At 32.9% G+C, this 267,686-nt stretch overlaps 2 protein-coding genes and 3 long non-coding RNA genes across 5 annotated transcripts; 3 read left to right on the forward strand and 2 right to left on the reverse strand.

Moving 5' to 3' along the window:
• Positions 1-16,660: 16,660 nt before the first annotated feature.
• On the forward strand, positions 16,661-202,854 carry LOC126885201 (zinc transporter ZIP3-like). Its single transcript, XM_050651650.1, has 5 exons — positions 16,661-16,867; positions 135,708-136,517; positions 171,600-171,812; positions 190,859-191,021; positions 202,672-202,854. The coding sequence occupies exons 2-5, from the start codon at positions 135,921-135,923 to the stop codon at positions 202,674-202,676; spliced, it is 978 nt and encodes a 325-aa protein (XP_050507607.1). The 5' UTR covers positions 16,661-16,867; positions 135,708-135,920; the 3' UTR covers positions 202,677-202,854.
• Positions 202,855-208,947: 6,093 nt separating this feature from the next.
• LOC126885202 (probable ribosome biogenesis protein RLP24) lies at positions 208,948-209,829 on the reverse strand. The gene is made up of 2 exons (XM_050651651.1): positions 209,591-209,829; positions 208,948-209,538 (listed from the first exon to the last, which is right to left on the reverse strand). Exons 1-2 carry the CDS (start codon positions 209,669-209,671, stop codon positions 209,098-209,100), a joined length of 522 nt encoding a protein of 173 aa, XP_050507608.1. The 5' UTR covers positions 209,672-209,829; the 3' UTR covers positions 208,948-209,097.
• A 16,230-nt stretch (positions 209,830-226,059) lies between these two features.
• LOC126885203 (uncharacterized) lies at positions 226,060-227,382 on the reverse strand. The gene is made up of 2 exons (XR_007698328.1): positions 227,042-227,382; positions 226,060-226,886 (listed from the first exon to the last, which is right to left on the reverse strand). It is a non-coding gene; the product is annotated as an uncharacterized LOC126885203 (long non-coding RNA).
• A 16,398-nt stretch (positions 227,383-243,780) lies between these two features.
• Positions 243,781-246,264, forward strand: LOC126885204 (uncharacterized). Its single transcript, XR_007698329.1, has 3 exons — positions 243,781-243,984; positions 244,068-244,308; positions 245,267-246,264. It is a non-coding gene; the product is annotated as an uncharacterized LOC126885204 (long non-coding RNA).
• A 17,355-nt stretch (positions 246,265-263,619) lies between these two features.
• On the forward strand, positions 263,620-266,110 carry LOC114344175 (uncharacterized). The gene is made up of 3 exons (XR_003654663.2): positions 263,620-263,727; positions 263,784-264,034; positions 264,450-266,110. It is a non-coding gene; the product is annotated as an uncharacterized LOC114344175 (long non-coding RNA).
• The last annotated feature ends 1,576 nt before the right edge of the window (positions 266,111-267,686 follow it).

The following is a 267,686-nucleotide window of genomic DNA, read 5'->3' on the forward strand; positions in this document are numbered from 1 at the left end:
CTCTTATAAACAATTACATAATTATTTATCCAAAAACTTTTTTTTAATTTAAATTATTTGACAAAAGGAAGAATGTATTTAATTTATTTAATTTAAAATGCATTTTACTGTTGCCCGAAAACAGAAAAAATGTTTATATTATCATAAATAAACATTGATTTTCGCTTAACTTAAATGTTCAAACTTCCAAGAGGCAGGGAAGACAGGACTCGAGTTCTCTGAAAAGACCATTTTTATTTAATGTAGTTAAGATAAACATCTGAATAGAGGATAATTACCATTACCATTATATTTTTAAGGAATTATTTCATGATGAATTCTGAAGGGAGCTTTTTTGTCGGGGCTATTTTGTCGGGGCTATTTTGTCGGCGGGCTATTATTCCGCGGCTATTTTGTCTGCAGGCTATTTTGTGTGCGGGATATTATGTCGGGGCTATTTTGTTGTAGCTTTTTTGACGGGGTACCGTTGTCCACAGTACACCGTACTTTTTGGAAGATGATAAGAAACGTCTTAAAGATGGCTTCGTTTGAGCTAGTCTATCACATTAACATATTTACGTTGTGGGACTAACGAAACGCGGCTGTAAATTTGTCGGACAAGAGATCGACAATCTTTAATAATTAAATATGTATAAGTACTTTAACTGAAAATTGAGAGTTTTGTAATAAAAAAACTACCGCACTAGAGTGATATCTTGCGGGTGTTAGACTTTAAGATTTTGTGATTACAAAACCCTTAATTTTCAATTTAAAGTACTTATATTTAAATAATAAAGATTGTCGATATCTTGTCCGACAAATTTACAGCCGCGTTTCGTAGTCCGACAACGTAAATAATGTTAATGTGACAGGACACGGAAACGCGTCCAACAAGCACTCTAAAATTTTTCAGAAAGTGGTAGACTCGCTCAAACGAAGCAGTTAAAACCATTTTTAAGACTTTTGAATTTTGTCAAAACGGACGATGTACTGGACTATTGCTTATAATTAGTCAATTTAACCGTTTCCGGACTTATTTTAAACATATGTTTTTCACTCCCCCAAGTGGAGGGTAAGTAGAACCAAAATCTAAATTGTTAAGCAAATCCGTCGTGACGCTGATAATTACACTTCAAAACGGTCATTTACTAGGCTGTCAGTGTACTCATGCACTGTATATGACAACTTACATTTTCCATATTTATTGGTATAGAATAAAAAAGAACAAAAATTAATAAATGATAACAATATGTATTTCATAGTATTATTGATGAGAGGAACAACTTTCTTCGTGAACTACTATCAGCGAATATATCTACAATTTTATTAATACATAATATCTATCTGATGGACAACTTTATTTTCAATACTACACTGCTTAAAAAACGTTGCGTATGTACTTATGCCTATAATAATAAAAAAATGACACATTTTTACATATCTTAGACAAGATGGAGCCCCTGACATATTGGGGCCCCCCGCAAGCTTCAAGACTCAAACATGTACCTAATCCATATTCTGTATAATAGAGAAGTTCCTGTAGAATAGATGGACAACTTACAGAATCTATAGACATAGGCAACGGAATGGGGCAGAGAACTCATTGAGCCTAATTCTTTTCAATTTAATCATCAATGAAATCGCCAACAGCATCAACAAAGGACGAGGATACAGAGTGGGAAACAAAGAAGTAAAAATACTCTGTTAGGAGGACGACGCAATATTGATAGCCCATGCTACGGGGGCCTCTGTTACGCCTCTGGAAACTACTGCCGATAAATGTATCGAAATACTAAATGTAAAGAGAAAACCCATTTTTCTGAAATTCGGCAAATTGCAATTCTCAAATCATTCAATGGTCACCTACAAAGCAATATAGTTTATTGCCGTTACCATAAAAAATCGTAAGACCGAAAAATATTAAGTTTATAGATATGAATGAGATATGACTTGCCGAATATGCCTATTTAGAAATTTACGTTTTTAAATTTAAACACACAACGTAAAATATTATACCAATAACAGATTTTTACATAATATCAGATGATAAGATGGGGCCCCAAATCGATTGGGGCCCCCCGCAAGCTTCATGCTGCGGGGGCCTCTGTTACGCCCCTGTATATTCGTTAAGTAAAGTTGTTTTGATAAAACAAAAACTTTTTGAGTTATTAGCAGAAAACTGATTAATAACATTGATTTTTTCGATATAAAACTAACACTTTCGATAACCAATAAATCGAACACTATTAATTTTATCAAAAAAATGTATAAAAAATTTTTTGCTTACAATTTATGTTTTTACCAACATTTGCGGTCAAAATATAATAAAAAATTTCCACCCCGAGATGGGGTGGCAACCACCCCATGGTAAAAGCGTCTTTCGGCATCATATAGATTTTGATTCTTGGACTATCCACTACTTATTGTTAAATTTTCAAGCAAATCGATACATTCTGTAAAAATTGCGAAGTGCAAAGTTTCTGTTCCTGAACTAATTATACTTTTGGAGCTCAATAACTTCTGAACGGCTTAACTGCTTTTGATCAATAAATATGAGTTTGAAACGTATTGACAAGTAGTATCTGATGCTTCCAAGATCAAGTATGATAACTGAACGTATTACACGAATTATTGAGCTTGAAAAACCGTTTTTCCCATAAGAAACAGATTTGATCACACTTATGAAGTCTATAACTTAAAAATTCGATTTTTCACAGATCTGAGGTATACACCGTTAGACGTTACTAGAGACCTCCTACAAACGCTCAGTTATTGACGCAATTCGTAGGTTGAAATTTTGAGGAATTGTCAAAAAACCAAAATTTTCAAAGTTTACTTTTTCAGTTTTTCGGCTATGGTGAGCAGTGTATATGTCTCAGCTTGATAGCTTAGGCACCATTTGAAAGTTTAACTCAACCCTATTGATTTAGTGTATTTGCGGTTTTCCTGTCTCTCCTTGAACCTAAGATATATACGCCCAAAAAATATGCTATTTTGTATCTCCCTAGCCCTTTAGCTGGCTTACGGGTAGTCAGAAGTCAAAAATTACACCGGTTCTGAATCGGCCCTCACACCTTCTTGAAACACAGAAAAAAAATTCAGATCGGTGTAACTTTTGCACACACATACATACGAACATATCCACAAACATTTTCCACTTTTTAAATAAAAATTGAGTCATACTTCTGAGCTCGGTAACTTTTGAATGGTTTAAGTTTAACCGATTTTCAAAATTAGACATCCGTTGGAAAGGTAATGAAGCCGTAAAGGTCGGACTTAAATTTTAGAAATTTATGGGAGTTTTGGGGACGAGAACGAAAAACAGGCCCTAAATGGGAAGGGCCGTAAAATCCACACCCTTGGACCAAAATGGAGAGTTGACATATGGTTGGGTAAGTCTTTTCCTAAACTTTAAGATGGGATTTGGTCCAATTTTCAATTCAGTCAGATTTAGAAAATCGAAAATTTCGTGTATATATAGTGTCGCTTGTAGGGGTATGGTTGTTGGGGTTGTGCGCCACTGACGAGAACTGCCGTTCTCTGGTAAAATGCAGGTCATAAATTAAATTACATATTCTGGGACCAAAAATAGTTCGATTGAACCTTACTTACCTTAGTATAAATGTGTAGATAAAAAAAGTTACAGCCCTTTGAAGTTACAAAATGAAAATATATTTTTTTCCATATATTGAAAACTCTTAGAGATTTTTATTGAAAATGGACATGTGCAATTCTTATGGCTGGAGCATTTAAAAAAAAATAAAGAAATTTTTACACCCCATAAACTCCCCCCAAACTTTTTTGAACGTTCCAATTAAATTATTATTGTGGTACCAGTAATTAAACACAATCTTTTTAAACCTTTTTTGCCTCTTAGGACTTTTTCGAAACGCCAGTTTTTTAAATTGATAATTTAATTGGAACGTAAACAAAAGTTTGGGCGGGTTTAAGGGAACAAAACCCCCATAAATGCACAAAATGCTTGGGGTGCACAAATTTCACTATAATTTTTTTAACATGTTCCTGACATAGGAATGCCACATGTCCATTTTCAACAAAAGTCTTGTTGTTGTTTGTTTGGGTTTATATGACTGCGGACACTAAATCCATTCGCCAATTTTACTATTTTTTATTTTATTAGTCATTTTTTCGTATCTTATCCTAAAACTAATACTAATATAATAAACAATTCTACTAATAAATAATTATTTTTGTATTTATTTTTTAATATTTTTTTTTTATATATATATATTTTTATTAATTTTTTTCCAAATGATGTTCTCAGAGTTCCACAGCAAAAACTGCAACATTCTTCTTTAGCCCTCTACTTCATTCGAAAGCTATTTTACTATGGACTGTCCAAGTTCGTCATTCATTTTTATCTACATATTTTTTTTTATATTTTTTTAATTATATTTTTTTTTCTATTTTTTTTATATATCTTTTTTTATATTTTTTCTTTCTTTTTTTTTTATTATTTTTTTATTTTTTTTTTTTTATTTTTATTTTATTATTTTTTTTTTATATTTCTTTTCTTTTTTTTTTTCTTTTCTTTTCTTTTCTTTTCTTTTTCTTTTAACATATAACAATTTACAAGAAATACTTACTCTATATTTTACAATTACAATTTAAGCTTAATATCTAAAATATGTTTATACAATAGTCGGTATACCAACTCATTATTTTCTAATGTTAATAAATAATTTAAATTAATGGGATGGTGGACATCAGTCAAAGAATACAGTGAATTTAAAAACATATTAACTTTATTAGAGATAAGAGAACAGGTCAAAATTTTGTGTTGTAGATTGCCCAACTGTCCACAAATACATTGTGGACTATCAGCTATATTAATTTTAAATAAATATGATGGAGTAAGACAGTGGTCAAATCTCATTCTGCATATGGTTCTTATCATATCTTTTGTCGACTCCATTTTAGAAAACCAAGGTTTATCCGTTATATAGTTTCTGATTGATCTGTAGTGGTTTCTTGTATTTACGTTTTCATCAATATACCTTTCTTTCCATTATTTCTTAATCTCTTTGAATAAATTTGATTCAATATCTTTTGGCGTACAAAGATAATGGGTTAATACTCCTTGTGTCACCGCGTTTTTAGCCAATTCATCTACCATTTCATTTCCAGTTATTCCACAGTGGCTTTTAACCCATGCCAACTTAACAGACTTTCCTTGTTGCTGAAGTTCTTTAATTTTATTTATGATATATAATTCAATGTAGTTCACTTTTGATTTAGGATTTATAGCACTAATTTTACTAAGAGAACTTTTACTGTCACTAAAAATTATAAACTTTGAATGATTTATATTAGATAAATATTTTAGTGCTTCCATTATCGCTATTAATTCAGCTGTGTATATACTCATAATAGAATTTAGTTTAAACATTTTACTAATTTTATTACTGCTATCCCAATAGGCACATCCCACACCTTCAATATTTTTTGATGCATCTGTATATAGCATACAATAATCTTTGAACATTTGTGAACTGTCGGAGATAAACACTAATTTTCTTAAAGATATAGGCAACTTGCTATAGTCCCTTAAAAAGTATACCTGAACTTGTTCCATACTATTAAAGTCAATATTATAATTTGGGTTTATGTCATATTTATAAAGTTGTTTATCATATATTGTCATTTTTGAATATAAATCTACCATATTTAGAGTTTTCTTTTTTATCCAATATTTTTCTGTCAAGTCTGCTAAAAACAGTTGATGTATTTTGGAAATTAAACTTGCCTTTTTTTCATACAATCTAACTAAAAGGTTGATGCCAAGTTTTTTTCGTCTTATATCCATCGGCATTTCACAGCATTCAACTTGTAGATTATTTATCGGTGTACTTCTTAGGGCTCCTATACACAATCTAAGGGATTTATTAATGATTTTGTCTATTTTATTTAAATGACACTGTGATGCGTCACTGTATAATATTGATCCGTAGTCGAATATAGCTCTTATATTATTTTTAAATAACAACAAAGAAATATTTGGATCTGCTCCCCAACGTAAGTGTGATACGAATCGAAGAAGGTTTATTCCTTTTTCTGTTTTTTTAACTATATGGTCTATATGTTCTTTCCAGAGAAGCTGTCTATCCAGAGTAATACCCAAATATTTAACATAACTTTGTACAGGATAGGATATATTGTTTATTAAGATGTGATTGGGTATTTCTTTTCGTTTTCTTGTAAAAATACATAATTTGGTTTTGGAATCAGATATATTTAGTCCATGTAATTCACTCCATATTTTAATATGTTTGTCTCCTTCTTCAATGGATTTGACTGCATTTTCTATTTTAATGTTTTCTTGATAAATAACTATATCATCTGCAAATTGTAAAATTTTTGTTGAGTTTAAATTTTTTTCTATATCAGAAGTGTAAATTAAATATAACAAAGGGCTTAATATTCCTCCTTGAGGTAAACCACCCATCGCTAGTCTTGGACCAAATGTGTTATTATTTACCGATATATAAATTTTTCTACAGTCATACAATTTTATTATTTTTTGACAGAAGCATTCTGGCAGACCTATTTGTATCATTTTGTTATATAGTATATTTAAATTAACGTTGTCGTATGCTGCTTCAACATCTAATAAAAGAGCGATTACTGAAGAATTTTTCGTAAACGCTAAATTTATATCTGTTACCAAATGACTCACAGCTTCCACAGTAGAATGATTTTTTCGAAATCCAAATTGTGTTTGTGATAATTTATTGTTTTTTTCTAGCCAACTTTCGAGCCTAAGTTTTATCATTCTTTCCAGTGTTTTTGTTATGCAGGAGCTCAATGAAATACCTCTATAAGATTCTGCTGAATCAGGATTCCGATTTGTTTTGAGAATAGGAATCACCCGGTACTCTCTCCAGTTATCTGGAATATCTTCTGATAACCATATTTGATTAAAAAAATTTAATAGTGTTTCTTTCCCTTTTTGATGTAAATTGGCCAACATAATATAATGTACATTATCTATACCTGGAGAAGTATTTTTCTTATTCTTAAGGCTTATTTCTAATTCACAGAAACTAAATGGAATTGAAAGTGGATGCATAGAGTTTTTTCTTTCCATTACATTAATTTTTGAAAATATGTTATCTGGACATAATTTTCTTAAAAACTCCTCAACCCATTCTCCTTCAGTCACTGGATTTACTTGTGGTTTAAAAATGTTTTGTAATCGTTTGGCTTGATTCCACATATCTTTAATTGGTGTATTTTTGTTTAAAGTTTTACAAAAATTTCTCCATGCATTACGCTTACTCTCTAATACAACTTTTTTGGTTTTCGCTACACATTTATTATAATTTATATAATTTTGTATATTAGACTGTAGTTTAAACTTGCGTAAAGCTAGTTTTTGTTCTTCTATTACCTTTTTACAGTTGTCATTCCACCAAGTTTTTCTAAATCGTGGATTAGTCCCTGTTCTCTTCTCCGGTATACATATCTTACAATATTCGTTTAATTTATTTAAAAATTGTTGGTAATTTAAATTATTATCTATTTCCATGAAATTATCAGTGATAGAAGAGAAAAGAGACCAATCCGCTTTATTTATGTTCCATTCAAAAGTCTCTAATAGTTTTCGATATACATATTAGAAACAGTCGATTTTCATTTTGTAACTTCAAAGGGCTGTAATTTTTTTTATGTGCATATTTTTGTACTAAGGTAAGTTAGGTTCAATCGAACTATTTTTGTCCCAGAATATATGATTTAAATAATGACCTGTATTTTTGTTACATCCTGTATTTTAGATGAAATCATCATCAGATTATTTTATTCATAGAGATTCTGACCAAGAGAAAGCTACAGAAATAAAAATTACTTTTTTTTTAATTACTATTATTTTTTAATGATTTTAACTTCCAATCGTGTAGTAAGATTTTTCATCACGTGTCCATCTGTTCATTCTGTCCAATATTACATTGGTAATTTTCTACTGTAGAAAATTACAGTGGGAATTTTTTTAAGTAGGTTTTTTCTGTTTAATTGCAACCAGTTTCGTAGTTTTGACAATTGTCACATTTAAGAAAATATCCATAATAAACTTTTAGTCTGCATGTATTATCAAATTGTCACGAGCAGAACACAAATCGGCAAATTTAAGCGCTCGGTTAATATCGGTAAGATTATTTCATGCATGAAACTGTAATTATATACAATTTTAACTAATATTTTATTAATATCTTCGTCTAAATATTTGCTAAATTGTGCTGTTCACTTTGACAAGTTGAAAAATGTGAAGAAGTAGGCCCCTTATAGCGGCCTTTTACATTAAAACAAATTTGTAAATATTATGATTATGACGAAAAATGAAACGAAAGAGAGGGAGACCACAGATGAGATGGGTAGATGACCTAAAACACCAAGCCGGCTCAAAATGGATGCACATGGCTCAGGATAGAGAAAGATGGAGGAGCGAAGGGGAGGCCTATGTCCAATATTGGATGTCGCAAGGCTAATAGATAGATAGATGATTATGACAATGCAAACAAGATATTTTGCCCTGGGGGTGAGTACCACCCCTTCTGGGAGGTGAAAAAATATACGTTCAAAATAAGTCAGGAAGTGGATAATCTGACTAATTCTAAGCAACTTTTGTTCTATAGTTTTTTCACTAAGTCCATACCTTTCGAGTTATTTGCAAGTGAATATGTTCTTTTTCAACAAAAACGAACCACATTTTTAGAAGGTCTTTCGCAAATAACTCGAAAGGTAAATATTTTACTGAAAAAATCTAGCTCATAATAAGGTGAAAAAAAAATTATGTGTGTATGAAGTATGTAGACGTAGATCCAGTAAAAGCAGGGAGTGCCGACAGAAGTGAAAACTTCTTATAGTAAATCAATTACGAGCTCAATGCTTTTTCCCCATCCAAAAAGAAGTGCTAACCTATATCATATACGCAATGCGTATGCCCTATGCTATTTATACACATAATTTATTTCAGCGAAGTGCACAACGTCCCTAAAGAAATTTTCAAATGAAAAATTTATTTCGTCAAAGCGATGAAGTTCCCTAATTTAATATTTTTCCTAACCAAAAAGTGCACAACATCCCTCAAGAAATTTTCACTTCAAATATTTATTTCGTTGAAGCGATGATGGTCGCGATGACGGTCGCTAATTTAATACTTTTTCCTATACAAAAAGTGTAAAACATTACTAAAGAAATTTTCAGTTCAAACATTTATTTCGTAGAAGCGATGACGGTCGCTAATTTAATACTTTTTCCCCATCCAAAAAGTGCACAACATCCCTCAAGAAGTTTTCACTTCAAATATTTATTTCGTCGAAGCGATGATGGTCGCGATGACGGTCGCTAATTTAATACTTTTTCCCATACAAAAAGTGTAAAACATTACTAAAGAAATTTTCAATTCAAACATTTATTTCGTAGAAGCGATGACGGTCGCTAATTTAATACTTTTTCCCCATCCAAAAAGTGCACAACGTCCCTCAAGAAGTTTTCACTTTAAATATTTATTTCGTCGAATCGATGATTGTCGCGATGACGGTCGCTAATTTAATACTTTTCCAATCCATAAAGTGCACAACGTCCCTAAAGAAATTTTCACTTCAAAAATTTATTTCGTCGAAGCGATGACGGTCGCTAATTTAATACTTTTTTCCATCCAAAAAGCGCACAAGGTCCCTAAAGAAGTTTTCACTTCAAATATTTATTTTGTCGAAGAGATGACGGTCGCTAATTTATTAATTTTTCCCATCCAAAAAGTACACAACGTCCCTAAAGAAGTTTTCACTTCAAAAATGTATTTCGTCGAAGTGATGACGGTCGCTAATTCAATACTGTTTTCCCATCTAAAAAGTACACAACGTTCCTAAAGAAATTTTCACTTCAAAAATTTATTTCGGAAGCGATGACGGTCGCTAATTTAATATTTTTCCCCATCCAAAAAGTTCACAACGTCCGTCAAGAAGTTTTCACTTCAAAAATTTATTTCTTCGAAGCGATGACGGTCGCCAATTTAATACATTTTCCCATCCAAAAAGTGCACAACGTCCCTAAAGAAGTTTTCACTTCCATAAATATACGTACAAAATTTATTTCGTCGAAGAGATGACGGTCATGATGACGGTCGCAAAATAAATCCTTTTTCCCCATCGTAAAATAGGTTTTACATTTATTTTAAATTTAAATACTTATATACAATTTATATATACATACAAAAATAATATATCGCATAAGCGATGACTGTCGCGATTACGGTCGCGAATTCAATGCTTTTTCCCCTATCCAAAAATCGCACAACGTCCCTAAAGAAGTTTTCACTTAAAAAAATTGGTTTTAAAGTAAATTTTTTTCAGTTTTGAAAGAAATTTCTGTTTTTTAAATAATTTAAAAATTATGAGTATACTGAATTCGCTCTATCGACATTCACTTTGACACTGACGTTAGTAATTTCTTTTTTGGAAAATTCAGTTGTCAGAAGAGACTGGAAATTACTACACAACCAACGCACCTGCTCATAGTCAAAATTATTAATAGTAAACAGACATAAAAATACGTAAACCTTACACCAATCACTAATTATTTATTTACACCATTTACACTTATTTATTTTGTAGAAATAAACTCCACAAAATTTTATGAGATTAGTAGACACTCCCACTATTTCTAATAATTCTTCTTTTTTTTTTAATGAAAGATTAAGTTGATTTTATCAGTTAATAGTGTGAGATAGGAATTTTCGTGTTGTATGTTTCCTATTCCGAATATGTCAAAGTGAATCCCGGTAGAGGGAATTCAGTATAACACCTAAAATTTAAAAGAATAAAAAAATGTAGATTTTATTGTTCCGAGTATTTTGGATTTTTTGTTTTTCTTTAAGACAAAAAGTGGTTAAGATATGACTGTTCATAATTTGCATACACTCGTGATTAGTGCAGTGGCGGATCTAGAAATTTTTCCTTGGGAGGGGAAATTAGCCTTAGGGGGGAACATTAATTGACACACCAACCAAAAAACATAAAAAAGATAAACCCAAACTACATAAAAAACATAAATAGGAACTTACATGCATTAAGTTCCATTATTTTTCCTAACTAGTGGTTTTATTGGGTTTAATTTGTCTGTCTGTCGTTTAAGTTTCATCTCAGCCAATATTTTTTTATCTTATTTCAACAACTTTTTTCTTTACTTTTGGACCTTGTTAGGGGGGAATATCCCAATTATCCCTCCCCGTAGATCCGCCACTGGATTAGTGACTCGTTCAAGCCCTTTCAAAAATGAGCAATTTCAACCGATGAAACTTACAGATAATTATAAACAATACGTACGTTGCGCATCTTGTGAAGCGGTAACGATTAATTTAATTTTAAGATGCTAATTAAGGGGTGATTTTCACAATTTTTTACCAAAAAAAAGGGACTAATTTTATTTTGAGCGTAATTTACTTACTTTTGCTGAAAGGAACTTAAAAAGAAATAGCTTTTTTTAACACTTTAAAAAGTTATGATGAGTTTTCCTCGAAAAGTACTTAATATTGTGGCTATTTCACGTCGAAAGATTCGATTTGGAATTTGACGAATAAAAACATATTTTTCATGAGCAACAACTTTTCTGTTGCTGGGTCTCTTGACTTCATGAATACACTACTTTTTCGTTTTTTATAAGCTACATTTTTACTAGGAATATATTATTCCTTAAAATACTTACTTTTAGAGGTATTTGCGAAAAACCGTCTAAAAACGTGGTTTGTTTTTTTTTGAAAATGAACATATTCACTCGAAAATAACTCGAAAAGTATTGACTTGTGAAAAAACTCTATGGAACAAAATTTTCTTAGAATTAATCAGTTTATTCATTTCCTAACTTATTTTAAACGTATCTTTTTCCCCCGAGAAGGGTGGTACCCACCCCCAGGGCAAAGCACACATCGGCACAATGTAACTTTTTCTCTGGCATACTTTAGCTATGACTATGCCAAATTTCATGTTAATCCAAGCGGTTCTTCAAAATTCGGAGCTTTTGTAATATTTTAACGTGAGTGAATGGACTAATTGCCAATACTTTAAATATAACCAGAACAAAAACAAAACCCCATTCCAAAATGAATAGATACTTGAAACTCTCTAAATAAACCCAATAAAAAATTATAATATTATTTCTCTTGAAACTTCTTATAGCGGCTTCCCACGATCGGCAATATTGCGGACGGACACGGACCCGCTCGCACCACGCACCGTGGGAAGCGTATCGTCCGTGGTAGCAAAGACGCGTCTGTGCTGGTCCGTACTAGTCCGTAGTAACTACGGCTTCTCAAGATCGGCAATATCGCCGACAGACGCAGACCAGCTCGCACTACGCACCATGGGAAGTGGTCGTCTGTGATAGCACAGACACGTCTGTGGTGATCCGTCGAAAGTCGGTACAGATCAAAGGTGCGTTAATGGCCCGTGTGGACGCTGTCAAGATTTTTTAACATGTTAAACGCCAGTTTTTTTTATAAATTGATAATTTAACAAATTTTGATAAAAATAGCATACATAATATGTATAATTATTGATTTGAATCATAATATAATACATTTCTTCTTAGTAGCTACTAATAAAAATTTAATAACTCTTTTTATGAATATTATTGCATTAATAATTCTGATTTATGAGTAACAACCTTCGAAACAATAAAAAATTTTACAAGCACTACATTTGTAGCGAGTTTGTGAAGATTTAGCTTGGGTATATTATTATTATGAATATCATTAGCTTTGAATAAAGATTGTCATGGAATGTCCATACTACACATTTCACACCATAATATGCTATTAACGAAAACATTGAAAGTGATAAGAAACGTAAGAAACGCAATGTAATCAATAGCCAAATTACAAATTAAATGAGTCACATACATAAAATCCGAAATTCATGACACCGTCAGTTTTCGCTATCCAGCAGTTCACTGATATTTTTTCGCGTCACTGTTTTAATGGACGACAAGGCATTGCTTGGCAAGTTAAAGAAATTGTTCATTTTCTGACACCAGCAGTTGTATTTAGTGTTGCTAAAGTGTGTTGAGTTGTTATTAGAATTTTTTTTTGCTAAAAAATGGAATGGACCAACGAATTAATTTTTGATTTTTTAAATCTGTACCAAAATGAACCCACTTTGTGGAATTCGACGGCACCAGACCATAAAAATAGGAACGATACATACGATGCATGGACCCGCATCAAACGCCAATTAAAGGATGGCACTGTTTCAATAAAAGATTTAAAAATGAAGAGGGACAATTTAATGTCGACCTTCTTCTTAAAGTTCCATCTACTAGCAGAGGTTGGATATCATAATGGCTATGGTCACTTTGTTGGCTGCTGCTCTGAACAGTTGTAATGAACTACAGTTAAACCATTCTCTAAGGTTCCTCAGCCAGGAGATGCGTCTTTTTCCTATGCTTCTTCTTCCTTGGATCCTTCCTTGCATAATAACTCTCAGCAGCTCATATTTCTCTCCTCTGGTAATGTGACCCAAATATTCTAGTTTTCTTGTTTTTATACTGTTCATAATTTCTAACTCCTTATTTAAACGTCGTAGCACTTCAACATTGGTAATCCTTTGATCCCACTGAATTTTCAACATTCTTCTGTAACACCACATTTCGAACGCTTCTATTTTCCTTATGTGTTGCCTTTTCAATGTCCAAACTTCCATTCCGTATAATAATATAGAAAATATGTAGCATCTTAGAGCCCTCAATCTGAGAGGCAACTGAAGGTCTTTGTTTGAAAGCAGTGTCTTCATTTTTATAAATGCTTGCCTTGCAGTTTCAATTCGGACTTTAATTTCTTTGCTTTGGTCATTTTTGTCATCAACCCAGGTTCCCAGATATTTGTATGTCTTTACTTTTTCTATTTGGGTTTGCTCTAGTATTAACCTTTCCATTTCCACGTTGTGTTTTTGAGACAATCATAAATTTAGTTTTTTTCTTGTTTATTTTGAGTCCATATCGAATGCAATAATCGTTAATTCTATTTAACAATTCTTGTAGCGACTCCAGGGTGTCTGCCATTATAACGGTGTCATCAGCGAATCTTATGTTATTTACTATTCTTCCGTTTATAGAGATTCCATCACTTAGTTCCGCTATCGCTTCCTGAAATGTGGCCCCTCTATGGACCATCTGTCCATAGAGGGACAGATGGTCCCTCTGTCTGATGTCCCTCTGTCTGATGTCCCTCTGTCTGATGTTCATTTGTTAGTTTTTTCCCGTGATGCGAACTTGGGGTGTCAAAACAGAAAATAAATAAGTCAAAGAAAAGAAAATATAAATTTTATTTATATATACTTACTTTGAACGACTTTTATTGTATTCTGATATCCACCAGTCGTGACCTGACACCTCGTAACGCGACAGTTCATAACCTGACAGTTGGTAACGGACAATTCGTAACAGCGACAGTTCGTAACGGCGACACTCGGTAACGGCGACAGTTCGTAACTAGACAAATTCGTAACGGACAATTTGTAACGTCCAAATTGAATTATTCTGTTTATTGGAAACTAACTATTATCAATTATCACAGTTATAATTGAAATTATCTTTATCAATTTAACGAATCAGTACGGGGATAAACATGTTTAACACATTTTATATTTCGTGTTTCAGAGTACCTATATTAAAAGTCTTTAAACAGAAACAAATATTTAAATACATACAAACTTTTAACAATATTATTAAGTTTATTTCTCTTATTGTTCCTTAAATTTGCATATACAGTAAAACCTGTGTTACCGGCCACTTTCCAAAAACACCAATTGTAAACTATGCATTTGATCATTATTATGTTGACCTTAACCCGGCATTAGTCGCTAGGTTGGTTCTTACGTGAGTGGTCGCGCGTGAGATTTTGTCTCACAAAGGTACCCAACTTTCGCCTTTTTTTACGAAATATAATTTTCAAAATAGATTTTAAACTTAATAAAGTTATTATTAGCTTTACACAATGTGACTGTTGATGCGCTGTTACAGTTTAACCTAATCTAAAAATGTAGAAATAATATTAATTTTAATATTTCAATATAAATTCCAAATTTGTACTAGTACCTACCTTTATTTTATTGTTATGCAACAGGGTAAGTTCTAAAATTATCTTTGCACGATTCATATTGCAAATACAAAATAAAATAATGCTACAATATAAAATAATGCTAAGAATAATGCTGAATAACATTATACACGGTCTATTCGATTGTAGAGGAAGGATAATTCGGAGACAAGAAGGAACTAGAGCATGTGTAGAGTTGGTACGACTAATCTAAGTGTATAGGAGGTTGCCCCCCCCCCCCCCCCCCCGCACACTACACTCTTTTTTATTTTTTTGGACAAACTGTTTTTTCTTAATTTTATATGATGTATAATCAAAAGATACATGCAACCCTAAACAACCCTTTTTTCTAATAAACAATAGTTTTTTGTGCTGTTTGCGCAAATAATTATTACTTAGGTTGGTCGTATTCACTCAGAAACCTTCCCGGGTTCATGTACAACAACTTTGCTTGAGGTCATCCTATTATGATCAAATGCATAGTTTACGATTCTATAAAGGACATACAAACTTTTTTATATTGTGTCGTATAAACATCAAAAACATGGTATTATAAAAATAATTATTTTTCAAATCAAAATGTCAATTATTTTAAAAACAAAAAAAAACTTCCAACTTGGGGAATGGAACCCGGCTTGCCTGGGTGAAAGCCAGGAGCTAGGTATTTTAGGCCATGATGGATGTAAATAAGCCACGGAGATAAATATTTGACATATAGTTGTAGGGTTTTTCCATCTAGTTTCATATTTTATCTTGTTTTGCCTAAAAGCCCCGATTTTGGGCTGGCTGACACATCATTTTTTAACGGAACACCTAACTCAATAAAGAAAAACACCCATGCTAAAATGCTCCGGTCAAATTTTACACTACCTCCCTGACTATTATAAAGCATATCCAAAGTTGGTCCAAAATTTTTTTTGAGCAACGATTTTTTTAGTTAATAATTTAACACATTTTGTTAAAAATAAAATACATTATGTGTGTAATTATTGATTTACATGGAATGTGCATACTACACATTTCAATATTCAAAACGAAAACATTGAAAGAGATAAGAAACTTGACAAACGCAATGTAATCAATGCCAAAATTAAATGAGTCACATATATAATCTCAATCAAAAGCACAGACTGTCGCGGACCATGGGAAGACCTCTGTCCGCGGTGCGTTGGAATCCGCGGTGGTCGGCTATTCGTGATGATCCGTAGAATCGCAGACCATGGGAAGACCTCTGTCTGCGGTGCGTGGTGGTCCGTGCTCGTCGGCTGTGCGTGATGATCCGTAAAATCGCAGACCAGTGGGAAGCCGCTATTAAATACATAAGGAAACGGGAAAAAAATAAAACTACGGACTATCAGGGATATCAATTTAATATTATGGAGAGCAAAAACGAAGTATACTAGGTTCGCTTTCAAAGCGAACCTAGTGTAGATATCAATTTTTTTCATAAATTTGTATTCATACAAATAATTCAATATTAATTAATGTATTTGCGTGGGACGCGGGCCCCATTAAACGTGCGGGTCCTAGGCGGCCGCCTAGTCCGCCTAATGGTTAAGCCAGCGCTTGTTTCAATAGTCAATAGTGCTCTACAGTGAGTTTACAACTTCATTTCAGTTTATTGCATTTTAAATACTGTTCATTTAATAAAAAAATACTAAACAGTGCTTGTATGATTCATCGTCAAGGTTACAAAACAAAAAATGTTCCTTTGTCATTATTGAAGTGAATCATTATTAATTTAGTATATTGTGCTTGTGCGATTCGCTAAATAGTAATTCGGTAAGTAGCTATTTCGCCATAAAAACTTGGACCTAATACCTGACGGTATGGGTTATGAATACTGTTTTGTTTTGATTAATATATTGACGTCACAATCATGATAGATAACGTAAATGAACTGTGTACTTCACAGTAAAATTAAGTACCTAGCAATAGTTGCATAGTTTAGATTTAGACAAAATCAAAGATCAAAGATATCTTGTAACATTTTACAGAGTAACTTGGAAAAATTATATGCCCTAAAGATTTCGTATACCCTCTTAAATTTCTCGGCCCCTACCTATTTAATTTGTTTTTGTTATGGATGCGTAATGTACCTATAATTATTATTATTTTGTAAACCCGCACACTGTAATAATATATAAGGAGTATGTAATTAATATTTGTGTTTTTGTATGCCTCAGTCTTGAAGAATTTGGTTTTTTAAACTGTAGGTATGTTTATTTTTATACAGTAAACTCTCTCTTAACGGACACCTCTCTTCGCCGGACACCTCCTCTATGCGGACGATTTTTAAAACAAAAATTATTCGGCATACAGGGTGATTGATTAGTGGGGTAAAGCTCAATAGATCCGCTATAGTAATAGATAGCAATAAAAGTTAATAACAGAAATTGTAGCTTGTAGCCATCTTTGAGCTTGACATTATAAAATTAGTTAGAATGTTATAGGGTGTTCGATAACACAGTGGCAGACCAAACTTATGTTTTTTTAAATGGAACACCCTATATTTTATTTTAAATTCGAAATCCTGTTAACTTCGTCATCACAAAAATATAAAGGTTTCTTATGTTATACAGGGTATAACAAAGTTATAACCAATTTTATATGAAAATCGTAACAAGTTCAACTTCCTGTTAGTCTAAGAGCTGGGAGCTGATTTTGTGCCTGATAAGTAATATGGAAAAACTGCACGGGGATATGTTGAATTAGTTGTATACATGACTTTCACCAACGGCCGGAAACCAGAGTGGGGGCCGAAGGTAGTTATAAGGGGTCAAAGTCGCGGTATTTATTATTTTTTTATGGCGCTCATGATCGAGATAGTGCACCAAAATTTGGGAATAAGTAGGTCATGACGTACCTAAATAAAATGTCTAGGGGCGCAACGCTTCGTGGCCGACAAAGGGGTGGGGGTAGAGGTGAATATAAAAAAATGTAAGGGGTTTTTGCGACGTTCGTGATTGGGATAGTGCACCAAAATTTGGGAATAAGTAGACCGTGACATAAATAAGTAAAATCCCCAGAGCCGGAAACCAGAGTGGGGGAGGAAGGTAGTTATAAGGAGTCAAGTCCCGTTTTTTATTATTTTTTTTGTGACGCTCATGATTGAGATAGTGCACCAAAATTTGGGAATAAGTAGGTCACGACGTAACTAAGTAAAATCTCCAGGAGTAGAACGCTGCGTGGCCGACAAAGGGGTGGGGCAGGGGTGAATATAAAAAAATGTAAGGGGTTTTTGCGACGTTCGTGATTGGGATAGTGCACCAAAATTTGGGAATAAGTAGACCATGGTAGTAACCGATAAATTAGAAGATCAGTTTCAGAAATTGGGAAATAAAAATTCAGAAGAACAGTTATGAGAGTCATGCAAAGAAACATTGGAAAAAGTCCAAGAAGACCATCTAATGGAAAATCAGCATAGGAATAAGCAACAGTGGATGACAGAAGAGATATTGAATTTAATGGATGCAAGAAGAAAATATAAGAATGCTAATCTGACAGAATACAAAAAGCTAAACAGTATGATTCGAAGAAAAATAAGATCAGCTAAATCAGAGTGGCATAAACAACAATGTAAAGAAATTGAGAACTGCGAGCGTATCTATGACGCATTCAATATACACAAAAACTGAAAGAAGTTGCAGGACTGAATAAAAAATGTAATCCTCCACTAATCGAAGATAAAAACGGAAAAATTATAATCGATATCGAAGGTCAACTAATACGATGGACAGAATATATAAAGGAATTATTCGATGCTGAAAGAAGCGAACTAGAAACGCTAAATGACATAAGCGGTCCTCCAATAACTAAGGAAGAAGTTCAATACGCTATAAAGAACGCAAAAAACGGCAAGACGATCGGACCAGATGGGATTTACGTAGAAACACTAAAGCTTTTAGGTACCGAGGGCATTAAGATACTTACGAAATTATTCATCTTAATCTACGAAAGCGGAAAAATTCCTAAAGATTGGCTTAAATCCTCATTTGTTGTATGTACTACCAAAAAAACACAGAGCCACAAAATGCAGCGACTATCGCACCATCAGCCTAATGAGTCATGTATTGAAAACGTTTCTCAGAATAATTCATCAAAGAACATATAGAAAAATTGAGGAAAGAATCTCAAGTACTCAATTCGGTTTTCGCTGTGGCCTTGGAACGCGTGATGCACTATTCGCAACCCAAGTTTTAATTTAAAGATGCAGAGATGTAAATCATGACGTTTTCATGTGCGCGATTGATTTTGAAAGGCTTTTGATACAAAAAATGCTACATATTCTCAAAACTACCGGTCTGGACGGTAGGGACATTAGAATAATCGCAAATTTGTATTGGGGCCAGACTGCATGTGTTAGGGTTGCGAATCAGTGCTCTGAAGAAGTAAAAATCAAGCGTGGAGTTCGACAAGGCTGTATATTGTCACCAATGTTGTTTAATCTTTACGCTGAAACAATCTTAAATGAAGTGTTGGAAAACGCAAAAGAGGGAATACTCATTAATGGTATGCTTATGAACAATATCAGATACGCAGATGACACCTTGTTGCTGACTGGATCAATTGAACATCTTCAAGCGTTATTGAACCGAATGGTGGCATTCTGCGCGATATATGGACTCAAACTCAACGCAAGAAAAACAAAGCTTATGGTTATTAGTAAACACGCAGCCGTAAATAATAATAACTATAACGTAACAATCGGTAATGACTCAATTGAACGAGTAAGTAATCTTGTATATCTGGGTACTCATATTAATGAAAGCTGGAGCCCTAGTACAGAAATAAAAAGTAGAATTGCCAAAGCAAGAACAAGTTTTATGAAATTTAAGAAAATCCTGTGCAGTCATGACCTAAATTTGAAACTTCGCATAAGAATGGTTCGATGTTATAATATTCCCAGTACTACTTTACGAGGTTGAAGCATGGACCCTGACAGAATCGCTTTTAAAAAACCTAGAAGCATTTGAGATGTGGGTCTACCGCCGTATTCTGAGGATCAGTTGGGTAGAAAGAGTCACAAACGAAAGGGTTTTGCAACGTTTGAATAAAAGTTGCGAAGTAGTGAACACGGTTAAAAGGCGAAAATTGGAATACTTTGGTCATATAATGCGTCACCCAGAAAAATATGACATACTTCACCTTGTCATGCAAGGTAAAATAATGGGAAAAAGAAGTGTGGGCCGCCGTACAACTTCTTGGCTTAAAAACCTACGCCAATGGTTTGGGAAAACTAGCACTGAACTATTTCGTGCGGCTGTAAATAAGACAATGATTGTTAATATGCTGGGCAACATGAGAGCCAACGATCGACAAGCGGTCTCGGCACCTTAAGAAGAAGAAGACCATGACATAACTAAGTAATATCCCCAGAGGCGGAAACCAGTGTGGCGGACGAGGGTAGTTATAAGGGGTAAAAGTCGCGGTTTTTATTATTTTTTTTGTGGCGCTCATGATGGAGATAGTGTACCAAAATTTGGGAGTAAGTAGGTCATGAGGTAACTAAGTAAAATCTCCAGGGGCAGAACGCTGCTTGGGGTACAAAGGGGTGGTAGGCAGGGGTGAGTATAAAAATATATTGGGGTTTTTTTGCCGTTCGTGATCGAGATAGTGCACCAAAATTTGGGAATAAGAAGATCATGACATTACTAAGTAAAATCTCTAAGGGCGGAACGCTGCGTGGGGGACAAATGTTGTACCGGGTCACAAAAAAAATAATACACACTGCGACTTTGACCCCTTAAAACTACCCTCATCCCCAACTCTGGTTTCGGGCTCTGGGGATTTTACTTAGCTAAGTCATGGTCTACTTATTCCCAAATTTTGGTGCACTATCTCAATCTAGCACGTCGCAAAAACCCCTTATATTTTTTATATTCACACCTACCCCCACCTCTTTATCGGCCACGCAGCGTTCCACCCCTGGAGCTTGTACTTATTTACCTCATGACCTACTTATTCCCAAATTTTGGTGCACTATCTCGATCGTGAGCGTCACAAAAAAATAATAAAAACGGCGACTTTGACCCCTTATAACTACCCTCATCCCCCACCTCAGGTTTCCGGCTCTGAGGATTTTACTTAGTTATGTCATGGTCTACTTATTCCCAAATTTTGGTGCACTCTCTCAATCACGAACGTCGCAAAAACCCCTTATTTTTTTGTATTCACCCCTGCCCCATCCCTTTGTCGGCCACGCAGCGTGCCACCCCTAGAGATTTTACTTAGTTACGTCATGATCTACTTATTCCCAAATTTTGGTGCACTATCTCGATCATGAGCGTCACAAAAAAAATAATAAAAACGGCGACTTTGACCCTTATAACTACCCTCGTCCCCGTTTCTGGTTTCCGGCTCTGGGGATTTTACTTAGTAATGTCATGGTTTACTTATTCCCAAATTTTGGTCCACTATCTCAATCACGAACGTCGCAAAAAACCCTTTATATTTTTTATATTCACCCCTACCCCCCACCCCTTTGTCGGCCACGCAGCGTTTTGCCCCTAGAGATTTTACTTAGTTACGTCATGACCTACTTATTCCCAAATTTTGGTGCACTATCTCGATCATGAGCGTCATAAAAAAAATAATAAAAACCGCGACTTTTACCCCTTATAACTACCCTCGGCCCCCACTCTGGTTTCGGGCCGTTGGTGAAAGTCATGTACACAACTAATTCAACATATCCCCGTATTTTTTCCATATTACTTATCACGCACAAAATCCGCTTCTATCTCTCCGACTATGTATAAATAAAAATAAGCAAAACAGCAATGGTTTATTAATGCCATATTTTTTACATATTGTCAAAATTTTCAAGAATGATTGATATTGCTAATTTTCTTTATATCAAATACAGGGTGATTTAAAACGCAAGTACATTATTTTCTCAGTAATTTTAAATGGAACACCCTGTATTTTTATCACTATTGAAAAGTACCATTACCGTACTTTAATTTTTAGGTAACATTCTCTATGTCTAAATTTATTAGTTTTCGAGATATTTTCATTTTTCAATGGACCAGTAGAGTGCCCACCCAAATCACCAGAATTTAATAAACTGGACTGATTTTTTTGGGGTTACGTTAATAATGAAGTTTATAAAATACCTCCAACAACAAGGGATGAGATAAAAAATAGGATACAAAGTGTGTTTCGATGTGTTAATTTACAAATGCTTCGTAAATTAAGTAGCTTATTCAATGATCGTTTTTAGGCGTACATAAATGTGTTAGGAGATAATTTTGAACACCTTATGTAATTAAATATTAAAAATATTTTATTAAAAGTAGCTTCTAATTTTTCAAACATATTTTTTTGCAAAATGTATTACTGATTATATTATTTTATTTAATTATTTATTATTTATTTAATTATTTTTCGTTCTTTATTTGTTACATTGTGACATTTACATACAAAACTACCTAGTGTTTAATTGTCTTCACAAAATGTTGTATTTTGTGTTTGTGTGTTTTTTTGTAAAATTTATTACTAATTTTCTTTCTTTGTTTGTTACATTTACATAAAAAAGTAGTTTTTAATTGTTTCAAAAATGTTGCATGTTGTGGTTGTGTTTTTTTTGTAAAATGTATTACTAATAAATTATTATTTCTTTATTTGCTACATTGTTACATTGATTACCGGATTGATAATCAATAATAGACTATGAGCCGCTATAGGTGAAATTTCTTAATCATTTTAGGCACGATGGGACCCTATAACTTAAATAGTAGAACCTAAAAGAAAACGTTTGAACACTGTGCCGTCACTTTTCAGTGGCACATGCGTCGACAGTGGCGCATCAAACTTTCCACTTATGGACGGGATAAATAAATTAAAAGTTAACAGAACTTACTAACAGAATTAAATTTTTTTTATTTTTTCAAGTTCTATGTGATTAACACATACGATTCATCGTGATTTTAACCCACCATCCCCTTCCCCCTGCCCCCACCATCAAAAACTTCATTTTTCGTTTTTATTTTTTTTTGGTGGGATGCAATCAATTTTAAAATTTCAAAAAATTCACACGCATAGTTGAGGCTTTTATAAAACATGCCTATTTTTTATAGACCCATAGGTAGAGTGTACATAACCTCAAAAAATTAAAAGAAATTTTTTTTTCAAAAAAGCGTGTAACTTTTTTTGAGGAATAGCTGCCGGTCTAATTTTTTCTTAATCTTGTGTGTTTTATCAAACACTATATTTTAAATTTTTTTTAGATTTTTCTGTAAGTCTCCCCACCTTCAAAAATCCGAAAAACTGTTTTTTGGGGGGTTTTGGGGGATTTTCCCTATTTTATAGACTTCATAATATATCAAATCAATTTTTTTTTAAAGGTTATATGTAACTTGAAGTAACTGAGTTCTTTAGAATATTTAAAAATCAGAAAAACACGTTCAAACCCCCCAAAACCCCCTTAAAAACAGTTTTTTGGATTTTTGAAGGTGACCAGCGTTACAGAAAAAGCTGAAAAAAATTAGAAACATAGTGTTTGATAAAATACACAAGACTAAGAAAAAATTAGATCTGCAGCAATAAAATCGAAAAATAAAGTTTTTGATGGTGGGGGCAGGGAGAAGGGGGTGGTGGGTTAAAATTACGATGAATCTTATGTCTTAATCACATAAAACTTAAAAAATGAAAAAAATTAAATTCTGGTAATTAGGGAGGGTATTTTTTAATTTATGTGTCCCGTCCATAAGTGGAAAGTTTGATGCGCCACTGTAGACGCTTGTGCCACTGAAAAGTCACGGCACAGTGTTCAAACGTTTTCTTTTAGGTTCTACTATTTAAGTTATAGGGTCACGTCGTGCCTAAAATGATTAAGAATTTTCACCTATAGCGGCTCTTAGTCTATAATCGTCAATTGTCAATTTTAGGTAAATTTAGACACCTAAAATAATTTGCTTTGAAAAATGAAAATATCTCAAAAACTAATAAATTTGGACATAGGGAATGTTATATAAAAATTAAAGTACAGTAATGTTACTTTTCAATAATATAAAATACAGGGTGTTCTATTTAACATTACTGAGAAAATAATGTACTTGCGTTTTGACTCACCCTTTTTTTGATATAAAGAAAATTAGCAATGTCAATAATTCTTGAAAATTTTGACAATAAATAAAAAAATATGGCATTAATAAACCATTGCTGTTGTACTTATTTTTATTTATACAGGGAGTTGAACTTGGTACGATTTTCATACAAAATTGGTTATAACTTTGTAAATACCTGTATAACATAACAAACCTTTATTATTTTTGTGATGGGGAAGTTAATAGGATTTCGAATATAAAATAAAATATAGGGTGTTCCATTTAAAAAATATAAGTTTGGTCTGCCACTGTGTTATCGAACAACCTGTAACATTCTCAGAACCGTGCGGTACATCTTTTCAATATGATGCAAGTCTTCGAAATGCCGCCCCTTAAATATTATTGAAACTTGACTTTTATTTTTACTAAATGCAACTGCATAAAATGAACTTAAACTTATTTTAAAAACAACATATAATTTAAATTAAATGAAATATCCCTAATAGCACACGACGTCCTTTGGACGTCCAAAATAGGTCCATTTTTGGTCCTTACGTCCATGGACTATAAACGGACGTCCTTTGGACGTCCCATGTTGGACGTCCTTCGGAAGGAATAAATATGGACGTCCTTTGGACGTCCCATGTTGGACGTCCTTCGGAAGGAATAAATATGGACGTCCTTTGGACGTCCGACGTTGGACGTCCTTCGGACGGAATAAATATGGACGTCCTTTGGACGTCCGACGTTGAACGTCCTTTGGACGTCCATACTGGACGAAATACGGACGTTTTATGAACGCTTATATATTATATTGGACACATTATACCAATTACGGGATCAAATAGCAAAATAATTCAATAAAATATTAACTTAGGCGTTAACTTTACGTTAATGAAATACAGTCAAACCTGTCAGTAACGGCCACTAAAATGAAAGAACTATTGGCCGATATAGAAAGGTGGCCGTTATTGCCAGTTTTTGTAGTCTAGATATACAGTAAAACTTGTGTTACTGGCCACCTGTACTACCGGCCAGTTTAAAAATTCCCCAAACCAATTATATGTAGACTACAAAAACTGGCAATACCGGTCACCTTTCTATATCGGCCAATAGCTTTTTCATTTTTAGTGGCCGTTACTGACAAGTTTTACTGTAATTGGTTTGGGGAATTTTTAAACTGGCCGTTAGTACAGGGGGCCGGTAACACAGGTTTTACTGTAGTTTAAATCGAAAAGATTAAATCTTAATTCAAAATTGTATATACAATTATTACAATTATAAACTATAGTTTAATATCCAAAACATGTTTTTGATTTTATGTAATGTAATGAAAATCTTATTTGTAAATTATTGGTTACAATGTTTAACAATAGGAAATATTCAAGAATAAATAAAATAAAAGTTTAATCCTAACAACACAAAACATTCCAGGAATATAGGTACTACCGTTCTATTCCGTGAACATCTATCTGATTAAATTATGGGTGGAAAGTTACCACGAGATATAAATGTCTTCCTGGAGGGGTAAAATTTTCCATTACAAGATTTTAAGAGAGGCCATTTACTGTTCAATTTGCGTTCATTTTCAAATTTGCCGCGCGAACATCTATGTAGCGTCGCGTGGTCATTGGTCATCACATTTCATATATTTCATTTTCGTTATAACCGATAACCTAAAAATTTAGTAAAAATTTTGATTGGAAAAAAATGCATCGATAAGGGGGTGTGGGAAATGGAAGAAATTAGTGGCTTTTTTGCTGTACTGTCTACTAGTTTTTGCTCTGGGCTCTGGCTGGATCTCTTGTTTAAACAATTTTGTAAGTATTATAAAATCCGTTTTCAATTTTCTTTATTCTTTATGAAACGAATCATTTATGCATGCATATTATTACCTGTAAATAGTATCTATTTCTTTTGATTTTTAATTGTAAAGAATAGAAAAATTACCGTTAATTTTAATTTTTTTTAGAATCAGCTGAAAGTGGTCTACAAAAAAAACCAAGAAGGAAATGTATAGCCTTGTGGCTATGAAAGGCAAAAGAGAGATATAAAAAGTGTATTGGCTAGTTGGAAGAAAGTCCACATTGTCCATGCATAATAAGTTATTACTTTATCAACAAATATCAAGAAGATAGCAGGAAGTCACGAGCAACAGGAGCAGTTGAACAACTTCATAAGTTCAAGAATATCGAGGAAATCCAGCTCCTCGATACTACTGGGCAAACTAGAAGATTGAAGAGGACAAAGCCTTTTGAACTAGTTTGAGTGATAGGTGATAGTGAAAAACGGAGCATAGTGCTTGTGTGCTGTGCCTGTGTATGTTAGAATAGTGCACGATCTTGTTAGATTAGATAAGAGACGCTATGGGGTAAGCTCTTCATTTTAAGAAACAGTAGTAATTTAGGTTAAATTAAAATTGCTCATTGGTCAGTTATGACCAGATTGTTTTTTTATGTTTGGCAAAAAGGACTTAAGTCAGAATTGCACATTGATAATGTTTTGATGATTTCTGGACCAGAAAAAAACTGTTGTAGATGTAAACTGTATGTACAGTAGAATCTACTACAGTACTGTAGAAATCATCAAAACATTATCGATGTGCAATTCTGACTTAAGCCCTTTTTCCCAAACATCAGAGAATTGTAATGTACAATAATTCTCCTATCTGCTTTTTCATGAATTTTGTAGGAGACGAAAAACCATTTTTAGGATCATCTGCTTTCACATGTAAATTTTGACATGTTTTGTAGTAAATAGATAGTTGAATTTACTACAAAACATGTCAAAAAATATATGAAAACAGGAGGTGACTATAAAAAAAGTTTTTAGTCTCTCTTACAAGACTCATGAAAAAACAAATCGGAGGTATGTCACATCTGTGACTATATCCAGGGAATGTCTAAAAAATATACTTTGATGTCCCAAGAACCAAATATAACCTACAGTCCATCTAATTTACTTACTGTTGCACGTCATTATCTACGCCAGAGATCTAAGTTGACATAGTTGCCAAAGTATAAAAAGATCCTGAACCCATTTTAAATAAAATATATCACATAATTATTGTAAACGTGGATTATACAACAAAACAAATTAATATTCAATGTAAATAAGTAAAAACTTAAGAAATAGAGAACAAGAATTAAGTTATAATCTTTTAAGATTTGCAGTGCAAGCGTTTTTGCACTGCATTGTTAATAATTAAAAAACGGCTCCGAACTCTTGGCAAAAAGCCGGTAGGTTTCTTTGTATAAGTATGTCTACAATAACAACTAAAACAGTTGTCAGATACCTCGATGATTATTCCAAGTCGTTATAAAATTAGGTGAAATTTATATTTTTATAGTAGAGGATCTTTTTATAGTAAAGTAAATAATAAAGACAGTAAATATAATAAATAAAACAGATACTTATAGTAAAGAATATAAACAAATATGAAGTGTCATCACCACAACTGTCAAATAAATGTTACCAATTTATTCTAAAATGTCACCTTCATTCGATTACAGTTACAGTATGATCCGAACAAATCTGCTTCATAAAAACGCTTTATAATCCATTTATACAAATTAAATGAAACATATTATTGTGTATTTCTTTAGGTTAACATTAATAGAAATCTTCAAATATTATTTCTACGCGTATATAATAAAATATGTCTAGAGTCTGTATTTCCAGTGTACTCAGCAAAGTGATTCTAAAAAAGAACACACCTACCGCCTAAATATGTCGTGTTGGTATCATGCGACCTCACAGACTACGACGCGGATGATGCACAACAGTTAGTAAATTAGACGAAGTATGTAGATATATACAGGGTGTAACAAAAATACAGGTCATAAATTTAATCACATATTCTGGGACCAAAAATAGTTTGATTGGACCTAACTTACCTTAGTACAAATGTACACACAAGAAAAGTTGCAGCCCTTTGGCTGCAACTATCTTACGAAAAAACTATAGTAAAATTTGGACACCCCATAAAAATTTTATGGGGGTTTTGTTCCTTTAAACACCCCCAAACTTTTGTGCACGTTTCAATTTAATTATTATTGTAGTACCATTTAAACACAACGTTTTAAAAACTTTTTTGCCTCTTATTGCTTTTTCGAAAAGTCAATTTTTATCGAAATATTTTGAATATTTGTCAAATCCACCACATATTTGTATATGGTTAAGTACGACTATGGAGACTTGGTAATAATATGCAGACTTATTTATGCTTTACATTTTTAGGTATATTTTGAACCATATTAAAAAAGAAGCCAGATCTCGATAAAATGTGCCTTATCGAAAAAATACAAAGAGGCAAAAAAGTTTTAAAAACATTCTGTTTAACTAATGGTACCTCAGTAATAGTTTAATTGGAACGTACACAAACATTTGGGGGGTTTAAAGGAACAAAACCCCAATAAAATTTTTATGTAGACATGTTAAAAAAGAAGTTGCAACTCGATAAAAACTTCCTTATCTGAAAAATACTAAGAAACAAAAATATTGAATTTAACTAATGGTAACTACCACAATAATAAAATTGAATTGGAACGTACACAAAAGTTTGGGAGGATCTAAGGGATCAAAACCCCCATAAAATTTTTATGGGGTGCACAAATTTCACCATAATTTTTGTTTAAGATATTCCTGCCATAATACTGCCACATGTCCATTTTCAATAAAAAATCGCTAATAGTTTTCGATATAATCGAAAAAATCGATTTTCATTTTGTAATTTCAAAGGGCTGTAACTTTTTTTATGTGCATATTTGTACTAAGGTAAGTTAGGTTCATTCGAACTATTTTTGGTCCCAGAATATGTGATTTAATTTATGACCTGTATTTTTGTTACACCCTGTATATACAGCCGATTACGCACCACCTTAAAAATTGGGCATTTTTGATGTCTCGAATTTCCTAAACCTGTTGTTGCATCTAAGTGATTTTTTTATAATATTCTAGCCTAGGCCCTAGGCTATAGGTTAAGTACCTCCTTATTCTTGTCATGCACGGGGAGCTATACTGTAATATATATTATATCACATCGCTCTCTATAGTAATGAGTGAGCCTGTACATACGGAACCATTTGTTTAAGGTTTAATACCCCATATTTAAGGTGGTGCGTTAATTTCTTGGAGAAGTGTATTGTAATTTAATGTAAATAATGTAATATCCAATAATTGTAATTTAATATAAGATGTAATATAAGTTCCTTAAAAAATATATTTTTTATTTCCCACGACATTAGATGGATGTTCGGCAGCAAGACATTGGACCAAACTGGGACGTCCTATGAAGGCCCAATTGACGTCCACCGAACGTCCCTTCGGATGTTAAGTGGACCTCCATTGGACGTTTGGCAACGTGACATTTGGACCAAAATTGGACGTCCTGTTAATGTCCAATTCACGTCCCCTAGGACGTCCGGTTAAGGTCCAATTTACTTCCGATTAAGGTCCAATTTACGTCCGATTAAGGTCCCATTTACGTCCGATTAAGGTCCAATTTACGTCCTATTAAGGTCCAATTTACGTCCGATTAAGGTTCAATTTACGTCCGATTAAGGTCCAATTTACGTCCGATTAAGGTCCCATTTACGTCCGATTAAGGTCCAATTTACGTCCTATTAAGGTCCAATTTAGGTCCGGTTAAGGTCCAATTTACGTCCGATTAAGGTCCCATTTACGTCCCATTAAGGTCCAATTTACGTCCTATTAAGGTCCAATTTACGTCCGATTAAGGTCCAATTTACGTCCGATTAAGGTCCAATTTATGTCCTATTAAGGTCCAATTTACGTCTGATTAAGGTCCAATTTACGTCCGATTAAGGTCCAATTTACGTCCCCTAGGACGTCCGATCAAGGTCCAAATTACGTCCGATTAAGGTCCAATATACGTCCCCTCGGACCTTAGATGGACGTTCGGTAGCGCGACATTTGGACCAAAATAGGACGTATAAAGGACGTTCCTCGGACGAAAACGGACGTCCCTAAAGTCCGTGAAGGACGTCCAATGGACGTCCATTGGACGTCCTTGTGCTATTAGGGATGTATTAGCATTAAATAATATTTACAAAAATTTCAATTTTATCCTTCTGACTATAATTTTGGTAAATTCGTCAGATTGGTGTAGTCTAAAGTAGCAGCTAGTGAGGACTCTTGAAATAAGTGCTAAATTTTTTAGTTTTGATTGTCTTATGGAGCTTCGTAAACAAATTTTAATAATTTTTAATTTTGAAAGACTTCTTTCACCACTAGCTACCGAGACAGGGAGTGTTAATAAAATTCTTAGTGATACAACTTATTAGTTCTTATGTTTGTATTTTATTATGTTGTATGTTTAATTTGCAATTTATGTTAATTATGTACTACATATTATATTGGTTTTGTTTTTTATTTTAATTTTGTTTTAATTTATTAACTTGTTTTTTAATATTGCCGATTTATCTAATTTCAGAAAATTGTATGTGTTATTATTATTTTATTTTGACTCTATGTGAGTTTTGTCTATAAAATTATAAAATAGTTTATAATTTATGGAAGACTATGTACTGAGCCTGATGATGAGGCAACGAAAATGTAAGCCTCGAAACCGGTTGCTCCACATTTTTTAACATCAATTAAATACAAACTCAAAGATTGCGAGTATTAACTTAATTTATATCCAATAGTATAATGGACTCACATTGGCGACCCTTTCATGATTTATCTTCCTCTCTTAAGAGCTCATCCACAGATTTTTCGTAATCAAATTGTCGCTTTTTTCTGCTGGTTCGAATTTTATTTTCAGCTGAAAATTCGAATTTATATCAAGATTTTCTTCAATTTTATTAGCAGTAATTTTCGTTAAGTCATAGCCAGATTGTCTGCGACTTTTCATTTTTTTCTATAGTTTCTGACAACATTTTTACACAATCTGACAAATTTATAGTTACTTGTTACAACATCTTCGAGACTGAATTTATATGAAATAAAATATCATGCCAAGGAACTACACCGCATATAAATTTATAATTTTTAATATTTTTTGCTAATCCCAGTGCTTTAACTTTGGTTTCTGATTTCTGAATTTTTGTTGACTTCTTCTATTATTTCGAATGAGGTATCATATATTTCACAAACTTGAAATCTTAAAGCCTTGAATGTTTCAATTCATCCATTTGACTTGACCATCTAGTATCACTCAACGGTTTTAGAGTTGTGAAATATGTTTTTTTTTCAGCGCTTTGTATAATTAGAAAAAACTGTACAGTTCTTGTGTAATACAAAAAGGGTTATTGTTTCTGTAGAAGAAGACGCTTTCTTCACTTTTAAAACTAAGTTTAAAGAGTAACCCGTAAAACGCCCTCTGATATTTGTTAAGTGTTTTATTTTGCACACCCTATCTTATTCCTATGATTATTTTGATGTATTTTGATTTTACTGATTATGCCGTCCCCCTTATGATGCCGCCTGATGCGACTGCCTCACCGCATCATAGCACCGCACGGCCCTGAACATTCTTACTAATTTTGACCCGTGTTGAGCTGCCCCCCCCCCCACTTGCAAAAATTAAAAAACAAATAGCCCTGATTTATGAGCTATTTATGAGCTCTCATATTCCGCAAACTAAAAATTTTGAGCTCGTTCCACTGAGCAGGAATTTAATACCCTAGTGGGGGGGCTGAGTCAGCCCCCCCCACTACTTAAAAATAGGAATATTGAATCGGTTTTTGCGGCAGAATTACGAGCTATTTATGAGCTCTTGAAATTATATAGTTTCGATTTTTGAGCTCATCCCCTTCACCCCCAAACAACCCTTTAATTGATTTAACTTAAGAGAAAGATGCTGAGAAAACTTAAAATATATCGTATTGCGGATATAATTCCTATAGCTTATATACTCTAAGAATAAACTATTAAATCAAGGGCATTTCGATTATTGAGCTACAACCCCTTCGCAAGAAAACCACCCTATCTTCCCGGCTTAAGAGAAAGTTGTACTTAAAATGCGTTAAACTAATTACTTGGCGACTACATATCATTTAATAATTTATAAGCTTCCAAATTACGCGCATTTAGATCAGTAAATTGCAATTTATTTTGTATAGTGCAGTCACTGAAGGTAAAAATCAACGATTACCTTCAATTTCGGTCAAGTGAAAATTGGTCAGTGGTTAGAGGATACGTCAAGAAACAAAGGTGACATGGTACCACCTTGCGCCTTTACCCTGAGGGTGGATACCGCCCCTTCTCGGGGGTGAAAATTATTTTATAAAAAATAAAATTTATTATACAAAGTTAATAAAATAAGTCAATACTTTTTAAGTTATTAAAGATCAAAGATTTTAATTATTTGTGAAAAAAATGCATGTTTTGAAGAGGTTTTTTGTAAATCACTGAAAAACTGTAAGTTTTTACAAAAAAGTTAATAGTAGTTTAATTCGTATAGCTTATATTCTAAGAATAAACTCTAAAATCACGAGCCTTTCGATTATTGAACTACAACCCCTTCGCAAGAAAACCATCCCTTATTCCCGGCTTAAGAGAGGGTTGTACTTAAAATAATTTAAATTAATTATTTGTCGACTATATATTGTTTAATAATTTATGAGCTCGCAAAATATACGCATCTCAATTATTGAATTGCCATTTTCTTTCTATAGTGCAGTCACTGAAGGTAAAAATCAACTATGACCTTCGATTTTGGTAAATCTCCATTCATTTTCACGAAAATTGGTGAGCGGATTTTGATTCTATCAACTTTTTCTGGATCTTATTTTTCATGGGTATTTCTAAGTACTTTGACAAGTATTTAGTACCTAAGTGTTATAAAATGCATCTTTTTCCCGTTATTTAAGCTTGAACCCTTAGATTTGAACAGTCGCGGAAAAAAATATACATTTAATTACCAATAACTTACTTTAAATTAACATTAAAGGTTTTTCAAGTAAGCAATTTATTATATTTTTTATTAGCTTCAATTTTAGTGATGAAAACTTTTTTGTAAAAACTTAACAGTTTTTGAGTCATTTATGAAAAATCGCTCTAAAGCATGCATTTTCTTTCCAAAAATTAAAATATTTGATCTTTAATAACTCAAAAAGTATTGATTTATTTTAATCACATTATATAACAAATTTTGCTTACAATTTGTCCCTCTCTCGATTTGTGGGGTTATTTTTAATAAAGTAATTTTCACTCCCGAGAAGGGGTGACATATACCCCAGGCTAAAACCCCAAGTTGTTATTGTCAATTCGTGAAAATAGATGGAAATTTACCGAAATCGAAGGTAATAGTTGATTTTTACCATCAGTGACTGCACTATAGAAAGAAAATGGCAACTCAATAATTGAGATGCGTATATTTTGCAAGCTAATAAATTATTAAACGATATGTAGTCGCCAAATAATCAATTTAAATTATTTTAAGAACAACTCTCTCTTAAGCCGGGAAAATGGGGTCGTTTTCTTGCGAAAGGGTTGTAGCTAAATAATCGAAAGGTGCGTGATTTAAGAGTTTATTCTTAGAATATAAGCTATACGAATTAAACTACTATTAACTTTTTTGTAAAAACTTACAGTTTTTCAGTGATTTACAAAAAACCTCTTTAAACATGCATTTTTTTCACAAATAATTAAAATCTTTGATCTTTAATAACTTAAAAAGTATTGACTTATTTTATTAACTTTATATAATAAATTTTGCTTTTAATTTGTTCATTTATTGATTTGTGCAGTTATTTTTTATAAAATAATTTTCACCCCCGAGAAGGGGCGGTATCCACCCTCAGGGTAAAGGCGCAAGGTGGTACCATGTCACCTTTGTTTCTTGACGTATCCTCTAACCACTGACCAATTTTCGTGAAAATCGATGAAGGTTCACCGAACTTGAAGGTAATCGTTGATTTTTACCTTCAGTGACTGCACTATACAAAATAAATTGCAATTTACTGATCTAAATGCGCGTAATTTGGAAGCTTATAAATTATTAAATGATATGTAGTCGCCAAATAATTAGTTTAACGCATTTTAAATACAACTTTCTCTTAAGCCGGGAAGATAGGGTGGTTTTCTTGCGAAGGGGTTGTAAATGATGTGTAAATGCGGACAGTAAATGAAAAGAATTAACATTTTTTTCCAAATATTTTACAATATAAAACTATTATGTATATGTATAATACATTTATTATTTCCAATCAATATTATACAGATGTCCACGACATGATATTTGATACTGTTCACGTTATCGACACTACATAAGTAATAAAAATTTAATGTTCTTGTTGGTCGGTGAAAGAAATGCGACACCGGGGAATTTTTAATTGTGTTTTGACTAGAACAAGGATTTAAAAATTTTAACCCGAATGTCTGAAAGCATCCATAGACGTCGTTGTTTCCCATAGTTTTTTCTTAAACATTTTATATTCAGATTAAATTTCATAATAAATTTTGTGTCTAATAGTTTTCGATTTTTTAAGTTTGAAAGAAAAAGTCGATGTGGTTCATTATGGAGAGAAGCATAACGTCGCTTAAGATGCAAAAGCTCGCTACCCACAAATAAGTTTTTCAACGGGAGAACAAAAGAACATTATCTGCATGCGAAAATCGACAAACCTAAATAGAGAATTATTGATTCAATATCAAGGTATTAATAATATCTTGATATTAAATCAACAATTCTACATTTAGGTCTAACGACTTTCGCCTGCAGGTAAAGTTTTTTTACTTTCCTGCACAAAACCCAATTCTGGGTTACGAGCTTTTGCATCTTAAGCGACGATAAGTTAAATGTTAGACAATTAGCTGAAAAATTTGGAATTGGAAAACCTCAAGCCAGTGAAATTTTGAAATATACAAGTGATTTAATCAATCAGTTTTCTGAGAACGGAAACTTGGAAGCGAAAAGAAAATTTTTGAAAACCGATGGTACTGCATTAGACCTATAAATAATTGTTTTCGATTGGTTTTGTGAAGTGCGGCCTAAAAATATTCCTGTTTCTGGTAAAATTATTCAAAAAAAGGCATTAGAAGTTGCAAGGGAACTAAGTGTTATATGAAAGCTTCTGGTGGATGGCTCGAGAAATTTTGTAAGCGACACAATATGTCCTTCAAATCTGTATATAGCGAAGCAGCTGCTGTAGATTTATTAGTAGTTTTTAACTGGAAGGAAAAACTGCTCATTTTAATGACAGTATAGGTAGGTACTCTCCGCGAGACATTATTAACGCAGATGAGACGTGATTATTTTTTAGAGTTTAGACAGTTTAGGTTTAGAGCATTACCCAAGAAAACTTTAACACCCTGAAAGGAGAAAGGTGCATTGGAGGCAAGGCTTCTAAAGATAGGATCACAATTCTATTTTGCACCAATATGATATTTTAATAGAAGAATGCAGAGAGAAAATCGAAAAGTTCAATAATCAATGTTCATAGACATAACAATGCTGCCTGGCCATCCACAACTTGTGTTATGTAATATTAAACTAGTATATATTTTATATACATACATACATGCACTTATTTTAAAAAACATATTTTTTTTCTCTTCAACGGACACTTTATGTGGAACGACTACTGTCCGTTCAAGCGAGAGTTCACTGTAATAAGATGGCACCCACGTCAACATAACTGAAATGAACTATTGTTTTCACCCATTTTGAAAAAATGTGTAAACGTTGAATTATCCATATCCGTCTATCCCAGGGACTTTGTAAACACAACTCCTCCGTCATTAGACCAGACATAATGACAAATGAGGTGTCGAATGAAAGCTTATAACCCAAGGATAGTATTAAAGGTGAAAAATTTAAAAGACTTACGGTTTTAGAGTTACAACCAGAAGCATTGTTTTAAACTCGCCTAAATAGTACAAGCGATATATTATTCGACGCGTCTTAGCAAGACGAGAACTAATATATACTTCCGTTTTTATGTATGAGGAAACTGGACGAGTAAAAGATGGCATTCGAAAAAATAAACCAAAACTGTTCTTCTTCTTCATTTGTCATGTCCGTTCCGAACGTTGGCAATTAACATGGATATTCTGAGTTTATTTACGACAGATCTGAATAGTTCGGCAGATGACAATCCGAACCTTTGCCGCAAGTTTCTCCTCTCTGGACCTCTTTTCTATTTTCCCCTGGATAAAAACTGTTATAAATTACAATACAGTTTAATTCTTCACTCTTCAGTATTACTTCTGTATTACATAAGAATTCATTTAAGCCCTACAAAGTCAAGTTGTTGCAAAAATAAAATTAAGAGGACTACGACCATAGATTACAATTTAGTGAGGTAATGATGAATCAAATTTTAACTAGTGAGAACTTCGTTAACAAGATATGTTTTTTCGACGAAGCGATATTTTCAGTAGTAATTGCACATCTAAAATTCTATTTTAATTTTAGAGATCGAGTGCAATTTGTTGCGATTATTTCATGAATAAAACTGTTCAAAACCAAAATTTTATTGTAATTTATTTATGTAAGTACAAATTAGTACAATTAAATACACAGTTGTTATAAATATTTTACGGTTGAAAGTCATCACTTTTATAATTTTTAAAACATTAATTGTCATTAATGTCACTGAATGTATTTTTTCGTAGCAACGAAGGGCATCTGACGTAATATACTTGATGACGGGAAATTATCAAAAATTATCAGATTAATTTAGATTTCTGTAGCTTTCTATTGGTCAGAATCTCCTAAGAATGAAATAATCACTATAATATGGGAATATAAATAGCCAAAATTTAAGGTATTGGAGTTAGGTAGTCTTACTGGATACGTGAAAACCATGTTCAAAAAGCACAAAAACTAAAAAATGTATGGTCGGATATAGTGAATACTCAGTTAATTGGCCCGTTTTTATAGAGCGAAATTTAACGAGCGATAATTATGAAATAATTCTTCTTCTTCTTACACGGAGCCTAGTGGTTCCGGTTGTTAATGATCAGCATGAGCATGGCTATCCTAACTTTGCTTGCTGCTATTCGAAATAGTCCGGTTGTAGCTTGAACAGCTTTCTCAGGTTTTGAAGCCAAGATATTCTCCTTCTCTCTAGTCCTTCATTCCAAATACCTTGCCCTAAAGAATGAGTTGCAACAAGCCATATACCTATCTGTTCATTATTTATAACATGGCCAAGATATTCTAGTTTGCGCTCTTTGGTGATGTCAATAATATCGTATCCTTGCCCATTCTACTTGCCTAATGAGCCACTTACTCAACACGTATCTGAAAGTGATACACGGCAGAATATATAAAAAATGCGAAGAACAGATATCATGGACGCAGTTTGGATTCCGCGATGCATTAAGCACCCGAGAGGCTCTATTCGCTATTTAAGTGCTTATGCAAAGATGCAGGGATGTTGACTGTGACGTGTATATTTGTTTTATCGACTACAAAAAGGCGTTTGATAGAGTAAAACATGATAAATTCATAAACATTTTGAAAGAAGCGGGAGTAGATGATAGATACTTGACAATATATAATTTTATTTTATTTTATTTTTATTTTATTTTTATTTTATTTTTATTTTATTTTTATTTTATTTTTATTTTATTTTTATTTTATTTTTATTTTATTTTTATTTTATTTTTATTTTATTTTTATTTTATTTTTATTTTATTTTTATTTTATTTTTATTTTTATTTTATTTTTATTTTATTTTTATTTTATTTTTATTTTATTTTTATTTTATTTTTATTTTATTTCTATTTTATTTTTATTTTATTTTTATTTTATTTTTATTTTTATTTTATTTATCAACGGGCAAGCCCAATTACAATAATGTTAAACTCTAAAATCCTAACACTGACTATATCTACGGTTACAATACAAAAAGTTAATCTGTATTATTATACAAAGCAATACAACAAGTTATCTATATCGAATGCAATACAAAAAGTTATCTATATCCATTACTCAAGTCAAGAGTACACGAAACCTGACGCAAGAATGAGCCAAAGGTTGCAAAGAAATCTATGTTATCGTATTGATTGGCTAGTCTGGCAGTTCTTGAAATGAAGTTATTAAATCCATAGTTAGTGCGATGTATAGGGTAATGGAAACTAGCTACAGATCTGGTAGGTCTAGATGGAACATGTATATTAATTTTATTGAGTAAAGAAGAAGCAGCAGCTCTACCGTGCAGAATATTGTAAAAAGTAACAAGATCTCTCTTCTTATGACGCATAGAGGTGGGTGGCATATTTAATGTAGCAAGTAAATCTGCATCATAGTAGTTGTCCAAGATGTTTAATTTGAAAGCAATCTGTTTAAGGAATTTATGCTCAACACGACACAGGGTCTCAATATGCACACCATAAAAAGGTGACCATACACAGGATGCATACTCAAGATGGGGACGGACAAGAGAGCAATAAAGCGTCTTTAAGGCAGTAATCCCAGTAAAATCCTGTGTGCTTCTTCTGATAAACCCAAGCATCTGAAATGCCTCGTTGACTACATTATTTAAGTGATCAGAAAGTTGTAGAGTAGCATCCAAAGTAACACTAAGGTCCTGGATAAAAGGTACCGTATCTAGGCAATGCTGTCCAATCTTGTATTCAAAATGGATTGGGGATCTAGATCGAGAAAACGTAATGGCTTTGCATTTAGATGGATTCAGACTCATCCCATTTCTTGTACACCAGTCCAACAAATTGATTAACTCATAATGAAGTTTATCACAGTCATTGGGAGATTTAATCAGACAGCTCAATTTTAAGTCATCGGCAAACAACAAAAAAGGGAAGATGAAAAACATTCCTGAATATCGTTTATAAAAATGTTAAACAGAAGAGGCCCAAGATGTGATCCTTGAGGAACCCCTGAAGGAACAAGAATTGATTTGGAAAGAAAATTGCCAATTTTTACTATCTGTCTGCGATTAGACAAATAGCTGCCAAACCAAGAAATCAATGGTTCATCAACACCAATCATTCTGAGCTTATGGAGCAACATACCATGAGACACTCTGTCGAATTCCATGGAGAAATCAGTGTAAATTGTATCCACTTGATACCCCCTCTCAAGGGAGTCAAACAAAAAATCTACATATGTTAATAGGTTAAGCTCAGTAGATCTATGGGGTCTAAACCCAAATTGTTGATCGATAAGTTTAGGCTCAAGTAAAGGAGTTAAAAAGTCACAAACCAGACTCTCAAACACTTTGGGTATCACACAAGGACGCTAATAGGACAATAATTATTGACGAGAGATTTATCCCCGTCTTTAAATATAGGCTTAAGAAAACTTTCTTTCCAGTGATCTGGAAAAACACCAGTTTGAAGGGAACAATTAAATATGTAATCCAATGGTCTGGAAAGGTTAAAACTGCATTCCTTTAAGAACAAAGGAGGTATACCTTCAGTGCCTGGGCCCTTATTGATATCTAGAGAAGAGAGTTTGGTGTATATTTCTGATATTAAAATTTTATGATTAGTGATACGAGTATTGGATGAAGATAGTTCATGATTGGGCATATTGAGATTACTCTGAGAATAAACTGTGGAAAAATAATCAGCAAACAAATTTGCAATATCTTTGCCTGAGGTACAATATTTGTCGAGATATTTAAGTCCATTAGGAAAAGCACTATTTTTTCTTTTGTTATTGACAAAAGACCAGAATTTCTTGATATTAGAAGATATAGCTATTTCAGTAGACTGAACATATTGTGAGTAGCATTCCCGAGTCAGATCCTTGCACAATTGTCTAATCCTTGAAAACTCCCAATAGTCATTCAAAGACCCATTTGACTTATATTTTTTGTGTAATTTTTTCTTTAAGATGATAAAATTTTTTAGATCCTGAGAGAACCATATTGGGAATTTTCTGGCTGAAAACTTCTTCAATGGTACAAATTTATCTATAGCTATAAAAACAATTTCATAAAATATATTTAACATAGACTCGAGATTCGCGTTAATAAACAAAATGTCCCAATTAAACTGGTCTAGGAATAAGGAAATATTCTGATAGTTTGCAGACCTGAAATCTCTGTAGTAACCATCAAACTCGAGTCCAGGTTCATCATAAGTCAGGTTACATTTAATGGTAATTGAGAGTGGTGGATGAACGACTGGAGGAACCAGAAAAAAGTCTGCTAGCTCCGTTTCTGCTAGGTGGTCATTTGTCAAGAAAAGATCTAAGAGATTATCGTGTATTGTAACATGATGATTACATTGGAAAAGGTTGTGGAAACTGCAAACATTTGACATAATCTGGATGCAAGACACTTCCTGTAATGATGCTCCACCTGCAGTCGCAACAAAACTAAAGGGACCATTTTGCCAGAGAGCATGAGGCAAGTTAAAATCCCCAACCATGTGTAGGCTTAACTTGGGCATCAATAGAGCGAGCGAGTCCAGTGTTTCAGAGAAAGTGGTATACGACTGTGCCGGAAGTTGGGAGGTAAATAGACTGCTCCTAATATAAAGCTAAAAACACTGGATCCAACCTTAATGAAGACCTGTTCAATACTATCTGGTACTTGGAGACGAGTAGTTGGTATTGACTTGTGTACAGCTATTAGCACTCCTCCTCCTCTCTTGAAGACACTAGTGTTAGCAGAGCGGTCACAACGATATATGTTAAAATCAGTAAAGCTCAGTTCAGAATCGTTAATGCCGTTATGTAACCAAGTTTCTGTCAAGACATATATGTCATGTTGACATGCTGGTATATTATGCAAAGGATCACCTAACTTAGTTCTTAAACCTTGTTTATTTTGGCAATAAACAGAGATACTATTTGTGTTTGGAGAGCTAATTAGTTTTTTTGAATAATCTTTGGGACACCTTGATGGTACACAATACGAATATTTTTATCACCATTAGTTACTCGTGTTCTAAATTCAGCTCTAACCTTAGCCTCAGCATCTGCCTGCATTTTTGTTAGGTCCTGTTCTATGTATATATGTCTTCCTTTAAGGTTAGATCTGGCACGAATAACAAGCTGAGCCTCTTCTTGGCTATTGAGAATTACTTTCAGAGCCCTGTGACCATTTTTATTTGGCTTGCCAATCCTAATTGTGTTTTTTATGTTCACATTAGCAACATCAATAGAGCCTAAGAGAGAATTTACATTGTCAAGATCCCGTTTGGTATCAGGTAGGTTATAAATGACAATATTACTTGCCCGTTTCTGTCGATCATGAAGTTCTGCAAAAATGTCATTATTGGACGCTGCAACAGGGATTAAGGTGGAACTTTCAGTAGGAGAGGGCTTATTAAGGTCTTCTTTTAACAGCCTGAGCTCTAGCTGCAGCTGGTCTATAGCTTTAAGTATTGAAGGCATTTGTAGCAAGCCAGACTGGCAATCCTCACAAAGGAACTTGAGAGTTCTCTGGCGCTTGAGTTCGACAACCCGGATTTCCGAAGAGCTTAATCCAGAACAAACCAGTTTATGTATACTTCTACTGCAGCTATCACAATTGGTTAGAAGCTTAGTATTTTCTTCATTAATTTTGCATTTCAAACACTGCATGGTAACTTGAAGGTTAGAATACTAATCAAACTGCCAATAATAAAGTGGATGACCAATTGACAGAGGCAGTCTCCATAGATAGAGGAGTGAGGCAAGGATGCATCCTGTCCCCGGTGCTGTTTAATATATACTCTGAATGTATCTTCGAGCAAGCGCTGGGAGAACTACAGGAAGGCGTATTAGTCAACGGAGTGTGTCTGAACAACATTAGATATGCCGACGACGCTGTAGTTTTTGCAGACAGTCTAGATGGTTTGCAAAGAATAATGTCGCGCATATCAGATATAAGTAGATAATACGGACTTGATCTCAATACGAAAAAAACAAAGTACATGGTAGTCAGTAAGCGCGAAATATTAAATACACAGCTTTTGGTTAACCAACAACTAATTGACAGGGTCGACAGCTACACATACCTTGGTACCAACATAAACAGCCAGTGGGACCACCAAATTGAAATAAAACAACGCATAGGAAAAGCGAGATCAGCGTTCATAATGATGAAGTCTCTTTTCAGAAGCCACGATTTACCTCTTGCTACCAAAATCTCTATCATCAGATGCTATGTATTTTCTACGTTATTATACGGAGTAGAGGGCTGGACACTTTCCGAGGCTTTTATGAGAAAACTAGAGGTATTCGAGACGTGGTGTTACAGGCGCATTTTGAGGTTCTACGTAGAATATGCAAGGAATGCGAGATTATTAACAAAATCAAAGAGCGCAAACTAGAATATCTTGGCCATGTTATGAGGAATGAACAGAGATATGCCTTGTTGCAACTCATTCTTCAATTCAAGGTATTTGGAAAGAGAGGACCAGGGAGAAGAAGACTATATTGGCTTCAAAACCTATGAAAGTGGTTTAATACATCGACAACCGGACTATTCAGAATAGCAGCAAGCAAAGTTAGGATAGCCATGCTGATCACCAACTTCCGGAACGGATAGGCACCTTAAGAAGAAGAAGAAGCCCATTCTACGTAGGACGTCAACATTAGTCATACGATCCACCCACGAAATTCTTCAAATGCGTCTGGAACATCTCGAAATATCGAATGCCTCGAGTTTTCTTAAAGAATTAACGGAAGATCTACTAACAACATGAGATACGCAGATGACACCGTGATTATGGCAAGCTCTGCTGAAGAACTCCAATTACTACTAAATAAAACAAACAGTTTCTCTGAAGAATATAGACTAAAAATGAATATAAAAAAACCAAATACATAATAATAACTAAGAAAACAAATATACAAACAAGCATCTTCTTCTTTGTAAACCATGCTTGTTTTCAAGCGTTGGCTATCGTCGTTTTAACCTCTCTTTCCTTGTCTAAGGTTTTAGCAACCCAAGTAGCACAATAAAAACATTTTAGTTTTATTTAAGGTTTATAAAGGTTTTATTGTGGTAAATAAGAAGATAATGGTTTTAAAGTTACCTTGTAGATATACTGCCAGAACTTTAAAACTGTTAAGCATTTGTCACTAATTTTAAAGTATCTAATAAGAGTATCAAATAAGACTAATTAATCTTAATAGATAATTTGTCTTATTGTAGTATTAAAATGGTTTATTCTCAGTTCACTTTAAAACTAATCAGTTTTATGAAGAACTTCCGGACCATTTGGTTTTATTAGATTCTAGTTTGTGACCTTTTAGTTTTATTGCAGTTTTAAAGATTCTCCTAATATGACTAATAAAACCTATTATTAAAACTACTTGATCTCAAGACTATTATGTCAGTAAATTATATGCCTTAAAACTATTTTTTTAGTTTTCTTTAAAGTTGCTTTCTTAAAAGCAATTATTAGGCTATATTAAAACCAAACGCTCTTAACTGAATCAATTTGGTTATCGTAAAGACTAAACTATGCTTCTTATTAGAAACAATAAAACTAAACTCATCCCCTCTTCTCTCATGTCCAAAATGGGCGGCCATTTTAGAGCGAAACAGTGGTGTAGTGTGTTGTAAAAACTGGAAGTAAAGTTAGTATGGAAGAAATAAGTCTTCAAAAGTACTTAAAATATAAACGAACTGGTCATTACGGCTTATTTTTCAAAGAATACAACACACAGCACTACGACCGACGCCTCGATTGTAAGGTTAGATTCACATTAAAACCGAGTGGCATTATTGACAGCAGAATTAAAACTAAACAGTTTTAATTCCAAGGCAACATTGCTTTTATGTAGAATATACGCTTTTGGAAAGGTATAAAATAAAACCATTTGATTTTATTTGGTTTTCGGCCATACTGCTTTCTGGAGATGCTGAAAACCATGATAGATTACAATAATCTTACAATACTACAATAAAGCGACTTTAGCGAGAAAACATAAATTCGATTTATTATAATATTAAAACATTACAATTGTAGAAAACATTATTTTTCTTTCCAATTAATATTTTTCGGATTTAAATTGTTTTATTATTATTATTTTTTATTCGCCAAATCGCCAAAAGTCAGAAATTTTAGGGCGCGTGAGTTATTTAGACCTATTGTTGTCAACATTATCAATAAAGTTGGGTGCGCAAGTGTTTTTCTACCTTGATAGTCCGAAATAACCAAGTACTTTTTATTATTTTATGGTTACAAATACGTATCTACCTATCATAACACATGTAAAAATTTGTTGGCCTATATGGAGTATATAGGTTTAAAGAATCATTTAATATGGTAAATTGTCTTTAAAAGTCTCCATTTAAGTAACCTTTTTAAGACTGCTATAAAACTACCTGCACTTAAAGTGTCTTTAACATGGTTTTAAAAGCATCTTCACAGCAGCTTTAAAACCAGTTGCTTAAGAGAACAAAGTTCTAAGAAGGATTTTATTTTTGGTTTTATTGACCTCTTTCAGTGTGGGCCGTTTTATGCTGAAAGCGGTTTTATTGCAACCTTAAGGTTTACTTAAAAACCAATTGGTTTTAATTTTAGTTGTATTCTACAGTTTTAAAGCATCCTTAAAAGACTTAATAAACCCGTTCGGTGCTACTTGGGAAGCTGATGAAAATGTTTCTTGGTCGGCAGCTATATGAAACAATTCCTCGACCGTCCGACCTGTCAATTGTGCAGCCAGGACAGCTGTTTTCTTCCAACCCAACGTTTTCCTTCGATTTTGCGCTGAATGATCAACCGGAGTAAGCCATATTTAGGTTCTCTCATTACATGATTGAAATATTGAACCTTTCTCATTTTTATGACGATCAATTCTCGCTCTTTGTGCATGGTCTCCAGCACACGTTCGTCGGATATCTGTGCTGTCCACGGGATTCTGAGCATGCGACGGTAACACCACAACTCTTCTTCTTCTTCTTGTACCACTCCTATCGGAGATTGGAAATCATCAAGGCTACCCTGAATTTGTTTACAGCTGACCTAAAAAGTTCATTAGTGGTGCAGCCAAACCACTCTCTCAAATTCCGCATCCACAACATTCTTCTACGGCCCGGATTCCGTTTTCCTTCTATTTTTCCTTGCATTATATTTTGAAGTAATGCGTATTTATGACCTCTCATCAAGTGACCCAAATACTCGAGTTTTCTTCGTTTTATCGTTAACAAAATTTCTGGGTCTCTTCCTATCCTTCGTATTACTTCAAGATTTGTGATTATTTCAACCCAACTTATCTTCAGCATTCGACGGTAGCACCACATCTCGAAACTTTCAATATTTTTTATGTTGTTCTGTTTGAGAGTCCAGGCCTCTATACCGTATAATAGCGTGTTAAATACGTAGCCTCTTAGCATTCTTAATCGTAGAGGGATGCTTATATCTCTGTTGCAGAAGAATTTTCTCATCTTTATGAAGGTGGCCCTGGCAATTTCGATACGTCTTTTTATTTCATTGTTTTGGTCTCCAGTTTCGTTTATTAAAGTTCCCAAGTATTTATAACTTGATACTTTTTCAATTTGAATGCCGTTTATACTGTGCTGGTTGTGTCATGATTTTACTGAAGACCATATACTTGGTTTTTTTGATATTAATGTTTATGCCATAATTGTTGCAAGCAATATTTATGTTTGTAAGTAATCGTTGTAATTCTTCTACTGTTCTTGCAACTAGTACAGTGTCGTCTGTGTATCGAATATTATTTACAACCTCTCCATTAATTACGATTCCTTCATTTGCTTGCAAAAGGGCTTCCTGACAGATGCTTTCACTATATACATTAAATAGCAGTGGTGACAAAATGCGTCCCTGTCTTACTCCTCTACGTATTTCTATTGCTTTTGATATCTCGTTTTCTATTTTGATGTTAGCTTTCTGATTCCAATATAAGTTGAGAATTATTCGCAGATCTTTATTATCTATGTCTTTTCTTTCAAGAATGTCTCTTAGCCTATCGTGGCGTACTCTGTCAAACGCTTTTTCAAAATCGATAAAACATGCATGTACTTCTTGATTAACGTCTAGGGATCTTTGTGTAAGAACATTCAAACCGAAGAGAGCTTCTCGAGTACCTAGTCCTTTTCTGAACCCCATCTGTGTATTATTACTAATATCTGACTCCAACTTTTGATAAACTCGGTTGTGGATGATTTGTAGAAATATCTTTAGTAGATTGCTCATTAAAGATATTGTTCGATGTTCTGAACATTCTTTTGCATTGGATTTCTTTGGCAGAGTAACGAATGTAGACAGCAGCCACTCTTGAGGTATAATACCAGTATTGTATACTGTGTTAAATAAGTGCAATATTATACCTATTGATTCATCATTTAAGAGCTTTAGTAATTCAGTAGGAACCTTATCGGGTCCATTTGCCTTTCCAGTTTTGGAATTTCTAAGTGCCATTTCTACTTCACATTTTAGGATTTCATGTCCCGTTTCACCATTTACCTTGTCAATGTTATTTTTGTTGTCCTCAAACAATTCTCTTATGTATTCACTCCATCTATTAATTTTTTCTGTTAAGTCTATAATAATATTCCCGTCTTTGTTCTTAAGCAAACTTATTTGATGTCTTCTTTGGGTTCCTGTAAGTTCTTTTACTTTTTTATGTATATTGAATGTGTCATACTTTCTTTCATAGTCTTCCATTTCTACACATTGTTCTTTAATTCATGATTCTTTGGCCTTCTTTATTATTTGCTTTATGTTCTTATCAACCTCTCTATATTTTTCTGAATTATTCTTCAATTTGCGTCTTTCATCCATTAGTTCTAGTATGTCTGGTGTCATCCACACCTTATGTTTCTTTGGAGATTTGGTTAGGTGTTTATTTCCCGTAGTTCTTATTATAGTGTTTATATATTTCAGTTTTTCATCTATGTTGTCTGTTCTGCGGATTTGGTTTTCTGCTACACTGAGGCCGGTGTTGATTTCTTCGCGCACTGTTTCTCGTCGGTGTTCACTTTTAAGCTGACTTAAGTCTAACGCTAAGATGATGGTTTTTCTCATTTTTTTTTTGGTCTAGCTTCTAACACAGATACTACTGGATTATGATCCGAACCGATATCAGTTCCAGGGTAAGTTTTAGTAGATTTCACGGCATTACGGTATCTTTTTGTCACCATTATGTAATCTATTTGGTTTCTGATTACTTTTTCTTGTGTGTGTTGAGGTGACGTCCACGTATACAGTCTCCTTGGGGGTAATCCACAACTCGAACGCTTCTAATTTGTTGAGATTCTTCACTTTTGTTGTGCAAGTTTCACATCCATAGACCAAAACAGACCAGACGTAGCATTTAAATACTCTTAGACGTGTGGTCAATGACAGACTTCTACTGCACAATACAGAATGCCAGCTAATAAAACTTTTTCGTACAAGTTCTATTCTGGTCGAAACTTCCTCATCACTGTCCACCCTGCACAAACAAGCATATACGTTTGGGAAATGTACCGATAGAAAGGGTTGATACCTAGGAACCTGGATTTCAGACAATAATGATCAAACAACAGAAATTAGGGAAGGATAGAAGTAGCAAGAAATGCGTTTGCAAAAATTAAAACAATTATATGCAACAAAGACCTTAGATTAGAACTGACAGTAAAAGCTTTGAAATGCCACGTGTTCTCGATACTACAATATGAACTTGAAAGCTGGGCATTGAAGTAAGAACAGATAAATAAGCTATAGTCATTTGAACTGTGGTGTTACAGAAGGATGCTTAGAATAGCATGGGCACACAAGAAAACCTACACGGAAGTATTGCGAGAAATGGGCAAAGAATACGAAATAATACACACAATAAAAATAAGAAAGTCACAATATAGTCGGTTCGCTAAACTCAGACACAACTGGCTAGTGATTTTAGTCGGTATTTTTTTGTTTTTGGCCAATTTTGCCAAACTTTGCAAAATTACTAACTATTTAGTAATTATTAACTATTTAGTAATCATTTTTTGTCAATTTTACCAAATTGGCAAAATGACTTATGGTAGGGGAGCAAAGTATGCTAAATGTGCAGTCACTCGAGCGCTGTGGGGACCTATTGGGTTGTGATTATTAGGTCCCAAAACCAAAAAAAGTTAAGTAAAATTTTCCATTTTAGTGGGCGCTTGCCATTTTTTAATTGAATTTTCCATTTGCAACAATCGTTTTTTCCGAATATAGCGCCATCTATCCATAATTCGAAAAAATGTTTGGAATAAAAGTTGCTTATTTTTACGTAAAGAATCCAAATCTGCAATAAAAATTTGGGGCTCCTATTTAAAGATTTTAAAGTAACTCCCCACCCCACCTCCTTGGGGAGTCGTGTTTAGTACCATTCGATAGATTTTTCAAAAATAGTGAATAAGTGTATTTTGCAGTTTTTCGATCTGATGTTTATTTTGCAAAATATCGCGGGATTTGAATTTAAAATTTTAAAATTAAGTATTTTTTATGGGAAATAAGCCACAATTTTACTAAAAAAATGAAGTTATTAACGTTTCGAAGCCCAAATCGGGTTTCGTTGTCAAAATACAAAATACAACTAAAATAAACAAAAATGTTGTTGCTAAGTAAAAAAAAATTCTTCTAATAATTTATTTAATCTGACTCATTTATATTGGCAATTCAGACGTATATTATACATTTTAAAGTAGAAGACTTTAAAATGATATCGCCAATATTTATGAGTTGCGTTCCTGGGACGACTTTACTAAAAGATAGTTCATTCGATTACATGAAATCAATCCCAACTCAAGAATATCTGTCGCAAAAAAATCATAGCATGTGAAAAGACAACCAAATGCAACGATACAACCAAATGAATCGTGGTATTTTCTTTCTATTGACTTCCTCTTTCAGTATGGGTAACCACATCCTACTGCATTCTACCGAGGAATTTGCGACACAATTGGTTTCATTTAGCATAATTAGAGCCGCTTCTTTGATTTTTCTATTTTTACTATCTGATTCTTTCAGGACTATACTTGAATCTCTCCACTGAACTTTATGTTAATTATCCCAAGCGTGTTGACGTATTTGAGATCTATCAAATTCTCTATTTTTAATATAAGACTGATGTTCACTTATTATATATACTTATATTCACCAAATACTTACGATGTCGGGATAGTATCACGAGGTTTTTTCCTGGTTTTCCCTCGTGATTTACTATGGAATCTCTAACGCCAGAATTTTACTGTCATCGTTGCATTTGGTTGTCTTTTTAAAGACAGATCACATGCTATGATTTTTTTGCGATGGATATTCTTGAGTTGGGATTGATTTCATGTAATCGAATGAACTATCTTTTAGTAAAGTCGTCCCAGGAACGCAACTCATAAATATTGGCGATATCATTTTAAAGTCTTCTACTTTAAAATGTATAATATACGTCTGAATTGCCAATATAAATGAGTCAGATTAAATAAATTATTAGAAGAATTTTTTTTTACTTAGCAACAACATTTTTGTTTATTTTAGTTGTATTTTGTATTTTGACAACGAAACCCGATTTGGGCTTCGAAACGTTAATAAATTCATTTTTTTAGTAAAATTGTGGCTTATTTCCCATAAAAAATACTTAATTATAAAAATGCCACAAGGAAATAGCTTCAGGACAACATTAAAATTTTAAATTTACCCCCCACCCCTCTCCGTGGGGGGTCATGTTTAGTATCATTCGATAGATTTTTGAAAAAATTGAAAACGTACTTTTTAGTTTTTCGATCTGACGTTCATTTCGCGAAATATTCGCTATTTTTTTTGTGAAACTTTTTGACTCACCCATTTCCTTACGCCCCGCTCAAATCGTCAGATTTTTGAAATATACACTCTTTTGCATGTACTTAATTTACCTTATCTTAATCTGACAATTTAGAGTATTTTTAAGGATAGATTTTTTTTCGGGCCCCCCTTAACGAACTCCCCTGTGTTAAGAGCCAATATATAGTAGAGGTACATCTGCAGGATACCAGGTTTCTCCCCATATGATAATCTGACGCGCTCGAGTAACTGCAAAAAGCCCCGCTTGGGCTCCCCTACCATTACTAAGATCACTAGCCAGTTGTGTCTGAGTTTAGCGAACCGACTATATCTGGGATCCGTAATGAGGGGACAGCGATATGAAATGCTAATACTGATAATATAGGGAAATATAAAAGGAGGAATGAGTACCTATAGGAAAAAGGAGAGTGTCATGGTTGAAGAATCTAAGGGACTGGTTTAAATGCAGTTCTATAAAACTCTTGGGAGCAGCGGTAGATAGAGTAAAGATAGTGATGATAATATCCAACCTCCGATTGGGAGACGGCACTTAAAAAAGAAGAAGATCAGTTGCACTATTTTGCAGAAATTATTCTTTAACACTCTTTAATAGATTACTGATTTCATGTACCAGGCGTTTTCTTATGAGTGGGTTCCTTAATTTACTCTGAACCACAGATGGCGAGCAAGACATATACAGCGTACGCATATATACACACATTCGCATCTGTCCGGAGGATCTATCCGTCGGATACATCCGCCGGACAGATCCGCATGTGAATAGGGCCCTTTACACTTGTCAAGTCTATTGGCTGAAAGTACTTGCGGTCACTAAACTTGCCATGTGTAAACAACAGATTTTTTGTTTTTTACACATGCAAGTTTGGTGGCAGCAACTACTTTCAGTCAGTAAAAAGTGTAAATGAAGCTTTTAAGTCTGCTCCATTTTATCGGTCATACCTTTTTTTAATTAATTAAAATTTTGTTAATAATTTTGTTATGAATTATTAATAAAAATAAACTTCACAAGAACCAAGAATACCTATAATTATAAATTATTAGTCAAAAATGAATAACCATTTTCAATTTCGTTGCAACACGAAACTACAGCCGCATCATATTCTAGTTCAATCAGAGAGTGCAGCAAGCACCTCTACCGGTTTCGAAACTTATTAGTCTCTCATCAGGAGGCACATATGCTGCTCTTTCTGACCCAACCAGGACAAACCCCGGCGTGCAGTTACGAATTGCAACGAACGAAATGGCAGGGATGCCCTAGCGGTAAATGCATACAGGTTTTGGTGCTGCTATAGTATGCGGTGTACCGTCGCGTTTATAAACGCATAAATAAGAAATTATTTTAATTTTACAAATAATCATTTATTTGTCATATCCCTATTTAATATTTTAGTTGGGAATAAGCCAATCAGCCAATGTTGTGGCTTATTCCCAATTAAAATAATAAATTGATATGACAAAGTAATAATTTGTAACATTAAAATAATAATCCTTCTGATTTATGCGTTTTATTAATTTTGTAAAGATTTTGTAAAGACTCAGGAAAGATGAAAATCAACAATAAAACAATATACTATTCAGGAAGTCAAGACGGTTCACACAGATATGGTGTCGGGATAATACTAAACAAACACATGGATAAAGCTGTAGTAAATTTCATTCCATACTCCAACAGAATTATCCTCTTACAATTAAATCAGAGTAAACCCAAATTAAACATAATACAAGTTTATGCTCCGACTGCGGACAAACCAGAGAGCGATATTGAAACTTTCTACGAAGACCTAGACAATATTTTAAAATCCATTAAAACGCAGGATGTTACAATTATAATGGGAGATTTTAACGCAAAGGTTGGAGACGAAAAAGTAGAAGAATGTACAGGAGGATATGGTCTGGGCAACAGAAACGAAAGAGGTGACAGGCTTATCGAATTTTGCCAAAACAATAATTTTGTCATAACTAATACATTGTTTAAAATGCCAAAGAGAAGACTATATACCTGGAAGTCACCAGCAGATCAAGAAGGGAGAATTGTAAGAAACCAAATAGATTATGTATTGATTAGACAAAGATACAAGAACGCAATTATATCTTCAAAAACCTATCCAGGTGCCGACATAGGATCAGATCACAACCCAGTAGTGACCAAAATTAGGCTCAAAATGAAAATAATAAAACGCAGAACAACAGATGTAAAAATCGATACAAGTAAACTAAGAAACCCACTCATAAAACAACGCCTGACAGATGAAATTAATAACCGTTTAATGAATGTTAAAGAACAAATCCAGCAAAATACTGAAACAGAGACAAAATGGTTATTAATAAAGACAGAAATAGATAAATGTCAAAAAGAAATTCTTACACCAACCAGATACAAAAAGAAACAATGGATGACGGAGGAAATCTTAGATTTAATGGAAGAAAGACGTCAGCATAAAAACAAAGATAATCAGATGTACAAAAATGTGGATAAACAAATAAAATCCAAAATTAAACAGGCTAAAGAACAGTGGTTAAAAGAACAATGCGCAGAAATAGAAGAACACCAGAAAAGACATGATAATTTTAACACACATAAAAAAATTAAGGAATTAACGCAGATCAACAGAAAAAGAAAACCGGGAATACTAAAAGATACAGATGGGAAACTTGTGTTGAGTACTAACGAAAAATTAAAGAGATGGACAGAATACATAAATGAATTGTTCAAAGACAATAGAACAGATCAGATGGAAGTCGAAGTAGAAGATGATACGGTTTTGAAGATATTAAAAGAAGAAATTAAATCGGCATTAAAAAACAGCAAAAATGGTAAAGCAGTAGGTCCAGACCAAATCCCAGTAGAAAGCTTAAAATGTATAAATGATGAAACCTTAGACATTATCGTAGACTTGTTTAACACAGTGTACAAAACAGGAAACATACCAAAACAATGGTTACTCTCAACCTTTTGTGCTATCCCTAAAAATACAAACGCTAAAGATTGCAGTGAATACAGAACAATATCATTAATAAGTCACATTCTCAAATTATTCTTGAAAATAATACATGGTCGTATAAACAAAAAACTAGAAGAAGAAATAGATGATAGTCAGTTTGGGGTCAGAAACGGACTAGGAACCAGAGAGGCGTTATTTGCTTTTAATGTGTTAGCTCAAAGATGCATGGACATGAATGTGAATGTGCATGTTTGTTACGTTGATTTTGAGAAGGCTTTTGACAAAGTAAGACATGAAAATTAGTCCAAATTCTAAAGACAAAAAACATAGACAAAAGGGACTTACGAATAATAACAAACCTTTACTGGAATCAAAGAGCACAAATTGTAATAGATAACGAACCCACTCCAGAAATTGAAATCAGGAGAGGAGTTCGGCAGGGATGTATTATGTCTCCATTACTCTTTAATGCATATAGTGAAGCCATTTTTGAAGAAGCATTGCTATCTCAAAGTGAAGGAATAATAATTAACGGAAGATCTATTAACAACATAAGATATGCAGATGACACCGTGATTATAGCAAGCTCTGCTGAACAACTCCAACTACTACTGAACAAAACAAACAATTTCTGTAAAGAATATGGACTAAAAATGAATATAAAAAAGACCAAATACATGATAATAACTAAGAAAACAAACATACAAACAAGCATACATTTGGGAAATGTACCGATAGAAAGGGTTGATAAATACAAATACCTAGGAACCTGGATTTCAGAGAAAAATGATCAAACAACAGAAATAAGGACCAGGATAGAAATAGCAAGAAATGCGTTTGTAAAAATGAAAACAGTTCTCTGCAACAAAGACCTTAGCTTAGAACTGAGACCAAGAGCTTTGAGATGCTACGTGTTCTCGATACTACAATATGGACTTGAAAGCTGGACATTAAAGCAAGAACACATAAATAAGCTACAGTCATTTGAAATGTGGTGTTACAGAAGAATGCTTAGAATAGCATGGACACAGAGGAAAACGAACACGGAAGTACTGCGAGAAATGGGTAAAGAATGCGAAATAATAAACACAATAAAAATAAGAAAGTTACAATATCTGGGACACGTAATGAGGGGACCGCGATATGAAATGCTAAGACTGATAATACAGGGAAAGATAAGAGGCGGAAGGAGTATAGGAAGAAGGAGAGTGTCATGGTTAAAGAATTTAAGGGACTGGTTTAGATGCAGTTCTATAGAACTCTTTAGAGCAGCGGTGGATAGAGTAAAGATAGTGATGATGATATCCAACCTCCGATTAGGAGACGGCACTTGAAGAAGAAGAAGAAAGATTTTCATTATTGTGTGCAAATCCATCTGAGAAAAGGTTATGGTATTGTTTAGCCACACAGGTAGGTATACAGTGTCAGCAAAAAAATCTTTACAAAGTGAATAAAACGCATAAATCAGAAGAATTATCAGAAAGGTGAGAGTCAACTTACTGAGTCAACTAGTTGACTCTCACCATTCTCAATGTGAAGACACATAATTTTTACTTAACAACCCACGTGCTTCGTGGAAGTCATATAATGCCTTAGGGCAGATCCTTAGGGATTTTATCCATCCTTTGGATTTCTTCTTCTTCTTTTTCTTCCTTTCCTCCTTATAAGCAATTCTGCTTGTTCATTGGCGGATTGATACCTCTATGGAAGGTTGACACTCCATCTTTTGCGCGGTCGGCCGATACTTTTTCTACCGATTGGTGATTTATCTCTTGCTATTTTGACCACACGTGTCTCCCCCATTCTGGTTATGTGGTTGTTCCATTCTTTTTTTCTATTTAGCGTCCATTCGTTTATACTCTGTACGTTGCATTGTCTTCTGATATCTTCACTCCTCTTTCGATCTCTCAGTGTATTTCCTGTAATTCTTCTCAGTACTCTCATCTCTGCCGTTTCCAGTAGTCTTTGTGTTGTGGCTGTATCGGGTCTTGTTTCTGATGCATATGTCATTATTGGTCTTACACTGGCTTTATAAATTCTTGACTTCATCTCAGTGTTAATATGTCGGTTTCGCCATATAGTGTTATTAAGGCATCCTGCCAGTCTATTTGCTCTTTGTACTTGATTTCTCACTTCTTTGTCTAGGTCTCCGTAACTTAACAATGTAATTCCAAGGTATTTTATTTCCATTGCTTGTTCAATACTGATACTATCAATTTCTATTTTACATCTGATTGGTTCTTTACTGATTACTATTGTTTTGGTTTTCTGAGATGAAATTGTCATATTGAATTCTTTTGCTCTTATGTTAAATCTGTGGACTAATCTTTGCAGACTATCTTCATCTTGGGTTATCAATATTGTGTCATCTGCGTAGCAGAGTATTTTTACTTATTTGTTTCCCATTCTATATCCTCGTCCTTTGTTGACGTTTTTGATGATTTCATCCATGATTAAATTGAAGAGCATAGGATTCAATGAGTCTCCCTGTCTTATTCCGCTGCTTATATCTATAGGTTCTGTAAGTTGTCCATCTATTCTGACTTACATTTTGTTGTTTTGGTAGATGTTTTCAATAGTTTTTATGATATCTAGAGGGACTTCTCTATTATACAGAAGATAGATTACATCTTTGAGTCTTACTCTGTCAAATGCTTTCTTCAAGTCAATCAGACATAGAATTGCTGGTCGATTATACTCTAGTGATTTCTCAGTAATTTGCTTTATGACGAATATTGCATCTGTACACTGATGAACTGTTGTTCATCTGCTAAACTTATCCTCCGATTCATTAGGTCTTGTAAAATTTTAGTTGTAAGTTTTAGGGTAGTATTTAACAAGTTGATACTTCTGTAGTTTTCTGACTGCTTTTTATCTCCTTTTTTGAATAGTAGAATTAGTTCGCTTATTCTCCATTCTTCCGGTATTTTATTGTGTTTTATGATTTTGTTAATTAATGTTGTTAATTGTTGTGTCATTGCTGCTCCACAATATTTCAGTAATTCGTTTGGTATTCCATCCTTACCTGCAGCTTTTCTGTTCTTCAGCTTTTCGAGTGTTTTTCGTACTTCCTGTGTACTTACATTAACATCTTCATTTGTGGTAATTTCTGGTGTTTCCGGTTCTACCATCATTTGTTCTTCCTCTGCATAGAGCGTTTTTAGATAGTCAATCCATGTATCCTTTTCTATGTGTTTTGGTTCTACTAGTTCCTTTACCTCCGTTCTTTGACCTCTTATAAAGCGCCATATTTCCTTTTGGAGACCATAAAAATCATGTTCCATTTCTTTCGCAAAACGTTCCCAGTGATCATTTTTTATTCTTCTTACGACTGCATGTGCTTCGTTTCGTATAGTCTTATAATTATCGTATGCCTCTTGTGTTTTAGTTGACATGTATTTTAGGTAAGCTTTTTTCTTCTCTGTACATTTTTCCTTCACTTCTGTACAAAACCATGGAGTTCTTCGTCTTGGAAGCGTTTTATTTTTATTAATGTTTCTTTCAACAAGAACTTCCTTGGCTGAGGCTAAGATATTAGACTTAATTTTTGCCCAGCTTTCTTCGACTCCGTCACTTTCTGTGATATACATGTTGCTGCTTTTTTCCGTTATTCTTTTTTGGAATAGGTATCTTGTAGAGTCGTCCTGTAAACTTCCAACTTTAATCTTGGTGGTGTATTCTGCTGTTTTTTTATTACATATATAAGTTTTCATTCTGATTTTGCACAATACCAATTTATGATCGCTTCCTATTTCTGCTGATGTTAGTGCTCTTACATCTAAGATTAGAGATAGGTGTAGCTCTCTATTCGACAGAATATAGTCTATCATAGATCTTTGTCCTCTAGTGTTTTCAAAGGTGTATTTGTATTGTTCTTTGTGGGGGAAAAATATATTGTTAATTCGTATTTCATTTATGCTGCAGAGGTCCGTCAGAAGGTCTCCGTTTTCATTTCTGATATTTTCATTATATCGCTGTTTTATTCCCGGAACTGTGTCATTGCCAACACGGGCATTAAAATCACCCATAATGATCATATATTCATCATTTGGGATCTCGGATATTACAGTCTGAAGGTGTTCATAGAAGTTTTCTCTTATGGTGGCATCTCTGTTGTTCTCAGGTGCATAGATCGCTATCACATTCAGAGGTTTGACATCCAGTTTGACTTTTACAGTAACTATTCTTTCGGGGATATATCGGCACTCTTGTACTTGGTGTAAAAGTTTTCTGTGGACTAGCAGTGCGACTCCTTCTGTGGCTCTCGTATCTTTTGCAACACCACTGTAAATCATCAGATAGTCATCCAGCATAATTTGACCCTTTCCTTTTTTTTTGGTCTCTTGTAGTGCACATATGTGTATATTTTTGAAGTGAAAACTTCTTTAGGGACGTTGTGCGATTTTTGGATAGGGGAAAAAGCATTGAATTCGCGACCGTCATCGCTTATGCTATTTATATTACTTGTATGTATATATAAATTGTATAAAAGTATTTAAATTTAAAATAAATCTAAAACCTATTTTAGGATGGGGAAAAAGGATCTATTTCGCGACCGTCATCTCTTCGGGGAAATAAATTTTGTACGTATCTAAATTATGTGTATGTATACATAAATTGTATAGAAGTATTTAAATTTTAAATAAATGTAAAACCTATTTTTGGATGGGGAAAAAGGATTTGTTTCGCGACCGTCATCGCGATCGTCATCTCTTCGACGAAATCAGTTTTGTACGTATATTTATTAAAGTGAAAACTTTTTGAAAATGTATTAAATTGGCGACCGTCATCGCTTCGAAGAAACAAATTTTTTAAGTGAAAACGTCTATAGGGACGTTGTGCACTTTTTGGATGGGGGAATAGTATTGAATTAGTGAATTAGGGACCGTAATCGCGACCGTCATCGCTTCGACGAAATACATTTTTGAAGTGAAAACTTCTTTAGGGACGTTGTGCGCTTTTTGGATGGGGGAATAGTATTGAATTAGGGACCGTAATCGCGGCCGTCATCGCTTCGAAGAAATAAATTTTTGAAGTGTAAACTTCTTGAGGGACGTTGTGAACTTTTAGGATGGGGAAAATATTAAATTAGGGACCGTCATCGTTTCGACGAAATAAATTTTTGAAGTGAAAATTTCTTTAGGGACGTTGTGCACTTTTTAGATGGGGAATAAGTATTGAATTAGCGACTGTCATCGCGACCGTCATCTCTTCGACGAAATAAATTTTTGAAGTGAAAACGTCTTTAGGGACGTTGTGCACTTTTTGGATGGGGGAATAGTATTGATTAGGGACCGTAATCGCGACCGTCATCGCTTCGACGAAATAAATTTTTGAAGTGAAAACTTCTTGAGTGACGTTGTGCACTCTTGGATGGGGAGAAAGTATTAAATTAGCGACCATCATCGCATCGATTAAATAAATTTTTGAATTGAAATTTTCTTTAGGGACGTTGTGCACTTTTTCGATGGGAAAAAGTATTCAATTAGCGACCATCATCGCTTCGACGAAACAAATATTTGAAGTGAAATCTTCTTGAGGGACGTTGTGCACTTTTTGGATGGGGAAAAAGTATTAAATTAGGGAACGTCATCGCTTCGACGAAATAAATTTTTGAGTTGAAAATTTCTTAAGGGACGTTGTGCACTTCTTGGATGGGGAAAAGTATTGAATTTGCGACCATCATCACTTCGCTAAAATAAATTTTGTACGTATATAAATTACGTGTATGTATACATAAATAGCATAGGGCATACACATCGCGTATATGATATAGTTATAGCATTTCTTTTTGGATGGGGAAAAGCATTGAGCTCGTAATTTATTTACTATACGAAGTTTTCACTTCTGTCGGCACTCCCACGAGTGCCTTCAATTTTTTTTCTACAAGCTCTTTTGTGATTTCCTGTTCTCTTGTGTTTAGAGACTTCACATTCCAAGTACCGATGCGAAGTATATTTTTCGTTTTCCATAAATTCGTTGTCCTTTTTCTCGCGTTGGTCGTCGTAATGAAATCATTCCTGTTCCGAGGCATAATCCTGTTTCTATGAGCTGTATGCTGTATGGTTTAAAAGTCTATCAGTAGGGTGCTAACCTGGCTGTAGACCCACTCCTCCTTTATCCGGGCTTGGAACCGGCAACAGTTCTGTCTAACTACTCGATCACACCAAACAAAACTATAAGCATCAAGTTAGCTAAACACCTATCACAAATCGATTCGAAAGTAGGTGGATAATTTGCCGCTAATTAGTCGTTAATTAGTTGTGAAAATACCGATTTTGTCGTTTCTTTTTTTTTTTATTTTTTTAGGTGCTTTGCTAACTTGATATAAAGTTAGCAAAGCACACCTCCGAAAAATGACTTTAGAGCGTTCGTAGGAGAATCGGAATAGGATTAGTTTTTGCCGCTAATTAGTCGCTAATTAGTTGTGAAAAAATTTATTTTCTAAATTAATTTTTTTTTTGTTTTTTTGGGTGCTTTGCTAACTTGATATAAAGTTGGCAAAGCCCGCTTCCATAAAATGATTTTAGGGATTTCGTAAAAGAATGAAAATAGAATGAGAATTTGCCGCTAATTAGTCGCTAATTAGTTGTGAAGAAATGAATTTTCTAAATTATTTTTTTTTTGTTTTTTTGGGTGCTTTGGTAACTTGATATAAAGTTGGCAAAGCACGCTTCCATAAAATGATTTTAGGGATTTCGTGAAAGAATAAAAATAGAATGAGAATTTGCCGCTAATTAGTCGCTAATTAGTTGTGAAGGAATGAATTTTCTAAATGAATTTTTTGTTTGTTTTTTAGGTGCTTTGGTAACTTGATATAAAGTTGGCAAAGCACGCTTCCATAAAATGATTTTAGGGATTTCGTGAAAGAATAAAAATTGAATGAGAATTTGTCGCTAATTAGTCGCTAATTAGTTGTGAAGAAATGAATTTTCTAAATTAATTTTTTTTTGTTTTTTTGGCTGCTTTGCTAACTCGATATAAAGTTGGCGAAGCACGCCGCTATAAAATGATTTCAGAGTTTTTGTAGGGGAATGAGAATAAAATGAGAATTTGCCGCTGATTAGTCGCTAATTATTTGTGAAGGAATTAGAAAATTCATTCCTTCACAACTAATTAGCGACTAATTAGCGGCAAATTCTCATTCTATTTTTATTCTTTTACAAAATACCTAAAATCATTTTATGGAAGCGTGCTTTGCCAACTTTATATCAAGTTAGCAAAGCACCCGAAAAAACAAAAAAAAAATTAATTTAGAAAATTAATTTTTTCACAACTAATTAGCGACTAATTAGCGGCAAAAACTAATCCTATTCCCATTCTCCTACGAACGCTCTGAAGTCATTTTTTGAACGTGTACTTTACTAACTTTACATCGAGTTAGTGGAGCACCTGAAACAACAAAAATAATATCAAAAAAATTGCTAAAAAAATTCGTCCACAACTAATTAGCGACTAATAAGCGACAAATTCTCATCCTATTTCCATGCTTTTACGAAAAAACTTAAATCATTTTAAAGATGCGTGCTTTGCCTACTTAATGTTGAGTAAGCGAAGCACCGTAAAAACCAAAAAAAAAACAGAATTTATGGATGAAATACCTTCACAACTAATTAGCGATTAATTAGCGGCATATTCTGATTCTATTTTCATTCTTTTACGAAAACACTAAAATCATTTTAGGGAGGCGTGCTTCGCCAACTTTATATCAAGTTAGCGAAGCACCCAAAAAAACAAAAAAAAAATTAATTTAGAAAATTCATTTCTTCACAACTAAGTAGCGACTAATTAGCGGCAAATTCATATTATATTTTCATTCTTTTACGAAACCCATAAAATCATTTTATGGGGGCGTGCTTTGCCAACTTTATATCAAGTTAGCAAAGCATCCAAAAAAACGAAAAAAAAATTCATTTAGAAAATTCATTTTTTCACAACTAATTAGCGGCAAATTCTCATTCTATTCTCCTTTTTTTACGAAAACCCTTAAATCATTTGATTGAGGCGTGCTTTGCCAACTTTATATCAAGTTAGCAAAACACCCAAAAAAACAAAAAAAAATTAATTAAAAAAATTAATTTTTTCAGAACTAATTAGCGACTAATTAGCGGCAAATTCTCATTCTATTCCCATTCTTCTACGAACGCTCGAAAGTCATTTTTTGCAGGTGTGCTTTGCTAACCTTATATCAAGTTAGCAAAGCACCTAAAAATAAAAAATAAAAAATAAACGACAAAATCGGTATTCTCACAACTAATTCACGACTAATTAGCGGCAAATTTTTTTTCTATTCCTATTCTTCTACGAAAACCCTAAAATGATTTTTCGGAGGTGTGCTTGCCAACTTTATATCAAGTTAGCAAAGAACCCGAAAAAACAAAAAAAAATTAATTTAGAAAATTAATTTCTTCACAACTAATTAGCGACTAATTAGCGGCAAATTCTCATTCTATTTTCATTCTTTTACGAAATCCCTAAAATCATTTTATGGAAGCGTGCTTTGCCAACTTTATATCAAGTTAGCAAAGCACCCAAAAAAACAAAAAAAAAATTAATTTAGAAAATTAATTTTTTCACAACTAATTAGCGACTAATTAGCGGCAAAAACTAATCCTATTCCGATTCTCCTACGAACGCTCTAAAGTCATTTTTCGGAGGTGTGCTTTGCTAACTTTATATCAAGTTAGCAAAGCACCTAAAAAAATAAAAAAAAAAAAGAAACGACAAAATCGGTATTTTCACAACTAATTAACGACTAATTAGCGGCAAATTATCCACCTACTTTCGAATCGATTTGTGATAGGTGTTTAGCTAACTTGATGCTCATAACAAAACTGCAGGCGGAGTTATCCTTTGGATTTCATATTTAATATTCCAATGTGAAACATTTGGTCGATATTTAAAAGGTTTTAACCGATGTATTTTTGGTGGCTTAGCATGTAAACCTGTAAGAACACTGATGATGCTCTTTTTAGAGAGCGAAAAGGTTCTGTTATATTTGCAGTCCTTTTTAGGTTTTTTTTTTAATAAATACATCTTTTATAAAGAAATTTTTTTCTCAATTTTTTTGTAATTAATGCTACATAGCCAGCTACAGGAAATTCTTCCTTGTGGATTTTGATAAAATAAGGTTTGAGTTTGATTGAGCTTGATTTAGGTAGCTTCATAATTTCAAAAATTATATTTTTTACTTATATTTTTGAGCCTTCAAAATCGTCATCTTTCGTTCTTTTTTTAGTTTGAAATTGTTTATAACTCGAAAACGATAAACTTAAAAAGAAAAATTAAAAAAGACCTTTCTTGTTTAGAATAATCCAAAAAATCTAAAATAATATGTGCCCAGGCCGGAAAAACTTTTTTTAATTTATAAAAAAAATAGTCATTTTTTAATTAGTCAGAACAAAATTAGATCGGGCACCCCTTGTTTTTATACACTGCGGTGGAATAAGTGTTGCCCCCCTGTTAACTTGTTTATTTTAAGAATATAAGTAAAACGCTCGGACAGGTTGATTTTTATACTAACCATAGTATATTATAGCATCAACGTTTCGAATTTTACGCGATCCCTCTTCAGGTGACAGCCATAAGTTTGATTTTTTTAAATGGGAAAGTACATCCTGTGACACTTTATTTAAAAGATTTTAAAATACTGATTTCAAAAATGTATAATACTTTAATCCTGTTTGAGAGCGTAGGCGCAAAATTTTGGTCGAATTCTTTCTAAATGCAATCATTTTTTTTTCGAATCCTGAAAAAACTAATAAATATTTTTGAAAAATTTAAACGCAGAATGAAATATTACAGTATTCTCGATGGTCCAAAATCCCTGAGAACTCCTATAATGTTTATTTTAATAAGTCACAGTGATGAAAAAAGAGAAAATTTAGTGTGATTTTTAATTTCAAATATATCATTCAAAAGAAACTTTTTGTTTATTCTAAGGGACTGTCAGCCGTCGGTAATAATCTAATCTTTCATTCTGCGTTTAAATTTTTCAAAAATACTTATTAGTTTTCTCAGAATTCGAAAAAAATAAATGCGTTTAAAAAGAGTTCGACCGAAAATTTGCGCCTACGATCTCAAAAAGGATTAAAGTGTTATACATTTTTGAAATCAGTATTTTAAGAGCTTTTAAATGAGATGTCACATGATGTACTTTACCATTTAAAAAAATCAAAGTTATGCCTGTCACCTGAAGAGGGATCGCGTAAAGTTCGAAACGTTGATGCTATAATATACTAGGGTTAGTTTAAAAATCGACCTGTTCGAGCGTTTTGCTTATATTCTTAAAATAAACAAGTTAACAGGGGGGCAACACTTATTCCATCGCACTATATAATAGTTAACATACTAAATTACATAATCTAACAATTTTTATCCAATAAACAAATGGGTGACGATTGACCTAATATCGTATTTTAGACTAGCATCAATTTACTATTTTCGTTGGGAATGAGCCACAAAATTGGCTTATTTTGCACACTATAATAGATAGGGATAGGTAGACCGCATACTATAGTAGCACCGAGCTTTTTTAACGGTTAGGTACGCGTTTATCAAAACTTCTGCTACCGCTCTTAATATTTTCTTCGGGCAAAATTTTATATACCCGCGTTCAATTTTAAAATACAGTAGACTCTCTCTATAACGAATACGGGTATTACGAGGTTTCGCTTATAACGAGGTACACTAGATGTCCCATGAAATTCCTATTGAACTATAACACCTCTATAACGAGGCATATTTGGTTATAACTAGGAAAAACGAAATCGAAGAATATGTTTCCTTACCTGCTTTTGGCGTGGTGATGGCCATAAATAAAAGTACCATAACTGCCTGTATACAGGAATGACCAACATCTGTGTGTTTATTGAGACCAGTGCTGTAATAAATTCCACCGCCGGTAATAAACTTCTTCCTTCTTGTTTATCTATCGACCGATATTGAATATTGTAGGAAAGTTACAATTTACGATGGCCAAATTTCATTGTTGAGGTCGACCATCGACACCTAATAAACTACGTAAGAGGCATCAAAACATTTCAGTGGTGGTGGTATACACAATATTATTGTTGTCTGATATAACGAGATCCGCTTATAGCGAAGTAATTAGACCGCCATTTCAGTTCTCGTTATAGAGGGAGTCTACTGTAGCAACAGTGGCCCGTATTAAATATATCTACCTTAGTTATAACTTTTAACTTGTTTATTTAATATTACTCAATATGTTCACAGATTAGTTGTTTCTAGACGGTAACGATCCCAATTTTTGCGCCCCTCGAAAGTTACTTTGGTTCCACTCCACGGCACCCACGGTATCCGCTGTGGCTACGCCTATGTTGGTACCAGGGGCGTAACAGAGGCCCCGCAGCATGAATCTTGCGGGGGGCCCCAATATATCAGGGGCCCCATTTTGTCGTCTAATATATTTATGTAAAAATGTGTTATTGATATATTATTTTACGCATGCGTACGCAACGTTTTTATGCAGTGCCTGGAAATTTTCAAAACTTCTCTCGATTCGATTTAGCAAACAATACAGAAAAACTTCCAACCAAAATCGCTTATACTCTAAAAACGCTATCGGTGACTAGGTGGTCATCCAGATTTCAAACTGTGCTTGGTGTAAAGCAGAACTACATGTCAGTTTTAAAAACACTGTTTAAAATAATATTACTACCATAGATCGTGAGTAGAGAATGACAGCTAATAATTTAAAAAGTAAAACGAGACAGTTTGAATTTGCCTTCCCATCTATTTTACAAAACAAAGTAGTACTTTTACATTATATGTAACTGTAAAGAATTTTTATTAAATCTTTAGGCAAAACTATACCTCATTTTTATAAGGATCCAAAGATTTTGCTACTAATTGTGGCTTTCCCTGTACTTTTAAAATGAAAGGGTTTGGTAGAGTTAAGAAGCATTTTGATGAAATATTACATGATCAACGCAACTCAAAGCCTGAAGAAATATAATATTATATATTATAGAGTAGTGTTTTTCGGAAATCTCGATGTAGTCATTGAACAAATTCAAGCTGGATTTATAAGTATGTACAAAGTGAACAACGATTTTAAAGTCTTAGATCCTAGAAGTGGATATCTTGTCAAATCGGATCCAGAAGTTTTTGCAGAAGCCAGTAAATTAGTTGCTGCGTACCCGTCAGTCGTCAGTTTAAGTAATGAGTTTTTGGAGCAACTGCAATTTGTCAGAAAATCATTAAGGACATGGTTGGAATCGGCGATCTCTATTTATAATGCAGCCAAAATTATTCTTATAGATTTTCATTGCACTAGTGCTTGCATACCAGACGTGTGTCATACGTACATCTTGTTTTCAACTTTTCCCGTCACGATGAGACGGGAGAGAGAGATCTACTTCAGAGAGATCTTTTTCTAAACTTAAATTAATAAAACCATAATATCTTCGTAGTACAATGTTAGAAGCACGGTTATCTTCTCTAGGGCTTATAAGTATTTGAAAACGACGTTGCCCATCAGGTAGCTATTAAAGAAAGAAAGAAAATTGTTCATCTCATAGAATAATACTATGTAATAATGTAATTATTTAAAGAGTGTAGGCGCAAAATTTCGGACTGATGGCTTTTAAACGCATGCCTTTTTTTCGAATCCTAAGAAAACTAATGAATATGTTTGAAAAGTTTAAACGCAGAGTGAAAGATTAGATTATTATCGAAGGCTGAAAGTCCCGTAGAATAAACACAAAGTTTCTTTTGAATTAGATTTTTGGAATTAAAAATCATACTAAATATTTTCTCTTTTTTTCACCCCTGTAACTTTTCAGGTACTTTCGGCCCTCGGTAATAATGTAATCTTTCAAAAGGTTTAAATTTTTCAAAAATACTTACTAGTTTTCTCAGGATTCGAAAAAAATTGCATTTAAAAAACACTGGGACGAAATTTTGCGCGTATGCTCTTAATTTTTGTTCTATTTTATTCTACACCAATAAAGATCAAAAATTTAACTTGTTATAAACAGTGCATGAATACACTAACACATAATATATAAGTTTTTGTTACACAAGCCGCATTTAGTAATTTTTTAAACGGGGCCCCATTTCAAATTCTGCGGGGGAGCCCCGACGGAGTTTGTTACGCCACTGGTTGGTACCCTTATCCTGGGTGGCCTAAACTGATTATAGGTATCTGCCTTTGTCCCTGAATAGAAACGATTTCAAACGAGATGCAGAAAGCCGAGTAAAACTATTCTGTCTAAATCCCGAGCCGAGGATTAGCGGCGTGTAATTTGGGTTGCCTATATAAACTTGAATCAACGAAATGGGCCTTGAGTGTTATTTAAACGCTGAAAAGACCGTTTAGTGATAATAAAAAGGGTGGGTTGTGATTGCGCGCAGCGGTCAAATACCTCCTGCCCTGCGGTTCTCTCACTCTAATACCCGTAAGTTAGGTTTGGACCGAAGGGTTAGGTCTTCCTCCTTTCAGGCAAAAACCGATATTTACTGCGGTTGCATGATATTTAATATTAAAATAGTATTGGATGTGGTAGAATGTAGACTCTTTGTATAATTATCAATTCAACAGTGAAGCTGTTAGATCAATTTTCCGATTCAATCATTTCTACTGTTCACAGTTCTGTGTTTGTGTTTGCTTTTGAGTAGGTATTTCATTTTCTTGACAACGAAAATGTTCGGTGTGGAAATAATTAATAAGTGCTTGGAATGCGGAAACGTGTATAAACGTAAACATGATTTAAAAAGACATGTAAAAAGTTCGCATCCCGACAAATTGGATGCAATTGCCCCTTTAAAAGTGCTTAAAGGCAACGTCTATAAATTTAGACATAAGCCAAGTTTAAACTTTCATGCCAAAAAAATGCACACAAATGTCATTGATTTGTACAGTTGTAATTTTTTGAATAATAAACATTCGCGATTCAAGTTTATATAGGCAACACAAATTACACGCCGCTAATCCTCGGCTCGGGATCTAGACTCGAGTGAAGAAAACCAGTCAGTTGTTATAACTTTGTTATAACCCTCATTCTGCTTTAAGTCTAGCCCTCATCCAGTTACATCCAGTCAATTTCAATAGTAAGTTGTGACTTCGCTACCAAGAACGTGTATATACTTAGTTGATACTTTAGTGTCTACGTTACAACTTTTTAATCAAATCTGGGGTAAGACAACAAATTTTGGTAATTCGTATTCTATAAATAATTAGTCCAGGGCGCATCTGTTTTGAGATGGACGTTGAGAGGTGACTCAAATTTTTTTGCAGAAATTGCTTGAAAATAACTCAAATAATAATTGAGTTATCCTCCCACTCAAAATGGTCCGGAACATGGTTTAAATAATCAAAATGTCAAAATATGAAGGAAAAATTCGATTTTTTTATTGATTTTTTGATTATAACTTTAACTGTTCATTTCTGAGAAAAAGTTGTAACGACATAAAAGTTGCGTAATTAAATTTCCTACAATACAGAATTGATTAAAAATTTAAAAAAATTCTCACCCTTGTTGCAAAATAGCAATAATTGCGAAAAAAAAAACATACAAAAACAAGTATTCGAATTTTACGTTTATCAACCATTTACGCTACACTTAGGACTTTCATATTTTTCCAGATAAACTTTATGATATATTAAAACAACACTGTAAATTTCATTAAGATCGGTTTAATAGATTTTGCAAAATAAATTTTACAATCCAGCTTTCGCAAAAAAAATTCATTTTTTTAATGTTGCAGGACTGAAAATAAAACAGATAGCAAGTTGAATTTTTTTTTGGTTATAGAAGTGTACTGTACTTTCATTTGCAATTTGCAAAATTAAAATCGATTAATTACCACGGCGTCAGGAAATTTTTTAAATAAACATTAATTTTTGGTGCTACACGCAGGACAGCGGTGTTTGATTCACACAAGTTGATTTCCACCAAAATTTCTTCCAATCTTTATCTAATATATTATTTTCTTACGCTACATTTTGTTGTATTTTAATATTTTAATTCCACAAAAATCAAACTAATTTTATTATTGTTTGTGAAATATTGTTAAAACAATTGCAAATGTTTAAAAATAATAAACTTTTATTCTCTAAGTTAAAATATATGAACAAAGGAAGTTTTTGCTAAAAAAGTGTTATTTCATAAGATAGAGTATATGTTTTTATTTTGCAATAAACAAATTTATGTATTTATATCGAAATGTAATAAAAGTTAGAATGTATCAATCATTATCAAAGGTTATTGGAATGCCCAATCAGAGCAAACTATCCGCTGTCCTTCGCGTAGCACCAATAATTAATGTTTATTTAAAAAAATCCTGATGCCGTGGTAGTTAATCGATTTTAATTTTGCAAATTGCAAATGAAAAGTACAGTACACTTCTACACGCAAAAAAAATTTCACCTTGCTATCTGCTTTATTTTCAGTCCTGTAACATTTTGAAAAAATGAATTTTTTTGCGAAAGCTGGATTGCAAAATTTATTTTGCAAAATCTATTGAACTGATCTTAATTAAATTTACAGTACTATTTTATTGTATTATAAAGTTTTACTGGGCGAAATAAGATGTCCATGAACCTAGCAGAGCAAGGTTAGCAGAATGGAATCAGACCAAGTGCATAATTAGGTGCTAATTAAGTACCCCAATCGCGAATTTAGTGCTCCTTTTTTTTTAAATTATGACGTGTTCTGCCAGGTACATATGAACTCAGCAGAGCGCAACCATAAAAAACATCAAATCGAAAAGTGACCAAGCTTATAATTAAGTACTAATTAGGTGCTAATTTAGTACCCCAATCGCGAATTTAGTGCTCTTTTATTTTTTAAGTTATGACATGTTCTGCCAGGTACATATGAACTCAGCAGAGCACAACCATAAAAAACATCAAATCGAAAAGTGACCAAGCTTATAATTAAGCACTAATTAGGTGCTAATTAAGTACCCCAATCGCGAATTTAGTGCTCCTTTTTTTTTAATTATGACGTGTTCTGCCAGGTACATATGAACTCAGCAGAGCACAACCATAAAAAACATCAAATTGAAAAGTGACCAAGCTTATAATTAAGTACTAATTAGGTGCTAATTTAGTACCCCAATCGCGAATTTAGTGCTCCTTTTTTTTAAATTATGACGTGTTCTGCCAGGTACATATGAACTCAGCAGAGCACAACCATAAAAAACATCAAATCGAAAAGTGACCAAGCTTATAATTAAGTACTAATTAGGTGCTAATTTAGTACCCCAATCGCGAATTTAGTGCTCCTTTTTTTTTAATTATGACGTGTTCTGCCAGGTACATATGAACTCAGCAGAGCACAACCATAAAAAACATCAAATCGAAAAGTGACCAAGCTTATAATTAAGCACTAATTAAGTGCTAATTTAGTACCCCAAACGTGAACTTAGTGCTCCTTTTTTTTTAAATTATGACGTGTTCTGCCAGGTACATATGAACTCAGCAGAGCACAACCATAAAAAACATCAAATCGAAAAGTGACCAAGCTTATAATTAAGTACTAATTAGGTGCTAATTTAGTACCCCAAACGTGAATTTAGTGCTCCTTTTTTTCGATGACTACTGTTGTAAGCTTTCAACTGACCGTTTAGGGAAATCCAAGGACAGCGAGAAACCCTCTAAAAGCGCCAGTCAGCATAGACATTAGCAATTAAATAATTATTATTTGCAACGCGGGAATCCCAGGCTTGAGGAATTTGAATTCCTCAACTCTATCTACTATAATGCTTAGTTCTGCATTGATTAATCCATATATTACAAGTCTGAGGTTCCACATTCTTGGATAAAAGATTTCAGGATCTCAAATTTCAAATTTCGAGATTTCGGATTAAAGAACTCATATTTTTTTTCGTCTACAAGTATTTTAAAATTCAGAATCCTCAATTGTGTGTCGTGTTATGTAAAATTCTATATTATAATCTACAGCCTAGAAGTGTAAAAAATATAAAAATTAAATACATTATCATTAACAATTATCTAGTTATAGAACCTCAATAAACTGGACTAGTTCGACTGCTACAGAAAAAGTCTACATTATTTTGATTCTACTCAAAACGCATGCATAGAGGTGAATGATATTTTCTAGAAATCCAAGTGCTGGAAAAACACCTGCAATAAAAGCAATTATTAATAAGATCTAGAAAAGACATAATGTAGTGTATCTCGATAACCGCACTACAAAACTGTACATATGACGGTATAAAAGCAAGAAATAAAAGGAGCTCTAAATTTTTGGGGTACTAAATTAGCATCTAATTAGTGCTTAATTATAAGCTTGGTCACTTTTCGATTTGATGTTTTTTATGGTTGTGCTCTGCTTAGTTCATATGTACCTGGCAGAACATGTCATAACTTAAAAAATAAAGGAGCACTAAATTCGCGATTGGGGTACTAAATTAGCACCTAATTAGTACTTAATTATAAGCTTGGTCACTTTTCGATTTGATGTTTTTTATGGTTGGGCTCTGCTGAGTTCATATGTACCTGCAGAACACGTCATAATTTAAAAAAAAAGGAGCACTAAATTCGCGATTGGGGTACTAAATTAGCACCTAATTAGTACTTAATTATAAGCTTGGTCACTTTTCGATTTGATGTTTTTTATGGTTGTGCTCTGCTGAGTTCATATGTACCTGGCAGAACATGTCATAACTTAAAAAATAAAGGAGCACTAAATTCGCGATTGGGGTACTAAATTACCACCTAATTAGTACTTAATTATAAGCTTGGTCACTTTTCGATTTGATGTTTTTTATGGTTGTGCTCTGCTGAGTTCATATGTACCTGGCAGAACACGTCATAATTTAAAAAAAAAGGAGCACTAAATTCGCGATTGGGGTACTAAATTAGCACCTAATTAGTACTTAATTATAAGCTTGGTCACTTTTCGATTTGATGTTTTTTATTGTTGTGCTCTGCTGAGTTCATATGTACCTGGCAGAACATGTCATAACTTAAAAAATAAAGGAGCACTAAATTCGCGATTGGGGTACTAAATTAGCACCTAATTAGTACTTAATTATAAGCTTGGTCACTTTTCGATTTGATGTTTTTTATGGTTGTGCTCTGCTGAGTTCATATGTACCTGGCAGAACACGTCATAATTTAAAAAAAAAAGAGCACTAAATTCGCGATTGTGGTACTAAATTAGCACCTAATTAGTACTTAATTATAAGCTTGGTCACTTTTCGATTTGATGTTTTTTATGGTTGTGCTCTGCTGAGTTCATATGTACCTGGCAGAACACGTCATAATTTAAAAAAAAAAGGAGCACTAAATTCGCGGTTGGGGTACTAAATTAGCACCTAATTAGTACTTAATTATAAGCTTGGTCACTTTTCGATTTGATGTTTTTTATGGTTGTGCTCTGCTGAGTTCATATGTACCTGGCAGAACACGTCATAATTTAAAAAAAAAGGAGCACTAAATTCGCGATTGGGGTACTAAATTAGCACCTAATTAGTACTTAATTATAAGCTTGGTCACTTTTCGATTTGATGTTTTTTATGGTTGTGCTCTGCTGAGTTCATATGTACCTGGCAGAACACGTCATAATTTAAAAAAAAAGAGCACTAAATTCGCGATTGTGGTACTAAATTAGCACCTAATTAGTACTTAATTATAAGCTTGGTCACTTTTCGATTTGATGTTTTTTATGGTTGTGCTCTGCTGAGTTCATATGTACCTGGCAGAACACGTCATAATTTAAAAAAAAGGAGCACTAAATTCGCGATTGGGGTACTAAATTAGCACCTAATTAGTACTTAATTATAAGCTTGGTCACTTTTCGATTTGATGTTTTATGGTTGTGCTCTGCTGAGTTCATATGTACCTGGCAGAACATGTCATAACTTAAAAAATAAAGGAGCACTAAATTCGCGATTGAGGTACTAAATTAGCACCTAATTAGTACTTAATTATAAGCTTGGTCACTTTTCGATTTGATGTTTTTTATGGTTGTGCTCTGCTGAGTTCATATGTACCTGGCAGAACACGTCATAATTTAAAAAAAAAAGAAGTACTAAATTCGCGATTGGGGTACTTAATTAGCACCTAATTAGCACCTAATTATGCACTTGGTCTGATTCCATTCTGCTTACCTTGCTCTGCTAGGTTCATGGACATCGAAATAAGAAGATCCTAAGTGTAACACAAATGGTTGAAAAACGTCAAATGCGAATACTTGTTTTTGTATGGATTTTTCGCAATTATTGCTATTTTGCAACACGGGTGACTATTTTTTAAATTTTTAACCAATTCTGTATTGTAGAAAATTGAATTACGCAACTTTTATGTCAATACAACTTTTCTCGAAAATGAATACTTTTAACGAGACTTTTAAAGATATAATCAAAAAACGAAAAAAAAATCGACTTTTTCCTTCATTTTTTGACATTTTGATTATTTAAACAATGTTCCGGACCTTTTTGAGAGAGAGGATAACTCAAATATTATTATTTGAATTATTTTCAAGCAATTTCTGCAAAAACATTCGAGTCACCTCTCAACGTCCAAATGTACTAATATTTTTACAGATGCGCCCTGGTCTAAATATATGTATGCCTTATTAGTAAATAAGACAAAATTAAAATGGCATAATAGCCTGATCAGGGAACGCAAAATTTTACGAAAACCCCCAAAAAAATTAAGGAAGGATGAAAATTTGGGAACAGGTAATTAAAATTGTCTATTATTATATAAGAAAAAGTTTACAATTCTACATCTCTCCATTATACAACAATTGGAAAATACGGGTTGAATTTTTTTTTTGGGGTGAAAAAATATGCGTTCAAAATAAGTCCGGAATTGGATAAAATGACTAATTCTAAGTAACTTTTGTTCTATAGACCCAGTAGAAGCAAAGTTGCAGCAATAAAATATAGGTTCTTTTTCGTCAAATTCCAAATCGAATATTTCAATGTGAAATAACCAAAAAACGGAGCACTTTTCGGGGAAAATTAATTACAACATTTTTAAAATGTTTAAAAAAAGGTTTATTTTTTTAACTTCTAGCATTAAAAGTAAGTGAGTTACGCTCAAAATATTGTTGGTCCCTTTTATTTTTTGGCAAAAAAATGGCGAAAATCACTCCTTAATTAGCTTTTCAAATAAAATTAATCGTTACGGTTTTACAAGTTACTTTACTTATGTATTGTTTATATTATCTATAAGTTTCATTGGTTCAAAGTGCTCAGTTTTGAAAAGAATTGGGTTTAAAATAAAACATTTTTTTTAATTTTGAAAAAATCGTAATTGTTTATGGAATTAACTTAAAAACAATTAGGAATACCAAAAATCTCAAAGAGTAATAAAATGTACGTTTTGTTTATCTGAATATTTTTGATTTTTTGTTTTCTTGTTAGACAAAAATTGGTTATGCTATGGCTGTTCAAAATTTGCCTAAACTCGTGATTAGTTACCCGTTCAAGCCATTTTAACTACAGTTTTTTCAAAATGAAACACTTTGTCTATGTATTACTTATATGATCTGTAAGTTTCATCGGTTCAAAGTGCTTCGTTTTGAAAAAACTGTAGTTAAAATCGCTTGAACAGGTAACTAATCACGAGTTTAGGCAAATTTTGAACAGCCATAGCATAACCAATTTTTGTCTAACAAGAAAACAAAAAATCAAAAATATTCAGATAAACAAAACGTACATTTTATTACTCTTTGAGATTTTTGGTATTCCTAATTGTTTTTAAGTTAATTCCATAAACAATTACGATTTTTTTCAAAATTAAAAAAAAATGTTTTATTTTAAACCCAATTCTTTTCAAAACTGAGCACTTTGAACCAATGAAACTTATATATAATATAAACAATACATAAGTAAAGTAACTTGTAAAACGGTAACGATTAATTTTATTTGAGAAGCTAATTAAGGAGTGATTTTCGCCATTTTTTTACCAAAAAATAAAAGGGACCAACAATATTTTGAGCGTAACTCACTTACTTTTAATGTTAGAAGTTAAAAAAAATAAACCTTTTTTTAAACATTTTAAAAATGTTGTAATTAATTTTCCCCGAAAAGTGCTCCGTTTTTTGGTTATTTCACATTGAAATATTCGATTTGGAATTTGACGAAGAAGAACCTACATTTCATTAGCTGCAACTCTGCTTCTACTGGGCATTCAGATCTCACGCATACACCATTTTTTTTTCAATTTTTTATAAGCTATATTTTTACTAAGAATATTTTTTTCGCTAAAATACTTACTTTTTGAGTTATCTCCGAAAACCGTCCAAAAACATGTTTTATTTTGTTAAACATGAACATATTCACTCGCAAATAACTCGAAAAGTATTGACTTAGTGAAAAAACTCTATAGAAGAAAAGTTGTTTAGAATCAGTCGTTTTATCCAATTCCGGTCTTATTTTGAATGTATTTTTTTCATCTTCGAGAGGGGGGTATTCCCCTCCATTTTTGTAAAATGGAGGGGATGTAGAATTGTAAACTTTTTCTTATATAATAATAGACAATTTCAACTACCTATTCCCAAATTTTCATCCTTCCTTTATTTTTTTTGGGGCCAGATTGTTCTTTGATCGGGCTATAGGTTTATTTTAGTGTATATTTTTTTATTTTTATTTAAATTTTTTTAAATTTATTTTAATTTATTTTATTTTTATTTATTTTATTTTAATCGTCTTCACTCTTTTTGTATTCGTCTCAGTACGTCGGCATTAAGAACTCTTTAAATTCACGCTAGTTTGAGGATATAACTATAGTACCACATCTCATTATAACTTATGAGTTGGAATAAATTCATTATCTCGAGAATAGGAGAATTTGGAGAGAAACCCTGAGACAGGTCGATTTTTATATTTAAATTACGACTTTTTGGCATATACATCATACTAGTGACGTCATCCATCTGGGCGTGATGACATAATCGATGATTTTTTTAAATGAGAGTAGGGGCTGTATGATAGCTCATTTGAAAGGATATACATCCATCACCTGCCAACTAATGGTACCACAATAATAGTTTAATTGGAACGTACACACACATTTGGGGGGTTTAAAGGAACAAAACTCCCATAAAATTTTTATGTAAACATATTAAAAAAGAAGCCGCATCTCGACTTCGAAAAACTGGCGTATTGAAAAAATACTAAGAGTCAAAAAAAATTTAAAAACATTGTGTTTAACTAATGGTACCACAATAATAATTTAATTGGAGCGTACACAAAAGTTTGGGGGGTTTAAGGGAACAAACCCCCATAAAATTTTTATGTGGTATACAAATTTCACTGTTATTTTTTTAATGTTCCTGCCATAAAAATGTCACATGTCCAATTTCAATAAAAAAATCTCTAATATATAGTTTTCGATATATTGAAAAAAAAATCGATTTTCACTTTGTAAATTCAAAGGGCTGTACGGCTGTAACTTTTTTATGTGCACATTTGTACTGAGGTAAGTTAGGTTCAATCGATCTATTTTTGGTCCCAGAATATGTGATTTAATTTATGACCCATCTTTTTGTTACACACTGTATATTGAGTACATTATTGTCTCACGCCTTTTTTCACATTCATTTCTTCTATGAGGTTTTCGGTTTAATTCTAGTTGTTTGACTCAAGTAGAAGTTAGATAAATTATGAATACTGCATGTGCTAATCTCATATCCTCATTATGTTTATTTAATGCGAGATAATGTTTTATGAAATTTAGATGTATTTAAGTTGGTTGAATGACAAGTAATTTTTTCTTAAAATTGATCATTTATTTATTTTTTGCTTTACCATATAGACTAAATAGTACCTACTATTTACTATAATATTTTTACAGATGTACGTATATTAATCAAGATTATGATTTTGCAATTTGAAGTTTGTATACAAAATGGTTAGTTAGGTCGGCATCCTTTGATTTCATCAAGTTTATTTTTAAACGCTTTTATTTAGTTCAATAGTTTGCGTCAAATCTTTAGACGTTAATTTGACTGCCTTTTCTCCAATGCAAATGAGCGAAAATTTGCAGACATATGCATTCGCGGGAACAATACACGAATAGTCAATAAAAATTTTTTATGTTTATTAATTGTTTAAATAAAAAAAACAATTTTAATGGAAAATGCTTAAATTCTCTAGTTTTTTACAATGTAAAAACTTGAAACTTTGACGGATTGTAGCTAATGATATGAACTATACATAATTTCACTTTTTACGTTAATTGTTTACGTTATGCTTCACAAATAAACAATAATGTTTCAAATTTTTTGCCGATTCCGACTACTTTTCATGTTAGTACATCATATGTTTTATGCATAGGTATTTTAATAAACATGACGATATATTTTAATGAAGTGTAAGTGAAGTGTAAGACTAAAAAGTAAAAAATAAAAAATTTGAAAAAAAAAATTTAAGAAACGCTTTTCTTTAGTTACTGAGTGACTAAAATTAAAAAATTATAATTAAAAAAATAATCAACAAAGATAATTATAAAAAAATCAACTGAAAAGCAAAAAATAAAAAAAAATTGAAAAAATCTAACACATTCGTTAAAGAAAAGCGTGGAGCGAAAGCCGTTTATTCGATGAAGACGCGCCACGCTTTTCTTTGACGAATGTGTTAGATTTTTTCAATTTTTTTTTTATTTTTTGCTTTTCATTTGATTTTTTTATAATTATCTTTGTTGATTATTTTTTTAATTATAATTTTTTAATTTTAGTCACTCGTAACTAAAGAAAAGCGTTTCTTAAAATTTTTTTTTTTTCAAATTTTTTATTGAATAAGAAAATATCCGGCATACTACATTACATCTTAACAAATTAATCTTCTTCCATCCTCGTCCTTTTTACGTTCTTCCATCCGAAAATTATTACACCAACTGTTAGTACCCGTTCAGTTTCAGGACACTGGTGTCTGACACCAGTGCCAGTGTCTTAGTCTAAAAGGGTACTAAATCTACCACCAAGGCTTCATTTTCCAACAAGATATTTGTTATGGCAATATTATTCCATTATTTTTCCATACTAATGCTCGTCTAATAAATAATACCTATCATAGGTACGTAATATAGGTGTATTAAAATTTTTCACTTTTTCAACAAGTGTGTGTGTGTTCAAGTAGGTATTAGTTTAACTTCCTGTTTGTTTATATTATGTATTAACTTCTTCGTTTGTGATAATTTCTTGGGTTTCCGGCTCTAGCGTCATTTGTTGATAATTTATATAAAACTTCTAATTTGTACCTCTTTCTATTTGTATATATTATGTAGCTATCTAATAATATGCAAGTGTTTACTGTAAGTACTAAAATGACTAATTTACTTATGGTTATCTTTAAAGTAGTGCAGCCGATATGTGAAACAATTGTGCATTTAATGATAGAAGTATACAATTTGGACCACATATACTACACATATAAAGGTTCAAATTTAGATGGGAGGCCATCTTATATTTTGCCTTTTACAAAAATGGCGGGGATTCAAAATGGCGACTATACATATGTGACTAATAGCACGATAACTTTTGAACGAAACTACAGATTTCAATCAAATTTGGTATATAGGTTCTTTTTTTGATGTATAAGATCGAGGTCCTGAAAAGGAAGAATCGGTTTACCAGAAGTTGTGTTTTTCGTGGTTTTTATGTAAAAATATGCTGTTTTTCTTCAATTATTCACCCTGTATGTATTAATTTTTCAAAAAGTTAATACCACCACTAAAAAGAGCGTAAAAATATTTTGTAGGAAATATTTTTAACTTTTTAGTTATGTTAATTACCATTTAATAAATGCAAAACGTATCTTCACATGTACCTATATGCGGCAAATTCGTGCAAATATTATAAGAATTATTGTGCTTTTAATGGTAGAAGCATATAATTCGGACTACATATACTACATATATAAAGGTTCAAATTTAGATACGAGGCCATCTCAGTTTTTGTTCCTTTTACATAAATGGCGGGCATTCAAAATGGCGACTATACATATGTGACTAATAGCACGATAACTTTTGAACGAAACTACAGATTTCAATCAAACTTGGTATATAGGTTCTTTTTTTGATGTATAAGATCGAGGTCCTAAAAAGGAAGAATCGGTTTACGAGAAGTTGTGTTTTTCGTGGTTTTTATGTAAAAATATGCTGTTTTTCTTCAATTCTTTCACCCTGTATGTATTAATTTTTCAAAAAGTTAATACCACCACTAAAAAGAGCGTAAAAATATTTTGTAGGAAATATTTTTAACTTTTTAGTTATGTTAATTACCATTTAATAAATGCAAAACATATCTTCACATGTACCTATATGCGGCAGATTCGTGCAAATATTATAAGAATTATTGTGCATTTAATGGTAGAAGCATATAATTCGGACCACATATACTACACATATAAAGGTTCAAATTTAGATACGAGGCCATCTCAGTTTTTGTTCCTTTTACATAAATGGCGGGCATTCAAAATGGCGACTATACATATGTGACTAATAGCACGATAACTTTTGAACGAGATGTCAGATTTTAACCAAATTTGGTATATAAGTTCTTTTTTTTATGAATAATATCGAGGTCCTGAACCGGAACAATCGTTTAACCAGAATTTGTGTTTTTACTGTTTTTTAATGTAAAAATATGCTGTTTTTTTTTCAATTCTTTCACCCTGTATATATAAATTTTTCAAAAAGGTGATACCGCCATTGATAAGAGTGTAAATATATTTTTTAGGAAATATTTTGAACTTTTCATTTGTGTTAATTACAATTTAATAAATACATAACGTATGTTCACATGTACCTATGGGCGGCAGATTCATTTTGAATGCCCGCCGTTTTTGTAAAAGACTAAATCTGAGATGGCCTCATATCTAAATTTGAATCTTTGTATGTGTAGTATGTGTGGTCCAAATTATATGCTTCTACCGTTAAATACACAATAATTCTTATATTATTATTTACACGAATCTGCCGCACATAGGTACCTACAAGTAAAGATACGTTATGCATTTTTTAAATGGTAATTAATATAACTAAAGAGTTCAAAATATTTCCTAAAAAATATTTTTACGCTCTTTTCAACGCCGGTATTACCTTTTTGAAAAATTAGTATATACAGGGTGAAAGAATTGAAAAAGAAACAACATAATTTTACATAAAAAAACAGTAAAAACACAAATTTTGGTAAACCAATTCTTACAGTTCAAGACCTCTATATTATTTATCAAAAAAAGAACCTATATACCAAATTTGGTTGAAATCTGATATGACAGCCCTGGGCACTAAGGCTATCTGCTCCCGGTGAGGGTGGTTATCCCTTATCCGAGGGGTGGAATAATTGATACGCTTTTATTTGTTGAGTTGTTTTATTTACACTCACATGAGCATAAGCTGGTAGCACCGCACCCAAAGAACGTCTCGTGTAGAAAGAGACACTATCTTTAATGTGGAAATATTACGTCTGATCACCAAAATAGAATGACGAATGTCTCATATAATAATAAAGAATTCCCTTGTTATAGTTTTGCTGTTTATATATTTAGAAATGCCTATTCAGCATCGACCATGAAAAGTGTTTATAATTGACTCTGCAATTATTAGTTGAATCGTGATCTAGGATAACAATATTTATATAATCGAATGAAGGTTGTAATATTGTTATGATGACATAAATAACTGAAAGTAATTATCGTAGATAATTACAGGGTGTTTTTAAGATATATCTACTGAGTACAGATGAATTCTTGTACACCTTCCCTTTTTAGGAATTTTCCGACTACGGGGAGGGAAATTTGCAAGTCGTGCTACCAACCCATACTGTGTTGTAATCAATACAAAAAATTTATTTTATATACAAACTTCCTAAGCCTACGCAAATACATAAATAATATAAAATGTTCGTTTAACAACATTGTTTCGTAACACTTGTCACTCACTGTGTTTTCGGATTGTAAGCATATAATCTATTCTTATGTATTTCCTTGATTTTATTGTTTTCTATTCTGATTTTACAATTAACGTTATTTACTTCTGTTATCGTGAAAGGACCTACATAAAGACTATCAAACTTACCATTCTCTTCCCTTTTTACAAGGACTAGGTCTCCTCTTTTAAAGTGTTGTGGTGTTGCTTTGAGCTTATTCTTTTCTTGCCGCTCTTTTTTGTGTTTTAATAAGAAGGTTCTGGCTCTCTCGTGTGCGCTTTGTAGTTTGTATCGTAACTCATTGTAGTAGGCATCTATATTGTAACATGGTTGAATCTCATGTGTAAGGTCTTCCGGTAGGTTAACCTTCCTGCCATATAACAGTTCGAACGGTGTGTATCCATGATACGCGTTAGGGGTTGTATTGTAGCAGTATGTGAACATTCTGCAACACACATCCCAATTTTCTCTGTCTTCGTCTATGAATGCTCTTACGTACTCGTTCAACGTTCTGTGTAGTTTTTCGCAACTTCGAATGGACTGTGGGTGGTATGCCGTTGAAAAGTTGTGTTCTATTTTTAATAGCTTTGTTAATTCCTGCATTACTTCGTTCTTATACTCTGTGCCTTAGTCTGTTCTTATTTGCTTCATGAGTCCGTATGTTGGTATGAAATGATCAAAGATTCCTCTTGCTATTGTCTCTGCTTCTTTATTGCACACTGGTATGCTGACCGCGTATTTTGTCAGTTCACACAACATTGTGATACAGTATTTATTACCTTCATTACTTCTCGTGAATGGACCTATTGTATCTATGTATACTATGTCCCATGGTTTGGAAGATGTGTCCGATATCACGAACTCTTCGACATGTGTTCTTTTCGGTTTGTTAATTTGACATTTGTGGCATTGTTTTACGTATTTTCTTACGTCTTTTTCCAAATTTTTCCATCGGAATCTTGCCTTTAGCTTCTTAATTAGTCTGTTATTCCCTACGTGTCCTCCGAACATCGGGTGATTATGGTATTCTCCTATTAATCTGTGTTTTTCTTTGTCATCTTTTATTGTTTCTGGTACTTCACATATGTATATTTCTATATTCTTCAATTTTTTATTTCCTTCTTTAATAAATTCATCAATTGTGCACATTTTAAAAATAATATCATTTACGTATATTTTTACTTTACGTACTGCATTCTCTACCGCCAGCTTATCAAGCTGTACCAACGCTTGGTTTAAATCGAAACGATTCAATCCTGTGGCTATGCTTTTGCTGCATTTTATTTTGTTTTTGGCCCTAATGCTCAGTCTTGGTGAGATTAGTTCTGCTCCAAAGGACAAAATTGGTAGTCTATGCGCCTCTAAATTATTTAGTACCTTCCTTACTGTCTGTTTGGTGGCTTCTGGCTGTAGTGCGAGTTCACTTTCAGCCTTTGTTTGTCTTGCTTCTTTCTCCTTTTCTTTTGCTTGAGCTCTTGTTATAGCTAGTATATGGGCGTTGTCTATGTATAGGTTTTTTAGTTGATGCAATGTTATTCTTGAAAGGCTGTCTGCGTAGTTACTTTTCCCTGTTATATACTCTATTTCGAAGTCATATTCTTCTAGGTCTAATCTGATCCTCGTGAGTTTTGAGGTTGGTTCTTTCATTGCAAATAGGTGTATCAAAGGTTTATGGTCTGTTTTTACTTTGAATGTTGGTGCTCCATATAGATAACATTTAAAATAATTAATTCCCCAATGAATCGCTAGTAATTCCTTAACGATTATAGGTTTATTACATTCTCCTTTACTAAAACTTCTTGATGCATATGCTATAGGTAGGTCAATTCCGTTGTAATCTTGACTTAGGATTGCTGAACAACTCTCATTGGATGCGTCTGTTGTTAAGATAAACTGTTTGTTGAAATCGGGATATTTTAAAATTGGTGGTTTCGTCAGAGATGCTTTAAGCTTTTTGAATGCTTTTTCACACTCCCTGGTCCACGAAAATTCTACTCCTTTCCTCGACAATTTGTTGAGTGGTCTGCATATTTCCGCAAAATTTTTAATAAAACGTCTGTAATAGTTGCAAAATGCTACAAATCTCTTTGTTTCTTCCGCTGTCTGAGGTGTCGGATATTGTTCAATTACTGCATACTTCGCTTTGTCTGGTGATACTCCCTCTTGAGAAAGATCATGTCCTAAATATGTTACTTCCCTTCTAAAGAATTGACATTTTCCTGGGTTAAGTTTCAAATTGAATTTTCGACATGTCTCGAATGTCTTTTTCAGGTTGTCTAAGTGATGTTTTTCGGATATTCCAATTACTACGATATCGTCCATGTAAAGAAATGCTTTGTCTGGTGTTAATCCTGAAAATGCTATTGACATCATTCTTGAAAAGCTATTTGGGCTTACATTTAATCCAAAAGGTAATCTGGTAAATTGAAATGCTCCATTTTCTGTGCTGAACGATGTGTATTTTCTCGATGATTTTTCTAATGGTATCTGGTGAAAGCCTGACATTAAGTCTACACCTGAAAACCATTTTGCTCTTCCTAGTTGATCTAATATCGAATCTATTCTTGGTAATGGAAATTTGTCTGTAACTATCTTCTTGTTCAGTTGTCTAAAATCTATGCATAATCTCCATGCTTTTCCTCCATCTATAGCTTTTTTCGGTACCAGTACTACTGGGCTGTTGTACTCGGATGTAGATGGTTCTATGATTCCTTGGTCTCTTAGGTTTTGTACTTGTCGATTTAATTCCTCTGTTTGCGCATGAGGTGTCCTATAATTCTTGATATATACCGGAGTTTGGTCTTTAACTCTTAGTTTTTGTTAGTAGAAATTGTTACAGGTTAACATATCATGCCTTAGGGCGAATATGTCCGAATATTCCTCGCATAACGATACTAAGTTGTCTCGTATGTATTCTGGTATGTCTAATTTCAGTGATTCTCGTAATTCTTTTTTCCTGTCCTTGCTGTCGTTGACTAGCCTATATATATTGAATAGTTTAATATCCAACGTCCTGATTGTGCTTGCGTCTACATTTACTGTTTCGTACGTTGTGTTCAAAATTTTGATGTATGGATTATTACTTGAAATAATTGCTCTTGCTATGAATATTCCTGGTTGTATTTCTTGCTGTTCCACTATCCTGTCTTTCTTTAACGTTTGAAAAATTTTTACGATTCTGTAAATTTCACATCTAGGCGGTATTATTATGGTGTCATTGTCTATATTATCCAGAATTTTCGTACTAATGTAACAATCGTTGTCCTCTTTAATGTGCATTTTAAGGTTTGCGTAATCTAGTATACATTGAAAGTTAGAAATAAAGTCTCTCCCAATGATTCCGTCTGTTGGAATTGGAAAGTTAGGTTCTACCAATTGAAAGATGTGTTCGAATCGAGTTCCTTTTACTTCGAGTGTTGTCTCAACTTCTCCCATTGTTTGCAACTCTCCTTTAGTGACTCCTTTTATTTTCGCCTTTGTGTTTGGTTTCACCTGTTCCTTCATAAAATCTTGTGAACATTTTAGTATTGAAATATCAGCTCCTGTGTCTATGATAAAAGTGCTTGTGTTTTCAAGAATTCCTGTTTTCATTCGTACAAAGTTCGTTAGGTTTAGGTCGAAGTTGTAAATGTTATATTTTATTTCTGCCTGTGTGCTTCCAACTTCTTGTTCATTCAAAACCCCAACTGCTGGTTTTCTTGCTCTTCTTTAATGTCCTCTATTTCTAGTAACCTTACGTTCCTGTTACGTCCGCCTCTCTGGTTTCCTCTGTATGTTTGATTGTTAAATTGTCTGTATCCTCTGTTCGAATAATTTCGTTGATTGTCCGTTGCTTCTCCTTCGTTCCGTTGTCCGAAGTTATTTCTTCTTCCTCTGTCATATTTGTTATGGTATCCTCTTCTGTATTGCTGCTGTCCTCTCCTATTCTCGTAGTTTGTCCTATAATTTAAGACTCTTCCTTGTGCATTTTCTTCAGTCGTATCGATCGACAAAAATTTAGATACTACTTCCTGCGGTGATGTAAAGTTACCTGCTTCCAGTATTAGCTTAGCTTTCTCTGCATTAGCGTTTCGTTTCATTGTTGTTACTACTGCTTCCGTCGTATATTTCTTTGCTAAGTCAAGTGGCATTCCTTCCGCTATGTATGCTACTTTTAATTGTTCTGCTAACTCTTCCACTTCAGATGCGTACACTGCTGCATCTCTATGCCCTTGCCTTTTTTTGGCTAATTTGGCTATTAAATTCTTCGGATTATCACCTTTTAATTCTTTCTTTAGTGCTTCAGCTATCCGTGGAATCGTATCTTCTGTGGTTATTAGGTTCCTAGCCTTATTGGTGAGTCGCGTTTTTATTAGCGTTACAGCTGTGTCTTCATGACCTTCTGCCAATTTTCCAAGTAGTTCTAATGCGTCTAAAAATGGTTGTAATTTCCCTGCGCTTCCATCGAACTCGTTGGGCAATATCTTGCTTGCGATATTCAAAAATTCATTGATTGTCAAAGCCATGTTTAATATTGTTGTATCTTGTTTTATGTCACCTTTTTCCTCTTTTATTCCGTCGTTAATTATTTCTTCTTCTCCTTCCTCGTCGCTTTTTCCTTCTTCTATTTCCTCATCGCTTTGTTCCTCTTCAACTTCCTTGTCGATTGGTTGATGTATTGAACTTGGAACCACTGTTCTCACATTTACTGCTTGAAATGATCGTATAACTTTGTCTCTGATTTTTCCAAAATATTTGTTGCACGATTCCCTTTGTTTGTCCGAAAGTGCTTCCCAGTTTTTCCTAGTCAATTGCGTGAACTTGTTATAAGCTTTAATTAGCTGTGTCGTCACTTCTTCCTTTATGTCCTTAGATTTCGGAACTTTTTTCTTTAAGACTCTTCTGCTTTGCCTGTCTATTTCTTGTGCAATTTCCTCAACTATTTTGACAAAATCTTCCCAAGTAACTTTGTTGCTACTCATTTATACATAATTTTTTTTCAGCTCCTGCACTTCTTAGCGAAAATATAAATTCGATAGTCTTACGGTGTATATAGATATGTATTATATAGATATATAGTAAAAAAATATGGAGATAAAATAATACGTCAATATATGGTAAAAATATGTAAAAATTGCAGTGGTAATAAAAAATTCAAAAATAAATAACGTTATATTAACCCTTGTAAATAAGTAGTTAGAATAATAATTTAAATGTATTATGCATATAGCGTATATTTGTTATATATATCGTATATTTATTTTGATAGGTATATTTACGATAGCAAATATTAAAATCATAAAAATTGCAAAAATGTACTAAAAATCAGTAGTCAAATAATAAATGAATAAAAGTCAGCAAGGATAAAGTATACGTTGATAAATATGTAAAAATCATATAAAATTGTATCATTGCGTCCTATAATAACTTAATATGAGGGTAAAAAAATCTTTGTATATTGATAAATATTGGTAATAGAATAGAATAATTAAGTAAAAATAGGTAAACTTGAAACATATATTAATGTAATTAAGGTAGCACATAATGTTTATACTTTATACTTTATATTAATCAGGAAATACCATAAAAATAGCTAATATGGACTTACCACTTTTACACGTCTTTGTTCGTATCACAAGTCCTCGCTGCACGTTCCATAGCATTGTCCATTTTCCATTGTCCCACGATGTTCCATCTCCATACTATTCCCTTGTCAGCTCCGCGTCGGCCTGATGTCTCCATCCATTTTACATACCACACTGTTGTCTAAGGTGGTCTAGGTGCCTGAACATTGACGTGTTTTCTCATTTCTCGTTCTAGACTGCTAGTTCTGAGTTCTCGCCTGGTCTTGGATCGCCATATGACAGCCCTGGGCACTAAGGCTATCTGCTCCCGGTGAGGGTGGTTATCCCTTATCCGAGGGGTGGAATAATTGATACGCTTTTACTTGTTGAGTTGTTTTATTTACACTCACATGAGCATAAGCTGGTAGCACCGCACCCAAAGAACGTCTCGTGTAGAAAGAGACACTATCTTTAATGTGGAAATATTACGTCTGATCACCAAAATAGAATGACGAATGTCTCATATAATAATAAAGAATTCCCTTGTTATAGTTTTGCTGTTTATATATTTAGAAATGCCTATTCAGCATCGACCATGAAAAGTGTTTATAATTGACTCTGCAATTATTAGTTGAATCGTGATCTAGGATAACAATATTTATATAATCGAATGAAGGTTGTAATATTGTTATGATGACATAAATAACTGAAAGTAATTATCGTAGATAATTACAGGGTGTTTTTAAGATATATCTACTGAGTACAGATGAATTCTTGTACACTGACATTTCGATCAAAAGTTATCGTGCTATTAGTCACAGACGTATAGTCGCCATTTTGAATGCCCGCCATTTTTGTAAAAGGAACAAAGACTGAGATGGCCTCGTATCTTAATTTGAACCTTTATATGTGGTCCAAATTATATGCTTCTACCATTAAATGTACAATAATTCTTATAATATTTGCACGAATCTGCCGCATATAAGTACATAATGTGAAGATACGTTTTACATTTATTAAATGGTTATTAACATAACTAAAAAGTTACAGATATTTCATAAAAAATATTTATGCGCTCTTTTTAATGGCCGTATTAACTTTTTGAAAAATTAATACATACAGGCTGAAAGAATTGAAAAAAAAAACAACATATTTTGACAAAAAAAAAAACAGGAAAAACACAACTTCTGGTAAACCGATTCTTCCGGTTCAAGACCTGGATCTTATACATCAAAAAAAGAACCTATATACCAAATTTGGTTGAAATCTGAAGTCTCGTTCAAAAGTTATCGTGCTATTAGTCACATATGTATAGTCGCCATTTTGAATCCCCGCCATTTTGTGTAAAAGGCAAAATCTAAGATGGCCTCCCATCTAATTTTGAACCTTAATATGTGTAGTATATGTGGTCCAAATTATATACTTCTATCATTAAATGCACAATTCTTATTATAATATTTGCACGAATCTGCCGCACTAAAGCGGCTGCTCTAATTTCTTAAACATTTACATTAAACATTGATGCCGCCCCTTTGTTGTGCATTCTGACCGATTTCTGTTTCTATTATACATCCCATGTGTTCCTGTTCTTCCTATTTTATTTTACAGATCTTCCTGGAAACCTATGTTCATACACTTATCATCCGTTAAAGCTTTTCTCGCAAATAAACATCCAAATAATCCTTTTTTATAATACAATTTTTTATATTGTTTTGTTCTATGTTAACCCTTTCGTCTCTTAATGCATATCATATACCATTTAGAAACGTTAAATTAATATCTGTTTTAGAAATCGATAAGATATGGTCAATAATTCATCAATTTAGCCTTTTTCTTTTGCAAATAAACAATAATAGCCCAGTAAATGACCGTTTTGGGGTGTAATTTTTACGGTCAACTCCGAATTGTATGAAAATTTGAATTTAGGTTCTACTTACCCTCCACTTCAAAATTGAATGTCTTCCATTGGTTGTTTTTACTTGGGGAATGACATTCACCCCTTCTCGGCGGTGAAAAACGCGCCTTTAAAGTAAGTCAGAAGTTGGATAAACTGACTAATTCTAAGCAACTTTCGTTCTATAAAGTTTTTACGTCTATAAAGTCAATACTTTTCGAGTTATTTATGATTTAAAATGTTGATTTTTCGACAAAAAAAAAACATTTTCAGGTGGTTTTTCGCAAATAACTCAAAAAGTAAATATTTTATCGAAAAAAATGTTCCTAGCAAAAATGTAGCCTATAACAAAAAACGAAAAGAATAGTGTATTAATGAAGTCTATAAAACCCAGTAAAAGCAAAGTTGTAGCTCATGAAAAATACTTTCTTATTCGTCATATTCAAAATCGAATATTTCAAAGTGATTTAACCAAAAAATTAAGCAATTTTTGAGAAAAACGTATTAAAATATTTGAAAGTGTTTAAAAAAATATTTATTTCTATTTTTTATAAAAGTTTCAAGAAACAAAAATAAACAAGTTACGCTCAAAATAAATTTGGCCCCTTTTTGGTTAAAAAAAGTCATGAAAATCTCCCCTTCTTTAGCTCCCTAAATAAAATTAATCGTTACTGCTTTACGTTTTGCTTTATATGTAAGTGTACTGTTTATACTGTTATATGTAAGTACTAAAGAAGACAAAATAAGCAACGAAACTAAACAACTAATGACGGAAAGACGACAACTACTAACGCAAAACAAACGCCATACTCAAGAATACATAGAACTTAATAAAACAATTAGAAAAGAACTAAAACGCGACTTACAAAAATGGAACGAGAACTTAATAGAGCGAGTCATTGAAAACAACAGAGGCTTAAAATGTCTAAGACCCGCATTGGGTGTTCAAAAAATCATTAAAATTAAAGACGCCAATAGTAAGGAAGAGAAGGTCAAATATAAAATAACAAAAATAGTCGAAGACTTCTACAAAAGCTTGTACAGCTCGCAAAGCCAGCCTAATGAATCAACAAAGGAGAACGTCAAAAGAAAAATAAAAAACGTGGGATCAGAAGTACTACCAAATATAAAGGGATTCGAAATAGAAAGAGCTTTAAAAGAACTAAAAAATAATAAAGCTCCAGGACAGGCCGGTATAATTGCCGAGCTCTTGAAAACAAGCAAGACAGTAACAATCCCTATACTAACAGAGCTATTTAATAAATGTCTCCATAATAGCAAGATCCCTAAAGACTGGAACGAAAGTCTAGTAATACTTTTACACAAAAAAGGGGACAAATGTGACCTACAGAATTATAGACCGATATCGTTGCTCAGTCAAGTATACAAACTATTCATGAGAATTATTAACAACCGGTTGACCTACAAAATGGACAATTACCAACCAGTGGAACAGGCTGGCTTCCGCAAAGGATATAGTACATCAGACCATCTGCTGACAATGAGAACATTGATAGAGAAGGCAAATGAATACCAACTACCCGTATTTCTTGCCTTCGTAGACTATGAAAAGGCGTTTGATAGTATCGAGATGTGGGCCATAGAACAAGCTATTAATAATTGTAGAATAAATTCGAGATATAGACAACTAATACATAATATATATGAAAATGCAACTATGATAGTACAACTAGACGAAAATACAAATCCCATCCCTATTAAGAGAGGCGTGAGACAAGGAGACGTAATATCGCCAAAGCTTTTCAACCTAGCACTAGAAGACGTCTTCAAAACGACAAATTGGTCAACCTATGGCATTAACGTTAATGGCAAGAAGCTAAATCACCTCAGATTCGCTGACGACATTGTGATTATAGCGAGCTCATTCGAGGAACTGCAAATTATGATAGAGGAACTCGCAGGCAGCTCCCAATACGTCGGCCTAAAAATGAACATGAAGAAAACAAAAATAATGACAAACACAGATGACCCCAGACGCATAACTATAAATGGCAGTGAGATAGAAAAAGTCCAGGAATATATCTACCTAGGCCAAATCCTGAAACTTGACAAAGAAAACCAAAGTGCGGAAATTAATAGGAGAGCAAGACTAGCATGGGCAGGATTTGGAAAACTTGGTTGGATACTTAAGAACCGCAAAATACCTCAATATTTGAGGACCAAAGTGTTCAACCAGTGCATCCTTCCTATCATGACATATGGGTGTCAAACCTGGACCCTAACCAAGGCAATTATGAATAAACTAGCTACAACAGAAAGAGCTATGGAAAGAGCAATGTTAGGTATACGACTGTCAGATAAAAAGAGGAGCGACTGGGTAAGATCAAAAACAAAAGTCGAGGACATAACAACAAAAGTTGCCAAACTTAAATGGAGCTTTGCAGGCCACACTGTTAGACAAAAAGACCAACGTTGGAATGCCACGATACAACATTGGAGACCTTACCAAAGTAAACGACCGAGAGGAAGACCACAGATGAGATGGGTTGATGATATTAAAAGAGTAGCCGGAACGAATTGGAAATATGTTGCTCAGGATAGAGACCGATGGAAGGAGTTGGGAGAGGCCTATGTCCAAACGTGGACGATAGAAGGCTAAGAAGAGAAGAAGAAGAGACTGTTTATACGATCTGTAAGTTTGACTAGTTAGAAGTGCTTATTTTTGAAGAAACTTGGTTTTATAGTAAAAATAAATTTTTTTAAACTTTGGAAAAGTGCTTCGTTTTCAAAATAACTTAAAAAGTAGGTGATACAAAAAATATCGAACAGTAAAAAATGTAGGTTTTGCATTTACAAATTATGAAAATATCATATTGTTTTTCTGTAAGACAAAAATTGGTTAAGATATAGCTGTTCAAAATTTGCATACACTCGACACTCGTGATTAGTGACTCGTTCAAGCCATTTAAACTATAACCCTTTCAAAAATAAGCACTTTAAACAGGTGAAACTTGCAGATCATATAAAAAATACAAAAAGTAAATTGTTTGTAAATTGGTAACAAATAATTTCATTTTAGGTGCTAAACAGAGGAAGATTTTCACGATTTTTTCTTACCAAAAAAAGGGGCCAACTTTATTTTAAGCGTAACTCGCTTAGTTTTAATGCTATTAACTTTTATAGAAAATAAAAATAAAATTTTTTTTAAGCACTTTAAAAAAGTTTTAATGAGTTACGTTTAAATATTCGATTTGGAATTTGACGAATAAAAACGTAGTTTTCATGAGGTACAACTTTGCTTCTGCTGGTTCTATGGACTTGTTTGTTTCTATGCTACATTCTTCTTATGAATATTTTTTCGATAATATACTTAGTTTTTGAGTTATTTGCGAAAAACCGTCTGAAAACTTGGTTTTTTGTCGAAAAATAAACATTTTCAATCGCAAATAACTCGAAAAGTATTGACTAACTTCAGAAACTCTATAGAACATAAGTGGTTTATAATTATTAGTCAATTTATCCATTTCCGGACTTATTTTAAACTCGCGTTTTTTCAGCCCAGAAAAGGGGTGACTGTCACCCCGTAAGTAAAAGCAACCAACGGCACAAGTTCATCTTTGAAGTGGAGAGTAAGTAGAACCTAAAGCCAATTTTTTATGCAATTCGGAGTTGACCCTTAAAATTACACGGGATCCCCATATTTCCCGTTCATTTACTAGGCGATAAGAAATAATATGTTCTCTTTTTATATTAAAATACAGTGCGCGTCAGAGAAAACGGGCCTCACACAAAATTTAAGAAATGTTTATTTTTTAAATTTTTTTCTTATTTATACCAAATTAAATCTATTGTGTATTCAGTCAATTACTTTTGTAGCACATAATCCAACTTTATTATTAATAACGAATGGAAAACAAGGAAAATTTTAAGAAAATAATAAATATATTGCAAATTTATGTACCCTTTTAGTTTCAATTTATAGAAATAATTAAATAATAGTCAAGAAAAGATAAGTAAGTATCGCTCCTTTCAATAATATATGTTGCCACCACAATGTTGGATACCACTCATCATTCGATTTGGCATACAACTGTTTACCTATTCGATGTCCCTTCGAAGAAAGATGAGTTAAATAAATTACATATATTCTTCTTTTTGCGGCAATTAATTTAATTCAAAAATAATTTTTTGGCCACCCTAGAGGATTGAATCACCTTTCAAATGAGCTACCACACGACCCCTATTTCCATTTTAAAAATCATCGATGACGTCACTATTATGGGATATACGTCAAAAAATCATAATTTAAAAATAAAAATAGACCTGTCAGAGCTTTAAATCTGAAAATAATTAAGTCCTGAGATAATAGACCGTTTCCACACTTGTCACTATGAATGCACTGTAGGTATATTCTCAATGGATTTTATTAAATCCAGTGATATTCCCTTTTCATATAATAAATGTATCGCGTCCCGAATTGTCACTCTATCAAACACTTTCATCAAATCTATCAGGCACATATAGGTATGCTAATCTGTTGTATTCAAGGGACTTTTCTTTTGTCTTGTTGTTCTGAAGCTATTTCCTTGTGGTATTTTTATAATTAAGTATTTTCGATGGGAAATAAGCCACAATTTTACCAAAAAATGAATTTATTAACGTTTCGAAGCCCAAGTCGGAATTTTACTATGTAATTTACTATGGAATCTCTAGCGCGAGAATTTTACTGCTATCGTTTCATTTGGTTGTCTTTTTAAAGATAGATCAAATGCTATGATTTTTTGTGGCGGATATTCTTGAGTTGGGGTTGATTTCATGTAATCGAATGAACTATCTTTTAGTAAAGTCGTCCCAGGAACGCAACTCATCAATATTGGCAATATCATTTTAAAGTCTTCTAAGATTAAATAATAAATTATTAGAAGAATTTTTTACTAAGCAACAACATTTTTGTTTATTTAGTATTATTTTGTATTTTAACAACCACACCCGACTTAGGCGTCGAAACGTTAATAAATTCATTTTTTGGTAAAATTGTGGCTTATTTCCCATCGAAAATACTTAATTCTTTTGTCTTATTACAAAAACTGCATCCGTGCATGATCTTCCTGTCCGAAATCCTTGCTGTTCCTCTTGCAGAGTTATGCGTATAATTTATTTTTGTCGTTATAATTCTTGTTTAATTAAAATTTAGAAGTCTTTGAAGTGTGTAGAATAAAACGGCAACTGCCGTCCGACTTGACCAATTGAACGTAATCGAGTGTATTCAGACTGATAAAATTTTAATTTTAGAATTGTAAAGAGGTTACTCACTGGAGTAACTCTCTACTTGCCTATATTTTTTTACCATAACAAATGCTTAATGCCCAATGGGCAGATTGTTGTACTCAATGGAGTTATTAAAAATAATAATTCTTGTTGTCAATTTGAGTGTTGTATTTGAAAGATTTATTGCTCGATAATTATTAATTGGGTCTTTCTTATCCCCTTTCTTGAAGAACATCAGCAGGATCGCTCTCCTCCATTCATCTGGTATTCTGTTCGTGGTGATTAATTTATGAATAAGAAGTTGCAGTTGTTGTAAAAGGTGATCACCTCCATATTTTAAGAGTTCATTTGGTATTTGATCTTCCCCTGGTGACTTTCTCTTTTTTAATTTGTTTATTTCTTATTTCACATCTATTTGGGAGATTTCGGTCTTTTCATCAGTTAGGTACTATATTTGTCGTTTCTGGTAAAGATTCTTCGTTTTCTCTTTTAAACATTTCTGTCTAGAAGGCCACCCATGTATCCTCATTTATGTGTTCTATTTCAACTAGTTCTTTCATTTCGCTTCTTTGTTGTCTTATGAAGCGCCATACTTATATCTGTTGTCCGTAGAAATCCATCTCTAGTCATTTTGTGAATCTTTCCCAGTAATCTGTTTTTGTTTTTCTTACCAATTGGTGAATTTCAGTTCTTACCCTTTTATAGTCTTCATATGATTCATTCGTTTTTTCTGACTTGTATTTTAGGAAAGCTTTCTTTTTTGGTGACATTTTTGTTTAACCTCTAGTGTAAACCATGGTGTTTTCGTTGACCACTTTTTCTTTTTGTTTATTATTTTCATTCCAAGGACTTCTCAGGCAGCGTCCATAATATGTTTTTACTGTTCTCTCCAGCTAGTTACTACATTGCTTTCATTTTCGATACTCTCCATTTTTATTTTCTGTTCTAGCCTTTCTTGATATAATGATTTTATGGAGTCATCTCTTAAATTTTGTATTTTTATTATTTCCTCTGAATTCGTTTGTTTCATCTTCTCTTTCCATCTTTCACTGAATCTAATTTTACCAAGTACCAAATAGTGATCGCTTCCCACATTGGGTGACGTCAAACTTCTCACATCCACTACCTGTTTATGGTGAATATTTCTGTTTGCAGAGCTGGGCAATACCCGGGTACAAGTACCCGAATTTTGTACTCAGTACCCAGTACCCGAGTACATTTTCAATAAAGTACTCGGTAGGTACTCGTACCCGTAGCGTATGGGTAAAATACCCGATACCCGCATTTATTATACGAGTACATTTTCCGAGTACTTTTTGCAAGTCTAAACTTGTCGCTGCATGTGGGACAGCAAATTAATAGCAACACGCAAAACGCCGTTTTCAGTATCAGTCCATTCGCAAAATCAAGCAAACGCCTATTCTCTTATGCCATAATAATTAATAGCCCTTTAAGAAATGCTCTGAAGAACTGATGAAACTTTCAAAATTAGTTATCTTAAAAGCCAATAAAATTAATCAGTGAGTGTGCGTGGTGTTATACTGATTACAGTAAAACCTGTGTTACCGGCCACCTGCTAAAATCGGCCACCTGTCCTTACGACCGGTTTCAAAATTCCCCAAACTAATTATACATATGTATACCTATTCCCTTATTTATGACCTGTTATTTACGGCAACCTTTATAATATGGACGCGGCCAAATAATCACATATTTTTAAAGCCCATTTTATAGAAATTGAATGTGAATGCTGGCCAAAATAATTTTATTAAAATAATTTTGTCTATTTGTTGATGGAAATTCCCAGTACTACTTAAGTATCAGGACTAGCGTTACCAGGTGTCCCGATTTGCGCGGGACGTCCCGATTTTCAGGAGTCTGGGGACGCGTACCGATTTGTACCTGATCGGGACACTAAATGTCCCGATTTTCACCCACGAAAATCAATTTCAGGAGGATTTGCAGTGAATTTTATAACTATGTTATAAAATAAGCCACTCCTAAAAGCGGCAAAATCGAATGAAAAATATGATTTTAATAAAAAATAAAAAATAATTTACTTAACCTACGATTTTTTTTTTGTAATTTCGTCTGATTATTATTATTATGTAGGATTAAATACAGATTATACAAACACCTTGTAGTCCAGTAAATGAATGGGAAATAGGGCGATACCGTGTAATTTTCAGGATCAACTCCGAATTACATACATGAAAATTTGGACGGCTTGTGCCGTTGGTTGCTTTTACTCGGGCGGTGACAGTCACCCCTAATTGGGGGTGAAAATCCGCGCGTTTAAAATAAGTCCGGAGATGGATAAATTTACTAATTCTAAGGAATTTTAGTGATGTAGAATTTTAACTTAGTTAATACTTTTCGCGTTATTTACGATTAAAAAAATCACGTTTTCAGGCGATTTTCACAAATAACTCAAAAAGTAAGTATTTGATCGAAAAAAATATTCTTAGCAAAAATGTAGCATAATATAAAAAAATGAAAAAAATTGTGGTGAACTCGTAAAGTCTATAGACCCAGCAAAACCAAAGTTGTAGCTCATGAAAAATACGTTCTTATTCGTCAAATTCCAAATAAAATATTTCAACGTGAAATAACCAAGAAATGAAGCACTTTTCGGGAAAAACCAATTAAAACTTTTTTAATAAAGTTTTATTTTTATCTTTTAAAAAGGTTTCCAGCATCAAAACTAAGCGAGTTATGCTCAAAATCAAGTTGACTCCTTTTTTTGGTAAAAAATCGTGAAAATCTCCCCCTATTTAGTACCCCAAATGAAATTAATCGTTACCGCTTTACAAACAATTTACGTTACTTATGTATTTTTTACATGATTGAAAGGTTCTGAACGACTCACTAATCACGAGTGTATGCAAAAATGAACAGCCATATTTTAACCAATTTTTGTCTTACAGAAAATCAAAATGAATCTATTATATTTATAAAAGCAAAACCTACCTACCTTTTACTCCTTGACATGTTTAGTAGCCCTAATACTTTTTAAGTTATTTTGAAAAAAGGGCATTTTCCAATATTTTAGGAAAAATTTTTTTTACTATAAAACCAATTTTTTTATAACTAAGCATTCCCAAACTGTAAACCCTACAGGTCGTATAAACAATACACATAATATAAAGTAAATGGTAAAGCGGTAACGATTAATTTTATTTACGGTGCTAAATAGGGGGAGATTTTCACGATTTTTTTAGTTTAAACTCGTTTAGTTTTAATGCTAGAGACTTTTATATAAAACAAAATTAAAGATTTTTTTAAACAGTTTAAAAATTTTTAATAGGTTTTGCCCGAAAATTGCTTAATTTTTGGTTATTTCAAGTTGAAAAATTCGATTTGGAATTTGACGAATAAGAACGAATAAGAAGAATAGGTTTGATTTTTCTGGTTTTCTGGCAAAACTTTGCTTTTACTGGTTTTATAGACCTTCTGAACATACAATTTTTTTTTTGATGTTGTTCTGAAGCTATTTCCTTGTGGCACTTTTATAATTAAGTATTTTCTATGGGAAATAAGCCACAATTTTACTAAAAAATGAATTTATTAACGTTTCGAAGCCCAAATCGGGGTTTTTTTTGCTCTTTTAAAAGCTGCATTTTTGATAATAGTTTTTTAGATAAAATTACTCGAAAAGCGTTCACTTAGTTTAAAAATTATATAGAACAAAAGTTTTTTCGAGTTAGTCAGTTGATATATTTTGGGACTTCTTTAAACGCGCGTAACTGTAACTGTCACCCCCCCCCCCCCAAGTAAAAACAACCAACGGTACAAGTTCAACTTTAAAGTAGACAGTAAGTAGAACCTAAAAACGGGTTTTCATGCAATTCACGACTCTGAAAATTACACTTCAAAACGGTCATTTACTGAGCTACCGTTGTTTATTTGTCCCGATCTACAACCTTAAATCCCGATTTGTTTTTGCTTATGTACCGATTAAAAACAAATCGGACCTGGCAACACTAATCAGGACCTATTGTATCTACCTAAACAGGAGATTAAATACCCCACATCGGGTCGGTGGTCACAATAGGTTCTTAATACGGGGCATTCACGCTCTGATTTGTAGTACCACTAGTGGTACGACAAGAGAGAGAGAGTGATACTTACTACTTTGTGGTCTCTCTAGTCGTACTACAACACCATTCACCACCCAAAATTTTATCTTTCTAGCCGCCAAAAAAGGTCTTACCTTTCAGACATCTGTTTTCATGGTGGTGTACACTAAAAAATGTATCCCGTAAAGTCTATGCAAAATATAATTCGGACGATTTGGGTACATAAGTTGAGGTTTCATAATTATTATTAAGCATGCCATAAGTTTCGTTTCTCTATCATTTGTCTAGGGCTGATATGAACTAATTAATTTTTACGACTCTTGTAATTTTTACGACTTTTTAAGACGTAGGGTAGTTATATTCTATTTTAGTAAACTAAACTGGAGCTGGGATTTGCATTTAAAAATGAATAGTAAATTTGCATAAGATGCCAAAAGAAAATAGTTTTAGATTAATAAGAAACTGGTCTTTATTTACAGAAAGAAAAATGATTGGTCCCAACAAAAAGTAGATAATAAATAATCGTGTATTTTAATAAGGGTAATTTTTGTGACAGGTTATTTTCTATTAAATATTTGCAAAATAGGAATGTTTGCGTAAAGAAACTTGTAGACATCCCATACGTAATATACTGCGAGGCATAAGTTAGGGATATAGAAAATTTATGCTCATTTTCATAGTTGATTTTTTCGTGAACGGATTAACGGATCCCGCTAATTTTTTTTACTATTTTAGATATTTCTTTAGTATTGTTTCGCTATAACTTTTCCCATGCGTCACGATTCATTTTAAAACAAATTAAGTCAAAACGTAAAGTGAAACGTACGCCGATGTGTGTAGTATAATATACATAGTATACAGTATACAAAATGTATATACACATCGACGTTATGTTTTGACTTAATTTGTTTGAAAAAGAATCGTGACGCATGGGAAAAGTTATAGCGGACGAACAATATTATCACAGTTGTGCAAAGATTTACTCAAACTTCTTATTTGTACTTATACTGGGTGGAGGAAAAGAAATGTTTTTCTTATGTTAAGTTTGAAACACCCTGTAGAGAGGACGAGGTACAATAATGCATCGGAATCGTATTATATTCTTATGTTTGGTGAAATTTTTTTTGAATGTGCCTGATATCTTTAGAAAAAAAGAAAATAGACGGTTTTGTATTTTAACTTGTGTTTTAACCGAAACTAAAGTTTGAGACACCCTTTAGGGAGGAAGAGGTAAAATGATGGTGGTTATGCATCGATACTATGTTGTAGTCTCATCTTTTGTGAATCATTTATTTTTTAAATTTTTCTAATATCTTTAATAACAAAGAAACTAGACCGTTTTACTATTTAATATGTGTTTTAACTGACGACATACCACTAAGACGACATTATTTCCTATATATAGTGCGAAAGAAAAAGAGTGTTCAAAGAAAAAGAATATATGTAATGTAACTCTCGATATTTAAAGACCCTCCAGGTAGACACCGAATCCGTATTACTTTCAGGGTAATTCCACCCCAAAACATCATAGAGCCTCTATTAAAAAATATCGTCTCTCTTAAGTTGTGCTGTGCATACCACTTACCTGATCGACAATCGTTTACGTTATGTGACTTTCTGTTTTTAAAGTTTTGTTAACTGTTATTTGTTAGTGTTAATTTAGTTTTGTTTCAGTAAAAATACATGGTAAGGAGTAAAACCACCTATTTTCTTTGTTATTTTCTTTATCTTTAGAAAGCTAAAGATATCAGGGAGATTCAAAAAACAAAATGTTCACAAAACATAAGACTACAATACGATTCCGATCTATACACAGATTTGTACCTCGTTCTCTCTACCGGGTGTTTCAAACTTAACATAAGAAAATCATTACTTTTCTTCCACCCGATATAAGTACAAAAAAGAAGTTTAATTAAATTTTTGCACAACTGTGTAAATACTAAAGAAGTATCTAAGATAATAAAAACAAAAATTAGCGAAATCCGTTAATCGGTTCACGAAAAAATAAACTATAAAAATGAACATACATTCTCTATATCCTTAACTTATGACTCTCAGTGTAGTGGAAATTTTTAATCCAACATCCAACATCGGCATTCACGCTCCAACTTTCTTTGTAATACCGCTAGTCGTACCACTAGTGGTATTACTAGTAGTACTACAACCCATTCACGGTCTGATTTTAGATCCAACATATCACTCTCTCTCTCTCTTGTCGTACCACTAGAGGTACTACAAATCAGATCATGAATGAGGCCCTATGTCGTAAAAGGTGGTAAAGGTGTTGTAAAAGAGAAACGTTTGTCACTATTTATAATACGGGGCATTCACGCTCTGATTTGTAGTACCACTAGTGGTACGACAAGAGAGAGAGAGTGATACTACTTTGTGGTCCCTCTAGTCGTACTACAACACCATTCACCACCCAACATTTTATCTTTCTAGCCGCCAAAAAAGGTCTTACCTTTCAGCCATCTGTTTACACGGTGGTGTACACTAAAAAATGTATCCAGTAAAGTCTATGCAAAATATAATTCGGAGGATTTGGGTACATAAGTTGAGGTTTCAATTATTAAGCATGCCATAAGTTTCGTTTCTCTATCATTTGTCTAGGGCTGATACATGGACGTATAAATGGCTGATATGAACTAATTAATTTTTACGACTTTTTAAGACATAGGGTAGTTATATTCTATTTTAGTAAACTAAACTGGAGCTGGGATTTGCATTTAAAAATGAATAGTAAATTTGCATACGATGCCAAAAGAAAATAGTTTTAGATAAATAAGAAACTGGTCTTTATTTACAGAAAGGAAAATGATTGGTCCCAACAAAAAGTAGATAATAAATAATCATGTATTTTAATAAGGGTAATTTTTGTGACAGTTTATTTTCTATTAAATATTTGCAAAATAGGAATGTTGGCGTAAAGAAACTTGTAGACATCCCATACGTAATATACTGCGAGACATAAGTTAGGGATATAGAAAATTTATGCTCATTTTTATAGTTGATTTTTTCGTGAACGGATTAACGGATCCCGCTAATTTTTTTTACTATTTTAGATATTTCTTTAGTATTGTTTTTCTATAACTTTTCCCATGCGTCACGATTCATTTTAAAACAAATTAAGTCAAAACGTAAAGTGAAACGTACGCCGATGTGTGTAGTATAATATATATAGTATACAGTATACAAAATGTATATACACATCGACGTTATGTTTTGACTTAATTTGTTTGAAAAAGAATCGTGACGCAAGGGAAAAGTTATAGCGGACGAACAATATTATCACAGTTGTGCAAAGATTTACTCAAACTTCTTTTTTGTACTTATACTGGGTGGAGGAAAAGAAATGTTTTTCTTATGTTAAGTTTGAAACACCCTATAGAGAGGACGAGGTACAATAATGCATCGGAATCGTATTATAGTCTTATGTTTGGTGAAATTTTTTTTGAATGTGCCTTATATCTTTAGAAACAAAGAAAATAGACGGTTTTGTATTTTAACTTGTGTTTTAACCGAAACAAAAGTTTGAGACACCCTTTAGGGAGGAAGAGGTAAACTGGTGTTTATGCATCGATACTATGTTGTAGTCTCATCTTTTGTGAATCATTTATTTTTAAAATTTTTCTGATATCTTTAATAACAAAGAAACTAGACCGTTTTACCATTTAATATGTGTTTTAACTGACGACTGCGATACGTGAGGAGGTCACGTCTTATCATACCACTAAGACGACATTATTTCCTATATATAGTGCGATAGAAAAAGAGTGTTCAAAGAAAAAGAATATGTGTAATGTAACTCTCGATATTTAAAGAGCCTCCAGGTAGACACCGAATCCGTATTACTTTCAGGGAAATTCCACCCCAAAACATCATAGAGCCTCTATTAAACAATCTCGTCTCTCTTAAGTTGTGCTGTGCATACCACTTACCTGATCGACAATCGTTTACGTTATGTGCCTTTCTGTTTTTAAAGTTTTGTTAACTGTTATTTAGTTTTGTTTCAGTAAAAATACATGGTAAGGAGTAAAACCACCTATTTTCTTTGTTATTTTCTTTATCTTTAGAAAGCTAAAGATATCAGGGAGATTCAAAAAACAAAATGTTCACAAAACATAAGACTACAATACGATTCCGACCTATACACAGATTTGTACCTCGTTCTCTCTACCGGGTGTTTCAAACTTAACATAAGAAAAACATTACTTTTCTTCCACCCGGTATAAGTACAAAAAAGAAGTTTAATTAAATTTTTGCACAACTGCGTAAATACTAAAGAAATATCTAAGATAATAAAAACAAAAATTAGCGAAATCCGTTAATCTGTTCACGAAAAAATAAACTATAAAAATGAGCATACATTTTCTATATCCTTAACTTATGACTCTCAGTGTAGTGGAAATTTTTAATCCAACATCCAACATCGGCATTCACGCTCCAACTTTCTTTGTAATACCGCTAGTCGTACCACTAGTGGTATTACTAGTAGTACTACAACCCATTCACGGTCTGATTTTAGATCCAACATATCACTCTCTCTCTCTTGTCGTACCACTAGAGGTACTACAAATCAGATCATGAATGAGGCCCTATGTCGTAAAAGGTGGTAAAGGTGTTGTAAAAGAGAAACGTTTGTCACTATTTATAATACGGGGCATTCACGCTCTGATTTGTAGTACCACTAGTGGTACGACAAGAGAGAGAGAGTGATACTACTTTGTGGTCCCTCTAGTCGTACTACAACACCATTCACCACCCAACATTTTATCTTTCTAGCCGCCAAAAAAGGTCTTACCTTTCAGCCATCTGTTTACACGGTGGTGTACACTAAAAAATGTATCCAGTAAAGTCTATGCAAAATATAATTCGGAGGATTTGGGTACATAAGTTGAGGTTTCAATTATTAAGCATGCCATAAGTTTCGTTTCTCTATCATTTGTCTAGGGCTGATACATGGACGTATAAATGGCTGATATGAACTAATTAATTTTTACGATTTTAAGACATAGGGTAGTTATATTCTATTTTAGTAAACTAAACTGGAGCTGGGATTTGCATTTAAAAATGAATAGTAAATTTGCATACGATGCCAAAAGAAAATAGTTTTAGATAAATAAGAAACTGGTCTTTATTTACAGAAAGGAAAATGATTGGTCCCAACAAAAAGTAGATAATAAATAATCATGTATTTTAATAAGGGTAATTTTTGTGACAGTTTATTTTCTATTAAATATTTGCAAAATAGGAATGTTGGCGTAAAGAAACTTGTAGACATCCCATACGTAATATACTGCGAGACATAAGTTAGGGATATAGAAAATTTATGCTCATTTTTATAGTTGATTTTTTCGTGAACGGATTAACGGATCCCGCTAATTTTTTTTACTATTTTAGATATTTCTTTAGTATTGTTTTTCTATAACTTTTCCCATGCGTCACGATTCATTTTAAAACAAATTAAGTCAAAACGTAAAGTGAAACGTACGCCGATGTGTGTAGTATAATATATATAGTATACAGTATACAAAATGTATATACACATCGACGTTATGTTTTGGCTTAATTTGTTTGAAAAAGAATCGTGACGCAAGGGAAAAGTTATAGCGGACGAACAATATTATCACAGTTGTGCAAAGATTTACTCAAACTTCTTTTTTGTACTTATACTGGGTGGAGGAAAAGAAATGTTTTTCTTATGTTAAGTTTGAAACACCCTATAGAGAGGACGAGGTACAATAATGCATCGGAATCGTATTATAGTCTTATGTTTGGTGAAATTTTTTTTGAATGTGCCTTATATCTTTAGAAACAAAGAAAATAGACGGTTTTGTATTTTAACTTGTGTTTTAACCGAAACAAAAGTTTGAGACACCCTTTAGGGAGGAAGAGGTAAACTGGTGTTTATGCATCGATACTATGTTGTAGTCTCATCTTTTGTGAATCATTTATTTTTAAAATTTTTCTGATATCTTTAATAACAAAGAAACTAGACCGTTTTACCATTTAATATGTGTTTTAACTGACGACTGCGATACGTGAGGAGGTCACGTCTTATCATACCACTAAGACGACATTATTTCCTATATATAGTGCGATAGAAAAAGAGTGTTCAAAGAAAAAGAATATGTGTAATGTAACTCTCGATATTTAAAGAGCCTCCAGGTAGACACCGAATCCGTATTACTTTCAGGGAAATTCCACCCCAAAACATCATAGAGCCTCTATTAAACAATCTCGTCTCTCTTAAGTTGTGCTGTGCATACCACTTACCTGATCGACAATCGTTTACGTTATGTGCCTTTCTGTTTTTAAAGTTTTGTTAACTGTTATTTAGTTTTGTTTCAGTAAAAATACATGGTAAGGAGTAAAACCACCTATTTTCTTTGTTATTTTCTTTATCTTTAGAAAGCTAAAGATATCAGGGAGATTCAAAAAACAAAATGTTCACAAAACATAAGACTACAATACGATTCCGACCTATACACAGATTTGTACCTCGTTCTCTCTACCGGGTGTTTCAAACTTAACATAAGAAAAACATTACTTTTCTTCCACCCGGTATAAGTACAAAAAAGAAGTTTAATTAAATTTTTGCACAACTGCGTAAATACTAAAGAAATATCTAAGATAATAAAAACAAAAATTAGCGAAATCCGTTAATCTGTTCACGAAAAAATAAACTATAAAAATGAGCATACATTTTCTATATCCTTAACTTATGACTCTCAGTGTAGTGGAAATTTTTAATCCAACATCCAACATCGGCATTCACGCTCCAACTTTCTTTGTAATACCGCTAGGTACCACTAGTGGTATTACTAGTAGTACTACAACCCATTCACGGTCTGATTTTAGATCCAACATATCACTTTCTCTCTCTTGTCGTACCACTAGTAATACTACAAATCAGATCATGAATGAGGCCCTTTAGTATGACTACAATTCACAAAATTTGGCCTAAAAATATGGTGTAAAAACTCAAATTATCAAAGGATATAAAAAAATAAAAGTGGGTTGAAAAATTCTTTAAAAAAGCTTAACATCAATCTGTTTTTTCCGTAGTATAGTTTTGTTTTATATTATATTAGGATATTGAAGTAGTTTTAGTAGTTTCCGTTTATGTACCTATATAATTATATTTGCTTTTATTAATAAAATAAACAATACCTACACCCGAGAGGGTAGAAGGTCTAAAGATTATATATATATATATATATATATATATATATATATTGCATTTGCGTCCCTCGTGGCTTCTGTATAGTTTTGACTCTTCGTGACTTCCGATCAATATACAGCGTGTATATTAACAAGAATGATTCCATACAGTTGTAGCACTTAGAAATAAGGGGGAAGATAAAAGCTTGGAAAATTTAGATACTGCTTAAATACAAAAGGGTCGAGAAAACTAGGGGATATTTCTAAAAACTACTTTGCTACGGCGGCTCGTGTTTTGGTTGGAGAGCTAAGGTTGTGAGTTCGTTAAGAAGAAGTTAGGGATTAGGGAATATTTACTACTATCAAAAATTTAAACAAGGGTACTTACAGATATCCTGGGGTGTTAAATATAAATCCTGGCTATATTTTGTTAGGGCGCCTTACCAGGAGTTTTACTTTCTATGATCATCCAACATCTTAAAATTTGACTCTAAAAAGCTTTTAAAGTTTGTGGTTAAAATTTTGCCAATAGGTTAGCGGTAAATAAACAGGACAAAATACACAGTTATGGCATTTATTGAAAAATTATTCCTTGACATAACAAAACTTTCAGATTACATAAAAGATTACCTGTAAAAAAAATACATCTACTTTTCTGAACATAGGTTATGGTGCACCAAAAGATAAACAATAATATTATTGCATTGAGGATTTGATATCTGACTTAATTATGACTTGTATAACTGACTGACTGACCTAATTATGACATATATTATAGCATTTGCATTAAAACAAAAATTTATATTCATTCAGGGAACAATGTTTACATTAAAGAATTACTGACTACTCCTCGTAGTACTTAATTATTGAAAATAACAACAACTATGTCACCTGTCAAATATCATTCCGTAAATCTTTTATTTTTAACTATTTCAAAAGGTTTCAAAAAGGATTTTAACATTAACTTACAATTATGTCTTTACAATAATATTTTAATGATGGAAGCAAAATTATTCTTTGTTCTGTTCAACAATTTACTTTTTCATCTTTGTATTTTAAGTTCCAAAAAGATTTATTTTTTTTATGTTGAAAGAAATTAACGTTATTAGTTTGAGAATTTTATAATTATTAAAAGTCACTATACCTTAAAATTCAAAACTTCACCATTGTGAAACTTGACATGACACTTGACAGCACGTACGTAGTTCATACGTCACTCGAAGGGGAAAATGTCAATGGAAAATTACTGATTGCACCATATACCATTATACCATGAAAATACCATAAAACAAAAGAAATTTGCTTATTTACCTCGGGAAATAGGTTTTCTAATCCAGGAGACGGGAGGCTTGGGTTTAATTCATCACTACGATATTAGTACTATGCCGGCTTTCATAAATACATACGCAGTATTTTTACAAAGCGTATATTACACTTTTACCATCAAAAAAGGAACTGCTACACCATCAAACTGATGGTACACCTACTTAACAACAACACAGAAGAACTTTGATAGATCCCATTTACTTGGAAATTCTTTTTGCGTCACAAAAAAGCCGGTAACTCACTATCGATGTTTACTGATTCACTACCATTGTAAGAATGCCTGCTTTCTTCTCCGTCTCCTGCCAAAATTCCTTGATCCTGTCACTACGCAATTTCCGGCTTCCGTTCTTCAGAGCCAATTACGAGCTTCGATCTTTGTACCAAATTCAAACAAACCAATCAAATTGATTTTCAACATTTATTCTAGAAAGTTCATCAACGCATTAGAACTGTACTTTTGTCAAAACTTCTTACAAATTCTGTTTTTGCGTCTCAAATAAACAGGAATCTTGTAACACATTGAAATGTTGCGGAATACTTCGTAGATGTATACAGGTGCGGTTTTAGAAAATTCCTTGCAATCTGAATTTAAGTAAAAAACTGAATAAAAAAATTTGGACTTCTTAGAGAGGGATTGTAAAATCTATACAAATCTAAAGATCATATTTTCACTGGTTTTTTAAACGCTACACAGCCTCCTCCGAAAAGAGAAAGCTCGGATAGCTATCCAGTTTTCGATAAACCAAACAAAAATCAACCATGACTCCTTGAGTGAGGCTAAACAATCACATCAAAAATTTTTTTAGATGATGGCTAGTGGGGATTAAATTAAACAAACAAACGTTAGGGATTGGGCTAGCGTACCATCGATCGCCAGACTCTTTAAAGTCGAGTAGACTTAAATGTGTAATGACTCTAAAATGAACTGTAGGTGACAAGAGTTTCTGTGCCTTGGGAAAGAAACTAAACTTGTGCCCTGTGTGGACCTCGCTGACATCCACAGCAGTAACACAAGTGACATACCAGGGCAGACACAGCCTTGTCACCTCGTTGCCTAACCGCGAGCGGTTCTCAAAAACTAAACAAATCATTTGAGCTCTAGGCTCAGCAGATAGGCATCTGCCTAAACTCCACTAAACGCCTAGCGAGTTTCAGGGAATTTTGTTGGCAACGGTTCAGCAAAAATGAGGATTTAGAATCTCCATTCTAAATACCTCAATGAGACAACGTAATCTTAACATTTGTCTCAAGTCGAGATCGGTAACTTTATGTTAAACGTCTCACAGGGAATATACTCACTTCAACAACTAGACTAAAATAAAAGAAGACTAACAAAGGGGGATACAACAACAACAAGGGCCAAATCACAACAAATTCATACAAGGGGGTATACGACAACAACAGGGACCAAAAGACGACATACCAAAATCAAAGAGAATATCAACTTCTTATCAAGACTAAGGGAACTGAAGAACAATACAGGGGGAACATGGAATAGGGGATCAGGACTAAGGGGATGACATATTATCTCCATCAGATACAAAAGGTTTTAAGTCTTTAACATGCCATTTACCAAGATCAGAACCATTTAAATCAGAGAGACGATACACCACTGGTGACAACTTTTCACGGACTGTAGCTTCAATGTACCTCGGTGCTAGTTTAGACATAAACTTGTTAGCAGCATTAGACAGGACTTTATTCCTTTTCCATACTCTATCTCCTACTTGGAATTGGACTTCTCTTCTTCGTAAGTTGTAACTTCTAGCGTTACGTTCATATCCTTTTCGAAGATTAGCCCTGACCTTTTCGAAGACTTGACTTAATCCTTTTACTTCTGAAGCATACATATCACGGTTACCAGGAATAATTTCTAGATCTTGCTTCCGTTGATCGTTTTGATCAACACCATAGTAGTTTCCACTCAGGGGAACATGACGGCCATAATTAAGGAAAGCTGGGGTGTATCCAGTTACTTCGTGCTTTGCGGTATTAATAGCTTGTCTGATCTTTGCTAAATTCTTGTCCCAGTCTACGTGGTCTTTTATATACATACGGATTGCTGTTCCAATGGTTTTATTATTTCTCTCCACAAAATTACATTGTGGTGCATACACGGGGCTAAACCATACTTTCTGAACATTATACCTACTACAGAGATTAATTAGAAGAGGGTTGTTCAGATTTGAGGCATTATCACAAATCACATACTGGGGAACACCAAACATCAGGAAGACATTATCTTCCAAAAATTCAGTAATACTCTTAGCCGTAGCCTTCCTCAAAGGATGGACTAAGGTATATTTACTAAACCAATCAGCAACCACTAATAACCATGTATAACCTTTTTTAGAACGAACAAAGGGACCTATCAGATCAATGGCAACTATTTGCCAGGGGAATTGGGCTTCTCTCTGCTTACCCATTTTACCTAAAGGAGCATGATTTGGTGTTTTCTGAGCACCACAAACTTTACATGATCTGACAAACTTAAGCACATCACAACGCATTTTGGGCCAATAGTACCTTTCTTGAATACGGGACAAAGTTTTATAGAATCCAAAGTGAGCACACGTAGGTGGCTCATGACAAGATTGCATTACTTCTAATCTTTGGGGTTTGGGAACTAAAATTTTCCATTCAATATCATTAGTCTTGAAAGAATTGGGGGATGGGGCATACTTGTAAATGAAATCATTTTCCACTTTCCATTGTGGAAAATCACCAGGGGAACGGAGTATCTTTGATCTTAAATCATCGAACCAAGGGTCTATTCTGTCAAGATCTATTTCTAGATAATCAACTTTTTGGGCATCTTTGGGTGTATCATTGGTATGAGCTCGAGATAAAGCATCAGGGACTAAATGGGATGTTCCTTTTCTATGAATCAAATCGAAAGTATGTTGTCTTAGGCGCATAGCCCACCTGGCTAATTTGCCTGTAGGATTGGACAGTTTATTCAACCAGAGAAGTGAATGGTGGTCAGTAATGACCGAAAACTTAACTCCTTCAATATAACCTCGAAATTTCTCGATAGCGAAGATCACTGCGAGACATTCTCGCTCTGTAACTGAATAATTTCTTTCAGCTCGGGAAAGGGACCTACTTGCATAAGCTATAACTTTTTCTTCACCATCAATAGTTTGAGTCAAGACACCACCAAGACCAGTGTCAGATGCATCACATTGCACAACAAAGGGAAGTTCGAAATTGGGTTGGGCTAAGATAGGGGCAGAAATTAGGAGTTCTTTAATTTTCAAAAAAGCTTTTTCAGCTTCACTAGTCCAAACTACTGGTTGTTTTTTCTTTCTATGACCTTTAAGGAGGTCATTAATAGGGGAGGCTAAACTGGAAAAATCTCTAATGAAACGACGATACCAGGAACACATACCTATAAATCTTTTAATTTCAGTAGAATTAGATGGCCTGGGATAATTAACCATAGCTAAGATTTTTTCAGGATCTGCTTTAAGGGAATTGTTACCAACTACATAACCAAGATACTTCAATTCAGATTTAAAAAAATCACACTTATCGATGTTAATGGTCAAGTTTGCTTCTTTCAGTTTATCTCTTATAATTTTCAACAATCGGATATGTTCTTCAAAAGATGGGGTACACACTATGATGTCATCTAAATAACAGAATATATAGGGTTCAAATTCAGGGCCAAAGATAGCATCAACTAATCTTTGTTGAATCTGTGCACTATTACACAAACCAAAAGGAACAGAAGTGAATTGAAAGGAACCTCTACCAGAAACATTAAAGGCTGTCTTTTTCCTAGAGTCAGGATGCAGCGGGATTTGCCAAAAAGCTTTTCTTAAGTCAATGGAACTAATGCATTTAGCTCCTCTAAGTAACGAAAGAATTCTGTCTATTTGGGGCAAAGGATATGTATCATGAACAGTGACTTCATTTAATGAACGACCATCAAAACAGAACCTATATTCACCTGACTTTTTCTTGACTAATAATATGGGACTTGACCATGGGGATTGGGCTGGTTCGATTACTCCTAATCGTAACATATCGTCTAACTCTTCATGTAGTATTTTATTCATGTATGGGGATAAAGGATATTGTCTTTTCTTAAATGGCTTTGCATCACCAGTGTCAATAACCATTTCAATTTTATTGGTTCTTCCAATGTAGTTGGAACTAGAAATTTCCTCAAAAGAAGCGACTGTGGAATCTACTAAATTTTTTTCAGTGGGGGAAAATGAGTCTACAGAATACAAAGTTTCTGTTTTCTCTTCCTTTTGGGAAGAATGCCATGTTCCATCTCTAAAATTCAAGAACACTGAAAATTTATGCATAAAGTTACTTCCCAAAATAAAACTATGGGGAACGGAGGGTACGACAAGAAATTTCACTACTTGGGAAACACCATCAGCCTCAATTGGAAGATCAATAGTACCAACAACTGATTTTTGAGAACCATCTGCTAAGCAGACGTGTTTACAGGGAGTAGAATTATATTTAATTCCTTGGGAATCCAAAAATTTAACTCCAGCGGCACCTACTACGGATGTGGTGCAACCACTGTCTAAGAGGGCGACAAAGTTTTTAGAAAAGATAGAAATACTAACATGAGGACGACTGTCACAACCTTTCTTTTCAAAAAGAGGGTTAAGTATGTTTTGGGGGAATTTGTCGGGCTTAACTCTATATGGAGTGCAACTGCCGACTGGCTGCACACTACCTAGTTTTTTTGACACATACAGGAGGACGTTCTCACTCCTTTATTACCACAACGAGAACAAGACATTTCTCTGTTTGTACAATTGCGAGAAATGTGGTTGGGCTTACCACAAGTAAAACAAAAAATAATTTTTCTAGGGTTGTCATGTGTTTGGTAGGGTTGTGGAGGGGGTTGCATTGAATGAGGTTGATAAGAAGAAGACTGATTTCCATACGGTCGATAGGGAGGGGATTGCATCAATGGAGGTGGATAAGAAGACTGATTTCTGTGGGGTGGATAAGAAGAAGAAGACTGATGTCTTTCATCAGTATCTACTGGAGGATTGGGTCTCTCATTTCTCTGCGTAGACTTGGATTTCTTAAAGGGACGATCTTGCTTTTCTCGTTTGTCTCCTTTGGGGTTATCAGGCTTGTCTTGTTTATCAAGTACCTGAAGCTTCTCTTGGGGTTTTTCTGAATCCTCTAATGAAATACCAGCAAGACCTTTTGTAGTTTGAAGCAGGGGCAAAACATTTTGCTCCAAACGTTTAACAGTTATGACTAACATTTCGACAGTGGGAAAATCTTGAAGGGCTACGAGTGGAATATAATCCACCAAAATATTTTTTCTTAAAATCTTTACTCGTTGGGCTTCAGATGGGTACTCTTCTAAACGTTTAAAGAGATTCTCCATGATTGCGGAATAAATAGTGATTGACTCAGACTTTTTTTGTTTTCGACCTTTAATTTCATCAAGGAGATTATCATTATAATCTGGGGGTAGGAAAGCAGTTTTGAGAAGGGTTACCAACTCATTCCAACTGTTAACTGTATTTCCAACACTCCTATACCAAATAGCAGCGTTTCCGTCGAATAACTCAAAAGCTGATCTAAACAGGACATCATCAGAAATATTTCTGGATCTAGCAGAATCTCTTACTTTTTCTAAAAATGTGGGAAGGGCTTTACTCTCACCATTAAATTTGATATTTAAATCAGAAACTCTAACAGGAGTTGAAATTTGTATAATAGGGGCTGAAACTGAACTAATAGGGGCAACGGGGACTGAAGTTGTACCACTAGTCGATGGGACGGACACATTGTCAGATGTCTCTTCCTTTTCTAAGACATCTCCAGTCAACATCAATAAATCCATCTTATAGTTGTCAATAACTTCTTTTATAGCTTCTTCTACATTATCAGGGAAATTTTCCAATCTGAAATCCAGATGACTGGACCTTGTTTTGAAACGAGCAAAGTCAGCCTTTGATGACTGTGCACTCATTGCCCGCGCAATACTTTGCAAATCTGCTAATATTGACTGGATTGTAGGTAACTCTTGATCAGGATCGACTACATTTTTAGTCAAATTAATGGAAGATGAGATGGTCTCTTTACTTAACTGACCTCTCAACAACTTACGTTTTTCTTCAACAGTCCTATTTTGGACATTAAAACCTCTTATGAAAAGTTCATAAGATAACTCATCGGTTTTCAGATCATTAACTTGGGTAGACTTCATTTTTAAAACTGGGGTGAAAACAACACACAGGGGAAAGACCAAAGGGAATAGTAGAAAGTATGACTTTCGGACAAAAAACCGTTTCTATTTATCAAACGAACACAAACCTCACTTGCACTCTCACGCAGCCAGATCCTAACCTCACTGACTTTGTTGCAACTTCTGCTCTTGGTCTGCAATCACTCAATAAACAAAAGAGGGGTCAATAAACTATTGGTCAAAAAATTCACACTCCACCACTGACACGGACTAACAGGGAATAACACAAGGGTACACAAAACAAACAGGAAACAACAGACTCAAATATTTTCAGACAAAACAGGGATAGACAAACACAAACAATATTGAAACTTGCTTCTCGAATGAGCTTACACGGGATAACACCAACAACGGTTCTTGTTCCGATAACTAATGGGAGTGTTCCTAGACAACTAAGCACACTTCCTTTATCACGAGTATTACACTTGTGATCTATTCTGGTACAAGAAGGGAAAGACAAATAGTAATTGGACTGACTAACTACTTTACTTCACGGATACACTCAAACTACTTCACAGGCAGACTCCAACTAACCTTTGGTATCTTTATGACACTGACAAAACTAGATTAGTTGAGAAAAAAATAATGGGACAACTAGACAACATTGGGACTAAAAACTCAAACGGAAACTACACAGACTATACACATATACTCAAATGACGAACAAAAAAAATCACAAAAATAAGTTATTCTGTAAAAAATTGTTAATCAATTATGAATAAATGCACAAATACAACTAAAATGTTATACTTTATCAATAGTTTCAATATTGGAATGTTCAACGCTACTTATATAGACTACTTGTCTATACAATCAATACTTTTTTAAAAAAAATTTAAATATTGCTTTCACCATGGGTACTGTATTAACATCTACTATAAGTACATACATAAAAACAATGTTAATACACTACTATGAGTACATATTTACACATCCTATTGAAAATTTTATACCACTTCGTAACGTTCTAAAAAAATGTAGGGGCTCTTGGGCTAAACTATGTTGCGATACTGGTTGTGATAGTAGAATCGGTCTCAAATCTGGGGCAAGGAGAGGAAATTAAGTTGAAAAACAGTTGGGACTAACTAAAAAAATGTAAACTGCTTGGGAACAACTTAACGATATGACTGGGGGGTGAAAAGAGACTGGCCTCACGTCTGAGGGTGCTATTTTGTAGCGCACAACTGGACACTGAAAGAGGCAGAAAAATGAATCGGCCCCACGTTCTAGGGCGACATTTTGTAGCACTTAGAAATAAGGGGGAAGATAAAAGCTTGGAAAATTTAGATACTGCTTAAATACAAAAGGGTCGAGAAAACTAGGGGATATTTCTAAAAACTACTTTGCTACGGCGGCTCGTGTTTTGGTTGGAGAGCTAAGGTTGTGAGTTCGTTAAGAAGAAGTTAGGGATTAGGGAATATTTACTACTATCAAAAATTTAAACAAGGGTACTTACAGATATCCTGGGGTGTTAAATATAAATCCTGGCTATATTTTGTTAGGGCGCCTTACCAGGAGTTTTACTTTCTATGATCATCCAACATCTTAAAATTTGACTCTAAAAAGCTTTTAAAGTTTGTGGTTAAAATTTTGCCAATAGGTTAGCGGTAAATAAACAGGACAAAATACACAGTTATGGCATTTATTGAAAAATTATTCCTTGACATAACAAAACTTTCAGATTACATAAAAGATTACCTGTAAAAAAAATACATCTACTTTTCTGAACATAGGTTATGGTGCACCAAAAGATAAACAATAATATTATTGCATTGAGGATTTGATATCTGACTTAATTATGACTTGTATAACTGACTGACTGACCTAATTATGACATATATTATAGCATTTGCATTAAAACAAAAATTTATATTCATTCAGGGAACAATGTTTACATTAAAGAATTACTGACTACTCCTCGTAGTACTTAATTATTGAAAATAACAACAACTATGTCACCTGTCAAATATCATTCCGTAAATCTTTTATTTTTAACTATTTCAAAAGGTTTCAAAAAGGATTTTAACATTAACTTACAATTATGTCTTTACAATAATATTTTAATGATGGAAGCAAAATTATTCTTTGTTCTGTTCAACAATTTACTTTTTCATCTTTGTATTTTAAGTTCCAAAAAGATTTATTTTTTTTATGTTGAAAGAAATTAACGTTATTAGTTTGAGAATTTTATAATTATTAAAAGTCACTATACCTTAAAATTCAAAACTTCACCATTGTGAAACTTGACATGACACTTGACAGCACGTACGTAGTTCATACGTCACTCGAAGGGGAAAATGTCAATGGAAAATTACTGATTGCACCATATACCATTATACCATGAAAATACCATAAAACAAAAGAAATTTGCTTATTTACCTCGGGAAATAGGTTTTCTAATCCAGGAGACGGGAGGCTTGGGTTTAATTCATCACTACGATATTAGTACTATGCCGGCTTTCATAAATACATACGCAGTATTTTTACAAAGCGTATATTACACTTTTACCATCAAAAAAGGAACTGCTACACCATCAAACTGATGGTACACCTACTTAACAACAACACAGAAGAACTTTGATAGATCCCATTTACTTGGAAATTCTTTTTGCGTCACAAAAAAGCCGGTAACTCACTATCGATGTTTACTGATTCACTACCATTGTAAGAATGCCTGCTTTCTTCTCCGTCTCCTGCCAAAATTCCTTGATCCTGTCACTACGCAATTTCCGGCTTCCGTTCTTCAGAGCCAATTACGAGCTTCGATCTTTGTACCAAATTCAAACAAACCAATCAAATTGATTTTCAACATTTATTCTAGAAAGTTCATCAACGCATTAGAACTGTACTTTTGTCAAAACTTCTTACAAATTCTGTTTTTGCGTCTCAAATAAACAGGAATCTTGTAACACATTGAAATGTTGCGGAATACTTCGTAGATGTATACAGGTGCGGTTTTAGAAAATTCCTTGCAATCTGAATTTAAGTAAAAAACTGAATAAAAAAATTTGGACTTCTTAGAGAGGGATTGTAAAATCTATACAAATCTAAAGATCATATTTTCACTGGTTTTTTAAACGCTACACAGTTAGCGCTCGCTTTGGCATCCGTTATACTGGCAACAATGTACTATGGTATCAAGTCAAATATTTAACCTTGGTCGTGTTTACGTGAGAATTTAGTTGAAGAACCCAGACAAATTCTATTTATAACTTTTGCCAAGTATGTGGTTTGCTCGAATATACGATAAGGATTTGCTGTAAATTCTTTGTTTCCGTTTTTATACTCTTAAATCAGGTTAGAAAAACTTAATTTCTTGGGTGTAGTTATGAATAATGTATTTTCTAGACTTTAAAATTTTCTATTTTATTTTGATGGAAGAAGATTATGGATTTCGGAAGATTTCGATGGAATAAGTTATAATGTAATATACCTAACAATACCACTATATACCCTTGACAAATGTTTTTTTTTAGTTAATAATTGTTTGATGAGCCTTTCGATAGGTTAGGTTTGGTTTATTCTTAAATTTTATTTTGATAAATAATCGGTATTGTTTCTCTCTCTCTCTTTCTCTCTCTCCCTCTCTTTCTCTCCCTGTAATACCTTCCCTTATTATGAAGTATTGGGCGCTCTTGCGTTTCTTAGCCAAAAATCAAAGATGACTGATTCGCAGGATTAGCGCATCCTTTTCTGTTTTATTCTTTCGAAATTTGCTATACAAGTATTTTCCATTGCTCTCTGTTTCTCGCTCTCTGTTTGACTTCTCTCCATCTCAACGACAATTCTTTCATGATCTCTTGTTACAGTTCTTCTCCAGCAATTAATATTTTGATTTTGGTTAATTCTGATATATCGCGTGTGTTCCAGATTTTCCTTAGGAGGAAACAGTAGCGATCAACAGGTAGCGAAAACGCGTTCCAAGATTGCAGCTGTAATTTTGAATATTTTTTCGAAATATTTGGCACACGTATTCGTAATATAATAAAGAATGGCGGTACAGAGCCAATTTGAAAAATATATTAATATGTGGAAATTACTCTGTAATTAAATACAATATTAAAAAAACGAGCCTGTACCGCCATTAAGAAGACCAAAAAAAATACACTTTCTTCAAATAAACTTTTTTATCCGATGCCTAGATTTTGTGTAATTTTGGAACTACTAAATTTTTTTATTTCATTAGTAGTTCCAAAATGACACAAAATCTAGGCATCGGATAAAAAAGTTTATTTGAAGAAAGTGTATTTTTTTGTTCTTCTTAATGGCGGTACAGGCTCGTTTTTTTTTAATATTGTATTTAATTACAGAGTAATTTCCACATATTAATATATTTATTAATTTGGGCTCTGTACCGCCATTCTTTATTATATTACGAATACGTGTGCCAAATATCTCGAAAAAATATTCAAAATTACAGCCGCAATCTTGGAACGAATTTTGGCTACCTATTGATCGCTACTGTATCACCTTAATGCATTATATGATTATATAATGAGTGCATATTATTGTGCCTTTACTATCCTTTTTTCTACATCTGCTCTATTAGCGCCTTTTTTTCCATGATCGATCCCAGATATGTAAAGTTATCTACCTCCTGTATTTGTCTTCCTTGTATTTTAATTTTAGTTTCTTGGTTGCTGTTTTTTTTAAGTTTGTTTTTTTTTGTCTTTATCTTCAGGCCCATTATCTTGGAGTATTTTGCAAGCTTGTCGATCTTCTTTTGCTTATGGCTGCTATGTTCGGTTAGGGGACAAATGTCATCTGCGAACTACAAATCGTCCAACTAGTTATGCAATTTCCATCTAATACCTGTTTTATTATCGCTTATTTTCTGCATGATCCAGTCCGTTATTATTATAAATATTGTCGGGGATAGCACACATCCTTGTTTAACTCCGCTTTGTATAGCTATATCTACTACCATTTTTCCCGCATGTTGTAATCTGGCTCTATATTTCTTGTAAAACAGTCTGATTAAGTTGATTTATTTTATCGGTAGTCCATATAGTTTTAGAATCTTCCACATTTGTTCTCTGTTTATACTATCGAAGGCCTTTTCAAAGTCACAAGTTTATATTTTTTTGCCATTCACCAGCTTGTTCCAAGATAATTATAGAGTACAAGAGATACAGAGGTACAGGTACAAGATACAGAGGTACAGATAGAGTACAAATGTGGTCGATAGTGTAGCGTTTTGCGCGAAAACCTTCTTGGTTGCTTCTTAGTCTTAGTTTCTTGTCTATTTCTGGCTTCAGTCTATTCAATATGATATTTGACATTATTTTGAATGTGGCACTTAGCAGTGTTATTTCTCGCCAATTCTCGCATTTTTTGGTATCTTAATGGTTAAACCCACGTTCCATTTCTGTGGGAGCTCCTGGTCGGCCCATATCTTGTTAAAGAGTTTGTGTAACATTTCTACTGATTCGTTTGCGTCCGCCTTTATTAAATCTATCGGTAGTTTGTCGCTTTCAGCGGCTTTGCCATTTTTGTTAGTTGATTCAGTGTGTTTTGTATTTCTTCTTTCGTAATTTCAACTGTTCTAATATTTATTTCCTGTATTACATTATCTCCGTCTATATCTGGTGTTTGGAGTATATTTCCTTGCAGTGTTCTTTTCATCTTTGTATTATTTTATGTTCTGATTTAATTATATTATTTCCTTGTTTATCTTTGCTTTGTTTATTACTGTTTAGCGTTTTCCCTGTCAAATTTCGGATGATATTGTACTGTATTTTCATATTTACCATATGATTTACGTAGTATCTTTTGTCTTTTCTGACTTGCTTTTTAACCGCTACATTTTTCTTTGTATTTCCTTTCTACTGCTTTTCCTTCTTCGGTTGCTTCTTTTTGTAACATTTCTTCTTTAAGTTTCTTTCTTTCTTCTCTTAATTGCAATAGTCCAGAAAAATAAGGTTTTTGTCAGGACACTTGACCAGCCAGGTGGCAAATGGTTTTTTTGGAGTTATACATATTACATTATAAATACAACAAAGCCCGTCACAGCTCGGACGAGAATTTTAGTTATTAACAAATAAGGGTCAAATATGACAGTTTTTTTGTTTAAATGGCTACAGGTAAAAATAACGTAATTGTAGATATCTTTTAGTAGATAAGCAAAGGTTTAAAATGGAAGTTTTTCAGTTTTGTTCTGATTATTTATTACTTCGTAAATTGCAAAATAAAACTAAATTTCGAAAATAAAGAAATTGCTATAACTTTTGCAAAAATGAACTTAAGACTTTGATATTGCATGAAATGTTGAGTCAAACAGTCCACATAATGCACAAAAAATTGCAAGACGATTTGTCAATTAGTTTAAATTGCATTCGATTTGTTTATCACAAAGAGCTTTTTTGCAATGTTGTTGTTCAGAAAATAATAATGATACAGCAATTCTGTGGAAACCACAGGAAAGAAGAATACTTACATTTTCAACTTATTTAAAAAATCAATAAGAAGTCATTTTTACCATTCTGAAAACATTTTACGAAAGTAGAATCATTTTTGGCTTATAAACAATTTGAATAACTATATTAACATATTGACTAAATCTGCGTTGGGATTTGAAAAGCTGATATTTTTATACGAATTTTCAAAAAAAAACTTTTCGCCTAGGTTAATTACGAGCAAATTTAGCCACTTCTATTACTTATTTAATTTACAGTTACTTCTATATACATAAAATTCTCCTGTAACAGTGTTGGTTATCATATTCCTCCGAAACGGCTTGACCGATTCTTATGAAATTTTACACATATATTCTGTAGGACTGAAAATAGATTGTAATCTATTATTTATACCCATAAGTAATAAGGGGGGTTACCCTCTGTTGGAATTCAACTTTATTATTTTTAAACTAAAAGGGAGGTTCCCTAGGTTGGCTGTATACCATATAGTTAAAAAACTCTAACAAGAAGTAAAACCACTTCTATGTAAATTGGTATATTTATTAAAACTTAAAAATCCCAATGGATTGAATAAAAATGTCCAATTCAGAACGTTTTCAGACCTATCGGTCCATCATCAGTGAATCTACAATAAAATAAGTAATCCCACTATTAGAATTGAAAGATGGTTGAAATTTTTAAAAGCTAAAAATGTGGTTAGATTACTTACGTGCATACTTGCTAAATAGCCCCAGAACCAAACAATGGTTGAATTTAAAATTCAATTTACATTATTTAAAAATAATATTAAACAGGCTAAACGCCGATGTTACAGGATATTGCCTATGGGAACATGGTGAAACCCTACCAAAACCTCAATCCTAATTTATTATTTTTGTTAAGTGTTAGAATACACATGTGGGGTCTCTCTTCATGGCTGGGCCAGTTCTCCGAATGCATTAGGGCGATAAACTTTTACCTAAAATTGCACATGTTACAAGGGATGTGAATGCCAGAACTGTATGTTAGTGTTAGTTCTGCGTTCGATAAGTAGTCTAGAAGAATATCTCGTTGTAGAAACACGTATCTTAATTTCTTTGTATATTGTAATATTACGGTTTTTCGGTTAAAATAAATAGTCTGTTTAGTATTATTTGTACCTTTTATTATCTACTATTTCTAATAGGTTCTGGGCTCAGTTACGTTGTTAGCTCACCTGTATTAAGATAATAATTAAAAGTGTACAGTCGCGAAATTTTCGTGTTAACCGAATACATAATGGCGGAGAGTGCGAAATATAACGTCGAAAAGTTGAACGGCAAGAACTATCAATCTTGGAGTTATTTAGTGAAAATGTTACTCATCAATGCTGATCTATGGGAAATAGTTTCGAGTGAGTTACCATTAGAAGCAGATCGAAGCAGTTCTTGGAAAAAACAAAATGATAAGGCTTTGTCAACTATAGCCTTACTTGTTGACGTTAATCAATTAGTGCATATCCGGAACAGGGAATTCGCGCGCGATGCGTGGATAGCGCTAAGGGAGTATCATCAGAAATCAAGTTTGTCTAGTATGGTGTTTTTGTTAAAGCAAATCTGTAGGCTATCGCTAGAGGAGAATGGTGATATGGAAGCACACATTAGTTTATTCCTAGAATCGTTGAATAAACTGGCCGCCTTAGGGGAAGAAATTAAGGACAGGTTCTCAGCGGGAATTTTGCTGGGAAGTCTTCCAGACTCATACAGTTTTTTGATTACAGCGCTGGAAAGTAGGCCATCGAGTGAATTTACTCTAGAATTTGTTACGAGTAAATTAATAGATGAATACAGGAGACGTCAGGGAGCTTTGGGAAGAAATCAGGAGGAGTCGGTGATGAAGTCAGTATACGAGGGTAACAAAAATAATGGTACTGCAAGGGCAGAAGCAAGGCAGTGTTATTTTTGTAATCGGAAGGGCCATTTTAAACGAGATTGCTTTAAGTACAAAGCGTTTAAGAAGGAAAAGGCCAATAAAGTCACTGAAGGTACTGATGATGCATGTTTTATGGTCAATTATAGCTCAAGGGACGGAAAAAGGGATTCTGCTTCGTGGTATGTGGACTCAGGAGCTTCGAGCCACATGGTTAATTACAAAGGATTCTATACCCAATTTGACGGTAGCAGAAAAGGCGTTGTAAGTTTGGCGGAGAAAGGGCAATACTCCGAGGTTCAGGGTATAGGAACAGGACTTATTGAGTGCGTGACTGGATCGGGAGTGGAAAATTTAAAAATCGACGAAGTGTTGTATGTGCCGGGATTAGACTCAAATCTGCTTTCGGTGAAAAAGCTAACAAGTGCGGGGCATAATGTGCAATTCGATAAAAACGAGTGTAAAATCGCTTTACACGGAAAAGTCGTCGCGAGTGCGGTGCCTTCACCGGACTTATACAAACTTTCAACTGTGGACCATGGATTGAGTGCTGTGGAGCACTCCAGCAACTGTCAACATGCATGGCATAGACGGTTTGGACACAGGGACATGGATGCAGTCAAACACTTAATGGAAAAGAAAATGGCAGTCGGGATTGATATGACAGACTGTAGGATTAGGGAAACTTGTGAATGCTGTATGAAAGGTAAAATTTTACGTAAGAGTTTTCCAAAATTTTCTCATAGCAATACATTTAATATTCTTGACTTATTATATTCGGATATTTGCGGGCCCATGAAGACTGTTACTCCAGGGGGTAAATGTTATATTTTGACTTTAATTGATGATTTTTCTAGATATACAACTATATATTTATTAAATCATAAAAATGAAGCGGTAAAATGTATAAAAGAGTTTATAGAATTTGCGAGTAATCAGTTAGGTAGGGTTCCAAAAGTAATTAGGTCGGATAGGGGTGGCGAGTACGTAAATAATAATTTAAGGGAATTTTTAAAGGGTAAAGGTATAAAAATTCAATATACAGCGGGGTACTCTCCAGAACAAAACGGGGTTGCAGAAAGAAAGAATCGATCTCTAGTTGAAATGGCTAGGTGCATGTTAATCGATGCGGGTTTAGCAAAGAAATTTTGGGGGGAAGCGATAGTGACAGCCAATTATTTGCAAAATCGATTACCTACTAAGTCGAAAGAAAAAACGCCCTATGAATTGTGGCATAAAGTAACACCGAATGTGTCGAATTTGCAAATATTTGGGTCTACGGTTTATAGCCACATTCCCAAAGAAAAAATGAAGGATAAATTTGATCCAAAAGGTGAGTCACTGATATTTGTAGGTTACTCTGATGAATCAAAAGCGTATAGATTGTTAAATGTAGATACAGAACGTATTACAATTAGCCGTAGTGTGGTGTTTTCCAAGAGAAATATATGCGTCGAGAAAAAGGAGGCAAAAAGTGAGAAAATATCCATTGGGTCCATGATGGAACGGGAAAAAATAGAGCCAAACGACGTAGAAGACAGAGAGGTTGCAAATTTTGAAAACACGGAGGAAATAGAAAATTCTACGGACACATCTAACACGTATGAGAGCTTAAGTTGGGAAGAATCCCATGACGATGACGGTGATTCTAACTATCAATTAGATACAGATCTCGATATAGAGAATTCAGGTGATCGTAGATCTAGCAGAATAAATAAAGGTATTCCACCTGAGCGCTACATAGCAAAGTTGACAGAACTCGAAGAAGTAGAACCTATAAACTTTAAAGAAGCGCTTAAAAGAAGTGATAGTGAAAAATGGAAGCAAGCTATGGAAGAGGAAATCACGTCATTAAGGAAAAATAAAACTTGGGATTTAATACAAGCACCAAAGGGAAAGAATATAGTCTCATGTAAATGGGTATTCAAGTTAAAAACAGGCGAAGATCAAAGCTCGAAGAAGTACAAAGCACGGCTGGTAGCAAGGGGTTTTAGCCAAAAGTTCGGCGTAGACTACGATGAAGTGTTCGCTCCGGTTGCGCGGCAAGCTACTCTTCGAATTTTATTGACAGAGGCATGGAGAAAAAATCTCATAGTAAGGCATATAGATGCAAAAACAGCCTTTCTAAATGGAGAACTGTCAGAAGAAATTTTTATGAAACAGCCTGAGGGATTTGAAGAAAAGGATACAAGTTGTGTTTGCAAATTAAATAAAAGTTTATATGGTTTGAAACAATCTGCCAGAACTTGGAACAAAAAGCTTGATGAAGTTTTATCTAAAGAGAATTTTTGTAAAAGCAATATTGATACATGTTTATATATCAAGGTAATAAATAATGAAAGGGTTTACGTACTTATATACGTGGATGACATTTTAATAGCAGCAAAGGATACACAGGTAATTGATACATTTGAAGAGAATCTAAAATGTAATTTTGAAATAACGAGTTTGGGATTATTACAAAATTATCTAGGTATGAAGATTGAAAGGTGCGATCAAGGGATATATAGTTTAAATCAAGCCAGTTATATTGACAAATTGCTGAACAAGTTTAAGATGAAAGATGCAAAAGAGTCCAATATACCGCTGGATGTTGGATACTATAAGCTTAGCAGAGAGAAGCCGATGAAAAACAGTGAAATATACCAACAACTGATTGGTGGTTTATTATATATTGCGGTAAATACTAGACCGGATATATTGGCAAGCGTCACCATACTAAGTCAACAGAATAAAAATCCAAAAGAAGTAGATTGGAACGAAGCAAAGAGGGTGTTAAGATATTTAAAGAAAACTAAATATAAAAAGCTTATTTTAGGACAAGAAGGAACAGATAATGCATTATACGGCTATGCAGACGCTGACTGGGCAGAAGACAAGGGGAACAGAAAATCCAATAGCGGGTATATATTTTTATTACGGGGTTCGCCTATAAATTGGGGATGTAGAAAACAGAATTGCGTGTCTCTATCATCAACTGAAGCAGAGTACATAGCATTGGCTGAAGGCTGTCAGGAAGCAATTTGGTTAAAACAGGTTATAAAGGAATTTGTGGGTTTAGAGCCGGAAATAGTTATATACGAAGACAATCAAAGCTGTCTAAAACTTTTAGGAAATCACAAATTCAGTAATCGGACAAAACATATCGATACAAAGTACCATTTCGTAAAAGAATTGCATGAAAAAGGGGTTGTTAACTTTAAGTATTGTCCTACCGAGGATATGATAGCTGATATGTTGACTAAGCCGCTGAATAGGGTTAAGTTAGAGTACTTAAGTAGTAAAGGGGGTCTGTTTGACTAATTCAAAAATAATTTTAGTTGCGAGGGGATGTTGGAATTCAACTTTATTATTTTTGTTAAGTGTTAGAATACACATGTGGGGTCTCTCTTCATGGCTGGGCCAGTTCTCCGAATGCATTAGGGCGATAAACTTTTACCTAAAATTGCACATGTTACAAGGGATGTGAATGCCAGAACTGTATGTTAGTGTTAGTTCTGCGTTCGATAAGTAGTCTAGAAGAATATCTCGTTGTAGAAACACGTATCTTAATTTCTTTGTATATTGTAATATTACGGTTTTTCGGTTAAAATAAATAGTCTGTTTAGTATTATTTGTACCTTTTATTATCTACTATTTCTAATACCCTCTGCCACTTTTTTATTGTTTTAGACAAAATTGTCTACCTTAATTTTATAGTATGTACCATTAAAAATATATATACAACCCTTAATTTTCACCCTTCTATCACCAAGACCCTATTTTTTAATAGACATCTATTTATTTGCGTCTATAAAATTCTCCTGTCGTAGTGTTAGTTGCCAATTATTTTAGTGATGACAACTTTGGCATGGTTCTGATTAGTATTCGTTCTATAAGAAATAAAATTGATGAATTATTTTTGTTTCTGGAGGAATAAGGATTTCCTCCGATAGTTGCGGTTACAGAGCACTGGCTTGAAGTTAACGAGCCTTTTTTGTAGAAAAATATACCACAATTGCCAGGTATGATCGTCCAAGTTCGGCTCATGGAGGCACCCTGATTCTCTCTAGAAATAATGATTTTTCTCTGGTAACAAAATATGACTTTTTGTTAAGTGAATCCTTCTTTGAGTTTTCCTTAGTTTATAATAAAAATCTTAATCTTTACATTATTTGCATTTTTAGATCACCTGATTCTACCGTGGAACTATTTTTTCAGAACCTGTTAAATTTGTTAGATGACCTGCCTCATAAAAGCAGAAAAATTCTATGCGGTGATTTTAACATTAATTATGCTGCTGCCAGTGCTACCCAAGTGTCCCTGGCAAACATATTTGAATCGTATGGTCTCTCAATGCACGTTAATTCTCCTACAAGGATTACAAAAACTACATCTACCATAATCGATTATATTTATATTGTCTCATATTTCTCACCCCTTGATGTCTGCTCTACAGTTATTAATGCGGGACTATCTGATCATGAAGCAGTGTATACGAAGTTTAACATCTTCAGCAAACCCTCCTCAAAAACCCGACGTTTAGGTAGGATTTTTTCCGCCCAGAATTTTCGTAAATTCCAAAATTTATGCTTAACTTCTGAGTGGCAATTTCCTTCTATAGACGTGGACTATAATTTCAGTGTTTTTCTAGATAAGCTTCTCCACATCTTCAATAAGGCATTTCCTTTAATTCCTTGGCAAAAAAATTTCAAGGCAAACCTTGGGTTACGAAAGGTATTCGCATATCAGCTAAGAATATGCGTTCACTACTATACATCAAGAAATTTACTACCAATGTTGCTGTCACTGAATATATCATGAAGTACAGGACAACATATCTAAAACTTGTCAGTTCAGCTAAAAAAGACTATTATCAAAATCGTCTGGGAAGCTCTAAAAGTGTTGCAAAAGAAACTTGGTCTATTATAAACGATCTTCGAAATAAAACTCACACAGCTCAATCATTTTCCCTTCCAAATCCTGAAAGTCTAAACGACTACTTCGTTAATGTGAGTAAAAATATAACATCAACAATTTTGCCGCAACAAGATCCCATTTCCTATCTTTCTAATTCAAGACAGGTCTCGAATTCATTCTTTTTACGACCAGTCGATAACTCTGAACTGATCCAAACAATCAATAGTATCAAAAGCAAATCATCCTGTAGTACTGATGGACTATCTATAAAATGTTTCTCTAATCTCACAGAAAATGTGTTGGAAATCCTCCTCTCACTAATTAATGATTCCTTCGAAAAAGGTAAATTTCCAGAGTGCCTAAAGACAGCCATTATTATTCCTCTTCATAAGGGTGGCGAAAAATCTGATGCCTGCAACTATAGACCTATTGCCTTACTACCGGTACTCTCCAAAATTATTGAGAGACTCATTAAAACTCGACTTATATCCTTTATCGTTGATAACAACATTTTATCACAAAATCAGTTCGGCTTTTTAACAAATAAATGTACCACTGATGCCATGTTTTCTGTACTACATGAGGTTTACCAAGCACTAAACAATAATCTTTATACTGCCACTGTTTTCTGCGACTATGCCAAAGCTTTTGATTGTGTAAATCACGACATCTTGATTACAAAACTAAATTTCTATGGAATTCGAGGTATTTCTTTGAATTGGTTCCAATCCTACTTGAATAATCGGAAACAACTAGTTAGAGCAAATGATACTGACTCTAGTCTCAAAAACATCGTATGTGTAGTACCACAAGGTTCAGTATTGGGTCCTATACTGTTCCTTATCTTTATAAATGACATCACTAATTTAAAAATCAATGGGAAAATTTTTCTTTTTGCTGATGATACCAGTATCACTTGGAGCAACTCAACTATTGCATCTCTTCATGAAACTATAGCTTCGGATCTACTGACGATAAAGACCTGGTCTGACTCTAATTTACTCTCTTTTAACGTAAATAAAACAGTAGCATGATCCTATAAAGGAGCTCTTCAACCTTTGCCTCTTAATAACAGCCAGATCAGTACCGTTGATTCTGTAAAATTTCTTGGTATTTTTTTAGACAGCAACCTCAAATGGTCCCTTCATATCGATTCGTTAAGTAAGAAACTCGCCTCAGCTTGCTATGCAATACGATCTGTCTCAAGGGAACTCAATTTAGCATCTTCTAAAATAACATATTTTTCGTTGTTCGAGTCTCATCTTCGATATGGTCTTCCTTTTTGGGGTTCTAGTACAGCTGCTCAATTTGATGTCATTTTTCGATTGCAAAAAAGAGCAATAAGATATTTGTTTGGCCTCAGAAGATCTACACATTGCAGAAGTTACTTCAGAGATCGCGAAATTTTAACACTTCCATCTTTATATATTCTAGAAACGGTTTGTTTAATTCGTAAACACCTTCATGTCTTTCCATCAAGGCACAATCATCTTTACCCCACCAGAAATTCAATCTTTGATATTTATTTACCGATTCCATCCACTGAGTTAGTAAAGAAATCTATATTATATTCCGCAAAGAAACTGTACAATCATCTTCCGTTACAACTTAAATCTGCACCATCTTTCCCTAAGTTCCGTAAAATGACAAAAGCCTATCTATCCAAAAGACCATATTATTCAATAGAAGAATTTCTTAATGAATAACTAAGAAAATTGGGTTCCATACGCAGTAGCATAAACCTATGCAGCAGCAAAACCAGTTCCTTATGTTGTACCTATTTTATTTTATTTGTTGTATGTTCAATTTGCAATTTATATATATTTTGCAATAAATTGTTTTTGTCTTGGCTTTTATATCTTATACTGTACATTATTGACGATTTATCTAATTTTAGTAAATTGTAGTTGTTATTTGTTATTTATATTATGTTTTTCTTTTGACTGTATGTAAGCTTTGTCCATAAAATTGTAAAAATTTTCAGTGACAATAAAGCATATTTCTATTCTATTTTATTCATAATCCTCCGATACCGCTTGAACGATTTTTATGAAATTATATATGTATACTGGAAGGTCTTAGAATCATAATTATCGGCCCCATAACATTTTGTATTGTTAGGTAGGTATATGTGTACATAACATACTCTATAAGACTACAAGAAGTATATATAAATAAAAAAAAATGATCAAAATCCATCAACTATCTCTGGAGATATTAAGAGCAACATATCTTTGAAAAATAAATTTCATTTTTTGAATGCACAGATTTTAATAATTCCCCTCCACCGACCACGAGTCGATTTCGTTAGGGCGTTATTTTTAAAGATATATTAACCACTCTGTTCAAGTTTACTCAAACTTTTACATATAAACTATATACATACCTTGAACTTCAAAATAGCGCTAGTTAGCTTTCTTAATTGTTATGAACAAACTAGCTGTGCATTAAATAAAAAAAGTGGCTAACTTTGACCGTAATTAGCCAAGGTGAAAGTTTTTTTAACATTTGTGTAAAAGTACACATCGAAAACAACGTGATAAATACATGGGTATTTCCTGTACACCAACAATCAGCAAAATATACGAAAGGATCTTAAAAAACCGACTAGAAGACGAATACAAGAAAATGGAAGCAGAAGAGCAAGCAGGATTCAGAGCCGGAAGATCTACAATTGATCACCTTTTTGCAATCGCACAAGTCATGGAAAAGAAAACAGCGATTAACCAAGAGATTCATTTCGTATATTATATTGATCTGAAAAAGGCATACGACAGTGTACCTTCGGTAAAGTTATGGGAGGCAATGGAGAATACAAATATAAACATAGAAATGTGAAAATTGAAAACTACCCCTAACTGTAAAAAATTATAAAACAACATTTTTAACTTTAATATTGTCAATATTTGGTTTTTATTAGGTAAATAATGATTGTTTTATGCTTTAAGATATACTATCATAATATTTCAACCCTTAAAACCACCCTTGCTGGAGCTATATATTAAAAATTTACTTATTCTAAAAGAATCATTTCAGCTTGCATCGATTTACATAAAAATTTGGGATTAGGATCACATCACCCTGTACTTCATATTCTGTATCATGCTTAAGGGCGTTGATTATTTTAGGGGTGTAACCTACCCCCTATTGACAAAAATTATATAAAAACATTGTAAATTTTAATATGGGTAAAATTTGGTTTTGATTGGTTAAATAATGATTGTTTTATACTTTAGAATAAAATATCATATTTCAACCCTTAAAAACCACCCTTAATAACATCACAATTTTTATAAGTAGATAATTTAATAGATCTATACAGAAAAAAAGTAGAATTAAAGAATTACAAAAACATTTATTTACACAAAAATACGAATTTACAAATATGTACAAATACAAATAGTTTTTTAGTCATCTTCCAGTATATCAACCGGTTCTGTGGTATTATACATATATTGAAAATTATCCATAAGCGGACTATTCGATATTTAAAAAAAGAATCGTTTTCTAAACATGGCTCCTTTATTTTTGACGATAAAAAGTTTTTTCAAAAATAATTCTGTAGGATTTTTGAAGAGTTCTAAGACCGTGAAAACTAAATTCTGTAAGATCCCTTAGTTTTTAATTGGGGTGAGTTTAAAAGACGCGAATAAGGGGGTGTTTGCTCGTAAATAGAGGTTTTAAATAGCTATAGTATCTCTCTAACTGTTCACTGTAATGAAAATCTATGCACAAGAGAATTTTACTTATTAAATAATAAGCGACAATTTAGTAGTCCATAATTTTTTTCGTATCTCCAGTATTTTCGGAGATATTTTGAAGTAAAAGGTGACAAATAGGCCAATTTTTCTAAAATTAGGCCTTTTAAATAGGTCGAACTTCTTGGGTGTATTGATAATACGAATATAAAGGGAATTACAGAAAGGTGAAGACCAATTTTTAATCAGTAGGGTAGTTAGGGGGTTGTTTTCACTGATTTTTTCATAGAGAATAGCAGGTACCGACCTTTTTTTGATCATGAGTCGCTTAATTTTCATACTAGGAGCTTCATATTATTATTTTTTGAAAGGTCTAACAGTATACTTAAAAGATTATTTAAGTTTAATTTAATTTGTGTTACTAAAAGATGCATTTTTGATATCCACAGTTTTTTTGATTAAATGCATATTTTTCGAGGTGTTCTCAAAAAACCATCTAAAAAAGTCGATTTTTTCGTCGAAAAACTGTTACTTTCAAGCGCGAATAACTCGAAAAATACTAGTTTTACGAAGAAAATGTAAAAAACATTTTTTTCTTAGAATTCATTTTTACATCGATTTACATGGTTAAAATATAATAAAAAATTCCCGTCTCCGAGATGGGCTGGCAACCACTCCAAGCTTTTAACGTACAGCGGCATGATATAGAAAATGATCCTTGGACCATTCCCTACCTTCTGTGAAAATCTCTTGTGAAAAGTAAATCCATGCTGGACGAAAAAATTGCGAGCCAAAATGCTTAATTTTCTCGACTATAGAAGGAGGAGAAACAATCAGTAAATGTAACCAATATAAATACCTGGGTATGAAAATCACGAATGATGGAACACTGGACGGAGCCATTAAAGAACGAAATATTCAGGGCAGGAAAGCTCCTAAACTCAGTACTCTGGGACAAGCAGATAAACAACCAAAACAAGAAAAAATCTATAACGCCGTAGTGAAAAGCATTATAACATACAGCTGCGAAGTATGGCATATGAAGGAAAAATCAAAACAAATGTTAGATGTCACTGAAATGGATTTCTGGAGAAGAGCTGCAGGAAGACCAAGAAGAGAACATGTCACCAATGAACGGATACGAGAAATAATGAAGGTCACACATACAATAAATGACGAAATCAACGAAATACAACTACGATGGTTTGGTCACATACAAATAATGCATGAAGACAAAATCACAAAACAAGTGCAAAACTAGAAACCGCAAGGTAGAAGAAGACGAGGTAGACCGCGGAAAATTTGGCAGGCAGGAATAAACAAAGCCATGGATGAAAGAGGTCTGCAAGTAGATCAATGTGCGGACAGAGAGGAATGGCGAACGGGTATCGGAAGACGGAGAAGGTTATAAACCGATAATACAATAATAATGTAAAAGTACCAGCTTTTTAAATCCTAAAGTCTAGGGATGGTGCATGGCGGTTGTTGAACAAAAAACCGGGTTTCGGTTATACCGTTTTTTTTACTTACGGTTTAACCTGGCGGTTATAGCCGGTCAAATAACCGGTTGTTCCAAAAACCGGTTTTCGTTTTTTTAATCAAAAGCAAATACTCAATAGGTTATAATGTTACATTTATATTGCACTTTATTTTGCTCAATTTTCCTCCCGAAAAATTCCCCAACCAATTCAACCTATAAAAATTTTCCCAGGGGCTTTCAAATTACCCTAAAAATGGGCGAAAGTACCCCAATCTCTGATTCGTCGCTAGTTGTAGACGGCTTCGGCGTATATTGCGTTGTGAATAATTGGGATATTCTCAAAAATGATGATCGTACCGATCTACCCGAAATGTCCCTTGGATCTATCAAGTTTAGAAAAATATCCAAATGACTTATATTTTACTTAAAAATAAATTCGATAAACCAATTCATTATTTACTTCTCTACTGCCATCAAAAAATTTCAGTAGGTAATATTTTTTAATACGTTTGTATAATAGCTACCTTTTATTTCCTAATATTTAAAAATTACATATTGGAGATTCCTAATCGTATTTCGGTATTCATATTTCATACAAGAGTCTCAAGTCTCAAGTACTCAAGTATAAACAATTTTTTAGATGATGGTTGGAATATCGATTTCAAGCAGATCACTTACTTTTTTATGTAAATATATTATCATCTAAAACTAAATAACTATTCCCAAAATTGTTTCATAAAAGCTGATGTGACAATTTCGTCCAGTTCTCTATTAGTAAAAAAAAGTTGAATTATGGTTGTTTGGGTTAATTACTTATTACTTCGCATATTATTTATAATACATATGATTGAGATCGAAGATAGATAGAAATTTCTTCATTTTTATCTAAACAAATTTTTTTCCACAGGTAACTTGTTCGGTTTTCGCCGGTTATTACGTTAAAAAGAAAAAACCTGTTATAACCGGGACAAAAAAACCGGTAAAACTGATTGTTTCGAATTAAAAAAACCGGTTTTAGGTTATAACCAGTAGGTTTTTCCCATCCCTAAGTCGATTAATTTAGTTTGCAGTCATTACTAACAAAGTTATTCAAATTGTTTTTATAAGCCAAAAATGACTCTACTTTACTAAAATATTTTCGGAATGATAAAAATGACCTTTTATTATTTTTTTTTTTTAAACTTTGAAAACATAAGTATTCTTTTTTCATGCTGTTTCCACAAAATTGCTATATCATTATTATTTGATGAAGAAAGCATGCTTCATCATTGCAAAGAAAAGCTTTTTTTTATAAACAAATTGAATCAAATGTAAACTAATTGACGAATCGACTTGAAATTTTTTGTGTATTATCTGGGCTGGAGATGGACTGTTTTACCCAATTGTTCATGTAATATCAGTCTTAAGTTTATTTTTGCAAAAGTTATGGCAAATTTTTTATTTTCAAAATTTAAGTTTTATTTTGCAACTTCCGAAGCAACAAATAATCGTACCAAAATTCAAAAACTGACATTTTTGACCCTTATTTGTTAATAACTAAAATTATCGTGCGAACTGTAACGGACATTTTTGTATTTATAATGTAATAGGTATATAGTATCCAAAAAATTCATTTGCAACCTGGCCGGTCAAGTGTTCCGAACGTATATTTTTGCCTTATTTCCCTGGAGTACAATGTGTCTCCGGTTATCCATTTCTTTTCTCTTTTTTTTTCATCCCTATAATTTCGTTTGCAGTTTTTGCATAATGTCCTTGAAGTTCTTCCATATTTCTTCCACTGTTTCCTCATGTTGGGACAGTGCTGTTCGGTTTAATTTCAGTCTTTTTGTGAATTCGATTCTTGTTTTTTCTTGTTTAAGAGCTTCCACATTGTATCTTCTTTGTGTGTTCGTATAGTTCAGTTATAAGCGAAATAGGGTGTTGGGGTACGCCTACTTCTTTTAGTATAATAAGTGTCTCCACTTGACCCTGTCGAACGCCTAACGATAATCTATAAAGCATATGTACAGTGGAATATTGAATTCCCTAGATTTTTCGATTATCTGTCTTATATTCAACAGGTGTTCTCGATTACCTCTACCTTTGGTAAATCCCGTTTGCTCTTGTGGAATTTCTCTTTGAAGGAATGATTTTAGTCTCTCATTGATTATATTTATGTAGTATTATTTTACTGGCATCTGATATAAGAGAAATAGTTCTATAATTGTCGCATTTATGGAAGCTGCCTTTTTTATGAATTGTTGTTATTGTAGATTTTGTCCAGTTTTCAGGCCATTGTTTAGAATGCCATATTTGGTTACAGAGTAGATGAAGTAATTTTACGCCAGTTTCTTCTGTGGCTTTGAGTATTTCTGCTGTTATCATATCTGGACCTGGTGCTTTATTATATTTGAGCTTAATGATCGCTAGTCTTACTTTATTTTCAAGTATATCAGGTTCTTCTTCTTCCTCATCAAAGATTTGGTTAATAGGTTTTTGGGGTTAATCATCTTTATATAGATCCCTGCAATACGATCTCCATGTCTCTGCTATATCTTCTCTGATTGTTCTCAGTGTTCCAGTGTTGTCTTCTATGGCCCAAGTTCTGGCTTTGAAGTATCTTGTTAAGTAGCGTATTTTTCTAAATAGATCACTCGGCTGATTATTCTGATCATGTCTCTCAATTTCTTTGTATATACTTTGTTACTACAGTTTTTATCTGCCTTGCATCTTCGCTTTACTTTTTTATTGAGGTTTCTTAAACTAGCTTTTTCCCTTTCACTATGCATACCACTTTGACAAAGATTTCTTCTATTCTCAATGATTTGAAAGGTTTCATCTGTTATCCAGTGTTTCCGTTTCACAGGATTATTTATCTTTGGATGATCAGTTGGTGTTGTTTAAAAGTCTCCCATATCTCTTGTGATGTTCCGTTACGAATAGAGGGCATTATTTTATGTACCTACTTCCGGGAGAAGTTCGTCCTGCTTTTTTAGTTCTATCTAATGATCTATCTGATTCTATCTATGATACAGGTGATGACATTATAATTGATATATTATAGTATGAGAATAGAAAAATTATATTATTAAAAATATTGTAATAAAGAATTCTATCTATACAGGGTGTTTGGTAAAGAATGGGCCATACCTTAACCTCAGGTTCCTGAGGTTAAAATAGCCCGATTTAAGCTAACTTACCTTAGTACAAAGTTTATAATAACCGAGATACAGGGTGTCAAAATTAAACTTTTTTTTATTTATTATTGAATATATCCTGACAGGTATGAGATAACAACATGAAATTTGGTACGTGGGGGTTTTTTGGGCCGAGAAAACTAAATTCCCTACCAAAAATTATGTATTCCCCAGAGGGCGCCACATACGCCTTTCAGCACTCATTTATTACGTTCAATTTTTTTATCCCTCACTCTGTATAATTTTGACATTAAAATTTTTATTAGTTCTTTCATCTCCCTAAACTCAACCGTTTTCGAGATAAACGCATTTTAAATCTGCGATACACCATCATTTTTAGCATAATATCATGTAGTTACACCCGAAAAATAACTTAAAACCATAAAATTATCCAAAAATGTATCGCAAATTTCTTCAAGTGGAATTTGCGATGCAATGACATAAATTTGAGAACTGACACAATTATTATGGTTTTAAGTTATTTTTCGGGTGGAACTACAATGATATTATGCTAAAAATGATGGTGTATCGAAGATTTAAAATGCGTTTATCTCGAAAACGGTTGAGTTTAGGGAGATGAAAAAAGTATACCTTTTTTTAAGTAAAACTAATAGGAGAATAAACATTTTAATGTCAAAATTACTCAGAGTGAGGGATAAAAAAAATTGAACGTAATAAATTAGTGCTGAAAGGCGTATGTGGCGCCCTCTGAACAATACATAATTTTTGGTAGGGAATTTGGTTTTCTCAACCCAAAAAACCCCCACATACCGAATTTCATGTTGTTATCTCATACCTGTCAGGAAATATTCAATAATAAATAAAAAAAAAGTTTAACTTTGACACCCTGTATCTGGGTTATTATAAACTTTGTACTAAGGTAAGTTAGTTTAAATCGGCCTATTTTAACCTCAGGAACCTAAGGTTAAGCTATGGCCCATTCTTTACCAAACACCCTGTATATCTATAAGCGAGGTTCCTATAGCCTCTGCTACTTCTCGCATTTCGACCGCTATCTTTTTCTGTCCATCCATTCGTCTTCTTTGATGGCTTTATCTCTCATGATGTGCTGTACATGTTCTTCCCAGGTAACTGAAGACCTTCCCCTTCTTCTTCTTTGTTGTGGTATGTAATTTAAAGCTTTCTTTGGCCATCTATCTTCATTCATTCGTTTGACGTGACCATACCACACTAGTTGTCTCGTCTCAATTCTATCTACACTGGAATATACAGTTTTTGTCCTCCTTCCTGATGCGATCTTTTATATACCACACGCTCCCCTTAGATAATCTATTTCTACTACCTACTTGTATTCTCTTTTTATCTTTTTTTGTGATCTGCCAAACTTCTGCTCCATAAGTCATAATAGGCTCTACCAAGGTACGATAGATTGTCGTTTTTTGTCTTATCTCTTTAGACCATAGTAGAGAGCTTAGAATGTTTACCGCTATTTTGCCCTGCTGTGTTCTGTTTTCGACGTCTCTTTTGCCTTCTTTAGATAATATAGATTCGAGATATTTATATTCTTTAAATGTATTTGTGGTTCTAATTTCTAAATCTGGATCTTCTAATAAAGAATTAAGAATAAAATCTAACACTTCTATAATATGTTACAATTGAGCAATTAGACCACCAGTTTCGGCAACTGGTTATGATAAATTCATCAAGTTTAATGAACATACTTTTTAATTGTTTTTATTTTTGCAGTAAAAATACACTGTTAATTATACAAAGAGAATATCATTAATCTGTCACAACAATAATTGTTTTAAAATACTACAATAATTATTTATAAAAATATCCGAAGTCTAAATACCAACATTTGAGGTGGCAACAGCGTAGTAGAAGCCATGAGGACATAAACTGAAATATACGGATTCCGCGACAACCTTAAAATGAATAAATATATATTTGGACGTCATCAAAACCGTTAAAGTGATTTTAGATATACAGCAAGCAAACGTGGCGCGCCTGACGGCAACTGCCCCAAGTAATGTGTATATTATTATACAGATAACGTGTCTGAGGACATCCGGCCAATATTTTGTTCAGGCATTGTAGGAAGTGGTACCTTTCACCTGCGATAAATTTTAGAGAAAATCCTCGTGGCAACCGTATATCGGAGTCCACGACGACCTGGACGCCACGAGAGACTACAGTTTAACATGGGGGGACGTCATGAGATGCTAAAAATAAATATATATATATATATATATATATATATATATATAATTTCAACCTTGTTTTATATATATATATATATATATATATATATATATATATATATATATATATATATATATAATAAAATAAACAAAGTTCCAATTATCTTTTATATATTTGTGAACTACAAAAACTGGAAATACCGGCCACCTTTCTATATCGGCCAATAGTTCCTTCATTTTTAGTGGCCGTTACTGACAGGTTTTACTGTATTAATCAATGATCAATTTTTAAAATTCTTATTTTTTTTTATTTAAGTTGGAGTTATATGTTATTTTATGTTTTCATAACTCATAAATAAATATGTTTAGAGAGGCAGAGATAATTATTACCCTCTTACCTTTTTTCGGGTTCTATATTCAAATGTACTCGAAATAAGTACCCGAGAAATTCGGGTAATTGTACTTTGAGTATTGTACTCTGAGTACTTTTTTTGAGCAAAGTACTCGGTACTCTGTACTCGTTCCTCAAATATGAAAAGTACCCGGTACTCTGTACCCGAGTACAATTTATCAGTACCCGGCCCAGCTCTGTCTGTTTGTGATCACATAATCTATCATTGATATATGTCCTCTTGTATTTTCAAACGTGTATTTGTGCTCAATTTTATGATCAAAAAATGTGTTGGTAATTATTCTTAGTTCGTTTGTTGTGCAGAAGTCCACCATTCTCTTTCCGTTCTCATTGAAGACTCTTTCGTTAAATCTTTATTTTCATTTAATTTAATTAACATAAAACAAATTAAAGAAGTATGGGAAAATATATAAAAAAATATAAAATTTCCTAAATTTTGTGTGTGTGACCCGTTTCCTCTGGCACGCAGTGTATGTATATTACTAATTGTCTATTTTTTTCTAGGTTGGACCTTTCATCTCCCAGTTTGTGCCATTTGAAAACTTTAAATTATCTGTTTTAGAAACTGATAAGACATAGTATATAAAAAATGGTCAATTAATTGTTATCGCTGTATATCCTCGGGATTATTATTATTATTAACAACAGTTCGACTTGAGTCATAGTTCCGCGATGTGTTGATGTGTTTATTTTTAGCGCTCGCCAATGCATTGAACAATGAATTTAGTACAAGCAAAAGTATTTTCTGTGCTAAGCATTGGCGTATCGAGTTTCTTAACGGGTGTGTTTCCTAACTGCTTTGTTAACCAAGGTAGAAGTCCATGGCCTTTAGTACTTTCAAGCCTCCTATGTTTTGGCGGAGGGGTACTTCTAGCAACGTCCCTGGTGCATATCTTACCGGAGGTTAAAGAATCTTTACCAGATAATTTTAAAAAATACGCAGAATTGTTCTACTGTGCCGGCTTTTTTATTTTGTACATAATCGATGAAATAATACATTACGCATATGGTAATTCGGAAGATGAAGCAGCTAGTCTTTTACATGACCACGGCCATAACAACAGTAGAAGAAACTCATATGGAACTATTAGAAATGAAACACGAGCATCAAGGCAGCTAAGTGCTCAGTCATTTTCACGAGCTCAAAGTGATAGTGCTCTTTTTAATGAACAAATTGCTGACCAATTAAGTATTAACAGTCAACCAGAACCTTCTTCGTCCACTCAGACTGCAAACATAGGACTGTTAGTTGCTTTGTCCGTTCACGCATTATTAGAAGGATTAGTTGTTGGAACAGAAGCGGAACCTACAAAGGTGAGAGTAAAAAACTTTGCTTTTTATACATTCACCGGCACAAAACTCCGCCACTAACAATTTTTGGTTAAGATTCATAACTTTATTATTTGTACTAAAATTTTCAAGATTCTTGCATCAGTTTGTAGGTACATGTATTGATATCGTTTGTTATTATTTCGGTAACAAAAACATTTTGCTTAGATGGCATTATACAGGGCTGAATGGAAGCCTTGTCTTTTCTCCTAACTTTAAAAAATTCTGTGGAAAAATTAAAAAGCTGATTTTGTTTCATATTTTTTAAAATTATCCGAATATCTCTTTTCTTGTAAGAGCTGCGCAATTTTTTGTAAATAAAAACACTGATTTACTCATAAACAAATATCTGAAATAGAGGTTGGATTGATAGATTAGAATGGCCCGCATGCAGCCCAGATCTCAATCCTATCGAACATTTATGGAATTAATTGAAAATACCTATTCGCCATAATCTTAGGCCTCCAGAAAATTTGGTACAGTTATGACCCTGGTAGAGGAATATCGGGCTATTCACCAGGCAAGAATAGCACATCTTATTTATTCGATGCCAAACGGATTGCGAGCAGTTGTTGATGCGAGAGGTGGACATATCCGCTATTTAATTGTTTTGTTTTGTTGTTAATTTCGTTTCGTGTTGTTAATTTTAGTGCGTTTGATATTTTTAATTAAATAAAACTTCAAAGTAGAGATTTTATTTACAGTTTTTACAAGAAAAGAGATATTCGAATAATTAAAAAAACAAAATCTTAGGAATACGTCTAAGATAATACAAAAGGAGTATGAAACAAAATCATTCCTTCAATTTTTCCACAGAATGTTTTAAAATTAGGAAAAAAATACAATGCTTCCATTCACCTCCGTATAATAGCATCTAAGCAAAAATCTTTTGTTATAGGAATAATAAGAAACGATATCAATACATTTACCTACAAACCGATGCAAGAATCTTGAAAATCGAAGTACAAATAATAAAGTTATAAATTGTCAAACGGGCAGGCGTAGCTTAGGTGGTAGGATGTCTGACTCGCAAGCTGGTAGAGCGGGGTTCGAAACCCAGCGCCGGCGAGAACAGCTAGACATTTTTAAAAATTGTCTATAGGCCCCAGGTCGACTAAGTCTGAATAAAATGAGTACCTTCGGTAAAACCAGGTGTAATAACTGGAAGTTGAAGCATAGCACTGGCCCTGTTACCTTCCTGGTATACCGTAGGCCCTAGACATAGCAGACTACCCTGCTATAATCCCAAAGCCGCGTCAGCGGTATAAAACGGGAGACTATTACATATATATAAATTGTCAAACTTAAACAAAAATTTTTAGTGGCAAAATTTTGTGCCAGTGGGTGTATTTTTAAATTTTGTTTGTGCTGGCTAAAATTGAAATTATCTAATTACGAAATTCAATAAGAACAAAAACAGGATATTACGTCCGAATTCTATACTACTGCATCGATTTTGATGAAATTTGGAGAATAGTCTCTACCACGGAAGTGACTAGAAAACCTGGGCCCTCATCCGCCAGATTTAAATGGATCATTTTACTTCTACAATACATTTTATTATAGTGTTATTTCTATGTGCAAAAATATTTACGGGTTTAAAACGCATGCTTTTTGAAAAATAAGAACAAATTATAGAGCGCGTTTTTAAATTTTCCTAAAAATCTTGATTTTTTCTCCATGTAACTCGAAAATGATAAAGAGGTACAGTAATGAAAGACAAAACTAAATTATCTGAAAAAAACCCTCCATTTTTGTACTGTATCATTTTTTCGTACCTCTTGTCATTTCTAGATTTCAAGATTTTTAAGAAGATTTAAAAATGCGCTCTTAGTCCATTGAAATGTTACATTTAGGGTTGCATTTCTTAGAGGAGTCAATTTTATTTTTTTAATGTGTAGGAGGGTTCAGTAGAAGCTTAAGTTCAAGTTTTTTAGGTCGCCACTTTTGTCCCCCGGCCGCCATCTTGGAAAAAGTGGTGCAAAGGGCTTTTGCGCTGTATCTCCTAAACTAGCAACCCTACAGAAAATTTAATTACCCGTAAAATGTAGCAAATTAAATTTTCTACAATTTTATATCTATCATTTTTTATCGTCAAGTGACCAACAAAAAAGTTATAAACAAAAATAAGATAAGATTTTGTAAGAACTTTCCTTTTATAGGTTATAAATTTTTTTCCGTTCATTTCACAATAAAATAACATCATAGCGATTTTGTTGAGGATTTTCAACGAACAAGTTCCACTATTAATTTTATTTATGTAACTAGGTTTTACAGCGCTGCAAACTTGACCAGGTTCTCGAATTCTGATAGGAATACGATAAAAACAAAACTTTAAACTTAGATACTTTTCTATCTGTATATTTATTTATTATAATTTTAACATTCCATGTGCTATTTTGACCCTTTTCCCCGCCACCTATGAGGTAGAGTCTGGAGGCGCGTTTTTTGTGTGGTATCCCCAATAGGCCTAATCCACGGACAATTTCTAGACAAAATAATATTATTTATTATTACATCTTGAAAAAGATCTATCATAGTTATTATTTTTTCATTTTTTTCGATGGTCCAGGCGGCGAGTCAAGATCTGAATCAGTATCCGCGGTGAATTTTTGTGGTATACTGAGAGTTAGGCGTCATTGACGGTAATTCATCTTCCAATTCATTTTCTTCAGTAATTAATATTGATATGTCCACTATGTTGCTGCAACTTTCACCACCACAATGGAGGTACACTGCTGAACATTTGAGGTCTGCTTTTTGGCAAACACATGCACTTCCTATTTCCATTGCATCTGCAAAAGATGAATTTAATAAGCTCAGGGGTACTGGAGGCTTGGAAGTTTGGATTGGTATCCAAAATTGCTCATGCTTTTTCCAGACCCAATCTTCTGGATCACAATGTTTACCGCGTCATGACTGTATCTGGTGATACACTCGGAGTCTGTGGAATCGGGCTTCATCTTGTGTTGGAGGAAGTGAAAAGAGATTAAATGCATTTTTTGTCACTGTTTTAGCGAATCGTTTGTATCTCAGGGTTTCCAGAGAATCGTCTTTATTTCAGCCATATGAAAAGACCAAAAATGTTCGCCCACAATAGTAAGTAAAGATGGCTCGACTTTCCCACTGACAAATAATTTTCCCCAGAGGTTTCTTACAAATAAAATAACCACCACTCATGATGCGCGCTTACAAAAAACACAAAATGCTTAACTAATCACAAAAATATAAAATTTATCCACAACACTCTCAATAGTATTATCTATAAAACTCAAAATACTTTTCACAATTGTTAATACGACTTCACGTGGCCAAATAGGTAGCACAACTTTAAGAATAAGATAAATAGAGGGGAACCGGCTGCTGTGCCACCCAGGATAAATTATAATAATAAAACTAATAGCATTCAGATATTCAGTCCAGTATGGAGGAAGAATGACGTAACTGCAAATTTTCTCAATTCCTGTTTATTGCGAATTAACTTCTAAAATATTATATACAAATGATACAAAAACGACCAAACTGTAAAAATGTACTGAGCCACTATAGGGTAGTTGGGTCGTTACTGAAATAAGCGCTACGTTAGACCTTGTTTCCGATGCATAATGACGCAACTGTAGATAAGGTTGAAAATGGGGCGATTAAATTAAGATAATGAAATTCGAACCAATATCGATGAAAATAAAAGCCACCGTTGTCAAAAAACAAACGCCATACCGATGCTCCTGGACGATTACTCTTAATTTAATACCTATTTTAAATATTTAAAAATTTTTCATTTTTCGGTTGCGTCATTCATCTTCTGGACTGGCGAATTTGTCCTCAAACAACTTCTTGTACCTTTTCTATAATATGCGTAGGGTTTTAAGTTTTATAGTGGAGAGAATGGTCAAAAATATATTAATAATAGCATAGGAATGTTAAAATCATAATCAATTGTATGAATAAAAATATATAGATAGAAAAGTAAGCCTAACGTTTTGTTTTTATTGTATCCCTATGAGCATTCGAGAATCTGGTCAAGTTTGGAGCGCTGTAAAACCTAGATAAACAAATAGAATTAAACAACTTTATAGTGGAAATTGTTCGCTGAAAAACCCTCTAACTCTACAAAATTGGTAAAATATTATTTTATTGTAAAATGAACTGAAAAAAAGTAATAACCTTCAAAAAATAAACTTTTGATTTTTGTTTATATCTTTTTTGTTGGTCACATGACGATAAAAAGTAATAGAAACAAAATTGTAGGAAATTTAATTTGCTACATTTCATGTTTATTATATTTTCCGCAGGGTTGGTAGTTTACGAGATATAGCGCGAAACTCCTTTGCACACCGTTTCCAAGGTGGCGGCCGGGGGACAAGGGTGGCGACCCCAAAAACTTGAACTTACTTTTGTGATTAGATAAGCATTTTGTGTTTTTTTTTAAGCGCGCATCATGAGTGGTGGTTATTTTATTTGTAAGAAACCTCTGGGGAAAATTATTTGTCAGTGGGAAAGTCGAGCCATCTTTACTTACTATTGTGGGCGAACGTTTTTGGTCTTTTCATATGGCTGAAATAAAGACGATTCTCTGGAAACCCTGAGATACAAACAATTCGCTAAAACAGTGACAAAAAATGCATTTAATCTCTTTTCACTTCCTCCAACACAAGATGAAGCCCGATTCCACAGACTCCGAGTGTATCACCAGATACAGTCATGACTCGGTAAACATTGTGATCCAGAAGCAGGCCCGTGCGCAGGGGGGGGGGGGGGTTTTGGGGGTTCTAACCCCCCCATCGAGAATTTTTCCACATAATTTTCCACTAGCAATAGTCCTTATTCTACGAAAGTCAAACCGACTTGATAATAAATATTTTGTTGTCAATTTTTGTTTCTACACCTCGCAGAGTTAATTTATTATATAATAACTGAATATCAAGTCAAGACCAAGACACAATAAAATGTCTTCATTTATAAGAAAAGTTTCTTATTATTTTTTATTAACTTCATAACCTAACATGATACACATATGTCAAACCCCCCCCCCCCCCATAAACGAATTCTGCGCACGGGCCTGTCCAGAAGATTGGGTCTGGAAAAAGCATGAACAATTTTGGATACCAATCCAAACTTCCAAGCCTCCAGTACCCCTGAGCTTATTAAATTCATCTTTTTCAGATGCAATGGAAATAGGAAGTGCATGTGTTTGCCAAAAAGCAGACCTCAAATGTTCAGCAGTGTACCTCCATTGTGGTGGTAAAAGTTGCAGCAACATAGTGGACATATCAATATTAATTATTGAAGAAAATGAATTGGAAGATGAATTACCGTCAATGACGCCTAACTCTCAGTATACCACAAAAATTCACCTCGGATACTGATTCAGATCCTGAATCTCCGCCTGGACCATCGAAAAAAATGAAAAAATAATAACTATGATAGATCTTTTTTAAGATGTAATAATAAATAATATTATTTTGTCTAGAAATTGTCCGTGGATTAGGCCTATTGGGGATACCACACAAAAAGCGCGCCTCCAGACTCTACCTCATAGGTGGCGGGGAAAAGGGTCAAAATAGCACATGGAATGTTAAAATTGTAATAAATAAATATACAGATAGAAAAGTATCTAAGTTTAAAGTTTTGTTTTTATCGTATTTCTATCAGAATTCGAGAACCTGGTCAAGTTTGGAGCGCTGTAAAACCTAGTTAAATAAATAAAATTAATAGTGGAACTTGTTCGTTGAAAATCCTCAACAAAATCGCTATGATGTTATTTTATTGTGAAATGAACGGAAAAAAATTTATAACCTATAAAAGGAAAGTTCTTACAAAATCTTATCTTATTTTGGTTTATAACTTTTTTGTTGGTCACATGACGATAAAAAGTAATAGAAACAAATTTAATTTGCTACATTTCATGTTTATTATATTTTCCGCAGGGTTGGTAGTTTACGAGATATAGCGCGAAACTCCTTTGCACACCGCTTCCAAGGTGGCGGCCGGGGGACAAGGGTGGCGACCCCAAAAACTTGAACTTAAGCTCCTACTGATCTCCTCTACACAATAAAAGAATAAAATTGACTCCTCTAACAAATGCAAGGTACGGCCTAAAAAATGTAACATTTCAATGGACTATCTATAATTGGATCTTACTTTTTTCAAAAACTATAATAATTAAGTATTTTCTATGGGAAATAAGCCACAATTTTACTAAAAAATGAATTTATTAACGTTTCGAAGCCCAAATCGGGTTTCGTTGTCAAATTACAAAATACTATTAAAATAATCAAAAATGTTGTTGCTAAGTAAAAAAATTGAAGGCACTCGTGGGAGTGCCGACAGAAGTGAAAACTTCTTATAGTATATAAATTACGAGCTCAATGCTTTTACCCCATCCTAAAAGAAGTGCTGTATCTATATCATATACGATATACGCGATGCGTATGCCCTGTGCTATTTATGTATACATACACATAATTTATATATGTACAAAATTTATTTCAGCGAAGTGATGACCATAAAGAAATTTTCAATTCAAAAATTTATTTCGTCGAAGCGATACCGGTCGCTAATTTAATAATTTTCTCCATCCAAAAAGTGCACAACGTCCCTCAAGAAGTTTTCACTTCAAATATTTATTTCGTCGAAGCGATCATAGTTGCTAATTTATTACTTTTTTACATCGAAAAAGTGCACAACGTCCCTAAATAAGTTTCATTTTAAATATTTATTTCGTCGAAGCGATTACGGCCCTAATTCAATACTTTCCTCCATAAAAAAGTGCACAACGTCCTAAAAAAGTTTTAACTTAAAAAAATTATTTCGTCGAAGCGATGACGGTCGCTAATTTAATAATTTTTTCTTATCCAAAAAGTGCACAACGTCCCTCAAGAACTTTCCACTTCTAAAATTGATTTCATCGAAGCGATGACGGTCGCTAATTTAATACTTTTTTCCATCGAAAAAGTGCACAACGTCCCTAAAGAAGTTTCACTTCAAATATTTATTTCGTCGAAGCGATGGATGACAGTCCCTAATTCAATACTTTTCCCCCATCCAAAATGTGCACAACGTCCCTAAAGAAGTTTCACTTCAAATATTTATTTCGTCGAAGCGATGACGGTCCCTAATTTAGTAATTTATCCCCATCCAAAAAGTGCATAACGTCCCTAAAGAAATTTTTTACTTCAAACATTTATTTCGTCGAAGCGATAAAGGTCGCTAAAAAAGTGCACAACGTCCCTAAAGAAGTTTCACTTCAAATATTTATTTCGTCGAAGCGATGACAGTCTCTAATTGAATATGTTTCCCCATCCAAAAAGTGCACAACCTCCCTCAAGAAGTTTTCACTTTACAAATTTATTTCATCGAAGCGATGACGGTCGCGATGACGGTCGATAATTAATACTTTTTTCCATCCAAAAAGAGCACAACGTCCCTAAAGAAGTTTTCACTGCAAATGTTTATTTCGTCGAAGCGATGACGGTCGCTTATTTATTACTTTCTCCCCATTCAAATTTAATAATTTTTCCCCATCCAAAAAGTGCACAACGTCCCTAAAGAAGTTTTCACTTCAAAAATTTATTTCGCCGAAGCGATGACGGTCAGACGTATATTATACATTTTAAAGTAGAAGACTTTACGTGAGATCTATTCTATCTAAAACTAAACCTAACAATGAACAAGAAAGAACAAAGAATTGCATTTATAAAATACCTTGTGAATGTGAACAATTTTATTTAGGTGAAACATCAAGACCATTAACCTTTAACTACACGCGCTGGCGTATTTTGTACGCCAGATATAAGAATTCTACTGCAAATATATTTAAAAATTTAATTTTTGACCTTGTTTATCTCTCTAACCTATCACTGGAATGTGCTTTACAATTTGGTTTTAGTTTCGTTATCATCGGCGTTCTGAGAAGATCGTAATTTACATTTTATTATTTGTTGTTTCCGGTGGTGGACAATATACGCCACGAATATATTAATATAAGTAGTAATATAAGTACATATTTCAATTGTTTTTTAGTCATTATGACACAAAATATATTTTTCTTTATAAAAAATACTTTTTCTCCTGTAAAAAATCACATTTCAAAAAATTTTTTATTAGTAATTTTATTTATCATGGAATCCAGTTATTCCATGATTCCAGTTATAAATCCCAATTGGCTTACTGAGAAGGAACTCCAAGTATTCACTGATACCGAATAAGGTTTATAACAAACAACTAAGTGTATTTTTTCAAAAAAAAAAATAAACAAATCCACTGTTTTTACGTGTTCCTTGTGGCGTATAAAGTACGCCACGCGTGTAGTTATGTTATAATTTGATGCGCGGGTAGTTAAAGGTTAAACGTTAGAATAACTGAACATCAGTCTTATATTAAAAATAGAGAATTTGATAGATCTCAAATATGTCAACACGCATGGGATAATGAACATAGAGTTCAGTGGAGAGATTCAAGTATAGTCCTGAAAGAAACAGATAGTAAAAAGAGAAAAATCAAAGAAGCGGCTCTAATTATGCTAAATGAAACCAATTGTGTCGCAAATTCCTCGGTAGAATGCAGTAGGATGTGGTTATCCATACTGAAAGAGGAAGTCAATAGAAAGAAAATACCACGATTAGTAAGTCAATAACATATCGAGTTAGTAAAAATTTTATATTTTAGTATTACTTATTGTATATCTATGTTGTCCAATAATAAATATTCAGAATTCATATTCGATATTGAACAGAATTATTTTATCACCCAGTAGACCGCACGAATTTATTTATTTTATATTCACGCACGTAGATTAATTAGTTTAGATACAAATTGGTCAATTATCAACAATATAATTTGGAAATGTCACGAAACTGCTGACAAAAGTAGAATTATTTACCTTAATTAGATATACAAATCACGGGGGACTAGCGTCACCTATGACCCAATTTAAGCTTCTATAAAACTAGGCTCTTGGGCCTAGAAAGAGAGTTCTCATTCAGTCTTCAGCTAATCGCGTATCATTTATCAGTTACAGTGTTCGGCGGTTCTCCCGGGATTGAAATATATCCTTGTGTTCGTCTATATCAATAAACGTATTTATCGCTACTCACGTCTTTTACATCCTACGTATTTACACATGGTCCTTATCGAGAAAAAAAGGAGGCCTACAAGTACAGTCCACACCAATCGAAATCAGTAGCAAATAGACGACACTAGGCCCGGGAGAACAGAACCAGAGCGAAGCAGAAGCCGGAACCAGAAAAATACAGGTCAGAAGCCGTATCCAGAAAACTACAGGCCAGAAGCCGTATCCAGAAAAATACAGGTCAGAAGCCGTATCCAGAAAACTACAGGCCAGAAGCCGTATCCAGAAAAATACAGGTCAGAAGCCGTATCCAGAAAAATACAGGTCAGAAGCCGTATCCAGAAAAATACAGGTCAGAAGCCGTATCCAGAAAAATAACGGTCAGAAGCCGTAACCAGAAAAATACAGGTCAGAAGCCGTATCCAGAAAAATAACGGTCAGAAGCCGTAACCAGAAAAATACAGGTCAGAAGCCGTATCCAGAAAAATAACGGTCAGAAGCCGTAACCAGAAAAATACAGGTCAGAAGCCGTATCCAGAAAAATACAGGTCAGAAGCCGTAACCAGAAAACTACAGGCCAGAAGCCGTATCCAGAAAACTACAGGCCAGAAGCCGTACCCAGAAGAGTTACTGCAGATCCAGAAAGAAAACTGCAGGTCAGAGGGCATATCCAGGTGCGCATGCAGAGCCAGTCCAGAAACATAAAAAAGAAAAAAAAAACAGTAAGTTTTTGAACAAATTAACATTTTTCCAACTATTTCGTATCGTATAACGCAATATTCTTTCCAATTTTAAACCGAATTATTCGACCTATACATATTTACAAAAATTTTAGTGCATTCTATACAATAGTTGCCATTCAAATAAATTTAAATATTTACTAACTATTTACTCTTTTATTTTTGTTAACTATATTTGCCTATATTTATTTATTGATTCTAACTATATTTGCCTTATATATTAACTATACTTTGACTATATAATAATAATAAACGGTTAGCCCTACAAATATTTACTACCTACCTATTTCTTTATGTTACAAGTTGATAAAGAAAAAACATTATACCCTAATAATTTCATAGTGCTTGGTATTTCATTTACATAATTTTAGATCGCATTATTTTAAATACTCATCGTAATACAGAGGTTGTATTCTTATTATTCTATTTATAACTTTGCAACATAATACTTTGATTGACATTAACCCACATATAACACTGACCTACAGATAAATAAGCAAACCTCAGCAAGGTCTACAGAATTACTATTTACGATTCAGCAAAAGGTGAATCACAGTAAATTGAAAATATAAATAGTTACGAAAAAATACGGTAAAAACATTTATTACTGCATAAAATAGAAAGTACGTGGATTTAAACATGGAAGCGTTACAGAACAAGCAAGCTGAGCTTGGAGGAGAGATTTCTAAACAGGTGTCGTCTCTTAAGAGAGACCCTGGATCTCGCAAGAATCAACAATACATTAAAGAGCGTCAGGATAGATTAGAGGATTATTGGACAAGGTTTGGGCATAACCACGAGAAATTATTAGATAGCGGAGTAACGAAAGACAAGTACTTCGAAACAAAATACTACGAGCAGGTTTTTAAGACATATATTGAGGGAAAAACCCTATTGGAAGAATATGGAAGAATATTGAAAAGAGGAAAGACAACAAAAGGAAAGGAGATACAAATAAGAAAACAAAAAATCGAGGAATTATTACAAGAATATGAACAGGAGTTGCAGTACGATGAAGAACTGCAAGCAGAATTGAAAGAACACATGGAGAAAATAAACACACTCATCATAGAAGCAACAGTAAATGATGAGCTAGACGTTATAGACAGTGACGAAGTAGAGAGGATAGATCAGCTAAGGAGGAAGGTCAGGGAAACGATAAAGAAAATGCGGCCTGCAATGCAACGACCAGACAGCACACAGAGAATAGAGGGAGTAACATTACCGCAGGTAAAAATCCCTGTGTATGAAGGAAGATATGAAACGTGGAGAACTTTTCACGATCTGTTTACAAAGGTAATACATGAAAACGAACAGTTGTCGAGAGCAGAGAAGATGCAGTACCTCAAAACACAAGTAAGAGGGGAAGCCCACAGGATGATACAACACTTGCACATAACCGAAGCCAACTACGAAGTGGCATGGAACATGTTAAAGGAAAGATATGAGAATCCGAGGATGATACTGTTTAAACTAATAGACAGGATGTTACTAGCACAGGAAGTAAAGGATTCTTCCGCTAGAGCACTGAAAACACTACATGACACCTTCCATGAGTGCCTGGAAGCCATAGGAGGGTTGGGAACAGACACGGAAGCGTGGAGCCCATTGATAGCGCGAATTAGCATAACAAAATGGGACAATGAGACAAGGAGACTATACGAAAACCACAGCGGAGACAGTAGAGAGATACCGACGTTCAAGTCAACACAAACGTTTCTACAGCGACGATTCCAAACACTGGAACTGCTGGAGTCAGAAAAGAGACAAGAGAAACAAGGAGGAACGGGTAAGAAAACAAGAATGGGTTGCGTGATATGCAACGGAGATCACGGAGTACCATACTGCAGAGAATTTCTGGAACTCAAGGTAAAAGACCGGAACAGGATAATACGAGAAAAAGAATGGTGTGCGAATTGTCTAGCACATAAGAAGGAGAAACAATGCTTTTCACAGGTTAGGTGCAAACACTGTGGCGGAGACCACCACCAAACGTTGCATTATGAAACAGGAAACACAGGCAACAGAAGAAACACAAATGAAACAAGAGGAGAACAAATACAGGAAAGAAATGGAAGAGAATCAAACAGTAGAAGAAACGGGTACCAATCGGACAGGTACAGAGGAGGAAATAATTATTCCAACAACGCCAGAGAACAAAATAACGGAAGACGAGACAATACGCAAGGGAACAATGGGCAAAGAAACAACAACACACAGCAAAGAGGACAGAACTCAGTTAACTGTGCAAGCCATAAGGAAGGTGAAGCATTACTAGCCACAGCAGTGGTACGCGTAAGGGATGCGAATGGAGAGCCTCACATAATGAGAGCATTGATCGACCAAGGGTCACAATGTGCATTTATAACGGAACAAGCGGCGACGGCGCTAGGAACAAAAAGGCAGCCAATACAGGCGACCATATCCGGAATAGGCTCGTCAGGGGAAAAGACAGCCAAATGGAGTATGAAACTATTGATCGGAAATCATTACCAAAGTGACTTCGAGATGGAAATAGAGGCACTGGTACTACCGAAAATAACAAGGGATTTACCGGAACAGGACATAGTCCTACAGGATTACAACGAGAAGAATGTGCTACTGGCAGACCCAAGATACTACAGGGTAGGAAAAATAGACTTATTGCTAGGAGTAAAAGAATATAGTTACATATTGACAGAAGGGATACACAGAAGAAGTAATGGACTACTAAGTCAAAACACCAAACTAGGATGGATAATTTCGGGGATAGCGAAAGAAAGGGAGACTACTAAAGCAGAAGTATGCTGTATGATATCCAGACAAGAAATGGACATACAAATAAAGAAATTCTGGGAATTAGAAGAAGTGAATCAAGAAACAAGTTTATCAGTAGAAGAGCAAGAATGTGAAGAAATGTATCGTCAGACAGTAAAAAGAAATGAAGAAGGTAGATACGAAGTGAGAATTCCGTTTAAGGAAGACGTCACAAAGTTAGGAGAATCTAAGCAGCAGGCATTCGCCAGATTGATGCAACTTGAAAGGACGTTCACAAAAGACAAACAGTTAGAAACGAATTACAGACAATTCATGGAAGATTATGAAAACCAAGGTCATATGGCAATAGCGGAAGTCCAGGGAGGAGGTTACTACCTACCTCATCATCCAGTGAGAAAGGAGGACAGCACTACAACAAAAATAAGAGCCGTGTTTGATGCATCAAGTAAAAGCTCATCAACAGTAAGCCTAAATGATATTATGCACACGGGGCCAAAATTACAACAGGATTTGACAGATATACTATTGAGATGGAGATCCCATAAGGTAGCATACTCAGCGGATCTGGAGAAAATGTTTAGACAGATCAGAATGGCAGAAGAAGACCAAATGTATCAAAAAATACTCTAGAGAAAGAACACAAAGGATCCAGTGCAAGAATATAAATTGAAGACGGTGACATACGGCACGGCCGCAGCACCATTTTTAGCATTAAGAACAATACAACAGTTACAAGAGGATGAAGGAGGGAATTTCCCGACAGCAGCGAAAATAATAAAAGAAAATATGTATGTAGACGATATATTAGGAGGAGCGGAGACGTTAAAAGAGGCAGAAGCAGCCCAAAAGGAACTAATACAAATTTTTAAGAAAGGTGGATTTACACTTAGAAAATGGTTGAGCAACGAAGAAAAAATAATGGAGAACGTACCGGAAGAAATGAGGAATGTAGACTCAAAAGCATTCAAGCAAGAAGAAATACGAAAGACGTTAGGAATACATTGGTCACCCAAAGAAGATACAATCAGATTCAAGATAGAAATAACGACGACAAAGAAAATAACGAAAAGACACATACTGTCAGAAGTAGCAAAACTATATGACCCATTAGGATGGATAGCACCAGTAGTAATTCAGGCGAAAATGTTCATACAAGAACTTTGGGAGCAAAAGACCAGTTGGGACAAAGAATTAACTAGCGCGCAACAAAGCCGGTGGAAAGCATATCAGGCACAATTAATAAATCTTGAGAGAATAACATTATCCAGGTGGAACAATTTAAATAAAACAAACAGAGTAGAACTACATGGATTCGCAGATGCGTCTCTGAAAGGATATGGAGCGGTTATTTATGCTAGGGTATTAGACCCGGAAATTAAAACAAATCTATTGATAGCAAAATCTAAAGTCGCACCATTGAAAGGGAAAACAACATTACCAAGATTGGAATTGTGTGCCGCGGTACTATTAGCAAATTTAATGAAGAAAACCCTACAAGCATTGAACAGGGAGAACATGGCAATATATGCATGGTCGGACTCAACAATAACCCTGGCTTGGACAAAGGGATCATCAAAAAGATGGAAAATGTTCGTCGCCAACAGAGTAGAGGAGATAAAAGGAGTTATAGCGCCAGAAAATTGGCATAAAGTGGATACGAAAGAAAACCCAGCGGACATCCTCTCACGTGGAAGTACCGCTTCAGAGTTATTAGAAGCAGAGTTATGGTGGAAGGGACCAACTTGGCTAACGAGTAAAAAAGCACTGAGGTTACCGGCAGAGGATATACCTGAAACAAATGAGGAGGAAGTCAAAACGAAAGTAACGACGCACATGGTAACGATAAAGGAAGACATATGCGAGAGATGCTCGAATTTAGAAAAAATGAGAAGAGTGGTATCATATTGTATGAGATTTGCAAACAACTGCAGAAAGAAGGACAAAACTCAAGGACAACTTACAGTCCGAGAATTAGAGGAAACATTGTTAAAAGTGATAAAACTCACACAAATTAACAACTTCAAGCTAGAAATAAATAAACTGGAAAAGAAACAGCAACTAGACAGGAAAAACAAATTAGCATCATTGGTACCGTTCCTGGATAAACAAGGGATTCTAAGAGTCACCGGAAGGCTAAGGCACACGAAGCTACAGTACGCGGAAAAACATCCTATAATTTTACCTAAGGACAGCGCATTAACAAAGTTAATTATATCGGACAGTCATACAAAAAATCTACATAGCGGACTACAACAGACATTACAATACATAAAGAGGAAATATTGGATAATAAACGGAAGAAGAACCGTGAAAAGTCAGTTAACTAAATGTATAAAGTGTAGGAGGTATAAAGGACAAGTAGCACAACAGTTAATGGGAGACCTGCCGGAGGACAGAGTGAACCCGAATCATCCTTTCACGAATACAGGGATAGATTACGCCGGGCCGATAAAAATAAGTACTACGAAAGGCAGAGGACAAAGGAGTTATAAAGGATACATTGCAGTATTTGTGTGTCTGTCAACAAAGGCAGTACATCTTGAGGTAGTAAGTGATATGTCTACAGATGCATTTATTGCGGCGTTCAAAAGATTTACGGCACGCAGAGGACAGTGCGTCAACATTTACAGTGATAACGGAACCACATTCGTAGGAACGGCAAACTTACTAAAAAAAGAAAATCAAAACCTAGAGGACGAGATAAAACAAGGATTAATTGCACTAGGCACACAGTGGCACGTCATACCTGCATATGCGCCACACTTCGGATGATTGTGGGAAAGCGCCGTGCGAATAATGAAATATCATCTGAAAAGAATCATAGGGGAAACAGTACTGACATATGAAGAACTGAGTACGGTGCTAACACAAATAGAAGCCTGTATGAATTCGAGACCATTATGTGAATCATCAGAAGACCCAGAAGGAAAAATAGCAATCACACCAGCTCACTTCCTTATAGGGAAAGAAATTGTATCACCGAATCGGGAAGAAGAGCTCACGACGTACTTGAAGATGCCAGCAAGGTGGCGAATATTGGAAAAAATAAAAAGGGATTTCTGGAAGATTTGGAGGCAAGAGTACCTGCAACAGTTACAACAAAGGAATAAATGGCATAAAACACACCCAAACATAAAAAAAGAAGAAATAGTCATAATTAAGGAAGAGGATACACCTCCAGGTAGATGGCCACTAGCAAGGGTAATAGAAACACACCCTGGAGCGGAGGGATTAACCAGAGTAGTGTCAGTGAGAAAGGCAAACGGGAAAATAACAAAAAGACCTATACATAAGCTGATAAAATTAGAAGAAGAGAAACAGGAAAAACCAAAGAATTCATCAGGATCAAGATGGAAGAAAATATTAATCGCAATAATGTTTTTAACACTATTGAAACCCATGAATGCAGAACTGTATAAAATATATAATCCGGAACCAGGGTTATTTACTGAAGACCTTGGAGAGGTTTACATAGATCGAGGAACATTCCGAATAAAAGTGCTAATCGAAAAAGGAAGAGTTCAAAAGGAGCATCAACTGATAGGAAGTATGATACAAGGCATACGGGATCTGTGCCAAGAGACAAAAATCGTAAATTGTAAGGAGATAATAGGGAAGTTAGAGGAAGGACAAAGGAAGGCGGAGTCAATAAGTGAAGCGTTGACAGTAGAAATAAAAGGAAGAGAAAAAAGAGGAATATTAGGCACAATATTAACCTCCATATTTGGAGTGAACGACGAAGCCTATAGTGACATTGAGACACTAGACAAAAACCAGAGAGAATTAATAAAGGGGTCACAGCATCAGGCAAAGATAATGTTAGAGACAATAACGTCAATAAACCACACGGAGATGAGGATAAATGAACAGATGAACAAGTTTAACAAAGCACTATTCACAGGCCTACAAGAAATATCAAAAGGACTCAATGAAGTAGAAGACAAAGCATTAAGACTAGAAACCGAATATAGCACGTTACGAATACAAACCATAGCATTACAAGTTACGGAGTTCATAAACGAATATATTCAATTTTACGAGGGAATATTAAACCTGCACTACAACCACGGCCATTTCGTTGATATAATAAAGCCGGGTCAAATAACCAAGTTAATAGAAAGAGCGGGGAAGATACTACCACAAGGAGTGGAAATACGACGACAACCCATTATAGAAACAGAGGTCAGCCATGACGACAAGTATATAAAGGTCATCGGCTACTTCATAGTGACAGGGAGAAATAATTACAGCATGCTCAAGATCACCGCGATACCACTTAAGGTCGAGGGGTCAGTATTGCATTCGTTTGTCGCCCCAAGAAATCTACTGATTGTAGATTATAACACTCTCCACTACTTCGAATTGACCGCAGAAGATAAAGCAAGATGCTTACAGCTGGCACGGGCACAGATAGCGTGCTCTCCAACGGCCGTAATGAACATGGATACCAAACCAAACTGTATACTGGAAGAAATTTATGAGCGATCTAAGAATAGCACATGTCCAGTGGTTACCCGGGCAATACATCAAGCTCAGTGGAGTAAGATGGGTACACCCAACCTTTGGTTAATAATCACACCGATTCCGATACACCTGTCCATTATCTGTGATGGAAATCGGAACGAAAGAGTCCTGGAGCGAGTCTCATTTCTGAAACTCTCGCCCCGATGCATCGCCCAAACGAAAAACATTACATTACTCCCCACTAGCAGCGGGGTGGAGACAGCGATAACCAGCTACCTGAAGACTCCGCTCACTCCTGTAGCGCAGTTGCTGACGATGCCAAGACATCTGTTAAATACGATTCAACCCACACACATTAACACACAAGGCGATGAATTCCGTACTATACTATTGGACGAAGAAAGTCTGGAGCAAGAAGTAGCGCATACGCCCTGGCGAAAGATACATGAGTCACATTGGACTTATTTAACGGCCACCGGGGTCATTACTTCGATTGTGGTGATTGGTCTGCTCATATTGTGGAGATACTGTCCTGGTATACGAAAATGTCGCTCAGGCAAAGCACTTAGGCAGACACCCGACCACGAGGTAACTTCTTTAGCTCGTAACCGGAAAGACGCCTCCCCGTCGACTTCCAAAGCCGACATCCCCCTCAACACTTTTTCATCTAGTAGTCCCAATTTTGATCTAAATATAGAGTCGGACGGTGAAAGCTAAGTTAACAGTTGGAAAAATATTGATTATTCTTAAACTACTTATTAATAAATTATGTATGTTGTCATATTGGAGATATGGTTGTTATATTTTATATTTATGTTATACTTGTAAACCTCGAACACTGATACTTGGGACAGCTTCCGGCGGGCAGTATGTCCAATAATAAATATTCAGAATTCATATTCGATATTGAACAGAATTATTTTATCACCCAGTAGACCGCACGAATTTATTTATTTTATATTCACGCACGTAGATTAATTAGTTTAGATACAAATTGGTCAATTATCAACAATATAATTTGGAAATGTCACGAAACTGCTGACAAAAGTAGAATTATTTACCTTAATTAGATATACAAATCACGGGGGACTAGCGTCACCTATGACCCAATTTAAGCTTCTATAAAACTAGGCTCTTGGGCCTAGAAAGAGAGTTCTCATTCAGTCTTCAGCTAATCGTGTATCATTTATCAGTTACAGTGTTCGGCGGTTCTCCCGGGATTGAAATATATCCTTGTGTTCGTCTATATCAATTAACGTATTTATCGCTGCTCACGTCTTTTACATCCTACGTAATTACACAATTATTAATATTATTTATAATTCAAACATATTAAAGTCAGAATTTGGTATTAGTTTTTTGAAGGTAAATTAAATGTAAGACCAAATACTTACGATGTCGGGATAGTATCACGAGGTTTTTTCCTAGTTTTCCCTCGTGATTTACTATGGAATCTCTAACGCGAGAATTCTACTGCCATCGTTGCATTTGGTTGTCTTTTTAAAGACAGATCACATGCTATGATTTTTTTGCGACGGATATTCTTGAGTTGGGATTGATTTCACGTAATCGAATGAACTATATTTTAGTAATGTCGTCCCAGGAACGCAACTCATAAATATTGGCGATATCATTTTAAAGTCTTCTACTTTAAAATATATAATATACGTCTGAATTGCCAATATAAATGAGTCAGATTAAATAAATTATTAGAAGAATTTTTTTACTTGGCAACAACATTTTTGTTTATTTTAATAGTATTTTGTATTTTGACAACTAAACCCGATTTGGGCTTCGAAACGTTAATAAATTCATTTTTTAGTAAAATTGTGGCTTATTTCCCATAGAAAATACTTAATTATAAAAATGCCACAAGGAAATAGCTTCAGAACAACATTTTTTAAAACCCATTCATTTTTAACCCGTCCAACTTTTTGAACATATAAATAACACTATAATAAAAAGTATTGTAGAAGGAAAACGATGAATTTAAATTCCGGTGAATGGGGGGTTAAATATACTTCTCAGTTTTTCCTTCAAATACATTAGTCATCAATTGTTTGCATCATATCTCGCTTAGTTTGAATATAATCGATATTTAACAGTGCTCGTTTTAAAGGTCTTTTCAAGCACTACAAAAGATATTGATTATACCCCTAAAATCGACCATTTTTCTGTTATTTTAAGTTGAATACACCGATTTGAGCATGCACCAAAAAAACATCTCTTTTCGCCTGCCATATCTCTTTTTGTATTATAACCAGGGCCGATTCTGGAGTTCTGAGCGCCCCGGGCAAAATAAAATTTGGCGCCCTTTCATACAAGAATAATAAAAGGTAAAAAATTAAAATTTCACTATAAAGAACTATTTTTTTTTTTGAGTGAATTTGATGGCCTTGGCCGAGCCAATTAGCCAGACATTTTGTTATTTTAAAAACAAACAAATTTGATTTTTCAATCAGAGGAATTTTTTCTGTATTTCTAACTCTAAATACATAACAAACTAACATTATTATCTACAATTATTATCTAAATAATACTCTGTTTTGGTTGTTCATTTTTTTTTTTGTAAATTTTTATTTTTTTTTTGTATTTTTTTTTGCATTTTTTTTATATTGTTAATTTGTTTTTTTTTTATTAATTTTTTTATTGTTATTTTTTATAAATTGTTTTTTTTACTACGCTAAGACGTAAACCCGATTCATCCTCGCGGAGGTTTACATCTTCTTAGTTTTTTTTTTGCATTTTTTATTTTTTTTGTTTTTTTTGCATTTTTTATTTTTTTTTTCTTTTCTTTTTCTCTTTTTTTTTGTTCTTTTCTTTTTTCAATTATAATATACAATAATTACTTAAATCTACAGGATTTAAAACAAAATAACAACAAAACAAACATGTTTGTTTTGTTTTAACAAACATGCCTGCTTTGTTTTAACAAAATTTCTTAAATACAGGGTAAATTTTATTGCTACAATCTATATTTACAATTTTTGATATGTTCGTAAATTATTTTTAATATATTAATCTCTTCAGAAAAAATCAAATTGTTCAGGTAGACGGGAAGTGGAATTTTTAATATATTAAGATTATCATAAAATTTGTTTATATTTACTGATTGATGTGAACATTCGAGGAGAATATGTAGTAGATTACCTTCTTTTCCACACTCACAGTTAGGTGACTCTGTGAGACCCAGACTGTACATATGAAGGGGGGTAAGAGCATGATTACATCTCAATCTATTTATAACTCTTATGAAATGGCGATTTGATACAGAATGAAACCATCTTTTAATGGGAATTTCAGGTCGCATTTGTTTGTAATTACTACCAGTTCTCGTGTTTCGATAATACCTTTGCCAATTTTCTTTTTGGTGTCGTCTACTAATAATATCAATATCCGAAATGGGTAGTAAGTTCATGGGAAGTTCTTCGCCTATTTCTAGGGCGGATTTGGCTAGCCTGTCTACTATTTCGTTACCCCTAATGCCTGCGTGTCCCTTTATCCATGATATAATGATGTTTTTTCCTAAATTTGCAATTTTATTATAAAGAGTCATAATTTCCAGTTCTATATGATTGAGTTGTTGGTACCTATGTACGTTAGTTAGTCTATCAACGACACTCTTACTGTCTGTAAATATTATGCAGCTATAGGGTTCGTTACTAAATATGTGTCTTAAAGCAAAAAGTATCGCTATCATTTCAGCGGTGTATATCGATGATTCACAAGGCAATTTGAATAATTTTTTAAATCCACTTTGAATATTGATTATTGCACATCCTACTTTGTTTTGTACTTTGGATCCATCTGTATAGTAAAACTGATAATGTGGCCATTTATGAAGTATAAATGATTGAAAAACGGCTGGATTTAAATTAATATCCATAAAAAAAGTATTAATTTGTTTTGAGAAAATTTCTTCTAATACATGGGAATACATAGGTGAAACTTGATTTTCATAAGTATAGAAAGTACTTCGGTATTGAGATATTTTCAAGTAACTATCTACAAGAAGGGGACATTTTTTCTTTGTCCAATATTTATGAGTTAGATCTAAAATTGATAACTTATGTATATCCTGCAGATAGTTTGTATTTTTTCCTATAGCTCTAGTAATAAATTTATCACTTAAAAACTGTCGTCGAAATTCCAGGGGTGGTTCTATCGCCTCAACTTCCATTATATTAACGGGTGTAGACTTCAAATATCCAAGACAAAGTCGACATTTATTTTTTTGTATTTCTAATTTATTCAAATGTGTGTTTGCAGCAGTTCCATACAGATGACAACTGTAATCGAAAATAGGACGAATCATAGTACGGTAAAATAAAAGTGCTATATTTGGATCGGCACCCCAATTAGTTCTACAAAAGGCTCGTAGAATATTCATTGCATTTTCAGACTTTTTTATGATATGATGCATGTGATCCTTCCATAGAAGTTTTCTATCCAAATAAGTACCGAGATATTTTATACAATTTTTAATAGGATATTGAATTTGACCTACTGCCAAATGACCTTGTGGAATTTGACGATTTCTGGAGAAAATGCAAATTTCTGTTTTAGATTCTGATATTGCTAAACCAATATTTTGATAGTGATTAAGAACAGCCTTAATTGAGACATTAAAATTATTTTTACATATATCCAATGATTTGTGGGATGTGTAAACTACTACATCATCAGCATATTGAATAATCTTTGTTGTGCTATTAATACAATTTTCTAAATCAATATTATATAAAATATATAACATTGGACTTAATATGCTACCCTGTGGTAGTCCTATATTTGTAAGACGTGGAGTGGAGATGGAATTGTTGATTTTTAAAACCGTCCATCTATTAGTGTACAGTGTCCTCAGAAATCTAGCTAAGTTGATGGGAAAACCAATGTCTACTAGTTTTTTATACATTATGTCCAAATTAACGGTATCGAATGCAGAAGAGACATCTAGAAAAGCAGCCATAGTATACGCATTATCAGTAAAGTTTATTAGTATAGATGAGACTAAGGAAGTTATCGCATCTTGAGTTGATTTTGATTTTCGAAATCCATATTGAGATTTTGGGAAAATATCTTCTTGCTCTAACCAGTGTTCAGTTCTATTTTTTATTAATCTTTCTAACGTCTTTAGGAAGCAAGAAGCTAGGGATATTGGTCTATATGAACTATAAGAATTTTCTGGTTTTCCAGGTTTTTTAATAGGTATTAGAATATATTCCTTCCAACTCTCTGGAATTTGTGACGTGTCATTCCAAATTTCATTAAAAATATGTAATAATGATATTTTATATTGAAGTGGTATATGGTATATCATGGAATATGAAATATTGTCTTTACCTGGAGCACTGCTATTTTGTTGACTAAGTACTCGATCTAACTCCCACAATTTAAATGGTTGTTCTAAGCCAAACTTATCCCTTGAAACTGTTTCGCTGTATTCTGGAAAATATTGGGAAGGTACCCACTGAGGAGATATTTTATTATGAAATTCATCTAGCCAGCTTGAATTTGGATTTATTGGAAACTTGTTGGACTGTTTGCGGTTTTTAAAGGCGTTTACTTTCTTCCATACTTCACTGATTTTTGTTTTTGAGTTAAGGCTTTCGCAGTACTCTATCCAATTCTGTTTTTTCTTTTGCTTGAAGAGTTTTTTTGCGACAGCATCAAGTCTCTTAAATTCAAATAAATTATTCCTTGTAGGGTTTTGTTTATATTTTCCGTATGCAATTTTACGGTTATCAGCAGCAGTTTTACAACTTTCGCACCACCATTGGTTTGAGATTTGTCTCTTATGTATGACGTTAGATGAAAACTTCGGTATTGCTAAATTGGCTGCTTTATTGATGTTTGCTATTAACTGTTGATAATTACCGGGAGAATTTTCAGCTTCTAGTACAGAGGTGTATAAGTCCCAATCGGCCTTGTTAAGATTCCAGATCTTATGAAAGTTTTCAGTTGGAGATGAAGTTGTATTATCTGTTTCCATGTTTATGATAATCGGAAGATGATTGGATCCATGAGGATCTTGTAAGACACTCCACGTTAAAAAATTTGAAAGATCTTGAGTACAAAATGTTAAGTCAATAGCAGATGGACTGTTACTAGTTGCTAATGTGGGCGACCCATCATTCAGACATATCAAATTACAATGATCAATACTTTCTAAAAGTTTTTTACCATAATTGTCTTCAATTTCACAGCCCCATGCGATACTGTGGGCATTAAAATCGCCACCAATAATAAAAGGCTTAGGAATATCTGTAAAGAATTCCAACCATTGTCTTTCAGATATCTGGGTTTTTGGTTCAATGTATACTGAGACAATAGTAATAGGATTTTTGTTTCGAAAAATTTGAACTGAAATACATTTATGAGTGAAAGGATGTCTATTTTTAAGATTTATTTCTTCACATCTTATGTTTGATTTTAATAAAATGGCAGTTCCACCATACCCGTCTGCACGATCCGATCTAAAGCAATTATAACCTTTAAAATTATAATAGTATTTTGATTTAAACGAGGTTTCTGAGAGTAATGCTATGGAAATTTGATTTTGATATAGCAGATATTCTAAATTTACTTTATTAGCTACTGCTGAACGACAATTCCATTGCAGCATATTCATATTTGTGATGTCTGCGAATTTGAAGACAAGGGTTGGTTTACATGATTACTAATTAATTGAACTATTTCTGACTCTGATACATTAAAATTGTTTGTTTGTTTTATATTATTTATAATATTGAGAACTACTTCTAAAACTAAACTTATTGTTGAATTTAATTCCTCTGATTGTGATTTTACTCCAACTGAGTTTTTTAAATAATGTTGACTATTAAAAATTCCTCCCGAGACAAAAGATGAGTTTGGTTGAGAAAGAATTTCTTGTCTTGAAATTTCAATGGGATTAGGGCTAATTGGCCTGTGCCTTTTGTTTGGGCTTGAAGATGTAGGAGAAGAAAACATGTAATTAGTAAAATTATTTTTATACGATTTGGGTTGTAAATTCTGGGTCTGCGAGAATTGTGGTTGAGAAGAATGAGACTGTATTATGCTAGATGGGGTAAGTCCAGATTGAATCCGTTGGGGATAATTTGTCGAGGAAATTACACTATTTTCCATGACAGAGGTATTAAGAGCGACTATGTTGGCGTATGTATTTTTTGGGACCTGTTTATTTGCATCAAAGAAATTAACATTGGAAGAACTCATGGTTTCCTTCACAATTTTTTGCCTTTTAAATTCTGGACAAGAAGATAAATTAGTTGTAAGGTGATTTCCTTGACAGCTAAAGCAACGTGGTAGGTAGTCAGTACTAGTACAATCTTTTGTGGTGTGGGATTCCTGACATTTACTACATCTCGGTCTACTTCTACACTGACTACCTAGGTGGCCGAAACGGAGGCAGTTATAACATAATAGTACCTTTTGTTTGTAGGGTTCTACTTCCTTAATAACCTTATTAATAGAAATATATTTTGGCAAAATTTGGGATTTAAAAGTAACAATGCAAGACTTAGTAGCAACATATTCTATTGACTTACCTTCACCTGTAATTTTTTCTACTTTACGGTTTATTCTTTTGACGTTAGAAACTTCAAAATTGCAATGTTGATCAAATGGTTTTATTTTACCTTTTATATACTCATCCGAAAAGTCTTGTTCAATATCTCTAATGACGCCCTGTCTATGGAGAATAAATTTTGGAATGTACAATACAAAGTTATTTTTAACAAAAATGTTATCGTTTTTATGAGTTATTAGAAAATTTGCTGATTTATAATCTTTTAACTTGATTCTAATCCTATTCCGACCTATAGAATCAATACTAATAATTTTGTTATCTATTTGCGGGAAGTTAGAGAGAATTATATCTCCAATTTTGAGAGCATTTAATTTGCCTTTGAATTCAGTTGTATTATTTTCAACATAAATATGGTATGGCCCTAAATCAGTACTTACATACACAAATTCCTCTCTTTCTTTTGACATAATATTGTCGATTTTATCATTTGTTGACGAATTTTGATTAATTAATAAATTATTATCAGTACTTACCGGATTATTTTCATTACAAATGTTATTTTTATTAAAGGTTGTCACCTGTCCGACTGGATAAATATCCATACTTACATCTTTAATTAAACTTATCTTTTTTTGAGGTATATCTGGGGGTACAGGGTCAGGGGGTTTCCCCCCGACTTGCAGGTCCATTTAATTGGTTTTGAACACTCTATCCAAACTTCCTTATATACCACCAAATTTGAACAACTATTTTAAGACACAATTTTAATCGGATATTGTTTAATTTGGTTTTACTCTTGCCGATAAACACGTCTGAATCGTAGGTGAACTACAGTAGAACTTTAATGAAAAAAAAAAAACGCTAAAAACTAATATTTTCTTCGGAGAAATTTAAAATATTGGTTTTCACTTTTTTATAAAGAACTATGTAAAAATATATTTACTTAAAAAATAGCACAATGGTTATTATTTATATCTGATCCAACATATGCCATAGCATAAGGCAGCTCAAACGACGAAGGAGCGAGATAAAAGATAAAGATAAATGCACATTGTCAACAAGCAGAAAAAAATGTGTATAATATTGTGCAATACCAAAAAAGATGTTGATTGTGCGCAAGATAGTTGCATCCCCAATGACTAAATCTGGCATATAATCTGGCGTCCATATGGCATAAAAAAAGCACGACGATATTCTTTGCAAAAACACGAGCTTGTACACCTTTATTTTTTCCATTCATGTTAGAGCCACTGTCATATCGTTGGCCTTACAATCATCTAAATTCAATTAAAAATAATTTATTATTTTTTTACTACTTATCTCATATAATGAGTAGGACTATGATTCGATACTTAGAGCCAAACTATCGAAAGCAATGGAAGACATCGAAGTTCCACGAATATTAATAAGAGCAGTAAAAGTAGTCTACAGGACTAACAAAGTAACTATCAAAATGCATAATAGAATATGCAGTCCATTTAAGATAACTCAGTGAAAATTGCTTAAATCCTTATAGTCTGGGCTGATTATCGGAGAATAGGCCATTTTTGGGAAAAGTTATTTACCAGCAATTTTATTGCTGGAATCGAATTATAAGATCCTATATATTAATAATATAGGTATGCAAAGTCCTCAAATAGTGTGCTACTTTTTTTATAAACAAAATGGCGCCCGAAAATCGTGTTTTTTTCAATTATTGCTCTAGAACTCCGAAGATTTTAACTTTACAACAAAAACACTCAAATAAAAATTCACCGTGATTAAATTCTGCATAGAGACGTGTTTTTCCCGATCTGCTCCGACGAAAATTTTTCTCGGAAAATGCGGGTTTTCCCAACAAAATCTTTAATTTTCAAATAAAGTTTTAGATAAGTAATTATTTACCAATAATTAAATAATTTGGTGACTTAAAAGCCTTCTTAGTTTAGATTATAGTTCCAGAAGCTGGTGAAAATTAAACGAATATTTTAGCAACAATTCAATTGTTAATTAATAATTTACGGTCGCAATAATAACCAAAATAATTATGATACACTGATCAAACTTTGAACCCTTATAAAGATGAGATGCCTATTTAACATTTTGTCGACAAAATATAAATTTTTTATTTTTTTGCATAATCTTTAAATGTTTAAAAAAATAGTTATAAACAAATTAACGTTTCTCAGAAAGTTTTTATTATATTATAATTTTAAAAAATAGCTAAAATGCGCATTTTCAAATATCTTGAAAATGAATGCTTTAAAACTTTTTTGCAACCATTTGCAAAAAAGTTATGAAACAGCAAAGTAAACATACGATTACTACGGTGTTAATAATTTTTTTTAATTCTTTCAAAGCGTAGAAGTGAGTTTAAAGTACAAGCTAATTATTTATAAAACAATATCGATTATCAGCTTAATGGTTATATTTTAATTAAAGATTATAAATATATTTTTTTGTAATTTACACGCGCGAAAGTAGAATAATACAGTACCGTAGCTACCCGCCCACATACACAACTCGCGCGAGTTTAAGCGTGTCAGTCGCTTCGAGTGAACATTTTATCTCCGGCTCTGTATCAAGCCTACTTTCGCCCTAAAAATTACAAAAAAAAGTATTTTTAATCTTTGATTAAAATATAACCATTGCACTAATTTTTGACATTCTTTCTGAGTAATTAGATTGTACCATAGACTCACTTTTAAGCTTTGAAACAATTAAAACAAATTATAAACAATGGAGATATCGTATATTTATTTTGCTGTTTCCTAACTTTTTTGCAAATGGTTGGAAAATTTTTTTAAAGCATTCATTTTCAAGACCTATGAAATACGCATTTTAAGTATTTTTTAAAATTAGAATATAATAAACAATTTCTAAGAAATGTTAATTTGTTTATAACAATTTTTTTAAACATTTAAAGATTATGCAAAAAAATGAAAAATTTATATTTTGTCGACAAAATATTAAATAGGCACCAGACCTTTATAATCTTTCTAAGTTTGATCAATGTCTCATGATTATTTTGGTTGTTATTGCGACTGTAAATTGTTAATTAACAATTGAATTGTTGCTAAAATATTCATTTCATTTTAATCGGCTTCTGAATTTATAATCTATACCAAGAAAGCTTTTATTTCACCAAGCTATATAATTATTGATAAATAATTACTTTAAAAAAATTTATTTGAAAATTCGAGATTTTGTTGAGAAAACCCACATTTTCCGAGGAAAATTTTCATCGGAGCAAATCGGGAAAAACATGCCCTATGTAGAATTAAATTGGGGTGAATTTTTATTTGAGTATTTTTGGTGTAAAGTTAAAATCTTCGGAGTTATAGAGCAATAATTGAAAAAAATACGATTTGTCGGCGCCATTTTGTTTATAAAAAAAGTAGCACACTATCTGTGGACTTTGCATACATACCTATATTAATAATATATAGAATCTTATAATTCGATTAAAGTAATAAAATAGCTGGTAAATAACCTTTCTTTGTACTTTACTAATTAGACCAACGTATTATAACTGTTTTTTTTTTCAAAATTTAAAGATTATGCAAAAAAAAGAAAAATTTATGTTTTGTCGATAAAATCTTAAACAAGCATCTCATCTTTATAATCTTTATAAGTTTGATCAATGTATCATGATTATTTTGGTTATTATTGCGATCGTAAATTGTTAATTAACAATTGAATTGTTGCTAAAATTTTGGTTTAATTTTCACCGGCTTCTGGAATTACAATCTATACCAAGAAATCTGTGATGTCACTAAGTTATTTAATTATTGATAATTACTTACCTAAAACTTTATTTGAAAATTATAGTTTTTGTTAGGAAAACCCTCATTTTCCGAGGAAAATTTTCGTCGGAGCAAATCGTGAAAAACATATCTCTATGCAGAATTTAATTGCGGTGAATTTTTATTTAGGTGTTTTTGTTGTAAAGTTAAAATCTTCGGAGTTATAGAGCAATAATTGAAAAAAATACGATTTGTCGCCGCCATTTTGTTTATAAAAAAAGTAGCACACTATCTGCGGACTTTGCATACCTATATTATTAATATATAGGATTTTATAATTCGATTCCAGCAATAAAATTGCTGGTAAATAACTTTTCCATGAATTTTGCTAATTAGCCCAGAGTATTAGTAATATTCAGGGTGTTTCTAAATAAGTGCGACAAAGTTTAAGAGCTACATGAAAAAATAATGACAGTTTCTATAAACGTATGTCCGCAAATGCTTCGTTTCCGAGATACAGTCTGATGAAATTTTTCTTACAAACTGACGATTAATTTAGTGCTCTAAACCGGTTGAGATATATGCAAATGAAATTTGATAGGTTTTAAGAGATAATTATTGCCCATTTTTTTGACATAAAATTAAGAATTTTATATCTACCATTGGCGTGAATACGGGCAATAAACTGAAACTAATGGTCTGATTTTTTTAAAGAAAAAAAAGTACGCCTCTGAGATATTTCAAATAAAAAGTCATTTTGGAATTCCTCGTTTAATTTGTGATACAAAAATCTATCTTTCCTTTTTTTCATGCAACGCGCCGTTTTTATGCAAAAAATAAAACATCTTAACCTTACAAAGTATTCGAAATAAGTTTCTATAATATATTCATATGAAAAAAATTGTCATTTCTAATGCATTCATACCCAGTTTATTGGCAGACAAAATTGTTAAAAGTAGAAATAAATCACTTCTCAATGAAAGAATAGGTAAATTTATTTACTAACACGGATGGGAATAATAATTTTAAAAAATCACTTCAAATGCCTACTTACCGAAATTTATATAACATAAAAATAAAAAAAAATGGCCTACCTAATTAATACCACAATACCACAAAGTCTCAATACCTGACAAATCTTTGTTTTATTTCAATTTATTTATTACACACCCACGGACACACGCCACTCTTGTTAACGCAAAATTGACAGAAAAGAAAGACAAAATTATTTATTTAACTTTAACCATTGAGGCGTATATAACATTCCTGGCATAAAATATACAAGCGCCGGTATTATAATATCCCTGACTATTCATAAATTTGATCTTTGTCAATTTTTTAAAGTATGTATGTATTTACATTGTTACTATAAGTGATACGTAAGTACGTGACAAAAATGTCCTTTTAAAAACTGAACAAACTTTTAAGGTAGTAAAAAACATTTTAGTCTGCATTAATATTGTGTAGGTGATACAAATTCTTAGGCTGCATTACATTGATTAGAGAATTTTTGTTTTTGTCTATTAATCTTTTTTTGAGTTATTGATTCTGATTATAGCTACTTAGCAATAGTTTTCTTATAATTAAAATTATTATTCAATCATCTCTTAGGGATAATGTAATAATCATCACCTAATATAATTAAGAAAATTATAAAAAAAATAATGAAAGTCAAAATATTTTATTTTCATAAATTTTCAAAATTTTTATTTTCATCCACTCAAAATTTGGCGCCCCTCAAAATTAGGTGCCCCGGGCGGTCGTCCGGCTCGCCCGCTCCTTTATCCGGCGCTGATTATAACAAGAAGATTTATGAAGAAATGAATCTCTTTAATTTTTCATAAGATACAAAAATGTTTTATATAGTGTCCCAAAAGGAGCGGAACGGTCGAATATTGCGCGAAATGAACATCGGATCAAAAAACTGAAAAATATGTTTTCAATATTTCTAAAAAATCTATCGAATGACACCAAACACAAGCTGGCAAAGTTGGCAAAAAAAACAAAAAAATTACCGACTAAAATCACTAGACAGTTGTGTCTGAGTTTAGCGAAATGACTAATTCCGTTTTTATTTTGCTAATTCTGTATAAACAACAAACACAGTAAGAAAACACAAAGAATGTAAGTAAATAAGTTAAAGGGCAAAGGAATTTCAAAGCAATTCCTTTTTATTCCAATTTCCAAAATCATTTATAAAAGATATATTTTATTTAAAAATCCCTTAAAAGGCTACGTCACAGAACGTTTTCGAACTAAAAACTTCATCATCAGTGTTGTTAACAGGTTTTTATGCTTGAGCCACCAAAATATAAGGGTGAAAACCCTTTAAATACAATTATAGAAAGTTTACATTTTTATATTAAATTGAAAGTGATGTTTATGATAATCCTTTATATAACATCAGGCATCACAGCCATCACAGGCCTCCCCACACCACACGTAGGTTGCTTGTCCGAAACGTAGATTTTTAAAGTAATTTTTTAAAGTAATTTATAGGCCTGGAGCCCGCGTATCAAAAAAGTTGATTAATAGCAAGCTGAAAATTTGTTAATAGCTTAACAGTGTCTAGTCGGACAAACTTTGATGTACGGGAAGACTGGAACAGGGGAAGTTTTAATTGTGGAACAGTTTAAAAATTTGGAACGTCATTACGAAAACGTCCCATGTATTTTGTCGGACAGAACATCCAATTGATTTGTTACCCTTTCATTAAACTCTCATGCAAAAATCAGACTGCTATTACTAACCAACATGATTCCTGTCATCTGACATGTTCTTCGTGTTCCACTCAATGAAATGCCCAGTTGGTGATAAACAGCAGTCTGATTTTTGCATGAGAGTTTAATGAAATGGTAACAAATCAATTGGAAGTTCTGTCCGACAAAATACATGGAACGTTTTCGTAGTCTGACGTTCCAAATTTTTAACCTGTTCCACAATCAAAACTTCCCGTGTTCCAGTGTTAATATACATCTAAGTTTGTCTGACTAGACACCGTTAAGCTATTATAGTTATTAAGGTAACAAGGGTATTATAAGGTTAATAACTCTTGAGGTCAATGGTGCCAAAGGCCAAAGGCCCTCTGTATACAGGGTGAGGCAAATAAAGGGCCTATTAGAAATATCTCGAGAACTAAAGGCAACAGAATCATGAAAATTGGAATAAAGGGCTTTTGAAGGATGATCTATTAAATGAAAATATTTTCATCTCTTTGCAACTTCCGGTTATACCGGAAGTTGCTAATAACTTCGTTTTTTTTTAATGGGACACCCTGTATATTTTTACATTTTTGGATTCTATTCGATGTTTTCTTTCTTAAAGTATGAGGTTTTGTAATATTATACAGGGTATTTTAAAAGATAATTACGTTTTTTTATTAATTTCGTAGCAAAATTAACACCCTGTAGAATTGTAGTAGTTTGACATCTAAAACTCTACTTACGTTCAAATGATTTTTAATATACTCTACTATTGTTAAGAATCATTAGTATAGCTAAATTTGAGCTATTAGTATAGCTGAGTTTTCTTAAATGGAACACCCTGTATTTTAGTATTGTAATGAAATGATATTTTATGGTACTTCTTTATTTCTTAAGCATTCCCTATATCTAACTGCTTTAATTTGTGCTTAATTGCTAATCGCACCAACAATCTTAACTACATAGGTATTTTGATAGATAAACCATTATTGGTAATTTTAAGGACCAGTCTGGATTAATATGTATATATTTCTGAAGAATTATTTGGGATTGAGTATTTTCACGGCACACCTAATAAAATTTTACGTATTTTTTGGTGCAATTAATGTTTAGCTTGAATCACCAATAACTCACAAATTAAAGCAGTTAGGTATAGGGAATGCTTAAGAAATAAAAAAGTACCATAAAATATCATTTCATTACAATACTAAAATACAGGGTGTTCCATTTAAGAAAACTCAAAAAATACTCATTCTGAGTTTCGACCAACCCTGTATACTAAAATTAAAAATTTAGCTATACTAATGATTCTTAACAATAGTAGAGTATATTAAAAATCATTTGAACGTAAGGCGAGTTTTAGATGTCAAACTACTACAATTCTACAGGGTGTTAATTTTTCTACGAAATTAATAAAAAAAAACGTCATATTTTAAGAAACAAGACATCGAAGAGAATCCAGAAATGTAAAAATATACAGGGTGTCCCATTTAAAAAAACGAAGTTATAAGCAACTTCCTGTATAACCGGAAGTTGCAAAGAGGTGAAAATATTTTCATTTAATAGATCATCCTTCAAAACCCCTTCATTCCAATTTTCATGATTCTGTTGCCTTTAGTTCTCGAGATATTTCTAATAGGCCAGTTATCTGCCTCACCCTATATACGTTGATCGAAAGCGTTATTATCTATAATACCCGTGGTGCCTTCAACGTTTAACACTAGAAGCACCAATATTTTTGCATACCTAGAAGCACCGGAGCGATCAAGATGACGGGTATTTGAATTTTCTATCTCCAGTCGTTTTCCTATCGTTTTTTAATTGAAAAAAAAAACTATATTGAGTTAATAGGTAGTAACAAAAGACATTTAGTTAATTTAAATTAATTATTTAAGCACAATTTATGTAGTAACAAAATTTTTAAATTTTGCTTGTACAAGACCTATACACAAATTTTTTACATAGGTATATGACTTTCACATGTTTTATTTTAGTTTAAGTTCCCAGTTTTCCACTTCTTCTTCTTCAGGTGCTATCTCTGCTACGTAGGTTGGAAATTATCATAGGTAGCTATTTTGAGTAAGTATAGCTCTGAATAGTTGTTTTGAGCTGCATCCAAACCTCAGCCATGAAATTCGTCTTCTTCCGATGCTTCTTCTGCTATCTACCCCTCCTTGCATTAATTATGAGTCATAGGAAGCCATACTTCTCGCTCCGCTTCACATGTCCGAGATATTGTAGCTTTTGTCACTGCCTACGTTTATTATTTGATTGAGGTGTTGTATCTCTGATTTGTTTCCGTTGATATTGTCCTGCACTTAGTCAGACGATCTTGTCGCAATACTTCTGCTAACTGAAGTAGGAAAGTTTGCCCAGATATTTGACAACCAGTAACTTCCTTATACAGAATCCAAGCATTTATTCCTACCATATCTAAGATATTAAAAAAAGCCTGCAACGGCCATCTTCTTGAAGCTGATTTGGTTGAGCACTGTATGGCCATCTGATCTACAACGTCTACTCCGTATTTTGTATGGTTGTAGTAGGTAATGGTTTTAGGTCTCTCCTTTTTGTCTATGCCTATTTCAATATTGCTTGAGTATAGAGAATTCAGTGCTAGAACATTTTTGATCATTTTTCTCTGGTACACCTGGTTTCCCTGGTTAGCTCAAGTCTTCGTGTATAAAAATTTTTGATTTGTATAATTCCATCTTTTCGTTTTTTATTGACGGAGGAATATCCTTTCTTGCTCGTTTTATTGTTCCAGTACTGCTGGTAGCCTTCTTTCGTAATACTTTTTATGTATCGTGACATTTCTTCCCTTATTCATAAATGGGCCCATTAGACCGCTAATTACATGTTCCCCTAGAAGTTGATTGTCTGGTCGTTGTTCATCTTTCCGTAGGTAAGGAAATCCGTGCAATAAATATTTGGACTAGACATTAGCTGTAAGCCAGATTTGATTCCAAACTTATCGGCGGTTTATACGCCATATACTGGGTGAAGTGACATCTTGCCTTTGTGGGAAAAGCTGTTCGTCGATAGATATATTTTAGCCAGTTGTAGGTGTAGCAAAATATACAATTCTCTATAAATAAGTTCCATATTGCCGACGCAAGTGCAAATTTATCTGTTGATCATCGCTCAGATCTGGTACTTCTCCTCCGTAATAAGGACCGCATTTTTTCTAGATAGACATCAACATATTCAACAAGTAATTACACTAAGTACCTACCTGCAAAAGAGAACTTGTAATCCTTAAATAGATGTAGCAAAGTCCTAAATTTTTAAGTTTCTAGAATAACTATGAATAAATAGTATTACACAGGGTCAAAAATAGAAAGCAGTCAAAATATCCGCCCTGGTGCTTCTAGGTATATGTTAACACATCCCAAAAAGTAATTACACTAAGTACCTGTAAAGGAGGAATTATAATCCTCAAGTAGATCTAGGAAAAGTCCTAAATTATCAACTTTCTAAAACAACTAGGAATAAGTAATACAGAGGATCAAAAATAGAAAGCAGTCAAAATGACCGCTCTGGTGCTACTTGTGTTAATGTCCGACTAAATTATTCTTTATATGCAAAAAAATTTGAATGAATTTTGAATTAATTAGTTTCCAAATAAGTACATTTACCCGTTGATTGAATACACGAATGTGTAATATTCAATCAACGATTTACCAGCAGTAGTCGTAACGTAATTGTGGTAACCATAGTTTTACTTAGGTTGTTATTTGTCAACTTGACAGTATTTAACTAGTTATTTAAATTTAATACCCTAGGGTGTTATTTTTTAAAATAACGCCCTAGGGTCATATATTATACTTAACTAACTTCGAAATCATGTCATTATTTGTCAAATAATATACCAGTCAGACATTAACAAATTTTCAGCTTGCTATTAATCAACTTTTTTTGGTACGCGGGATCCAGGTCTATTACTAAAACTTATTAATATAACCAATTTTGTTATAGGTAGCGTAGCTATAAAACAAGGGATGTTTTAGTTGGAATAATTTGATTTATCCTTGGTTTTTCGATGAACATCAAAAAAATAACTTACATCTTATTTTAGGTATTATTATTCTTAGGGGCAATATGCAGCCATAAGCTGGTGGTATCCTTTTGTCTAGGCGTAAAACTAGCATCAAGTTCCTCCATTTCATTGCAACGACAGTTTTCTTATATTCTTATTTTCTCTGGTGGGTCATCAGTTGGAATATTAGTGGGTATGGCAGCATCGACTATCCATAGCAGCGTAACAAGTTATGTGATACCAATACTACAGGTAAGATATTATACATAATATGTATAATATTATAGTTCTTTATATTAGTGCAGTCACTGAAGGTTTTCAGCTCCGATTTCGTTGAACCTTCATCGGTTTTCATGAAAATTGGTGAGTAGTTAGAGGATACCCCAAGAAACAAAGGTGACATAACGCCAAATTGCGCTTTTACCCTGGGGGTGGATGCCGCCCCTTCTCGGGGGTGAAAATTATTTTATTAAAAATAATACCATAAGTCGATAGAGGGGCGAATTCTAATAGTATAAGAGCTGTGAGACATTTTTGAGTAGGTATTTTAGGCAACCTGAAAATTTTTCAGGTGACGTTTCTATGATAGCCTAATACAAAAATGCCGGTCTGGCTGTAGGGTAGCGGTTATTTTCCCCAAAAATCCCCCCCAAATTTAAAAAAGGGTAAAAATTTTTATTACAAAAAATATCATTGATATGACTTGAAAGTAAATTTAAATATTCAAATATAAAGAAAATAAACAGACCAGGCGATTTGAGGGCAATTTTAACTCTGCAAGATACTTTCATGGGCGCCCCAGGATTATTTTCTGGGGGTGCATCTGAACTTCAAAAGATTTCATCTGAATCTGTACATACTATTAACTAGTATAAAATATACAACTATACATGCATTGCTATGTACATTCCTTCCGGACAGGGAGGTGCAATTGTTATTTTGACAGGGTATTTTTTAATTTAAAAATAAATATTCTAAAAAAGACAGGTTTTTTGTGGTGAAATTATCCAATTGCCATGTGATCAAATAAATTACGCGTGCATATAAATGAAACCGCTATAGGTAAGCAGCAGTGTGAGAAAGAGCGTATACCGATAGCTGTTTGCGTCCTCTGTTGTAGCTGAGCGAGTCCGTTCGCTCGAGAAAATCACGTGACCTGGCGATATCCATGTTGTTGTGCCTCGTAACGTTAGAGTAATTATTATATATATTTTAGTTTTTTAAGTAATTTTTCGTAATTAAAGGAAAATACTACGTAATATACAATAGATTTTGCCAATATGATAGAAAAAGACAAATTTGTTATTATAAATATATAGGTAGAAAAGTATAAAACTATAAACTAAATTTATTCTGTGTCCGAATCTTGTACTTCTTCTTCAAACTCCTCATCTGAGCTTAAATGTTCATTCTCTTCTTCTTCGTCAGACCCCCCTCGAGACTCAGATTCTTCTTCTACATGATCTGTAAATAGTTGTAATATGTATTTAGAATTAATTAAAAATTAATCAGTGATTAAAAATTAATCAGTGATTAATTAATTGAGTTGCTACGTATTCTCTGTCCTTTTATACGAAGTCGAAGCCTGGACAATCACGGGCGCATCTGAAGAAAGACTTGCCATTGTTGAGATGTGGTGTTATCGAAAAATGTAAAAAATATCATGGACACAAAAATTAACAAACAGGGAAACATTAAGAAAAATGAAAAAGGCAAAAGAAATACTCAACACTATGAAGGAAAGAAAAATAAGCTAAAATAAATATACATTATCTTCTTCTTCGTCAGACTCCCCTCGAGACTCAGATTCTTCTACCTGATCTGTAAATAGTTGTAATATGTATTTATAATTAATGAAAAATTCATTAGTGATTAATTGATTGAATTGCTACGTATTCTTACTTATATAACCAATGCTTAATACTTTTACTTATATAACCAATCACATCACGTTTTTTATTTCTTAGTATATGAAAAAAGTAGCTCATGTTTCTTTCCTTCATAGTGTTGAGTATTTCTTTTGCTTTTTTCATCTTTCTTAATGTTTCCGTGTTTGTTACGTGTGTCCATGATATATTTAACATTATTCGATAACTCCACATCTCAACAACGGCAAGTCTTTCTTCAGATGCGCCCGTGATTGTCCAGGCTTCAACTCTGTATAAAAAGGCATACATTACGTAGCAACTCAACTAATTAATCACTAATTAATTTTTAATTAATTATAAATACATATTACAACTATTTACAGATCATGTAGAAGAGGAATCTGAGTCTCGAGGGGAGTCGAGGACGAAGAAGAAGAGAATGAATATTTAAGCTCAGATGAGGAGTTTGAAGAAGAAGTACAAGATTCGGACACAGAATTAATTTAGTTTATAGTTTTATACTTTTCTACCTATTTTATTTATAACAATAAATTTGTCTTTTTCTATCATATTTGCAAAATCTATTGTATGCACGTATTATTTTTCTTTAATTAAGAAAAAGTTACTTACAAAACTATAATATATAATAATTATTCTAACGTTTCGAGAAACAGCAACATGGATATCGCCAGGTCACGTGATTTTTCTCTAGCGAACGGACTCGCTCAGCTACAACAGAGGACGCAAACAGCTATCGGTATACGATCTTTCTCACACTGCTGCTTACCTATAGCGCTTTTCATTTATATACACGCGTAATTTGTTTGATCATCTGGCAGTTGGAAAATTTCACCAAAATAACCTGTCTTTTTTAGAATATTTATATTTAATATTAAAAAATACCCTGTCAAAATAACAATTGCACCTCCCTGTTCGGAAGGAATGTACATAGCTATGCATGTATAGTTGTATATTTTATACTTGTTAATAGTATGTACAGATTCAGATGAAATCTTCTGAAGTTCAAATGCAACCCCTGAAAATAATCATGGGGCGCCCATGCAAGTATCTTGCAGAGTTAAAATCGCCCTCAAATCGCATGGCCTGTTTATTTTCTTTATATTTGAATATTTAAATTTTCTTTAAAGTCACGTCAATGATATTTTTTGTAATAACCATTTTTACCATTTTGTTTAACTTTGGGGGGGATTTTTGGGGAAAATAACCGCTACCCTCCAGCCAGACCGGCATTTTTGTATTAGGCTATCATGGAAGAGTCACCTGAAAAATTTTCAGGTTGCCTAAAATACCTACTCAAAACTGTCTCACAGCTCTTGAACCATAAGCAAAATTTGTTATATGAAGTTATTAACATAAATTAATACTTTTTGAGTAATTAAAGATCAAAGGTTTTATATTTTCATAAAAAATGCATGTTTTAAAGCTGTTTTTTCCTTATAACTCAAAAACTATAAGCTTTTACAAAAAGTTATTATTACCAACATTGAAGATAATAACAAATTGAATACACTCCTAACTTAAAGAACTAAACTAATGTTAGTTCAAAGTGAGTTATGGGTAATTGAATGTATATTGTTTTCGACGAGTACTCAAATCTAAGTACATATTCAAGCTTAAATAACGGGAAAACGATGCATTTTATAAAATATACCTTCTAAACACTTGTCAAAGTACTTTGGAATAACTATCAAATTAATCAAATTATATCCAAAGGAAGTTAATAGCATCAAAATTAAGCAAGTTATGATGAAAATAAGAGAACCCTTTCGATTTTTTTTGGAAAAAGTGAAAAATTAAACATATACCATTTCCACAAAAATTAAAATTTATAGTAATCCTTACAATAATTTCTTTAAATTGCCATAAGTAATTATCTCAACGATTTTCACCGGTTTAAATGGATATTTTTGAAAAAAAAAGATGTAATTTAAAAAAATCAGAATTTTTAAAGCTATCATAATTTCATATTTTTTTGATAATAACTCCAAAAACACTCAATATACGTAAAAAATTATATATAACCATATTTTAGTTTTTTGTGCCAAATATTTTATCTTTTTAATTTTTTCTGTAGGGTAAAAAATAACCGAGATAGAAACGTTTAAAGCTTAAATTTTGCTGCGAGAACCATGTAACCGGGGAAATGTAACCTTTTATTTTTAAAAAAGTAAGGGGTTTAAAAGATTAAATTCAACGTGGTTTAATAGCCCTTGGAATTAACTTTTAAATGGTTTTTAGGTGAACCTGATATCGTAAGAATTACCGGAGTTATTAAAAAAAACATAATATTTTATAGAAAAATTTTTAAAAGATAAATTTTGAAAAATTTTGGTGCATCAATTTTAATGCTATTAGGTTTGTTCTAGCAAGCAGTCAAACTAGTCAGAAACCGTCAGCAAACAGTTGGTCAGTGAGAGAACATAATACAGTCACCAGTGCTATTCCCTCTACTCGCGCTGGTCGACTATTCGCTCAAATTCGCTGATGGTTTCAAACCGTTTGAAACTGATGCTAGAACAAACCTATTGACTCGTTTGGGAGCTCATTTGATAGATATTTCTAAGTACTTTGACAAATTAATGTTTAATAAGTTTATGTTATAAAATGCATAATTTTCCCGTTATTTAAGCTTGCATACTTAGATTTGGGTACTCGCCGAAAAAAATATACCTATATTCAATTACCTATAACTCACTTTAAGTTAAGACTAAAAGGTTTTTCTAGTAAGCGGTTTGTTTCGTTTTTTATTAGCTTTAATTTTGGTAATAATAACTTTTTTATAAAAACTTATAGTTTTTGAGTTATTTGTGAAAAATCGGTTAAAAACATGTATTTTTCTCACGAAAAATTAAAATTTTTGATCTTTAATAACTCAAAAAGTTTTGATTTATTTTAATAACTTTATATAACAAATATTGCTTAGAATTTGTCCCTCTATCGAATTATGGGATTATTCTTAATAAAATAATTTTCACCCCCGAGAAGGGGTGGCATCCACCCAAAGGGTAAAAGCGCAAATTGACACCATGTCACCTTTGTTCCTTAAGATATCCTCTAACTACTCACCAATTTTCATGCAAACCGATGGAGGTTCAACGAAATCGGAGGTAATAGCTCATATCCACCTTCAGTAACTGCACTATATGGTTTTAATGAAAAGTTTTTAATACATATTGCACCTCCGCTTCAAAAAGTGTCACAACTCAAGAAAAAATGAAAAACAGTTTTATTGCACCAACAGTTTTTGATAAAACTACAAAATCCTATCTCAAAAAGTGTTACGTCTATGATTCAAGTATTTGTCGTTAGATGACACTAGCGTCATTATATGGTTAACCAAAATCAACGATTCACTGAACATAACAATCACATATCGGCTTGTCCGCTTGTCCATCTAAGATCTGTATAACGCGCCGTTTGTCGAGTTAAGCCAGTATATTATTATGTGATTGTTTTATTCAAAAGAATCTGTGAATGTGCTCAAGAAAAGTGACACCTTTATTTTTCTTTTTGCAGTATTTTTTATTTACGTTTAAGTTATAGTCTAGGCGCCAAGTAGAGGTCACCGTGTCCTTTTCAATTCTGATGGACAAACTCAACGGTTTCTTGGCTGCTGATTACGAATTTCGAGGGTGGATTTCGATCCTAGTAGTCAAAAAATTGTTATAAACAATTTAATTGTTTATAAGGCTCTGGCTCATAGACTAAAAGAGATAAAAAAATGTTTCAAATAAAATTTGTTTATTAATAAAAAACGAAGACAAAATCGATTACTAAACTTAAATCCAATAATTAGAACTCAAGATATTGTAAAATTAGTGCACAATGCGAATTGCACATTGCAAAATAAGTATTTTTCGAAGCTTTATCGATCGTAACTCGGCTTCTACGCTTGCAAATGAGCCTTAGAAGGTCTTATTTTCAAGCTGAATTAATAGGCTTCCAAACAAAGTTTGTTAAACTAAGTAAGTTATAATTTTCTTATATACACTATATAAAATTCTCTGTATTCTTCTATAAACATTTATACTTTAATTAACAATAATGATAGAAGAACTCAAAAGGAACAATTTGAGCTTACGAAAATGTTCGTAAGTTTATTTTTGGCCAAGATATCGATATTTAAATGGCGCGCTATGAGGCGCAAGATCGGCTCACCGCGTAAAGGTTCACGCGCTAACTTCTCGATGCAAATTATAATTTCTATGTACCTATACATACGTTATCTTCATTTTTCATTTTTGAAGATCCTAATAAAATTTTATCATATAATTCTTATAATTAAATCATCATACTGTACCTCGTATCACCTTTCATTCTATTTACTTTGTCTTCTATTTTTTGTACTAAATGAGAAAAAAAAACATTAAAAACTAATATTTCAGAAGTATAACTAAAAAGTAAGTTAATATCATTTATTAATACTATTTTTACAAACAATTTTTTTCATGCATCTGCATAGAGATATGCAGGGAATCTCAGCTATTTCACATCTGCTTAAGTTCTTAGAGAAATTTTTACAGTTACATGGTGATACTAAGTCTGTTATTGTAGGTAGTAAAACTAAAACTTTTTGGGGCTTCAGAGTCTCATTATCTATATGATATCCATATAAAGTCCTAGTTCTTTTGCTTGCAGCATCATCATGGCCCGTCAATTGCGTGTATGCCGCCACATCATAAATGCTCGTTTTATATGCAATAATGATGCTGCAAAAGAACTCGATCCATTTTATATGGATATCACATATTGGCTCATTTGCTTGCGTAGAAGCCGAGTTACGATCGATAAAGCGTCGAAGAATACTTAGATACTTGACTGTGAGCCGATCTTGCGCCTCATAGCGCGCCAATAAAATATCGATATCCTGGCCAAAAATAAACTTACGAACATTTTCGTAAGCTCAAATTGTTCCTTTTGAGTTCTTCTATCATTATTGTTAATTAAAGTATAATTGTTTATAGCTCAAATTTGCTTGAAACCCTTATAAACAAATTAATGTACAATTTTTTTAAGAAAATTATAACTTCAAACGGGTATAACTTTAAAACAAATAAAGATGAAGAAATTTAACAAACTTTGTTTGAAAGCCTCTTAATTAAGCTTTAAAACGAGACCTTCTAAGGCTCATTTGCATGCGTACAAGCTGAGTTACGATCGATAAAGCTTCGAAAAATACTTATTTAGCAATTTGCATTGTGCACTAATTTTACAATATCTTAAGTTCTAATTATTGGATTTAAGTTTAGTAAACGTTTTTTTCTTTGTTTTTTATTAAGGAACAAATTTTATTTGAAACATTTTTTTTATCTCTTTTAGTTTATAACCCAAGCCTTATAAACAATTTATGAACAATTAAATTGTTTATAACAATTTTTTGACCGCTCGGATGGAAATTCACCCTCGAAATTCGTAATCAGCAGCCAAAAATCCATAAGAAACCTTTGAGTTTGTCCATCAGAATTGAAAAGGACACGTTGACCCCTCTGGCGCTTAGACTATTACCTACATAATTAAAAAAAATAAGTTTGTTAACCAGATAATAATAATGATGTTATATTCTGTACTGCTAAAACCACTTTTAATAAATAAGTTTTATGTACCTACTTATTTAGGCGCGATTAAGAAAAATGTCGACAGTGAATTTTTATAAAAGCGACAGTATGAAGTACGCGTACACCGACCGACAGGACAGTATGAAGATAGTTGCTAAATATTTCAAATAAAGTGTGAAAAAATATATTGGTGTTTTTAGTAAATATATTTATTATAATTTTTGTGTCTTATTTGGATTTGTTTTCGTTGGGAATAGGATAATTGATATTAAAATATGTTAAAAGAAAATTAAAAATGTGTGTAGAAATTCTGAAAAGTAATCATTATTAGATACTATTTCAGGTTCTCTTAAGGAGGTAGCGCAAAATCTTGGTCCAATGCTATTTAAATGCATACATTTTTTTTAATACTGAGAAAACTAATAATATTGAAAAATTTAAACGCAGAAGGAAAGATTACATGATTAGGTACAGAGGGCCAAACGTCACTGGAAACTTTTATAATGTTTATTTTAAGTTACAGGGGTGAAAAAAAAATTTAGTGTGATTTTTAAGTTCAAATGTTTCATTCAAATGAAATTGTTTGTTTATTCTAAGGCCCTCTGTAATAATGTAATCTTTCATTCTGCGTTTCAATTTTTCAAAAATACTTATTTATTTTCTCAGGATTCGAAAAAATGAATGCATTTAAAAATTATTAGTACGAAATTTTGCGCCTACGCTTAAAATCAAATATTAGCAAAAAGCTATGAATATAATTTATAGGTGCATGCTCTATTCACAGACTATCAATTTCTCAGGATTCGAAAAAAAAATATTCAATTAAATAGCATTGGACCAAGATTTTGCCACTATTGTTAAAACATTATCCCATATAAAAAATATGTTTTCGAATGTAATATTATCTGAATTAATCGTGTTTTCTTGTTAGGTTTCATTTTTAACCGATTAATTTTGTTGAACGTCACAACTTTCATTATTTCTCTTCAATTAAGCACGTGTCCAATTAATCATATCCGACAATTAGTCATGAATGAGAAGGAAGAATTATATATTTTGTTGTATACGTATACCTATACTAAATTTACAATCAAGATATAGTAGAAATAAACAAACCAAGACAAACAATTAAAATTGTTAAAAATTTTACTTTAAAACCAAATTTTTTCAAAAATAAGCACTTTGAATCGATGAATCTTACAGATCATATTATAAACACAACATAAGTAAAGTAACTTGTTAAGCGGTAACGATTAATTTCATTTAAGTTGCTAATTGGGGGGTGATCTTCCTGATTTTTTTTCAGAACAAAAGGGACCCACTTTATTTTGAGCGTAACTTGCTTACATTTGATGCTAGAAACTTTTTTCATAAAAACAGAAATAAAGCTTTTTAAACGCTTTAAAAAAGTTGTAATGTGTTTTCCCCAAGAATGCTTAATTATTTGGATATTTCACATTGAATTATTCTATTTGGAATTTTTCGAATATGAACCTATTTTTCATTAGCTATAACTCTGCTTTTGCTAGGTATAGAGACCTAATACATACACCGTTTTTTTTTTCACTTTTTATAGGCTATAGTTTTGCTAAGAATATTTTTTTCAAAAAATGCTTACGTTTTGCAAAATTTGCGAAAAACCGTGTAAAATCGTGCTTATTTTGTTGAAAAATGAACATATTCACTTGCAAATAACTCGAAAAGTATTGATTTGGTGAAGAAACTCTATAGAACAAAAGTTGCTTAAAAAATTAGTCAGTTTATCCATTTCGGGACTTATCTTGGACATATATTTTTTCACCCCTGAGATGGGGTGAAACTCACCCCCAAGGCAAAAGCACACATCGGCACCATATCACTTTTTTTCTTTGACATGTTAGCTATGCGTATGCCAAATTTCATGTCAATCCAAGCGGTTCTTTAAAATTTACAGCAAAAACCGTAAAAGAATGTACTATAGCGCCGGCACTGGACCTAGGACAAACTAGTTTGGCCTACGCGCGATAGGACAAACTAGTTTGGCCTAGGCCATACTAGTTTATCCTAACGCGCTTAGGATAATAGGTTAGGCCTATGCCAAACTAGTTTGTCCTGAAATCGGGTTTGGCCGGTAACATATACATTGTAAATTATGATTCGGAAGTGCTTATAGTAGCATTTAACGTGTCTTGGTTTGTTTATTTCTAATGCATCTTGATTGTAAATTTAGTATAGTACCAACTAGTGCACACCACCCATATTTCGTTCGTCGTAACTCAGTATAATTAAACCGTTTAATTAAATTGTATCAAAACACAATGAAAATATAATTAGTGGAGTCAATAGAGATTTTACTTCGGAAAAAATCAAACAAGATAGAACTTTTTGTAGTTTGATTAAGAAATGTTTAATAAACAACATATCAAAAGAGCGTGCTTCATTTTTTTATTAAACAAAAAATGAACTGCGAAATTAGTTGCTTTTTTAAATATGTATCTACAAAAATATAAATCTTAGAAAAAAAACTGACTTGGCCATTGAAAAAGTCAGAAAATTTTACACAAAAAAACCTTATACATTTCTAAAATTAAATCTATATCGGCTATAATTTGTTATTTATAAGGCTAAAATCACCCTTCTCACAAACATTGGCGGACTGTATAGTATAGATAGGGTGAGGCAGATAAAGGGCCTATTAGAAATATCTCGAGAACTAAAGGTAAGAGAATCATGAAAATTGGAATACAGAGGTTTTGAGGTATGAACTATTTAATGAAAATATTTTGGTCTCTTTGCTACTTCCGGTTATACCGGAAGTAGCATAAACTCTATTTATGTTCAAGTGATTTTTAATATAGTCTATTATTATTAAAAATTATTAATATAGCAAAATGTTTAATTTTAGTATACAGGGTTGGTCGAAACTCGGAATGAGTATTTTCTGAGTTTTCTTAAATGGAACAACCTGTATTTTAGTATTGTAATGAAATGATATTTTATAATACTTTTTTATTTCTTAAGCATTCCCTATACCTGCTTTAATTTGTAAGTTATTCGTAATTTTTTAAGCCAAACATTAATTACAACAAAAATTACGTGAATTTATTAGGTTTGCCGTGAAAATATTACCTTACCTTTAGTTCTCGAGATATTTATAATAGACCCCTTATCTGCCTCACCCTGTATACTAGAGTTCCCCGAAGCACACGGTTGAGTTATTTTAATATAAGTCCTAAACTAATGGATCAGATGAAATTTTACAAATTGGACAAGAAAGAAGAACAATTAAGCTATCTTATAGTTATAATAATAAGAAATAACATGTATGGGCCTAAGCACGGTGTGGGCGGAAAGTGAGACTTGCGTGAATTTTGTTTAAAAATTATTTAAAAATGTGTAATATAGCTAATACAATTTTACTTATATAACTCTCAAATTTACACAACTTACTTTTCAAACATCTTACTAAATGATGTTTCATTCACAAAAAATCTCAACAATTTAATTCAAATGACACGGACGCCTCAAAAAATGTATTTTTTGAAAACTTCGTAGTTTTACAGAATTACGATCACTAAGAGGGTATTACTCAAGTTTCAACAGATACAACAATTTTATAGACGATTTTTTAAATCTTATTGAAGTCAACATTATTTTAATTTAGACATAAAACAAACAAATTCTTTTTAAAAAAAAATGTTTGTACGAAACTTTTAAAAAATAATAAATGTTAAAATAGTTATTTATGAAACAGTTCGTGAAGTATGCTTTTTGCGAACGCACGCGATTTTTAGAGCACGAGCGACAGCGGAGCGAGTGCTATAAATCGCGTAAGTTCTCAAAAAGTACTTCACGTACAGTTTCATACAATATTTTATCTACGATAAACAAATAAAAAAAGCTGTAACTCTTCGTCACTGGAATTCATTTCTATTCTACAATTTTTAGAACTTTGACATTTAAAAATTCTAACTACTTTCAAACCAAAAAACTGTCAAAACTTTTGTTGTAATTCATTGCTCATATTGTCATCACCATGACAACGCGAAAGTTAAGGATTGTCACCATGACAACGCGAAAGTTAAAAACAGTGCGAAAAAGTAAATCCCATTTAAAATACATTGTTACTTCACGCACACTTTAAATCCTTCACGCACTGCTATCTATAATGACAGTTTTTACAAACTAAAAACTTATACATAATATGACATAGAGTAGATAAAATAATTTATCTACTCTATGTCATAGTATGTATAAGTTTTTAGTTTGTGAAAACTGTCATTCTAGATAGCAGTGCGTGAAGTGTTTAAAGTGTGCGTGAAGTAACAATGTATTTTAAATGGGACTTACTTTTTCGCACTGTTTTTGGCAAACTTTCATATAATCAAATATCCTTAACTTTCATGTTGTCATGGTGATGACATAATGAGCAGTGACAGTTTTGATGAGTTTTGACAGTTTTGTGGTTTGAAAGAAGTTAGAATTTTTAAATGTCAAAGTTCTAAAAATCGTAGAATAGAAATAAATTCCAGTGACGAAGAGTTACAGTTTTTTTATTTGTTCATCGTAGATAAAATATTGTATGAAACTGTGCGTGAAGTAATTTTTGCGAACTTACGCGATGTATAGCACTCGCTCCGTTGTCGTTCGTGCTCTAAACATCGCGTGCGTTCGCAAAAAGCATACTTCACGAACTGTTTCATAAATAACTATTTTTTGAGCTCTTATACAGTAGGTACCTATGTCTGCGTAACTTTGAACCTATTGATAACTTTATTAATATCAATTTTACGAAAAAAACTTATTCTTTATAAAGTGCTTTGCATCGTATAGAATATAAGATGCAACCATTAGATATCAAATTTTATTAATTTTATACGAGGTATGTCAAAAAATATGAATTTCGCTCAAGAGCAAAGTAGGTACCTTTATATTTTACAATATTGAAAATTGTTAATAAGAAAAGTTTTTTGGAATTAAAAACTATGTTTCAATATTCAATTATATCCTTCTAATTGAAATCTTGTGAACTATAAAGGTACCTAACTGTTACGCGAAATTCATATTTTTTTTATACCTCGTATAGAGTTGAAAAAGTTTGATATCTAATAGTTGCATCTTAAATTTTAGACCAGGTAGAGCATTTTATGTAGAATAACTTTTCTATCTTAACTGTAATAAAATGAGGTTGGGTATCCGTAATTTGAGAAAAATTTGCAATTTTTTTTTCAATTAGAAGGATGTATGTAATTGCATATTAAAACATAGTTTTTAATTGCAAACAACTTTCATAATAACAATTTTTGATATTCTGAAATATAAAGGTACTTTACGCTTTAACGAAATTCATATTTTTGTCATACCTTGTATAAAATTGATCAAATTTGATATCTGATGGTTGAGTTATAGATTTTAGACTGTGCAGAGCATTTTATGAAGAATAACTTTTTTCGTAAAATTGATAATTAAAAAGTTTCCCATATGGTTCCTAGTTACGCAGACATACTGTATTGCATAAGAGCTCAAAATTTTTGAATTTTCAAAACTGTAATGCTATATTCGGATTCAGCATAATCAAAAACAAAATAGAAACATATTTTTTCAAATAAAATGATGAATTCAACGATATTTTTAAAATTATTTATACAAAACGATTGTTACTGTTTAAACAATTAATAAACAATTAGCGGCTAAATCTGTGAATAGAAACTTTTTACCTTAACATGTGTATAAACTAACAAAAAAAGTTTTAGAAAAATATAAGCTTATTTGAATTTTTCCGAAACAATGCATGTTTTCGTTCTCTATTGACTCCCCTAAATCGACTAATAAATTTTATTCGATGAATAACTATTCATTGATTTATTTGTTGTTGGTAAAACCTGCCCAAACTCGACCAATGGAGGGCGACATTTTGGCTTCACTTGACTCGTATTGTTAATTAGCCAAACGCTGTTTTTAATTTTAATTTAATTTTGTAGAATATTTTAATTTTCTCCTTTGCTTTATAACGTTTTATAGTATTTTTTTTTTCGTTTAAAAGGGAAAGAATAGAAACTGTTAGGGTTCCCAGGGCCCCCGTAAGGGTTACTGGCGCCTGTGTGCAAAAAAGGATTTTGGCGCCCCTCAAGTCATTTTTGATCATGTTTTTTATTTATTTTTTGAAGATAGGTAGGTTCTTAAAATAAACCAAAAAACTAAACTTTAAGAAGTCATATTTATATACAGTCCATTCACTCAAGGTAAAAAATATTATAAAACCACCAAATTTTAAAGAACCGCTTGGCTTGACATGACATTTGGCATACTCATAGCTAACATGTCAAAGAAAAAAAGTGATATTGAGCGGATGTGTGCTTTTGCCCTGAATGTGAGTTTCACCCCTTCTCGGGGGTGAAAAAACATACGTTCAAAAAAGTCCGGAATTGGATAAAACGACTAATTTTAAACAACTTTTGTTCTATAAAGATTTTCACTAAGTCAATACTTTTCAAGTTATTTGCGAGTAAATAGTTATGTTCATTTTTAAACAAAAAAAAAACACGTTTTTAGACGGAGTTTCGCAAATAACTCAAAAAGTAAGTATTTTATCAAAAAAATATAGCTTATAAAAAAGTGAAAAAATGGTGCAAGTATCTATATATGAAGCCAGCAGACAAAGTATAAGCAAAGTTGTAGCTAATGAAAGGTATGAGGTTCTTATTCGTCAAATTTCAAATCGAATATTTCAACGTGAAATAACCAAAAAATCAAGCACTTATTAGGGAAACTTTTTTAAAGTGTTAAAAGAAGCTACATTTTTGTTTTTTTTTAAGTTATTTCAAAACAAAAGTAAGTTACGCTCACAATAATGTTGGTCCCTTTTTGACAAAAAAAATAACGTGAAAATCGCACCCTAATTAGCATCTCAAATGAAATTAATCGTTACCGCTCCACCACGAGTTACATTTATGTATTGTTTATTATGATCTGAAGTTTCATCGGTTCAAAGGGCTTATTTTTGAAAAGGCTGTAGTTAAAACAGCCATATCTTAACCAATTTTTTCAAGATTAAAAAAATTTTATTTTAAAACCAATTTTTTTTCAAAAATGAGCAGTTTCAACCAATAAAACTTACAGATCATATACAATACATAGTATGTAAAGTAAATGGTAAAGCGGTAACGAATAATTTCATTTGGAATGCTAATTAGAGGTTGATTTTTACGATTTTTTTACAAAAAAAAAAGGTTGCTTGGTGCTTGTTGCTAGAATTTTTTTTTTAATCAAAAATAAAGCTTTTTTAAACACTTTAAAGAAGGCGTAATGAGTTTTCCCCGAAAAGTGCCTAATTTTTTGGTTATTTCACGTTGAAATATTCGATTTGGAATTTGACGAATAAGAACCTACTTTTCAATTGCTACAACTAGCTTCTACTGGGTTTGTAGATTTCATACATAAATTATTTTTTTCACTTTTTTGTAGACTATATTTTTCCTAACAATATTTTTTCGATAAAATAATTAGTTTTTGAGTTATTTAAAACTTAATATTAAGTTTAAAAAACTTAATATTCCTTATAGTATTTCCATACATTTCTTGACCACTTCCTTCCATTGTTTTCTGTCCACAGCTTTTTTTTTCAGTTCACAATATTACTTTTTTGTAAGTCTTCATATACGCTGTCTTTCCATCTCCTTCTTGGTCTACCTATTCTTTTTTTAATTACTTTCAGTGTTCCTAAATTTGTTCACTGCTCTTAGAATTTACCTCACATTGCCAGTGACAGTAGCGCACAGTGAAATATCATTTTCTAAATTAAAAATTAAAAAATTATCTAAAGTCAACATGGTCGCAAAATCGCAAGTCGATTGACAAAGGACCCCGCAACACTCCTTATGGAAAAGTGGTCCCGGTCAAATTTAACGAAACTTTGGTCAATGATAGTCCTCGGTAAGTAGATTAAAAAAGTCCATGGTACCTAGGTCTGAAAAACTATTATTCTTGAGCCACAGCCTTCAGAAGTTCCTCAGAAGTAAATTCAGGTACTCTGTTTACGTTAAGTGCACTAATTCACGGTCTAGTGAATGAAAATATCTATTACTGAAAGAATACAGATTAATTTTCTTCATGCATATTTGCGTGTTGCATATGAATACGTGGTCAAAAATAGATACATCCAATTTTAGTCTTCAGAAAATCTTCAGAAAACTGAAGAACTGCGATAGAAAATGTGCTGCTAGAATAACATAACAATTATCATGTTTTCATGAATGCTTCACATTTATCCAATACCAGAATAGTTGCAGTTACACCTTATCTTTAGAAAACTACTGAACAGTGGCGGATTTAGGGGGGAATAGGGGAATTCCCCTAGTAACACGGTCCAAAATTAAAGAAAAAATTGTTGAAACATGATTATTACACGTTGAAATATGTTAGCTTACATGCAACTTACTACAGACAGACAAATTCAACCCAATTAACTCGACAGTTATTGCACATGTTATTACCTATGCCTTTTATGTAGTTTGGGTTTATCTATTTTATATATTTTGGGGTTGGTGTTTTATTGGAAGTCGCCTCACTCTCCCAAGGCAAATGTTCCGCCATTTAGCAAATCAGCGAAATCTTAACGTACAGATAGTCGAAGATGACATAAATCCGATTTTTCCATAGAAGATTGTAATTAATATTTCGCGTTTACCTACTACCATGTATGTACTCTGTTTTTTCTTTTCGTATTGAGATCAAGTTCATTTAATCTACTCATATCTGATATGCTGGAGATTATTCTTTGCAAATTATCTAAGCTATTTGCAAAAACTACTGCTTCGTCAACATATATCTAATGATTTTTAGATGCACTCTATTCTGCGTGCGTGAAAACGTAAGATGCCTTGTTCTGCTCTAGCAGCACTTATTGTGGTTGTTCCTCAATTTTCTGAAGGCGCTTCAATAGCAGTGGCGGAACATTTGCCTTGGGAGAGAGGGCGACTTCCAATAAAACACCAACCCCTAAATACATAAAATAGACAAACCCCAACTACAAGACATAGATAATAACATGCACAATAAGTTCCCTTAATTTTCCTAACTGTGGAGTTAATTGGGTTGAATTTGTCTGTCTGTAGTAAGTTTCATGTCAGCCAATATATTTTTTATGTTTCAACAATTTTTCTTTAATTCTGGACCATGTTACGGGGGGAATTACCCTATTCCCCCCTAGATCCGCCGCTGTCAGTAGTTTTCTAAAGATAAGGCGGACTGCAGATATGCTGGTATTGGATAAGTCTGAACCATTCATGAAAACATGATAATTCTTATGTCTCTGTAGCAACACACTTTCTATCGCGCTTCTTCAGTTTTCTGAGTACTTTTCGGAGGTTTTCTGAAGACTAAAATACGATGCATCTATTTTTAACCACGAATTCATATGTAACACGCAAATATGCATGAAGAAAATAAGTCTCTCTTCTTTGTAATGGATGTTTTCATTCACTTGACCGTGAATTAGTGCACTTAACGTAAACCGAGTACCTGAATTTAAGAACTTCAGAAGGCTGTAGCTCGAGAATAATAGTTTTTCAGACCTAGGTGCCATGGACTTTTTTAATTTAAGGGAAAGTGGGGGAATGGTGCGCGGCGGGTAATCGTGCGCTGCCTTGTATTTCAAATTCCGTGGAAGATTTTACGAATTCAACCAGTCCTACACCTTTCAACCGATCTCATGAACGGTTTACGCCATTATCTTCAGTCGACCATTGCACGTGGACTAAGTCAGATCCGATTATTGAAAATTGCAAGAATTCTTCTAGTCTTTCTGCTCCAAAAAATAGGACGGTAAGTCCTTAGGCTTTATTCAATTGCTTTGGACTTATTATTGATTTAAATCATGTTGTTTAACGTGTATTTTGGTGCATCTGTTGGTTTATATGGTTTAGTAGTTTTCCGTTTGTGATGATGATTGGTATTTAGGGCACAAAGGGGTAATAGTGCGCAGGAGTGCGCACGATTACCCCACAAAAAATGAAATGGTAAATATAAAAATTGCCATTTTTATTGCCAGATGCCACGAACCTTCTCTAGAAAATCTACGATTCTTAAATATACTGACGAAGATTTAAAAATGGATGTAATCAGAAATGATGGCAGAAAATACAAGAAACGGCAGGGATTTCAATATTCCCGAATCGATTTAAAAAAAAAAGATTAACAGGTTTACACACGCCACCCCGTTTAGGCCGCACAGCTGTACAGCTGTGTTTCAGGTGAAGTAGAAAAATAATTAAGAGAATGTTGTGTTAACGATTGCTAAATTATTCAATGGCTTAACATAAAGAACTTAGATGATTGGTATTCAGGTATGCTGAAGAAAATAATACCCTAAATAATTTTAATAAAGAGAAGAAGTTAGTTAGCAAAGATTCGATTTATGGGTTTACAAAAAGGAGTCCTGATATAACATTAAGACAACAATTACAAGCACACCAATGAAGACAAAATTTGAGGAAGCCCATGAAAAGAGATGATTAATGGACGAGAATCTTAAGAGAAAGGAGGAACAGAAAGCATCAAGAAAGGCAACTGCTGAAGATGTTTTGATAAAGAATCGCCAGATATCTCGCCAGACAGAGAAAATAAAAAAACAAAAAAAGAAGACAGTGCAGAAAGAGCTAACACCTGAGTCGTCTGATGTAACAGACGGTTATTTGTCAGATATTATCGATGAAGACGAATTAGATGATGTTGAATGAAGCTTCATTCCACCACCATTAGAAAAACCAGCTGCACGTAACGAGACATGCTCTATTTGTGGGGAAAGAGGGAAAAAGGATTATGATATACATGTGTGTTATGTGCCTCGGGGAATCATGCAGAATGTACAGCTGTAAAAACCCCAGAGAATTATAAATGCAACTTTTGTTTACGTTAAAAATAAGTAATTTAAGTATACCATACAATTATTATTTCTTCATAATATTTTTATACTTTTGAAAGAAGTGTTTTTATTACATTAATTTTAAATTAATGTTTTTTTTCTAACATTAATTTAGTGCGCACCATTTCCCAATATGTGCGCATGATTACCCTCATGGGTGGGGAATCGTGCGCAAAGGCACTTCTTTTCTTTTTTTAATATTATGCTTTTGCACTTTGTATTTCTCTAAAACTTATTTTACATATTCAAAGTAGAATAGTTAGGGCTTACTCTAACGTACTGGACGTTATTATAGATTGAAAGAATTTACAACAGAATCGATTTCTGCTTAAGTGCGCACCATTCCCCCACTTTCCCTTACTCACTGAGAACTATCATTGACCAAAGTTTCGTTAAATTTGACCGGGACCACTTTTCCATAAGGAGTGTTGCGGGGTCCTTTATCACTATGTAGTAAGTATTGAACATGAAAAATGAAAAGTGGATTGTGTTGACGCTGTGAATACCTATTGGTTCCCGACATCATTTTTTAATACTGCACTATTTGCACCTGGCTTTTTGTTTACATTATAAGCGTATATAATACCCTCTAATACCCTATATACTAGTACTAGGTAGGTATGTACCTATTCGACTATTCCATTTTGACTGCGCGTCTACCAAAGGGCGCCAGGGCATCGATTTTTGACCCTTCGCTTCGTTATCGAACGTATTCGCTTCGTATCTGTTTAGTATACGTAGCGAATACGTTCGATAACGAAGCGAATGGTCAAAAATCGAGGCCCAGGGCATTGACTGCACACGGGCGATACATGGGCTAGAGCCGCTTCTGCTCGGGGCACAAACTCCCAAGATTATGATGTTTTTTAAACAATAATATTACAAAGATAAAACACTAATAACACTTATTTACAATAATTTACATTTAATATCTAATTATAATTTCCATTTTAGGCTCTTGCAGGAGGAACCTTGTTGTATGTAACATTGAGTGAAATCCTTCCAAAAGAAAGGACAAAATGGCATCAACAGCATGAAAAACAACTTGCTGGAATATTTCAACTTATCTCAGTAGCTGTTGGTTTTACGTTTATGACTTTTTTAATCTACTACATTGGTACGAAACACTTAGTTATTTATTTACCAAGGACATTAAGTATGTAGATGTTTATGCCTGAGGGCGACTATTACGTCTATCTTTATATATCGCCCGAGGGTATACACATACATATTACATATATTAATACCCAGGGTGCATACAAACTTTTATGTCATACTATTAGTTTGTTATGTTATAACAATCTAAATATTTTTAAAATTCAGAAAATTTATCATAGTAGAGTAGGTACCTACTAGGCAATATCGTCGTTAGGAGGGTAATGACACAGTTTAATGCTAACTAATTTTTTAAATTCTTTAAGCATTGTACTGTGGTAATAATGTCAAACATAAATTAACATCTACTGCTGTCAATCCTAAAAAGTGAAAATGCAGGAAAGTTTTGAAAGGGATAGGCAATCACCCCCCGTTAAGATAGGCAAAATGCCCTCACTCCCAGAATTCAATTTTATTAATTTTTTACGTTCTATGCAACTAAAAAATGATATAACGCGGATTTTTAGCTCGCCACTCCCCTTCCCCCCCCCCCCCAGCCAAAAACGTAGATTTTTAGATTTAATTTTTTTTAGTTGGGTTGCAATTGATTTAAAAATATCAAAAAATTCACACGTGTAGCTAAGGCTTTTACAAAACATGTCCATTTTTTATTGACCCATAGGTCGAGTGTACATAACCTCAAATTTTTTTTTTAACTTTTTTAAAACCTATAACTTTTTTCGGAGGGGGCTGCAGGTCCAATTTTTTTTGCATTTTGTTTATTTTATCGAAAGCTCTCTCTGATTTTTTTCAGATTTTTCCGTCAGGTGCGCCATCTTGAAAAATCAGAAAACTGTTTTTTAGGGGGCTTTTGGGGATTTTCTCCATTTTATAGACTGCAACATAGATCAACTCAAGGTTTTGTTAATAGATTATGTATAATTTAAAATAACTGAGTATATTATAATATTCAAAAATTGGGCGAAACTCTTTTAAACCCCCCAAAAACCATGTTTTTTTAAGTTTTGTAAGGATTTTTGCGGGTCTAATTATATTTTTTGTTGTCGATACAGCCTGAAATTTTTTTTTATTTTTTTACGTTCCATATGATTTTAAAAAAATAGGACTCACCGCAATTTTAGCCCACTTCCTCTATTCCCCCTTCCCCACAGCCAAAAATGTAAATTTTTCGATTTTATTTATTTTTTTTTAAGTTGGTTTGCAATTAAATTATGAATGTTATTCTGAAGCTATTTCTTTGTGGCATTTTTGTAATTAACTATTCTAAACGGTCATTTTTTTTTGTTAAATTGTGGCTTATTTCCAATTTAGAATAGTTAATAATTATTAAATTATAAATTACAAAAAATTCACAAGCACAGCTAAAGGCTTTTACAGAAAGAACATCTATTTTTATGGACTCGAAGGTTGAGTGCACATATTATAACCTCTTTTTTTTTGTTTTTTAATAGGTACGTATAATTTTTTGGTGATGTATGTATGTCTATTTTTTTTGTGTTTTGTGTATTTTATCAAAAACTATATTTTTGACTTTTTTCAGATTTTTCCATAAGGTGCGCCATCTTCAAAAATCCACAAAACTGGTTTGTTCGGTGGTTTTTAGGGATTTTCTCCATGTTATAGACTTCAAAATAGATTAACTCAAGGTTTTTTATAGGTTATGTAGGTATAATCTGAAATAACTGAGTTTTTAGGGATATTTTATATAATTTGCTATTGAATAAACTTAAAAACGACCTGCTAGTTTTCACAATCATAAACTTGTCAGGATATGACACGATCCACAATTAAAATTACGTTTCACAATTAAAACTTCCCCTGTTTTCATACCTACATCAAAGTTTGTCCGACTAGACACCGTTAAACTATTCACATATTTACAGCTTGCTATTAATAAACTTTTTTTGGTACGCGGGATCCAGGCCTAATATTTTTTGAGATCAATACAGCCTGAATATTTTTTTCATTTTTTTACGTTTGATGTGTTTAAAAAATAAGCCTTAGACCAATTTTAGCCCTCCTCCCTCTTAACCTGCCCAATAAATCATCATTTTTTCGTTTTAATTTTTTTTCTCAGTATATCTGTTGCTAAGTTTGTCCTCAAGTAAACTACATTTTAACAAAATAATTTCAAATTTTTGCAATATTTTTATATAAAATAAAGATTTTTATATAAAGTAATAAGATGTCATTGTGATATCTTCTGGGTAGGATACAAAAAACAAAAATAAAACAGAATAATCAATTTAAGAAAAATACATTATTTTAATATGTATATCCTACTTCTTGTCGTTTTGTGAATCAAAACATTTTGTTCTTTGTTCATTAGTTTGTATTTAGTAGGTACCCTAATATTACCTTCCATTATAAATATTCTAATTATTCAAACATGTGCTTGTATCATCTACATTACCTATATCTCTGCTCAGCCTATTATAATAGAGAGATATTGCAAATTTAACACAGCCTACGTTGCGCTATTTACACCGCGCTATTTTGACAGAATTGAAATTTCTCAGACGTTTCATAAATGCAGATATTGCTCAACATTTTGGTTGCGGTATTTTACGGCTCAATTAAGATTAGTTATTTATCTAATTTGTCCTCAAAATCCAGAATTTAATTTAGATGGAAGAAAGGTTTGTATTTTCTTCCAAATATCGAGTAAGAGAAACAAATGATCCATGATCCTTGAATGTTCTTATAAATAAAATATTTTCCTGTTGCACTCTTCATGTTTTCCTGAACTAACGTCAAATTTTCTGTAGAAGTCAATGGATTTTGACATAAAACTTGTTTTAATAAACACAAATCGTCATCAGACGTAAATCTAATTCGTTTGTTACTGTCTGAGGTACCCATTTTAGCAAATTATTACGAATAAATTTGGTTTAAATGAAAGATAAACAACAAACATAACCTGAAAACGAAAAAGCGCAACGAATACCGCACAGCGTAACGACTCCTGTAATAACGGCAGGCCGTATTTTCAATAACGCAGCGTAAGCCAGATATCACATCTGCGCATGCTCTACTGTCAAAATAACGCGTGCTGTAATACAGCAAGTGCAAAAAAGACTCAGCAATATCTCTCTAATGTCATTTTGCTTCACGTTTACTGCCACGTAAAACACCATAAAAAGAATAAGGAAAGTATGGACAGCCTAAGGCCCGTATTCATAATCGGTACTCAAGTCAGCGTCGATGCTCAAGTCCGACCTTGAACAAATTCTTATACAAATTTTTTCAAGGTCGACCTTAAGCATCGGACCTCGACTATGAATACGGGGCTAAGTCTGACGTCACAAATGTCACAAAATTGGGAGGAGCTTATATTGGCTCCAAACAATTTTGATTGTAACATTAAATGGTCATAAGGAATTTTTCATTTATGTGCTTTGTGTGGCAAAATAAGACTTCATTTACGTATTTTGTTAAAGAAACGTGTTAATTAAGAGATTTTTATTCGTTTTTGCTCAGGTGGTTTTTATTCCTTAGTGATTGAAAATAAACATAATCTCAACACTGTTTACGTTCTAATCATTGCATTAAATTAACTCACCTGGGCCAAAACGAATACAAATCTCTTAATTGGCACGTTTCTTTAACTAAATACCTAAATGAAAAGACTTATTTTGTCACACAAACCACGTAAACAATAAATTAAAAATTCCTTATGAGTGTTTAACATTATAAACAAAATTGTTTGGAGCCAAATATAAGCTCCTCCCAATTTTGTGACGTCAAGACTTAGGATGTCCATTACCAAAGAATATATAGCTCCGTATATGTATATATTAGTACTCGTAGAGTATTCGGAGAGTATATTCGTTGGTATTACACTTTACAGTTCTAAAGTCTTCATCGCTGTCTTCGTCTATTACAGGTATAACATCTGTATTGTCAAAGAGTTTTGTAAGATATTCTGCTGGCTTGATGATTTTTGTAAAATATCTTCCATGCGATAAATATTATATTATGGCAGCTACATGCGAACAACAGCCTATGCCTATGGTTATGTTTCCGTTTGCGCAACTCGCATCTACAACAGTATCTATCGTTTAATGTTTTCCAAACCATCTTCGTTTGGCTCATAATGCAAACAGTCCATGCTGTATGCTTGTCCCCATTAGGTAGATTATTCCGATTCATTTTTTTGCACAAACTTATTCAAAAACAGGTCCTTATAACAAATCCGCATGGTGCCAGGCAGTACAGCGGTCGGAAAATTGTTAAACAATCTTTTAAACGAATTCACAAAATCAATTTTTTCACTTAGGACAAATTTGTTGTAGATTCTCTGGATCAACCTGAGCAAAAAAGGTCTCTTGTGATTTTTCTATAAAATTGACTCTTGTCGAGTTACATGCAATTTAAAATTTGAAAAACGTGAAAATTGCCATTTTCAAGGCTTAATAACTCGATTAAAAATTATTATTATGAAAGTCATAAAGTGACCAGCTCAAAGTTTAAAGCCCCCCCCTGCAAGATCCTGAAGAAATTTTTGTCATTATTTTATTACTATTATTTTTAATAATTAAAAATGAGCGCTAAGCACGTATTGAACCGACCGTCCGCGAGAGAGATGTACCTACAATTCATTGGACGTTTTAAAAAATATCGATTGGATGTCAAAAATACGTTTTAAAAAAATAGAAAAAGAATTTTGAGGTTATGTGTATTGTACACTCGACCTACGGGTCTATAAAAAATAGGTATGTTTTGTAGAAGCCTCATAAAATTTTTAAATTAATTGCAACTTAAGTAAACAAAAAAAAAATAGAAAAATTGGCGTTTTTGTGGGGGCAGGGGGGGTGGTTAGCTAAAAATGCAATTAGTCTTATTTTTTAATCACATATAACGTAAAAAAATGAAAAAAAAAATTCAGGCTGTATCGATCTCAAAAAATATAATTAGACCCGCAAAAATCCTTACAAAACTTTAAAAAAACATGGTTTTTGGGGGATTTAAAAGTGTTTCGCCCAATTTTTGAATATCCTAATATACTCAGTTATTTTAAATTGTACATAATCTATTAAGAAAACCTTGAGTTTATCTATGTTGCAGTCTATAAAATGGAGAAAATCCCCAAAAACCCCCTAAAAAAACAGTTTTCTTGATTTTTCAAGATGGCGCACCTAACGGAAAAATCTGAAAAAAATCAGAGAGATAGCTTTTGATAAAATACACAGAATGCAAAAAAAATTGGACCTGCAGCTCCCTCCAAAAAAAGTTATAGGTTTTAAAAAAGTTAAAAAAATTTTTGAGGTTATGTACACTTGACCTATGGGTCCATAAAAAATGGACATGTTTTATAAAAGCCTCAGCTACACGTGTGAATTTTTTTTAATTTTTAAATCAATTACAACCCAACTAAAAAAAATAAATCTAAAAATCTACGTTTTTGGCTGTGGTGGAGGGGAAGGGGGGTGGCGAGCTAAAAATTCGCGTTATCTCATTTTTTAGGTGCATAGAACGTAATAAAATTGAATTCTGGGAGTGAGGGCATTTTGCCTATCTTAACGGCGGGGTACCCTTTCCTACAAAATCGCAAAAAAGCGAAAAAATCAATATAAAACTTGCTACCGAAGAAATCGAGAGATGCATACGACAGAGAATACGGCAAATCCCGCTGAATTTCTTTCGAGTTCCGAGCGAATATTTGAAGCAAGGGTCAAAAGGATACCAGCCAAAAAAGTCTAAGATGGAACATCAGTTTTTGTGATAAACGTGCCAGAAACAAAGACAAAATGAATAGTTTGAAGCAAATAAGAGATCTGTATGAGCACATGGTTGTTTAGAAAAAAATATTTTTAGACAAGGTCACTGTACCTACTGTACACCCAGTTGGAAAAAATACATTTGGAAAAATCCTCATTGCAAAATTTCTGGGTTTAAGCGATCCTGACAAGTATAAAGTCACTGTCTGCGTCGAATGTCGGCAACTCTTCTGGCAGAGGCTGGAGCCAGTATGACAACGGAATGATGGATGGAAGAGTACCTATGTCAGTTGCTGAAGGATATACAGTGATGAGTGCGCTAATTATAGAGGGTAATATTATATCGTCCTATTAGAGGTAAAACTCACTAACTACACTTTTCAGAAAGTGGAGAAAAATCGATTTAAAGGTACAAATTGTTTTTTAAATTAACCTGACTTGAATATAGGAATTTTGATAATGCAACTTTATAGAATAAATAAAAACAAATATTTTAATCCATGTTTCGACATATAAACTATGATAAAATCAATATTAGATCAATTTTTGTACTTAATGAGTTTTTCCATGAGCACAATTATTGGATACGTATTGAAATGTTAATGAATTTGTGTGCATAAAGTATGATGATGTTGGGATTCAAAATGAATGAAATAAGTAACAAATCGTAACAAATGTTACGTCTGTTAATATTGTAAAAAGTTTAAGCCCAAAACAGATTTATCTAATCTCTAACGGAACTAAAGTTGAATATCTACACTAAAAAGTCGAAAAAAAAATTATACTTAAATTATACAAAGGTATACAAAATTTCGCTGACTTACAACTAACGAACTATCAAAAATAAGTTGTTCTGAAGCTATTTTCTATTTTGAAAAATAGGAGTCTATTATTTAAAAAATGAACACTAAGTTTCATTCTTTGAAAATAAATGCGCAAGTCGCCTGCTTAATCGCAAAATAGATTAGGTGACCCTTTATGCAAGCTATCTGTTACAAAGGAATTTAAACTCATATTTCTTTAATCAATCGCCCAACAGATAGGTAATGCCAGGGGCGTCATTTGAAAATGACTGAAATTTACAAAAAATACATCAATTTTCATCATTACATCATATATAATGTATTGTATATATAATATGCTTGCCCCCCCCCCAATCAAAATTTCAAATGACGCTCCTGGGTAATGCACACAAATATAATATACACAATATACAGTTTCAACAATACAATATAACACAAAGTGGCGAAAAGTTTAATCGCGAAATAGATTATGTTACTCTTTATGTAAGCTATCTGCTACAAAGAAATAATTTAGACTCATTTCTTTAATTAATCGAATAGATAATGCACACAAATAATACACAGTGACAGTTATGTTTACTAACGTATTGTTCAAAAGATCACTAAGTACCGATTCGGCACCCCAGATTGTAAGAAAAAATTCGCTAAGTGCAATAATAATTTTTAATGAATTTTACCCTGAAACCGAAATTCACAATAATGCACTTAAAATTGTAAGGAAAAATTAACTAAATGCAATAATAAGTTTAATTGAATTTTACCCTGAAACCGAAATTTACAAAATGCACTTATAGTGAGTTGTACCATAAATTATTTCAGCAATTAGAAGGATTAAAGCTCCAGGTGACTTCTCCAGTATACCGTATAGAGTTCACCTATACCGTATTGAGTTCAAATTGATGAAAATGTCAAAATCTCAAAAAAGTGCTCTTAGTGAGTTTTACCTCTAATAGGATATCTTCAAAAAACGAGGTTTCAGAGATGCTAAGCTGGCAGACATACCTTCTGGATCTGGCTTTTCCTTACATAAAGTTAATACACAGACAATGAAAAATGAATCAACAATTGCTGCTGACAATCGTATCTATCACCTGATCTTTCCAGAATTGCCGTTTTATGCGAATTCCATTAAATAATGTTATGTTATTATAGTTATAATAATTTAACTCCATATTTTGTAACTTTAATAATAAATGTTATTAAGAAGTTATCAAATAGACCGGCGCAGGCGCAACAACAACACTTTATAGACGATATACAACACGTGAATAGATTCACGTGCTTAGGGATGGATCTGGTCGCAAACAATGAAGAAAAACCGGAAATAAATAGAAGGCTTATGCTGGCAAATAAAGCCTATTTCGCGATGGGCCACATATTCAAATCGGGAGACATACACCGGAAAACAAAACGGTTTATAAGACAATAATCAGGCCCATAGTAAGTTATGGGTGTGAGACATGCGTTGTGACACAGAAATCTTCAAATGCATTTCACGTGTTTGAAAGAAAAATATTACGTGGGATACTGGGCCCAATAAGTGGAAATAATAGATGGCGAATTAGGTATAATAAATATACGAACAATATAGCGAACCAACACTAGCACAATACACTAAAGTGTAGAGATTACGATGGGCAGGTCACGTGGTCCGCATGCCTGAGAATAGAATCCCCAGAAAATTGTTAAATGCAAGAATGCAAGGAAAAAGACCTGTTGGAAGACCAAAAAAGAGATGGGAAGGCAAAGTAGATGAGGATGCCAAAAACCTCCTAAAAACGCGTTCATGGAAAGGAACACCAGTTAATCGAAATGATTGGCGAGAAGTATGCTGAAGGAGGCTAAGGCTCGGTTTGGGCTGTAGCGCCATTGGGTGACTGGAAGAAGGTATCAATTTTTTTTGTCTTTATACCTGTGCTGGCTATAAAATGCACTTTATGTCCACAAAGGCATGTAGATGGTAACTAAAGCAATAAAAACACTATAATGAACTAGTATGACATAAAAAAAGAATTGGAGAGGCGAGTGAAAGATCAACTAAAATTTTGTCAATATTGAGATAGTTTCAAAGTTAATAATTTTTATAGAACTAAATTCAATGGTGTTGAATGTCATAACAAAAGTCACATAGGTAATGCATATTATTTTCACCAACTTCTTCAATTGTGCTCTGTTTTTAAACCAGGAGGGGTAATTCAAATTTACCGCGCCGGAATGCTTGTTTAATTGGTCAAACCTCAGGCAAGTTTACTCCACTGTTATGAAATTTTGACACTATTGACATTTATGAAATTTTGACACTAATGGCATTTCATAGGTTAATTAAGTTATATCGGCAATTTTTTGTGTTTTCTGCGTTATTCCTTTAATTTATAAATTTATAGTCTGCTTTTATATACAGGGTGAGGCAAATAAAGGGCCTATTAGAAATATCTCGAGAACTAAAGGCAACAGAATCATGAACATTTGAATTAAGGGGTTTTGAAGAGTCATCTGTTTAATGAAAATATTTTCATCTATTTCCTACTTCCGGTTATACCCTGTAGAATTGTAGTAGTTTGACATCTAAAACTCTACTTACGTTCAAATAATTTTTAATATAGTCTAATATTGTTAAGAATCATTAGTATAGCTAAATTTTTAATTTTAGTATACAGGGTTGGTCGAAACTCGGAATGAGTATTTTCTGACTTTTCTTAAATGGGACACCCTGTATTTTAGTATTGCAATGAAATGATATTTTATGGTATTTTTTTATTTTTTAAGAATTCCCTATACCTAACTGCTTTAATTTGTGTTTAATTGTTAATCGCACCAACAATCTTAACTACGTAGGTATTTTAATAGCTAAACCAAAATTGGTAATTTTAAGGATCAGTCTGGTATGTATGTATTTATTTATTTAATAAATGTATTTATTTCTGAAAAATTATTTGTGATTGAATATTTCCACGGCCAACCTAATAAAATTTTACGTATTTTTTGTTGCAATTAATGTTTAGCTTGAATCACCAATAACTCACAAATTAAAGCAGTTAGGTATAGGGAATACTTATAAAATAAAAAAGTACCATAAAATATTATTACATTACAATACTAAAATACAGGGTGTTCCATTTAAGAAAACTCAGAAAATATTTATTCCGAGTTTCGACCAACCCTGTATACTAAAATTTCAAAATTAGCTATACTAATGATTCTTAACAATAGTAGACTATATTAAAAATCACTTGAATGTAAGCAGAGTTTTTAATGTCAAACTATTACAATTCTACAGGGTGTGAATGTTGCTACGAAATTAATAAAAAAACGTAAATATCTTTTAAAACACCCTGTATAATATTACAAAATCTCATATTTTAAGAAAGAAGATATTGAGGAGAATCCAAGAATGTAAAAATATACAGGGTGTCCCATTAAAAAAAACGAAGTTATAAGCCACTTCCGGTATAACCGGAAGTTGCAAAGAGATGAAAATATTTTCATTTAATAGATCATCCTTCAAAACCCCTTTTTTTCCAATTTTCATGATTCTGTTGTCTTTAGTTCTCGAGATATTTCTAATAAGCCAGTTATCTGCCTCACCCTATATAGGGTGTCCCAAAAGTAGCGGAACGGTCGAATATTTCTCGTAACATCGTATCGAAAAACTGAAAAATACGTGTTCAATAATTTTCAAAAATCTATCGAATGACAAAAAACACGACCCCCACTCCACCCCCTAGAGGTGGGGCGGGGGGTAACTTTGAAATCTTAAATGGAGACCCCAAGTTTTTATTTCAGATTTTGATTCCTTACGTAAAAGTAAGTAACTTTTATTCGAGACTTTTTTTTAACTATGGATATATGGCGCTATAATCGAAAAAAAAAATCATTTATTATGATGTCATAGGTAAATAATTGAAATGGTCTAATATCTGGAGAAATACACTTCCAAAGGAAAAACAAAAAGATACGTATTTAATATTTTTCAAAAACCTATTGAATGGCACCAAACAAGACCCCCACTTCACAACCTGGAGGTGGGGTGGGAGGGGTAACTCTAAAATCTTAAATAGCAACCCCCATTTTTTATTACAGATTTGGATTCGTCATGAAAAATTAAGCAACATTTGTTCGAAACAATTTTTAGAATTGTTGATAGATGGCGCTAATAAATAGTCTTTTTCCAATTATAGTGCCATCTATCAACAATTCTAAAAAATGTTTTAAATAAATGTTGCTCGATCAATTTTTCATGATTAATCCAAATCTGCAATAAAAAAATATAGGTTTCCATTTAACATTTTAAAGTTAACCCCCACCCCACCTGTAGGGGGTGGGGTAGAGGGTTATGTTTGGTGTTATTCGATAGGTTTTTGAAAAATATTAAACAAATATTTTTTGGTTTCTCATTTGAAAGTGTATTTCTCGAGATATTAGAGCGTTTTTATAATTTACCTATGGTATTACAATAAATTCTTTTTTCCGATTATAGCGCCATCTATCCACAATTCGTAAAACTGTGTCAAATAAAAGTTGCTTACTTTTGCATAAGGAATCAAAATCTGCAATAAAAACTGGCGGTTTCTATTTAAGATTTTAAAGTTACCCCTCACCCCACCTCCAAGGGGTGCACTGGGGGATTGCGTTAGTGTCATTGGATAGATTTTTAAAAATTATTGAAATTGTGTTTTTCAGTTTTTCACTCCGATGATTAGTTCGCGAAATATTCGACCGTTCCGCTACCTTTGGGACACGCTGTATAAAAAACAGTTGTTTTTCGAACTCTTCAGCGACGTATAAGTATAATATAAGGTTTGTTCCAACTCCAACACAACGAAAACCGTCATGAAACGATCACGAAACTGCGCGCAGATAGCAAAATAATACGTTCCATAGGTTATTTTGTTTACTGCGCAGTTTCATGACGGTTTTTCGTTGTGTTGGAACAAACCTATTATATTTATGGATTACCGTCGAAGGCCGACATGATCAACCAAAAAATAAGATGTATTTGGTGATTTTTCTAGTGACATTATTGGGTGTGAATCTGTCTTTTTAGTTTACTCCTCCTGGTTTAAAAACAAAGCATAGGTGTCTTGAAACATAATAGAAGTCGACTTATCAATTTTGTATTTATTTTCAGATTAGGCATATTTTGGAATATGAATATTTTAGAAGATTCGAAGATATGAGTATTTTTAAATAAAAACTGTTGTGTAACAGACTATTTTTTATAAGACTGTATACATAGACAATATTACTATTAGATTTTAAGAATTTTATAACTGCGACATATTTATTTAATAAATGGAACTTTTAAGCTATACTTCTTAAACTTTTGTGTTTATTACATAATCTGAAAACAACGAGAATAAAGAATATTGCTTCAAAAAGGTGACGGAGTTTGAGTATCTAGGAGTAACGCTAACAAGTAAAGGGGAAGAAAGCCAAGAAATTGAAAAAAGAATTTCGAGAGGAAGAAAGACAGTCGGAGCCCAACACAAACTACTAAGAGCCAAAAACATCTCCAGAGGCAAAATTAAGACTCTATCGAACAGTGATCCAGCCCACAGTTCTTTACAGAGCGAAACATGGGTCATGAACAAAAATCAAGAAAATATGCTGAACATCTGGGAGCGGAGCGTCCTATATAATAGGAAGATATTCGGGGGAGTAAAAAACGATGAAGACGTTTGGAGGAGACGAACAAATATTTTGACATACATATTTCAAAATTAATTTACGTTTACAATTTATATTTTTTAGAAAGAATTTTTATGTTTTTTATAAGTTATTTTGTAAACCACGAGCAATTGTCTTGATAAAGGAAATAAATTGTCCGAAAGCTTGACAAAAGTTCAAAGTGTTTCACTTCTAATCAGCCCAAAACACATTGACTGCATTCCCCAAAATTATTCATTTGGTATGATCAGAGAGCTGTACCGGAAACCAGAAATAAGCCAGATGGTCAGAACAAAAGACTAAGTTGGTTAGGTCATCTTGCTAGAATGGCTGACGGAAGGTGGGCAAAGGACTCGCTGCTGAGAGGGGAAGGAAAGAGGAGAAGAGGACGACCCAGGAAAAAGTGGCTAGAAGCATGTAAGGAAGACCTGCAAACAATCGGGATATCAAATTGGAGAACTGCGGCCATGGACAGGAGAAAATGGAGAAAAACCATGAAGAAATTCCGAGCCATGGGCCTTAAGGCCTGTTGAGCTATATTATATATATACATAATCTGAAAGGAATAAAATATTTTTATGTAACATCCAGTGTTTAACCCATAACACAGGCCGACATGATTTTTGGTGTTTTGAGTTTGACAAGTGTCCTTAGCTAATACGGGTACGCTGATTCTGAATATGAATTCCGTTTAAGCCCATCACGTCAAAATTTTTCACAAAATTAAAAAATCGTGTGAGATATTATGTACTAGCTCAAACAAGTACCTTATTGATATTTTGTAAATTGCATTAAAATTATTTCTTTAAAATACTTGATAGATCGATAGAAACTATTTTAATACAATATGTGAATTTTATTCGAATAGCAACACTGCCCATTAAGTCAAAATGTTTCACAAAATAAAAAAAACCTTGAGATATTATATACTAGCGCAAACAAGTACCTCATTGATATCTCGTAAATTGAATTCCTCATTCCCCCACCTTTTCTTTACCCCATCCAACAGCAATCATCAAATGAAATTTAAAACGAAAAATCAGATGAAGACGAATTCAATCCTGATATAGACCAACCTCCAAAGTTCATCCAAGCTGAACTAAATGACTTAGTGAGAGACTTGGGCCTATCGAAGGATGCTGCACAAATCTAAGAATCACGACTAAAGGGTAAAAATGTATTGGCTCCAGGTACCACATTTTCATGGTATAGGCATCGCGAAAAAGATTTCGTGGAATATTTTTGTCAAGAGGGCTCACTGGTGTATTGTACTAATATTCCTGAAGTAGTCGAGAAACTGGGAGCTGATTACGATTCCATATCATGGCGGTTATTTATTGTTCTAAGAGAAGTCTGAAGGGTGTCTTGTTGCACAATGATAATTGATAATACTTATGCCTCAGTAACTGTTGCTCACTCTGTGCATTCCAAAGAAACATAATATGAGAATCTTGAGCTGTTCCGAAATAAATTAAAGTATAACGGGTATTGTTGGCATCTCTATGAGATCTCAAAATAATATCCATGCTTTTGGGTCAGAAGTCTGGATTCACAAAGTATCCGTGTTTTTTGTGTGAGTGGGAGCACGAGCACGAAATATTTAGCTTATGTTAAGAAATAATGGCCACAAAAAAATGTGCAGCGTGATACTCTAGTTGACCCAATGAGTTCCTTTTCCTCCTCTTCACATAAAGTTATAAATTGATGAAGTAGTTTGTCAAAGCTTTAAATAAATAAGGTGACTGCTTTAAATACCTGAGCGATAAATTTTCTGCATTTTCTTAAGCTAAACTTTAAGAAGGAATTTTTGTAGGCCCTAAAATTCGAACCTTAAAATCGGACAGATTGTTCCAGAATACAATGGCCCAGGATCAATCTGAAGCATGGAGATCTTTCGTAGCAGGCGTAGACTGTTTCCTTGGAAACAACAAGTCCACAAACTATAAACAAATTGTAGCCAACATGGTCGAAAATTATAAAAACTGAGCAGGGAGAGAGGTTCCATCGACATATAAAGGAGATGGAAAGATATTACCAAGGAAGATGGGAAATAATAATTATGGCTGATTACTTCTGGACCTTGAAGAGGGACTCGACCACAAAAATTCATAAGAAAACTACAAAACACAGTTTTCACGGAAAAAGAAAAACGATTTTATTCAAAAAAAATAACGATTGTCTAACATAGGTTATACTGCATTGTTTGTGTATAAACAACTCAATTTTGCAGCGTAACTTTGTATTAAATAAAGTTTCAATAAATATTTAATCAGTATTTTTGGCAGTTTCTATGAAAAATTTCAAACACACTTTTCTTGAAAACCTGACGTGCTGGAAAAAACTAAGCACAGATTCGTGATCAGCACATCCCATTTACTATAGGACACCTATCAAACTTAAAACACTTTTTCATGAAAATAAAAATGTAGGCTTGTGTAATAGGTGGATGAAGAAAAACTGCAGTGCCTTTTACTGAAATCTGAAACTGAACAACTCAAAATTATGTCTTTCCAAGAGATCGGACTATGGGCGGCCGTACACGGAATTGCTGGGGCAGTTTACCAATGAGCGACATACAAAGACTGCTTGAGCGGTCAATTGTTGACTACCTGAGTTGTCCCTTAATTATTGACCACTCTCGAGCTGTTGACGCCAAGATGGAATTTCAACATGTTGTTAAAAGCTTGAAGCGGTCGTGACTGTGTATGGCAGCAGTGAATATAAGATTATAGTTCACCGCGCGATCGCTGCTTCACTTCAATCAGTTCATCTCAACTGCTCTAAGCGGTCCGTGTACGGCCGATTAAGTTGATTACTTAACTGCGCAAAATGACAGTCGCTCCATATAGTCCATGGAAATAAGGTTTTTCTCGTGACACTGACCTCTCTTCAAGAAAACAACAGTTGTTTTGAGTAGTATGGACCTTTAAAACAAGAACTTATGTTTTATGCAGCAAAAAATGAAGCATTGTAACAAATTCGAGAATAAGAAACTTACAAGTCAAATGAAAACCTTCAAAATGGCATTTTCTAAATGTTTCTATCCTTATTTGTTGCATAGGAAATTGCAAAATATGTCAGAAATTTCCGTTTTTGATAATAATGTCAATACTTGTTTTAAAAACAAACCTAAAACCTTCATATTTAATGGGATGTTGGATATTTTTGTACTCAAAATATGCTCAAAATTGCAAAGCGATGGTAAAGTTATTTTATTTGTTTATCCCAAATTAAATTTTTTGCAACAATATCAGTAAGAAAATAATACAAGTTACAGTAATTCTACATTCTACAGGTAGCTAATGAAAGAAAATGAAGGTTTATTCTATCAATATTATTTAGAACAAGCTGAAAATGCGAGCATTATCATAACGAAAACTTTGTTTATTTATGTATTTAAATTCATAATATGGAAAATTGCTATTATGAAAAGTAGTTTAGAAATAATAATTATGTTTTAATGTGCAATTATATCATTCTAATTTAAATGTTATGAACCATAAAGGTAGTTTACTCTTGATCGAAATTCATATTTTTTATATACCTCGTATAAATTAATAAAATTTTATACATGATGGTTGCATCATAAATCTTAGACCATGAAGAGCTTTTTATGAAGAATAACTTCTCTTCGTCAAATTAAAAATAAAAGAGTTATAAATGAAAATGTTGTTGGTATCCATAATTTGAGAAAAATCTTCAAATATTTTTTTTTCCATTAGAAGGATGTAATTGCACATATCAGACCATAATTTTTTATTCCAAACAATATAATTTCATATAGTCGGTTCGCTAAACTCAGACACAACTGGCTAGTGATTTTAGTCAATATTTTTGCCAATTTGGCAAAAAAAATAATTACTAAATAGTTAATAAGTACTAAATAATTAGTAATTTTGCCAATTTTGGCAAAATTCGCAAAAAACAAAAAAAATACCTACTAAAATCACTAGCCAGTTGTGTCGAGTTTAACGAACCGACTATAATAACAATTTTCATTTCATAACGAATGGAACAGTCCATTTATCACTCGTATAAACCTTTTTAAAGCGGTTAATAAATTATTGCTTTTAAAATATACTCAAATTGTATTTTTGTACATCTTATTTATTTTATATAATACCTAATTACATTCACAATCAAATGTCATTGATATTTTATTAATACTTAATAAAATATAATAAAATAAAATAAATGGATTGTGTCGTCACATTTTAGACTTTGAGGTCGATTATCTCGAAGACAGTTAGAGATATCATAATGCCGTTTTCAGATTTGGATTCAGAAGATAAAACTACATAAGAATCCATCGATAAATCTGATCTGAGTATTGCAGGAGCGGCAACGCATTAACACACAAACTTTTGCGAATTTATAAACGAAAAGTTTTCGTTGAAAAAGAAGAAAAACAATTTTAAATGCATATTTTAAAGATGTAGATTTTTTGCTTATAACCAATAAAACAATAATTACTTAAAATAACTTTTTAACCTACAGGAAAATTATTTTTTCATATTTGGAAAGCTTGAATTTTTCACGAATTTTAAAGGAAAAAAAGTTGTCAAAAGGATAATTTGGGACTAAGTTAGGCCCTGTTTTATTTTTTTCAGCAGAATTGTCTAGAACGCTTTAAAATGTCCTCAAAATTGGCTGACTTTGAAACTTGTGGGACCTATGGAGGGGAAGGAGCTGTTAACTGTATCTCTGGTTCTTGTTTATTGATTTCGACATATTTTTTAATTTGTATGTACTTTTTGTGAACATTACGAATGGATGGATGAATGAATCATTTAAATAAATAAATTGTTAAGTAAATAAATCATCTAATAATTTGTTCAATCAATTTTTTAAGCTTTAATTTTTTAGTAATATTTGAGGTAATTTTATTGTACAACATAAATATCTTTGATCAATAAATATATACTTCTTCAATAAACTTAGTAAATAATTTCAAAAAATTATCATATTCAATTATTTCTAAAAATCGTATTGGTTCATGTATTGCTATGAAAATAAAAAAATTTAAATAGGTAAACTATGTTTTTTCCTGTTTAAGTATCCGGTTTTAATTTAGACTGTTTAATTTCTTGGACTAAACATGCTATTAAATGAATGAAAAACTGAAGTTTCAAAAATTAAATTTTTCACAATAAATGGTAAAATAAGCATTAAAAGAAAACAATTAGAATAATCAAATACAGTGGACTCTCTCTATAACGAACACAGATATTATGAGGTTTCGCTTATAACTAGGTATACTAGATGTCCCATGAAATTCCTATTCAACTATAACACCTCTATAACGAGGCATATTTGGTTACAACGAGGAAAAATGAAATCGAAGAATGTTTTTTACTTGTTTTTAGAGCAGTAGTGGCTATAAGTAAATACCCCAACTGCCTGTATATAGAAATGCCCAGCATCTGTGTTATTATCGAGGCCAGTGCTGTAATCAACTTCACCACCTGTAATAAACTTCTTGTTTATCTATTGACAGATATTGAATATTGTAGGAAATTTACAATGGCGAAGTCTCATTGTTCAGGTCGACTATCGACACCTATTAAACTACTTACGAGGCAACAAAACATTTCAATATTATTGTTCTCTGATATACCTAACCTAACGAGGTAATTAGTCTGCCATTTCAGTTCTCGTTATAGAGTGAGTCTGCTGTATTTAGCTCATATAAACACAAGAAAAATATATGAATGCACATTACAAAAAAAACAAAGAATTAATATATTGTAATATATTTCGAAGTATTTGAATGTTTTGTGGACATTCAAAAACATTCAGTACCAAATAAAAAAGTAACAGCTACAAAACTAACAACTCACAATGAAATGTTATATTGTTTATAATTATTGACAACAAATTGTATTTTTTACAGTGTAACTTCTCCACCATCTTCAATAATACCTTCCATTTCTTCGTCACTTTCTCTGTGATCTTCCGCCACAGATTCTTCTTGTTTTCTTTCTTTAAGTCCAACAGCTGGGGATCTGATAAGAGACAGATCCCTTTGTACCTCTTTGATGTCTCGTTCTTGTTCGATTTCTCTACCTTTACGTAATCTTTGCATGATGTAGGCTCCTTGCCTTTTCTGTTTTATTTTCTCTACCGTTTTCATTGCTTCTACAGCCTTTGACCAGGTTTCTCTGTTATATTTAAGTGGTATGTTTCTACGTTTTTCAAATTCAAATGATGGATCTATCGTTAACTCTTTGCCTACTGTTTTCCTGTACGCCTTGGTCCATTTTACTTTACGTGGATTCTTTTTCTTTTTAAATGCTGCATGGCATTTTGAACGGCAAAACTTAAATATCTACAAAATACGCAAAATTTAACATGTGATTATTAGAGAAAAATAACATTACCTTGCAGTCATTTCGTACAAATTGTATTCCATGGCCTGGATATATCCTTGAAGAACAGAAGTAACACGTTTCTATACGCATATTTGTAGTTTAATATTAAATTCTAGTACATTATATTACACGTGCATCAGTTTATTTTGATTGCACCACATGAAGAGAAATTGAATTTTATTTTTGACACTAATGACAAATGACAATTGATAAGTGACGGTCTTCTTCCTTAAAAAAAATATTGGTCATAGATATAATTTTATGGGATTAAGCATAGCCACCTTTACTTAACAAGCCATGAAGTTGAAACTTGGCAACATCTATTGGTAGACCGATTAATTCTGACAGTTCTCATTTGTTTTTAAATAATTTTCACTGTATTTACAGAGAAACTGAATTATTTTACAATATTTCGTGCTCCAAATTATAAAGAACATTAAAGGGTATGTTACTAAGATGATTTTAGTTCAATATAATATATTTTTATATAAACTTGCGTGCATATAGAAATCCGTCCACTTAAAAATTTTGTCATTTTTAATGTCTTATATTTCCTACACCTGTTGGCAGATTTAAGTGGTTTTTTAATATGTTATAGCCTAATTCTTTAACAATACCGCTGTAATAATATTGTTGCTAACCAGTTAAATTTTTATGGTGTACCGGGCATTTATAAAATACTGAAATTAAAAACCAACTATAGATTCCGGTTTTCTTAACATTCTGTTTTTTTTTTATTAATTCGCTTATGTTTAACAACTAGATTTGTTCTTTATCAATTCAGGGTGTTTCTACATAAGTGCGACAAACTTTAAGGGGAAAGGAACAAAATGCAAAATTTTGACGCCTGTATTTTAAATGTAATAATTTTTTTTCGAATTCTGAGAAAACCAATAAGTATTTTTGAAAAATTTAAACGCAGAATAAAAGACTACTTTATTACCGAGGGCCGAAAGTCCCTTAGAATGAATAAAAGGTTTTGTTTTAATGACATATTTGAAACTAAAAATCACACTGAATTTTCTTAATTTTTCACCCCTGTAACTTATTAAAATAACCATAGAAGTTTTCAGGGAATTTGGGCCCTCGGTCCTAACGTAATCTTTCACTCTGCGTTTAAATTTTTGAAAAATACTTATTAGTTTTCTTAGGATTCGAAAAAAATGAATCCCGTTTATATTCTTGTTATTGTTTTTTTTTTTTGTATAATAAACGTTACTTACAAGGAATTACTTTTAATATTATTTTGTACAAACTTCTAATTAATAATATTTTCTTATTCGACTCAAAAAATACTATAAATTTTACCAGAATTTGTACTTTAAAATCGTAGTTTCGAAAGCGGTAGTCCGAAAGTCAGACTACCGACGTCATCAATTGCGACGTTGCCTTTTTCTCTTCATGGCTTGTAAAGTAAGGTGGCTATGGAAGGTTTGTTCCAACACGACCGAGAACCGTCACGAAACGGTAACGCTTCTGCGCAGTAAACAAAATCCGTTCCAACAAAAATATGATCGTCATCGGATCGTCCTTCCCACTGTTCCAACAAGAATTGTGATCTTTCGGTGACGGTTTCGTGATGATCATTTCAGTAATCGGGCAAATGCATAATGTGCTGGTTGGACTGACTTGCGCACTAGGATTTAATTCTTTAAAGTTTTTGAGCCTTTGATCGACTAAAAGCACACAAGCTGTCACCAACAAAAATAACAAATATATGATTACCGTCATGGGACGATAACTGGGCGATACAATTACGAACATGCGCACAACAAACGGTACAAGTAGTTTCGTGACGGTTTCTGGACCGTCCAAAAGTTCATGTTGGAACAAACCTGGATTAAGCCATAATTGATTGGAATGGTAATTCCATTTTGGGTTTGACGCTTTGATTTTTAATTAATAGTTAAGGCTATGGGTACATAATTCGCAAATATTTTACGTGTATCCCTACTTTTTCTGTCTTTACACGGCAAATTACGTGTAGTAAAATTCACACTGGTATGGATATGTAAACATTACTAGAATGTCATTCTACTTGAAAATGTCATCATTAATTTAAAGAGATGGGTTTTGAATGTTCTTGGATAACTGTTATTTTTATAATTGCAAATTATTAATTCAGTTAATAAATGTGATAATTTTTTCACTAACTATATATTCAGTGATTGTAATAATTTATTTGTACAACAAAAACTAATACTCAATCGAGAAAAGAGGAAAAGTGTTAAAGTGATTTTTTAATAATATATTGTTCTTATGGAACGCTTACAATTTTGAACATTTTTAATAACAAAATACTTCGATCACTGAATATATTATTATCCTGATGTATTCTCTGCTTGGATCTTCCACAAATAATACACAATAAATAACTTTTTATTAAATTCACGTCTTAAATCAATTATATATCAATAATATTTAATTAATAACTCAAAATATTCCCGATGCAATGTCAAATATTTAAAATTGTCACTGACTGTCAGTGTCTGACTGACACTATATGCTGACAATATTATATTCAGCTGGGTGCGTTGTAAGACAAAGATAGATTTGGAAAATATTACCACGGCATTGTGCTCATTTTTTTCAAATCCTGAAAAAACCAATAAATATTTTTGAAAAATTTAAACGGAGAATGAAAGACTAAATTATTATCGAGGGCCGAAAGTCCCTTAGCATAAATAAAAAGTTTATTTTGAATGAGATATTTGATATTAAAAATCATACTAAATTTTCTCTTAGTTTTTCAGCCCTGTAACTTATTAAAATAAACATTACAGAAGTTCTCAGGGACTTTCGGCCCTCGCCAATAACGTAATCTTTCATTCTGCGTTTAAATTTTTCAATAATACTTATTGGTTTTCTCAGGATTCGAAAAAAATGAATCCCCATTTGAATAGCATAGCAGCCGAAAATACGTACCGATCCTCTTAATAGATTAACTCCATTCAGTCCAATTAAATTAAATGAAATTGATTAGTAAGTTAGTAGTCTTCTACCCACTGTTAAGTATCATTCCTAATTTTTTCAGATTTTTTTTAAGATTGCCCCATTATTGGCGAGGAACTGCAAAGTGGGTGACGCCTGGTGGCGAATTTGAAAAGCATCAACTCAAGGAAAACATTGACTTTGCCCACGGTTCTTAGACATTACTACGGTTGCCTAAATCGACTAACCAATGAACATTAAGGGTGAGATTACGTCACGAGAGTTTACTGTCATTTGAATCGTAATATGATTTTTTTCGAATCCTGAGAAAACCAAGTATTTTAGAAAAATTTAAACGCAGGATGCAAGATTACATTATTACCGAGGGCGGAAAGCCCCTTAGAATAAACAAGCAGATTCTATTGAATGAAATATTTGAAATTAAATATCGCACTTCTATTTTATTTTCAGCCTTGTAACTTATTAAAATAAACATTATAGAAGTTTTCAGGGACTTTCAGCCCTCGGTAATAATGTAGTCTTTCATTCTGAGTTTAAATTTTTCAAAAATATTCATTAGTTTTTTCAGGATTCGAAAAAATGAATACAATTAAAACACATTGAGAATTTTGACATGCGTCAAAGTTTTGCATTAACTCAATGTAAAATTCTGAACTGTTGAATTCCAGCTTCCCTAATAATTATTTTACATCAAAAGACATTAGAAACTATTTGAAGAGGATTGAAATCTGTATTGGAAATAACTGTTAAAATTGGTCTACGTAATTAAACATACTCCAAAATTTTGTAAAAATGTAATACATTTTAGTTTTCAGCCCAAACTTAAGCCACACACAATGCAATAATGTTCACATTTTTGAACTGTCAATATTTTTATTTTATCATCTATTGTTTAAAAACAATACAGTTGGTAAAATACCCTCAGTTGCGGAGAAAGGATTAATAATAAAGATTTTTTTATTCAGTCAATGGTGTGAGCACTCTCAGTTAAATAGTAACGTGTGGCCTTACTTTTACACGCATACCTATTGTGGTAAGTGTATCATATTTTTCAAAATTTTGGAATGCATTTAAATCGTAGAACAATTTTAACTTTTGATTTTAATACAGATTTTAATTCTCTACAAGTATTCTCTCATGACTTTTGATGTAGAATAATTAGGGAAGCAGGAATTCAATAATTCAGAATTTTACATTGAGTTTCCTATGGCCCTTTTTACGATTCACCACCCGGTATAAGATAAAATGTGTACTATTTGTCTTATTATTTCATAATAACACAAATAATACACATATATACACAATAACACACATTCAATGATCGAAAATAATTTAAAAATATGGGAATGTAAACTCTTGTGACGTAAAGTCAAAAATATAAGTCTCCCCACCACCGTCGGACAAGACAACCGTAATAAAGTCTAATAACCGTGGACTTTGCCATTAATTAGGCAATCCAAACCACGTGATTTTTAATGACAGGGCCCAAGGTTCATAAATAGTATATAGTTCATAAATGGTATAGGGACCTTGGACAGGGCCTATGGCAGGCACTTCAGCGTTGCCAGAGTTGTTACAATTGTACCAATTTGATACAATTAACAACCAAACTTTTGATTCTAAAGTCTCCTAAAGTAAAAACCTAAAATTTTGTGACATAAGAAATTTGCTTCAAATAATATTAAACGACGTTTTTTTAAGTTTTTGTACAAAATGTGTTGGTTTAGTACTTTGTGTCACTATTCCAGTCATTCCGGTGCATTTACAAAAGTGTCTCTGGCAACACTGCACACAAGCGATTTTATTGGATACTTTATTTAAATTTAAATTTCAAATTTAAGATACAATGTGGTATTACTAGGTACCTAAAATAATAAAATATATATTACCCCGATGATTTGACCTAAAATCTATTTTAGGGATGCTCAATATTATTTTTTATTAAACTTATAAAACATAAATTTTGTTAACCTAGCTTTCTTCAATCTTCCAAATTACTTAGTTAAAACTTTTTAACTACTTATTAAAGTTTATTGACGTAAGCAATATTTTTTACTATGTCACAGAAGTATTTAGCAATATTTACACGGACATAAAATAAAAAAATTACTTTAAAATACTAAAATAACACTATAGGTACTATCATATGCCTTCATGGGCGCGTTCACCAGCAGGCCCGGCCCCAGGGGTGGGCGAACTGGACGGCTGCCCAGGGCGGCAATTTTAGGGGCGGCAAATTTTAAAGGACACCAATTTTTGAAATTGAAGAAATAATAAATTATTTTTTTAATATTATAACAAATCAATATTATGAAAAATAGCGGCAAAAACGCAACTGTAAAAACGAGAATTAAATAAGTGAAACAATATCAATTGCAAGGTTGATTCGACGAGAAATCGACAACACCGCCTTCTTCTTCTTCATCGCATAAGAATAGTGGGATCAGAACTACCCCTCACCATACCTCCCTCCCAGGATTGTTTTTATGGTTCTTGTGCAGTAGCACCGACCGACTGATAACTGATATCTGTTGACTCACGCTTTTCGTATAACTTGGTTATCAAGTTTCCATAGATCATAGATGTGCTGTTAACAATTGCATTGTGTTTTTGTATTTCGTTTAATTGTATAGGCTTGTAGTATTTTGGGTCACAAACGAAAGGGTTTTGCAACGTTTGAATAAAAGTTGCGAAGTAGTGAACACGGTTAAAAGGCGCAAATTGGAATACTTTGGTCATATAATGCGTCACCCAGAAAAATATGACATACTTCACCTTGTCATGCAAGGTAAAATAATGGGAAAAAGAAGTGTGGACCGCCGTACAACTTCTTGGCTTAAAAACCTACGCCAATGGTTTGGGAAAACTAGCACTGAACTATTTCGTGCGGCTGTAAATAAGACAATGATTGTATGCTGGGCAACATGAGAGCCAACGATCGACAAACGGTCTCGGCACCTTAAGAAGAAGAAGTAGGTATTTTACTGTGTTTAGTTTTTAAATCAGTTTAGATCAATAATTGTTACAGTGTAATTTCCGTACCGTTGTGTGCCAGAATACTATTAAGTGTTTAGTGTTATTAAAAATAATTGTGTGAGTGCAATAATGGATGGTAGAAAACGTTTTTCTGGTTGTCAGTATAGGAAAAAGAGAGCAGAGAAGGAGATTGAAACAAAAAGGCTTAAAATTTCCCTAGGTAGATTTTTAAAATCGTTACACACTGATGATGGCAATATTGCTCAAACTAGAGAGCATACAGCTGTTACCGCTTCCTTTGAGTCTGACAATATTCACCCAGACTTAGGCCTATCATCAGCATCCACGTCAGCTGCCGCCCCCTATCGACAGTCATCTAGGACTTCTTTTCTTCTTTTAGCCCATTTCTATCCAACTTTGGACATAGGCCTTCCCCAAATCTTTCCATTTCCGTCTGTCCTTGGCTGCGCTTTTCCAGATAGTTCCTGCAGCTTTTACAATATCGTCCTTCCATCGCATCTGAGGTCTTCCTCTTCCTCTTCTTCCTGTCCACGGTCTCCAGTTTTGTATTTCAGCATTCCATCTTTTATCTTCCTGTCTCGCATTGTGGCCCGCAAATCTCCATTTTAACCCTGTTATATGTTCAGTTACATTTTTTTTTAAGTTATACTTCTTTAGGCGCGATTGAGAGTAAAATTTCATAATACTGCACGCATGCGCACACAGACAGTATGGCGTTTAGTTGCCAAATCTTTCTTTTAGTTATGTATAAATATATCAGTGCAAGAAAAGATGTGAAAAGAATATATTAGTGTTTTTCTTCTTCTTCTTCTTAAGGTGCCTATCCGTTCCGGATGTTGGCGACCAGCATGGCTATCCTAACTTTGCTTGCTGCTATTCTGAATAGTCCGGTTGTCGATGTATTAAACCACTTTCTCAGGTTTTGAAGCCAAGATATTCTTCTTCTCCCTGGTCCTCTCTTTCCAAATACCTTGCCTTGAAGAATGAGTTGCAACAAGCCATATCTCTGTTCATTCCTCATAACATGGCCAAGATATTCTAGTTTGCGCTCTTTGATTATGTTAATAATCTCGCATTCCTTGCCTATTCTACGTAGAACCTCAATATTAGTCACACGATCCACCCACGAAATTCTCAAAATGCGCCTGTAACACCACATCTCAAATGCCTCGAGTTTTCTCAAAGAAGCCTCGGAAAGTGTCCAGGCCTCTACTCCGTATAATAACGTAGAAAATACATAGCATCTGATGATAGAGATTTTGGTAGCAAGAGGTAAATCGTGGCTTCTGAAAAGAGACTTCATCATTATGAACGCTGATCTCGCTTTTCCTATGCGTTGTTTTATTTCACTTGAGTGGTCCCACTGGCTGTTTATGTTGGTACCAAGGTATGCGTAGCTGTCGACCCTGTCAATTAGTTGTTGGTTAACCAAAAGCTGTGTATTTAATATTTCGCGCTTACTGACTACCATATACTTTGTTTTTTTCGTATTGAGATCAAGTCCGTATTCTCTACTTATATCTGATATGCGCGACATTATTCTTTGCAAACCATCTAGACTGTCTGCAAAAACTACAGCGTCGTCGGCATATCTAATGTTGTTCAGACGCACTCCGTTGACTAATACGCCTTCCTGTAGTTCTCCCAGCGCTTGCTCGAAGATACATTCAGAGTATATATTAAACAGCACCGGGGACAGGATGCATCCTTGCCTCACTCCTCTATCTATGGAGACTGCCTCTGTTAATTGGTCTTCCACTTTAATATTGGCAGTTTGGTTGTAATACAAATTATATATGATTCTCAAGTCTCTATCATCTACTCCCGCTTCTTTCAAGATGTTTATGAGTTTATCATGTTTTACTCTATCAAACGCCTTTTTGTAGTCGATAAAACAAATATACACTTCACAGTCAACATCCCTGCATCTTTGCATAAGCACTTGGACAGCGAATAGAGCCTCTCGGGTGCCTAAGGCATCGCGGAATCCAAACTGCGTCCATGATATCTGTTGTTCGCATTTTTTATATATTCTGCCATGTATCACCTTCAGAAACGTTTTGAGTAAGTGGCTCATTAGGCTAATTGTTCTGTAGTCTTCACATGTTTTGGCATTTACTTTTTTGGGTACAGTTACGAAGGTCGACTTTAACCAGCTTTGGGGTATTTTTCCAGTTACGTATATTTTGTTGAATACGGTTGTTATCCATTTTATTCCTTGTTCATCCATAAGTTTTAGGAATTCTACATAAAACTGGTCAGGCCCTACAGCTTTACCATCTTTAGTTGTTTTAATAGCTGACGTGACTTCTTCAATGGTAATCGGGGGTCCTGTTTGGCATTCAATGTCTTCAATGGTATTCTGCCTTTCATCTGCAAAAGTTACTTCCACATATTTCTTCCACGTGTCTAGTTTTTCTTCCACACTTAACAGTGGTTTGCCTTGGTTATCTGCCAAACACCCAACTCTTCTAGGTTTGTATAAGCCTGCAGCTTCTTTAACTTTTTTGTGCATATTGAATGAATCGTGTTTATGTTGCAATTGCTGGATTTCCGCACACTGTTCTCTTAGTCGTGTATCCTTAGCTATTCTAATTGCTTTTTTGATATCTTTATCTATTCTTTTGTATAATGACATGTCCTGATCTTTGGACTTTCGCCTCTCTTCCATCATATCTAAAATCTCGTTTGTCATCCACGATTTCTTCTTTATTTTTGGTGGTTTGAGGAATTTCTCACGTATGTCTTGTGAAACTGTATGCAACTTTTCTATCTCCTGGTCCATTACATCCGATTGAATAACGGTATTCAAGTTGTTCTGTATATACCGTTTTACACTCTGTTCTGTGTTTTGGTCTTTTAATAGCCTTATGTCGAATTTTGGATTGACACTACGTCTAACCTTCTTTAGCCTGAGCTTAATTTTGCCAATCAGTGGGTTATGGTCTGACTTGATATCAGCTCCTGGGTATGTCTTGACTGATGTTATGCTGTTACGGAATCTTTTATTAATCATGATGTAATCTATTTGATTTCTCACTATGCGGCCTGGAGTGTCTTGAGGTGATTAGATGAATTAGTGTTTTTAGTAAATATATTTATTATAATTTTTAGTCTTTGGATTTGTCTTCCTCAGGAGTAAGATGAGTATTATTAAAACATTTTATTGTATATATTTAATATACATCACGTTGTCTGTTTGTTACCGTGAATTGTCATTAGGTACGTTCGAACCGATACAGACACAGTCGTCGTAACGTATTTGGTATAGCATTCGGCCAGAGATCGAAAGGTCTTGAGTTCGAATCCAGTGCAATCCTATACTTTTTTTATTTTTTTGAAAGCGGTAAGCACAAAATTAGTTTGGTGTTTAAAAAAAAATTAAAACAAACTGTTTAAAGTATATTTATTTTTAAGCAATCATATATTAGAAGTATAACTTCTTACGTGCGTACAAAGTACACACACATTCTTTTTTTTTATCATCTGTCATCTAGGACAATCATCAGCATCTACGTCAGCTACTGATGCCACTACTACCGTCACAGGAAACAATGTAATTACTGATTATGATCCAGCAAAGTGGCCCAATAAAATGAATGATTTTGTTAGAGCAACTTTGGTAACAAAGAGGTCTCCGCCAAAATTATTCGTTGCAGAGGCTCAGTTGTGCCCGAAATATAATTTAGATCGTAGATTTACAACTAACTACTACAGTTTATGTGCAATGGTTAAACTGTTGAGAGAAAATGGTTAATTTATTCTAAGACAAATAATTCTGTGTATTGGTTTTTCTGTAAAATATTTTCCAATGTCAAAATAAAATTTACTTTGTCCAGTCACGCTAAGTCTCCAGCCCATCTACAGTCACAGCGATAGTGGGTAGAACTAGCAATTTGACAAGAATCGGACAAAACCATAGATTTGATGAAGAAACACAAAAAGTTCTAAATTCAGAAACTCATCATTAGAAAAATGTAATAGAACGATTTATATCAATAAATAAATATAATATAGTTTTTAGCACAAGAGTGTGTTCCATTGAGGAGCGATACTGATAAACTTTTTCGTCACAACAATGGTAATCTTTTAAAGCTTGTTGAGCTCTTTGGCAAATTTGACCCATTTTTGTCCCATGTTTTAGCCATTCACTCCAACTTAGTCGTCAACAATGCTGCTAAAGCCTCACAGTTTGCAGTTCCTTTCTTTTCCTTAGTGGCAAAAATTTAGAACTTTTTCTGAGCATCTATTTATCGTTGGGCTATACTGAAGAATCATATTTCTAGCCTAACATTGAAACCTTTGTCCGAGACTAGATGGGAAAGTAGAATTGATGCAATTACTACCATCAGATAACAAATTGAAGAAATTTACGATGCTCTTGTAGAAATCACTGTGATTTCTACAAAGGAACTTGAAAAGACAATTTGGCCATGAGGCTGAAGATGAAAGTATGGACCTAGATCCAGAGACACGATATTAAGTTGACTTCTTAGACTTCTATTTAAAAACTATAGACACAACCGTTATTGCATCAAGTGATAGATTTCAGCAAATTAAGAGCCATGGTGAAATTTTTGAGTTTTTGGGTTTACCAAGGGGTGGGTTTTAAACTGGGCGGCCGTCGCCGATCTTGCCCAGGGCGGCAAAATCCCTAGGGCCGGGCCTGTTCACCAGATGCAAACGTTGGCGATCAGTTTGCGCTTTATGGTTCTGAACGACTTGCTAACGTCAAACATGTTTGGAAAGCGGTCGCCATTTTTGCAAACATAAGATATTTAAGTTGAACTTTGCAAACGTGTTGAAATATGGCGGGAATTTAAATTGTATATATTGTAGCATATATTGATAAGGGTTTTATATATAAAATAAAGGCTACTGAAGACATTCTGCTACGTTATTAACTATTAAATAAATTTTCTTTTTCCTTTAATAAAAAAAATAAATTCAAAAACGTATTTATTGAGAAAATTTTATTTTAGGTTACGTTCAAACCAAGCAAGCAAAATGTCAAATTTTAACCTAAACAACCAACCGTTCAGTTCGCTGTCAAATGTATTGCATGCCAGCCGCCAGACATATTCGAATAGTTTGACAGATCGTTGGATTCCCTAATTTGTGTACATATTTGCGGTCAGTTTATGTTGTAATTAACAATAATTTCGACTTAAAAAAACTATTGCAGTGTTCCTCAGTATTCATTACTGTCATACTGTCATTTTACACTTCCCAAGACAACGTCGTGTCTCGAGATCGGTTTATAAAACACAAATTTAGTTCAAGGTCGGTCTTGAGCATCGACGCTGTCTTGAGACTCGACATACGGGCCTAAAATCCGTTGCGTACGATGCGTACGATGCGGGTCTGTGGACGCTTGCCTCAAATGACAAAATGAATTGTTTTCCTAGCGTTGTCGTCCATCTTTGAAATTTTGAGCGCCTCTGTTGGAATTTAATTTTGCGAATAAATAGAAACGTCAAGGTTTCTGTCAAAATGTAAAAAAAAGGGAGTTTTTGTGCACACAAATACGTAAACGTAACCCATCTTTTTGACATATACGCTTGCGCATTAATGATTGAACTCCCGTATCTCGATGCGTATTACCTAAAGTAGCGCTCTGATACGTACGTGAGAACGCATCCCTATCGAGACGAAAGTCACCGAATGCACACGAGGATCTTGCCCGATTGGCGATTACCTACCAATGGCTACCAAATGAACATTCATTTCATCAGCGTACTACCAGTACCCGTTTATAAATATTTAAGGTTATATTGGTTATTGGTTTAGTCTATTTGAGTAAAATTATTCTGTGTTTGTAATTGGAAATTGGAACTTCATAATAGATTTAAAATTTTATTGTTTTCAAGTTGTCTATTAATAAAGCAAAACAAACAAATCTTGTATTAATTTAAGAAATACAGTGATCACCACAATTAATAACTTGATAAATAAATGAGCTAATTTCTGTAAAATTTTCAAATAAATATGAACAAACTATTTACATTATACTGGAATTCTGATGTAGGTACAATAATTTACAACTAAAAAGTAAGTATAAACAAAAAATAAAAAAATTTTAACCTAAGGAAAAATAATATTTTTATATTTAAATAGAAGCAATAAAAACCATACAATTTCATCATTCATTTATCTTTTTTTACATTTGTATATTAATTGTATATTGTGTGAACATTGTTTTATTTTTTTAATGTCAACGGAATTTAAAAATTACTTTACGATTTGCTTTACGTTACGTTAAGGCCCAACAAGAAGCGAAAGCTTGGAATATTTCGGGCTCCAAATTTCTTTGCGCATGACTATGCGCCATGTTTGATGTTTGATCGTTGCTCGCATTCAAGGTATCGGCTGTACATGTGTTTGTGACAAGTGACAATTTGTTTGTGTAAAGTTGGATTTATAGTTTGACGTAGCGTAGACGTAGACGCAACGTAGACGTAAGAAACGGACTGGAGACGGAAGAAAATATTATGTCAATTTATAGATTGACGTAGCGGAATTTTTGCGCATGAGTAGAAAGAGTAAACATTGACTTAATTCTAATTCAACAACATAGCCTATAAATTATACGAACAGTAAACAAACTTTGTGTTTATTTATTTATACTTATACTATTATTTATTATAATATTTATCTGTTTTGTGTGTTACATGGATTAGGAAATAAACGAAAGTATGCTCTTTGGTGCCGCATGCCGTGGGATTTCCAACTATTTTGTTTCATTTCCTGGTCTTTAAATGTTTATTGGATTTACCTATCGTATAATATGTGTGGATAACCACGAATTAGGCTAATAAACAACTCATATTTATCTGAAATATTGAAATGACTCTATGATATATTTTTATTAAATTAATAACTTAACATCCATTGTATTAACAAATAATTAACAAAATTCGAATATGTTGACAATCAACTTTTTACACAACCCAAGGAATGAGGGGGCGGGGCGGGTCCACTTTGAGTGACAGAACAAAATTCTGCCTTATGATTGGCCAGACGGAAGAAACGCACTGTAAAAGATGAAAGTTGGTCATCTCTTATGTTACGTTACGTTTCTCTTAAGTGCACTTTACATCAACAATAAATTGAACAATAAATTGACCAAGTTATTCAAGGCCAAATTTGACATGTTCTCAAAGCACAATTTGACATCCAAGTTTGTTCGTTATTAACTTGACGCCAATAAATTCGTGAATTTCTTGAAAGCAAAATTTTCTTGTCCTCAAAAAAATTGAAGGAACTTGGAATAAATGTTGTAAAAATGTCAATATTTTCAGTAGTACCAATGCAATGATTTTTTTATTAGAAGCTTTTGAATGTCGTTTGTTTCTTTGTTTGAGTAAAGTGTTTGATTTGAAACAGAATAGAATAGAACAGATTAATAAAATAAATAAAATAGAGAGATAGATTAGAATAGATATATAGTATAAAATAAACTGAAATAGAATAGAGTAGAATATAATAGAATAGATGTAATATATATGTAGATACTTACTAATAAAGTATTTGATTTAAAACAGAATAGAGTAGAATGTAACAGATTAAATGAAATATATAGATAGATTAGAATAGATATATAGTATAGAATAAAGTAAAATATAATATAATAGGTGAAATGATTGTGAAAAGCAATAGTTTTAAGTACCTAGGATCGGTATTACAGAGTAATGGAGAAATAGATGGAGATGCATGCAGTAGAATTAGGGCTGGATGGATGAAGTGGAAAGAAGCGAGTGGTGTGTTGTGACAGAAAAATTCCAATGAAGCTGAAGGGAAAATTCTATAAAACAGCCACAAGACCGGCTATGATGCGCGGAACTGAATGTTGGGCAGTGAAAAAGAAAGCGGAACAACGAATGCATGTGGTGGAAATGAGAATGCTTAGATGGATGAGTGGAGTGACAAAGAAGGATAAAATTAGATATGAGTATATTAGGGGAAGTCTAGGTGTGGCACCAATTGATGCCAAAATGAGAGAGCATAGGTTAAGATGGTTTGGTCATGTTCAACATCGAGACGTTAATCACCCAATACGAAGAATAGCTGAAGTGCAGATTCCTGGAAGGAGTAGGAGAGGAAGACCAAAGAAGACGATAAGGCAGGACATGTTGGTAAAGGGGATTAACATTGATATGACTCAAGATAGAATTGTGTGGAGAAATGCAATTAGGGAAGCCGACACTGCATAGGGATAAGGCAAAGAGAATGATGATGATGATAATAGGTGTAATGTGTAGATACTTATATAGAATAGGTTTGAAATAGAGTAGAATATAATAGAATAAAGATACTATATACCTACATCCCTAATAGCACAAGGATGTCCTTCACAGACTTTAGGGAGGTCCGTTTTCGTCCAAGGAACGTCCTATTTTGGTCCAAATGTCGCGCTACCGAATGTCTGTTGGACGTCCACTTAAGGTCCGAAGGGACGTACATTGGACCTTAATCGGACGTCCTAGGGGACGTAAATTGGACCTTAACAGGACGTCCTATTTTGGTCCAAATGCCACGTTGCCAAACGTCCAATGGACGTCCACCTAACGTCCGAGGGGACGTTCAGTGAATGTCAATTGGACCTTCATAGGATGTCCCAGTTTGGTCCAATGTCTTGCTGCCGAACGTCCATCTAACGTCCTGAGAGGACCTCCGGTGGACGTCTAGCATCGATATTTAGACCTGTGGAGAATGTATGGTGGGAAATAAAAAATATATTTTTAAGGAACTTATATTACATCTTATATTAAATTACAATTATTGGATATTACATTATTTACATTAAATTACAATACACTTCTCCAAGAAATTAACGCACCACCTTAAAAATAGGGCATTTTTGATGTCTCGAATTTTCTAAACCTGTTGTCTCATCTGAGTGATTTTTTTATAATATAGCCTAGGCTATAGGTTACATCCTTAAGCTTGTCATGCACTGGTAGCTATACTGTAATATATGTATATTATATCATATCGCTCTCTATAGTAATGAGTGAGCCTGCAGACAGGGAACTGATGGTTCCGTATGTGCAGGCTCACTCATTACTATAGAGAGCGACGTGATATAATATATATTACAGTATAGCTCCCCGTGCATGACAAGCATAAGGCAGTAACCTATAGCCTCAGGCTATATTATTATAAAAAAATCACTTAGATGGGACAACAGGTTTAGGAAATTCGAGACATCAAAAATGCCCAATTTTTAAGGTGGTGCGTAATGCACTGTATATATAGGTAAACTTATATACAGGCTGTAACAAAAATAAAATTTTTGTGTTTATTTAGTTGGCTATCTATTATAGTGTACAATCATCTAGAATATTTTGAACAAACTAAAAACATGAATATATCATCGAAAAAATAATAAAAAGGTCTTAAAATGCTTGGTTAGATATTAAGATCTAGTTAAAAAGAAACCAAAAACTGTATATTTTCTACAGAACGTAGATTATGAATTTTTAAGCCAGCTAATCCCATTTATTATACAGGGTGTCCCGAAAAGATTGGTCGTAAATTAAATCACATATTCTGGGACCAAAAATAATTTGAATGAACCTAACTTACCTTAGTACAAATATGCACACAAAAAAAGTTACAGCCCTTTGAAGATACAAAATGAAAATTCGATTTTTTCGAATATATCGAAAACTATTAAAGATTTTTTATTGAAAATGGACATGAAGCAATATTATTGCAGTAACATCTTAAAGAAAAATTATAGTGAAATTTGTGCACCCCATAAAAATTTTATGGGGGTTTTGTTCCCTTTAACCCCCCCAAACTTTTGGGTACGTTCCAATTAAATTATTTCTGCGGTACCATTAGTTAAACACTGTGTTTTTAAAACTTTTTTACCTCTTTCTATTTTTTCGATAAAGCTCTTTTTATCAAGATATGGCTTCTTTTTAAAATGGTTCAAAATATACCTAAAAATGTAAATCATAAATAAATTTTCATATTATTAGTCTCTACAATCGTACTTAACCATATACAAATATGTGGTGGATTTGACAAATATTCAAAATATCACGATAAAAACTGACTTCAAAAAAGTACTAAGAGGCAAAAAAGTTTTAAAAACATTGTGTTTAATAGTACCACAATAATAATTCAATTGTAACTTACACAAAAGTTTGGGGGGGGGGGGTTTAAACGAACAAAACCCCCATAAAATTTGTATGGGGTGTCGGGTGTCCAAATTTCACTATACAGTGGAACCTCGATTATCTGTCTCTCTATTAACTGTTAACCATTTTGTAAGAGAGACTAAAAACTTTTTTTACAGTCACCTCCTGTTTTCATATGATATTTTTTGACATGTTTTGTAGTAAATTCAATTATCTATTTACTACAAAAAATGTCAAAATTTACATGTGAAAACAGATGACCCTAAAAATGGTTTTTCGTCTCCTACAAAATTCATGAAAAAGCAGATAGGAGGTATTGTCACATCACCGACGATATACCAGAAGTATATGTGGCCATACCAAATAATACATCCTTGATAAATATAAACATTTTTATTGCACAAAATATATATATTTCTATATATATATATATATTTTTTTCCATAATCATCACTACGATGATGATTCATTTGTATTGAATTGTACATTGCAATTCTCTGATGTTTGGGAAAAAGGGCTTAAGTCAGAATTGCACATCGATAATGTTTTGATGATTTCTGGACCAGAAAAATCGGCTCTTTTTATTGGTACATACAGTTTAAGTCTGCAACACTTTTTTTATGGTCCAGAAATCATCAAAACATTATTGATGTGCAATTCTGACTTCAGCCCTTTTTGCCAAACATCAGAGAATTACAATCTGGTCATAACTGACCAATGAGCAATTTTAATTTAACCTAAATTACTACTGTTCCTTAAAATGAAGAGCTTACCCTATAGCGTCTCTTATCTAATCTAACAAGATCGTGCACTATTCTAACATACACAGGCACACAAGCACTACGCTCTGCTTTTCACTATCACCTATCACTCAAACTAGTTCAAAAGGCTTTGTCCTCTTCAATCTTCTAGTTTGTCCAGTAGTAGATATCGAGGAGCTGGATTTCCTCAATATTCTCATACTTATGAAGTTGTTGTTGCTCATGACCTCCTGCTATCTTCTTGATGACTATATTATCCAGGTTCCATTCCTAGGTCTTGATATTTGTTTATAAAGTAATGTCTTATTATGCATCGACAATGTGGAGTTTCTTCCAACTAGTCAATACACTTTTTATAGGTATCTTTCTTTTGCCTTTCATAGCCACAACAAGGCTATAATACGTTTCCTTCCTGGTTTTTTTGTAGACCACTTTCAGCTGATTCTAAAAAATTAAAATGAATGGTAATTTTTCTATTCTTTACAATTAAAAATCAAAAGAAATAGGAAATAGGTACTACTATTTACAGGTAATAATATGCATAAATAATTCGTTTCCTAAAGAATACAGAAAATTGAAAACGTTTTTATAATACTTACATAATTGTTTAAACAAAAGAGACCCAGCCAGAGCAAAACTAACAGACAGAACTGCAAAAAAGCCACTAATTTCCATTTTCCCACCCCCTTATCTTATATGCATTTTCCAATCAAAATTTTTAGGTTGTCATGAACATGAAAGACTCAACCTCAACAAATAATAATAAACAAAAAGCTCTACAGCTCTACTTCCACTTCCCGCCAAATGGACACAGGTTGGTGACACTGAATTCACGCCAAATAAATGAAAAAATAGAACAATTTTCTTTTTCGTCAATTTCTTCACGTGAAGTTTATAACGAACAAACTTAGATGTCAAAGTGTGCTTTTACACGTCAAATTTGGCCTTGAATAACTTGGTCAATTTCTTGTCCAATTTATTGACGAAAGTGCACTTTCACAGCCTCCTAAAGCTTACAAGCCGTGAAATGAGAAAATTGGCAACGTTGAAGCTAGTCCGATGGTAGTCCATATTTACTTTGTTTACATTGGGAGTTTATGCTAATTTTGTTAATTTTTAGTGTATTATTGGTGAATTATTTGATTAAAAAAGAAAAAGTATGTACCTCTTATGTATATTGTAATATTTGTGTGATTACTAACAATAAGATATAGTACAAACTGTTAAATTCACAACCACAACATCCCTTTAGTAACTACAAACCCCATCTCGATAAGTGTTATTAATTCATTGGTACAGGTACAATTATTTCATTTTTCTTTTATATCCTTTATTATAACACATTAAATTAGAGATGTCGAGACACTGCAGTGTACCAAATGGCAAATCAAATTATGCAACTTACTTTAAAATATGAACAGGCCCAAAGTACATTCTCTTTTCCCAAAAACGATCACCTTCGTAATCAGTGGATTAGATCTATTAACCGTGAAAATTTTACAGTAACTGCTAGTTCAGTGGTATGTAAAAAACATTTTGATTCGACCGACATATTGAAACTGACTTCTTTACCGAAATTTGACATACCCGAAGTTGAAAGAGAACGCAATCCCAAGCATTTTTGAAAATCAACCTTCATATTTATTTAACCCAAAACCACCAACAAGAAAAAATCCTGAAACTAGACGTGCTGAAATAAGTCTCTGGGAAGAAAATATTGTAAAGGAATTTGAAAACGAAGACCTTATCGTAGCTTTCAATCAACTTGTACAACATGTTAGTGAGAAGATTGAGTTAAAAAACTGACAGATAAAAGTTGTAGAAGAAAGGATTTGTAATACATTATTAAATATTGACAGTCACTGCAGTGATGAGTGCATATAAGTTATTTCAAACATTAATATTACGAATTCAAACGAAGGAATTACTTGTATCTGTATATATGAAGGACAGCCCACTGTAACCTCAGGATTTAAAATGTATTTTACCATTTTTGACTGTATATTATCGTGCTGGTCACAACTAGAAAATCTGCTATCCAGGTATTCTTTTTGTTTGAAAGCCTCAATGACAATAATTTTAAAATTACTAAAATATGTAGTGAAATTGACAGAGTGATAGAAAATACTGATATAGATAAAATAAAGGGAACTTTGGCTTTTGTGAAAAATCCGTTATTGTTACTAACAGAAAGTAGGCAAATATTCTCTACCATCAGTTCTTTTTGCTCTTACCATATATAATCAGGCAACATCATGTTATATCATTCGTCAATACTTAAATTTGCCCACTAAAAGATATTTACAAATGATTACATCATCTTTTCATGTATCTCCTGATGATCAATTAGAAAATAATTATTTGTCATAATGTAGCATCAAATTTGAATGATCGAGAAAAAGTAGTCAATTTACTTGTAGATGAAATATATGTAAATCCCGGAGTTTTTATCCCTCACAGCAAATTACTGGAGTTGCTGCCAACAATGATAAACAATTAGCCAAAACTATTGTGACGTTAATGTCATGCTTCTGTCATAAATATGTCGTATAACCCATATAAATAATAATATAAATATACGACACATGACGGAAGATCGAAACAAATGTGAATCGTTGAAAAGCTCTATTATCCTATTATTATTTTTGTCATTTAAAATGCCAATACAATGTATGTGTTTATAAATTTATTAACACACTGAGAATAATAAAATCAGACACCAATATAATGCATTTTTTATTTATAAACTTATTAACAAACTGCAGTCCAGTAAAATAAAATTATCAACATTAACCTTATGGTGAATTATATTTTAAAACAAACACGCACACACACAGAATTTTGTTGTACTAGATTTGCTCCTGGTTAAAAATGTACTGCCACAGTTTGTTCTATATCAATATCAATAGCATCTTCATTTGCTAGTATTTCAAGGTTTTCTCTATTAACTACTGCAACAGAAGAAGAGGTCCAGGTGACCAAGACATGAAGACTCAGGGATCCACAACAGAAGCAGTTCAAAGGAGAGCGTGCAACAGTGGAACATCGGTGAAGAAATGAAATATATTAAGTGAATGTATTATAAATATTATTAGGGCAATAAATGTATTTATTTTTATTTTATTTTTTTTTTATATTAACTACCTAGACTTTTATATATGAGCCATTCCACGAACATACGCCTGTTTTGGATTACTTCGACAACAAATATTTTACTGTGCAACCTAAGAAGTACGAAAGTAAATGGCGCTAATAATTGGCTCCAGTAAACAACAATGTAATTTGCAATTTACTTTCGTTCTTCTTATTTTGCACAATAAAATATTCGTTGTCGAAATAATCCAAAAGAGGCGTATGTTCGTGAAATAGGCTATATTAACTTTCTGCTTAGTAAATCTGAACTAGCCTTTATTATTTTTTGAACAAAAGGTAACCTGCATCTGATTCCACATGTCAAAATAATAGAAAATGTTCTTTCACTAACAATTCTTAAAGCAATTATTATTATACAGCACTTCAACTGCTGGCTGAGGATTCTGCCATTGTGTCATTGGGTAGTTGATGACTGGATATTCACTCCCCTAATAATACATTGTCTATAAATTCCTCATTTTATATACCCATACTATGCAAAAGTATTTAACAACTTCTAAAATAGCTATTTCTAATTGTACTGCCATCAAATACTGTAGACTCTGCCATGTAATAAGATGATTATTAGGTTGTAAGATGATTGTGGTATTCTTCAAATCACAAAATAATTAAATTTAACGTGTTACTCCTTTCACTGATCTTATTTTAATTTTAACTTTAACTAGGATCTTAGTTATTGGTCACCACTGGTCACTTGGTCAGAATCTTCTAGGTTATTTTTATATTATACATACATATTCTTAATGTCCTTTGTCAAAATAAAAGTTAAAATACGTTTTCGATAATTCTCTTTTATTAGTCATGTCGTTTATTTTTATTTAAAGGATCTTTTAACTTTGTTTGCGCGATAAATAACTCTCATTATTCTGCTGTGCTGAAATTGTAAACAATGGGACTATCGGACTACCTTAAACAGCTGTTGCGGTGTTGCCTTTCTTAGTTCACGGCTTGTAAGCTTTAGGAGGCTGTGGCACTTTACATCAACAATAAATTGAACAATAAATTGACCAAGTTATTCAAGGCCAAATTTGACGTGTTCTCAAAGCACAATTTGACATCCAAGTTTGTTCGTTATTAACTTGACGCCAATAAATTCGTGAATTTCTTGAAAGCAAAATTTTCTTGTCCTCAAAAAAATTGAAGGAACTTGGAATAAATGTTGTAAAAATGTCAATATTTTCAGTAGTACCAATGCAATGATTTTTTTATTAGAAGCTTTTGAATGTCGTTTGTTTCTTTGTTTGAGTAAAGTGTTTGATTTGAAACAGAATAGAATAGAACAGATTAATAAAATAAATAAAATAGAGAGATAGATTAGAATAGATATATAGTATAAAATAAACTGAAATAGAATAGAGTAGAATATAATAGAATAGATGTAATATATATGTAGATACTTACTAATAAAGTATTTGATTTAAAACAGAATAGAGTAGAATGTAACAGATTAAATGACATATATAGATAGATTAGAATAGATATATAGTATAGAATAAAGTAAAATATAATATAATAGGTGAAATGATTGTGAAAAGCAATAGTTTTAAGTACCTAGGATCGGTATTACAGAGTAATGGAGAAATAGATGGAGATGCATGCAGTAGAATTAGGGCTGGATGGATGAAGTGGAAAGAAGCGAGTGGTGTGTTGTGACAGAAAAATTCCAATGAAGCTGAAGGGAAAATTCTATAAAACAGCCACAAGACCGGCTATGATGCGCGGAACTGAATGTTGGGCAGTGAAAAAGAAAGCGGAACAACGAATGCATGTGGTGGAAATGAGAATGCTTAGATGGATGAGTGGAGTGACAAAGAAGGATAAAATTAGATATGAGTATATTAGGGGAAGTCTAGGTGTGGCACCAATTGATGCCAAAATGAGAGAGCATAGGTTAAGATGGTTTGGTCATGTTCAACATCGAGACGTTAATCACCCAATACGAAGAATAGCTGAAGTGCAGATTCCTGGAAGGAGTAGGAGAGGAAGACCAAAGAAGACGATAAGGCAGGACATGTTGGTAAAGGGGATTAACATTGATATGACTCAAGATAGAATTGTGTGGAGAAATGCAATTAGGGAAGCCGACACTGCATAGGGATAAGGCAAAGAGAATGATGATGATGATAATAGGTGTAATGTGTAGATACTTATATAGAATAGGTTTGAAATAGAGTAGAATATAATAGAATAAAGATACTATATACCTACATCCCTAATAGCACAAGGATGTCCTTCACAGACTTTAGGGAGGTCCGTTTTCGTCCAAGGAACGTCCTATTTTGGTCCAAATGTCACGCTACCGAATGACTGTTGGACGTCCACTTAAGGTCCGAAGGGACGTACATTGGACCTTAATCGGACGTCCTAGGGGATGTAAATTGGACCTTAACAGGACGTCCTATTTTGGTCCAAATGCCACGTTGCCAAACGTCCAATGGACGTCCACCTAACGTCCGAGGGGACGTTCAGTGAATGTCAATTGGACCTTCATAGGATGTCCCAGTTTGGTCCAATGTCTTGCTGCCGAACGTCCATCTAACGTCCTGAGAGGACCTCCGGTGGACGTCTAGCATCGATATTTAGACCTGTGGAGAATGTATGGTGGGAAATAAAAAATATATTTTTAAGGAACTTATATTACATCTTATATTAAATTACAATTATTGGATATTACATTATTTACATTAAATTACAATACACTTCTCCAAGAAATTAACGCACCACCTTAAAAATAGGGCATTTTTGATGTCTCGAATTTTCTAAACCTGTTGTCTCATCTGAGTGATTTTTTTATAATATAGCCTAGGCTATAGGTTACATCCTTAAGCTTGTCATGCACTGGTAGCTATACTGTAATATATGTATATTATATCATATCGCTCTCTATAGTAATGAGTGAGCCTGCAGACAGGGAACTAATGGTTCCGTATGTGCAGGCTCACTCATTACTATAGAGAGCGACGTGATATAATATATATTACAGTATAGCTCCCCGTGCATGACAAGCATAAGGCAGTAACCTATAGCCTGTCATGAGACTGAATAGCTCACAAATGTAAAGTCCTGTGATCATAGATCACTTGAAGTGATTGTTGACAGAGCGATGACACAGGACAAGGACATGAGGCCTCATGGCAGGGGTTAGGTCAAGTAACGATAATAGAGCAATGACTTATAATTATAAAGTATGATTATTGAATAAAGTACTACAACAATTCATAAGATTTTAAACATTATTACATGGCGCAGTCTAGTGGAAAATAAACCAAAATCATGGAAGTGAGGTTACCAAATACATTGTCATTTGAAGGAAATGTGGCCGAAAATTTTAAAAGATTCAGACAAAGTTTTGAAATATATCTGATGGCCTCTGGAAAAAGTGGTAAAAGTGATGACGTTAAGGTAGCAATTTTACTCAATCTAATTGGAGAAGAAGGCATTGAAATCTATAACACTTTGGAATTAACGGAGGCCCAAAAAGGCAAGCTAGCAGATGTATTGGAAGCATTTGAGTCTTATGTCACGCCTAGAAAAAACGTGGTCTATGAAAGATATGTGTTTTACAACCGCATTCAAGAAGAAAGAGAGCCGTTTGACCACTTTTTAACAGATTTAAAAAACAAAGTAAAAAATTGTGAGTTTGGAGCAGAAGCATCTTCAATGGTAAGAGATAGAATAGTATTAGGCACTAATAGTAAGGATGCACAACAAAACATGTTAAAGACCATTAATTTAGATCTGGCTAAAGCTATTGAAATATGTAAAATGCATGAAATATCCCAAGCTCAAATAAAAGAAGTTCAGAACAGCTTGGAGAAGGTTAAAATTGAATCAATTGGGAGTAAAGCCAAGCAGGGGCAAAATTCAGTCCAAACATTCAGGAGTGCAAATTCTAGAGATGAATATAGCTGCAGAAACTGTGGGAGAGTCCATGGGCCAAGGAGGTGTCCAGCATATGGGAAAAAGTGCAGAAAGTGCGGTAAAAATAACCATTTCGATAAAGTGTGTTATCATAGCAGGTTAGTGAGAGAAGTACAAGTGGAAGAAAGTGAAAATAACGAGGTAGGTGATTTTATGATATCATCAATCACTGTTAATGAAATCAAGAATAAAAATAATAAAGACTGGATCGAAAATTTAAAAATTAGTAATGTTGATATACCTTTTAAAATAGATACAGGGGCACAGGTTAACATTTTGCCTAATGGTTTTGTTCAAAAAGTTTGCAAAATTAATGATTTAAAAGAAACTAAAGTCATACTTGAAACATATGGTGGTTTTAAGGTCGTTCCTATTGGTACAATAAAACTTGTCTGTAAATATAAAAATATTGATTATTTATTAGAATTTGTTGTAGTTAAAGATAGCCTTACACCAATTTTAGGGTTAAAATCATGCTTAGATTTAGATTTGATACGAAGAGTAGATAACATAGATTTAAACATAACAAAAAGTGCCTTTATTAAACAAAATAGTGATGTATTCATTGGATTAGGCAAATGTCCTCAAAAATGTAAACTAAAACTTAAAGATAATTGTGTTCCTGTAGCTAAACCACCACGAAGGGTCCCTTTAGCCATTAAAAAAAGATTAGAAAACACACTTTTAGATTTAGAAAAACGTGGCATCATATCTAAATGTGAGGGTCCTACTGAGTGGTTGAGCAATTTAGTTATCGTTGAAAAGCCTGATAAAACGTTAAGAATCTGTTTGGATCCTAAAGATTTAAACCAAGCGCTTGAAAAGGAATATTGCTTAATACCTACTATTGAAGAGATATGCAATAAGTTAAAAAACAAATGCTATTTTTCTGTTTTAGACTTTAAAGAGGGATTCTATCAAGTTCAGCTAGATGAGGAGTCCAGTAGAGTTTGTGCATTTGGAACTCCCTTTGGAATTTGGAAATTTGATAGACTTCCATTTGGACTAAATATTGCCCCCGAATTTTTTCAAAGAATTAACTTAGAGAATTTTGGTGATATTGAGGGCTGTCTTATATATTTTGATGATCTTTTGATATTTGCTGATAGTCTTAAAGAACATGATAGAATCCTTAATGAAGTATTGGAACGTGCCAGAAATATTGGGGTAAAATTTAATTCTAATAAGATACAATATAGAATGTCTGAAGTAAAATATTTGGGAAATACATTTGATAAAAATGGTATGAGACCTGACTTAGATAAAATAAAAGCTATTATTAATTTAAAAGAACCCAATAATAAAAAAGAGTTACAAAAAATATTGGGCATGATCAATTATCATCGCAGTTTTATACCAAACTTATCGGATGTATCAGCCCCATTAAGAGAATTGTTAAAAAAGAATACACTTTGGGTGTGGACTAAAAGTCACACAGACGCATTAAATTTAATAAAAAAGTTAATTTGCTCACCACCAGTTCTTGCAAATTTTGATGAAAATAAGTCAATAATAATTCAAACAGATTCAAGTCAAAATGGCGTGGGATGTGTATTACTGCAGAATCATAAACCGGTATCTTTTGCTTCTAGGTCTTTAACTGATTGTGAAACTAGATTTAGCCAGATTGAAAAGGAACTAAATGCAATCCTATTTTCTTGTACTAAATTTCATAATTATATTTATGGTAGAGAAGTTAAGGTATTCACAGATCATAAGCCATTGATTTCGATAATGAAGAAAGGCATAGCTGAAGTAGATTCTCCTAGACTACAACGTATGAAGGTAAAATTATTAAAATATGACTTAACTGTGGAATATATGCCAGGCAAGGAAATGCTAATAGCTGATTTGTTATCTCGTAATTTTGTGAAGGAAAAGGTAGAGGATGATGCTTTTGTAACAGAAATAGTGCATACAATAAATATAACAGATGAAAGGAGAGAGGAATTTATAGCTGAAACTAAACAGGATAAAAAACTTCAATTGATCAAAGATTTTTGTGAAAAAGGGTGGCCGTCATGCTCTTCGAGGGTACCTTATGTAGTAAAAGATTATTTTAGTATTAGGCATGACATCTACATATTGAATGATTTGATATTTTATATGGACAGAGTTATAGTTCCGGATTCTTTAAGGCCTAGGATGTTAAAGTTTCTTCATGAAACACACTTTGGAGTTACAAAGACACAGCAAAGAGCAAGGCAAGTGTTGTTCTGGCCAAATATGAATAAGGACATAGTGGATTTGGTTAGAAATTGTGTTGATTGTGAGAAATATCACAGAAGTAATGTTAAAGAGCCATTAATACTAAGAGAAATTCCAGAACTTCCATTTCAAATGCTAGCGGCTGATATTTGTGAGTTCGGAGGAGCATCTTATTTAATTGTAATGGATTATCTCACAAAGTGGATTGAAATTGTTCTGTTGCCGTCCAAAACATCCCAGTCAATAATAAAATCATTTAAGACCATGTTTGCCACTCATGGGATTCCTTTGGAAATTGTATCTGACAATATGCCTTTTGGCTCTAAGGAATGTAGAGAATTCTCTAGAGAATGGAATTTTAAATTTGTGACATCTAGCCCTAGATATCCTAGATCAAATGGGCAGGCGGAACGAGCTGTTCAGATAGCTAAAAATATTCTCAGAAAGTGTGGTGATCTTCAGTTAGCTTTATTAGAATATAGGAACACACCACTGTTAGGATCAGACAAGTCCCCAGCACAACTCTTGAATAGTCGTAGACTTAGAAGCAAACTTCCAGTCTTACATGAAAAATATTTACCAGAACAAGTAGACCTAACAAGTGAAAAGAATAAATTGGATGACAAAAGAAAATTGTACAAGCACTACTATGATAGAAATACAGCTGCAAGAGAAGAATTAAGTGAAGGCGATAACGTTGTTATAAGGGAAGATGGGCAATGGAAACCTGCTGTGGTCAGGCAATGTTTACAAGAGCCAAGATCATATGTTATTGAGAAAGAAAATGGAACATTGGTAAGAAGAAATAAATATCACTTGAGACCATCTAGTAATACGCCTAAACATCACATTAAATTAGAAGATGATCTTGATGATAATCAGAGTAACAAACCTTCAACATCAATGGCCTGTGAGAGTGAAGTACCGAATCAGTTTCCTACCAGAGGTAAAAGAGTAATTAAACCCCCAACTCGATATAATGATTTCGAGATGTACTAGTTTTGTAATCACTTAATATTATTGTTAGTCGTAGGTAGTATTAGTATTTTATAATATTTTATTCTGAGTTTATTGTTGTAAGTTCTCTGCTTTATAGGAAGGGAAAGATGTCATGAGACTGAATAGCTCACAAATGTAAAGTCCTGTGATCATAGATCACTTGAAGTGATTGTTGACAGAGCGATGACACAGGACAAGGACATGAGGCCTCATGGCAGGGGTTAGGTCAAGTAACGATAATAGAGCAATGACTTATAATTATAAAGTATGATTATTGAATAAAGTACTACAACAATTCATAAGATTTTAAACATTATTACAAGCCTCAGGCTATATTATTATAAAAAAATCACTTAGATGGGACAACAGGTTTAGGAAATTCGAGACATCAAAAATGCCCAATTTTTAAGGTGGTGCGTAATACACTGTATATATAGGTAAACTTATATACAGGCTGTAACAAAAATAAAATTTTTGTGTTTATTTAGTTGGCTATCTATTATAGTGTACAATCATCTAGAATATTTTGAACAAACTAAAAACATGAATATATCATCGAAAAAATAATAAAAAGGTCTTAAAATGCTTGGTTAGATATTAAGATCTAGTTAAAAAGAAACCAAAAACTGTATATTTTCTACAGAACGTAGATTATGAATTTTTAAGCCAGCTAATCCCATTTATTATACAGGGTGTCCCGAAAAGATTAGTCGTAAATTAAATCACATATTCTGGGACCAAAAATAATTTGAATGAACCTAACTTACCTTAGTACAAATATGCACACAAAAAAAGTTACAGCCCTTTGAAAATACAAAATGAAAATTCGATTTTTTCGAATATATCGAAAACTATTAAAGATTTTTTATTGAAAATGGACATGAAGCAATATTATTGCAGTAACATCTTAAAGAAAAATTATAGTGAAATTTGTGCACCCCATAAAAATTTTATGGGGGTTTTGTTCCCTTTAACCCCCCCAAACTTTTGGGTACGTTCCAATTAAATTATTTCTGCGGTACCATTAGTTAAACACTGTGTTTTTAAAACTTTTTTACCTCTTTCTATTTTTTCGATAAAGCTCTTTTTATCAAGATATGGCTTCTTTTTAAAATGGTTCAAAATATACCTAAAAATGTAAATCATAAATAAATTTTCATATTATTAGTCTCTACAATCGTACTTAACCATATACAAATATGTGGTGGATTTGACAAATATTCAAAATATCACGATAAAAACTGACTTCAAAAAAGTACTAAGAGGCAAAAAAGTTTTAAAAACATTGTGTTTAATAGTACCACAATAATAATTCAATTGTAACTTACACAAAAGTTTGGGGGGGGGGGGGTTTAAACGAACAAAACCCCCATAAAATTTGTATGGGGTGTCGGGTGTCCAAATTTCACTATACAGTGGAACCTCGATTATCTGTCTCTCTATTAACTGTTAACCATTTTGTAAGAGAGACTAAAAACTTTTTTTACAGTCACCTCCTGTTTTCATATGATATTTTTTGACATGTTTTGTAGTAAATTCAATTATCTATTTACTACAAAACATGTCAAAATTTACATGTGAAAACAGATGACCCTAAAAATGGTTTTTCGTCTCCTACAAAATTCATGAAAAAGCAGATAGGAGGTATTGTCACATCACCGACGATATACCAGAAGTATATGTGGCCATACCAAATAATACATCCTTGATAAATATAAACATTTTTATTGCACAAAATATATATATTTCTATATATATATATATTTTTTTCCATAATCATCACTACGATGATGATTCATTTGTATTGAATTGTACATTGCAATTCTCTGATGTTTGGGAAAAAGGGCTTAAGTCAGAATTGCACATCGATAATGTTTTGATGATTTCTGGACCAGAAAAATCGGCTCTTTTTATTGGTACATACAGTTTAAGTCTGCAACACTTTTTTTATGGTCCAGAAATCATCAAAACATTATTGATGTGCAATTCTGACTTCAGCCCTTTTTGCCAAACATCAGAGAATTACAATCTGGTCATAACTGACCAATGAGCAATTTTAATTTAACCTAAATTACTACTGTTCCTTAAAATGAAGAGCTTACCCTATAGCGTCTCTTATCTAATCTAACAAGATCGTGCACTATTCTAACATACACAGGCACACAAGCACTACGCTCTGCTTTTCACTATCACCTATCACTCAAACTAGTTCAAAAGGCTTTGTCCTCTTCAATCTTCTAGTTTGTCCAGTAGTAGATATCGAGGAGCTGGATTTCCTCAATATTCTCATACTTATGAAGTTGTTGTTGCTCATGACCTCCTGCTATCTTCTTGATGACTATATTATCCAGGTTCCATTCCTAGGTCTTGATATTTGTTTATAAAGTAATATCTTATTATGCATCGACAATGTGGAGTTTCTTCCAACTAGTCAATACACTTTTTATAGGTATCTTTCTTTTGCCTTTCATAGCCACAACAAGGCTATAATACGTTTCCTTCCTGGTTTTTTTGTAGACCACTTTCAGCTGATTCTAAAAAATTAAAATGAATGGTAATTTTTCTATTCTTTACAATTAAAAATCAAAAGAAATAGGAAATAGGTACTACTATTTACAGGTAATAATATGCATAAATAATTCGTTTCCTAAAGAATACAGAAAATTGAAAACGTTTTTATAATACTTACATAATTGTTTAAACAAAAGAGACCCAGCCAGAGCAAAACTAACAGACAGAACTGCAAAAAAGCCACTAATTTCCATTTTCCCACCCCCTTATCTTATATGCATTTTCCAATCAAAATTTTTAGGTTGTCTGTCATGAACATGAAAGACTCAACCTCAACAAATAATAATAAACAAAAAGCTCTACAGCTCTACTTCCACTTCCCGCCAAATGGACACAGGTTGGTGACACTGAATTCACGCCAAATAAATGAAAAAATAGAACAATTTTCTATTTCGTCAATTTCTTCACGTGAAGTTTATAACGAACAAACTTAGATGTCAAAGTGTGCTTTTACACGTCAAATTTGGCCTTGAATAACTTGGTCAATTTCTTGTCCAATTTATTGTTGATGTAAAGTGGACTGAACGTCTCGGCGTAACATGGGGTGCGTTCGGACGACCACAGCGGCTGGACAGCTGAGCCAGCAGTAGCTGTCAGACGTCACCGCTGGAAGCCAGCCGCTGAGAGATTTACTAAGCTTTCCCTATCACGGCTGGATGCAACCACTCAGCCGATTTCTGCTGGCAGCCAGCCGCTATGGTCGTCCGAACGCACCCATATGGATTTTGGCTGCGGGCCGCCGACATCTGTCATTTTGTTCTTTGTTGTCAGTTGTCAGTCTTATGGTTTTGTTTGTTTACTTTATTGTCAATTTATTGAATAACATTTGAATTTGAATATTTTGTTCTTTGAATGTTATTGAAAAGTATTATTGTATAATAAATATAAAATAATTGTATTATTGTATTCTATTCACTTATTATTTATATTGTATATCGATGGCTTAGTGTGAAAACCTTTTATCTCATTTTTTTCGAAAATCACATTTTGGTGGTTTTAGTCTGGTAATACTATATATTATTTATTGGTTTTAGTTTGAAAACCTTGTATCTCACGATTTACAACTGTTAGAAAAAATCCAAATACACCAGACTATTTTCTACAGCCGAAAAAAGAAACCATGTATATCAATTGCTCTCTTGATTTAGTGTGAATACCACATATATTTATAACCAAGAATTTGGTACTTAATTTTGAGTGTTTGTTTAAGAAATTCGAGTTGGAGAAATGTTTTTTTGTGAACAACAAAAGGTAGTCCGGTATATAGAAACATTTTATAAACCTTAAATCAAAAGATTTGTACTCTATCAACCTAGTATTTGGAGGTCGATCGACCAATAACTATTCATTGCTTTATTTTGTTGTTGGTGAAACCGGACCTAAGAATATTAAAATATTTATAGAATAATACATTTTTTTACTCTTTCCATCACTATTCAGCCATTTTACAGTACCTATCTATAGAGTATTGAATGGGTATAGACATGGTATACAGTGATGAGCGCACTAATAACGCAGAAGATGGAAAACATAATACATTGTGAAATAATAAGAGATGAAACTAGTAGAGGTGGAAAATATCAATATAAACGTATAAATTAACATTGCATTACATAATTTCCCACCTTTAGACGTCTGTGACAGAAGTATTTTATAAAATTCTCCTATCACAGTGACAGTTCTCATAGTCCTCCGATACGTCTAAAGGCGAGGAACTGTGTAATGTAGTAATTTCCACCTTTACTAGTTTCATCTCTTTTTACCTCACAATGTATTATGTTTTTCACCTTTTGCTTTATTTTGCCATTATTAGTGTGCTCATCACTATATCATGATAGTAACATTCACCAATTGGCCAATAAATGACATACACAGGTTTGACACTTTTAATTAACTACAATGGCAGAATTGCTACAATGTAGTTCAACTAACTTAAAATAAGCAGATTAAGAATTGAAGTAAAACTGTCTATATTATTTACAACAGGCCTCAAACAGGAAGATGCCTTATCTCCACTACTCTTCAACATTGCTTTGGAGAGTATTGTATTCCTCTTTAGAAAAAAAGGGCCTTACATTATACTGGCTGCCGCTGATGATATAGATATAGTAGGAAAGAGAACGATAAATATCAAGGAAGACTAAGAAAACAAATATGCCTCAGAATAAATGAGGATAAAACAAAATATATGGCTGCAATATGAATGGAATATTTAGAAAGAATAGGGCAAAACATTACAATAGGCCAGTACAACTTTGAAAGGGCTCATCAGTTTAAATATTTGGGATCACCTCTGACAACATTACTAACATAATAGAAAGTACCAAATTGTTGGTTTGCATTAGAAAAAATAATTGTATACAAAAATGTATCCTGCAGTATGAAAATAGGAATCTACCATTCAGTAATAAGACATATACCTGTGAAACAATGACAAAAAAAGGGGGACCGCTCAAAAATTGCAGAAGGAAGAATCGTTAGAGCAACATATGGACCAGTTAAGTACGCCAACAGAGAACTTTACAGAGTGAGAAACAACGAAGAATTATATAACCAACCAGATATAGCTAAGTCAGAAATATTAAGATGGGCCGGACATGAGCAGCATGTCGTAAAGCTAGTCTGGGAAGAAAATCCGACAGGAAAGCAACCACTGGGGGATCAAGAATGTGGTGGAGAAGCAATATTTCATCAGATTTATCCATTCTAAATATTGAACAACCAGAGGAATTAATGATGAACCGCTGCAAGTGGAGGCGGATAGATATTTTTTTTTCATGTAGGATGAGTTCTTTAAAGCATTAGATATACAGGGTGTCCCGAAAAGATTGGTCATAAATTATACCACACATTCTGGGGTTAAAAATAGTTCGATTGAACCTAACTTACCTTAGTACAAATGTGCTCATAAAAAAAGTTACAGCCCTTTGAAGTTACAAAATGAAAATCGATTTTTTTCAATATATCGAAAACTATTAGAAATTTTTTATTGAAAATGGACATTTATCGTTCTTATGGCAGGAACATCTCAAAACAAAATTATAGTGAACCTTGTCCACCCCATAAAAATTTTATGGGGGTTTTGTTCCTTTAAACCCCCCAAACTTTTGTGTACGTTCTAATTAGTTCATTATCGTAGTACCATTATTTAAACACGTTTTTAAAACTTTCTTGACTCTTAGTATTTTTTCGATAAGCCAGTTTTTATTGAGATGCGGCTTCTTTTTTAATATATTTACATAAAATGTTTAGTTCCTTTAACCCCCCAAATGTTTGTGTACGTTCCAATAATAATTGTCGTACCATTAGGTAAACACAGTGATTTTAAAACAGTTTTGCTTCAGTCTTTTTTTGATAAGTCACCTTTTATCGAGATATGACTTCTTTTTCAAAATATACCTAAAAATGTAAATTATAAATAAATTTTCAGATTATTAACAGGTCTCTATAATCGTACTTAACCATATACAAATATGTGGTGGATTGGACAAATATTCAAAATATCTCGATAAACACTAGCTTATCGAAAAAGTAATAAGAGGTAAAAAAGTTGTGTTTTTTTAAATGTTGTGTTTAACTAATGGTGTCACAATAATAATTTAATTGCAACGTACATAAGAGTTTGGGGTGTTTAAGGGAATAAAACCCCCATTAAATTTTTATGGGGTGCACAAATTTCACATTAATTTTTTTTTAAGATGTTGCTGCCATAATAATGGCACATGCCCATTTTCAATAAAAAATCTCTCCTAAAAAAGTTTTCAATATATATGAAAAAATATCCATTTTCATTTTGTACTTCAAAGGGCTGTAACTTTTTTTGTGTGCACTATTGTATATAGGTAAGTGAGGTTCAATCAACCTATTTTTGACCCCTGAATCTGTGGTATAATTTATAACCAATCTTTTCCGGACACCCTGTATACATGGGCGCCCATACCCATGGGCAGGGGGGGCCGTGGCCCCCCCCTAGCTTTTCGGGTGCTGTAGACTATATATGGTTATCCGACGTCTACAAAATATAATGTGCAACATCTTCACGTCTGGCCCCCCCCTGAAAATTTTTGTATGGGCGCCCGTGCCTGTATAATACGTACAATGTAAATGTTAGCACATTTCACTATATTTATAGATGATTCAATCTACTTATTCTCATTTAGATCCTTTTTTATTATCTCTAATCTAATTATTTTACATAGGTTTATTTTGGAAGTATAAGTAGTCAAGTCTGTCATTTCAAAACATTCAAAATATAAATATAAAAGCAAAATGAAAGTGACAATGACAGACGTCAATGGCGACGGCCGGCAGCCAAAATCGATGTTTGCACGAGACGCACGTATTTAACGAACATTGTTGATGTAAAGTGGACTTTACGTTCCGTCAGGCGCTTACGTTCATCTATAAACACGAGTACACAAAAATTAGGTGTTGATCTTTTCCAGTGCGTCTCCGTTGCGTCTACGTCTACGCTACGTCAAACTATAAATCCAACTTAAATTTTCGTGTTTGGCGTTTTCATAATATTTTATAATTGTTGAAAAAAGTATATTAATATTCAAAATTATTAAAATAAACTATAATTGTGATGGCTGCACGCAAAAGTGGAATTTCTTGTGTGGTTCGTGGATGCCAGACTAGATCTGGGGAACAAATAAGTCTTTTTTTCAATACCACGAGATCGTAGCAGGTAAACAAATCAAATTTGATATTAAAACGCGCTACAAAAGTTATCTGAACATTAATATTTTAATTCAATACATTTTTTTATAGAGCTGAATTATGGCTAAAAGCTGCAATTAGGGAAGATTTACTTTCAAAGGATGTCAATGAATTGCACAAAAATTATAGAATGTGTGAGAAACATTTTCAACCACATTTCATATCGAAGGGGGAAACGTAAGAAAAAATTTATTTATACAAGCTCATCCTACGATATTCCCATACAACCAAGATGTACAATCTGCAGATGAACCCTTAAGAAAAATCATAAGACTTGAAACACAGATTGAAGGTAGGTATAGCTTATTTATTCACAATAATTATAGTGCCTCATAAAAGTCATATAAAAATAAGTACAGTAGAAAAAATGAACAAATACCCATGAACGGTCATATAAAACACGCTGTATTTTCCTGTCACCGTGTCACAAAAAAATTGACCAGCGCAAGTACTTGTAATAATTATTGTTACATGTACTTTCACTGGACAATTTTCTTTGTGACACGGTGACAGTAAAATACAGTGTGTTTTATATTTTCGTTCATGGGTATTCTTTCATTTTTCTGACTGTATCTTCTTTATATGTACTGCTTATACATATGTACAGTGATAAGTGATCTAATAACCTGCAGAATAATGCAAGAGATGGAAAACGTAATACATTGTGAAGTAAAGAGAGGTGGAAATTATCAATATAAATGTATAAATTAACATTACATTACATAGTTTCCCAGCTTTAGCCATATAGAAGGAATATGACTACTGCCACTATGACAGGAGAATTTTATAAAATACTCCCCTCACAGACTACTAAAGGTGGGAAACTATGTAATGTAATGTTAATTTATAAGTTTATACTGATAATTTCCACCTGTACTAATTTCATCTCTATTTACTTCGCAATGTAGGTACATATTATGTTTTCCATCTTTTGCGTTATTCTGCCAGTTATTAGCACGCTCATCACTGTATAAGTTGTTTGTTGTTTTTCATCATAACATAAACAGGATCTAGAATTTTGAACTTTGGTTTCAAAAAAGTATAATGTGAGAGCGAATTGTTTGTATTCCTTTGAATATCTTCTGGACTTTGTTACTTTTTTCTGCAACGGTGCTTGAGATTTTATAATTTATTAAGAAATTTTTCACACATTTTTTTAAACCGTTCCTTCCAATTCTTGTTTTGTGCCGTTTTGTTTTTTACATATTTATTGTATCTAAAATTTTCCCTTTTCTGGTTTTATGTTTCAGCTTAAATGTGGTCCATTTAACGTAGCTAAATGAGTAGCATTATCCTATAAAGGAGTTCTTCAACTCTTGCAACGGTAAGAATTGATGAAATACAAAATGGAAGAACTGATGAAGAATGTGAAGGTATATGGGCAGTTTCAGGTAAAATCCTTTGTGGATCCGAATGAATTATATAATGTAGGTTTAAGACAAGTATGTGAAAGTGAGTGTTAGACATTGTTTTGTAGAGTGTGTAAAATTTGTATTCTCCGTTACCAGTGCAGTTGTGATGAATATTTGGTGAGGAATACCTTGTGTAAGAATGTGCACTTGGTAAGAATGTATGAGTAGCATGTGGGTACTAATTCTGTTTTAGATGATGCTGCAAGGTGTTTGGAGAAACTTCAATTATCAAATCAAGGCATGAGAAGGAAAGTAATGAGTTTGTCAGAGGGAAGGTAGAAAAGATAATTTGATTCAGGAAAACACCAAACGAAGTTTTCAAAGTGAAAACATCATTAATGCGGTGGACGAATTAGACGACCAAGATTTTATCAAATTTACGAGTGAGTTTCAAGGAATTATGGAAAAATTTCAGAAAATTACAAAAAAGCGAAAAATGGAAAAGCAGGAGTATTTTCAAATAAAGAAAGAAATTGAGTAATCATTAAATTTGAACATTTTTTTAGCTCACAAGTATTTTGTCTTCTGTATCTGTATTGAATTTTTATTATAGTTGTATAGGCTTTACAAGAACGTTAGTTAATTTAACATTATTATAGATTTTACTTGATTAGCAATATTAGTAATATGTGTGCATACTTAGGTTAGGTCTGAATTTTAAAGTCATGTTAAGTAATGTTATTTATAGACTTTTATATCAGAGTTGTATTTTTATCTGGATGTACTACGTCTTCGGCGAGGTTTAGAGGGGTTTTACCTTCGCCATTTTACCAATAAGGACGTCCCCTCCTTTGATTTCCCAGATATTTAATAAAGAATAAAAACATATTAAACTATTTAGTGTTTCATTTCGTTTGCAATTGTAGTCATTTCCAGTAAACATTTGCTATATTGTGTTCAGACCATTTGTCTTATTTTTTATAGCACCCAATTCAAAATAATATGTTTTCATTATTGTACATTTATGATGAGTTCTAACAAAACCTACACGAAAGTGTAGGGGCTAGAACTAAGTCATTTTGAATTGATGCAAAAAATTTTCTATAATTTTTTTTCGAAAACTCAATACTTTTTGAGTTATTCCTGGTTGAAAATTGACCATTTTCATTGAAACATAACACCTTTTCAAACGGTCTTTTGCGAATACCAAAAAAACTATGCATCTAACTAAAAAAAATTATATAAAACATTTTTGTAGCTCATAAAATAACAAAGAGATTCTTTCCTTTATGAATCTTCTAGTTATAACACAAAAAGAGATATGGTAAGTGAAAAAAACTTGTCTTCTTGGTGCATGCTCAAATCAGTGTATTTAACTTGAAATAACAGAGAAACGGTCGATTTTAGGTGTATAATGCTTCCAATAACTTTTATTGTGCTTGAAAAGACCTTTAAAATAAGCAATATTAAATGTCGATTACATTCAAACTATGCTAGTTAAACTGTAAAAAATTTGATGACTAACGTATCTTAAGAAAAAAATGAGAAGTATATTTAACCCCTCATCCACAAGAATTTAAATGCATCGTTTTCCTTCTACAATACATTAAACTATAGTGTTTTTATGTTCAAAAAGTTGGGCGGGTTTAAAATGAATGGTTTTTGAAACAAATAAGATCAAATTATTGAGCGCATTTTTAAATTTTCTTAAAAATCTTCCTTTTTCTCCATGTAACTCGAAAATGATAAGAGATGCCATACAAAAATGAAGGTTTCTTCTAGATAAACATTTTGATTTTATTTTTTATAAAAGTATCTCTTATCATTTTCAAGTTATATGTAGAAAAAGAAGATTTTTAAGAAAATTTAAATATGCACTCTATACTTTGATCTTATTTTTTTTTTCAAAAACCATTCATTTTAAACCCGCTCAACTTTTTGAACATAAAAATGACACTGTAGTAAAATGTATTGTAGAAGGAAAACGATGCATTTAAATTCTTGTGGATGAGGGGTTAAATATACTTCTCAATTTTTTCTTACAATTCGTTAGTCATCAATTTTTTGCAGCATATCTCGCTTAGTTTGAATGTAATCGACATTTAATATTACTTATTTCAAAGAACTTTTCAAGCACAATAAAAGGTGTTGGTAGCATTATATACATAAAATCGACCGTTTCTCTGTTATTTCAAGTTGAATCCACTGCTTTGAGCATGCACCAAAAAAACAAACTCATTTTACCTACCATATCTCTTTTTGTGTTATAACTAGAAGATTGAAGAAGGAACGAATTTCTTTGTTATTTTACGAGCTACAAAAATGTTTTATATATTTTTTTTAGTTAGATGCACTGTTTTTAAAGTATTCGCAAAAAACCGTTCAAAAAGGTGTTATATTTCAATGAAAATGGCCAATTTTCAACCACGAATAACTCAAAAAGTATTGAGTTTTCGAAAAAAAAATTCTAGATCAGTTTTTGCTTAGAATTGGGTTTTCTAGCAACTTCCGTAGATATTTAACCAAAAAATTTTCCACCCCCAAAAAGGGGTGGGAACCGTCCCCGGTGGGAAAGACAAAAACACACATCGGCATAGGGTAGACTTTGAATAAGGAGATATTTTCAGGCTATTCCTAAAATTTCATTAAAATCCATGCAGTAGGATAGAATTCGGAGGTAATAACCTGTTCTTGCTCTCATTGACTGCCCTATAAGTAGGGAAGGAGTGCAGGCTGAATATGTGAGAGTGGTGCAAGACATGTATGTGGTGGTAACAATTAGAGCGAATGCAGGTTAAACGGGAAATTTGGAGTTTCCTCGTGCAGTGAAAATATCGTGGTATTGGAGGTCAATAGATATTCACATTCAAAGAAATTCCTCGAAAGGAAACAGAAAAGTCATCAAACTAGGAGAAAGTTAATAGAAATTCCGAAAGTATAATTCTGTACTGAAAAGTAAAAAGGTCTTGGTCAAAAATATCGATTTTGACTAAGTGTTGTACTCTAAAAAACTGATATAACGCGATGGATGCTTAGTTGAAATTTTTAGTACGTTACATAAATCGATAAAAAATAATGCTCGATAAAAATTTTCATGTTTATTTTGAAACTATTATAAATTCAACTAAGCACTAAAAATCGCTTTTTTAAGGGGAAATACTCAAAATGTCGCCTGTCAAAATTTTAAATGTATTATTTTTTCGAATCATGAGAAAACTCTAAGGATTTTTAAAAAATTTAAACGCAGAATTAAAGATCACGTTATTACCGAGGGCCAAAAGTCCCTTAGAATAAATAAAAAGTTCCTTTTGAATAAAATACATTCGGAAATTAGAAAGATTACCCATGAGCGATCTTATTAAACAAATATTTTCTATGTTCCAGAAAGTAATGAACCAGTACCATTATTAAAAGAACAGTAGTTTATATAATTATTACATGTTCTTGCTCTGGCCAATTTTTTTTGTGGCACGGTTACAGGAAAATACAGCGTGTTTTATATGTTGATTCAAGAGTAATCTTTCATTATTCCTACTGTATTTGCAATTAAAAATCACAATAAATTTTCTCTTTTATTTTCACCCCTGTAACTGATAAAAACAGAAGTTTTCAGGGACTTTCGGCCATCAGTAATAATGTAATTTTTGATTAAATTTTTTCAAAAATATTCATTGGTTTTCTGAGGATTCGAAAAAAAATAAATACATTTAAAACACATTGAAAGTTTTGACAGGCGACATTTTGCGCCTTGATACAAAACTTAGTCAAAATCGATATTTTTAATTTAAGACCTTTTTTACTTTTTTTTTTTTTTTTTTTTTTTTTTTATTTAATGGCATAGACATTAGTCATTCAGCCAGTTGCAATAAACAAAATACAATCCTAATCCTAATACAAAATAAACAGAAACAATATATACAAACACAATAAATAATACAATACAATAATAATACAATAAAAACAATAATGGAACTCTGATAAAGTGATAAAACATTTATGACAAAAAAAAAAGATGCAAATCTGAACTTAAATCATAAAAAATCTCATGCCCGCGTACAAATCTTATAGGACTGTGCGTGTATCTGACAAGAAATCTATAATGATATTGTATATTTGTTGTGAGCCTGTAGCCAGCAAAGACTGTATATTGAATGGTGCATGCATATCAAGTTGAATTAAATTTTTATAGAGAGAGTTTGAATGCTGTTGAAACTTAGTACATTCAAAAAAGATATGATCAAGATCACCCTGCTTTCCGCAATGTTTGCAATTATTGTCTTCAATCACATTTATTTTATATAAATGACTTGGATAGCAAGCATGCCCAAAACGTAATCGATTTATAGTTGTTATATATTTACGTGGAGCTTTAAAACTCTTAAACCATGTATTTTGTGGAATCACTGGTTGTAAAGTGGTGTATCTTGTGGGGTTTGTTAAGCAGTAAAGATTCCATTGATCTTTCCATATCGATAGTTGGTTTCTTTTAAAAATAGTAATAACATCTGATACACATAAAGAATATGACAATAAAGTGCCTGATGTTATACTGGATTTGGCTAAGTAGTCTACATACTCATTATCTTTGAGTCCAATATGTGCCTTAACCCAAATAAATTTTATATTGAAGCCAGAGTCTTCTAACTGCTTTAACATATCCTTTATTAAAAATATGTAAGGATTACTAAATGTTTTGGGCAAAAAAGTATTTTTGATATTCTGTAAAACTGATAGGCAGTCTGAAAGAATTAACGTTTTTTTAGTATAAGAGTTTTTAATATATTTCAACGCTTCGAGTATGGCCAATGATTCCGCAGAGAAAATTGAAAACTCATTGGGAAGTTTGTATTTGAATTCGAAACCTCCTGAGGGTAAAAAATACGCACAGCCAGACCCTTCTCCTGATTTAGATGCATCTGTGTATATAACTGTTGCATCACTGTAGCAGTTCAAAATAGATTTCAGGATATTGTTGCTGATTATGTTGTTTTCGTTGTATGTGGGTATTATTACATCAGTTTTATGGAAGAGAGCAAAGTAGTCTAAGTTTTTGTCTACTGTGTTTAATTCCTTTGAAAAAATAGGATTGTTCTGTAATGCAGTACATAAAGGCGGAGATGGTTTTTTAATCCAATACTTATGAGTAAGATCTGATTCGTTAAGATGACATATACTGGAAAATAATTCGAAATTTGTAGTGTCTGCTTTAAGTACCCATTTTTCGCTTAGTAAATTTCTTCTAATCTCTAAAGGAGGCTCAGAAGCTTCAACATGTATTGGTTGTATAGGAGTAGATCTCATAGCACCTAAACAGATTCTCAAGGCAGAGTTTTGGAAAACGTCAATTTTTCTTAAAAGGTTTTTGGAAGCAGAACCGTAGAGAGTAGCACCATAATCTATAATGGATCGTATATAAGCTCTATAAAACAATAAAGATGTTTCAACATCGCAGCCCCACCACACTCTAGTTGTCATTCTAAGGAAATTAATACCTTTGCTACATCTATCCAGCATATATTGTATGTGTGGTTTCCAAGTTAGTTTTTTGTCCAGAATGAGTCCCAGATATTTGACATTATTTTTAAATGTAAAAGATTGATCACTAAGTAATACATCTTGGTTTATAGGAAGATTGTGTCTTGTAAAGACAGATACTGCTGATTTTTTAATTGATAAATTTAAGCCGTTCTCTAAGAACCATGGAAATAGGGAACTACAAACTGTACTTAGGTTTTGCATACCGTTTTCATATTTCTTGCTTTCCATATAGACACAAAAGTCGTCTGCATATTGTATGATTTTGAATGGGATGTTGTTTATTTGCATCTTATGTATGTCAGAGGTGTACAGATTAAATAAAATTGGTGATAATACTGAGCCTTGTGGTATACCGTAATAATTATGTCGAGGTCCTATTAGTTTATTATTATGATCTCTGATGTAAATTACCCTATCTGTATAGAAACCGATTATTGTGTTAACGAAAGCAATTGGCATATGAAAAAAATTTACCATTTTATGTTTTAAGGTTGATAAACAAACTGAGTCATATGCTCCTTCAATATCTAAGAATAGTGCTGCTAAGTAGTTATTTTTAGTTAAGTTATTCTGTACATCTACAACAAGAGTTGTTAAAGCGTCTAGAGTTCCAAAACCTCTTTTGTAACCAAACTGGTTTACTGGAAGTAAATTCTCTTTTTGTAACCACCAATCTAATCTAAATTTTATAAGCCTTTCTAAAGTTTTAAAAATACAAGACAGTAAGGATATTGGTCTATATGAACTTACGATGTTTGGGTCTTTTCCGGGTTTAAGGATAGGAACAACTAAGATGTCTTTGAAAGAATCGATAACTATATTTTTTTGGATGATATCATTGAAGACATTTAAAAGAAGTTTTTTAGCAACATCTGGAAGGTTGGTTAACATGGGGTATTTTATATGATCGATACCAGGAGAAGTATTTATGCGGTTTTTAAGGGCAAAATCTAATTCAGTTTCAGTAAATGGTTTTAACAGGAAGTGATTATTTGAATGATCACTCTGTGTAGATCGTGTAGGTGAATTTTGAGCAAAAGGAGGACATACTTTATTAAAAAAGTCGTCTAATAGATTATCATTGAAGGGTTTTATACTAATAGATGCTTTTCGATTCATTTTGTTGGCCTGTGACCATATCTCCTTAGAGGAGGTATTTTTGCTTAAATTAGAACACCATTTAATCCAACTAGCTTTGGCTTTTTGTTTCAACTGCTTTTTAGTATGAGCAGTAACTTTCTGACAATTTAGATAATTATCAAGGCTTGGTGAACGTTTATACAATGCTAATGCTTCTTTTCTGTCATTGATTATCAGATCGCATTCTGGGTCCCACCATGGTGGAGGCGATCGATTTTTAGATTTAAAAATTTTGTATTGAGGAATAGATCTAATTGCAGCATCATTAATGCAATCTAATAGAAAACTATAATTTTGATAAGTATTGAAAGAGCTATTGTAGTTGGAAAACATGTTTTCAATTAAGGATGTATACAGGGACCAATTGGCTTTCTTGATATTCCATTTGCTTTTTGGATAAATTATTTCTTGTGAGGTGTTGGTTATTGAAAAATTCATAGATATAGCAAAATGATTCGAGCCTAAGGTGTCAGATAAAACTGACCAAGTAAATTTACTGGCTATATTAGCTGTGCAGAGTGAAATGTCAATAATAGATTTTTGAGTACCATATCTAGGAAGATATGTAGGTTCTCCATTATTCAAAATTACAAGATCTAGGTCTTCGATACTGCTAACAATTTGGTTACCAACTGGATCATTACGCAGTGAGCCCCATAGTGAGTGATGAGCATTCATATCTCCGCCAATTAAAAAAGGTGATTTGATTTGTGAGAAGATATTTATCCAATCGTTTTTGGATGTACTAATATTTGGAGGTCTATATATAGATAAAAAACTTAATTCTATTGTGTTACATTTAACGATAGCACCGCAAACTAAAATTCCCTCATTAAAATTGTTTCTAATATTTATTTCACGAAATGGTATAGTTGTTTTAATTAAAATTGCAACACCTGCATACCCGTCATATCTATCTTGGCGAATTACATTATAACCTTTAAATGTATAATTTTGATTTGGTTTGAACCAGGTTTCACTTAATAATACAATATCAATATTTTCAGTTATTAAAAAATGAATTAAACTATTTTTATTCGAAACAACGGATCTACCGTTCCATTGCAAAATTTTTAATGATTTAAGTTCTGGGAACATGTTATTTATGAGTGATATCCTCTAAAATCGTTTTTATACCATGGTAAATACTATCTTGACTCATAGTTTTTATATCATCTACAGTTTGAATATTTGTAATCAAATTAAAAATATAATTGGAAATTAGTGTTTCCAATACTCTTTGATCTGATTTGTTTTGACAAATTGGGGGTTTTAAATTAGCAGGAAGGGGTTTGGAGGGCCCAAAATTAAAAGGGAACATGGGTGAATTGTTTTGTGTTTGGTTTGGTGATATTTTTCGTTTTTTAGCTATATTATAGTGGCTTGAGGAGGGTTGGGATTGGGATGTATTATTTGAAATGTTTTGATTTTTATGTGTGGTAGTAGAAGGGGATGATTTTCTTGAAGATGTTGGGAGGGGAGGAAAACTGTCTTCGATATTGTCTAGTGTGGAAAATCTATTCTGAATAAACAATCCCGAGAAGGACGATTCACAGTAATTTTTTGCCTCGATAAAGGAAATTTTTTGCTCAATCATCACGTTCTTTATCTTCTTTTGATGTTCGTATTTTGGACACTTCTTGGATATGGAAACATGATCTTTACTATCACAATGTATGCATTGAACATCATTATCTTGACATGTATGATCTTCATTTTTGATTTTTCCACATTTTATGCAATGTGCTTGTGGACTGCGACACTGCTTGGAAATATGTCCAAATCTTAAGCAATTGTAACACTGTGTTACTTTGCCAATGTAGGTTTCAACAGGAAAAAATACACTATTTATTGAAATGTAGCTAGGGAGAATATTTCCTTCGAAGGTGACTATCATTGTCCTTTTGGGTACATAGTTAGTTTTTCCATCGGTGTCAACTTTTCTGTAAGTTCTTTTAAAGGCTATTATGGGGGAGGGAGATTTACTATTATCTAACAAATACTTTTCATCGTATTGAGTATCAATATCTCTTATTAGGCCTCTTATTTCTAGTAAATGGTTAGGGACATATGCTACTAAGTTTTGGTCTTTTAATTTTATATTTTTAACTAAATTATTTGCATCTACGATTGACCTTAACAAAACTTTAATTCTGTTTTTTCCAATGGCTTTTATTTCAATAATATTAGGAATGTTCAATTTTTTATGCAAAATGTCCGCAACAGTAAGTGGATGTAAACGGCCAATATCCTGATTGTTTGATTTTTCTATATATACATAAACATTATTAAAATTGTACTTATCTGATGCAACGTTGAACAATTTTTTCTCTACAACTTTTTGCGGAGGTGGAATTTGTTGTGTCGGCACTTTAATAACATCTCTGGTTTTAGTTGTAATTTTCTCAGTAGAATCATCCAAATTTTCTATTAAACTTGATTCAATAATATCCATTTCACTATTCTCACTAGCACCTGAAAAGTTTTCACCTAATGGTGTCCCTGGGGAAAAAGCTTCCCCCATTGGGGGTCGCTTATAGCACTGTTTATCGCACTCAATCAATATCAGTTTTTAAATCACACCAAGTGTCCTTTTTTCTACTAATTAACTCGCTAAATAGTTAATTTTATTAAGAGCAGATTTTAATGGGCGCCCTTTTTTACTTATCAGTACAAAATTGATATATGGGTTATATTAAATTTTACAGAAAAAAATACAATTCATATTAAATAGATCAACTTAAAAACACTATAGTTTTAATTAATATTTTGTTTCTCAGTGTAACTCAAATTTCCTACGGTTTTGAACGAATTCCTCATTACTTTTCTTAGTGTAGTGTGAAGTAGTATCCCTACCATTCTCCGACCGATATTTCTCCCCCCTGAATATCAAAGGAGCCGACAGGTGCTTTCGCTTCTTGTTGGATGGAGTATTCTTTGTTTCGACAGTCGCAATTTCATTTCGACACCGCCATGACAGCCGCAGAATATAGCGATTCTTTCATTTCGATATTAGTTACAACTGGGGATATTAATCTTATCATGTTGAGACTGCTCAGAATTTGGGTTGGCGCTCCCGTTTATTGGAACTTGTTGATAGTCTGGGAAAATTATCGAAAAAATGCCATTTTTGGGAAAAATTATTTACCAGCTATTTTATTGCTAAAATCGAATCTTAAGATTGCATATACAGTGCGTCCATAAAGTAACGCATAAATTCATTATTTCGTAAACCAGCGACATTAATGAAAAATCCTGAAACGGGTCGATTTTTATTTTTAGATTCAGATTTTTTGGCATATATATCATACTAGTGACGTCATCCATCTGGGCGCGATGACGTAATCGATGATTTTTTTAAATGAGAATGGTCATGTGATAGCTCATTTGAAAGGGTATTCAATTCTCTATTCACTAATATAAACATTTACCTAATTATTTATACAAGGTGTTCAAAAAACATTTTTTTAATTAAAATAATTGAAACAAAAAGAAGAATGTACGTAATTTATTTAATTCAAAATACGTTTTACTGTTGTCAGAAAACAGGAAAAAAATGTTTATTTGAGAAATAAATATTGTTTTTTGCTTAAATTCAATGTTAAAGCTGCCACCCACCTGTCGCTTGGCAGTTTGAACATTTCGTTTAAGCGAAAATCAATGTTTATTTGTCAAATAAAATTTTTTTCTGTTTACTGACAGTAGTAAAATGTATTTTGAATTAAATAATTACATTATATTCTTCTTTTTGTCTCACTTATTTTAATTAAAAAATGTTTTTTGAACACACTGTATAAATAATTATGTTAATGTTTATATTCTTGGATAGAGAATTGAATACCCTTTTAAATGAGCTATCATATGACCCCTATTCTCATTTAAAAAAATCATCGATTAAGTCATCACGCCCAGATAGATGACTTCACTAGTATGATATATATGCCAAAAAACCGTAATTTAAAAATAAAAATCGACGTGTTTCGGGAATTTTCCTTAAAGTAACCACTTTACGAAATAACGAATTTATGCGTTACTTTATTAGTAATATGGGGTATGACAAGTCCGCAGAAAGTGTGTTATTTTATTTATAAACAAATTAGCACTTCTAAATCTTCTTTATTTTTCAATTAGTGGTCTGTAACTCCTAAAATTTTTCCTTTGAGCCAAAAACACTCAAATAAAAATTCACCGTAATTTAGTTCTGCACAAAGTTATTTTTTTTCCGATTTCCTTCAACAAAAATTTTACTCAGAAAATCCGAGTTTTCCCAAAAAATCTGCAATTTTCAATTAAAATTTTAGGGAAGTACCTAATTATTTATCAATAATTAAATAATTGATGACATGAAAGATTTATTATAGTAGATTATACAGAGGGGCTAAATTATGGAATAAATTCATTTCTTTAAAACGGACGATTTTGGAGCAAAATCCCGAAAGAGGTCGATTTTTATTTTTAAATTACAATTTTTTGGCATATATTTCTTACTAGTGACGTCATCCATCTGAGCGTGATGACGTAATCGATAATTTTGTTAATGGGAATAGGGGTCGTGTGGTAGGTCATTTGAAAGGGCGTTCAATTCTCTATTCAGTAATATAAACATTATTATCATTAGGTATTTATACAGGGTTGCCAAAAAAAATTTTTGAATTAAATTAATTGGCGCAAAAAGAATGTATGTAATTTATTTAACTCAAAATACATTGTACTGCTGTCAGAAAATAGAAGAAAAGGTTTATTTCACAAATAAGCATTTCTTTTCGCTTAAATTAAATCACAAACAGCCTCCCTCCTACCTATTGGCAGTTTGAACATTTAATTTAAGCTAAAAGCAATGTTTATTTGCAAAATAAACATTTTTTCTATTTTCTGACAGCAATAGAATGTATTTTGAGTTAAATAAATTACATGCATTCTTCTTCTTGCGTCAATTAATTTAATTCAAAAATTTTTTTGGCCTCCCTGTATAAATAATGATATTAATGTTTATAATACTGAATAGATAATTGAACGCCTTTGTAAATGAGCTACAACACGAACCCCTATTCCTATTTAAAAAAAATAATCGATTACGTCATCACGCTCGGATGGATGACGTCACTAGTTTGAAATATATGCCAAGAAATTTAATTTAAAAATAAAAATCGACCTGTTTCGGGATTGTTCTCTAAAACCGTCCATTTTAGAGAAAATGAATTTATTCCATAATTTAGCCCCTCTCTGTATATCAGGAGACCGGCGACAATCTAACCAATAGTTTAGCAATAATTAAAATGTTAATTAAAAAATTTCGGTCGAAATAATAACCAGAAAGATTATGATACACCAGAATAACTATGATTTTCGTATAAAAAAGCACTATACCTATTCAACGTTCCTTACAGGATTGAAATTGGACCATTTGAGCGGTCTCAGGAATGTTATAAAGAAACAATTTTTTGGCTTATAAACAAATAGAACCCCTCAGAAAATATTAGATTTAATTAAATTAAGTTAACGCTGTTGAAAAGGGCACGGCTTCTGTGTCCTTTACGAAGAAAAACAAATTGAATTGCGAGGAGTGATTCCAGGTATAACCGGTCAAATTTGACCGGCATTTGCGACAGAGTTATAAACAACAGGATTTTAATCTTTGAACCATTAGATACCTTTTAATTCCGGTCCTCTTTGTACATCCAAATTTTCATATCTTCAAGACACTTATAACAAAAAAGATTTATGTCACTGTCACCAAATTGTTTAATTATTGATAAATAATTACTTCCCTCAAATTTTAGTTGAAAATTAAAGATTTTGTTTGGAAAACCCGAATTTTCCGAGGAAAATTTCCGTCGAAGGAAATTGGAATAAATTATCAATGTGCAGAATTACTGTCAATTTTTATGTGAGTGTTTTGGTTTAAAGTTAAAATTTTCGGAGTTATAGAGCAATAATAAAAAAAGATTTCGGAGCACTAATTTGTTTATAAACAAAATAGCACACTTTCTGTGGACTTTGCACAGCTATATTACTAATATAGGAAGTCTTAAGATTTGATTTCAGCATGTCCAGCAATAAAATAGCTGGTAATTAATTTTTCTTGTTACTAATTTTCCCAGATTATTACCTTACATCTTTCATTGAGTTGATGATTCATGTTGTGGACATTCTCAATTATTATATTTCTAATTTAATACTATTCTATCTAATTCCTCAAAACAAGCAAATTTCAATTAAACCCAGCTATATTATAATACCTTTTGCTTTAGTTTTCCTTGCAAGAAATAAACAAAACACATCTAAACTAAACCTAACCTCGCTTTTGGCCAATCATTCATCTCCGTGTCAAATAATTTCGACAGTCGAAATTATAATATCAACACCATTTTTAAAGTCGCTATTAATTTCGATAGTCGCTATTTCATGACGTCACTTCGTTAGTTCAACTAAAATCCACAAGGCTCGCACAATCGCATTTCAACCGTCGCCATATTGAAAGCGACTTGTTTAGTGTCGAAATTTGATTTAGAATCAGGCCCCAGATGTACCTCAGCAGCGGGACTCCGTGCACTTTCGTTTCAAGCGATGCGATCGCATTTATGCAAATTAGCAGAGTATAGACGTAGTAGAAGAGGTGTTCCCAAATTCCCAACAGACTACTAAATTCCACACGGACGTAAGCAGTGATTGGTCGTTATCATCTGATTTTGACATAGATAGACATATGGATTTGGATGAATTTTTATGGTTATGTAAGTATATTTTTTGTCTGTCTGATTGACACTTTCTTGTTTTTGAAAAATTTGTTCAAGAATGGAAATATGAAGACGTGGAAAGATATGCAGAAAGTTGAGACAAGTTATGTAAGGTCTAGAACAGTTCACACAAAGAAACAAGATGATTTATACTATGAGCATTGATTAATAAATATAGGGGAGAAGATACGAAACTAAACGAGCGTTTATGTACGACACCAGTGTTTTTAGAAATAGATGGCGTTAGCAGCTTTCTAGGTGCGAGATTGAATTTACCTGAGACAACGATGAGACGTATTCAGGTAGCTTTGGTTATCGGAATTTGGGGTCGGCCGACTGGATTATAATAGAACGTATTTATTTATTTTCATTCATTTATATTTGAGTTATCATTCAACTATTCAACGATAATAGTGGCATGATCATGACAATCAGATTGAATATTCCAAATAAAAAAATTATTTAACGAGAAAAATACTCACTGGGTGATTTTATATATTGTACATTTATCTTATTTGCCTCATAATCTCGATAAAAAATTAGGTAGGTATTTTCGTTATTTACAGTCTCTTCTGATGATTGTATATTTTGTTTGGAGATATTGCAACGGTATTTACTTAATATAAAATTGACTAAGTAAACCGCTCGGTCACTTTAAACTCTTCGAAAAAATGGTAAGGACTTAAGTTGTTGCGATTTCCTACAATTTCTTCCAAGTTTTTTCATGCGGTCGATATTTTCCGAGTTAGGGGGAAAATCGTGACTAAGTATACTTATTGAATTATTTATTATTAACTTTACTTCTTAAAGGTGCCTTGTATTTCTGCGTAGGCGTCCACCGTGGATTGTATTGTCAGGTGAGATATTAGATAGTCAGGATTACCTACATTATTCTATTAAGAGTAATTTCATTATTATCATTCGGCGAATATTACGCAGCCATGACATCTTTTCCTAGACCTCTCTTACCCTCTATCTTTCCTTTGATTACCAGTTGCCGTATATCGTTCTCATAAACATACATGTAAGAAATAAAATAGAAATGAAAGTCAATGAATAACAGAACCCATAGAAGCAAACACAGGAATCAAGCAAGGAGATTCACTAAACCCTCCATACTGTTTAAAATAAAGTTGGATGCAATAATAAAACAAGTGAAGAAAAAAAGAGGGTACAAAATGGGCGATAAAGAGATAAAAAACTCTGTTGCGCTGATGACACCGTGTTGGTAGCAGAGTGCAAAGTCGACCTACAAAGAATACTGCATGAGTTCAACATTAACATAAAAGAAATGAATATGAAAATATCAGCCTGAAAAAACAAAAATCTTAGTAATATCCACAGAATCAATAAGATGCAAATTGGACAATCAAATTATACAACAAGTAATGACTTTCAAATACCTTGGATTAATAATAAATTAATCTATCAGCCGACAACAATATCGAAGAAGAGGTTAAAGACCAAATAATTAAAGCCAGTAGAACGGCCGGATGCCTAAACGACACAATGTGGAAAAACAAACACCTAAGAGTGGAAACAAAGGCCAGAATATGAGTCAGTTATTAGACCAGTTATGACTTACACTGCCGAAACAAGACCAGATACAAGCAAAACACAAAGACATCTGGAGACCAACGAAATGAAGATCTTAAGAAGGATTGCTGGAAAAGGACTACGGGACAGGGTAATAAGTGAGGAAATCAAATGCACATGTGGGATAGACAATATAAATGCCTGGGTAAAGAATAGAAAAGAAGAGTGAAATCAACGCTTAAGCCGGATGGCTGAATCAAGGATAGTAAGAATAGCCAGAAGAAGTATAGGACGCCCAAGGAAAAGATGGAATGACAATTTAGGGACAGAATGAAAGGCACCGTTGAAGAAAAACGGGCAGTACTGCCTATATAAAAGAAAAAGAAGAAGAACAAATTCTTTTGGTAGATTTTCGGTAGTATAATGTGCTTCTTTGGAGTTTTACTGATGATTACTGTTTTCGTTTTAGTGGGAGAAAATTCTAAGCCAGTATATAGTGTTCGAACAATTCTTAAATTTGTAAATGAGTAGTGGATTAAGTGATTTAGCGATGTGATTGATTGCAATAAGGAAAAGTGCAACACTAAGAGTAGACCATTGAGGAATGTTGTTTAATTGGATTTTTGAGTCTAAAAGAACGTTATTTATTCGAATAAGTTTCGTCTATATAGAAAATTATTAATAAATTTTATATTTCCTTGAATTGAACAACTTAATAGAATTCTTATAATATCTAATCCCCAAATGGTACGCGTTATATAATAAAAGATAGCCATAAGCCAAACATACATGATCACATCCAAATAACCCATGAATGACTCAATATCCACTAGGTTTTCTAATGTAGATGTGGACTTTCTAAAGTCACTTTGTATAGGGCTAGGCAGCTAGCAATAAGTCTAATACTATCTAGTAGCTATCAAGTGGATAAACTGACTAATTCTAAGCAAGTTTTGTTCTAGAGTTTTTTCACTTAAAAAAATGGCGTTTGTATGAAATCTTTATACTCAGTATAAGCAGAGTTGTAGCTAATTAAAAGTAAGTTCTTATTCGTCAAATTCCAAATCGAATGTTTCAACGTGAACTAACAAAAAAAAATAAAGTACATTTCGGGGAAAACTCATCGCAGCTTTTTTAAAGTGTTTAAAAAGCTTTATTTTTGTTTTTAAAAAAGTTTCTAGCATTAAAAGTAAGCAAGTTACGCTGAAAATAAAGTTGGTCCTTTTTTTTTAAAACCTAGTTTTAAAAAATCGTGAAAATCACCCTCTGAAGGGGAATTTGCGTAAAATTTTTAATTCGAAAGAGATGCTATAAATCACATCAAAACACAATTTAAAATGTATCAAAGAAAAAAGTCGTTTGTGTTTTTCGTTTGGCGCCTCAAGACGAATAAAATCAAATTATCGTTACCGCTTCACAAGTTACTTTACTTAGGACAAGGCGAAAACGGCGGGTACGTTGGGAAAAATATTCCCATGAGATTTTTTTGTATAATTACATTCGTGAGACATCCCAGAATAAGGTTCAAGAAGTCGCCCACGTGAAAAGTGGGCCAAATTTTTTTTAACAATTTTTTTTAATCAAATTGCAAAAATCTATACTTTTGACCCGGACAATTTTTTTGTAAGTTTTTTGGACCATTCTGGATAAAAAAGGTCTCTAAAAATTTTTCTCTAAAGTTGATCGTTTTCGAGTTATAAGCAATTTAAAATTGAAAAAAATGAAAAAACGATTTTCAAGGGTTACTCGGATTACTCGGTTAAAATTTATTATTATGAAAGTCAGAAAGTGACTAAATCAAAGTTTAATGCCCCCCCTACAAGATCCTGAAGAAATTTTTGTCATTATTTTATTACTAAGCTGTTATTTTTAAGTAATAATATTGAGCGTCATGAACGTGGTTGCCGGCCGTAAATGCTGAGTGCGAGAGAGATGCCACTCCGGCAGTCCAATTGTGCATCTTACTTGCACTCACATTTACGGCCGCCTACCTCGTGCATGGCGCTCATTATTATTACTTAAAAATAACAGCTTAGTAATAAAATAATGACAAAAATTTCTTCAGGATCTTGTAGGGAGGGCATTAAACTTTGATTTAGTCACTTTCTGACTTTTATAATAATAACTTTTAACCGAGTTATTAAGCCTTGAAAATCGCCATTTTTCGTTTTTTTCAATTTTAAATTGCTTATAACTCGAAAACGATCAACTTTAGAGAAAAATAATAAGATACCTTTTTTATCCAGAATGGTCCAAAAAACCTACAAAAAAAAAATGTCCGAGCCAAAAATATTGATTTTTGCAATTTGATTAAAAAAAATTGTTAAAAAAAATTGAACCACTTTTCACGTGGGCGACTTCTTGAGCCTTATTCTGGGATGTCTCACGAATGTGATTATGAAAAAAAATCTCATGGGAATATTTTTCCCAAAGGAACCGCCGTTTTCGCCTTGTCATGATCTGTAAGTTTTATCGTAAATTTAGTTTTACAGTAATTTTTTTTGTTTTGAAAGAAAAATGCCTTTTTTTCAAAATAACTTTATAATTATCAGTGATACGAAATATCCCAAAGTGTAAAGGTCATATTCATAGGTCTGATTAATTTCATCTGGGATGCTAATTAAGAGGTGATATTTAAGATTTTGTTTACAAAAAAAGGGATCAACTTTATTTTGTGCGCAACTTTTACTTCTGATACTAGAAACTTAAAAAAATAAAGCAGTTTTTAAACAATTTAAAAAAATTATGATGAGTTTTCCCCGAAAAGTACTTGATTTTTTGGTTATTTCACGTAGAAATATTCAATTTGGAATTTGACGAATAAGAACCTACTTTTTATTAGCTACAACTCTGCTCTTACTGAGTCTACGACTTCATATGTCATATATAAAACATTTTTTTCATTTTTTTATAAGCTGTATTTTTGCTATGAATATTTTTTTGACGAAATACTTCCTCATTTCCTCACGAAATATACTTTTTTTGAAACATGAATATATTCACGAGCAAATAACTCGAAAAGTATTTACTTGTGAGGTCAAGACTAGTGAAAAAAACTCTATAGTCAATTTATATTTTCAACGTTTTTGCAGAAAAAAAAAATTAATACAGGTATTAATACAGATTAATATGATAGCGACTGTGCGTTAAAATTTTGAATACGGACCACGTAGAATAAGTGCTTGTTCTTGGCTAGCTTCAACAAATTTACGCTAGGCGCGCCACTATACAGGCAGATTTTAAAGGGAACAAAATAATGCACACGGTTTCGTATCTTCCCCCTATATTTATCAATCAACGCTATGAGTATAGTTTTTAATCAATTTCATGCTATGAGTGTAACAGAAATAACATAATAATATGCAAGGAGTATAGATGCTAGGAGAGTATATTATATTCATTGATGTGGTAAGTCCTTTATTAGTTGCAATAATTAAAACTTATAGGTACTTGTCTATCTTTAGGATATAAGCCCAACTATAAAATAATTAGGACAGAGAAACCTGTTCCATTCATTGTCCCTCCAGACTGATTTGCAAACTGTGAGATCAAGGACAGCTTTCTATCAGTTATGTATTGGAAAACACATGCTGGACATGCTGAACCATGCATCTGTAAAAACTACAAGAAAAAATGGTTGTAGAGAAATTAATGAGGTGCCACCCAATAAAATTTCATGAGATTCAAGAATGTGAAGATACATGAGCAATTTCAGGTAGGGATCCTATTAAATTACATAATGTAACTTTAACACAGGTATATGAAAGTGAGTGTAAGGCAGTGGTCTCCAATAAACACTGTACACGGCCTAAGGCATCTATTGGATACCACCAGTTAAGTCGGTGGCTACTACAAATTACTCTGTAATTTGAATTTGTTTTAGAATTACTCTTTTCTGTAACTCTTTTCGGTTGTAAGATAGTTTTCTGTCCTTCAAAGTTTATTAAAAGAACGAAAATGAACAATTTTCCTACAGCGTGACATACGCAGCCTACAACATCTATTGGAGACAACAGCCTTACACATTGTTTTGTAGAGTTTGTAACATTTTTTGTATTCCCTGTTACCAGTGCAACTGTAAAGTATATGAGCTGAAAAATACCTTATGAATAATACTAACTCTGTTTTAGATGATGCTGCAAGGTGTTTGGGAGAAAATAAAAAGAGAAACTGAGTAAACATTGAATTTGATATTAAGATAGTTTTTTAGCTCACAAATGTTTTTTGTTTTGTATCTGTATTAAATTTTTATTATACAGTAGGTACTTAGCACCCCAATTATCCGTGCTCCTCGTGACCGGAAGTGGCACGGATAATTGAAAAGCACAGATGATCCAATCATTAATTTCTTATACAGTGAGCACGTAAAGGTTGGAATAAATTCATTTTCTCGAGAATGGACGACTTTTGAAAAAAATCCCAAAACAGGTCAATTGTTAATTTTAAATTACGACTTTTTGGCATATATATAATACTAGTGACGTCACCCATCTGGGCGTGATGACGTCATCGATGATTTTTTTAAATGAGACTAGTAGTCGTGTGATAGCTCATTTGAAAGGTAATTCAATTCTCTATTCAGTAATATAAACATTAACATAATTATTTATACAGGGTGTCCAAAAAAATTTTTTTTTGTATTAAATTTATTGACATAAAAAGAAGAATGTATGTAATTTATTTATTTCAAAATACATTTTACTGCTCGCAGAAAACAGAAAAAAATGTATATTTGAAAAATAATCATTGCTTTTTGCTTAAATTAAATGTTCAAATTGTCACGAGGCTGGTGGGTACCTGCTTTAATATTGAATTTAAGCCAAAAACAATATTTATTTGCCAAAAACACATTTTTTCCTGTTTTATGATAGCAGTAAAATGTATTTTGAATTAAATAAATTACACTCATTCTTCTTTTTATGTCAATAAATTTAATTCAAAAAAATTTTTTTTGGGCACCCTGTATAAATAATTATGTTAATGTTTATATTACTGAATAAAGAATTGAATTACCTTTCAAATGAGCTATCACACGACCCCTATTCTCATTTAAAAAAAACATCGATGACGTCATCACGCCCAGATGGGTGACATAACTAGTATGACATATATGCCAAAAAGTCTTAATTTAAAAATAAAAATTGACCTGTTTCGGGATTTTTTCCCAAAATCGTCCGTTCTTGAGAAAATGAATTTATTCCAACCTTTACGTGCTCACTGTATATGATTCATATAAGAATATTTCATAAGAATTTCTTATGCATGATATGTACTTACCTATCATAAAAAAATAACAGAAAAAATAAATCTTTCATTATGAGTCTCCTTTTCTGCATATAGAGTTTCTGTCGAGTGATTAAAGTGATGCTATTTTGATAAAACCTTAAAAATTCAATTTGAGTAATAGAAAATCATAGCACGGATAATCCGCAGCCCGGATAATCTGCACACGGATCGGGGTTCTACTGTAGTTGTATAGGCTAATTTACAAGAATGTTAGTTTGTTTTTATAGATTTTACTTGATTCATAAATATTGTGAAATTTCTTATAAGATTATATTTACATATATACGCATACTTAATTTAGGTCTGAATTTTAAAGAATTGTTAAGTAATGATGTTATTTTATAGACAACATTATAATATACTAGAGTTGTACTTTAAAAATCAAAATATTACTGGGTCCCAGGCGGGGTTTAGAGGGGTTTTACCTTCGCCATTGCACCAATAAGAGCCTCCCCTCCTTTGATTTCCGAGATTTTTAATAAAGAATAAAAAATTTTAAACATTAGGTATTTAGTGTTTTATTTAGTTTGCAATAGTTATTTTCAGTAAACATTTTTTATTATCGTATATTTATGGTGAAAACAATATTTAGTGTAAGGTTCTAGAAATTAAAGTCATTTTGAATTTATGCAAGGCAGGTCCACAACAGCAATTTTTATTTTAAGACAGCTAATGGAAAAACTTGAGAAAGATAAAAAGAAAGACTCGCACATAGTATTTATTAATCGTGAGAAACATATGACAAAGTTACTGGAAACCTACTGGTACTAAGTAGGAAAGGAATACCGGCTGAATATGTGAGTGCTGCTAGACATGTATGAGATGGTAACGATCAGAGTTCAAGCAACGAAAACAGAATATTCTTTTAAATATGGTATTACAAATCCACATAGAGTAGTTAGCTGGGATAAACAAGAGCTCCACAAGATGATAGTTTTATGTATGTAGGATCGATATTACTGAGCAATGAGAAAGTACATGGAGATACTAGATACAAGAAATAGACCTGGATCCCGCGTATGAAAAAAAAGTTGATTATTAGCAAGCTGACAATTTGTTAATGGCTTAACGGTGTCGAGTCGGACAGCATGATTTGAGTTTCCACTAGACTTGTGTTATGGACGGATTTTACGGGCTGTGATTGGTCGTATTCAAATCAAGGACATTTAGGATTAGGAATCTCTCTCACTCGTTTGTTGCAGTTTTAGTTTTAAGGTTATAATACTTATACATATTTACATTTTAAATTTGTAAAGTTATAGTTCTTCTACAATAAATATTATAATACAAATGAATATCTTAATTTATAAATGTAAAGTTAATATTTTTCAGAGTATTTACGTACTTTGTATGCTGTTTTTTATTAAGTACTTATAGTTTTCTCGGATCTACATTCAGCAAAAATTATATAACTAGGGGGTAGTAATGTTATAAGAAAATTAAATAGTATAATTTATACTTATAAAAGAGATAATATTATATTTATTTGTGTCTTAAAAATGTATGATTAACTTTCAGACTTATTTGATCTGATGTACTAAATTGGCTCAGAGACTAACAAAGTATTAACATATAAAAGTTTAAGGGTTGTAAGAACTTCAGAAGGAAATTTTAATACGAGAGTGGCCATTCCCCTGCCTAAACTGCAATACATATTTAATTTAATTAAATGAATTGCCATAAAATAGTCATACTAACTTTATGATGGAATTAATGGTAGGTATAGAGAAAAAAACAAATAGAACGTTTTTTAAATTGTTTATTAGTGAGCTGTTCTTTAGATCATACATAAGGTCGATCATAGACTATGCCACCATCTTATATGCATCTGCTAGCACCAATTTATTAAAGAAAATAAATGTAACGATCAATTGCTGAATTCAATTGATTGTTTGTCTAGGTGCCATGAGATCCACTCCTGTTGAAGCGTTATTTGGAGAAGCCATTGAATTACCACCACAGTTTAGAAGAACCTATCTGAGTGACAAATTCTTAATAAAAATTCTTCTTTCTCGAAACTCCTTATGCCCCTCAGGGGTGTCAGATCTTTTCATCCTCTATCCATCTCTTCCATTTCTTGC

The sequence above is a fragment of the Diabrotica virgifera genome, chromosome 5 (genome assembly GCF_917563875.1).
Source record: "Diabrotica virgifera virgifera chromosome 5, PGI_DIABVI_V3a".
In the NCBI taxonomy this organism is placed as follows: domain Eukaryota; kingdom Metazoa; phylum Arthropoda; class Insecta; order Coleoptera; family Chrysomelidae; genus Diabrotica; species Diabrotica virgifera.

What these genes read in the sequence shown, in the direction of transcription:
- LOC126885201 (XM_050651650.1), top strand. Translation starts at nt 135,921, where the DNA reads ATGAATTTAGTACAAGCAAAAGTATTTTCTGTGCTAAGCATTGGCGTA. An exon ending in CAGAAGCGGAACCTACAAAG is followed by an intron (nt 136,518 to 171,599) that starts GTGAGAGTAAAA and finishes ATCTTATTTTAG; the next exon opens with GTATTATTATTCTTAGGGGC. An exon ending in ATGTGATACCAATACTACAG is followed by an intron (nt 171,813 to 190,858) that starts GTAAGATATTAT and finishes TTTCCATTTTAG; the next exon opens with GCTCTTGCAGGAGGAACCTT.
- LOC126885202 (XM_050651651.1), bottom strand. Translation starts at nt 209,671, where the DNA reads ATGCGTATAGAAACGTGTTACTTCTGTTCTTCAAGGATATATCCAGGC. An exon ending in TTGTACGAAATGACTGCAAG is followed by an intron (nt 209,539 to 209,590) that starts GTAATGTTATTT and finishes CGTATTTTGTAG; the next exon opens with ATATTTAAGTTTTGCCGTTC.